We start from the raw sequence: 222433 nt of genomic DNA, 5'->3' as shown, positions 1-222433 counted from the left end.
AACTAACCCTAACCCTAACTAACCCTAACTAACCCTAACTAACCCCTAACTAACCCTAACTAACCCTAACTAACCCTAACTAACCCTAACTAACCCTAACTAACCCTAACTAACCTAACTAACCCTAACTAACCCTAATCATCATGAAAGGAAATTCTGTCATTTTCAATTAAAAAAGACGGACTCAACGCCCTCATCTTCTAAATCTACCTTCCGATAATACCACTGAATTTTGAGCCAAACGTCCTGGAATTGAAACATATATGTGAATGAGGACCAGTGCAGTGGAGCATATGTACTTTCCTGTGCCTGTCGACCAGTCTTCAGATATATCTCAGCTACTTTACCATACCAATATGACATCACTGGTAAACTCCCATCTTGCATTTGAACTGCACGGTCATCTAGTGGATAAATCGCGACACTGTTAGAATTATATCAGCATCACTAGAGCAATACAACAGATAAATTCATACTCTTCCCCCAAGCGAATGACCATACGACCATCATTTGAATCATCAGAATTGTCACAGGTATTATAGATCCCTGTTAATAACAAGAAATATGAACCAGCCATTTGAACGACGAATAATGAGTATTGAATTAACTTACATTCAAATGAGGTGCATCGCCTCAGTTTATGAAGCTTAGGGTGACTATGGCGCATTGCAGTCAACCTTCTCTTTCCATCTCCGTTGAATGAGCAGCTGGTAATCGACGGCCTGCAGGACATTGAAATTGGGGTGGAATTGAAAATAATACGAAGAACATTCAGTCATTGAAATAAATATGCGCCATACTACGGGAGCAGTTATAAATGTCGTAACATGTCGTTGTAATGGACGGATAAATCAAAACGTGTAAATATGACAAACGGATCATGCAAAAGTCATTGAAAGACACCAGGGTTGTCCTTACGGCATTCAATGAAATGTTACATGATGTGATGGATCAGATCAGACTGCAGGACATTAATTATCTGAGTTCCATTCTATTGAACCGAAACCTTAAGTTGGCCGCACAAGTCGGAGGCTAGGCCAATACAGGCTGAGCATCTGAGTGGATTTACAGCAGAAATCATTTTCTTGCTCCGTCAAGGACATAGTTCGCTTATATTCGCTTGATGACAGCACATGGATGTTCTAGGGACTGTTGTGCCGAATATAATGACAATTTCTCAAGGGTGCGATCACTAACCCACCCAACAACACACTGCGTCAGATGGACGAAGAGGGCTCCCTCGATATTCTGCAGCAAATACTGAAATCAAACATCCTCAATTGGGACCCACATGGATCCACCATAACAGAGACCGGTGGCGATATAGCTGCGAGTCCATCTAGCAATGCATATAACAGTAATAGGAATATTGGAGCCATATCTGCAGCCATATATACCTCCCAACAGAAGGATGAGGGGACTGATGTGGTTGAACACCCGAAGCCAAAAAGAGGCCGGCCACGAAAGCGAATTGTGCAGCGTCGTGAGTACAGATACTGTGCCCCTTATTTAAATTTGAATTTGATAACATTGAGCAGGCAGAAAGAAGGGTCCAATATTACCAAGCGATTCACTGGCTCAATATACTCCTAATATCAATAAACGAGTCATCCGTGCCACAGTTAGCCCAATAACCGAGGATTTAATGCCTCAAGACGATATAATACACCATGGAATAATATGCCACGAGGATCAGCAGGGGAAGACGACTGAGAATGAAGTCTTGGATATGACTGACATCATGCAACGGATCATGATATCTGGAATATTGGATTGGAACCCAAAGGGGTCCTTGGCTACAACACATGTAGCAGATGATAGCTCAGATGTAAATCAGCATATCAGAGAAAGGTCAGAAGAAATAGAAAGGAAACGGATATCCAAACAGAAGAATTTTTCGAAAGAACATAGGATACGGAGTCCACATGGACGACCAGCTAGGAGGGCCATCACACAGCGTACGTCCCTGCACTAAATCTCTACATTCATTCACATTACCACTATAACAGAAAAAAAGTACAAGAAATCAGTGTTTATGGATACGTTATCATCCACACAGGAGCTCAAAAATGATCACTCCGGATTCATTATTCGTGCCACCAGCAATCCCGTGCAGGAAAAGGAAAGGGAAAATGGAGATGTTGTGCACCATGAGGGTGAAAATGACGACTTTACTCTGACTGATGAAGCATTTTGCAATGGCAATGATGATGGTGCATATGTAGAGGAAGGTGCACTCTCAAAATGTCCATCTAATATTCAGCGACGTAGGGGACGTCCAAAAAAACGGGTCCTTCGTGGGAGGGTAACTGGTGAGTAGTGATGCAACTGATCATCAAAGTTAATTTTTACAAAAATACATTTACAGCATCAAAATGTCATGTAATCCCTCAATCACCTTCGATTACTTCTCAACCGGACGTCAATGAATACGTGCAAGAAAAGGGGCGATGTAAGCATCTTCATTTGACACATGAGGACATGTGTTAATGTTGCTAATTAGGGAGTCCAGCACCATCTGTGGAAAAAATACAAGATGACGAATACAGGCCTTCTCCACCACCACAAGAAATTGTGCGGCCTCAGTCCATTGCTGTTTCACAGAATAAAACAGCCGAGCTGACGGTCCAGGAAATTTCCTGTAAGTTTAGAATGATACTACAAATAAGAAGGAAAACTTATGCATTGTGATCACAGGTCGTGCAATGGCCAGACCAGTTGTCTGGACATCTGCCTGGTACAACTGGGAAACTCTCGGGTTGAATGAGTGGCTTGATGCGACAGTGGCAAACTATTATTTGTGTCATGTCTGGTATGAGATGCAAGGCCTATCACGCATGAGATATGTGGACTTGTACGCAGCGATGGTCAATCATATGGTGGATGACGAAGTGGAGCTCTTTAAGAAGTACCATTTCTTGCCCCGGGATGGCACGTGTCCTGTAGTCCCCGTTGGATTCATCGTTCATCATTCCGATCATTTCTTTGCCGTCATCTTCGACTATCAGAGACACATAGCTCATGTCCTTGGTCGCCACATTTCAGAATCCATAATGGATGTGGATGGAGTAGATCCAAATGACTGGAAGGATTGGGATGGTCCGCAATATTGGAGGAGAATTGGATCCCTTCATGGCTGGTGCACAGAGGATGTCACAAACGTCTCTGTGAGATCAACTAACTGGGTGCAAAATGGAGTTGACTGTGGTCCTATCGCTTGCTCTGTACTTGAGCGATGTCTGAGCATGGGCTTAGACGAGCATGGTAACCTGCCTGTGCTTAATATCAAATGTGGCCACATACTGCGCATTAGCATGTTGCGTGTGGTTTCAGGGCGCCTCAAGATTAGCTGTAGCGACTACCTTATGCTCCTGGACAGCCCACGGGAGAACTGGATGGAGGACGACATACCAGACGAGGACGTGATGAACGCGATTCAGAATGGACGGCACCAAGCGGAATGCTTGAATGTTCTGCGGAAATTGACTGTCATAAGTGCCACATGTTCAATGTGTCAACGTGATGCACTCCAAAAGGACGGCAAAACCCCCTCACATAATTGTGAGAATGGTGATATGTCTACAGTGGGTGAGGATAGCTTGGAAGCTGAATGCACCCATGATGAGGATTCTCTGGGAATGGCACTTTCCGCAGATAAAAAAGCAAACCTTGCAAAGCTCCTAAAAGCAAACAAGCACTTGACAGGATCTCGCAATCGAAATGCTATAGTCCCTCGCGCTATTGGAACACATCTTGAACTTGAGCGGGACATAGCTCCTGATGTCGATGACACTGTCGACACCCAACGCTCCGTAGCTGCCTCAGCATCTCGTAGGCGAGTGAAAAACTGGAATCTTGCAAGCAACAAACGCTTTCCACGTCCAATCGCACCATCTCCCCTACCTGCATATTCCGGTAGAAGGTGGCTCCAGGATGATCCGACATTTGATGAGTATGAGGGTGGACCTACAATCGAGATGTTGACAACTCCCAGGGATATTATTCCAACCATGACATTCCAGGCTGGTGGAATCCAGCTCTCAACTGCTTGGGTTGATTGGGTTGATCACGGATATCGCATCACCCCTAGCTCATTCCACATATTCTATCAATGCGACCCCATAGCCACGATGGACCACATTATGCCTATTGGCACAACAGATTTCTATGACCCCTCCAGTCAAGTTCCAGATCGAGTCACAGGTGCATACAGCCTGAATCGCCAAGGGTTAGCTGAGGAAGGACAACACACGCACATCACAGATGTAGAAATCCTCTCTTCTTCTGAACTCATCAACTCTGCCCAATATGATCCTCCACTGCATGAGGAATGTAGGTTCGGACACAATTCCTTTGTGCGTGGCCACACAAGTCATCGCTATGGTGATGGTCCTCCATTGTATGTCGACCTCGAACAAGATGCAGTGAAATTTTCCGAAGATGAGATAGAGATTTCTGTGGACATAGACAGTATAATTTGGGCGACAAGGGTATTTCGATGCAAGGGATCTGTGGGGATCTATACCACTCCGCCATTCCAAACCAAACCTGGAATATTCAAGCACAATCACACATATGTCGACATCATCATTCCGCAGTCTGAAGAAGATGCCAGAACACCTGGTGAGCGAACAGAGTGGCTGTCAAAAAGGTTTCCTATGTCCACAATCCCTCATGCCTGTATTGGACGTATCTCATCTGCCTCCTCAACACTCAATCTCTACATCGCATTTCCAAGGATGATACATCAACACCCATTGAATGGTCGAAGAATAACACTTATGCCGAAGGAGGTCTTGGACATTTTCTGGGATAGGGTGCTGCTTCCATCGATAGGGCGCTCTACTGATGTCAGCTGGGCACCTTACCTCAAGCACACCTTGGACGAGGCACGATACAAGGCCAGAGGTGCAGATGGACGGAAAGGTGGATGGGGACCTCCAAAGACAATTCCCCTGTCGGATGACGACTTCAGAGATGTGCAGGAACACATGGAAACCTATATAGCCTACGGAGGGGGTGAGCTCAGCATGTATGGATCGTTTTTCTTCATTCTGGAGGGAAAGGGAATCAAGCTCCTCACAAAGGATGGACAGAGAGGACGTTTCTCAGGACCGGAAGAGGCACTATGTCGCAACCTGTCTGACCTCGACTGGCAATATATGATGAATCGGAGGCATGGTGAACTTCTAGTGGATGTGGGTATCTCATTCACGCCCCGCTCCCCGGATGTTCCTGTGGTTGGTATTTGGAGACTGGATGCACTAGAGGCCTCATTTGGTGCAGGAGGATACAAGAGAGGCGAACTTCATCACCACAACACATTGTCTAGATATGGCGCACTGCAGGCTGAGATGCAACAGGAAAGATCACAGCAGACCCACATCGCATTTAGGAGCACCTACAACCTATACTACGAGTCCATCAGAACCAACAACAACCAAGTGAACTTCGCTTCGGATAGTGATGCCTACAAGCTTTCTCCATCCTACATGGCTGAATGCTGCGACATCATGAAGGTGGTCGAAGGGTGTAAGGAGAAGACATATGGTGTCAGAGATGAGTATAGGGTGAGTGGCCATGCAGCCAGAATAATGCTAGATAATATCGAAGACAAGGTCAGTGATACACATACAATTTAATATGGGAATGTCAGACTAATGGTTCGATGAAAATAAAGGCTAAAGATTATCTGCATTCCGATCCAATACTGTGGATCCCATCTAAGATCTGGTTTGAGCTGATCCGGAGGCGTGTGCGGGAGATTCAGAGGACCCAAATATCCATCGTAAAAAAGAACCCTCCAAATCTTGGCATCCTAACTGGCTTGCTCAACCACATGCTTCGTTCAACCACATCCACACCTATTATCTACGACCGTCATGTACGCGAATCCCTTGCACTCCTTGAATACAGAAATGTACTCGAGACAGCAGGGATGTTCTTCCTGCAAGACTTCGATCTAGCAAGCGACACCTGCCTGGAGGAAGTGCAGCAAATGGATGACGTAAATGTGCTGGCTCTCATGGGTGCAAATTCAAAGGCCCGAAGGGATAGAGCGGTGGGAAAGATAGAAGGATGGAAAAACATCGAGTCAGAGATGACAGACTATCCTCTCGGTCGTACACCAACATGGAGCAGACTCAAGACAGCCATCGCAAGTTCTCCTGGGTTGATCATGAGAGAATGGACACGTTCGACCAGTTTGTCCACAAATGAACTCTCCATTGGACGATTGATAGTCATGTTCACAAGACAAATTTGGCTCATGCTTACAAACGAAGTCTTTAAAGGTATAGCACCCTACCCAAGCTCGCTCAATGATGCCATGAAGTGCTGGACAATCACAAGCATCGATGACACCCTCAGATCTGTCGCATTCGAAGCATGCAATTCTGGGCTGCACGATAATACAGGTGTCACTCCAGGTCGCATGGGGCCCAAGTCGAAAGCATTTGTGGACAGGTGCTACCTATTCTTCCCCGATCCTGATGCATCGCACAAAGACAAATCTCAGTGGTCCACACTGTGGGAGGGAGATGGATATATTGCAGAGTTTCACAGAATGATGAAGACAATGAATGAGGATCAAGAGACATCACTGAAGCAAGGTTTATGTCAGGTATTCTCTGACCTTCACTGCCTTCCTGCGAGCGGTGCAAGGGTGTGGATTCAAAAGAATGATGCGATAGTGTTTGTGACGAATCCTGCATTTTACAGGATTGATTGTGTTGGAAGAGATGGCAAGAGTCAGAGGAGAGCTCCAAGAGCACGTCGTACGTTGAAATTGATCAAGGCAAAGCGCATATTTGCAGCTGATTTGATGGACTCACATCCATTCGACACTGATGGCAATCTGAGAAGGAAGACAGAGAGGCAAAAGCGTCGGGAGATTCACAAAAAAATGACCATGGCAAAGAGAAACAAAAGGGTACCCCCTCCTCCACGTCCACGCAAGTCCAGGCCATTTCCAATGGGTGCATCAAAACATGTGACAAGAGATGATGAAATGGATGTCGGTTAGAATATGTACAAGATGTTATATTATATAGATGCAAAAGTATAGCCCATACAATTACAAAGATGATTGCAATGAAGATGAATATCATTCTCTGGGTCCCCAGTATGCAAGATGTACAACTGTAAACAAGATGGATAATCTCATTCTAAAGAGATCAGCAATTTCTTGTCTTCTACCCCCTTACATAGAGCATTAAAACTGTTTGCTGCATCACCCAATGATCAATTTATTTGGCTTGCATATGACCGGCCTGACTTCACATATTTCATTTTATCATTTCAACTCTCAGATAATCACCTATATGTCTTTGGCTCCAGAACACTGAAGACCCAGTTGGAGCGGGCATGAAATGAGATAGATTGAGTTTATATATGACGACTCCTCCAACATAGGTACCAGTCCAAGAAAATATTGTGTTTTTAAATGGTGGAAATCTATTTCTGTTTTGTGATGTACTTCTATTTGTGAAGTTAGAGCTCCAGCACGTAAATGCTAAACAGGCCACCAGGCTAGTCAATAACTGGATAATTAGATCACAATAAAGTTCATCCAAAAGAGAGAGATAAGTTATGCCTTGTCCTCCGCCCCCCTACCTGGTGCACCAAGCAATGATCTATTTTTCAGCCTTCGTATGACTTTCCTTGTCTCATGTAGAACTAAAGATATAAATAATTAAACTGATATTGATGACTTTCCTGATCTCAAATATGCAGTGAAAATAAAGTGCGCCAAAGTTCACCGCTTTTGCTTATGTAAGCAGTGTCATCCCCCACCCAATGATTTATTTGTTCACCTTTCTTTTGACTTGCTTGTCTTCAAATAGACCTCTCATTTTGGTTATTTAAGCCTTCCGAATACGATTGTAACACTTCTTTCTTCCCAAAAAATCATGTTCAAGAGTCATGAATGTCTGTGATGCTGAGGTCCTCAACCCAAGGTCAATTATTTCAGCCTTTATATGTATATGACTTGATCTCAGGCTCATTCTCAATGCGATTGTTCCATATATATTCAGCAGCAACATAAATATTTGATCTATCGAGTAGAATGAGATTTGCTGAATGTTCTGCTATGTGTGATCTCACAGGACTTGCTTATGTAAGCAGTGTCACACCTGTCATGGTGTCTCATGCAATGCTTTATTTTCTTTTGGCCTTCATATGACTTGCTTGGCTCCAAATAGACATGTCACTAAGGATTATTGAGCCCTCCAAATATGATTGTAATACTTGTTCCTTTCAAAAAAATTCATGTTCCAAAGTTATGGTATGTCTGTAATGCTGAGGTCCTCAACCCACGGTTGATTGTGTCAGCCCATATATGACTTTATCTTGGCCTTATTACCAAGGTGAGTTATCTATATAACATTCAGCAGCAATAAAATGTGATATTTCAAAGTCTTGTTGTAAGTGTGTCCCAGTCCACCGCTTTTGCTTATGTAAGCAGTGTCACTGCCCACCCAATGATTGATTGTTTCAGTCTTCATGTGACTTGAATGAATTTAAATAGTCGTCGTGCCCCCAATTTTACATTGGGTTGGCTGTGTCAGGCATGTAGAATGGTAGGAGATGAAGCAAGCTCACAGCCACATCATGAGTCACATTACTTATTCAAGGAGTCCAATACCTGCTGGAGTGCTCTTGATTGATGTGAGTTATGATGCAGCTTTGAGCTGGCTGATTTAACCACATAATGATGCCAGGACCAGAATTTGAACCTGGGCCTTCCTGACTCCAGGGGGTCATCCTAACCGCTAGATTATGATGTGCAACTACTCCTCTGCCCTATATCACATACAATGTAATATTGAAGTAGTATAAGGTTGCTTGATGGAATGGAGGGGAGGGGGGTACCATCATTAACAGTTAGTCTCCCATAGAGAAGTGACAACCAGCCAAAGAAAAGTGGAAAAGTGGAATAGCTGACACAGGTGTGACTTTATTAACAAGTGAATTGATACATATATATTTAGCAGCAACAGAAATGTGATGTGTCAAAGTCTTGTTCTAAGTGTGTATGTCCATGTCCACCACTTTTTCGGCGAGAGTCAGAGGAGAGCTCCAAGAGCGCGTCGGACTATGAAGGTGATCAAGGGAAAGCGCATATTTGCGGCTGATCTGATGGACTCGCCACCATTTGACGCCAATGGGAATTTGAGAAGGAAGACAGAGAGGCAAAAGCGTCGGGAGATTCACAAAAAGATGACTATGGAAAAGAAAAACAAAAGGGTACCCCCACCCCCACGTCCTCGCAAGTCCAGGCCATTCCCAATGGGTGAATCAGCACATGTGGCGACAGATGATGAAATGGATGTGGATTAGAATATATACACGATGTTATATTATATAGATGTAATGAATTTGAACCTAGTCCTTCCCAACTCCCAATGGACATCTTAACTACTAGACTATCTCTTTGTATAGGGCCATGTAGCTGGAGAACATAGCTCGTGCCTTTAGCTATAGCATGGTATTTCCATAGTAGCTCAGAATTCAAGCATGTAGCGAGTTCCTCGTTATCTTGTTTATAATCGAAGACAACACTTTAGAGCTTGATGTATGGAACTGGAAAAAAGGTGAACCCATCCTGGTGATTCAAGATGAAGCAGAGTCTGTGTTACCTGTTCTGACATCTATTCTAGACATGCACCAGTCGCAAAATCACCACCTTCGCCTTCCTCACATCTTTGTCTCTAACTGTAATGACTGGACGGTCTAGTGGTTAAGATGTCCCCCCCTGGAGTTGGGAAGGACTAGATTCAAATCCTTGTCCTGCCATGATTTCAGCTGTCGATATTTCAACCCTATTTTTGTTTTTCTCATATAAATGAAGATGTGTTGTTCCTTTCTGAGGCTGAATGGAGAGAGAAACTTGTTTTTCTACTCAATGACATCAAGGATGAAGGTGGTAATCTAAAGTGTGGTACTTACCTTCTTGGTGGTTTTGATATCTGTCTATCGTCAAATATTTTTCTAAGGCGGCAAGACAGGCCAACCAATTTGCCATTGAGTTGGCTGTGTCTGGCATAGAGGATGGTAGGAGACGAAGCCAGCTCACAGCTGTGTCACGACTCGCATTAATCAAGTATTGCAACACCTGCTGGAGCTGGTTTCATCTCCTACCATCCTCCATGACAGCCAAATCAATGGAAACTTATATAAGCAGTGCCATCTGCCTCGTCCCAAGATTGATTACCACCTTCACCTTCCTCACCTCTCATCCAAACATGTAGCGATTTCCTTGCTGTCTTACTTATCGTCGAAGACAAAAACTTCAGAGCTTGTCATATGGAAGTGGAAACAGGTGAACTCATACTGGTGAGTCAAGACGAACCAGTTTGAACACTGAAAACATGACAGGACGAGGATTTGAACCTAGTCCTTCACAATGAGTTCACCTGTTTCTCATTTCCACATGGCAAGCTATTAAGTGTTGTCCTGCCATGATTTCAGCTTTTTGTCTGAGTCACAAAAGTCATGTTGGTCAGTTCAGTTCAGTTGGCTGGCTGCATCTGTTCAAGTTTCATATTTTGTGTGTTCATGTGATTGGCCAGACTTGAAGCAGAAATTGTTTTGAATATGATAGAACCTGCTTAATGCACTGGAAACATGAGTTTGTCCATGAAAAATAACCACCTCATTGTGCTGCCTCCGCATTTTTTCTGCTTATGTAAGCAGACCCACCTCGAGCAATGATTGATTTTTTCAACCTTCATATGACTTGCTTGGCTTCAAATAGACGTTTCACTTGGGGGTATTGAGCCCTCTGAACACGATGGTAATGCCCTTTTCATTCAAAAAAATCACATTTAAAAGTTATGAATGTCTGTAATGCTGTGTTGCTAACAGTACCAACTATTTTCGCTTTTTGACTTGGTGATTCTTGGGGCATTTGAGGTTGGTTGCCACCCCTCCATGAGGGTCAAACTGTTGTTAACAGTAACAACTATTTTCGCTTCTGGGGGTATTTTTGGTTGGTTGCCACCCCTTCATGAGGGTCAAACTGTTGCTAATAGTACCGACTATTTTCGCTTCTGAGGGCTTTTTGACTTGGTGATTCTGGAGGCATGTTTGGTTGGTTGCCACTCCTCCATGAGGGTCAAACTGTTGCTAACAGTACCAACTATTTTCGCTTCTGGGGGCTTTTTGACTTGGTGATTCTGGGGGCATTTGAGGTTGGTTGCCACCCCTTCATGGGGGTCAAACTATTGCCAACAGTACCAATATATCACTCGCATGGCTCGATCTCAGGCTCATTATGAAGGTAATTGATCCATATATATAGAGCAGCAACAGAAATACTTGATCTTGCAAAGTCTTGGTATAAGTGAGTCCAAGTCCACCGCTTTTGCTTATGTAAGCTGTGTCACCCCTGTCATGCTGCCTCACTCAATGATTGATTTTTTCAGCCTTCGTGTGACTTGTCTGGCTTCATGTTGAACTTGATCTAGAGGTTATTGACCAATCTGAATGAGATGGAAATGCGAATTTGATCTGAAAAAATCAGGTTTGAGAGTCATGCTACCCCCTCCCCCCACCTACTTCACCAAGAGGCATGACTTCATGTCAATAATGATGTGAAAAGGATGTTCCCAGTATTTAAGGATCATATTAATAGATTGGAGATGGCTTCATAGTGTTCTGAACCAATATGGAATGTGATGTGCAAGTTTGCCTGATACCCCCCTCAAAGATCGATTTTTCTAGGCTTCCCATGTCTTGCTAGGACTCCACAAGTATGTTTCCTGGGGGTTCTTGATGCCTCTGAACACGATGGTAAAGCTAGTTGTGTCAGGAAAAATCAAGCTGTTGAGATATGCAGGGTCCCCCTCCCCCCCCCAAACTCATATATCTTGATATTATGTAAATACCGGTATATAGAAGGATGTTCCTACTGTTTTATGATCATATAAATCGATTGAAGATGGTTCAAGAGTGTTTTGAATCCATCCTGAGACAAATATGGAAGTTTTCCTGGTACCCCCCCCAAAGATCGATTTTTACAGGCTTCCCATATCTTGCCAGGACTACAAAAGTATTTTTCCTGAGAGTTCTTGATGCCTCTGAACACGATGGTAAAGCTAGTTTTGTCAGGAAAAATCAGGTTGTTGAGATATGCAGGGTCCCCCTCCCCCCCCAAACTCATATATCTTGATATTATGTAAATACCGGTATATAAAGAGATGTTCCTACTGTTTTATTATCATATAAATCGATTGGAAATGGTCCCAGAGTGATTTGAGTCCATCCTAATTAACATATGGGAGTTTTCCTGATACCCCCCTCAAAGGTCGATTTTTCTAGGCTTCCCATGACTTGCTTGTCCTCTAAAAGTATTTTTCCGGAGTGCTCCTGATGTCCCTAAACACGATGGTCAAGCCCGTTTTGTCAGGAAAAATCAGGTTGTTGAGATATAGAAGGTCCTCCTCCCCCCTCCTACCTCATATATCTTACTATGGTCACTTTTAGCTCAAAACCGATACTGTAAATAATGGTCCTGGTGCTTTTAAGACGTAGAAATCGATTGGTGATGGTCCCAGGGTCTCTGGAGGTCGAAAATATTGAGTTTGGTCACAGGTATGAAAAAGTCAGTATTTGGACTTTATCTCCACATCCCAACCGCCGTTTTCTTTCATTCCGGGCTCATATTGATCCTTGGGAATCCCTCTAACATATGTACCAGCCCAAGAAGAGAAAAAAGTTTTGAACTTTGTAACCTATTTCTGTTTTGACCATATAAGTGTCTGGGATGGATTTGGTGTATCTAGCTAATACATTGGTGGCGAACGTTTGCGGAGATTTGATGTGCTCCATGAAGTCATCCTTAGCGAGTTTGACCATGACAATGTAATCAGACAGTGTGCTGCGGTTAATATAAAATGATTTTCAAACACCTCGACAACAATATTAGTACTGACATTGGTTCGTCGTCATCTGAATGGTTATTGTCGTCATCTGCCAGTGAATGGATATTGTCGTTGTCACGGGTGTTCTTGTCTTTACGTTCCTGCCTGCGTTTCGCCAAAATAGCACCACGGCGCCTAGTAGTCATTGATCAGAAATATTCAGGCGCTAGCTGCAAATGTCACATACCTTTTGTAGTAGCGACGGCGCTTGGCCCTCTCAGCTTGTAGTTTAGCAGCAGGGGTTTTATATTTTATTGGAGGCGCCATGATAGTGTTAATTGGACTGCTACTAATTGTAAGGGATGTTGAGCTAATGTTCGAGTCTGGCGAGAAGAAAAAGTGCGCTCACACTATTTGGTCCCACTGGAAAGTGCTTCGATGGTGCTTCCATCCTGCTTCGATTGGTCGGACCGTATTGATCAGACTCAGAGTGCATACTGTGAAAGCCTTAATCATCAGGTGGGGACTTGGACACTAAGCCTGAGTGCGTGGAGTGAACGAGTGTGCCATGTGCATCACACTCTCATACCTTTGAGTAGAATAGATTTAGACTGTATGTAGTGGGTTGGACCTTATGAGACGGCGGTCGGACCTTATGAGCTGCAGATACTAACTTGAAACAATCCAATGTACGGCCCGGGCAAAACAATACCACTCACCAGTGCACAAACCAATGCTATCCCTATGGATATATACTAGACTGGTTCTTGAAGCTTGAAGCTTGACCATCAACTGTAGGCTGGAGTCAAGATATTCTGTCCATAAAGGTATGAACAGTAGAACCGTATTGATTCATTGATGACATCATTAATGTTTTGAACGTACTACTACTACTAGTGAGCATGTTCATCCCGAGCCACATTCAACCCACCCCCTGGTGCATCGCCCAATACATGCATTGGACTTTACAAGTCAGTCACATCAGTAAAGATGCTGGCTCTATGCCGGATATTCTGTCCTCAAAGGTATGCGGCATCATGGTAGGACCGTATCAATTCCGCCTTCCTGCGCTTCTGTTGATCTTTTTCAGAAGACTTGGAACTTAAAGTACTTAACGCGCCTGCTGTGTACGTTGCCCCCAACTCATACTTATTCCAGCTTTGTACTCACTGAATGGCGCATCAGGATGAATCCATGTCTGTGTTTGATGTAAGTAAAACAGTCCTTTCGCGCGCTGTTGCTACTAACTATCGAATCGAAAAGTTATTACCCAAGAAGCCCCCTCCCCTCCGACAAATCCAAGAAGAATTCCTCTGGTCTCGTTCAGAGGAATTCTTTGCGATACGGGATCCGGCTGAGCGGCCGTTTTTCTTCAACAGACTCTTTTCGCGTTGGTTTGCACGTTGGCCTGAGGAGAAAGAGTTGTTTCCTGGGACTCCTTTCTATAAATTGACTCCAAAGCAAATGGCCGCAGTAGGTGTTGCAGTGCGAAAACGCCGCAGGGTGTGTTTTTAACTGTCTTGTAGAAAATATATCGGTACTGATAGTGCGCTCACATTCTCAGAATCTTATAGCATATTACACCTCATCTGATAGGCGGTATCCCAGATGCCCCAAGGCCCGAAGTTGTGCGTCTCATCATTCATGTGTATCTGCTGCGCTGTTCTCATATCACTCTTGCGACAGAATTAGTCTTGCGATTGTCACGCAATTAGGTGCCAACTTGCAGATCATGTCAAGAAGACATACATTCTTTGTTGCTACATAGCCAATTCAGATATTTAAAATACTAGAATAGTACTAGAGTATGCTTCCTTGCAAGAATCTAAGGCTAAATTTACTCGCTCACAAGGTCCTTGATGAGACCAGAACCCGGTAAATCCATGAGAAAGACGCGTCAACCTTCCACCCTTGCCATTTTCCATTAAGCGCGCTACTGCATCTAATACTAACCGCGAGCTTCAGTACTGTGTCATAACGCGTCTGTATCAACTCACCGTATTTTCCATTAACTGCTGGCAATATCATACGTGAGTGTCAGCACTGTGTCATAGCGCGTAGACTCACCATATTTTTTAGAAATTGCTAGTACGTTCAAATAAAATCAAATGTGAGTGTCCACACCATGTCATAACACATCTGTATAGACTCACTGCAACGAGTAGATGGGTAAAAAAAAGTGGACAACGAAGGAACAAGCCGCACTCCTGGAGAAGTTCCTCCCTGAATACCGCGAATGTATCCCCACCAAGAAATACGACCCTGTATTGAAAAAAGCCTGCCTGGAGTTCTTCAATCAGTGGCCAGAACGCAGTGTGGTCTTTCCAGACATCCCAGCCGATCAACTGTCGGTTCAGCAAACCAAAATTCTAGCAGAGGCAATCGAAACTCGGAGACTGGTAAGCATACTACAAAAAAACGCGTCAAACACATACTCAAACTCTCGCTGCATCACAGCAAATCACCCGTTGGTACCGCTGGATGACCAATGTGTCACGCTTGAGCCGTACAAGCGGGACACGGGGGGTGCTCAAATTCGATGCGGTGTTGGCAGGTGGGATAAACAAAGGACGCGCACCCAAAAAGTTGCACATATATTCGCAAGAGTACTATAATGAGAAGGTCAAGGTAGACGCGGACAAAGCTATTCGCACGGACAGTATCACCGACCGTGGTCCAAAGCTGAACAAGCGTTTGGCTGTCACTCAGGAAAAGTTCGAGGCCGAGAGTGAGGAGGTGAAAGAGGCGTGGAAAAGAAGTATCAGGAAGCAAAAGCGAAGTTTGCCAGAGATCGCAAGCGCCTGAGGGCTGGTAAGATGCCAAAGGTCAATGAAGAATCAAAAATCAGGTATGTACCTCCTGGGTGATTGATGAGCGAGATTTCTCATTGATGTTGGTAGGGCCATTCGGGAGCTTGGACCGATGCTAGACCGCGTATTCCGTTACATGTCTCACGCGACCGGCGGCTGGAAGTTTTCAGTCCTCATGGCAGGACCTGACCCAACGCTGGGCGGGACGATGGTTTATGAGTATGTTGATCTATATGTTGAACGGCTTACATGAGCTTATAAGACTATTGAAGTTATCACATAGGCGAGCTTGAAAATGGCGTTCAGTTCAACATATTTTGCGACAAGTTTAATGTCATCCAGGAAGCGTTTTTGGACTTTACTAACAAAGCGCTTGGTAAGTGACATTGTTTTCTCAATATCAAGTAGCGAGACTCACTGTGTTGTGCAGCATTTGAAGCTAGTCTCCCTGAAGATAATGAGTGTGACTCAGACGATGACACCAACGAATCAACAATCGATGGAGGAGATGAAGCTAGCGGCAGTGGTGGTGGTACGGCCGTGGGTGAAATCAACAGCACTGCCTTTCACACGGACAGTGTGTATACCATATCACCTGATCCAGAGTCACAGGAGGTGAGCATTATAATGCATCACACGTTTATCATAATGCATTATTCATGGTTCTTACCGCGCATCTAGCATGAAGTTCAATGTTCTGCATTACCATTACCAAATGATTTTGGTTCAATGGAGGCAGACCACTATTCAGACTCGGCAACTCAGGTCAGTAATTTTACTTATGTACGAGCTGCGTGTAGTATCTTTACTGACGTCCAGGATCAGCGTTATGTTTTACCCGGCCAACTTGATTTCCAAGATCTTCACCTCGATCTAAACCAACTGGGCTTGGACAACGATGTTCAGTTCCAAGCGCCTGCCCTGGACTCATTCACCCCGAACTTTGTGAATACCGAGAATCACACCACTGGCTCTCAGAATGACGTTCCTCAGATCTCGGCGCCTCCTCTGGACTCGTTAAACCTGAACTTTGTCAACAACCTCTCCGCTGGCCCTCAGTTCCAAGCCCCCTTTGAATCAATATCCGATATGCCATTGATATTGCCCCCTCCTTCAACTCCCCCGCGGACCCCACACGCAACTGATGTTCGTCTGCCTGCGGTTCCCGATGAGGGAACTGGCCCAGTGGGTCTTGACTTGGAGGTAGTGGTGCCTTCCCCTCCCAACCATCGCCAACGTACAAGAACGACTCGGGCAGCTGTAGTAAGTAAGGATGCACAACAGATCCCTCCGCCAGAAGAAACTCGCCAGCGCCGTGCACGCAATGTTGCTTTCAATCGACGTGAACTTGACAATGCCATTGGTACTTCATCTGCTCGGCGCAACAAACGAGGACACGACAATGACATAGGCTCAAACAAGTATGTATGTTCATTGATTTCGTTTGTATTCTTTACTCATAGATCTTTTTCTTACAGGAGACACAAGCGAGGGTAAATGCGGTCTTAATCATGCTGATCCTACTTAATGTCTAGTGTCTGAGTCGCTCGAAAATTAGACTATGTAATTGAGATGCAATGTTATAATCCTTGCCGCTAGATGTTTAATAAATTCCCCACCGCGTTTCGAGTGCGATACATGTAAGAAAACTGTTGGAACTTAGAAAAATTTTCGTATGAGGACATCTCCGTGTTGGACTTAGTACTCACACGCACATTGCGGGCATACAGACGGGACTTAGAAAAATTTGCGTGTTCGGAAATCTCCGTGTTGGACTTAGTACTATTTCATGCAGGCGGCATGCGGCAGGGTGGTATGGCAAGTCCCGCGCTATCACACTCGAAGCACAAAGTTTAATTCAATTCATAGCAATCAAACAACTAGAAAGAGTGTGAATAAAAATAGGATGCACTGTGGGGTAGGGGGCTGCCAGGAACAGGGCCTGGAAGGCAAGGGCCAGCCAGGACCAGCCTGGACCACGAATATAAGCCGAGAGGATGTCACCTATATATGGCAGTACAAGGACCGAACACAGTTTTTGAGTGGTAATGCATTACAATACAACTAATGCATTCCACTGCCCATTTGGGTGAGAAGGTAATGCAACTTACACTTAGCATTGCTCCTGCATCTCTTCTCACTGATGCTTAGCCTAGTATAATGCAATAATATGACACTATAGCCTGTCATCTACTATTATACAGTATACTACCATTAAATTGGAATTGGAATTGAATGTGGAACAGCTTTCTGAGCTCCTATCAAACACCACCGGGAGAAGTGTGCTCCGTAGCAGCATGGACCAAAAGCTTACAGAGTATGTGTTACTGGAAGACCAGTTTAATCATATATGCGAGCGACTACTGGTGGAGATGCAGTGCAGGAGGAAAGTGGAAGAACAGTTAGAGAAGCGAGAGAAGCGAGAGAAGGCGTACTGGGAACTTATGAAAATCGCTCGAGCACACGACCTTGTTCCAGTAAGTATTTTATGAATTTGATTTATTATATGTGGCTAATATCTCCAGTGGTAGTGGATCCTCCCAATCTGAACGTTGAACCATGACATTGCTTGCAAGGTCATATGCCGTGCCTCGAAATCTGACAGCGACTGGCAGTCTGAAGTTTGAACCATTACCTTCTCGGCTGTTGAATTTCCCTATTCTCTGTTCGTTTTACTGTACTCTTAGCACACTTAGCGCCAGTCTTTCTCTTGCTTTTTCCGTCTTACTAACGCTAATACAATTAATGCACCGAACTTCATATAATTGCAAGACACCAAGTAATCAACGAAGCGCCTATGAACAGCGCAGACATCATTGAGGACGGTTACACGAAACACTGAGACGAGACATAGAGTACTAGTGCGGCGCTTTGCTGAATCTTCGTACTGAATTCAACAAGACATCGCCTTGCTTTATGACTTTGTCGTATTGTGCGTTCTTGAGCGATATCGTCTCCACAATACCGTGCACCCTGTCGATGGTGCAATGCAGATGTCCGTTGGCAATAAACCATGAGAGCTCACTAGAAGAGATGGTCAGAGACAAGGAATACGTACGTGCAGATAATACATGCCTGTGAACAAACTCGATGCCGACGCCGACACCGAATGCACCGCTAAGACTTTCAAGAGTAAGACTGCAGTAGGACTCCAGAAGTTGGTTGTATGCCAAGATGCGCATCTCTCGTACATAGTAGCAGGTATGAGGCAAAAGGAGTCGCAAGGGCAGAAGATATGTCTGCCCAAGGGTCGCTGTACGGCATGTCAGTCGACGTCAAACAAGTATAATGTGAGGCTAGACAAGGGCCTCGGAAGTGGATTGTAAGTATGAAAAACGTACGGAGTGCGATGAAGAATTTTGCGTAATGACAGTCGTAAAGGTTGTTTAAGAGTCTCCAAGGATCGGAATTTCGGGCAAAACGGAGATAACCTCTGGTGCGGTAATGAGCTACAGAAAATATGATCAGCAGTGGGAAATACTAGGAGAACAAGCATACCCGTTTCTTGAGATCTACTCGTTTGAGAGTGAGAGCATTTATGATGATGGTGAGAGCGACAAAGTCGTTGTACGTCGAGTTCAGTGGCGATGAATGTCGATAGTGCATCGAGGAGAAGTGCGCTACCGGCCTTAAGCTGGCGGATGGATATCATGCGGAGCCCGCGGTAGACTTTTAGACGATTACGCCTATCCCAGTCACCACCCTCCTGGATGAATCTGTATGATATGTCAATTCAATTCACGGCAAAGTTTTGCGATAGCGCACCTTTTTGCTTTGGGGAGGTTCTCAGTGATTAGGCCATTATCACCGAAGAAAAATCCTAGTCGGATGAGAGTGAGCACCATATCTATCCTCGAGCCTAGGCCAGGTGTTTTGACAAGGGCAAATTTTTGCGCCGCGACTGCGCCTTCCTTTATGTATAAATAATATTCAGTACCTGTATGAATTGGCATAGGAAAGACATACCTTGTCACCAATTTGAGTTAGATGATCGGTTCTGGCTTTCAAAGCGTCTGATATCTCAGATTCCCCCTCTTGCTTCTCCGCCTCTGCTAGTCTCTCGTTTAGCTTCCTGAGCTCTTCCTCATTATCTTTCTCCATCGATTCGAGCAATGCAGAGTGAGGCGTTAGAGCACCTGCAGATATCACTCACTTATAATACGACGACATTTCTGCACACACCACAGATCAAGTCAATAACATTAAGATGATCTCATTACTTACTGTCTGCCATGATTCCTTCAAGTAACTGTTTTCTTGCATTGTCGTGAAGTTGCCCGAGCGTTGATGAGATAAGAGTGAATAGGTGCTGCGGGTGGCTGAGATTTGGTATCGGAATGATTTCTTCTGCCCCGACTGTTAGGCTTTCCTTCTCACAAGTTCATATTCCCACGGTGTGAAGACGCGTCGCCTATGAACGCTTTCTACTATAGTACCATCAAAGCACCACAGCCGTAGCCAACACTGAATCATGGCATCTAATCAAGACCTCCTCAAGCAAGCTGCAGATCTCATGTCTTCTAACCCAAAGCGTGCAGAGGAGCCTTACGAACAAACACCGAACTCCACGGGCGCGCCGAACATCGACTAGCGCCAATCATGCTCTCAGCATTGATGCATCAACCTATCAGTTTGGTGCATCGGGCTCACCCCTGCAAGCATCACCCCGTCAGCCTATCAATTAGTCTTTCATGCGCAAGTGGTATCCGTGTATCTAATCTGAACATAGGATTATTTTTACTGCCTGTTGAAGGCGTGTCACATCATCGGGGGTCCATGCGAGTAAGTAGTTGTGCAGAAATCGGATGTTCTGTAGATATCTCGCACCTTAGCACACAGTATTTTACTTCACGCCAACAGGGAGCAAGATGCCGGAAACCAGATTTACTTTAGGGATATCAGGCTGGACCTTCCCTTACTCACATATGCATTTACGGGACCGAAGATCCGGATGGCTAGATCCGGATCTTCGAAAGTGACGATGAACCAAAGGTATGGTATCGACATGATTCTCCCGAGCGCGGCACGGACTTCTACACAGCACGGCCCACAGTAGGGCAATGGGTTGAAGAGAGCCTCCAATAGACCTTTGAACAGCTCGCCCAGGAGTTCAATCGACTCCTGCCCGATGAACATGAGATGAAAAATGAGAGGCTCGCACGCGTACATACGCTGTACCAAACGACGACCCGCCGTCTCATGCGGACTCTTCGAGGCTGTTATCAAGTTCAAACCAGTCAATCACCCCAATCACACCCGCTAGATTCATCCCGGATACGACAAGGGACCTGGAAAATGCTTCCAGTTGCCAGCCACTTTTTGATACCACATTTTTACCCGCTGTACCCACCGAGGACCACCCCGTCGATGTGAATGATACCCGGGAATTCGCAGCCTTCTACAGCGTCCTCCGTTCTTATCACCAAGACTGTGATCTTCTGGTGGACTCCTCCTCCTCCTCCCAGAAGGCTAGCAATTTCACTGTACATTTCATATCGCCGCCTTTCTTTTCCCATCGTAGTGAACATTTTAAATACAAGGAGTAAGTAGGATCAATTCGTTGTTACAGCCCAACTGACTATCACTAATTTCTCAGGCAGACACCTTGGGAATTTCCCATCTTCCTAAATACTCGGGATAATCGCAACACCTGGTGCAAGTTCTCCCCAGCCAGCGATTGCATGGTTTCGTCTACGTCGTTTCTTTGCCCCTTCATGATCTGTGAAGTGGTTTCACAGAGAAGCGAGTCCGATCGATTCCGCATGCTAGTTCAAGGCATCGCTCTTGCGCGGGTAGGACAATGTTTTATGCCAAGCGGAGAGAAATTCTTCGTTGTGGCAATTTATCTCCGTGCAAATTTGACTGCCGAAAGATATATTGTTACCCAGCCTGGTGCAGATAGAAAGGTATGTCGCTCTGTTTGTCGTCGCCTTTTTTTTTCAAACGGAGGCCAGGTATTCATTGTCCAGAAAAATTTTGACCTTACAAAGGCCAATGAGGCAGTCGCATTCCTTCGTGAGATGTACAACCTCGCGCAGGAGTTCGACGATTTGGCAGGCAAAATTGATCCAAAGAACAAGACACGCCTTGGCAACATCAAGATTGCCGCTTCCAAGGTGATTTCTCTTACGTCACAGGCTCAGCACAACAAAACGCCGAGAACGACATTGGCCTCTGTCTTCGAAGAAAATCGTGAAGCCAGTGGCGCTCAGGATGATCTCGGCGTCTTTGATGCTGATGGCATTCAAGGTATTTTGAAAAAGATGGATTACCAGATCTCGTTCATTGTATTTGGGGTGCGTGCCACTGTCATCTACAATATAGTAACACTGATAATACATCTTACAGCATCCGTTCCTCGCCTTGGTGTCAAATATCGAGAATGATTCTCAACAAGGATATCTCAAATTCGTGAAAGAGGGGCAAAAGGAGGTCGAGATCTTGCGATACCTCACGGGAATTGAATCTCCCTCAAACTACACCATCTCGCCAGTCCAAATCTGGCCGGTGCAAGGGGGTAACGTCATATCAATGCCTATGGCTGGCGGCCACCTTACCAGTCTATCCAACGCCGGCGCGCACCTATGGCCTGTGGCCGAGCAGCTGTTCAAAGCTGTTGACTTCATGCATGAGCATGGCGTGGCGCACCTGGATCTGAAGCCTCCAAATATCCTCCTCCCCGCCGACGGTGGCCGCTTGTCTATTATCGACTTCAACAGATCCGTACGCGTCAAAGGCACTGAAACAATGTTCCGCGGCATTGTTGGCACCACCGGATATCTTGCGCCTGAAGTCGCGGCTGGTCAAGGCCTCTACAGCGCGATTCGTGCAGACTTGTGGTCCTGTGGAAAGACGCTGGAGGAGCTGTGCTCCCTGTGTAGTCCATCCAGGGATCGCAACGCGCTACTCGAAATAGCTCGAGAGCTCATGAATGAAGATCCGAGACAGCGACCGATGATGTCAGATGTCTTGAACAGGCTGGCGTATTACAAGGTTAATGCCAATACAGGACCAGGTTACTTCAGGTAACGTGCTCCATTCTTGGCCTGCATGCATGCATGCGGCACTGTATGCGAGCATTCGTTTAATTGTTCCGAGCAGTTTCTCATCTGTCGCACAACCGGAAGTGCACGCTTGAGCTCGACTTGCTTGTATACTACGTTTACCTCAAGTAAGCGGAAGATAATTGGACGGACGACTCGATGGCCCAAGCGCCCTGCATGCCAGTTACACCCTAACAACATGACACTAGTAGCATTAACTACTAGACTATAGAGCCAATTATTAGGCCAGCAGCAATTCGTATATATACCCAAAACTTCAATAATTTTTTTCGATGCCATAACAAAAGTTATAGTCCTCGTTGAGAGGACCATATTGCTACCCCTACTTTGTCTATTGGTTGTACTCTAAGCAAAATATAAGTTGAACATCAGGTTGTTGAAAATTTTGTCACTGAATCTTCCAGGTTTCAGTGACCCTTGCTGAAATCAATAACATTCCAGTGTATCATAAAGTCACTGAAAAAGACTTGAGTACCATTTCCATAACAGAATCACTGGAAATTTCCACGACCAATGACGAACTACTGAACTCAATTGATTCTACTATCCACACTGTGGTTGTTTAGAACACGCCTCACGAATTCGGTTTGTCTTTGGGGACAGAGAGCATGTTGTGCATCGCGCACGTGGTTATGCAAGTCACACAAGTTCTCTTCAGAACCGTCATAAGACTCACGTCAACCGGATTAGTGCTAGCCGAGGACTTCATCTCATACAATTACAATGCCCTCGAATCCACGGGACTAACAAGCGTCATCTTAACCCGCCCTCTCTGAGTATTTATCCTTCTCAACCTCAATCCTCACAGTCACCTTGTCGAAAACAGATCATCTATCGTCACATCCGGTCGCCCAATATCAGAAGAAGGGACGCTGATGGTATAGTTCTCGGCGTCAAACTGAGTGTCCCGCTTAAACATCACCAGACCCTCAAGCCCAAGTCTAAGTAACAGTAAGTTAGTTTCGGATGCCTTCAATAACTAACCATGAATGGAACATACTTGGACACGAACACCCCGAGACCATCCCGGAATGTCCTAATGGCAAAGGCATCCTCGGTCACCTCCCTTTCTCTCTCGTTACGACCTTTTAGGGCCAGTCCAACGTAGAATTCGACACTGGCACGACCCGCCATTTGTGCCATCCGGTGGCGTCTGTTAACAACTTCCATGATGTGCTCAACGTGCATTTTGGAGTGCAGAGATGGATGCAGTGGTGTATAACCAATAGCGGCAGCAAGCTGGCGGTGCACGAGGATATCTGAGAGATGTAAATGTAAACACAAGGAAAGTGACGAGTGTTGCACGGGCTACATACCCGCGAAGCGACGGATAGGACTGGTAAAATGTGCATAGATTCATGTTTTCCCTGCACACTAGAAGGACAGGTTTCGTGAACGCAGGGACAGGAACGTTACCCTGGAGGAAATCAGCACTGGCATGAGCGGATGCATTCATCACAAACCTCGAGGTAGTTATATTGATTTGCGTTGAAGTCACCTTGATGAAGTTGACCAGCTTTGACTCCCGCCACGAGGGTAGACATAGGAAGATACTGTAAAACGCGATATAAGTGTCAAGAAATTGCAAAGCCATATTCACCGCACATCAGCATAGAGCGCAGTACGCCCTGCAACAGCTCTGGTAGGCTCCACTTCGTCTGAGCCAGTCGTCGAAAGTGAATCGAGAAGTTGATCCGAGTTTTTCATCCCGTCCACATAATTGCGCACTTCAAGACTTCTTTGAGAAAGCGAGGTAAAGTATATATCAGACAATACATACCTGAAATGCATGGGATTTTCTCCTTGTCTGCTTTTTGGCGATTTGTCGTCTGTGATCAACACAACCTTTGGTAGCGCTACATTTGCTTGACCTCGGATCGGAGGATGTGCTAGTGTTTCCTGATACCTATGGGGTTTTGATTCGTATAGGCAAAGATACAAATCTGGGCATCACCGACCTCGATCATTCCGGTCGTTCGGCGTCTCGTCGTCTTCTCGAACGATAGCAGTCTCTCTATGACGCATATATCAGTAATGAGGGAAACTTGCAACACTTCATGAGAACGCCATGCTTTGAAGGATAGTATGGGAAACGACTTTAAGACCAAAGACTGGGCTCGGTGCAGAACAGGAGGTGAAGCAACATATCGTTAACCGTAACAGGGCGAAACTCGACAATATAGGTGCATTCGTAAAAATGACTCACGACCTGAACTCATTATAAAACACCCATACTTTCCGCTCGTCACTCGTCGTGAGGGCCTTGAGGCGACTATGCAAGGGTAATGTCCGGTGACGGACTTCCTCCATAACGGTTTGTAGGATGATGATGGGGGGTGTGAAGTAATTGGATTCGATCAAGTCCATCTGTAAAGTATCAGCGCCGTACACGACCTCGTACTCGTATGCATACCTGTGCAAATACATTAGTATCGGGCAGGATATAGTGCCCTGTGGGGAAATATTTGTGTGTGGTGTCCTCGGAACGCCAAAGGACGGTCTGCGCTGTCGCGTCGCATACCCTACAGCCGTTGACGCCGCAAGATATATCATTTCGAAGGTACCGTTCGCGTAGAACTAAGGAGAAACGGCCTTCAATACATGAAGCATCGTGATGAAATGAACCCATGAGGTACCTTTGATAACTTTTCCTCGGGCAGTCTTTTTGAAGAACATCCGCTGGGTTATAACAGCTTCCTCCCTCGGTCGCTTGAGAATCGTAATCTCAGGCATGTTAGATGCTTTGGGACTTCAGAAGGAGCAGGATGCAATGTGCATTACAACACACTAATCACAAATATTTCATACAATATCACGTGACAACCATTCATATTTGTAAATTCATATTCGTACTCCAGTTGCGGTGTCAAAACGCCAGAGTGTATTTAATCAGCTACTGCCCATCCCATGGAGAATAGCAATCCCTTGCCCATCAGAAAGCTTATTAGAGTGCCACCGTAGATACATGGCTCCGCCCATCGCTAAACTTCCAGAACTCGCACAAAGGCCAGTCCAGTAATGTCCGGCCTAGGAAAATCTGCGTGGAATGACTGGAAGGCAGCACTTGTATGGCTAAAGGCGACGGACGTATGGACGACGACCAAAGGCGCAGATTAAGGTGGTATAGCGTAAGCACCATAAATGGAAAGTTAGAACTTGACAGTACACCATTCCGCGCAACTTGATTAAATCCTTTGTGTACATGCTTTGCAGCGCTCTGTCTTGTCTGCTGTTAGTCGGTTTATCGCAAGCAGCTGACGTATATCTCAGCCCATCTCAGGAATTTCCATCCCGGCTCTCCCTTCAGCATGCTGATTTTGCCTTGTCGCAACATCTGGGTCTCGAGCCAATCGAGAATTTCCAGGGTTATGGCGAACTGCTAAGAGAGCACGAGTTTGTCGCACAAGGGGCTTCAAACGCGTTATTTTTACTAGTAGACGATGCTAGTTTACAAGGTTTGGTTGTCCCACTCCAGGAGCAAGTGCAGTGACAATTAACAAGTCGCACCTTCAGACATCATTCCTTCTTTCATGAGCCGCTCGTTCTCGATCGCAGGGGCACCCACTAGTTCCCTTACTTCATTTGTGCCCTCGTATCTGAAACGCGCCACTCATTCATACTCCCTCGTCTACTCTGATCTCGCTATTCCCCCAGAAGGCATCCCTCGGACTCTTGACATATTTTCTGCCCCAACACCCGCAAACGAAGCTTTCCTTGCAGAAATATCAACACTTACCAAATTCATCGAGACAACCGCAGATATCTATGATGACAAGTTCGCGTCCTTGGAGTTAACAGGACTGTTCCAGCTCGCAGCTACATATGGTCGTTCAAGCGACCAGTACCAGCTTGCAGCAAGAACAATCCGAGCCGTTCTTGAAGCCAGTACTGCTGATGCAAAGACCCGCGTCGCCGTTTTGTCCTACACCCCCTCTCTTATGCTGGACAAACGACAACCGCAGCAGTCACCCCTTCCAGCACTCCGCCCACCCGTGGGACCACCGATTCGTCATTTTGCCTCTTGCCTCACGAGCGCTGAGGCCTGCTCCAACGCGACCAATGCTTGTTCTGGTCATGGGCAGTGCGTGAGCACCCTCAGTGCTGAACAGAAATGTTTCGTTTGCGCCTGCTCTGACACCAAGTCTAATTCTGGGAAGACGGAAAGCTGGGTGGGCGATATGTGTCAGCGCAAGGACATCAGTAGGTAAGTAGTTGCATCGTTTTCTCAGATTTGTTCGTTGACTGGTCTGTACCAGCACCTTCGTGTTGATCGCAGGGACAGTGATCACACTTATCCTCTTGATGGAAGGCTCTATTTCGTTGCTTTACTCTATCGGTGGCGACGAGCTTCCTAGCATCCTCACAGGTGGTGTGGCAAGTGGATTGAGGAAAGAGTGAGAAGACGCCAATATCTGTTGCATAGTAGGCTGGCTCGTAAATCTTGTCGCCAATTGCAGGTCTTCATGATGCATGATACTTTGATGCCACTCGACTTGGCGGCGTACTGTTCTTCCAGACTGATATTTGACAATTTTCACAAGTCTGAGGTTGTTGGGTATGAAGACTTCTTGCGACATACTGGGCAAGCTTAACTTAGCATGTTGTACAATTACTCAAATATTATAATCTCAAGCTACAAATTTATGATTTGTCTCGCAGCTCGACCTCGAGAGCCGCGCTGCCTACCCAAATATGAATCGCACTATTCATCCCATCGTCCATCGCTCTGTGCACACCAGATATTCAATTCTCCCGTGCGCTTATACAACGACATAGCGTCAATCTGGTTGACTCGGATCTGTTCACCAACATGCTGTTCGAAATATCCATACATCTCAAGTGACTCCTGTCTGCCCATGTTTCGTGTGCGACTCTGCTTAACATACTAGACGTTATGAGGGTGATGGTATAAAGGTCTGGAATTTGTTTCCTATTCTTGTCGTGGTAATCGCCAAAGCAAGCCCGGCACGGTTGTAACAATATTTGTTGAGGATGTCCCCAATGAAACCAGGATAGCCGACGAGGCCCCGCCTGTCCTACACAGATTGCTAAAGGACGAACACAAAGAGACATTCCTCCACTTTGCTGTGAATCAAAGGTTCTATCAAAAGTCAGTCGTGCATTACTCCTTCCCTGCGGGACCCTCTCATGTTGCGTTACGGGCATCGCAGGATGCGTACCGTCCCAACACCCATCTTGACATTTGTGTTCCTTATCTTCATCTTCGTCCTCACTCTTCAGGAACGCGCTTGATGAGCTTCAGCGCCGTGCCTTCTTCACGTCTGGTACCTACACAATTAGCTTCCACATTCACGACACCATGGGCAGGCTCGAAGTGTTGTATGAAGAAGAGACTTTTGAGTGCTGCAGGCTTGGGCTTTGCGTCAAGGTTCTCTGGGGTATGTGTGAGATTGCTGTACGGTCTTACGATAGTTGGGGAGAGGAATCCTGCAGCGCGGGCTGTGTTGAGGGTAGCGAATGGGTGAGTGATAGGCACGGGAATTGGAGGACATTTGGAAGCAGGCTGTTCTGTGTGGCACACGATTGGCTTAACGTGAGATGCAAATAAAAGGGCAAGTTTCATGGCCAGTGTTCTCATTGAAGTTAGGTATCTCTTCATCTGATTTCCGCAGGGCTTGCTCAAGTATTGATGTCCTCCGGGGGATGTCGGCGACGATGCGTGGTACGTCATCAGAGCTGTCGAAGATGCAGGTTGTGGAAGCAAGGGAAGTGCCTTGGGCAGCCTGAACCGACTTTGACCTGTTGAGGCTGGCGTGTGAGACATCACTAGGCTTGTGCTCTGGCAAGCGGTACAGCCTGTCAGAAGCCGAACTGAATGCAGTGGAACTATGAGATCAGGATTGATGAGCAGTGAATAGATAAGTGCACTCTTTACGGTCTCCTTGAGAGCAAAAGCCCAACTCCTTTATACGACACAGTATGATCACTGCGAACCCCAACAGAATTGATAAAGCCAAACGGCCGTACAAGTTCGTAAGCTAGCCGAAGCGCACTGGTATTACCAACAACCTTCGAGTGATGATTTAAGTCAAGGTCTACATCAAGTTGCATGGAATTCGATGGAATTTGAAGGGTTTGTTTTTCTGCGGTAGGATTAGACAATGTTATGAATGAACGTGTTAAACGGACAGGCCTGTTTCAGTAATAGCACTGTGCTTCTACGATTATCGTGAACACGCAACTCACTGCAATGTTCTTCAGTAAAGCTGAGCCAGTTATAATCAGATTATTGTCGAATTGAATGCAGCATTGCACACACCTGAGGATCGAGACCAGATTGTTCGACATGAGTCAACTTCAAGTGATGAAATACATGGCAGACACGCATCAGTGTGCACTTGGTGTGTAGCTTCCGACTCACGAATTCCGATATATCACTGAGTTACTGGCCTGAAACGAGTTCCTAGACAAGGGGAGGTTTGTATGAAAAGTGCATAGAACGACATGGCAGAGCACTGACCCACAAATAGTAACCTCCTCCACAACCGAGAGCAACGGCCCAATATCATTAGCATCAACTCTGCTGAGCATTGCGTCCGTCTGAAAGGTTACCACCGGTACGTGGAAAGATGCCACCCTTAACGCTGCCAAAAGACAATCTTGTTTGGTGGTCCTAGTGTGGTCCTGTCAAAGTCAACTTCCTTAACATGAGAAGATGAAGTCGGCTGAATGTCCCCATAAACCCTTGCAGACAGTCAAGCTTTCAAGATCCGACAACGAGATGCGGAGGTAAAAGTCGTCGATTCAAGGTAAGCATGCGTCGCCGAATCACTTCCAACAACGGTACAGATTTCATTCACCACGAAGATCTCCAGACAAGTAAAATGTTAAATGAATCATGTCTCGCAGGAGAGCAGACTGGAGGTGGAGATGACGTATGTTTAGATTTTCGCACATAGAAATACATGCGATGATGTGGACGTGTTCATAGCAATAGCAAGTATCAATGCGTAGGCGAGAAAGATTCTGTGACTTAGTAGATGTGCGGAAGTCTGTCCAACGACACTTCAATGTGGACTGTGGTGTGTCGAAGTTATGATTCCAGTCATTGACATGACCACCGATTCCCAACGTCTCCTCTTAAAAAGGAGGATCAAGAAATCGACAATCTATCATTGAGTAATCCAACTCTGAGCGTTGATTACCAGAGCGGGCAATCACTTGGGGATATGTAGAAGAAATGGCCTGGCCCTCGACGGTCGAACCTGTAACACGATCCGAGCGGAGGAGGGGTGACAACATTGACTGAAATGATACCATCTCCAAATGAGAAGATCCTGGGACAGTCTGGCACGTCGTCAACGATGAGCGTTGAAGTTCTACTGGCAGCTGATAAATGAGAGGTTGACGTGAAGGACATGTGGAGGAGGGATGAACAATGCATGGATCTTGCGCAAGAGCACTTTTTTGTTCTTCTGATTGGGTCCAGTCTGAGGGTGTGCCAGGCTGCTGCTATCAGCCGCCCGGCTAGAATTGTGATTCCCAATCAGGATGTAGTATGACTTGTGAGCTACGCGTGGCGGCAGCGTCAGCCCAAACATTTACCACGACGACCACATACTTTTGACAACCAGAAATTTTTTTGACCTTTGGCGAAAACTACAACAGCAACCAGTTAACATGGGTGTTGGTACTCCATTTTCTAAGAAAATGACATGGTGGGCGGTGGGGTTGATTAATTGATTACCTAGAGGTGAACATGCGGGGTCAGCCACCTCCCGATTGGTAATCAAACATACCACCCCTGGTCTATCATAGACTGGACCTAGACTTTCTATAAGTTTTACTTTCACTCAACTTCGCAAATTATCAATGCAATTGACCAGTAAATATATTCGTACACTTTCTTCGGATATTCAAAATCATAACCTATGAAATTTCACCACCCAAGTCTCAGGTGGCTCCCCACCGTGACCACCCGGAAAGAGTCTGCTCCTTGCAAATGCTTCATCTTTCATAAGCCCCGCGAACGCAACACGAGATCCAAGCCAATTGACACGGAGCAGTAACCTCTCCCGCTGCATGGAGATATGATTTGGTACTAATGCGCTGGGTGCAAATCTCACTGTTGGCCTGGTGCGTGCCGCAGAATTCGAGCCCCCCTGCAATGCAGGTTGTATCATTGGGCGACGATCACGTGCTCTGATAAGACTCGCGCGCCTATCATGTCCAGCGGTGCCCCACTCAGTGTCCGTGAGTGGGTGCTGCAATGCAGCATGCAGGGTAGCGAGAACATCAAGACACGTCACGCCCTCTTCTCCAGCACCGGGGTCAGGACAGATGTCAAATGTCCAGGGAAAGTCTGGGCTGATGAGCCGTATCTGTCTAGGCCGTTCTGGGGTGAGTGGGACGAAGAGTAGCTCGTACCCGCAGCCTGCATATAAAGATGACAACGGAAAGGCGAGGGATGTATGCGGGAAGCGTAGGTCGTATCTTATTGGAACGAATGACATCGAGAGAAATGGGTGGGGATAGGCTAATGAGAGAGAAGTATGAGGAACGATGGGGATCACAGATTGTATCTGAGGCATACCATTTTGGGTTTCGTTAACGTTCGATGACACTGTTCGTGGAACAGAATGGTCATCTAGAAGAGATATTTGAACACCTTGCAAGTTAGTAAAATCAAGATGCGTACATATTAGCCGCGAATTGGGGATGTTGCAGTCGACAGGACTTATTTTATTTGCAGATGCTAGCCGAACAAATTAAGCTTGAATTCAAGATGCGACTATGGAAAAGGCAAGTACCTTGTACCCCCAAATTCATGTGCGAGTGACGTTCATATTGGAGATGAGCGGGATAACTTGAAGATTCTAACAACAGCTGAACTGAGAGCTGAGAGCTGTAGAAAATAATCACAGCTCACGGGTATGGGCAGCATTTATCTGCGGACGATGCGAGGGTATATCGTTTGCTACAGTAATATGCCGTGCCGTTGATAGAGGTGAAGTGACATGGGGAAGCTGCACTGTGGGATGGGGAAACTGCTCAGGTGGATGGGGAAACTGGCCTGGGGGATGGGGAAGCTGCACTGGGGGATGGGGCCACCCTGCGTAGCGAGCATTGTGAAAAGCATGAGGCAAGATAGTGGGATTACGGGTAACCCATTGGGAGTGCCAAGGGGGATGTGTTGTAGAAGACATCAGGGAGATAACGATGATGTATCAAGAGTGAGGCCTTGAGGCTTGAGGCATTGCGGGGAGGGCCCATTATATAGTTTTCAGGTTTGTCTGAGTGTTCGTTCCTATGTGAGTAGTCTCGGGAGATGCCGAAAGATTGGCATCTGCGGTCATCAATGGCATCAGGCGCAAATCAGGCGTCAACCTTAGACTGGTGACCAGCCCGAAACGTCGTCGCGTGTGTTCAAAGATTGTCGGTTTTTCCTGGAGTCATTGAATGATCTTCACCTGGATTCCTCGAGTTTCCAACGCAAGCGCAGCATGAATCACTGCAAACTCCCTGCTTATTGGTACGTCTACACTCCCTCCATCGATAGGAGAAATCGAATCCGTGCTCCTAGCCAATTTCACCACACGCCGTCATGACATACACGTACACTCTGACTCTTTTCAGTAGATTCTGTAATAGAATCCATAGTGTATATAGGGTGGGTACGGGTCTCCTGGGTGATTGTAACCTGGATTGGTCGAGTGAAAGTGGGCTCCGTAAACGTTGATGGCTCATGGTATGCACTGTGCATCAGGCCAAAGCTAACACTGGCGATGATAAGAAGTGGTCTCAAAGTCTAGAAGAATGTGAGACTAAAAAGAAGAAGCAGCGTAAAGTGCTCACAGAAATCTGGATAGCAACATTAATTGCCACGCTAAAAGCATTGCTGCCGGACTGGTACAGAGCGCACACGACCACGATGCTACTGGTATAGATCGCACCGGACCCGATGACAGTGTATATGGCAGTTTTGTAGAAATTGTGACTGGCTAGACCAGATACATCTCGGCTCGCCCGCCAAAGACGATATGCGATTCCGGACGTGACACTGATAGTAAGAGCAAGATCGCATGCGCAACCAGTATTCCCCAAAGCTATGGCAGTATTCGAGAAGATGCGATTGGTTATGAGCATGACCAAGTTTGCGACACCAGTTGCTAACAGGGGAGATGGTTATTGTGAGTGCTTGATCCGACAGCTAACAAGCCTACCGAAAGCTAGCGGTACCGTCGCTCGTCAAAAGAACAACAAGTAAGATGACATCAGATCTCTTACCATGACAAAAGCAAGGATCCGCTTGCAATTCCAAACCACATAAAGCCTCCAGATCTGTTGTTGCATGTGTTAGGTTCCACACCTCGACACGCCAGTAATTACTCACTAGTAGTAAATTTAGAGCCCTGAAAAAAGTAACGATAAGACGCGATTTACGACAAAAATATGATATACGCGTTGAGAAGAAGGGAGAGGATGTTGTGTGCTGTCGCGATTGAAATGTGGAAAACGCATAAAAGAGTACTCAAGATCCTGAACCAATAGTAAATGCTGGCGAATGATTCAACAAATAATCATATGAACCAATGCAGTTGTTTGGGCGCACTAAACAGGGCATACATACATACGCCAAAAACCACGCAGCTGTTGATGAAAATAAGCATAGTGGGAGCCTGTCCACTGCGAACTCACTTGATTCCTGTCAGGTGTATTAGCACTAAATCTGTACGGTGCCCAGAAAAAGGATGCATACCATAGAGAATAGACTCTAACAAAGCTGCGGTTATGAACATGCAATTGATGGCCATTTTTGCCTGAGGTTGAGTTGATGACCATTGACCGCAGAGTGGATGACATGGACACGTGAAATACAACCTTTGTAAGCTAAGATCCGTGCTTCGAGCACACGTCCAGGGTGGGGCCCCAAGTGCGTCTCAGTGAAACGGTCTCTTCTCCTTGATCGAGTCGCTTTCATGTACTCGGTCCCTCTCCTTGGAATTCTTGATCGAAGCGACAATATTAATACAAAGGATAGGCTAAATTGGTAAAATAGGAGGTTGCCGCACCCGCGGCCAATCACGACCCAAGTTGAGATTCAAATCTAGTCTTACGACAAATCAAATAAGTAGAAGCATCCAAGGTATACGTACAACTGCTATACACCTCCCACCTCCTCCATCGATGCATCGTACTTTGCTAGTCTCAGAAATACTCCTGCAGATATTCATCCATTTGAGTCAACCCCCGGGTTCAGAAATATTTGGCTGGCCTCGATCATCGACACGCAAATCCTTCGCATCGCTCGCCTTGACATGCACAACCTTTCACGAGCTTGCAATGGATCTGCTTTGGTGTAACATGCCTGGGTTAAGACCACTGTTAGGCTGTGTGACCAGGCTACATTCAGTCATATATGATCCCAAGTCTTCAGCCACCAATTATTTTCACCTTCTTACGGCCCTTCTGATCGAGACATGTGTGTTTCCGAATCTGCTGTCGTTATGCTGGTTGGTTCAATGCACGGACATAGGAGACTTGCACTTTTTCCTGCCCCCAACATTGCGCCGTTGTTCTGTATCGGAAGTCCAATTAGATATGAAATATATTGGGGCACGCTGCCCTGATGTGGAGGAGTTTACTGTTCATGAGGATAGCAACAGGGCGCAACTCTCGAGTCTGCCCGTCTCAGGCTTTCCATTCTTTGGAATCTGGATGTTTTTCTGAGTTTCTCGCTATTGGGCGATAGCCATCCCTCAGTCGTCTCTTGCAAATGTCAGAAATCGCGGGCCCTGCAGCTGCTGCTCTGGCATCACTATGCCCTGACAATGTAATTTTCCTTCAGTCACTCCCCAAGGCAGAACTTCATGCTCATCTCAACGGATCTATACCTATCAAAACAATACTGGAACTTGCGCAGAAATACTCGCCTTCTAGTCCACAGACAACTGAGGTCGCAGACATCATCGAGAAACTCAAGTCTGGAGTCATCTTGAATGACATATTTGACTTTTTCTCTCTGATCTATACTCTGACATCAACCCCGGATGCGGTCGTGACAACTACTCGTGCAGTCCTCCAGTTGTTCCTGAACCCACCAGTGATGGCATGGAAAGTCCTCAGTGCACGTACCTTGAGCTACGGACTACACCTCGCGCGACGACACATATGACGCGAGAGAGGTACCTAGCGGTTGTGCTTGATGAAGCAGAGATGTATCCTGCTACTCAGGCCGCCCTGATCGTGTCCATCGATCGTCGCATGAGTGACTCGGACCTTGAAGAATGCATTAGTCTTGCCATCAAGATGAAGGACAGAGGCAGAAGAGTTGTAGGCATTGATGTATGTGGGGATCCACGTAGTGGCGACATGCAATCCTTCACTCAGCACCTATCAAGAGCAAAGGGTGCTGGCCTTGGGTTGACCGTACACATCGTGGAGGTTTGTGATGTTCACTATGGTGTATGCGACTCAATAATGATGTTCGGATTTGTAGAGCACAAATAATACAACCAAGGATTCTCTGGCACTCCTTAGTTGTCGTCCGGATCGACTCGGACACGCGACATTCCTTTCAGATGAACTCAAGACTTTGTTCTTCGAAGATATCCCACAGCCTGGGACAGAATGCGGTTCGTTGTCTGAATGTGCAACGGGAACGACAAGCCCTCACACACCAGCCGGACTCAGAGATCCCCTTCACCCTCTCCACTCCAAATTCCAAAATCTCAAAGAGGGTTATCTTCTGCGCTTCGTTTCAGATAGCACTGAGTCCGAGGAAGCGAAAGTGCAGATGTCTTTCTGGGCGGATGCAGAGAAATTTTCCGAGCGAGCTGCGATTAAGGATGAAGAGATGATCAAACAAGTGGAGTCGCCCAATAACGCGCGTACGAACGGACAGTACAAGCCATGCATCGAGATATGCCTGAGCTCCAATCTTCTGTAGGATCATGCATTGACTCTACAAACTATCAAATCTAATCCTTCTTTTAGATGTAAAACCGTCGCATCCCTCGACGCGCATCATATTCGCTATTATCTGAAGAATGACCATCCCATCGCCATCTGTGTAAGTATGCCATCTTGCGCGTGATATGCTCTTTCATCTGACGTTTTGCATCATCAACAGACCTACGACGCACTCCCTTTCAGAACGTCTTGTCTTGGAGAGTACTCCTTGCTTCTGGCACAGCCTCCGCTAGGCCTTGGCTTGAGCAGAGATGATGTAGCTAGAATCGCGCGGATGGGCATGGATGCTGCATTTTTGAGACCTCGTGATTGAACTACATTTCAATATTGGGTACGACATCGGATTTGGATGGATGGATCCTGACTCTAATTAAATTAACTGGTAAGTAACTAATTCGGATGCAAAAAATACAACCTACATGTCCGTCGAAGATGTCTCCTGGATTGAGTCTATTCTCTTCAGCTGCCAGTGCACCTTCGCTCTTCTCATACAAATCCCTCGCACTGTATTTGAAAGATTCAAACTGAGGATTCTTCCTTGACTTCTGCAAGTCCCACAGATGGAAATACTGCTTTGTGAACGGCAGAACAGAACACATCTTCCTATTCAAGAGTTTAGTGCAATGTAGGGCACAAACATAATTGATCTTTACCCTTTGCCTCGCTGTATGGTCATCATCACAACTTCAACGTAATTGTGATAACTGTCGATCTGCTCTTCGAAATACTTCTTCCGTTCCAAAAGGTGCTTCAGGGCGCCTACCATGCTATCCATCTCTTGTTGACACTGGCAATGGCATTCAGAATACCCTGGAATCCGTCGTTGCGCGTAATCTTCCCCTGTCGAGTTCAAGAAGAAGAAAATGGCACGAGCTCTGACTTGTTTGAAGGACAACCTTTTATATTTTGAGTCAAGCATTGTCTTCCATACTTTCTCGATGTAACTCACGATCGAATGTCTTCTAGCCTATAGGTTGACTCGCCTGCAGAATTTGAAGGCACATGTCGTGACATTGGTTTGTTATCCATTTCGGCTAAGATGTTCTCCCAGCAAAGTGAGCGTTTTCTCATCAGCTTGTGGATCTGCCTTCCTGTCAACAAGTATCGTCGATATCGAGTAGCCCAAGCTTACCTCGGACATGAGCAAACCTATTCGTCAGCTATCTATTTGGTGTTCCGGGCGCGCCCTCATAAGCATTACCCCGTCACCCCATTCAACTACCTCCAAGCGGAAGTCACATCCACGCGTGATGCACCTAACCTGATTACAGGTGGGAGACGAAGGAATTAGTGAAACAAAACACATAGAATTGGTGACAAGCGGGGTAGTCGTGTATGATGAACAGGGGGCAAAATATATGTAAAAGTAAGGATGGAAGAACGAAGGAAAACTCCTTTCCCATCCTCTCAAACACGTTCAGTGTCCATCAAAGAGCATGTTGTTTATGTCGATGAGATGTGCAAGGGCTTAGGATATGACGGTGTGGGCTGCGGGGTGACATAGCCAGTGCCGAATGAGTGATGTCTGCGGGAATATTGAGAACAACTGAGACTAATGGATTGAGCGAAGCCGCGGTAGAGTAGGTGCGGGTTAAAAACGTAACGGGGATGAGGCACATGTCGAAGGACGAGTTTGATCATGGTGAATGGATGAGGGTGCCGTTGGTGTCATGACAAGTGCATTGCAAAGGCAAGGCATGAAGGTGAAGGTTAATGGGGTGGTTCATGGTGGTGTGCATGTGGATGATAAGTAGAGCGTCAGCTGCCAGACACATGGAGGAGGACGTTGCCAAAAACTAACGTGGCAGGCGTTTAGTAAGAGGTGCACACAAAAAAAATGTGGTACTGGCATTGGAAGAGTGCACGGAAACTAAAGAGTGGATGGGGTGTACTTCTGAGAGACGGAGATGGTGGCAAATAAATGAGGGCGCTGGAAAGTTGAGATGACGAGAGCTGAGTGAGACAGCGAGGGATGCAAGTAGCTGGCGCTAATGCAAGTACTGGCCTGAAAATTGCTTGCAGCAGATATGGGGCGTACAAAGTGCAGTTTGAGGGATGATGGGGTGAGACAGGACGAGAGATGACAGAATGGGCGCACAGTTGACTGTATGATCTGAAAAACGAAAAACCTGAGACTGAGATGAGAGAGAAACGGAGAATAGCCTATGCACGACCAACCATATGAGCCCAAAACCAAAACCTAAGACATGAGCTAGTCATCATGCCTGACCGAAGTGCGTTTCCGCTTAGACAGAAGGGAAGGAAGGGATGAACCATCAGCCGGGCACTTCTTACATGAGTGCTGGCGAGTGCCCGGCCTTTTATCAGGCCCTCGCCGTTTAGGTGTTGCATCGTAGTGGCATTCATTCAAGCGGCGCACGCAATTGTGACAAGCTGGTCTCGTAGAGTCGCACCGAATTTTTCTCGCATGACTTAACAACCATGTGAATGAGCAGCCTGAATAAGAATAAGAACAAACATACCATTGCCGACAAGCTATCACTTGATTTGAAATTTTCCTGCAAGGCAGATCCTGAGATGTAGATGCTGCCGGCTGTGATTGTGAGCACAAGTCCTCAGAAAAATATCTTCGTCTTGGGGAGCCTTGGTAAGACAAATCCAAATCAACAACACTGCCATAAGCTGGAGGGGGCGGAAGGCAGGTATCAGGGTAGACATGGGGTGGTATGTCAAGGTCAAGGTTATGTCTTTGTGGAAGAGAAAACTCAGAATGATATACATAATGGTGGTGAGGGTAATGGACATTCAAAGGGGTTTCGAGAAGGTGAAGGTATGGATGGAAGTTGATATTGGTATAATCAAACTGAGAGGCCAGGATGCCCGCTGCCGCATCATGTCGTATATCTAGTTGACCTTGATGATAGTTGCAGACTGGATTGTGGACAACATGTAGATTAAATGACGATTAACATTGTTTTGAAAAGAGTTTTAATAGGACTTACTCTCTCCAGGCAGCTGAGTAAATTGAGCCCCAAAGATGGGTGAATGTAGGCCGGAACCATCCTCACTGGACTGAGGACCGTCCTCCGACATTATGCCTTGTGGAAATAGAACATGGACACCATCACTATTTGTGCTGACGATCATACTAGTAAGTAGTACTGACTCGGAAAGAAGGGGTTGAGAGTTTTGAAGGAAAATGTTATTACGGTGCTGGTTTAAGTTTTCGATGCTTTGCATGCCACGCGAGACTTGTGAAACTTGAACGGAGAAAGTACTTCAGTTGCTAGGGAAGTCGTGCCGGTAAGCTCAGTGATTCGGTGGGCGGCCGCATCAGTAAACTGTTGAGACTCAGACATTCCCAGCCGAGGCGCTCTTTCCTAGATATGACGTTATAAAACAATATAAAGTAATATAAAGTCATGAATCGGCGTGATTACAATGCTTTACATCGCTATATATTACGTTGTATTGGAAACATCAGGAAAACCCTTCCACGTAAACTTAGATAAAGCTGTTCGGATTAGATCTTTTTTCGTGTAACTAATACAAATTAGATATATTAGATGGACTAGACATCCTAGCCAGACTTTATTGCTGATTTTCAATTAGCCATACCTTTTTGCTATTTAGAACAATTAGATGTCCTAGTAGACAACTAGGAAGGCCTTTGCACACCTTAGGAAACACAAATAGGAAGATTTTCACACTTGAAGTACACGGAAGAAATTGATGATATCATTAAAATCATGTATCAGGCTAATGTGGTAATGTACGACTCATACGAGCAAAACAAACCACAAGAAAAACATAGCAAGCGGTCAGATATAATGAGCGAGTGAGAGATATCAGGGAATCAATGACTATCCAAACTGGCCCTTCGACTCTGCACAGAAAGCCGCCACAACTAACATGTCAGAACTCAATGGTTTTGGTCGCCTTAATCTTTTTCAGCGACTCAGCGCAGCGAGTTTAGGAATTGTCGCATGGTATCTGCACGTGGAAGGGGAGATTAAGATGGATCCAAACAAGAGTGTCTGTCATGAAATAAGATTGACAGTCAGGACCATTTGAATATAAAGAATGTAATTAAAATTTTAAAAAATCAGTGCGTACCTGCGCTGCGCACGAGCGTCGTGTCGAGAGTGCTTCCGAATAATATCGGATTTCATACTAATGGGACGAGCAGAGCCGTGAAGCTTATAGCAGAGGCCGCATCTGTATGTATATAGGGACCATAGCTAACCACTCAGATAGATAGTAGTAGCTGACTCCTGCGGTTTGACAGATCGAATGTTGCCTTGATGAGTGGATAACTGGGATGAAGGAAGACATCAAATTCTCGTCCACAGCTTATACTCCGGTCTACCTGGTCCATCTCAGCTCATTACAGCGGTTCGACGAGCGCACCTCACATTACAAACTACTCGAGAAAATTCGTGTCAATATCCTTGACGTTGCTCAGTATGTCGGTGGCCACTTGCATTGATTATCCTGCAAACTAATGCGGATGGCAAGGTTCCATGCTGGGGTGAATTCACTGGCAGCACAGGCAACTACCATCGGCTTGACAGATGAGATATTTGACGACGCGATTCAAGAGTTTGAAGCTGAGGCTAGAGATGCCCAAGAGGGGCGCCAGGGAGGTGTGTAACTGGGTAGTCTTTGACAATGGCTGCTCGTTGTAGTACTGTATAGATGCTGTCTGTTATACTGTAATTCTATTCTGTTTCGTCGATTTCAGCTGGTGGCGTGGATTGGCACCTGTAGCTCAAAAAAGCGAAGCTAGTAGAAGGTCCTACCAGTGCTAGCTATTGCGCTGTGTAGCTGCCTGTAGCTTGCTACGACGAGCTACCAGTGACTCTCATAGCGCTATATATTGAGCCGTGTGGCTATATAGCCGCATGTAGAAGGGACTTGACAAACGGGACTACAGGTACTACAGCGACTATATAGCCACCTGTAGTCAAATGGTATTTTCCTGATGTTGCATTTGCTCTGAATGTAGACATTTGCTTACCGTATCCATTATACGTTCATTACTCCCCTCAAGGATCTGCGCAAACAGTGGCAGGACAAGCGATGCTTGAGAACTATCTTCAGGGTGTCGATTCACAAACAACCATGATGGGGACCTCCAGTTCCACTTCGATTGGCTCTTTGGAACCGGCTCTTGCGCAGATCAATTTGTCACCAGTGACTATCCCGGCCTTGCACCAGAACCTCATTGGCAGCGCTTCCCTCGAATTTCCAATTGATATCATTCAAGCTGGTGCGGCGTCTACGACTTTCACTTTGGCAAATCCATTCACAGCCAGCATCAATCTGCTTGAAGTCACTGCAATCGCGACCTCCCACAACCTGACCCTTGGCGCTATCAATCATGTTGACATGTCTTCAAACCCAATCCATGCTGATGGACTTTCCAATATCACGTCGACTGTGCTTCCGTTCAACTTCAACCTCGACCCGTTGACCATCATTGAGTTGATCACCACTTCTGCTCAAGAGCACAATGTCGACCTTAGTCATCTGGCGAGTTTATTCCAGCTGGTTATTGATAACCCGAGCTTCCACCCACATGTATGTCTAAAGTTTTTTGTCAACCAGCACCTCAATGACCTCTTCTTCAAGGTCAATACGTCGGTGGATACAAGTAGTCAAACTTGCGTCAGGTATGGTCACAACATCTCTCCAGGCTTAAAGTTTTCTGATGTAAAAAACACTAGTGGAAACCAGTTCGACATCGACGACGCCATTTTGAACGCGTTGAAAAGTTTACTTCCCGTGGATTCTTCCGTAAAACTTGATGATTGTAAGCGCCTTAACTCGGTGAACTCACTGATCCACTAGACGCAACAATCTTGCCTTCAATCAATATGGGGTTTCGGTTATTGTAAGTCTGGAACTTCTTCTTGTCTTGACGCTTATCACTCAATTGATTACAGACGGACAAGACGTCATTGTATCTGATTGGTGCGGTGGGGGGTCCTATTACCCAAGACCTTGTCAACGGCGCTACGCTAGCTTTCAACCAAGCAAATATTACGTATGCTTCAACCACTTATTTGACATCTACTTTGGTCACTGATGGTCGTGATAGGGACATCACAAACGAGGGCTTCCAGCTCTCCTTGCAAGGGTCCTTGACCAACGTTGGCCCTCTAGATGCTCTGATCGAGTTTGTTGACCCAGTGACGTATGTCTTCGCTCAGTTTGTATCTGCAGGTGCTCATGTCGAACAGGGTAACGTGGCAAGGTCATGATACTGCAATGATTGCACTGCCTCCAGGTTAGGTGGTTCAAACTGATCACACATGGGATACTCATTGTGATCCATAGTGTGCTGCCGCGAATACCGGGATGCTGAATTATAACCCGCAAGGCCAGCTAGTAATCACCGACCAAGTCCAGTGAGCATAATTGAATTCGCGGCATCTTTTGTCGATGCTGATAACAGTACCAGGTTCACCTCATTTGCGACCTATTTGCTACACAATCCAAGTTTTGATTAGACGATTTCTACTTCCTCCCTCAAGCTAACCGCTATGGGAACAATCTTCAATGGAGTCTCGATGTCAAAAACGGTCACCTTGAAAGCATTTAATGGTCTCCCAGGCGTCACGATCAGTAATCGCAGGGTGTCTGTAATCAGCAACGGCTGCTCTGAGGCATTGACTTCGCCTTCTGAGTCTGCACCATCATGAACACCCTCCACTGCGTCCGTCCAGCATCTCTGTGCTCCCCGTCTCATTCAGGGCAAGTTGATGGCAGGATCTGAAAAGCTGACTGCTGCTGTTGCTGCACGCAGCAACGTAAGCCAGGCTGTATTGCCTGAAAGCAACCATGGTATGTATTTTTTTCTGCCCCATATCCCTACTTGAAACTAACCTTTCCAGCGGCGGATACCAATCGCACCTCGTGTTTGATATGAGTTGGAGGTCAGCACCCTCCTGCGTCAGATAATGATGAGTTGCAAGCCACTGCAGTACGCCCAATGTCACCTTACCACATCTCCAAATCACTGACACCTGCTCCAACAGTCTTGCATGTAATTGCGGAAATCACATTCTCACTCCCACCTCGGTTGTCCCCTCTCCCACTTCCAACATCACAACTCTAGGTGAGAACGTCGGTGGTGCTCAGCTGCAACTTTTTGATATCGAGCTGGCAGATTCAGCAATGCACCCACCCGATTCCGTAGTCAAAGACGTCGTGGACGAGCTCATCATCTACTACTCCGAATGCCTCTTCGTATTGCGTGCCCTCATACCACTGTTCCGTGCCCACAAAAACACTGGCGACTCAATCCATACCGTTGCCACGAAGTGTCTTCCCAGAATCCTACAAGACAGTCATCAATTCGCACTCGACCTCATAACAGAATACCTTCACAAAACGGAAATGGACATCCCAGAGGTTTTGCATGCCAGTGCACGTATTGCCTCTCGTTGGGCTAAACAGAACATGAAGGAGCGACTCGTGACGCTAGAGGTGCTCTTTTGGACAGTCTGGGGGTATGTTCCTTGCGATGGTCCTTTGATTGTTCGAATATTTGAAACTGCTTACAACACGAACCTTGGCTCCTCGCAGAAAAACTCAACCCTTTTGTTAGATGATGAAGGCAATCAACTGCAGCATGATCGCGCGGCGTTATGGATACTTGTCGCTGTAGAGGTCCTCGAGCTGGAGAGAGTGGCAGAGGATGGAGGAATAGAGATTTCGGCAACTCCTTCTGACAAAACATTTTATCCCTCTTCGCCAGAGTCGCTCAGACGGATTCATGAGATCTTGACATCCAACTTGTCCGGCCAGCATGCGCGCACATACCTAGCATGGGCCTTCATTCTGTCGCGGTTGACATCAAAAGCTGGTCAATTGAAAGAGATTCCAGAATCGTATCGCAGGTTTTTAGACTCCCCGCATCTGCATCACAATTGCTATAAGGAAAGGGAGCCATCGCATGTACTTATGGCACGGGCAGCTTTCAGTCCTGAAGCCGGTCTTTTCAAGCTCTTCTCGACTCTCCTTACAACCTCCCCATTGTTTGTTACCTCTGTTGCTTGGAAGACAGGGTCGACTGTAACTGACCCGAATGCTATTACATTCCGCTCTGTACTCAAAGGTGACAACATTTTTCTGCGTGAAACAGCACATTGAAGATCATTTTACCTTAGGCTTTGTCATTGCAATGGTTGAATTGGTCCTGTTGAACTCATTACCGACTTCGACTCTTTGGTTGAAGTCTGGATTGCGCTGTTTGCACGCCGGTGACCTTAATATTCTGAGTCGAGGAGGGTGGGTCACCCTAGGGCGGCACGCTATCAGGTGTGCACCTATCAACAGGTTAGGCGTGCGGAAGTGACTTCCGCGCGAAGGTCAAATATGATAGGCCCTTCACTCTCTGTTTGTTCGTTCAGGTGGCTGATGACCTCAGGCTCATGTTGTGATAATCTCTTCGATGTCATGGTGGCATCGGCCATCTGGGTTTTATGAACCATGGTCATTTTTTTTGTTCGGACAGATGATCAGTTGCTTTCGTGTATCCTTAGGATATCTTCTTTATCGGCCACCTGGGCTTCGACACGCTACTCCAATGCCACTTCGAATTGTCTTGTGTACGTATATCATAATCTCGTTCGAGATTTCACGCTGACAGACATGCTACCAGTAGAACTTCGACTGGCCATGCATGCCAAATGCACGAGTCTGCGATCATGATCAGTTCTTGGTTGTTATTTTTCGTTCTTCATGCATTTGGGATGTACTCGAACCGTCAGTTTCTTTTTTAAAACTGATCACACTTGATATTGTTGAACTTTTCAACACACAGACTATGCGATATATCTCACCTGTCTACAGGCCTCTAAGCGTCGGGGACGTCTGCACTCCTATAAACGCTGGCAACAGAAAGAGAGTTGAGGGATTACGAACAGAAATTTCGAGACCAAGTGAAGACTGGTGTTCAGAGCCGCTGCTAGCTCTTCATGGTGGCTACTTGTACTTGGTACTAATGTCGGTTGAACTGTTCAGGAACTAGGAGCAATTGTATACTTGTGTAACAAGTTGTGTTTATTGCCGCGAATTGGATGCGAAACACAATGAGCGCACAGGAACTCAACGGTATCTTCCCCTCTGCCACCACTTACCGAGCATGAAGATGACGAATCCGTTCCACCACCACCACCACCAAAACCTACGAATCAGGCAAAGAAAGTAGTGCCTCACCTTGCTGTCCCTCCCTCTCCTCACCTGACAAAGGTCAGCTTGAAGTTAAATCCTGCCCCCACTAATCAGCCATCCATCGAGGATGAAGGTATCACTCCCGATGCACCAGCCATATCGAAGAAGAAAGGGAAAAAGACCTCTCCTACCAAAGCCACCAAACGAAACCCTCTGCAACAAGAAACGGATGAACGGCTTCTAGTTGTCCATCTGTCTTTTCGGATTCATTCTCGAACATGCTGTCTTCCTTTGCGCACTTGTGCTTTATCTTTTTGCTCGCACTTCGTTGTATTTTAGTATTATGCTGAAGCTAATAGATTGGCCTGCATGGCCTTGCATTATACTACCTGGCTCGTGTGATGCCCATGCATGCACCTCGAATCTTGATGAGCCTCTCAGGACATGGTAACCCTCTCAAGCCTTGCATGGGGCCGCCTGTCTATAATAGCCTCTCCTTTGCACAAGCCTTGGGTTGCATTTTTCGACCAGAGTATTTCCGCGCTCACGGCGCTGCGCGGCCACTTATTATGGCCTTGTTAAGCCAGTCAAGGGCTCATAAGACCTGGGTGGTTTTGTTGATGTGCTTGTGGCGTTATGAATGACCGTTGTATCTTTCACCAGAGACTGTACAAGAATCGTATGCCAGACATCAGTACTTAGCAGTAAGTAAGGAGGTGATCGTAATCTTCGTAACGAACGTACAAGATCGAGTATGATAGGGATCGCAAAAGTAAGTGGAGGTATCGCAAAAGTTATGATGAAGCAACAAGAATAAGTAAGGAAAAGTCACATCTATAGAATAGCCCTGCCCCAGCGCTTGGAAGAGAACTCATCTATAGCGCTGGGTCATCTCAAATCTCGGCCCTCAGTCGTTCTTGAAACCATGTTCTAGGCGTGCTTATTACATCCTCAGAACCCGAAGTGACAGTCGTTCTTGTCATCTCTGTGTCATCGCTCGTTACCGTTGTGCCACCCACACTACGGATCGTTGGTTGGGAGATCATCGAACGAGTGGAGAATGAGGGCATAGGACCAAGAATCGATGTGCGGCTGCCTGGCTCCGCAAACTGGTCCTCATTTTCCTCAATGGTGTGGGACGTGTACCGCGAAGGATCTGCGTGTCCAAACGCACTCACAGATGGTGAGATAGGACCAAACGGTCGACTAGAGTTCAACGACGCAGAGGACGTGGTTGTTACGCGTGAGTGGGCAGAATTTGCAGAAGGACGAGAAGAATTGGACCCTGAGAGATTGAAAACGCGTGCTGAGGATGCAGGTGCTGAGCCTGAAGATGAACGTGCAGAGTAGGGACTTAGGTGTGAACGCATAGAATGCAAAGACCCCCGCTCAGAGACCAAGGGATTTCCTTGATGGATGAATTGGGGCTGTATCAACAAGCATCGTTAATCCAATATTCTCAACAGTGATCCCCAAACTTACAGTTCCAAACGGGGTTCTTTGTTCACTTGGGTCTGGTCCTGCACTGACACCAAGGAGGCCACCGGCTAAGCTCCTCCAACCGTCACCTGCTCGTGGCGGCTCAGCATCGAGAACATCGATTGTGATGCCCGCGTCATTTGACGAGCCCGTGATCACAGACAATGAGTCTCTCCACGCATGGCGACTGTACAACGGGACAAGACCTGGCGGCAAAGGTCTCCCACTCGTCGAAGCGGATGAAAAAGGAGCTGGTGCTGGTGTATCCAGAACGTCAACGCCTGTGGGAGACAACGGACTGGGGACCCTACTACCCATCAAATCATAGGGATCATCATATGCTGGGGGTGCTCCACTGGGCATAGGAGGTGCAAAGTCCGTTGCAGGAACTGCGCTTCCCCTCTGACTCGCAGGCGTGATTGCTCTTGAAGGAAGGGAAACAGGAGTACCCATACGAGAGACTGCGTCATGGTACACTGTGTTCCCGGATACGGCGCTCTTAGCGCTCACGCTCGATATCGGACGGTCTCCTGCAAGGGTATAGCCTACACCAAGTCTGCGACCAAGCAAGGATTGGGCTGCCTCGGCGTCTTTATCTGATCCCTTGCGCGAGTTTGATCCGCTGCGAGATGAGGAGGAACCAAACCAGCTCCTCCGCAGACGAGAGAAAGAGTTGCGCCAGCTGGCGGGTCCTGCAACAGGCTGGGTATGCGTGGAGTCGTCATCTTGCGGGCTGCGGGAACCGAGCTCCTGGACGCGTACGCGGCGAGCAGTGAAGATTTTGGAGTCCTCAAGGTCACTCGTTGGGTAAGAGGCACTGCGGACGGATTTTTCCTTTTCGTTGAGTAGGGAGCGGTCTGAAGGCTTGCGAGTAGCAGCACCCTCAAAAGGTGGGGGTGGGAGTAGGGGGGCGATGTGCTCGGGTAGAGAGGGATGACTTGAGCTGTACATGCGTGGTCGGGGTATGTCCTCCGGCTCTTCCTCATCTGTAATGCGGAGGAGCTCACCAGGAGGCATGATGTGGCCTAGCATTTCACTGCTGGCGTGAGCAGGGATGCCATCACCACTGTAGGCCTGTCCAAAGTGTCCTGAGCCAGGTAGGACGACGCCATAGTCTGTCGAAGCCTGGGAGGATCTTGTTCTGTCAGAGCCGGTGCTTCCCACAATATAGGGTGGGGCGGCGCCGGGGGGAAGAGAAGATACTGGACGTGGACGACGTTCAGGCTCTGTAGCAGTGCTGCGACGGAGGAAAGAATCTGCTTCATCATCACCGCTATCGCGAGGAGAACCCAGACCAGCTGGACGATTCTCCTCGTCGCCGGTTGGATCAGGGGTAAGAACATTCCATCCTGTCCATATAGGTGTGATAGCCCTAGAGTCTCTTCGACGGGAGTTCCAACGGACGAACCAGATGAAAAGCAGAAGCAAGAGGATAAACAAGATGATGGCACCGATGATGATACCGATGAGGGCTCCTTTGGATAAAGCAGTCGCATGTGAAGAGGGATTTGATGTGACAGAGGTAGAAGGCGATGTAGAAGTAGGAGTCGATGAGATAAACGTAGATGTAGACTGATAGGATGATGAGGAGGAAGGAGGTGTCGCAGAGGAAGTAAATGTCGTAGAGGAAGTAGGTGTCGCAGAGGAAGTAAATGTCGTAGAGGAAGTAGGTGTCGCAGAGGATGTTGAGGTAAAGGTGGAAGATGTTGCAGTGGAGGAAGTCGTTAGAAAAGACGTTGATGCTGCTGGTGAGGTGAGACCACCGTATGTCCAAGCACCATCACTGCCCAAGGGAATCTAGAAAGCAAGGATGTCAATATGGTGAACTAGTGTATAACTATTCCGAGGGCAAAGGCGACGTTGGCGGTATCAACGAATGCAGACACTCACACTTGGACCGTAGTAAGTGAGTGGAAGCTGAAGGGTGGTTTCGCTGGTTACAGTTTGACCTGCAGCATCTGTATATACGGTAGTTGCCAGTGTCATCCATGAAGGTAACTGTTGAGTGGCAGCCATGAGCTGTACAGGCGTATGGAACCCTCGTTGCGGAGAAGTAGTCGTAATAAGAGTTAATGAAGGTAACTTTGCACCTTGATTTTGAATCACAAACGTGTAACACAGGAAAAGTAAGTGAATAAGAAGAAGCAGTGAACCTAGTGAACACTGGAACCAGGAAAACGTGTGGGTTCAAGAAACCTTTGGGCCAAGTCGCGGTTCATTTTTGTCACGTGGTTTGAGCTTCTATTCACGTGATTAGATTACCTGTGTATTTATAGCCATGCAAGTGCCCCGCAAATTTCTATCTTACCGTCGGTACTACCGACGCCTTTCAAGTACTCAACGCCTCATCCATTATGTAATTACCGCCTCCTGTCAACTGTTCATGAGCTTCCTGCTATCTTGCTTCCTGTCGTTCCGCTACCAAACCAACCATCAAATACGAAGGCTAGCCGACGCGCTCTGGGCCAAGCCACTTTTTTTAACCTCTACCTGAGAAACGCACAGTGGGTTGCTACAGGAATGCAAGTGTCTACGCGATTACATGTCATCATTCAAATTGTTATATCATTTAGCTCCAGCGAGGCGTCTTCCTCGTGATGTGGCACAAGCACCAGCCAGCAGGGAAAATAACCACCGAGACTTTCTTCGACAGAATCGAGTTGAAGTACATATGTGATTAGTGATGGAGCAGTTCCCATAGACCGGTAGGCAGGTCGTGATGCTCAAGGAGCATCCCTTCAAACACTGTTCGAAAAGGTCGGATCGTGTTGTTGTATGTCTCCCTAATGCCTCAACAGGTCACCAGATTTCGTCAACATGCTTCGTGGAAGATCTTCCTGTCCTACATTTTCCACGCGTTTTTGGTATATATAGTGAATCTCGGTCCAAGTAAGCCCATCTTATATCACTTCCTTGTCGTCCTAAGCATGGCATAGCAGTGAAGACAACTCGTGCTTTCAATCCAAATAGCAATGGTACCATACAGCAACAGGCAAAGGTAACGTCCTCTCCTAATCGTTTGTCAATTTATCTAACAAGAACTCCTTCAGAAACAAACTGAATACGTAGCACCCAACCTCGAGCCCTACCCGGCAATCATTTGTCGATGCCTTGACAATGGAACTTTCTTTCTGGGGTGCTAGGCGGGTTCGTGTCGAATTTACTCTAGACTGCGCTTTCGGACGCGATCGTGCGATGTCATATCTTCCCTATACACCACGTTACGTTCGTGCACTCTTGTCGACTTTCTGTATCCATCGTTCGTAACCCCGCACCTCAAGCATCACTTAATCAATTCTTCTCTTCGTTAACTCATTTTACTCCCCTCGTCGAACCCATAAGCTATTCGCCCCTTTCCCTGGTATTACTGCCATCTTAATGCAATCATGATGTTCCGTCTTCATGGAGTATGCTGTTGTTTGGATCGTTCATGTATTGTCTGCTTGTGCTTGCTCTTTCATTAACTCATTGCGTATTGCAGCGTCTCGATTGCTGGGCGCTGCTGATCCAGGGCCATCACGACCCCATGTGGTTAGATCGACGATGATCCTCTGTCCCAGATCTTTCTGCTGACATCGTTAATGTGGCGGCCGCAACTCCTCGTATCATGTTCCATTGCTGAGTGCAACTTTGACCTACTGTAGCCTCACCCCTAGCAGACTTCCAGCCACACCGTAGCCGAAAATGAGTGCATCCCAGCTTCCGAGGCACATGGGTTGAGGGGGCTGTTCCGTAGCATGTGCTCACCCTCGCGTCAAGTACAAGCTTTTGATTGGTATGTGATTACTTGGTAAGGCTACATGGATCAGTTGCTGACAAGCTTTGAAGATTTAGTTTTCCATCGTATTCCACGCAAAATCGCAGGCTGCAGTGCCACGCTAGGAACTTCGTGCAGGAGCTAATTCACTCGTTGACTAGTACAAACCGCAAATTCCTGTCCAATTGACCGTGACCGAGAATCCGCACTTCGTGGATATCTATCCATCTTTTTCGAAGCTTCAGTATGGCCGGGACTTGCGATGATGTGCTCATTTCACGTCCTCATCGCAAGACCACCAGCGACCTTACACATTCCCTATCGATCCTGAGATTCAGACTAATTGGAGCTCTCGGTAACCCCCACACTGACAATTTCAGGAGCGAGTCAGCTGAGAGGAGTGGTGGCTCGTGTGTCGTCGATCGAATGGTCCCCGAACGTGCTTTTTGACGCTGTCTTTCTGAAACAATGTGTAGGTCATGGGGACTCCCAGGTTTCGTTGTGCAGATAGTCCCTGCCTAGAGCATATAATCGAGGATGGTGCGCCGCTCTCTAATGTGCTGAGCGAGATCCCGATTGAATGGTATTCTCAAGCTAACAACAGATATGCAATGAAGTACAAGAAGTACGATGCACGCAGTAGAGTCGCACCAGATATATTGTATAACCTCTGGGCCCTGTCATACTTCTGTAGTGTGAATAATATTGATCTGCAAAACGTGGAGACGGTACAGTGTCGCCATCTCTTGCAAACCCACGCAGCAATTTCTTGCATGTCTCAACCTTTCGTCCGCACTCTCCACCTAGTTCAGACGCGTTCCAGTCAGGATGTCCCAGTAACCAATATCACACAATTCAATGTTCTGTCCAACTGATGAATTGTTTCGTGTCATTTCGTGCGTTTCTTGTTGGTTGTTTAGCCTGCTTCGCCATCACGTTGCTGATTTTAATATCTACTAGGGTGCATCATGATCGCTCCGCTTTTCTAGTCATTGACATTTCTAGCTCAGTGTTATTTCGGGCATCACAACTTCACGCAGTCTGATGCTCACCGTCTCCAAATCTCATTGTAAGATTGTTGGCGTGGTGATTTGTAGCCCCTCCAATTGTATCTCATCTTGATTTCTGGCTGTGCCTTCATCCGTTTGAATATGCTTCGTGCCTTATTCACCGCGGCTTCACCTTATCTGCGGCTTCTGAGCTGGAGTCCTCACCCTGTCACCGACCAGATCTGTTGATCTCAGACCCATCTGTCGCCCCCGCTCAGCCTTGGGAAAGGTCTGTTTATTGTGCCCTCTCGATCTTCGTCGATGTACTGTCGTCATCGTTGACACACCGTGAAATTGCCCTGCTCTGGCGAACAGGTTCATATTTTATCGGTGATTGAATTGTGTTGCAGCGGCTATTCCTTTCTGCATCACATTGGCACTTGAGCAGCGTCCATCTTCGCTTGACTTTGTGCCTCATCACCACACCTGCGGCATCTTGCATATATCTTCTGTTTGGCGATGCAGGACGGATCATTTCCCCCTTTCACTTTGCATTCCGTCTGTCCTTGACGATTCTGATTATGAGGAACACACCTATTTTCCAAGTCAGTGATTTCTTCTACTACTGTCTTCGAAGCCTGGCATGCATCCATACTCATCATTGCTTCTGATGCTTCCATTGTTCCCCGATCGTTTGAGGCTTGGTCATACCCATACTGTCTAGTTTGTTTGGGCTATGTGTATTACCGCCTTGCATCTGAGTCGATTTAAGGCAGTGAGCTCATGATGCTTCGGGTGACGCGACAGTTCTCTTGAATCGCTCAGCCGCCTGTATACACAGCTCATAGGAATGCCGTGCAGGCAGTATCTGACAATGACATCCTGCCTAATGCACTGAATCATATCTGGCAGAGTCTTACCGCTAGTCGGAACTGAAGTGTCCGTCAATTGTGAAATCAAGTTATTATATGATATTGGGGAAGGCACGACAATCTTTGTCGTCTAGTAAACATATGCATATAAATTATAATTAAGTATCCGATTTCCCGCTCATACTTCTTTGCATCCCATACGCAGATTCCGAACTCGATCTTGATAGAAAAGCCGTCGACGTCATACTCGGAGATCGCAACCGCCGAGTTGGCGTAACAACTTTCAGGAAACTATCCTGGGGGATCCTATCTGTATGCCATCCTCTAGGAGAGTAGCTGTAGTGCGATTCGGGGGGTGTCACATCTTGTGGATCATGGATTGGAGTCATAGGAGTAAGACATAGGAATGTGGACCATATACGAATACTGCCGTCGTGCCCGCCTACGGCGAATGCGAAAGGGTCACCTGCGAGGCTATTGCATGATATACAAGTTAAATCTTGGTCAGGGTCCTTAGGATAGATATGATGAAGAAGATTAGCAGATTCTCGATCCCAAATAAGAATTTCTCCAGCTACACAACATCGTCAGCAGAGACTGGGAAAAATCAGCGCAAAATCGTACATTTTCCGGCGCAGAGTATGAACTGGTCGTTCTTTCCGCCAAACGTCGATGCAACATATTCAAAGGAGACTGGAGACGAAAATGCGTGACGAAATGTGAGTCTAGCACAATTACGGGAAGCCCGACCCCGGCCCCCGACCAAGTCCATCTTCCAGAGCTGAGGAGGGGACTATAGTTCAGAGCATAAGTGGAAATCATGTTATTTTTCGTCATGAACTACGAACCTGATCCCCGAACGAAAAGAGGAGGTGGGTGTTGTTTCTTGCCAATTTTACGTCGCTTACGTCCTGAAAAAGTGGTACTTGACTATGGGTCGCAGGTCAGGCGTGTTGTCATTGAGATACGAGCAAGTGGTGGCCCACCTTTCACAGAGACGCGTACGTGTGTTATACACTGAAATGTTCGTGAGTTGTTATTGATCTTCGTATGGGTGAATTTACTTGCCTATAATGCGCTTTTCCACTCTCGTAGGACGACTGGGATGGAGTCCGTTAGGCGCTTCCCCTATAGGACCAATGCCTATTATACGATGACCGTCTGATGTAACGACGATCCGTCGAAGTTGAACACGCCCGCAGTTGTAAGTTTCAAGAACCTTTTCGGATGCTTTGTATTAATTTTGGCTTCCAAAATGTAGTATTTACCTCTCCGTCTTTGTCCTAAGGAATGTCACGTTTTATGATCTTGTATGATTTGGAGTCTGGACAGGACGTACTAGTTTCACAATTTCACTCCCCTCCACAGATAGGACGGACACTTATGGATAATTATGTTTTGGAAGTGTCATGCAGAGTTCGACATCACTTACTATCTCCAAGAGGCACCCATTGTAAGAACTGGACGATATGAGGCCGGCGGATTGTTTTCAGACAAACGCCATCCTGCGATACTGTTTAAGAACGGTGCAGAAATTTCGAATCACAGCTTACTTTTGTCCAAATTTTGATGCCGCGGGGAGACCTAGTCAACACGTGGCCACCACACGTAGACCTATTGATGTAATTAATCATCGTGATGACAATAACAGCGTCATTAAAATTCGCAGACCAGAGTATTTGCTCCGTAAAGCCTCTCTCATGGTGAAGAACATGGTTGTCAGCGGACGGTTCCTTAAGCACATGACGGTCAGGTTCTTCGAATTTTGTTGTGAGACTATTAAGCAAATCTGCACTTACGGCGACCTTGAAGATACATGCTGTTTTATCCCAGCTATGGTCGACGTGCGATGTAAACAAGGGTAATTCACAAAAATCAGAGAACGTTTTGAATTACCTTGCTGTCGCGAGGTACTTTCCATCCGGAGAAAATTGGAGGTCTCTCACGAGCGCTTGATGAGGCGAGATGTCTTCTGTGCATTCCAAATTCTGCAGCTTCTGAGAGAGAGTAGAGAGACCATAACGTCGAATTACTTTTCCTCTTATGGAAGGGGTGCGGGAAGCAGGACTTGGATGCAGCATCCAATCGAGAGATTGTGAGCCGTAAGTTCTCGGGTATGACTGCATCGATATAACGGTTCGAACAGCCCTCTTGAAGCGTTCTCGAGCACGAGATCGTCGAGCCTCATCTTGTTCGTCTGGCGTTCCCCCCGAGACAATTGATACCACATCCTCTAGAGAAGAGGGAGATGCTATAGAGACGCCGCATGAGGTCGGGGCTGCGCTCTGGCCAGGTTCATCATCTGTCGTTCTCTCAAATAATCTGGCAGGAGGGGGTCGCCGAACGTACAAAGGAAGTCCACGGAAACCTGAGTAAAGACGGTGGGTGATCGTCCGTGTGGGCGCAGTGATATGTTTGATTGTTTCCAACATAAGGTCCTCTAGCCATATGTGACCTTGATGGTGTATAGATACAAATCGTTCTGATACAATCCAGCATAAGGAAGAAGCCAATCCGATGGACGTAACGGTCTGTCACACTTGGATAAGAACTCGACGTACATAAGAATAAACAATAAACATACTGCGAATATAGTGATCAGGATAGGCGTGACCATGTTCTATAGGCCAACAAATAGTAAGGCACTGTGTCATGAAAAGTAAGGATTCACGAACATTACTTATCGTGTATGTCACCAATATGAGTCCCACAAAAAAGAACATAACTGCATTGACGAGTAACACAAGAGGTGATCGTCTGATCCATGTCAATACCCACCAGGGTACTCTGTGGTTTGGCGAGCGGCTTAATTTTACAAGTCATTATAACTCAAACGAGAGAAAACAATGCGAAGCGCTCACTGTATGGCCTGCGTCCATGCCAAACCAAGTAGACTGGTCGCTATCGCTGCGACGCTGAAAACTAGCGACGAAAACCAAAATGCATTTACAGATACTGCCAGCTTAGTGTTGGTGTGGTTATACGACAGCTGTAAAAGTGTTGCGGTGACACCCGAAAATATCGTACCAAATGTTGCCAGATTAGAAAGATTAGCGGCCGCATACTGTTGTGAAAGCTGAATGGTTGGGACACCTGTATCCTCCATTTCAATTGCCAGTGAACGCCTGTTTTAAAATTGTAATTACCGATATCTATGAACATCGCCAAATTCGATGCTACAACGTCAATATGACTTCCGATTTCCGCTGTAAGTCCGTGCACGTATTGTTGCACAGAAGCAAGCCGAAAATAGCCTACGTGAAAGATTCAGCCCAGTAACTGTGGACGTTGAATATTTTATCGTACCTTTATACTCCGTCAGACAGGAAGCCCGATACTGAATTTTGTTAACCCAGTGTCACAGCCAAAAAAGAGCGCTTACTTCGAGTTCTGCTGCGAAGGCGTGAATTGAACTATTCACCGCATCATCCCTGAACTCAGGGAAATCGTTCAAACTTTTCAATAGCATGCGCAGATCTCGCGCAAAACCATCCAATTCCTGAGGGATGGCTTCAGTTGCCAACCCATCCTCCGCTATGAATGCTTGAAATTTGACAGCTTCGGAATGAGCCTTGCCACGTCGATCCATGATGTTGGGATTCACAAGCGTTTCTTTGGACTGGCGTGCGATCCTCCGAGGAAATAGATTGGCTGCGTTGTCGCGGAAGATGAACAAAAGTCGGACGAGCCGTTCACGAAGTCTGGATGCAGCCAGTAGCAGTGCTGCCGAGCTGCCCAATTGACGGGCGCCGTTATCAAAATTACGGAGCTGGAAGGACGCGTAAATATAATGATATTTCGAATAAAACTACTGACCTCTTTGTCCAATCTTTCAATGCGCCTTTCGAGGTGTGAAGGGGTCAACCATGGTCAGTCAAAAAGCGAGTGGTTGAATGGATCACTCACTTCTCAAAATTCGTGAAGGTCTCTATACCTTCTAAAACGAGTTTTTCTTCCGGGCTAGCCGGATCTTAAAAAATGCTTTAAAATGGCGAAAGCCCTCAAAATAGATATTCTCACATTGTTTCTTGTCTGTACTCTGTTGCGGTTTCTCCTCAACTGTCGCAGAGTCGCGAGCGACAATCTCCCTTAGCACTTCGAGAAATTCATGTAGCGTTTCTTTGCGCTTCGAGTCCAAGACAAGCTCAGGATCTATTGTGCGACAGTAAGCAAGAAAACATGATCTACGGTTTTTAACAGTACCAGGGGGCATAATGAGTCCGGAAGAATCTTTGGATCGAGGAGTCTCGTTGAAGAACGACGAATCTAACTTGGAGTACGTAGTCTTTATAACAGAGATACCTTTAAGGTCCGCATATCCTGAAATGGAATACGGGAATAAACTCCACGCAGCCATGAGGTTGAAAGTTATCCCACAGCGGATGTCCATCATGTCGGGAAAACAAAGTGATAGAACGTTCGCCGAAGGTCCACGAGCAGATACAGCACCGCGGAAGGACCAAAGAAACTGCCGTAAGGGGCCGGATAACACGGCCAGGCGTGAGGCAGTGGTGTTAATGTTTTCCTAGGACAACGGAAACTATCTTCCCAAATTCTGGCCATTGGAGCCACGACTGGCATATGCCATGAGGTGTGCCGAAGAACTTCTTGCAAAAATTAACTGTGAAGTAACATCAGGGACAATGCGGCCGACGGCAAAGCATCACGCCATATGATAAGAACTCAGGAGGGGTGGGGTGGAAACGATCTATCAGCACTCCGCTTTATTACCCGATTAAACATGATATTCCTAGTCCGAGACCTTGTTCAAAGACTTCAGTCTGCCACAAGATATGCAGAGCGATACGCTCATACCTCAGGATAGGATCCACTGGCTGCGGTAACCGGGGGGTACCTCTCCTCGTTAATGTGAACTTCCAACGAGTAGTTGATTTATGAAATTGTAATCAGAGGTAACCAAAGTTTCATTTCAAATTCTTACTCAGATAAGCCTCGTCCTTCCGAAGTGTAAACCTTTCAATATAGCGATGTTGATCAGGCCAGCAACGTTCGTATACGACCTGAAGCGATGAATTCTCTCGTCGCGTAAAATGTCGCTAAAATAGAGTCGTGAGTATTGCTAGTATGTAGCCGCGACTTGTCGCGACACACCAAAAAGCACATAGTATGACAACAGTATGACGACACGTCTGAGTACAGCAACATATTGTCTGTATGACTTGTGGTGCGACCTAGGCCTAACAGTCTTCACAGGGACCGGTGATTACTTGCACCAATGACTGAACGGCTGTATTTCATGGTGCAACGAACGCTTCTCCTGTTCTATGCTGAAAAAAGACTTCTGATAGAGCGCCACGGTGATTTGTGCACGAGGTATCCTCGCTTTGGGAGATAGAAGTCGGTAGAAGTCTCAGGGAGACCTTCTATCGGCGTGACCAGAGAGATAAGGTGCATTAAAGCATTGACGCCTGAGCCTTGCGTTACAAAGTTACTGGATAAACACAAGGCTGCCGCAAGCACCTACCGTGACAAGTGGTGAGTGGCGGGAACTTGAGAAATTGCCGTACCTTATTTGTTAGTGTGAGAAATATTCCTGAATTGGATGTCTGCAGGCAACTGGCAAAGTGGTCTAAGGCGTTCTAAGGCTTATCTTGGCATGAGGGAGGAGACGATGAGGCAAGAGTGCTAATTTTGTGCGCGACGATTGCCAAGGTACTGCTTGATCATTCTTGCATAAAAATGAATCGTCGTTATCGGCGCTCTAGTATGACGTTACCAGCGTACGATTGAGCGGAAAATGCTCCGGATTTAAATCGTCGCCGTTAGAGGCCGAGGAAACGAAAATATTCTTAGATGAGTCTGCTACAGTCAATGTTACATAGGAGCCTTCCAATGGTCCCATTCCGGATTTGAAAAAACAAACTCGACGTCCGACTCCGACGTCTTTACCGTTCACTTCACCCTGAGATCTAAAGAAAAAGATAGGATTGCGATTTTGCAAATTGACATTTGAAAACTAGAATCGCTGAGTTCTACGAAGCACATGCATAATCTCATATGAAGTCCAAGTTGTCTTCGGTATAGGAGGTGAAAAGGCACCTCGTATAAGCATCCCACCGCAGCATTAACCACACAGCCTCAATTTACTTCCCCCGGCAAATAGCGATCAGATCCGTCCTGGCCGATCCCAATCCTCGCCTCATATGGTCGGTGAGCTGAGCCTGTTCCTCACGGCGATCGCGCACTTGGTCGTCCAGACGTGAGTAAAGAGTGACGTTGGCTCTATATAATAAACAGGAGGTGTGATCATGATCAGTGACTCCACCCCAAGACAGGGACATGATGTGTTTGAAAAGGCACGCACGTGAGGTTCTCCTTCACGGAGTCAATGATATCTTTAAACTGGTCGACAATTTCTACACGACTGCAGTTAGCACCCATTTGAACAACAAATCAGATGTTGTGTGAACAAGAATTTGACGGAAATTTGATAGGCAGAAAGGGGCAGAAGCAAAAAAATGCAAAGAAACAAGGAAACAGCCGCGCACCTTCAGAGCCTTGAAGCCACTCTTCCCTTGAGCAGGTAGTCCACTTGTGAATGAGGCCCATGTAAGTGTCCACGTCCAGGAACGAATCCATGTTCGCAAACATGCCATCGAGAGAGAGTTCCTCCGCGGCACCCGCGCCAGTTTGGCCCGTGGGATGTGAAGATTGACGAGCCGTATTGTCATCAAGATCAGGCTGTAATTGAGTATGGTCGATGCCGGAGTGGCTAGTGTCGTCAGGACGGCTATCTCCCAATTCGCTGGGAAACTCGTCGATCTTGGCCCGTTTGACTGTACGCATATATCCAATCTCGTCAGGGGGTGAGAAACCAGCCTCGTCCTCCTGAGTGCTTTGTATGGTGCGCTTCACCCTGCGCAACACGGGATGCGCAACAACGTTTGTCCTGCGAGCGTCAAACAGCGCTTCGTCTTCCTCTTCGTTTACTGTCTCTGGCTCGACGTCTTCGTGGATTCTCTCAAGGAGTTGCGCAGGCTGTGACTTGGCTAGGGAAGATTTGTTGGAGCTGAATGTGTGTTCGTCATCGTGCCTGCCATCGTGAATCGACCCATAGCTAGGGACAGGCGCTGCAATAACACGAGAAGTAGAAATGAGCCCTGAGACACCTGGTGTGGATATATGCGCGTCTTTGAGACCTGAAATGGTCAAATCTCCTCTGTGTGATGCAGATTTTGCCATAGGCGACGTCGGTCGAGCAAAGGATATACCAGGATTGGAAGATGGAACAAAAGGCGAGCCTTTTCCGCAGAATGGAGAGCTAGACCTGCGTGAAATGGCTAAGGATTGCATATCGGGGCGATAGATTCCGCTGAAACGCCCAGACGCGCTAGAGAACGACGCGTCTACGACCGCTGGATGATCTCCGGAGCCGAGTTTTCCAGCGAGTTTCTTCCCGATAAGCCCGGAAAAGCGAGCCTTTTTTTCTGAGTCTGTTTTTGGTTGCATTGAGTCAAGTTCATTCTGGTTGCCGCCAGTACGTTGGGGCTGGCCTAGGGAATTCTGGTTACGGAGCGACATATCAAACGGATGTTCAGTGTCTGCATGGGTAGAAGCACGAGATGCTGAACGAGGAACAAAAGACTGGCGGGCGCTCATGTCTGTTGCGAACTGGAAAAAATCTTGACGTTGAAAATGAGAGATTGTTGATGTAGCGCTTGATGTTATCTTATCAAGTTGTGAAGTTGTGATCATCAGGTTTTGGGTTGTTTGGATCGAAAGCTTTTGCCAAACAAACCGCACTTACGCACAAATATGCCGAGAACGTAACCGATGCTCGCTTCGTCGCCTTGCTACTGTGCATTTAATTCGCTGAGTGGAATATTTAATGATTTTGCCATGTCGCAGTGAAGGCGAGTTCGAGGGAGTAATTACCTATTATGAAGAGGCTGTATATTCATGTACGGACTCGGGCTCGACCATGATCGATCGTTAATATCAATACAACCACGCTGAAACGACATGGCGTTTCAATCAGTCACAGAAGTATTTGGTTTCGTGGCGACCGCGATGACACGGAAAGGGACAGTCATGATTGCACTGCTATGTGATTTCTAGAAGGGTCGTTATTGGAATTATATGGTCTCGACCAGAAGATGTTGTGTCTCAAGCATGGTGAATATAACATATGCATGTGTGCTTCACACGAGGCGTGCTCAAATTCAAAGAGAATAAACAACCTCCACTTTCAATCCAACTACCCCTCCCCCTCGTCCATCCCACCCAGGTATTTCAGCGCGGCAAACGGGGCATCTGAGTATGATCGGTCAAATGATGAATTACAATGGCGTAAAAAGTGTGAAAGATAAATATTGACCTTGGAACAGGGGCTCTGTCCATAGCAATCACCATGTTCCGCTTTACAGTGGATTTAACAGCAGCAAAGAGGCATGCTCCACAGCAAATGTGACCGCAAGGTGTCAGAGTTGCGTTAGTGGGAGGTGAGAAGCAAATGGGACACGTATAAGCGGATAGTAGCTCCGGCGCAGACGATGAGGAAGATGTGGCGTTCAGGGGGAAAGCATGAGGGTCCTGACTAGCTGGTTCGGGTGTGAATGTACCCGTCATCTCTAGGGGAATAGGATCATCGATGACGATTGGGCGCAGTGAAGGCTGAGTTCGACGCGGTGACAATGTGGGGCTGACCAATACTACGTCGTCTGGAGGATCATTGGTTATTTCGGAGACTGATTGGGATGTTCCCCTTTGATACATGATGTCAACTTCAGTTCCTGCATCTGCAGCATCTGAATAAGCCTGGGATGCTACTGACTCTTGGGTGAGCGGTGGTTGGTCAACCAGTTCCTCGTCCAGGGATGAAGATGATCCTAGCATGAGATCGGGAGCCATATTCCAACTAGACAGCAGCGACCTTGATGCGACCTGTGACGAGGTGCTCGCCTCTAAGACATTATTCTCTGGGGGATTGGAGAGTAGACTCGGACGTGCTTCATGCAGCTGATGCACGTTGTTCTGGTCTTCTCCGCCGAAATCAACTCTTCGTCTCTTTCTCCTGTGATCCGAGAGGTCTTCTTCTGCATGATCTGGTAGCAATATCGTGTCTTCGTTTGGTCTTGGCCCGCCACTCTGTGAACGAGAAGTCTGTGAGCTACTCCTGGAGCTGGTAGCAGAGCGCGGAAGACGGTTTCTGCTAGTAGATGGCGCCGGTAACGGTGTAGACAATGTAGAAGACGTTGTCAGATCGATCGTATCTGAATTTTTGCGTTTTGTCGTCATTGTCGATGATGATAAAGTCGATGAAATCGACGATGATCAGCACTGAGCAAGATGTAATAATAATATGACTAGAGGTATTCGGGGTCCTTATTAATGACACGTCGGTACGATGCTCTAGCACTTGTTTACACTTACTACTACGATTAACTTTAGCTTGCTCTGCTACTGCAGGGCTCACCGTCATCGATGTCCGGGGAGAATCAACCCTCCATACTAGACCAGCTCGATGCTGTTGTTCCTCTCGCACGCTTCGACGCATTCCCAAAACTTCCTTCAACCTACAAGGCCCGCTCAGAATCCCGCGGTTTCTTCACTCTTTTGGTCGCTCTCATCGCACTCCTACTTGTATTAAATGATATTGGAGAGTACATCTGGGGTTGGCCAGATTATGAATTCAGCATAGACTCGCAGGGCCAGTCCCAATTGAATGTGAACGTTGATGTGGTAGTCAATATGCCTTGTCAATGTGAGTCCTTCCACTCCCTTAATCACAGAGCTTCTGCCCCTGAACCAGAGACCTGTCGCAGATCTTAGTGTGGACTTGCGTGATGTAGTTGGTGACCGCTTATTCCTCAGCAATGCGTTCCGTCGGGAGGGTGTACGTTTGATATATCTTCCACAAGGCGAGTATTCATCTAACTTACCTTAACAGACTCATTTCGATATTGGCCAAGCAACAACTCTCAAGTAAGTCATAATTTCTATGAGCGTTTTCACCCCTTACCCTTCAATCGCTACTCAGGGAACATGCCAAGGCTCTTTCTGCTCGCCAGGCAATCTCACAATCCAGAAAGTCGCGTGGACTCTTCTCTTGGTTCCGCCGCGCTGAACCTGAGTTTCGCCCTACATATAACCACGAGAAGGATGGAAGTGCATGTCGTATTTATGGGTCCCTACAGGTCAAGAAAGTGACTGGTATGTTGACCCTCTATGCTCCCCCTTCTCTTATTAATAATATGACCAGCTAATTTACATATTACAACGCTCGGACATGGCTATAATAGTCACATCCATGTGGAACACAATAGTGAGTAGTCGCAACCACGTTCAATGAGTATGGATGCTATAATATTTTCCAGAGATGAACTTGTCCCATGTGATCAGCGAGTTTTCGTTCGGACCATACTTCCCCGATATCTCTCAACCCCTTGACTACTCAGTTGAGATCGCAAAAGACCGTACGTTTTTTCCCTCTCAGTTCGTACTCAGACTCATCGACTAACAGCGTTCATGGTGTACCAATACTTCTTGCATGTGGTTCCAACTACATACATTGCCCCCCGAAGTCGGCCTCTCGAGACAAACCAATACAGCGTTACTCACTACACCCGTAAGCTGGAGCACAATGAAGGAGTCCCCGGTATTTTCTTCAAGTTCGATCTCGATCCAATGGTTATCAGCATCCACCAGCGCACAACCTCGTTGGTACAATTCATAATACGGTAGGGGAATCTTCTTGCTTCATTACTCAAGATTGACATATCCTCGTAGCTGTGTTGGTGTCATTGGTGGTGTTTTCACCTGCGCGCAGTATTTCGTTCGTGTTGCCATTCGCGCAGCGGACGCCGTCTCAGGGGCAGATACCACTCCGGGAATTGTAGCCGCTGAAGCTACTGGTGTGAAGCGAAAATGGGCCGGCGGACAGTTACGTGTACGTTCCACTGCACAAAACTCGACGAATGTCGTCAGACAAGGCCCAGGTTGGGTCGTCGAAGGTTCCTCCTCACCGTACGCATCCTACGCGAATACGCCCGCCTCAGGTGGATTCACCGGCCAAAGTCCATATCCCTATTCACCATATCTATCTGCACCTCCCTTGACTAGCAGTGCGAGTGTCCCACCGACACCAGGAACAGGCGTTGGACTTGGCTTTGGTGGGGCGGCGTTTGGCCCGCCGCCGAGTGGGAGAGGACATAAGCAGGGGAAGTCAGTCAATATCTCACGAAGTGTTAGCGGAGGACTCAGTTCGCCCTTCGCCGTTCCTTCACCGCTTATGTCCCCGGCTGTGGGCCCACCACCCTCGGGTAAGAAGGATGATTAACGGGATACTTAGTATAGTACTGTCTGCTATTACTGAGAAATCTGGATCGCCCGGAGAGTTAGTTGCCAATAACAGCTCACATGTGACCAATATGTGAAGAATGAGAGTCAGCAGGCCTAGGTTGCACAATTGCTCACGACCCTTTACATAATAAGCATCATACAACTTGAGGTCAGACATCTCAGATCAGCTATGGCACCTCAACGCAATGCCGTTCTGCCAACCGCTCTCAAAACACCTGCCGTCCAGAAACTGACCAACAAACGCGTCATTCTTGCTTCTGCAAGCCCAAGGAGAAAGGAGATACTCCAAACGCTGGTACGAACACAACCTAGCATTTCTTGAAGTCGACCACTAGATGACATATAGACAGGGCTTAGCACCCGAAATTGTCCCATCGACGTTTGCTGAGGATCTCCCTATCTCTTCTTTCGAGGATATTCACGAATATCCCGTTTCCACTGCGACCCAGAAAGCAGTGGAGGTGTATCAAAGATTACTGGTACGTTCGTTGCTTTCAATTTCACCTATATTTCCACAACTTGTACAAGACAGATGCGCCAGACGACCCACCAGATCTCGTCATCGGTGGTATGTGCCCTCTGGAAAGTTGCCATCTAAGCGACCTAATACTCTATCAGCGGATACCGTCGTCTTCACTCATGCCCTACCATCGACGTCCATTGAGATGGAGACGGGTGTGCGGCAAGAGCTCCTCGAGAAACCATCCTCGAAACAGGATAACATGCGCATGCTGATGGACCTGAATGGGAGTGTTTGTGAGGTCGTAACGGGTGTTTCACTTGGTATGTGACAATTCTGATTTTTAGTATTCTTCTGTTCTAACCTCTGTTTCAGTATATCCAATCTTGAGCGCTCCTGGATATGAGATCAAGTAGGCTTTTTTCTCTTTGAGTATGCCCTATTGACCGAATTGCTGTCACGCACATAGATCTATAGATGAACGGACATTGGTATTCTTCGGGGACAATCCGGAACATCTACTTCAGGCGTACGTCGACAGCGAGGAAGGTCTAGATCGGGCAGGAGGCTTTGCAGTCCAAGTTAGTCTCTCTCGAACTTGTGCGCAACATGACATTCACGCAGACGACAGGGTCGTGGCAACTTGCTCATTCGCAAGATTGATGGCGACTTTTACAACGTTATGGGTTTTCCTGGGGCCTCATTTTTCAAGCTCCTAGAAATCCTCGTTGAGGAAGACGAAGACTTTCTCGCGATATAAATTCTCGTAAATAGGTAGGATGGAGTACTTCGAGACTCTATAATTGGACAGTAATAGACGACGCGTGGATTTCCCATCTTGATTGCAAGTCTGGAAGCCTCATGTAGGAGAACCCATCGAAGGCCATGCGAAGCACATAGCTGGGTGAATCCTTCGTTAATATGAAATGCGCGTGGTGACTCACACTGAAAAACGTTTACATCTAACAAATCCTGCGTCCCTGAAATGCGCATTCACCTTCGATTTGAGTACGCATCTCACGTGCGCGAGATTCTGAGTGGATACTTTCTACAAACATAGATGTAAAACTGGTAACAAGTGCAGCGAGCGTAGACTCGTGACCATTTCTTAGACGAAAGCGATTAGAATGTATTCGATGGCATATGTGCTAGATGCCGAGAAGTAGCTTCCCGAGTACTTATGCAGCCTGGGCGCCGGGGGGCCGGACCAATCTACGAAGAGGATGCTAGGCGGAATAGACTTTGTTGCTGTTTGATCACGCAGTGGGAAACCTGAAGAGGACATAAGTATGAAACACTCAGTATTGCTTATAGTGGTCGTCAGCCTAAATATTGATAATCTTACTACTACATACGTGTCTTTGGAACGGCCCATGCATACAAACCACCCCTCACCTCCATACGAAGTCCTTCACCCGTTTCTTGAACCACGCTCTCTCCTCGTGTGTCATATGTTGTCCCCCATGCACATGGAACACCATGAGCGGACGCACACCTTCTAATTCCACATTATCCTCGTCGTTCTTCCCTGGCAAATTGTTCTGCCCCGCAGCCCCCTGCCGGCTGGTGATCATCGCCTTCAGTAAAGTCAACGGCACGAAAGGGCCGTTGGCTACGAGCTTGAGAGTAGTGACATGGCGCCACAGGGAACAAACATGATCATTGAATGGTGCGCCGAGGAGATGTAAGACGATCTCTATGCAGGAGGAGTGGCTGTTCGTGATGGTGACTGTATCACCGTCCCACATACGGGCATCGGGTACCCGCCGCGGTTCTTTGCTACCGCACCTGTCCAACTCCAGTGATTTTGATGAGGAAGGTAACGAGATACTCTGAAGATCATGAACAGAATCGCATTGCTTGATAACGATGGTCTGGCAATCGTCATCGATGGCAGCCAAAGCGTCTATGTTTATGCACAGGATCACTTGCTCTGCCCCTATTTTGACGCCAGCTGTGATCATGGAGCCCAGACCTGAATCTGATAATCTCAGGTTGTCGAGGGTGAGGCAAGGTATTCGGCGTGGAACTGCCTCCAACGCTCGAAAAAGCATCACTGCTCGTGCGCCATAGATTCGGTCATTGCTACCAGATCCGCATGAAATGGTTATGAACTCAACATGGGTCAAGTTATTCTTCAACCACTGGTGGTCGAGATTGCAAGCTACAATTTTGTCGACACGAAGTTGAGATCCTTGTCGGAGAGTATGTCAGATCGCTGTAAGGAGGCAATCGTCCGCGAACGTCATGATAAGGAAGATCCATTGATATCCATTGGTCAGAGCACCACGGATGACTCTTCGCCTGAGATGAAGTAGCGACTTAGAAATGTGAACCTAAAAGCTAACAGATTCTGCTTACTCGAGAAACCTTCCGCACGCGAACATCTCAGACGCTGCCTGGGCAATGTGGTCCAAGGGATTGAATAACTTGGCTTCCATAACGAAGAAGTCGGGTGGATTACTATACTTTTTCATCTCATGGAGGTTCATGCCTTTCAGAAAGTACTCTAGCGGAAACATTGAGGTGGGAGATTGAGATAAGATAAGTCAAAGTATACTTACTACATAGCGTTGCGTTCACTTTCTACTACGACAGTGTAATCCACGATTCCAGAGAGTCTACAAACTTGATGAGCTGATAAGTGGCTGGTATAGCGTGTTCTATATTGAGAACAATGTGCCTATCCGCTGGTAGCATTGTAGATGCGCGGAAGAAGAACATGTCGATCTATGCGCGAGCTCATGAAAGGAATCAAGCGCACGTGCGTAGATCGACGAGTAGCACACAAGTGAACAAATCATTAACATACCACTCTAGGAATGAGACTTTCTAAAAACGCAGAGTCTTCACCTACGTTTTTTGGAATGTCTCATTCCGTCCGATGTCAGTAGCTACCCTGCCACGTTCATCAAAATTGGGCTTCAGGTGATTAACGCGCTCGATCTCAATGTTCAACTTGGTCAAGTCCTCCATGGTCACACTGGAGAAGTTAAAAGTCTGTAGGGAGTGAGCCAATGGAAGGCGTTTCGTGATGCGAGTCATACCTTAGGCCTTTCCAGCCTCGACCCCAACAGAGGGAGCATCGTGCTGCTCGAAGCTTTCTGGAGATGGGTCTTCCTCGGTCTCCTCGTGGATAATGCATTTCTTCAGCTTAGAAAGAGAGTCGTAGGCGAGTTGCAATTCCACTGAGATCGGAGAGTTTACGCTTCGTAGAAGACATGAGGGTGGGGATCAACTTGGAGATCAGTTGACGAGTTCAAATTTCAAACTCACTGAATTTTTATATTTGGCCATCTACGTAGCTTCTCCAACACATCACATGACCTAGCTGTCGGCTGATGGCCAAGGCGTGATTTGATGAGCGTCTAAGATATGTAAAGAGATGTTCCGGCGGTGTCTTGGATGTGATGAATACGTAGATCCAAAATTCTGGTGAGAGGCTAATGCAGCGCCAAGCCCTGCGTACTCCAGAAACAGCCAACTCGAATGGAAGGGAGCCACTTGTACTAGGAGCTTCCCCAGCGCCTTGTCGAAAGATATCGAAAAGGAGTTCATTTTGTAACTGGGCAAGAGGCGCAAGCTGGGAGTCCCCCGTGGTGCTAGCTGTCCTCGAAGTGCGAGGAGCCGGTCCCAGGAAGATGTATGTATGCCCTGTTTATGCTAGTGCAACTAGCGAGAGCACACGCTCAGTAAGTTCGAGAACAATACTATATTGAAGATAATCTACCTAGCGAGAGCACATGATAGGTTGCATCAGTACGAGTGAGCTGCGAGTAAGAGATATGACATACCTCAGTAAGTTCGAGAACAACACTGAGGTATGTGATGGGACGACGCGAACTAAATACGAGAGACCATGATGTTAGGTAATGATACCGGCGAATGGACGAGCGGATGGTTCGTGTGGTCGAGAAGCAAGAAGGTACAAAGACGGATTGCGTTGCACATGGTGTCGAAGCTGATACTGTCAAGAAGGTAAATACAAGTCTAAAGGTAAAAGCTGTAAAAGTCGATATGCCCTATGCCTTGTCTTCTACTAGTCATGTATTATCACTGAAGTGTCAGAGAGTTTGCATGAATCCGAACGGCATAAATCGGTTAATAACTTACCACACAACCTTCTTACACACAATTTCTAATTTTTCGACAGCTATTGGCGAAAGTGATAATCGCAGAAGAGAGCTGAATTCAAAAGTTGGCGACGAAGTTCTTGCCATGCAGCGCATGCCTAGTCCATGCCTGGTGGTTGAGAACGTTGTCCGAACTAGCAATTGTGATATTGTTTACAATACTCGAATGAACGACATCCAACCAATGATTGAAGCTTAGATACCACGAGCTTTCTGTAACACTCTCGTACTTCAAAGAAACAGTTCGGAAAGGTGAGCACTCGCCGCTAGTTGGGGTTGCACACATGCATATTTATTGGCGCAGAGAACATAACTGTGAATGGCCGTGAATGATATGATCAATGTAAAGGTAGAATGCTATGGGAAGAAATTATCGGATGAAATGGGAGCCGAAGTGAAGAAATTGGAAGTAAAACAAGCGCAAACAAAAAGCAAGATGGGGTTGAGATGGGGCTAGGCGAAGGTGAGATCAAATAACAGATACGGTATTGCGATGACGAGGAATAATATACAGATTTGGAGCAGAGCAAGGGTCAAGAATATCAACCCGATCAATTGGATAGGTACCAGGATTAACGCCTCCGCATTGTTTTCCCTACTTTGCGCAAAATGGCTGCACAAAGCACGAAAGAGAACATGATCACGTAGGATAGTCGAAAGTCGGGTAAAATACGCAGTTGCACGAGGGGAAAGCTTAGCCCTTCAGAACGTGTAGTCTTTACTCCCGGACGAGGGTGTGCACCAGGACGAGAATAGGGATACAACCATCCCATTGTGCGAGCAATGATCGAGTGCACAAATGATTTCAATCCAAGATGATAACCAGAGAAGACCACGTTGTCCGGAGTAGGGAATGGATCATGAACAGAAGAATGGTCTGTGGGTTGATCATCGAGCGGTCGTCGAGCTTCTTCAGGACGAAGGTAAACGTGGTTGACAACTTCCTGGGCTGCGACTTGTGCTTCGACAACTTCCAGACGTGCTCGGAAGGCTTCAAGCTGCGTTCGAGTAGATGCGATGGATGCTTCAAGTATCGCAATGACGGTATCATTATCAGAAGGTGCCACAACTTGGTCAGGCGGAAGAGAGACGCCTTCAGCTGACTCGACTGTAGTAACCTCAAGTTCTGCTGCATGAAGGATGCTCACAACCTTCCCTGGATCTAAGTTGGCCTGAGGTACGTCGTCTACAGGTATGCTGTCCAACGCACTGTCCATCTTGTTGGGGCCTCCGGTAAATATCGCGGTCACTATTCGCTTCTGAGTATTAGCTCGGCCGTTTCCAAGGTCACTGAACTTGCTGAGGTTGTATTCTGCTGCAGACTCGTTTGAGTCGACATTGATTTCGACCGCAGCTGCCACCCTCGGAGATGTAGATGCTAGCGGCAAAGGGGTAGGTGTATTGGCGGGGATCCGCTTGACGGTCTCTCCCAACCCATAGTCCTCTTCCCAAGCGCGTGCACCTTTTATAGGACCAGGAGACGTTAGGAGCTCCTCGATGGTCGGTTCATCCCCAATCTCCTTGAGCGATGTGTATGGAGGTGGCGGGTTGATTAAACGGATCGTCGAATTTAAGAGGGCAGGAGGAACAGGTGACCCAGGGGACGGAATGTCACTGTCACTATCGGCATCACTGCCGCTCATGGAGCCTTCGCTCCCACTGATGGCGCCTCTTTCGCGCTCCCAAGTGTCGACGAGACCCTTAACCTGTCCACGTCTCCTGACTCGCATACGTGCAAGGTCTCTGTACCTCTGCGCTGAAGAGTCTGAAACAGAGTTGGAGCGAATCAAGGTTGCGGCTGGGGATGGCGGAAGGTCTCCATCAGTTCCTATGGAGGCAGATGGCGGGAGAATTAGATCCACCGACGAAGTGGAAAAATTGTACAGATCACAGTTGAAAGGCGAATTCGAGCTGCGTATGGATCGCGTATGAACACCCTTTGAGTGTGCAGATATGTCTTTAGAATGGTATGAGTCCACCCATATGCGACCACGGAGAACATCTGCGCGCAAGGCGCGGGAAGCGTCGAGCAGATAAATTCGTTGATCAGGTGTCAGAGACAGGCTATAAACACACGATAATCGTCAGATGATCCTTTGCATTGGTATAACACTAAATGACGTGAACATACAACTTACCTAGCGAGGTCAGCGTCAGTTAATCTCAAAAAATTCCTACCAGTAATAGTTTGTTCTTTGATCATACAAAGGAGGCGTCCCTGGTCTTCGGTACTCAACTCGCTGCCTGCCCGGAGTGAAGTGGTAAGATGTGAAACGAGGTCGTCAGTGGACCAGTGCTTGGGATTGGGAGGCAGATTATTGTCCTCTGTAACAGTATTTTTATTGAGAGCAGGCACACTTGCGGAGGGTGGTAGCGTGTCTGCACGCTTCAGTCTGCGAGAAGGTGTTGCGTCATCACTGAGAGAGAAAGATGCACGTGTTGGAGGGATGGCATGAAAGGAAGGGGGGACAGGCAACAGAGAAGGTCGAGGAATTTCATTGACGCTCGCACCTTCTACAGACGAAAGGGAAAACGCGTGATAATGCCTTGGGCGAGTTGGCGATGGGGGAACATAATGGTGTTTGACTGAGGGTGATGAGTGCGGCGATGAGTTCGAACGTGAAAGAACAGCAGAGGACGTCGTCTTGATTGCATACGGATGTGCATTTGGTAAGACTGTAGGGTGCTTCTTGCTCGGCATTGCCACTGTTGGCAGACTAGAAGACGTAGTCGTGTTCGTCATCGTGGACGACGGCGACGACGACGGTGTCTGAACAAATTCCCCACAAACAAACGTGAGAAGTCTTCAAATTCGTTTGATGACTTACTAAAGTTAAGCCCGGTCACTACTACATACCGCCATTAATTCCTTCAGCCACTTTGTCGAGAGAGAGAGCCCATATGACCGAGTTGAAGGACGACAACTGATACTAGCTATTCAACACGACCCCTGTAACATGTATTCAAATATGATATTAACATGTACATCCTCCCGATTGATTTTTTCTTAGATTCCCGGCATCAATTTCAATTGTACCACAGCCTTGGCTGCAAACGACATGCAGTGTTGCGCTACTTCAAATTCCTTTTTTGCAAGGCTCACTAGCACGTTCTGTAACCTCCACAAGACCAATAATACTGGCGCCAATGCATCAAATGCACCTCTCCATAACTCTGCCTTCTCCGTCAAGCTGAAGTCCGCCCCACAAGGAGTTGGTGATACCGTTGTCAGCGAATATATCAGCAATCTGCGCTTTCGAGAATCGCAACAAGGTCGCGGAGATGGAGGGCCACTCCATAGATTCGGAGATGGTCTGGTTGGACCTTCCTTGCGCATTGGCAAATCTGATGGGATCGAGCCAACGTATCTTAGATAGCTCATTCGTCATCGGCATCCATCCACACAGCTTTTGAGTCACGTCACCTTCCATGTCTTCTCATCCAGAAAGATGCGTGCATAGAGTTTCCAACAAGATTGAAAGTCCATAAATCTGCAAGAACAAGGAATTCTTCCTTTGAATTGTTGTAGGACGCACCTTCACATACCTGAAATGTGCTTGCTGAGAGAGTCGCAATACAGTTGTGATTGATATTCGCACCTTGACATGATTTCCTCAACGACTTTTGCGATCTGTCTGTTCACGTACTTACTGGGAAACTGTATCTTATCCAGCATAGAGCTGTGATATGGAGAAGTTCTGCGCGACAACGAATGAGCCAATTTGAATGATGTTGCCTATCACAGCGATGACCTTCTTGGCTTGGTCATTATAAGTGTCGCGGACGGAAATAGAGTTCAGGCGATCGTTCAAAACCTGGATGCATGTATCACCTACGCCGTTGGACTACTCTCGCAGCCCAAAGACAGAGCGAGCATGACAACATACTGGAACCTAGTCTATGCGGAAAGCCTAGCTCTTGCCATTGGGACCCCTAGTCCACTGTAAACCAATCATTATTTCCCAAGGCTGAAGAGCTATAAACCATAGCTCTTCACCATTGGGAGATAGGTCAGTCTAGCATCCCAATCAGTCAACAATTCAATCACGCATATTAGCATCAAACTGACCCAATATGCCAAAATAGCAGCAATCAAATCATGCCATGTATGAGCGCCGAGAGTATCACGGCAGAGTCTGCGAGATCTGTGTAAGGAGGCTCCGTTGTAATCATCTGCAAACATCATGATAAGGAAGATCCATTCAAATCCATTGGTCAGAGCACCACGGAGGATTCTTCGCCTGAGATGAAGTAGCGAATTAGAAATGTAAACCTAAAAGCTAACACAATCTGCTTACCCGAGGAGCTTTCCGCATGCGAACTACGAGAGAGTTAGTTAGGTTATGTAAGTACAACGCGAAACAAGACATACCTCAGCGGACATAAAGACAATGCTGAGGTAACAATAGACGAGGGCTTCGTTAAATAGCAAAATATCAAGAAGTACAAGAAGCACGACGTGCCGGTGACAACAGCACCGGAGGGACAGTGTATGGTGAGGAAGGTGCCAAGAGATACAAGAAAGGTAAAGAAGCTTGGAGGTTAATCCTCCGAGACGTTGTAGCATGCATCGACCTGTCAACAGGAGGTCAAGGTAGACTCACCGCCGTTGTCTTGCCTTATTACTATGGCAGTGTAATCCAGGAATCCAGAGAGGGTGTTGAAATTTAATGTGGTGACCCGAGTGGTTGGCACAGGGTATTCTATATCGAGAACCATGCGCCTATGATATAGATATATCCGGTGGTAGCATTGCAGATATGCGGAAGAAGAATGCGTCGATCCATGCGCGGCGAGCACTTGATTCGGTCTAACAGAGTATGAGAGTAGCGCAAAAGTGAACAAATCATTACATAACATACCGATCTAGGAATGAGAAATCGTGTCAACCCAGGCTGCTGCTCGACACTTTCCGGAGATGTGTCTTCCTCCTCCTCGGTCTCCTCGTGGGTGAGGGATTTCTTCAGCTTGAGAACAACGTCATAGAAGAGTTGCAATTCCGACTCGATGAGGCCGGAGCCTGAGGCCTGAGAGTTTACGCTTTTTAGAAAACGATCAAGAGGTTCAAACTTCAAGCTTCAAACACTGTGATCAGCAAAACTCACTCCTCAAATGTTACATTACCTGATTCAAATATGTTCATCAATCTTGAGCTTCATCAGGTACCTGTTTCGCTTCGCACCATCATGCATCTAAGGCCGCATCTCCAATTGTCAGGCCATTGTCCGGTCTGTGTGATGCATGAACTCATCATTGAACCTCTTTGCTGGCCGGGCTGCGTTCATCCTTACTTCGTGTACTGTTGTCTTCAATGCCGTCCCTCTGGGTGCTAGTTGATTGTGTTACTAGCTGACGCGCTTCTCAGTTCCATGTTGTTCCCAGCGCTTATATTCGCGATTCCCTCTCTCAATCTTCCATGACCCTGCAATGAGTGTCTTGGTGGTCATTGGTTATGTTTGTGCGCACCTCGCCTCGCTCGCTCGCAAGTCCATAACATTATTGTCCTTCGCGTTACTGATGTACACAGGCGTTGTTCACTCCATGCTCGTCGCAGCTGTCTCGAGCACCGTCATTCCTGCATCCGCACGAACGCCGTATTTACCGTGTACACTATCTACCGCGAATATGAACTCCTCATCCCAGATGCCCCCGAGCCCATGCAGACTTTCATTGCTGCAGAGTCTGACGCGACGTGCAAGCGTAACGCATTTGTGTTCCTTGCCGCTTGCGCATCGCGCGATGCCTAAAGCTATGGAGTGGTTGATTAGCGTGTATGATCAGCTGACGAGTCTAGACGAGCTGTTGCAGATGAGTATCATATAAGTCATCAGGTTGGATTGTAAGAATGACACGACGCACTGAGTAAGTCCTTTTCATTTAGGCCATTTTGTTTATCCTCATTTTTGTCGTCTTGCGGCCCCGATACATCAGATGCATGTTTAAATTGTTGAATTCATCGTCACCTGCAGTAAAGTATGAAACTGCCACGACGCTCACTACACTCACGCAAACCCCGCTGCTGTGAAAGGTATGTTTACGATCAGGTCCTGTACGCATATCTGCTCACATTCGTAATTAGCGGCTGCCTCGTGCTTTATTAATCTGGTCATCAAAGAATACGACAACAACGTTAAGCTCGTTGTCTTGAATCGCCTGGATACCCTACGCTCCAAGCATGGTCACATTCTGGATGGACTGACGATAGACCTCTTGCAGGTCTTGTCAAGGTATTGATCAATCACTAGCTGAAAATAGTACTGAATTCTATCGTATCAGCGTCTGGGCGAGTACGTCGAAGGTCTGTCAGGTATTCAAACCACACAGTCCGGGACATCTGCAAAGTGCTTGGCGAGATCCCTATTTTTGCAAGTGAGCAGCGCTTACTACTGGACCGTGGACGAGGCTGACGGAGAGGAGGACAATAAAGGTCGAGGGAAGCGGGTGGCCAAAGGTACTTGCTGACGGGATATATGCGACGGAGACGGCGTACACCAGCACCAACTTGGCGAGATTAGTCAAGGCTGCGTTCAAGCTGCCATTGAGAGGTGCGTGGTGTGCACATTTATATCGTTCGGAACTAGGCTTCTTAGAAAGTACGATGACAGTAAAGGTGGAGATCAAGAGATCAGCTGGTGAGTTATGCCTCGCAGCAATCTTCCCTCTTTTTCCTCTTGTGTGCTGCAAGGCCGCTATTTTGAACGCAATTGGTCATCATTTACCAAGTATAATGCAGGGCCCCTACCAGGCATACTTCCCATGTCTTGATGTCCTCTATCAGCGCACAACTTTTATAACTCCGAGCTTAACGAGAACATCTAGGCGCAAGATGGACTTCGAATTCCGACACTTTGGAGACTACTGCTTGGACATGCGAATTGTGCAAAACTTGTTTCACATTCCCCATTCTTCTCCCGTGTAGCTTCGCAGTCTCGGCCTCCGATTCCTTACCAAAGCTTCTTTATGGTGTGGCTGTAAAAGACTGCGTAACAGGGCGTGCGACTTGATCCCATTGAAGGCGCATACCAACAAGTCAATGATATCAAAACTTTATCTCCGTGACATGTGGAAGGTGCCAGGGACTATGATAGAACACGATGGTCTAATCCCGCCGACTTCAATGCCCACCTGTTGAAAGCTTGAACCGGGCCTGATGACTTCAGATTTCCTCACCGCACGAAGTGGAAGCTCAATGGTCCATGTGCCCTTACTACAGACACAGGAACACCAGTCTAGGCCATATGCCAGCATATGCGATCTGTTGGATCATGACGGCAAGTTTGGTTGCTATGCTTTGGTCTTTTGTTAATTACTTTCGCCTTGGCCTTGACCTTGATTGCTATGCCAATGCGTCGGTCCTGTCTCTGATGGAAGACTACTCAGGAAACGGAGCATGAGGCGCATCGAGATCGAATAACGCAAGGACGAGAGTGTGATAAGAACAACCCCATCTCGCACTTACAGATGGGGTCGTACCTGACTGTCCAGACTCCAGAGGTGTCCGCGGCTGTACGTTGGACCAAATGCAATGCGGACAGTCGGAAAGCAGAACTGTTTATGAACTACACCATTCGCTTAATTCCTTCGCAGCCGCACCTTGAAGTGGTCGGTTATGTTAACGATGTCTCATAGATATCCTCGTCCTCTACACCCTCTTGTCATTCGCTTGACATGCAGTATTGTTCGTCAGAATATCAGTCAAACTGGAAGTGAAGTCTACAAGAAGACATGACATTGAAAATTCTATCAGTATTCCGCAGCTGTAAATTATATAGCAAGGTATGATGCACGCAGGGTATCTCGATCAGGAACCCTAGTTTATTTTATTACCCGAACTCCGTGCATGTGCGTGGTGATGGTCCAAGGATTAATCAGAGTCTGAAGTGAACCAGTCATGAAATAGAGATTAACAGTCGCTCAAGATGTCAACAAGGAGAACACACCCTATGGCTATCATGAGAACGAACCCAACAGTAGCGACGACCTAGACGTGCGTTACCAAGTAAGCATGCGTGTTGAGTTGTAAGGTATACCACGTACTAAGGTGGCGACAATACTGGCGGGCACACCATTCTTCAAGAAGTCCATATTAGTGAGATAAAGGCGTCCAAGCTCATCCTCTTGAGCGGCGCTGATCATTCAGAAAGCGTCAGGTTCGACTCGTAGTGGTTGTGTGACGGACGTACGCAGTTTGATTAGGAAACCCAGAAACAGGCATACCCATTCCAACAGAGCAAAGAAGACCAGTCATAAAAATGAGCAGATTTGCATGGTCGCCGGGTAGGCTTTCTCCAACCTCTTTCGCGATGGGAACCAGTAGCACGCTTGCAATCGTATGACTGATAAATGTCGATACGATCTGAAAGAAGTTTGAGTAAACTGCGAACACCACAACAAGTGACCACAAACCAAAACGACTGGGGAGAGGACAAGAACGACAGTGTACAAGGAGAGACCCTCGAGCAGGCGATGGATCATCCTATCCATAGTCACCATCAAACCACTAGAAGTAACACCTTTGCCAAGAGCGATTCCGCCCATTGCGAGGAAAACAATTGTCCAAGCGAATTGTTCAAAGTCGTCCTTGAGAACACGTGGTTAGTATTATTGCCGATATATTCAGCACACACCTTTTTCAGCACACCAGTGGCAAAAAAGGCGACGATCGGGATGATAGCAATAACACCCATATCTCCCACAAGACCCTCGATTTTGTGCTCAAAACACCAGAGAGTAATCGTGAATAAGCAGACAAACGTAACCCAATACTGCTCGAGGGTGAAGGATTCCCTTGTTGGGCGGATAGTCCGTATCTCAATCTCTCCTTCCCCGTCAGGCGAACGAGCAGGGCGGTACATCACAAGCAACAGCAGCCAGATGAGCAAGATAGAGATTATGGACACTGGAAGTGCCACAGCAAACCAACTCGCCCAATCGAGTTTAGGATCCATCGCCGCGAGGGCAATGAGATTCTGTGGAGACGATATCGGGGAGCTCTGACCACCTATGTTGGCGGCCAAGGCGATAGCGAGCTGTAGGGGTCATGAGTGGTTGCTCCCGCACATGGTAAATAACAAACTATTAGTGCTGGTGCAAAAGCCGAACCAGGGGGCAGCGTTCTCAGGATCGGCTGAAGACAGTAAAAGTCAGATAATTGTTGCTGCGGACATAGGACGCATATCATTTACTCGGATGAGAGTGAAGCACAATGTTGGAGCTGCAACATTACTGAAACACGTTAGCGACACGTGAGTGACGGGAATAAACGTGGCCTACCTGATCCACATACTCGCAAAACAGGAGACACCCATGAAGGCAAGAAGCACGGAACTAGGTTTTGAACCCGCCAAGCTCAGGACTCTCGTGATTAAAATCCGATCTATGTTGGTTTTGCTCAAAGCCGATGAAATTGTGAATCCTCCGATCAGAAGCATGATTGTGGGCGAGAACATAACAGAGAATATATACCTGGATCGTGTACTCAGTATCTCCGAGAGGGTGATTTCAGACAACTTACTTTGTTGCATCAGGCGTAGACAAGGCAGTGTCATTGTCATCACGTATAACCCGTAAGCATACCAACAGGAGGGGAACGCAAAGCGATGTCACGAACAACGGTATCGCCTAAATACGAAGGTAAGTAAGAAATGGAAGCTGGAGCACATTTCGCACCTCTGTTGCCCACAATATAGTGCTGAATGCAAGTATGGCAAAACACTTATTAGCCTCTTCACCAACAACGATGTCCATCTTCAGTAAAGCGATGAACACAACTAGCGCAACAGTGAGTGACACCCTCTTCTTTGTCAACTTCAGACTTCCGAGAGGAGTCGGGACATTAATAAGGCTGCTTTCTTCCTGTTGCACCAGTGTAGCGCCCATGAGAGCACCTAATCCGTTCATAGTACCGTGTCGCTGTTGCCCGATCATCTGACGCCAGACTGTATTCCGCTCCCATGCAATGTGTTCGCGCTGGTATAGTTTCAGCTGCTGCTGTGCTGTTGACTTGTCTCCATTTGTCACGCATTTGGTATAGAGCTCGGTGAGTCGGGCGATGGCATCTGACATTCTGGCTTTCGACTCTTCTGTAAAGGGTGCAGATGTCTCTACAACTTCGTGCATGTAATGGTCTTTGAGCTGAAGGAAATGATAAGCTATGAGTGAACGAGGTACGATAAAATGTTAGATACTTCGCCATACACGACTTTGTCATACCTGAAGAAACCCCTTCAACAAATATTGCGCGAACCAGATAGAAACAACTCACTTTTTCAAAATCTTGCTAAAGCCAGAGTAATTGACTTCCACATAAGATCTCAGCGAGGATAAAGTGATGTAAAGGTTGGTAATTTTTCGCTTGAAGAGTAGCCGGGTATCCAAGGCATAGCTGCCCTTTGCGGTCCAGATGGTGTCTCCAGTAGATGTTATGTCCTTCACAGTCCTCAGCCGGCTACCCAGGCTACGAGCCCTCCCCGTCGGCGACATGCTACTGTTTGCATGACGCGAACCAGATACAACCCGTGAGGCCGACCGTGGGCGCGGGGCAACGGATAAGACACTTGCATCTAGATCTCCCGCCTCGCTAGAAGAGACGCTAAAGCGGCGATTTGTGGATTCCTCGCGAATAGAACCTGCTCAACGAGCGTTAGCTGGACATGACAAGGTATTGCAAGGCAGACCTGTTGCAAACCGCGTTCCATAACCAACGGAGGTGGATTTGTGGCGCCTGCGTCGGGACCTTTTTCCGTAGTCTTCAGATCGGGATAACATGTTGTATTCATCTTCCTCATCTTCTTCTTCGTCTTCTTCATCTTCATCCATATAATCGAGCCCTGCCTCAAGCCCAGCCTCGTCTTGCTGCGTGATAGATTGCTCCAACACCGCGAGTTCATTCAACAGCTCTTGTTCCTGCGCTTCGTAAAACCTCACAATCTTCTGCAGCTCTTTGTCGAGTAGTGGCTTAAAGAGGCTGTCCGCGCCAGGTGTATCACTGTGGTCGACAAGGGTTGTCTGTTCATTGGCCTCCAAGTCACTATAAGGTGGTTCTATACCATCTGGCCGTTGCTGTCGCTTCTCCAGCTGATAAATGTACCGCTTGAGCACATCATAGCTTCAAGATACATTAAGAACATGTGTGTTTGAATAAGACGGATCAAACGTACGCGATGTATTCCTCCCACCAATCTGCGACAGCATTGAACTTTAATGCCGAGCTGGCAGAGCCTCACCAAATTGTTGTTTTACAATTCGAGAATGGTGCACACCTGAATTTCATTGCAAATGCCTGAAGAGCCACACCACTCAATGTCGAGGGTGCGAGAGACCTAAGCGGAATTTCTTCTGGCTCCGTTGATATAAATTTTACACTGGCCCAAAGCCCAGTGTCCAGACACTATGGCTAGAACTTAGATAGCCGCTACAATAGACAGCCGCTAAAGGGGAGTCTAGTTGAAGCTAGGTGCAGCAGTGCTGTGTTGATGCCTTCGTTGATGAGTGCAGCTAGATACACGCGCTTGCCAAAAATAGCCACACTGTCGTGTGAGCGGGAATTCCCGGCCTGTTCCAGCGCAATGGACGCTCAAATGTAAACGTGTATCGCGCATTCCATTAAGCCCACACGTTGAACTTCATCTGCAGGCTCGGCATCTACATCATCCGGACGCGCACGGCGCCAAATTCCAATCTCATCAAATGTGAGCGCGTTTGGATTCTTCGCAGTACTGAGCTCCTGAGGCCTGCCGCTGACTCGGAGGACCCGAATGTAGAGCCAGGTGGTATTCAAACTTTGCCCTCATTCCGATTCCCGAAATAATGTGTGCGTGCTTCTTCGGGTGACGGTACAGAGGTGGCAAAAATACTCGTCACCGTGCTTCGAAGGCCCAACTTGTCAATATCGGTTCGAGAGCTAAGGAGGAGCCGAAACTATCGCATTTGCATTGTACCCTCGAAGACTGAGATCAAATTGACGCATTCAGACAATAGATTTCCTGGTCTGTGCCTCGCTTCATCATACCTAAGTAACCTAACTGCCTTCGGCTTTATCTTACGCGATACTTTCGGTCAATGTCCACTGTCTCCTTTGAGATTGGACCCATGTTCCTCTGCTCACTCGGTGATCAATTGATAATGATTGCTATATTGCACACTAGACGATGAGCATCTTGCGCCCTCAGGTAGTCATACCGGCAACTTCCGCCCAGATGCCGATTCCTTTTACGTTGGTAAAGCTGTTAAAAATGTTTCATGGCCGCATGTAAACTGGGCAGCTATACGTACCCAAGCTACAGCTAACCATTTCTCCGGTGCTGTGATTTAGTAGCACCGCAACTTAGCTTCAAATATGAATGGAGAGCCGAGGCATGTGAAAACTCCTATTATGTCTCTCCCGTCTTAGATCTAGTTTGGTGGGCGTTTCTGACTACACAAAACAGGTGCTATCGATATGATATCTCTCATAGCAGAGCTGACACCTATCGCGCGTCTAGCATTTGATCTCGAGGTACGTTTACTCCATTTTCTCTGCACCGCATGATCGAATTATAGATCTTCGAGAATATAACCGACGTGACTAATACAGAGGCGCAGATCTACAATCGTCTTTCCATGGTCCGTGAGTGCGCAGGCGCAGGCGGTGCATCTCGAAGCATGTGATCAAACTTCCTGAACATATTGCAATCAGGGACCTGGCCAGTTCTCCCTGACTCCCTGAGCCAAGCCAATGAAGCAAGACATCTTAGTCGTGTTTCACGCATGTTCAACAGTTCTAAGTTGGGTGTGCCATATTTTTATCAATCAGCCATCGAACGTATTGTTCAGCTCTAAATAGTCTTCTCAGGCGATCCACTTCAGGCTACAGAACTGCCTAACTGTTGTCGCACCGCAGTAGCAGGTCCCTGACACAACGTCAAACTTGGCCTTCCTAATCCACGCTTTTGAAATGGCACCTGCGCATGATCCCGGTGTCTATGTCTCCTCTTTTGCTTCCTCCTGTGAATACAGTTTCCCCACTAAGACCCCTGTTCTCCCGCTCCGGCCGCCACACACCAGGATGCGTTCCATTAGAATTCCAAATCGCAACCATGTCATTTGCCTGGGCAACCAGTAGTCCGGTATCAGTCCCGCTGGACTCAGGCCCCCACACGAGTCTTGTCGGACAATGTCAATTTGACAGCCGCGAAAAGCCCGGCTGCTTACGCGACCATTTCATCAGCCATGCGGTCACTCAAGAATCTCGTGTTGTTCCTTCGATACCATCCAGTCTCCTTATTTTGGATGTAAATACACATGATCCAGCAAGCAAGTGATCGTGGAGAACGAGAAGATTAAGATAGATTAAGATGTGTCATCCAGGTCGACCCCGTGAATCTGTCATGTCTATTTCATTGCGTTCGATGTCCCGATAGGGTCTCTTCTTCAACATCCAGCATCTTCACAGATGTTATGTTCCGACATCAGAATGTTCAGCCCCCCGAGACTCCACGTTGAAATCGGGCGTGAACCTAGTAGTTGTGTAAATCTTAGTTCGCTCGAACTGAAGCAAGCTGAAGAGTGGTCCAAAACCGCGCATGCTATCAAAGTAAAATTATTATAGGTGACCCTGGTATATTACAACTAAATCAATGCAGCTTGAATCCATGCGACGATAGTAAACATGACAGTATAAAATCAAATACGGAAGATGATTAAGGCCGACAGTGCGGACGAACGTGAATATGTACGACCATGAGGGAAAGAAAAACCATGAATGAAACGTTATCAAACTCACTACCACGGACGATGTGGCCCTCGTACGGACGAATCAGATTCAGCCTCGTCATCATCGCAAGAATGGCGACAGGCGGATAGCCGAGGGTCAACCCCAGCAGCTGACTTGCGGCTGTACCTCTGCGCATCAGGAGGCGATGGCAGCCGCGATGTGTCATAGCCTGGGTGCGCGCGCTGTTTCCCGGGTGACAACTGGTCAACATGTCTCGATTTATACGACGAGACTTCGGCAGAACGTGGTGTTGTAGGCGATACAGGAGATGCGCCATCAACGGAGCTTCCATCGTGAGATGAATGATAGCTCTGGCTGAGCTCCGGCGAATGTGGCGTTCGATAAGTTTCCGCGCAGAAGGGCCCCTCCAAGGAGGAACGATGGGTGCCTGATGATCCGCGTTTCGGCCATGAACTTGGCGGATAGGATTGTGGTGGTCTGATAAAAAAGGGTTATTATTATTGTGAGTCATGCAGGTACGAAAAATAATTACCGCTGATGTGATGTAGACACTGATATTTGCCTTGGCCACTGAGTGACCTCGTGTCTGGCATCCGCGGCATACTCGTCATCCATCTTCAAACGTTCCAGCACAGCTGCAGAGTCGTGCGTAGAAATCCCTCGCAAGTCTTCGAGCGCAGAGATGGGAGGCAATGCATATGATGTAGTGTTAATATGCCTTGGAGGGGCCAAAGGTTGGATTGGAGGCAGCACAATTTGGTCTCCGGGGAACTTGCCATTTCGACTATCATAATGCATATCCTGTAGAGAAATTGAAGGAATGTCTAGGGAAACCGAGTCGCTGGTTGCAATCGAGGGTTTGCGAGAAGGTGGAGCAGGGTAAGGGGAATATCGCGACCGCGCTGAGCGCTCGCGCATGATCGGAGATGCAGAAGAAGAGATATGCAGGGGCGGACTTGTGGGTTGCGGATGGGAGTAAGATGACGGGTCTCTGTACATCATAGATGGAAGGGAAGCTGGTTGTCCTTGAGGCAGATAATGCGCTGATGGAATGGTATGAGCACTTGGCCCTGCAGCGGGGATGGCCCATGATGATTGCGAATCGCGAGGAACAGGTGGCGCAGGTGCGACCACTTGGTTGTTCCGGCGCGATCGTCTCCGGCCGGATGCAGTGGATACTACTTGACCATAACCTGGTTGGTCTGGGGAGAGGCATGTGCTTGGGAATGTGGGCCTATCAAAAAATAAGTCAGCTATCCTAGGGTAGCAGTGCAAAAAAAAAATGTACCCGAAAAGCGGTACCAGATCTTCACGAATTGGCCAACCCACTCTGGAATCGAAATCAATAGCTGCTCGTAGGTGCAAAGGTCGCGAACTCACCGTCGTGAAAGGCGGAGGGCAACCTAATATGGAGTGAGCAGAGCTGTATATAGGAAACGGAAATGCTCACCTCGTAAGGCATCCATGTTCCTTGAATTTTTAAATATCCTCCCCGCACACGGCGGATAACGGGGGCCAAGTCAGGCTGTGAATCGATCATTTTTACAATGTCGGCTTGGATGGATGTGAGACACAAGCTGGAGGCGAAGTAGGATGGTGTACTCACCCTTTGAATTGCCAAGCGCTGAGATGGGTGAATAATTGAATTACTATGCGAGTGTGAATGTCTCACCTTTCCAAATGCCCGTCCAGAGAATGTAACCATCATCAATGTCCATCATAATCCATTGACCGTTTAGTGGGTATTCATATACAGGACTGAGTGAGTCGGAGATGGATGGATGAGTGGGTTGCTGTGTGAGGCGAGGTGGAAGGAGAGCTCACATGTAACCTCTTGGGTCATTACTTGTGATATAGCGGCCTTTGCTGACTTGGTGGTTTGGACTTGCGTACGGACGAAATCGGGGACCTTGTTGAGGCATTGAAGGAGGAGATGCCATGAGGAAGTAAAATAAAAAAGGAAGAGTAGGGAGTTGTTATAAGTTATGTCTGCGGATGATGATGAGTCAGAATTGAATTGATGGAAGTGATGATAATAATTGGGATTCCGGCCACGTCGTTAGTATCTAAGTAAATGGCATCGACGCTAGTAGTTGACATATATACCTAGATAGCATTACATGAATGCCGTATATAGACCTGTTACATGCGTTGACCGGCCCAAGCAATCGCGCGAGGCACGCTTCCCCGACGGCAACCCTCGGCACCGGCAAGTTCAAAAAAAAACGATCATGACCAAATTTAGAATTCAGAACCCTTCGCATCTTCGAGAAAGAATTCTTCTAATAAACACCTTTGCAATTGCTACATATTATATTATGTGGCTGGCTGGCTGGCAATGACATTTCCTGTGACACGCTTCCGTGGGTCAACCGTCGCCTATCACGAGGAGACGGCACTAATAATCTGTCACACACTCTGCTTGTCAACTAAACGGCCGCATCAATCGTGTTATGGAGGGAGTAAGTGCTGCCGGAAGGCACATTTGACGAAAAGACAACCGAACAAGGTTTGTACACTCTTCCGGTAGAAGCATTCACCCATGATTTTCATGGAGACACTGCGGACAAATAACCCCAATTTAGGATGCAATGAGTGTCGAGGCCTCTCCATGCGATACTCGCGTCATGTTTGACCAGTGACTCACATGGACTCTGGACTCAGGCCGCCATCAGAATCCCACTCGCTCGCTCCCTTCGAGACACCTTTTTCTATTTATTTTTACATAAAATGAGCCCACCCTCGGAAACGTACTACATAATCCCCGACTATTCCTATTTGAATATAATTCTGCTGACAAATGATTTTAAATGGACCTGAATCAATGAACTCTCCCTCGGTCGAGGTTACTCCTCATCTTGTTATGAGAGCAATATACCCTGATTTGGAAGCGAGCTTCGATCAGCTCATGGGTGCCTCAGAAGGGCGAAGCGTCGATCACAAATTGGTAAACCTCGATTGCCTCGATACCTTCCGGATTCTTCCTAATTAGTATTTTTTGATCCAGCGAAACCAGCTGAAACCCCGGAACAACGACCCGGCATCCTGCCATTTGCCCTTCGGTACCGAAAACACACGCAAAAATAAAACCTGACATTATGAGGCACCATCGCACGAATCTACTCCTCATACGGACCCTTTTTCACGTCGACTACCATCACCTCGTCATCAAACACAGGTCCATTTACATTGTCACCTTTCCCTTATATATGCATATGCATTCTAATAAGGTCCACCGCCGTGTCCATATCCCTTGGCAGCAAAGTTACACAGTGCCCGCCGGGCCTCGTCTCCACCACCCTTGCTGGTAGTATAGATCACGTTGCTGAACTTGAATCCGTTGAACTGGCTCGCAGCGCATATAGTGTATGCCCCCATATTGTCGAACCCAAGCCAGTCTCCAATTTGAAGTGCGCTTGGCAATTCAACTGCCTTGCACACGCAGTCAATAGAGTCACACGTCGGCCCCCATACGCTGCACAGCGACAAAGCCTCCGAGGGAGAGATGTGGAACGACCCGTGAAGGGAAAGAACGTAGGGGTTCACGGTCTGGTGATCAAACATGATGCAGTTGAACGCCCCGTACACGCCATCATTGATGTAGTCTGCCCCACCAGTGTAAGTTTAGTCACAGTATGAGAATGCCATACACGTACACATGACGCTTGGTTCATCCGAACTTGGCTTCGCATTCAAGGGCTCGGAAGAACTCTCTATCATTGGCGCCCTGCGTGCGATGATGTTCGCAGCAAGACTGAATGCTCTGGATACATAGAAACGGCCAGGCTCGGCAATTAGCCTGATACCTTTTCGGTCAGGAAAGTATTGATTAATGGCGTCGGTTAAAACAGATGCAGCAGCTTCAAATCGTGCATCTTCAAAGCCACCGCCGACATCTAGCAGGCTGAACTGATAACCAGCTTGAGACCCCATGATGAAAACGTCCCGGGCGCGCCTGATGGCATCCCCGTAGGTGGTTGGGTCATAGCAGCCACTTCCAACGTGGAAACTGACCCCAATCACGTCTAGCCCGAGTTCCTTAGCCTTCGACAAGAGGCCGGGAACAGCCTCAAGGGGTGCTCCGAATTTGATACCGAACCGACAGATACTTTTGGAATCATCCGCGAGAATACGAACGATAAGTTTGGCACCCGGATGGGCGCGTGCAATTTTGTACAATTCATCTTCATTGTCGAACGTCATAGTGTTGACACCGGCTCTTGCAGCGCTCCGCACAAAAGACGTGGCTTTACAAGGGTTGGCAAAGATGATCCTCGATGGATCGACACCGCCAATGCTGAGGACCTGGGAGATTTCCCCGTTGGATGCGCAGTCAAAGCCAGCCCCTAAAGCAGCGAGAAGCCTTATAACGTATGGATCCGGGTTACACTTGACCGCTAAGGACTTGGTCAGAAGTTACAGGAATCATCCCAGGCGAGCTACAGACCGTAATGTGGGACAATCTCTGGGAGATTCTTCACCCATCGCTCATGTTGGCGATATACTTGGCTGAGATCAGCCACGAAAAAGGCTCTTTCTGCATCAACCTCGTTCGCCCCAGCCCGCATTGCGGCATCTATGATGCCTTTGCGGAGATGGATTTCCGGGTGTCCCCTAAAAAGCGGAGGTAGAGAAGAAAATATTTTGTCATCATCTAGCCGGTTCTCTCCTGCGGTGTCATTGGTTGCTACGTCAATCAATGGTGACAGATCCTGGACCACGGGGTCGAAAGAGGCGTCTAAATTTCCAGGGAAATTTTGGAAGTTGCGTGAAATGAAGTGGTCGAGTGGGTTCAAAGCAGAAAGAATTTCAACCTGAGCCATCGGAAGATGGTCCGCGGATGATAGAACTAGGTGATCGGACTTGTCAATAACGGAGTTTTGAGCGCAGCCGGTGTGGATGGCTGGAGTTCTTTTCAAAACCTCGAATTACCGAACCAGAACCGCTGGTCTCAGAGGAACCACGGGCTAGTACGGCAGTAAAGGGTCTCTTCAGTAAGTGATGGGTTCCTCGCTCCCTGTCCAGCGAGGAAAAGGCTTGAAGGGTAAGGTAATAATAAAAAAGTCAATCGAAAAGGAAACTGAGACGAGAGTGGAAAAAATGAGGTAGGCGAAGGAAGGAAGAGGGTCCTGTCAAGGAGGTTCGCCTGAACCGAGGTTTAAAATCAAAACGCCACCACAGCATGGAGCTTTTAGCTTACCACGAACAGATGACCACCTGGCAATGCGGTGGAGAGTTAGTATTGGATGATATATTAAGATACAATAGAAAAATGAAGGACGTACTCGAGGGTCAAGAGGCGGAGATCACTATTCCTTTCCTGATCAGTAATGATGATACCGAGAGTCTCTGGAGTCGCTATTACGACGACTACAGCGAAGATACGCGATTTGCTGTTGGCAAAGGCGGATTTGCGGTTGGTCTATAAAATTGCCAATGACTGGTTGAATCGAGAGAAATTTTGGATGATCCATTGGAAGTTCTAGTGTACCTAAATTATTACGTAATGCTTGCCATCCAGCTCTTGTCGGCGCGTGACGTAGTTCAATTTTGTCATAACACCGCTGCTGCGTTTTTCATACTCCAGCTTCTTCGAGGACCTTCTATGACAAGATCACAATAGATTTGCGTCTTAGAAGCATTCCTCGGTGGAAAATTTACATAGGGTTATCACGTTGGTCGGTTGTTCGGACTTGGTATAATTTAAATTTAGTAATTACTGATCTAAAGTCCGAATAGATCAAAGAGCACATGCATTTCGTCGATCTACTGCGTTACACTAGCGTGGAGCTTGTGGCGTACCCTAGTAGCTCATCTACTAGGATGGAACCTAGATTCACACTAGCCAGAACCCCAGAGAGAAGAAGGATATAAACAGGTGTGTTCCTTGCTTTCCGTCGAAAACGCTTCTTCGCCGCGTGTTCTCGTCGCCTTGGTCCGTTATAGCTGAGATCAGTATAGATCTCGCTTCCTCTTCCCTCTATTGACGGAACGCGAGGTAACCAAAGATAAGTTTCTCCCCACGATTATAAAACTACGCCCTCCTCGGCGAGCTGCCATTGCAGGGCAGCGTGAGCTCTCGTGAACTCCATTCCCCGATCGGGAGGCGATGACACCCCCTCCTCAGCTATTACGGTCTTCTATTTGAGACTATTCCCATGACCCCCACCGGCTCTTGTGCAACATGGTACAATTGTTAGAATGTCCCCGTTTGAGACCTGAACTTTGATTCTGACATGTCCATAACAAGTAGGTCTTTCTGCTGAGTCACGTCATTTCCCGTTTCTCCCATCTTGGGTGTGATGCTATGCACAGCAACGAACGGAGCTTGTCCTTAGAAATGCCTTCAGAAGGCTGCATCGGTTCCCTTCGCGAGCCTCGTTGTTGGCGGGAAGGAACGTGGTCGCGTCATTGCCCCAAAATCCCCATCTGGCGTACTTGCCAAAGTCATCTTAGCGCAAGCAACGGACCGATGACTCGACCCATATGCTTTTAGGTTAAAAGGCGCCGTCCTTATACTTCGTAGGAATCGTCCGGACAAACAAATAACGTCGTTTTGGGCAATGCGCCACCTTGTGCAGTGAGGGAGAGGGAATGCTTCGGTTAGCGTAGTGTGTCCCCAGGGTACACAGCCTACACAAACCCGGGTCGAGGTCGTTTAACGGAGCCGTATAGCCATAGCGATTATGTCCATTGCATGTGTTAGTCTGCGTCGGTAATTCTCGACCGCAAATGAAATCAAAGGGGGTGACCACTATCTACGCAGCAACCCTGCGATGGAGATTTGCGCTGCTTAGTATTCATACCCTTTGTACGCCGTAAGGTCTCCCTCATATTTGCCACTCGGACAGTCCTTTGGCCACTGTACGAAAAGTATGACAGACAGATCAGAACATTCCATGGCGACAGGGTCAAGCGAAACTAACGAAACAATTGAGGGTCCCAGGATATTCCGTAAAGGTGATAGGGACGCGGCCCCCCACGCATGCCGCATCTACTTGACATACTTTGTATAACCCGTCGGATAAATTTCTCGATCACTAGCGAGGATGTGCCCAAGGAGCACGGGTATCCGCGGTGGCAGCTGCATCGCGCGACATTGACGGCGCGTGACGCTGATCGACGTGGGTATCCCATTCCATCAGCCCGCCCAGGGGTAGATGCTGAACTACTACCCTCTTGCCCAGAACTTCTGCCTAAATATGATTCAATGAAAAGGTCCGATACGGACAATAAAGGGTATCACCTCATACATCTTGAACAATCCATTATGAACTTTCCCCCAATTGGGAACCCCAACGGCGATTGAGTGAAGCTGAGAGGAGTGTTCGTAAAACGGACCATGTTTGACCTGATGAATCCGCGTAATGGACATGAAGTATAAGTTGCTTTGGGGAAGCGGGGGGTTTAAGACGGAAGCTACAGTAATATCCGTCTGGTCTGTGGTAAGAAGTCATATAAATTTTTTAGAAAAATGGACAAAATAAGAAAGTGGATTGTCATGCCTCGTAACTGTCCGCTTCCAAAGATATATCCAAGGAAGGTGTAATCGTCGAGTCCCCAAACACCATGACTCCCTGCGGGCTCTAACTTGTAGACATCCTGGAGCTTCCAGCACAGTTGGAGATAGCGTACGAAAACGCTGAGGACCAAATGTCGCTCTTCATCTGACTCAGGTTTTACAAAGCGTATAAGGGTCAGGCAAAGAAGGAAGATAGCGAATGATGATTCATGACCAGTCCCGTAATCCATCCTCAGGAACGATCCAAACGACGTGAGCAAGTAGGGCTTTAGATATGGAGAAGCGGAGGCGAACTTCTCGCCAAGCAATTTTGAAAGAAGCTCGTCAGAGCGCTAGAATGTTATCATTGCAGTGAGACATTGTCACCCATGTCCGATGAGACTCGCCTCCTCTAAGCGAGCACCCCATGTACGAAACGCAAGATTACCAAAACGCTGAGGAGTCTGAAGGGGAGGGATTTCATCAACCCAGTCGCTCAAGGTATCCAGGAGAGCAAGTATTCGGTCGATTTCCTGAGAAAAAAACATAATGGATCAGATAATGATGACGCAATCATAATTGCGGACCTGGCTCTGTTTTTTGGGGTTCACTAGTGGAAGCGTGTAGTCAACCACTGCCTCGCTCAGTCGGCGGAGGAACAACAAATAATCTGCATATCCCTTGGTGGATTTCCAGTCTTCCACATCTTGATCAGTGCGGATTTTCAGTTCCGGGGGGACTTGCAAAATGGGCAGCTCAATCTGTCTCAATGGCAAAAGCCTAGTTTGTGAGTTTGGTGGCATATCGATAGCGTATCGTACGTTGTCGTACACAACAATGAGCTCTGCAAATCACGCATCCCTTACGTAATACGCGTTCCTCACCTGACATTTTGCCACGTTCTCACCCTTATTGAACGCGACTCCTGACGAGGACGATTAACTCTAACCACATTGGCTCGGAACTGTAACCTGCATAAAAGGGCTTCTAACAGAAGCCAACTCTATTCACATTACGATGCCTCCATTCGACGACTGGAACATCATCGACGAAGAAGAAGAACAAGAGCTACAGGACGCCGCAGTGAGTGCTTCCTGCCAAGTCAGGACCGTCATCGTCCAGAAGGCTCACCCCAATCTACCCTAGTTTTTCGAGGGGAAGCGTGATGTTATCCTCTTTTGTATTGATTGCTCAGAGTCCATGCATGAACTTCGGGATGACCCCAATTACGAAGATGTCAAAACATCTCACTTGCTCACTGCCCTTGAAGCAGCCATGCAGATCCAGAAAAAGAAGGTCATAGTAGGCCCAAATGATTCTGTTGGCATTGTTCTATTCAATACAGTGAGGTTTGCGCTGTACCACATCGAGTCTTTGTTCACAATTGGTCATGGAAGACTCGCTCTTCTGAGACAAAAAATCACGCTACAGAAATCAAGAAGAACTCTTTCGTTTATCAGCCCATTACGATCATAAGTGCACCAGCCATCCAAGAACTTATTCAACTGTTAGATGGTTTGTCGCGTTGACTGTCGTGTAACGCTTGAAACTCAACAATGTGCTCCAAGCTGCTCGAGAAGATCCGGATCTACTCAAATCCACGTTTCCTCCGTTGAAAGGGAAGAAAATGCCCATGGGTGATGTATTCACGAGCTGCAACTGGGTTTTGCGTGACGGGTGAACATGACATAGTATCATGAACACGTAACATAACTTACCCTTTTCATTCAGAGCACCGAAGACAGCTTCAAAACGCGTTTTTCTGATCACAGACGATGACAATCCTCACCCAGGAAGCAAACAGCTTGTCACTTCGGCTCGAACCACCCTTCTAGTATGTCTATCTCTGTGCAAGTGCACGGATAGCTAATTCGAATTATAAGGATTTGACACAATCAGGGGTTCAAATTGAACCGTTCTTCATCGCTACTCCTGAAAAGCCATTCGAGCCGTCCAAATTTTACTCGGTAAGAAGCATCTTTACTGGTTCTCTCATAGTTGGCTAATGGTCTCCAAAGTCCGTCCTGTTGCCAAACGTATTGAATGACGAAGACGAAGATACTGGCGTCCTTCCTGAATCTATATCCATCACGCGTATCGATGATCTTCTGTCTCAAATGCGTTTTCATGAGGTGCCGAAACGTGCCATGTTCAGCATCCCTTTCCAACTAGCGGACGGATTCGTGATTAGCATCAAGGGGTTAGTGATTCTTTTGTCAGCTTACTAGATTCTAACATACTTTTCTACAGTTACGGGCTGGTTACAGAACAGAGGAAAGGCACTTACAAGTACTTCGTTGACCTGGGCGATCGCATGGAAGTAGCCAATAGCCGTACGGTGTATGTCGACGAGGTGCTGCGTTAATTTGGTACCCTGTGCTGGTGCTGACCATTCTCATGATAGGATCAACAAGCGGAAGTGGACAAAACCGAGATGCTCTATGGGATGGCTCTCGGCGGTGCCACTGTTGAGGATGTCAGCGACGACGAAGGTGAAGGTGTTGATACTGTTTGTAGAGCTGTTCCATCGGGGAAAAGAGTATGTGTTATCGGTTCTCTTGTTTGACTGCCAACCTCGCATAGCCCTTTTATACCGCAGATGAGATCAAGTCTTTCCGCACGCTGGACCTTGAACCAGGTGTGTTGTGAATATCAGCCTGGAGGTTGTTTCTCACATAAAACCATCAGGCATTAAGCTACTTGGCTTCAAGGATCGTACAGAACTGGCCTTCGAGGACAACGTTAAACACTCTGTATTCATCTACCCCGACGAACTAGTACGTTTGCTTCTTGTTTAGCTTGTCCCGAAATGACTAGGTAGTACAGAAATACTCAGGAAGCAAGCGCACATTCGCCGCTCTCCTGAAGAAAATGATAGAGAAGAAGAAGATCGGTCTTGTCCTGGCACTTACAAGACGTAACGCTGCCCCGGTTTTCTGCGCAATGCTTCCGCAAGTAAGCTTCGTATTTTTTATTTTTTATTGTGCGCCGATTGTGCCTTTGCCTAACTAGGCAGAAAGTGGCGAAGAAGGGGGATGGAACGAGCCTGCAGGGTTTCATATTATCCCTTTGCCATTTGCCGATGATATTAGAGCAGCACCGCTGGATCAAGCGTTCCGAGGTATGCCAAGATATGTTGGATTCTAGCCTACAGCTAAATTACCGCATATAGCGCCGGATGAGCTAAAGGATGCCGCACGAATTTGGATTGACAAACTATGTGTCAAGGACGGAGCATATCCACCGGACTCCTATCCTAATCCTGGTCAGTCAGAGTTCCTTCCGAGTTATTCGCTATAATGAACTTGACCTGTGCTTGCAGCCCTTGCATATCATAATGCCCAGCTACAAGCAAGTGCCTTCCGTGAAGAATTTGATCCAGAAGCCTTTGAGGATCTTACACGTCCGAAATATGATGGGATTCACAAGGTGCGTGGATTATATTCACAGGTTGGCGTTGTCCGATCTAAATTTGCACCAGCGTGCTGGGAATCTTATGAAGGAGTGGAAGAGGGTTCTTTTGACGGACGAATCCGCGAATATCGTACCCGTAACCACAGGATCCAAAAGAAAGGCTGTACGCCCACCTGTTAGTGTGACGAGACTGTCTGCTGATCAGATCATGCAGGACGTATCAGTTGACGAGGCGGAAATCCGCAGTAAACACGAGGTTGGTGCCTTGGCCAAGGTGGGTACTTTGAATAATGATCCGACTGAGTGCCTGATCTCAACATCCCTGCAGCTCCGTGTGGATCAACTTAAGGTATCATCTGGCTGTCCCTGACCAAGCTTCATCCCACTCATTTCCTCCTAGGACTTTCTCAAGAGCAAGAGCCAGCCGGTGTCAGGAAAAAAGGCCGAACTAATTGAACGTGTTGGCGATTGGTTGGATGCTCACTGAGCAATCACAGGTACTCTCACCAAGTAATGAGAAGGAAGTCGGCTTTCTTTCTTATTTACGGTTGTGCATCTGTGTTATGAATCAGCTTTCTAGGAAATTACTGTCGAATGCCTATATTCTTGTACTCGTACTCAGCTACATAATATCCTCGTATATACATGACGCTTGATTGCGTCTTAGCATTGTCGCTTCGATGAGTGTCTCCTCTGAGAGTGCCCTTGTGTAGCCTTGAATGCTGGCACTTTCCGAGTTAGCTCCGATAACGCCATTTCAGATGATCAGTCATAATTTGATCTCACAGCACTAGTGGCAGTGGCAGTCGTCTCAATCGATAGTTAGCTCATCCTCGCTTTCACGCCTAACGGAGCAACCATCGATTCACCAGTCTCACTTGATCAGCGAATCAATGTCCACACTTGAGAATCTCGTTGATATCCCTAGCACCCCACAATTTCAAGAGTTGCTCTCAAAGGATCTCAAACGTATATCACTAATCTACTTCTGGACGTCCTGGGCCGAGCCATGTGTACAAATGAACCAAGTTGTGGAAGGGTTAGCAAAGGCATATCCAACACTACTCGCACTTAGGGCAAGTACTACTCGGGACCCTATCAGGCACCATGAGATTGACAACATAACACCAGGTAGAGGCAGAAGAGCAGGCGGATATATCAGACTCCTTTGACATCAACTCCGTTCCGACATGCTTGGTCATTCAGGTCAGTATTCTAAAAATCTTTTCCCTGAATGTGTGACTAAGTGAACGTCAAAGGGCCATGCTTTACTTGCCCGGATTGAAGGCGGAGATGCGGCCCAGCTTAAGGAAGCGATCATAAAGCACTTGGAAAGCAACACCTCTTCAACGACCTCTCATCCTCCTTCCCCTCCGTCTTCTGAGACAGACGAACAATTAGAGGCTCGTATGCATAGTATCATGAATCAAAGCGCAGTTGTTTTGTTCATGAAAGGGGAGCCAAATGCGCCTCGGTGTGGTTTTTCTAGGAGTGCCGTAGCGTTGTTGAGGGAGAAAGATGTTACATTCACTCACTTTGACATTCTCAGCGACGAGAATGTGCGGCAAGGTGAGTTTAAGCAGGTTTTGAAATATATCAATTCAATTGATTTTTGATTCCTGGATAGGTCTCAAGAGACTGAACGATTGGCCCACCTTCCCACAATTCATAGTACAAGGCGAATTTGTGGGAGGATTGGATGTAGTGAAGGAGATGAAGGACTCGGGGGAGTTCGAAGCGGTTTTCTCGACTTGATTATGTGGCTGGTGTGTACTATTGATAAAAATTTAACCCTTCTCAATACCGTGTTGCTGTCATGCGATAGAAATGGCATTAATTTGATTTGAAGAGAGTTTGAACTTTGCAAACCATGCGCATACATCGAATTCGAATCAACAAGCACGTCAGACATGTGAGTTAGCTTCATACTTGGATGATTATTCTCACAAGAGGAGTGCAGTGCCAAGAGAAGGTCGCTTATTCGGTGAACAGTTCTGTAAACGATCCCTGCGCGTCGGAGACTACGAACACAAGTTATCACGAACAGCGCCTCCCGCACATTGCCGGCCATTGCGCTTAATCACCTCATTCTAACCAATGTGCTTATGCCTTGCCTGAAATATTTTTGTTCCTGAACGGGTTCCCTCAAACAATTCACCATTTCAGATCATTTGATGCTGCAAGCATGCATCTGGGATCGATGGACAATTGGCTACTGGGACCTTGCGAAGGCATTTCATCCTTTAGGCCATGTAACCTCGCGGTAAGGTCGCACGTTTCGTATCATTAATGTTTACAAGAGTTCCGGCTTGAAAGGATGAAAGTGTCACAATCTTTGGCTTGGGATAACAAAGATCACGGAACGGAGAAATGAAAATATCGATACTCCAGTCATCCTCCGTTGGTTTCGCAGGTCTGCGTGGGGCTCAGCTGTGAGATCATTCAATTACGGTACTCAGTCCCTCTGCAATTGGTGGAGTAATGATGACCTACCAAGTTGGTAAAGTGGAGCCATGTTGACGTAATTAAGCATCCCCCTTCCTCGAGGCATTCGCCATCAAAGAGGCTTCGGACTCTGATGCAACTGTATATAAAAACCAATTAAACACGCAGAAAATGTCGTATAATTTTGCTGAAAATACCAGCTGGGGTTCAGAGTTTTCAGTCAATATTGGAGGGATGATTTGCTTGTGTATTATGTAATTATGGTGATCGCGTGACGTCACGCGATCAATAATTCCTGATTGATAAATAGAGCTAAATATGCGATAACCATTACCAAACCATTACCCCTGCGAATTCATCCCAGCCCTGTCGCCTCAAGGCCTAAAGGCTTTCACCCCGGCTGCGGTCGGTGTCTATATAAAGCATTGGATTATCTTGGGATGTCCGTGACTTTCTCGTTCTCAATTGCATGTCATGACCCGTCATCCCATTGACAATCGCCACAGCCTGCATCCGAGTCATCAAAGTCCACCAAGCCTCACTTGCCGCGTCCTCTTACTCCTGGACGTGCAAGTTTGTATGCTCAGCAGCCCAAAAGAAGGCGGCATCCCCTCTTCTGAGACTGTTTATCGGAATATTGAACATATCCTCGACCGTGCTCGCTCAGCAAAGCAGCCACCTCGCATCATTCATATCCGCAACTCCGGAGAGTCAGGTGATCCAGACACACCGAACTCCCCCGGCTGGCAGCTCGTTTTTCCAACACTTGAGCACGAGTTCGTTATCGACAAGTTGAAAAATAACGCATTTGCTGGAACAAGACTCGCAGAATTTATACCACGCGACGCTGAACTCATAGTCGTCGGCATGCAAAGCGATTACTGTGTGCGCGCTACTTGCAGCGCAGCCTTGGGTAGAGGAAACACGGTTATCTTGATCAAGGAAGCACACGCAACCTACGATCGCATTGAAGTATGGAACGGTGGCATGGTTACAATCGCCCGTGATGTGGAGTCGGAAATAGAGGCGGAGTTGGAGGAGGCTGGGGTCAACTTACTGTGCATGTCGGATGTGCCGCACTTGTTCAGCGACCGGTAACACGCAAAGTTGGCGGGAGTGATCGCTGAGAACTTTCGCCCCCTTTCCGGCCATCATGGTAGTTTGACATTTGCATTGTGAGTTTTTCTCTGGTCCACGCCTCGTACTTCAACGAGGAGAGCTGATTACTCACAATAACTTGAAGCTTTACTCCGTTGGATATTGGTTCCCGTTTAGAAGCTCCTGCATGGCTGGTATGATGGTTTGGATGATGGCCCTGTCACGGTAGTGGGCATGTTGGTCATCAGTTTGGTATCGATATTATTACTTTGTTAAATACTTACAAAAATATGATAACTAAATGTCACGTGAGTGCGATTAAATGATTTGCTCCGTTGCGGCCAGCGGTGAGTAGGATTTCGACGAGTCAGCTGCGTACCATGAGTTGTCGCGCCTGCAACTTTCCACAGTTCTTAATTTAACCTCAAGCTAATCACCCTCCACGTAGTGACTCACTGATAAGTCTAAGTTTTCACTGCCAGGTGTCTGTGTCCACAAACATGTCCACGTTAACCCAAGTTGATCCATACAAACCGCTGGCTCTCAGAACGGTGCTTTCATCTCTCACTCCGAGGCTGTGTCGGATTGACCTAAAATGTTTAATTTCAGAATCAGCGAGTGAAGCTTAGCACCGATGCACCCTTCACTCCCACGTATATCCAGGCCTCGCTCACACAATCAGGAGATCCACAAGGAATATACACGAGTCGTGTTAAGAATAGGCACATCGTTCTGGAAAACCCTGCTCGCGCGAGCAACGTACTGAAAGAACACGACGCAAAGAAAGGAAGAAGGAAATCGGAAAAGAAGAAGAGAAAAATAGTTGCGCTAGGACGGAGACCCACAGACGCAAAAGGCCTCTGGAAGCTTGAGAATGGGGCACAAAAGTGATTATCAGGATTCGAGTGCTATGCACTTGTCTGCTGACTATCTATCTGCAGATTTGATCTATTCCTCCCACTCCATCAGCTGTGGATGGGATACATGTCTGAACTTTTAGGGCTTCCACCTTCATCTTCCGTTCCAGTTGCCGAAGCAATGCCGAACGCATCATCAATGCACCCAAAGCTGGTAAAGGCCGACTTCCACGGTTCTCTATTAACAGGTATTCAAGTTCAGTCGTTATTCACTCATATGCTTACATGTTCTATTCACTTCTCAGTTCGTCAGAGCAAGAATCCTTGTTTAGTCGGCTTGTCTGGTATCGTGATTCACGAAACTGAGAATGCTTTCAAAGTAATCACTCGCAAAGATCAACTCAAACGTGAATAAGTACTCCCATTTATTGCTTTCAGTATAATTGTAACGCAAAGATTCAGTGATCCCAAAACAGAACTCAATTTTCACGCTGGCAGTTCCCCTATACTCCACATTGCTTCAAACGCAATTCGAGCCAGTTGAAGCAGTCAGTTCCGCGTTGAGTGGTCAATATTCAGGAACTGTCCTGGATGCTCCGCATATCGCTTTTGACTTGTATGGCAATCAATTCTGTTTTCGATCTGCAGATCGTGCGGGTCGGAAGTTCAAGGCAAAGGAAACAATCGAGTTATAAATTACTCTCTAAGGTCGAAGACATGGGCGCCTGATAAGCGTCTTCTCAACTACGATAACTGCTCCGCGATATTTCTCCTGCATCGCACGTCCTCCGATACACTGTCAACCAGATCCAGCTTGGTATACCTTTCCCCAAGCGAGTTCCTGGAATCTGCAGAAGCATTTGGAGTTAGAGATAGCAAGTAAATGTAGGATAGCCATACTTGTCGTACAAAGATAGCACACCCGCGCCGGCCACACCACGAAGGACATTTGCGCCTGCCCCAGCTTCCATCGTGCGTGTCAGATCGTTAACTATATTGCTTCAGCGCACTTGACCTACCGAACAATGACCTTACACCCTCTTTGGCTACGATATGCCTTCCGGCCTCAATAAAGGACCTGTATTGTACCTACACCCATTGATAGGTCGAGACGTGCTCAGTATATGAGGAAGATGGTCTACCTTTTCCCCGGACGTCATCATCATCCGTCTCCTGATGGTGTCAAGTGGGTATGCAGCCAATGCCGCTCCCTAGAGACTTATGTTCAAGGCCAGCTTAGCCATATACTTGTCGACTCACTGTCGTGCACATCCAGCCCACGGCAAAAGATGCAGCAAAGTTACCACGCAAATTCCCTACTAGCAACGTGTCTCTAATTGTGTCGTACCCTCCAAAGCTGTTCAAAGTGTCATTAAATATTTATGCCGCAGCAAGAATTGTAAACGCACTAGAGGCCTCGGTACACACAGATGCCAACCACGCTGGGCACAAATCCTCTGTACAAGCCAACGACCCCGTCGGCACGGAGGGTCTGCCTGTATACATCGATCAAACCAGAAAATTGGCGTTGGCCTCCTTTAGCGGAACTCTTGCCGTCGGCAGATAATCGTGTGCGGGCGCTGCATCATTATAATGTACATGTCTATCTGTATTCCGCAACGTCATGGACGTACTAGTCAAGGGAATACACAAATACAGAGGAAGATGCTCCAGCAGCTGCTCCACTGGCAATGTTTCCTGACAACTCGTTTCAGTCATTTATTCGAAGACTCAAAGGAACCTTTTACATACCAAGAACCCATAAACCGAACTGTTCTGATTTTTTGAAACCAAACATTTGTTTGAAGGTGTCCTTAAATGCAAAATTCAGGGCCTGGGTGGGGAAGTATCTCAGCACATTTGTCCCATTGCCCCTCCACACTGTTCCCGTTTGAGAATGAAGATCATGAACAGTCATACTATGAAGTCCACAACGCACGGCTGATAGCCCCTTCTTCCGAGACCGTCCGCTTGAAGCAGTCAGCGATACCCTTGTAGGGACGGTCGAGCCTTCCGGAAGCAATCATAGCTCCCTGGTTCTGTATAAGAAGTTTGACGCGTTCAATGGGAGCGGCTGCAGTCTTCGATATAGCAGCTGCAGTACCTCCCATCATGAAATCGACTGATTGGTCGAGTCAGTGAGGACGTTGACATCAGCGTGAAAGGGATACCAAAGAAAGTGGTGGCATCGGTGGGTTTTTTGCTGGTCATTTTAAGAGACTTCTCAAGACTAGTAAAACCGGTGAATACTTCATTAGCTCTCCACGTCGTGCTTTTATAGATGATCAATGGCTACTAACGCATCAAGGCGGAATGAAGTATACGGAGAGAGTGCTGGCAGTGCTCATACCAATGTCGTGTTCCGCATTCTTCCGAGCTAACTGTTTATGCATTAGTACATCTCCAGATGATGAAAATGTGATTTTGGTGTCACGTACGGTACTAATTCACAGTCGCACGTTTTCAAACCTGTGGTCAGGTTAAAATTAGCAGTGATGGCTGGCACGAAGCCTACAAATATGAGTCATTGTAATTTCTGACGCCGGGCGGTTCACCAACTCTCGACGATAGTGACGGATTTTAACCATTCAAACAAACTGATAGCCTAGTGAGTCGGAAGTTCGTTGGAAAGCCACCGAGAGTTGATAACAGCCTCGAAGCATATTAATAATTCGGCCAAGTAATTCTGGTGATGAATCAGGCGCTGGCTTAGATTTTGACCTATTTCTTTTGCAAAAACGGAACCTGCTTGTATCAGGATAATATAGTGCAAAAGATGATTTTAAAGAACGCATTGAAGACACTGAACAGTGTTTCTACTCCTCAGGTTCCTAAGGTTGACCGCCACCATCAAACACGTGGCATTAGAGGATTGAGCCTTTCGGTCGGAACTGCAGAGATAACGATGATTTGGAGTAGGTCAGTGACGTCGACCAGGAGCCATCCGGTAGTTACCGATGCGGCGTTCCTTCCGAATCCGACATGACAGCTCAAGCGTTCAAGACCTCATATCGTCATTACTTGGTTCAAATCGGCAAGCTTGGAGAAACCAGCTAGTGTCTATCATCGAGCAAATTCCATGGACTCTCCCTCTAAATTTGCTCTTATATTCGACACCATTATTTTAACGTGTCTTATTTACGAAACGCGAGTGACACAAGCAACTTCCGCAAGACCATCATCGGACACGACTGTCATTGACTTCAGCGAGAACGTGCATATGGCCATGCAAAACGCTGGGGCATCCTCTGTGACTTGTGCGGAGCAGGCTTGACAGAAAATAGAGCAGTTAGCCACGAAGTAGGACGAGTGGATCAAAGCTCCATCAAGCGTGCACGACGTGGATCCAACTAGGGTTCTAGGACTTGATGCTAAGGGACGCTCTCAAAACCGGTGGAAAAGCCTCCGAGCGTTATACCGCTTGTGCTATTTGCGTGTGTCCAGAGACCCGTGAGCAAGTTAAGGTTTAGTTTCTCCTATGGCCATGTAAGTTAGAACTTATAGGCTGACATCTGGCATGGTCAGATATTAATGCGATTTCTGGTCAAGCCACGCCGACTATTGACGACACCTATGACAGCGTTGTAAGTGCTATTCCGGAACGGCGTAGCAGATTTAGGAGTGATGTACATCCTACTAGTATAAAAGTGGCTTTTGGCGTTAACTCCGAACAGGCTAATAGACGATGCGGTTATGGATGCGTGGTTCCAGGTCTCTGATGGAGCACGCATACTTGCCAGTGTCGATCAGAATTCGGTGACCTTGAATGGAGCGCGCATTCTGAAACGGCCCGTCGGTATTTTCATCGACCCAGTAAGAATCTCTCCGCGGTTCGCATTAATTATGACCCACAAGTTGGATTATGGAAGCAGATACTAACATGGTGCTCGAACACAGTATCCGCGATAACTTTGCCAACCTGAAGGTATACTTCACACAGACGAGGTGACCGTGTAGGCTGGCATCCTCGCAATGCCGTTTTGGCTCCTGCACCTGCTTACCACTAGCTTGCGGTGCCTCTGACAGAAGGATCCGCTCGCCGCGCCAAGATCAACAGGAATGGTTGGTGTCTATTGTTCAGGAGAGCAATCGATTCGACGTCACAATAATTTGCAACAATCTATATATATACTCCAACGAAAATAAGTGTTCTCTCCCCGAAAAAAGTTGCTGGAGATATGAATGAATGAAGGTATGCGACGAAACAAGAACGAAAAGAAAAATAATTATATGAACGAAGAGATGCTGTGCGATGGTTGCATGCAGAGTACAAATGTCATGGTATGTGTACATCCGCGGAACAAAATTTTTGAGGCATAATGTTGCTGACGAGAGTGCTTGTGGTGATATTGAGGATAAAAATGACATTGTTCATGAGAATGAATCATTCGTAGAGTCTGTCGATGTGGAATGAGGACCGTGATCAGCGCGATGATTTTATAGGGAGACATACCGGAACTCAATAACATGTTACCTATATGTTACATAGTGTTATGATGACAGGGATGCGCTTAAGCTACCACACAGTATGAGCCTCCGCTGCTGCTACTGGATTCCTCATCCGTAGGCACCGAGGTAATAGGTGATGACTCCTCAAACTGAGAAGTCGTAAAAAATGCAGTGATAGTAGTGAAGGCGTCCATGAACGCAGAATGGCTTTTGAACAGAGTCAAACAGTACCGGCGCAATTGCTCTGAAGGTCGAACACGGGTGAATAAACCTAGGGCAAAAATAATAAATAATCACGACATTTTATACGTTCGCAACGGTCCATCGCCAAGGCAGATCAAAGTTTGCGTGTAGGCACAAAGTTTACCGGAAGCGTGTAGCGAAGTTCCGGTTCAATTGTCTTCTGCAAGCCTCTGAAGCTTAGGTAATCGAAGCATCTCTCAGCCTATCAGCACAAAAACAATAAGAATCACTTGAAGGGGACCCGTGACCTGAAATCAAGTCAATGTATTGACAATAAGCTGGTATCGGTGAGAGTGTTCTAAATAAGGAGGTAGACAACTAACCCGAAATGAAAAGCAGCTCAGTACATAAAAAGCATGCAAAACTCACTGTTTCTACTCGTCGGCGCTAGGACTTAGCACATGTCGAATAATCTGTGAGATTTAGTTGCCACTAGTGCTATCCCGACGCTGAGGAGCACAACATCGTGAGGGAATGAGGTATGCATATATAATAATATATATCGAAAGGATACTTATCGGCCCACCATATTAACTTCTAGTACATGCTGAAATAATCGCAGTAATGAGTGATTTCGCCATGCTGAAATGGCCTGTTTTTCGTCTCGCCTGTCATTGGATCACTCCAAACTTCATAGTTCAGGGACCGGGCGGCAGGTACCAGGTGGTGGAATTTAAATTGCGCGCAAAGTCTTGTGAGAAAGTTGTTTAGCAGACACAATATAAAACATACGGAAAGTGATATATTATCATCCTGACTTGGATGAACCTAGGCATTTTTATCCCCTTTATGTCTTGGACGGTGGGGGACTTGTAGCGTCAACCTTACTCCCAAGAAAGTCTCTGATGGTTGTCATTAAATGCTGATCTTATAGTATGCAGCTGATCTCAATCCATGGACATTAATGTATTAATGATAACATCAATAGGTACACCAGTTTCTAATGGGGTTTCAGGTGTGTTAAATAGATCAAACAATCTCGTGTACGAATTAACTGACAATACACAGAAAACAATAAAGTAAAGAGACAGGTTCGATGAGCTATGATTGGTTGCTGATTAAGTTACGTTGTGGAGGATAGCCGTCATGCCGCTGCTCGGTCACTCCGTGTCTTCATTAAATTTGCTTTCCACTGGTGCGGGACCAGCTTCGCCGTTCTTAGGCATAGAGCCACGTTCGTCGTGCTCACTAGGAGCTTGACCCACAGTATTAGATGATTGTCGGTCATGTGGAGGTCGTCCTTCGGGTGCCTTTTCCTGCTGACGCCTGCTTGGGCGTGACGAAGCCATGCTGTCGTCGTGGCTCATCGACGACGCTTGTTTGTCTGGCTGAGCAGGAAGATCATTAGCGGACACTTCGACCAAAATCAAGATACTTACCGCGTAGCCATCCTGATGTGTACCATTGAAAGAGTTCTTGGCGGGGTTGGAGTAAGAAGGCGGAGTCTTATGATCCTCCTCGTCATCATCAACAACAGCGTCAGCGTCAGCATCTTCATACTGATCATCCTCATCTTCATCTTCCTGGTCCTGCTCAACGCTAGATCCATCCTCCTCCTCCTCTTCGTCACTGATATATCCGGCGGAACGGACTGCTGCCTCAACTGGACCCCCGCGGTCCATTTGCTCGCTGGCGACAAGATAACGGGCACATAACATTCTGACATCATTCCACCACTCCATCATATCCTCATGACTACGAGAACGGAATGACCAAGCGTGTTGGCCACCCGTCATAGGCAATTTGAAAGAGCCATGTTTAGTGGTACCCGTACCGTCTTTGCGACCTTCGATATGGAACTTGTGAGACTTCGAAGACGGCGTTGACGGAGGGCCAAGCGTGCACGCCGGAAGGAATAATGAAAATACTGGAGTTTGACTGCCTGACTGAGATGGGTCAGACGTCGCAAACTCGTGCAAGAATCCTGCAGGAGTGAGGACATAGTAAGCCTCGCGATAGGTCCTCGTAAACCTCTTCTTGCGTTCAAGATGTCCGTTATGCACGGCTATGACCGAGGTGTCTTCTTTCGAGGGGTACTGAATGGTTTCTGGATTACGCAGAGGGGTCTCGGGATCAAGAAGATGGTCAGACCTGGCTGAAAATGATATCCACTCCCGGTCGGGCGCAAGTGAGACCATGTTTCGACCCATAGTATGCCACGTATCTTGCACCGAATTAGTCATTCGAGATCGCCACTCATCATAAGTTTGCCAAGCAGACTGAATGGCGCGTACAATTCCTTCCTCGAAGTGGGCAGAATTCTGTTGCATTATTATGATGGATTTCTGAAGAGCATTTTCTTCATGAACCTGTTTTTGCAATTGTCTCATGACTGCTATGTTGGCAACATAACTGCGACACGTCAAAAGTGCATCTCATCGCAGGAAGCCTTGAAGTGCTCACGGATCAGTTTTATTAGTCACGCCCATTGGGGTATTCTTGAAAATGCTGACACTCGTTGCCAGTTCACCGATCATTCTTCCGGATAGCTCGCGTTCTTTGGCAACACTGGTGGCCAATTTACCAGTGTCGTTTTGAACATTCTGGCCAAACTCAGGGTGTGATACGTACACTATTCAGACAGAGTACGCACCTTTATGTGCGCTTTGATTTCCGCGTGCAGTTTTTGTAGATGTTGCACGATGGAGCTATCGACGGTCCGACCCAGGTTTGCATGTTGGTCGGCAATGGTGCGTGTTTTGTCGCGAATGCCGTAATATACGTCCTGATCCATTGTCTGAGAAATACAGTGGATCTAGCAAGGATCCTCATACCTGCAGGCCTCCTTCACCTAGAAATTGATTTCCTGAGCGGAAAGGTACTTGAATTACTGCGCCAAGCTTTGTGTATTCCTTGGCGATGTTGTTCTCGATGTCGGCGACGCCTTCAAAGTAACTGATGAGTTGCTTCACAATAGCTTTCCAGGAGACAAATCGCTCGATAAGAATATCAGATGGGCGGAGATCCTGTGGAGCAACGTTTTTCTTGATGAGAGATTGGTTGCGCGATGAGGCCGTTGAGCCGTGCTTGCTGGCACGCGAAAGAGAGGTCGCACGGGATACGGTTGTAGCCTCGTTAAACATCATGCACCAGAGCTCAAGAAGAGAGATTTAATGGAGTTTTGAATTCTAGTCTGCTTTATTATGCAGTTATTACACGGAGTTTGACGTCATCTAAACAGGACATGTGACACTTTGTCACAAGCGCAGGCATGTCACATAATGTTGTCACGCCGCCTTCCAAGCTTTACCCGGACTCTCAAACTCTTCAAACTTCATTTTCGAAGGACTACCTAGTCAGCACCAAAATGAACTCCGGAATACAGAACATCGTCATTTCCCTTGGTGCGATGCAAGGTCAGCATATACCATCTCGTTCCGGAGGCTACTGACTTTTGTTTAACTCGTGTGACGTGTTCTCAGTTGCCCGTCGGATTCCATTCGATGACCCGGAGGTTCTCAACTATGTGCGGATAGGTTATGTTACAAGTCAAGTCATCATCTTGGGTGCATACTTCTTTGTTTCCTACAAGGTTAGCAGGATTTTTTAGAACACATACGTGGCATCTGAATATGTGCGATAACACAGGTCAGGCAGAAGAATGACCAGACCGTCTTGAAATACGGTCAGTTCGTATCTTAAAATTTCCTCGTTGTATATCTGAGCGTTTGTACTAGTCGATGCTCAAAATCCCATGGTAACATTCCATTCATATGGCAAGCAGAACACGTTAGGCTCACATGGTATTAGTCGCCCGACTCTGGAGGACTTGTGACTACGACGGTCCGCGACTATGACCTGTCCGAAACGTCGAAACTTGTACGTCACTTTTTTGAAAGAAAAAGGAGTTTGGGTTTATTTTGCAATTTCTATAGCTTCGCGCTGCGTACTTTGGTGTCGCCATGATGGCCTTCTTCCATCTGTACATGAAGTACACCCAGCCTCTCTTCATTCAAGCCCTCATGGGTTTGAAGAATTTATACGATGCAAAGCCTGTTGCTATTCACATTCTTGGGAAGCCCGCAGAGGGTGATCTCAAGAGACCGTTCAAGGCTGCATCAATGTTCGGAGGCACGTGAATTTTCCTACGTACTTGTCATGTCACTCAATGAACTATTGTGTTCTCAGCTGCCGCTGGTCCTCAAACAGACGCAGCATCAATTACGGAAGCAGAAAAGAAGATTGGTGCAAAGAAGGAGGATTAGAGTCTATACTATATATTCCCTTGCTATACGCGACTTGGATATCTATATCATCGTCCGTGACTTGTCAATGTGGTACAACATACCCACCATCTGTCATAGAGATTTTGAAGGACGGGACACAGCATCATCTTGGGATATGTGAAATATCTATGCAATAGAATCGGTGTAGAGCATTATGACATGCTTTCGATGATAAATAATGTGGTGTCTAATGAAGGTTGTATCCGACGATGCTTCTCCGCCCGACAATCTCTCCAATCTGTCGACAGTTAATAATTGTAAATTCATAAGCCAGTGTAAAACAAACCTTGAAGATACCGTATGCTTCCACAGCGTATATGGCAACCTTGACCCACTCCCCGGAACTGAGTATCCCTCGCCAATATGCTTGGCTGCTAGCACGGCTCCATAATGTTGAGTATGCGCTTCTCACTACTGCAAGGTCGGCGGGAGGTTGCAAACGCTCCGCCACATAAACCTGCTTCAACAATTCGCGTGCAACGGACAAGTTATACATCACAGGTTGACGGTATGCTAAACACAAACAGAGCCACGTCAATGTTTGCAAAGAATAAAATCACGGAATGACATACATCCAAGCATGCTTCCAGCACGCTCACCGAGGGGACCAAGGAACTTTTTCGAGCTCTCCCAAAGCTTTTCCGCTGTCTTTTGGGCGGACCCGAGCGCGTCCTGGGTTTTCTTCTGCGCTGTCTCCGCGTTTGAGCTGGCGAAGCGTGAATACTGAGATGGTAGACGGCGGGGACGAGCAGCCTGTCTGAAGGCAGATGTGGAGAGTGTAGACCGCATTTTGGGTGTCTCCGAGCAGGTTGAGTAAACTACTGAAAGGAATGTCACGACACGGAGGCCAACGCTGAGGAAATAAAGAGGGTGGGAAATTTGGCAGAACTACCCTTACCCGGATATGTCCGACGCGCTTTTACGACTCGAACACAACTTGAACAGGTATGTACTACTATGCAGAAAGCATTATGTGACGTTTTGTGCTCATTGTGCAGACCTCCATATACCTAAAAATATTCTGCACTGTGATCTCCATTTGATCAGAGTTCTTAAATGTTACAGAATAATCTTGCCAGTGATTCTTCGAATCAATCTAACAACTGTTAGGTCAAACTGGAAAAAGAAAACAATGCAAGGCAGCACGTCTTGTCCATTTGCACAATGAGTTTGATCTCGTGCGTCATGCCTGCCGTTAATCCTCTACCATGCAAGTTAACTGTCGACTGTCGACCCGCATGTGTAGGCGCACAATGATCGAAGCGACGCAGCTCACAATTCCTAGTCAAGTGATTCAGCTGGTGTGCTTCGTGATTCACCGTGCTAAGCGTTAGTGTGATATCCATTCTTGGCGTGGGGTATTCATCTACCACACGTCTGGTTTTGTAAAAATTCTATCGTATTCGAGATGTCGACCAGCGTAGACCAGGATTGGAAATCTGCTCTATCTGCTTTATGCAGCTCGTGGAGCTCGAGCAACCCTGAATGCTGCTGCATCAGCTTCTGGACTATTTTCTGATCCCCAAGATGACAGGTACGTGGGTGTATTGCGTCATAACCGTAGCTCACGGTCACTTTAGGAATAGACTGTTGAGGTTAGTGCATTTTTACTTACCCTCACGAGACCACCTTCTTTAACCACCGCTGTATCCCTTTCAGTCCACGTTCTTCGCAGCATTTCAAGAATGTTCCATTGATTCCATACCACCTCGACATAATGAGGCTTCGGCCGAATGTGGTAATGCATGAATCTTGCTTCTTCCTCTCGAAAGCTTACGAGATATAATCTTGTCCGGTTCTCTAGACTCTAGATTTGTGCTAACGACGTCTAATTCTGTGATCTCCACATGAGGATATATTGAGAGGCATGTGGGATCACGTCATTCGCTACGGAAGAGATGTTCCAGTAGATGGGTCCATTAACTTCGTCCAGGTTTCATTTGTGTTCACTTACTGTCACGCCATTGAAAGAATCCTCGTTCCTAGCCATTTCGATATCTCATTCCCTGTTCCATATATTTGGACATAATCCAGTCAGAACCCCGTAACCGATGTCGAGTGTCAATGAATATATTGGTAATGCCCACCCGTGGAGCATCAAGGGAACTTGGTGGATTGCAAGACGTTCCAAATGATGCTATACATTGAAATTACAAGCTCACCTTGTAAGGTACGCGAAGTGAGTTTTAGAAAATTCACACCGTGAAACTTGAATCTCCTGTGTTTATTCGTCGCAATTCGCGGAAGTGTTTTACACCAATCCACAGTGCACAGTGCAAGGGTGTCCGATGCAACACAGAGTATCCAAGGCATGGTGTTCATCCCATCGATAGGTGCCACAAAGGACAAGATACTCTCATTTGTCTGATAAGCCTGATGTACCTAAGCATCCATTTTAGAGCTTAAGCGCTTATCCTTTGTAACGTTTCTGCTCGATATTACGCCAGCAAGTGCGCACACGATTGACATAGCTAAGGAGATCACAAGGAGAAAGATAAAAAACTTTCTGGATTGCTGATACATGACATGTAACCTGGTGGTCATGAGGACTCGCATGATATTTCGTCAATATCGGTTAGGCCTACTTGCCTCTTATCCAATTAACGTGAGTGCTGGAAATATGATAAGCGAATCTCTAATACGCTTGCTCAAGCCAATCGCATACCACCACAGCTGCCGACATGATACCGATGTCATTCGACCAGCTGTCCACGAACCTCCGACTCCGGTCATTTTCGAGGGATGGGTGTGAACGAGCGGTGAACATGACGGACGTTTTATCCATGTTGGATATGCCTCCATCCGGTACCTTACTATCGCTAAGATGAACACCATCGACATGGGAATTATGCCTTGGTTGACCGAAGTCGCGAACCTGCAAAGCGGTCATGGATGTAGACACCGCAAAAGCTTTCCGGCGACTCATTCTCAATGTCATCCTTGGGTGTTTCTTGCTATGATTGCCTTGATTCAGGGGTTCTGTCAAAGATTCCACGGAGTTTGTCGACCTAACATATAACCGGCATATGTGCGATGCGGCCGCTTGGATAATTCTCAGCGAGCCTATTGCAGTCTCACATGTAAGTCACAACAAAACAGAAGAGGTTGAATTACAAGGTCGCCTGTTTCGGCCAATCTCTAAAATGCCTCAAAGTGCCGCTGTTCTATTCCCTGTCGCCTCAAGCCACCACCTCGCTCTCTCACAACCATGGGGCTATAACGTCGCACGAGGGCACGAACAGGTAGTTTCTCACTTCATATGAAATATACTATATCCGCGAGGATTAAAACCTCGGACCTTCAGGTTTGGAGAGAGCGACCCTGATAATCGTTTAGGTGCTAATAAATCTCACATGAACCCTCCGGACCAGACATGCATGGTTTACGAGACCCACTCCCTAACGGTAGCGGGAACTATGTAAGTGACCTGCCTAATCGTTGCTTTGTCGCGAGAACGCATTGCAAATATCCCATGTCGTGATGGTGCCTTCGTTGAGTCTATCGTTCTCCGCACGGCAGATGCCAGGTAATACTGTCAATCTTGGTGTGTGAACCGCTTCTGTCACTCACTGGCTGCAGGCATCAACTAGCCACTGGGAGAGCCAAAGCCCGGGTTTGAGGTTCCTGGTTTGACGACCAATTTATGCTGTTACAGTCTTTCTAATTGCTGTGTTTTACACATCCAAGTACGGCACCACGTAGTAGTGCAAAAGAGGACAGAATTCAATCTGTTCAAAACTCACACAACCCGAATGGCGAGAAGAAGATGGCGTACACTTGAGAACGTGGCCGGGACAAGAAATCTGATATTTTCAGTGGTTGTCTGATGATCTCTGCTTAGTAAATCTCAGGCCATGCAAACATTGATGATAAGGCTTGTCAGTTTGAGTAGCTTTTCCAGAGCCGCTACATGATCATCTCGAAGGGAAATCTCAAAAATCACGCATCTAGAAGAGGACGAGAAGTACGTGAGGAAGCCCATTAATGTAGCCCCTGCATGAACAGTGCCAGAGAAGGTTTGTGGGAGCTGGGATATCATAATTGATTTGACTAGATCTTTGTAAGCGGACAAGGGTTTTGAAGAAGTTACAATGAAATATGCCTCGCAGGTGTCATCTAAGTTGGCGATATCAAAACTGGCATGAGGGATCTCCAGCAAACCCAGGGAAAGTGCGCAACGAGTGATTTTAGAATACGTCGGTATCACAAGCGATGGCTGCATGCCATGCAACAATGCCTTTCAAGTGCCGCAAGACACGACCGCCGCTAGACTCGTAAGGTTCGCGACCCAAGTCGTCGGACTTATCTGAATTATACAAATCTACATTAAAAATGAGCAGTGCGGCACCACAATGGGGAATAAACTTACCTGCAGGATACCAACATAGAATAGCAACGCATCATCAGAATCGGTAGTGAATTTGTTGAATTTTGAGGCGAGCGTTATCTTTATCAGCAAAGTCTTCACGACGCCAGCGCCCCAATGCAACGCAACAATCTGAAACTTTCCGGTAGCCCTCTTAAACCTCAGTGTGTCCCCCTCGCTCTACATTTTCTGGGCCTCGGCCGCATGATATTCTAGCGCCATGATGAGGTGATCGAGAAACTAAGCTCATAAGTACATTGGCTTGCTGGAAAGTTCCAATTGGATAACTTGATTGTCTGATGAGCATTGCTTGCGCGTACATCTTTGTCAGGAAGTATGCGTATCAATGAAAACTAATGAGGAGCGTCAAGCCAGCGCGTTTCGGAGAGTTCATTGGACGCGGGCGTCCAGTCAGCCAACTTTTGGGCCATATGCATATGACGTGTCTTCTGGTGGAGGAAAGTGCGCGTGAATAGTTGACAACGATAGCGATTAATGATAAATCTGCAGAGAGCGGTGTAGTTGTCTCGTAGGATGCAAGGGTAGTCCAGATCTCCGAAATGTGTTCGTTGAGGGAGATGTTGTCATTGCTAATGATGATCAGTAGTGGTAGGCTTCGGCTCATATTCGCACCTGTTCACAATTTCTCGAGGTGTTTTTCGAGTTCTTCGAACTTTGACTCGGTTATGGGTGAACGAGGAAATTCTGGGTGGCTACTAATGCCTGAAACCTCTCGTTGACACCATCATGGACGCTGGCGATTATCGCCGCTATAGCTCTCTGTACTTCAGGCCCGAAAAGGTCACCGGAGGTGAGAAGATTAATAAAATGACGCAGGGAAGGAACAAGTTGTTCCGACGATGACCCATGTTTACCCAAATGGTCCCAAGAGCTAGCGCTCAGACGTACATCTCGACAAGGGCAAAATCCCAGGGATTATCCAGGATGTTACCATCTATGAAATGAGCTAAGGATGGCATCGAATGATGATATATAGGCTGGCCGCAAGTTAAGGCGGATAAGCAAAGAAAGGTTCAAGGTTGAGCCTCGGCAACTGCCGTTCGTCCTCGTCATCCAACCTATCGCTCGTTATCGCGTCGCTGGCTGTGCACCCTAATACGGGGCGGTTGGTCTATTATCTGGTGACCGGTAAACCAGCAAATGTTATTGAAGTGATAGCTCACTTGTGTACGAATGTCTGTACGTATGTCTATCATCCGTTACTTGACTGATCAAAGTTGGCAGGTGACGCCTGTCTGGTACTTTTGCTCGAGTCACTGTGCCGTCGTGTTTCCTCGGAGGCCCTGCCAATCTTAAGCTCAAGCATGCATTTTTGGAATCCGGCTTCTACTACGATTACATCCCAGAAGCATGGTGAGTTGGACCACCCACGAGTCTTGTCTGTGAAACCATGCGCCGCGCGCGTGCCTTTGCTATAACATTGAACGCTATCCTTTGCAAATTATCCTGCTCATTCTTCATGCGGCAACAACCACTACACAGCGCCACTAGCAGCCTTGTGATATAGATATCGTGCATCATGCTTCCATATACTCCGATCCGACCTCAGCGGCGCCACGTCACTAGTCACTCCTCGAACGGTAGCACGGGCTGCATCTGAATTCTATATACTTCGAATATGAAAAACCTGAGGCAACGAGCCTGCACGTGGGTTTGATATCCGACTTTCATTTTGAAGGTTCTTGGTTAATCAAACTCTCTAAATGTATTGGTAACTGATACGAGTTAGCGCCTGCTTCAAAGCACATGCTTATGCGGTCATCCAACGGTCATCCGGTTCTGATATAACTTTCTGATGTCAAATTCCATCAAAGGAAATCGAATCCGATGTAATGGCGACCAATCCTATCTCGGATGCGGTCTGTTAGATGAGTCAATGGGCACTGTCTCAATCAGGGAAGTACAACTCATTTGTCGCCTTGCTTCATTGGTCCCAGCTGGGGTCCTATCGCGAATAAGAGCACGGAGCACATATGTACACGACCTGAATCGGTGTAATTGAATTAGTGTCTCTTCCAAGGCTGGAAGAAAATACATTCTACATTCAGTACTTTTCGCTTACATGGTACCTAAAAACTGCCAAACACAAAGTACTACATTGCAGCACCTAATTTGACTGGCAACGTGAGATCCGGGTCATCAAAGATCTTTACAAGTACGACTTGGAATGCTTATCAGAGCACATGCCGATATACTCGAACTATGACGGGTAAAGTCCCGACTATTCTCGGTCCAACCCTTGGACTGAGAATGGTCCGGATTTTATCCAACATATAGGCCGCATCATCGCGCCAACAAAATACAGGTCCTGGTGCGTAAAGACTAGTGTCCCGAGTTATTGAGATGAGACACATCCAACTTGTGGTTGAGCCATTCCATCATCTCGTCATAAGAGAAAGGACCTGCACCGCAGTCGGTGACGAGTAGTCCTATTTACGCAACGCCATGGAGAGTGCCTGGAACGGACCTCCGCAAACAGTGAAGCTGGCCGATATAATTGAGTGTCCAAGTAAATCGAAGCTTCGCGATAAGGGCAAGACGACCCTAGCAGCTGGCTAGTGTGTCTTGGAGGAGGCGTTTACAACGTCTTATTGCACCTCAGGGATTCGGAAGCATGCTCAAGTTGAGCGCCTCCGCGATTGCTTCATGAGCATACAAGTGCCCTTTGACAATCGTGTTTGGAGGAAACTTGTGCGCATCGATCCATGGCATTCTTGGACGACGATCTGCCTTATCTGGTCCCCTTATCGTCGTACTAATGGGAAAGGTTCCTTGGGAAAAAAACCGAAGTGATTCAATTTTGAGGGTGGTCGCGAGTAAAGGATAGCACTTGTAACCCACGCTCAAGATAAACAGTTCGCACGAGAACAGGTACCCGTGGTTTCGCTCCGTCGACGTAAAAAAAATGGAGATGGCAGAGTACTACCATTGATATGATGGAAGATCGAGTAAAACCATCGACGATAGGAAAACTGCTGCTTTATAGGACGGACTGAAATGTGGAAAAAAAGCGGAATGTGGTTGAAAATGAAATATCCAGGACACAGTCCAGGGGAAGATCAGAGCGCTTACTCAGCCTGGTCGCTTATCAATCTGATTATAGTAGCGTGTGATATGCCGCTACGCTACGCCGTCTCCCTAATGCAGCCAATCTATAAACTTCTACAAGTTGAACGAGGTCTTGAACGTTAGAAGACCAACTGAAACTGCGAGCCTACTAGCACCGTTGCCGATAATGTCTGAATCAGTTCTAACAAACACTCGATACGGAAAAGACCTCGTTCGCGTCTTTCGTGTTGTTCGGGATGGTGAGTTTCACCAAGTCGTGGAATACAATGTCAGAGTACTCCTAGAAGGTGATATTGAGACCAGGTCAGTGATTTCCATAGTATACTGTGAACTCCACCGTCTCTAATAGTTGGGTATGCAGCTACACGGTTGCAGACAACTCTGTTATTGTCGCAACAGACTCTAGTATGTAAATCCGTACGATGGTCCAGCTAAAGCTCACCGCATGACGTATCGTATAGTTAAGAACATCACATATTGTACGTGTACTAATGATGGAGGAGATACCAGCTAACCAAGTTGAACACTGCGGCGATTACTAGATCTCGCCAAGATTTCACCCCACATCCTCAACCCAGAACGGTTCGCATTGCATCTCGGAACTTACATCGTTTCCAAGTATGCGCACATACACCGTGCATTCGTGACCTTGGAGAAGTTGCGTTGGTCTCGCATTGCCTTGAGTGCAAATGACCATCCGCACCCGCATTCATTCATTAGAGACGGGAATGACAGACAGACGGTCGAGGTCGAGGTACGGATTTTAATTGGACGTCATCTATGCTTCTCGAGTTCCGACTTGGCGGGTGGAGCGAAACTATGTATCAAAAAGTTGCTGAAGTGGAGTGTTCCCTTGCCGTCACTTGCCGAGCTGCGGCAACTCTCGGTCGAGACACTATCACCCTTCTCTTTCTTAAACATATATATATAGAGCTTATCAAACACTCCTTTCTTTCTCCCCAGGTCGATGCCTCTGCTGGCAAGGACAAGCTCTCAGCTAAAGTAACCTCGGGCATCACCGATCTCTTGGGTGAGCTTATCCTTGCACTCTTGAGCTTGTATTCACACATTCCTGCGCATCGCAGTGCTCAAGTCGGGTGGTTCTGCGTTCCATGGATTCATTCAAGACGAGTACACCACGCTGCAGGAAGTGGACGATCGTGTTTTGTCAACCTCCGTGGACCTGACTTATACATTCGCGCCCTTATCGCTCATCTCCCCCACTGATGACAAGAAACTCGATTTCATTGTCCCAGAGAGCTTCGCCCTCGGAGGTGTTTTGGATGCAGTTAATGTTGCGACGCGGGCGAGAACTGCAACGCTCGATATTTTTGCCCTGGATTCCAGCGCTAGTGTGCAAGTGCGTCATAGACTTCTATCCTCGTGTTGTGCACGTTTCTGATGGTTCTATTTAATGACAGGCAACGTTGTTTAAGATGGGGCAACGCGTCATCGCGGAGAACGCGGGCGTTGAGTCCGTCACGTACAAGCTGCCGAACAAGCACTATATCCCAGTTGATATGAAGTACATTGGAGTGGATAACACTACACCGTTGAGTATCATTTTATTTTTTTCTTCAGCGCCCATTGCCTTTTTTTCTTCTTTTTTGTTCTTGATATCGCCTGGGAGACACCGGCTTTGTCTGTGTTACCTGAGGCCAGTGATCGCAATTGCGATCCAATCGATCGTTTAATTTTGTTGCTGCCTCGGATTTTGAAGACATCTTATGACGCGACACGGGGAGTTTCTAATTAAGGGGAGGGCTAACTTGGCATCAGCTCCCCTGGCTTCTTAAGAATGCCGGCATACTCTGAGGAAGCGATCCACAGTGTTGGGCCGTGAGATTGCTATCCATCATCATCATCATGAGTGTGAAGTTGTTCGCACTGTTCCTGTCGCGGAGATCCGTAGAACAGGGACAGGACAACGAGGGTGGTGATCAGGCTCGATGCAATGCCTTTTCATGACGCCTGCCTTCTCCGGAGCCTATTACCAGACGCCCGGCAGCGATCTGCTATTCATGTTTCCAGCCCTATGACGATTGAATCGGAGCGAGATTACTGATTAAATTTACGGTGATAGGGCGAATGCTGAAGTATTCGTGCCCGTCTCCGCACCAAGGTGAAAGACACGTTTCGTAGGAGTGTTTTGATGAACTGACGTCAGTGTGCGTGTTTGTAGCGGGTTGATCTCCGCCACGATCTCGCGCAAATAGGTGACATCAAATGGCGTCACACGCTAAATTGCCAGCATTGTCTTGACGACGGGAACGGCAATTTGTTTAGGTTTTCGAACTTTTATTTTGATTTTTAGGGAAGATGATGCGGAGGATGAAGAATGGAGAGGATGATGTGGAAGAAGGTCAGAGTTGTAGGATGAACAGACCTTATAGTATAATGAATGGAATGACAGTTAGGGGAAATATGTAAGATTTGATATTATGTAAGAAAGCAGTGTCAACCGATAAGGTATGTATGACATCATAGACGGCCGACGCCGAAGGTTATAGATCCAGGTGTTTTGGTAAGGATAAATATGTGTACAAGGTTTGTGTCATCGGATAGTATCATCCACTCGTCCACGACTTGAACTCTGGAACTTCTTCTTTAACTCTCACTACCATCCACTAGATTCTATACCAATGGGTGGTGACCATCAATGTCCTGTCTGTCAGGCTACTTTCACTCGTCCACAGCACGTCGCTCGTCACATGCGATCACGTATGTACTTTTTTCCATTCTAGCACTAATTTCGCTCCACTTTGCCACGGGAGGCTTTTACCCCCTGTCCTTACAATCTACCTCCACCATCATCATCTCACTGACTAACATCGGCTCGCTCCTCAACAGATACAGGTGATCGCCCCTACAAGTGTCAGTATTGTGGAGACCAATTTGCACGCAGGTAAAGTCTCCAAGCAAATGGTTTATTTGATCTTGGTTAACTTAATCTACCTCAGCGATCTTTTATCGCGCCACGTCAACAAGTGTCATGCAAATGAAAAACCGCCACAAACCGCCACCAATGGTCGTCGCAAAGGCTCTGCTTCAACCTCTCGAGCAACTACTTCGAAGCAAGCATGCGACCAATGCGTCCAATCAAGCTTACCATGCGACGGTTGCAATCCTTGTTGTACGTTTGTGCCCCAAAACCCACGATTCTATTCTTACTCTTGTTCTAGCAAAATGCTCACAACGCAAGGGTCGATGTACTTATGTGAAATTCCACCGTCAAACCGCACCAAGTGGCCCTGGTCATCATGTGCCTCGCCCCGCCTCCCTTTCTTCTTCTCTTGGGAATGGACGGCTATCCCTGGACGACTTCATCCTCGGTCCTTCCCCAGTGAGCGTACCCAGTATGGACACTTCTTCGGGTGATCCGCTTTACACAACCCCATTTTCCTTCAATCATGTGTATGCTTCGTCAGCAAACGCTGTACATCTTCCCATGTCGCTCTCTTCCGACTCCGAGATTGCTGGAAGAAATCGGGCACAAGCTGACCTCATGCGTCATGCCGGAGCTCCCATGCTTGCAAATCCTCAAGGTTCACCGGCACTTCTACCTGAGCTTTACACGGACCATAATCAACCTTCCAACAATTGGCTTGGATGGGGCGAGAGCACAAACCCGGGGTTGACTGCTATACAAACTAGTCAACCCCAGTTCGCGTCTTTGGATGAAGCTTTCTCACAAAATCAATATGGTGCGGACGGTTCAGATAACTTCAGCTCAGAAATGTTCACTGGGCCCTTCATTGGATTAGCCTACCGGCCTCGCCGAGACTCCGTTGATTACAGTGACGGCAGTAGCGCTTCGCAATCCATGCCTTCTAGCGCTACTTCGTCCAACGTCCATCTCCCCCTATCGGCGGGGGATATGTACCAGGGCGTTTCAGAGGAGTTTCAACAGCGAATGCTGCTTGACCCTCAACGCCGAAGAGACTCAATGTCCTCTACCTCTGCACCTGAATCCCACGACCAGCAGTCCGATGAACATTCTCGAGTCGGTGAAGGCGGGTTCTCCTCCGCATTTGGACTCATGTCTATTGACGACCCAAATGTCCTTGCTGGGCTCTCAACAGATGGTGTACCTTTCTTCTCAAACGCTGCAATGAATATGCGACCTCATTCGCCGAACGTTACTCCGATGCCGCCCAAGGCACTATCACAGCAGCAGCTCAGAGATCGCGGCATGTCACTCTCTGCGTTGCCCACACCTGGTTTAGGTCGTGACGACTTCATGTGGAAGGCATTCATACGCACGCCTATGAGTGGACCTCAACTCGCCGGCTCAGAAGCGCCGGGCACCATGCCGCAATCTCCCTCTTCACGCCGAAGAGTTCGTGTGTCCTCTCTTCCAAGTTCCAAAACGCCCACCGTAGAACGAGCCCTTCCTGGTATGGCAAACGGCAATGGAGAGGGAGCTCGCATGACGCTCCATGGCAACCCTGAAGATCTTCGGAGCTATGAAGCTGCTGTCAATGCTCGCAACGCATCGCTCAACCTCAACCTCCCAAAACGGCGAGGTACGCGGGCAAACCCACCTGCATGTGTTTCTTCCGGTGCACGTGGCACTAATCGTCGCACAGATACCACACATTCGCAGTTGAATATCGGTTTTGATTTGAACGCCAGCCGTCCTTCGAGCTCCTCGTCGGCATCGTCACTTTCGCAGGCATTCATGTCTCATCTACCTCCCGTGAAGGGAGCTGCACCACCAATGAATGGGGTGTCCATTTCGTTGCCTGTACCTCGTGTGAGCAGCATGGGAAGTTCAAGCACTCAAAGCGGGTCAAGAGATGGGTCAAGAGAGTCATCTGTTGCCTCTGACTGCACAGGAAGCTCGGAGGGCGAAATATTCCGGCCTGCTTTCAAGCGTCTCCCTTCACAGACTCTGGGTCCGGCCAATGCAAAACGTGCTCAATTCGAAAAGCACGGAGTTGCTGAGAAGGAACCTATCATTGTGAACGGTGACCGTACTATGCTAGGCGTTCCCAATGGCGGCTCGCGTCACGTCACTGTGCTTCCTGGCCGTGCTCGCCAATCGAGCGAGAAACATTCGTCTCGGAATGGTTTAAACGTGCCACGGCAATGAAGCATCCATCCTCCTCACTTCACTTCCGTCACATTCGTTGTTCTGTGTTGTGAACCATACCGTACGTTCTTCTTCTGATACCTAAGGCTATTTGTTGGACATTGTTATTTCTCCTTCGGGTGTTGTCGCTTACTTTTCTTTTGGTTTCTTTGTGTTACAATTTGGATACCTTATTCTCATGTATACTACCGCGCGCGTACGACACCCATACATGAACGCAAGTAGCACTGGTTAGTGATCATAGCATACGCTGCCACTAGCATAGTATGTCACAAAATAAAGCTTGTACAGTCCTGGTAGTTGGGTGTGTGTTGGAGACTGCTGCTGGTACTCGTCGGATTCGAGGGCCGCGGTAATCGTGAGGACCGGTAGATTGTTGTAGAGTTTTATTTGAATATGCTCGTTGGCAGCACCAAGAACTCTATTATAATAGTAAATTTGTAATGGTCGACCAGTGGTGCTATGTACCACTACCAGTAGCTACACTTCATCATTTGTCAAACATGTGAAATCGGACCACCTGGCAGGCCGCAGGGAGTTCCCCTGGTTCCAAGTTTATCACGAATAATTCTTGCAGGAGTGATTATCCACTAGTTCACTTCCGGACGATCAGGTTCGAGTCGGTGCTTTTTTGTCAAACTCGCTGCTTTGAACTTTCTGCTACATTTTTTTTACCTCCGGCACTCCGGCAGTTTCTCGACAGGTAGGCTATGACATTCACTGTGTTCTGGCAGTGTTGTCACAGTCTAATGTTCAAAATCCCAGAGTGACCGTCCGATGCCGTCGTTCGTCCATGATGAGTCACTCACAAGACATGACTCATGAGTCATCATTCGAACTTAGCTGCTACCTTTCTGTTGTCACACAGATACTCAGCGACTCCTTCGGTGCGTTACCCTCGTATGTGGTAGATTGATGGACAAATATACCTAGTAGGCCGTTCATTGTCGATGGTGCGCTAGGCAAAACTCTCTATCGAATCTTTGCCGAGGTACACGTATCTTGGTGATGGCATGACAGAGCACGTACTTCAACAGCCTTCCTTCTAGATTGACGTTCTCAATTTCCTGGCCAATAATGTCAAGGATCTGTCAGCTATCATCAGGTCGAAGCCATCAACGGACGAAACACATTGTGATTTTGCCGACTAAACGCGTAGTGCTATTGATAGGATTTCGTCTTGATGCGATGTGTCGTACATCATTCAGAAATGGGAAATGTGAGTCTCACTATCATTCATCACGGCATTGTACTTTTGTGCAACCCTTAATCACTGTAGGAACCGGACATCTCCGCTAACGACGAACCTACCCCCCATTGTGGATTATGTAGGTGTATCTGATCCTGCAAAGGATCTGATACGACGGAGACGGAAGGCCCCTAAAATTGGAAAAGTAATGTATGACTTGCGACGTTCGCAATCGTTGATTTTTGGGGGTTTTATCGCAGTTGGTGCGTGAGCTTGTGCTTTTCTCCATTTGAGTGGTTACTTAGGCAGCTCAGATGAGTGCTGTTCCCTGCCACTGCCCTACCCAACATACATTTGCAATGGACTATTGCCCCACTTGATTTTACTCTTTCATCTGCTGGCGATGTGCTCTTTCCCTCTCGCGGTCTGGCTTTGAACAATTCTAGCATCATACTGGCTGTTTTAACTGTGACCATCATCGACCACCATGATTCTTCCACCGCAGACTCCTTGTGGTCACCCACCGCTGTTCCCACTGGCAACCCTGCTCCACTTCATCTACCTTGGTTTCTAATTCCAGAGGCTTTGGCGAAGATCTCGCTCGTGCCACCCCTGCTAATTTACATTCGACGAGGATCATGTCACTTGCACTATCACTTTGCAAGGTAGACTCTGTGCAGACCACCGCAGAGAAATGAGGGCGAGCGAGCAAGGGGGTAAAATTTACCGCAGCAGAGAAGGCTGTAAAGTTCCGGGACGTCTGATCTACTGACGGAATCAAAGACGTATAAATATATCGTTTTGGGTACAAAGAAATGATAAATACAAGAAATACATATCACGAGCTTGCGCCCAGTTATTTCTAATGTTGAATTCTGTTTCTTCCAAGCCGTGGCTCGTGAGTACTTGAGTACCGTCCCCGCTGCGATTTTGGTGTCTATTTTTTCACGAGTCCGATAGGTCGGCTTGGGCTTAACATAGAAGGGCCCGGGCCCACATACCATTGACTTAAGCCAGCGCACTTCGTGATTACGACATTGACCTATTGAACGAACCCATCATTGTTTGAAACGTCTTCGAGATAACTGCTATAGTATACACAATCTTCTACGCCAATTTGTACTTCTTCTTTCTACGCCAAGTTGCACTTCTTTTCAACATCCGCAAGAAGTTGGGCCCATTTCCCTCCATTCCAGGAACTGATCCTGGCCCACTCATCTTCCCTCACAACTCGTTTGAACCACAGCAAGTAACAAGCGACGACGATGTCTGCATACGAAAAAGTGTCACCCATGAACCACTTCCCCTCTGTCTTCTGGTACCATTTGTAAACAGTATTCTTGTACCCCTTCTCTAGTAGGGCCCAGTCTTCATCGTAACTCTCATCCCAAGGCAGCGCGATGTCTATGGAACGAGCTTTGGTGAAGAACTTCACACTGGAGGGACTCATGATTTCCGTGGAGCGCACCCAGATAGACTTGATAGAAGGCGTAATGATTTGGTCCAAATGGGCAGAGTTGAACTCGCGTATCGCAGATTCTGAGTTGTTAGGAAAAACAGGCTTCTCGGGATATGTCTTCTCGAGGTAGGAGGTGATTTCGAGGGAGTCGGTGATGAGGGCGCCGGTGTTAGGGTCGCTGAGGACCGGGATGGGGTAAACATCCGTGCCGTCTAAACGTTTGTCTGGCTTTGCACCGATGGCCTGCATAGCGGTCGAGATGTCTTTGTATTCGACCCAGACAGTCACGAACGGAAGACCCTTGTAGCTCAAAACGAACCTAAGACGTAGTAGACTTTGGTCAGATATCAAAGTAACATGCAGAACATAAATTACTGACCTCGGCTTTGCGGGGTTGGGCGACCAGCTAATGCCTGGTAAGTTGGAGACGATATCATATAGGACAAGTGTCTGCGTCATTGTGTACTAAGACGTGGGGTTTGAAGTGCTACGGCCAATCTTGAGACTCTTTTTAAAGGCTGAGGGGCTTCATTGGTAAGCATCTGAGCTTGGTTAGCATGCTTGAACATCGGAACTATACCTGCATGCAGCATGGATTATGGGCGATGTACTACCGCCGCAGTTGGACAGATTGATAATGATAGAACCAGAATAACAAGGCGCCGTCGTGCCAGCGGAACCAAATCCATATGGGATTGGGATCAAGCTTGTACCTTGTTAGAAGCCAGTGGCGTCATCAGATGCTGCGTTGGAGTGCCTGACCTCCTCTAACGGGGGTATGAATTAGAAATGCAACCAATTGGGCGCATTACGGTTACACGCACGCATAGAGTATGGTGTTGGTATCATCCTTGATGCATGCTAGTAAGAGGCCTGGGACACTGAATAATCGAGAAGAAGGTTCACTTACGGGTGTCAAGCACCCGCCAGATGTTATAGTTGATCAGCTCCCAGCAGCCCACTGCACAAGGGAGGCAGCCATTCCTTTTTTGTGGCCTGCACTTGCGCATTGTACAAAATGTGATGCCCGCTTTGTAGTCTAGATGACTCAGCCTGACTGACCGTTTGCGCTGCTATCTATGTTAGTAAGTTAATCCGAGGACGTCCGGAACATGCAAACTCTAGGTCCAGTCTACGTAGAGTCTGCTCTAAGTCCTGTCTCAGTGGTGGAGGCTGTACTGTCATAAGTTTTGATACAAAGCCAGGGATACTAGAAAAATAGTTATGCATACTCACCTAGCATTGCCAGCCCCCATATATGTATGCATACAGGTGGAGAATTACTTGAGGAAGCATACATGATGAAGCATACAGTTCGAAAACAGGTCGTCTCGGATATTTCCGCCCGTCTGTTTGCCTAAAGATAGATTTAGCATGGTTCTCGGACATCTCCACCCCGTCTCAATTAGGATGCTTGCCTTAAGATAGATTTAGCATGGTGCTCGGACATCTATGCATCTCTGCCCATCTTAATTTTAAGGACAAGTTTGAAATGGGAAATGGGAAATGTAAGTCTTACGATTGTTCACCATGACATTGTAATTTTACTACGCAACCCTCAATCACTGTATGAACCGGACATCTCCGCTAACGACGAAACCCACCATTGTAGATTCTGCAAAGGATCTGATACGACGAAGACGGAAGACCCCTAAAATTAGAAAAGTAATGTATGACTTGCGACCTTCGCAATACCTTAATTTTTGGGGGTTTATCGCAGTTGGTGCGTAAGCTTGTGCTTTTGAACTTTTCCCTTTGAGTGGTTACTTAGGCGGCTCAGATCAGTACTGTTCCCTGCCACTGCCCTAGTACCCAACATATATTTGCAATGGACTATTGCCTCATTTGATTTTACTCTTTCCTCTGCTGGCGGGCGATGTGCTCTTCCCCTCTAGCGGTCCGGCCTTGAACAATTCTGGTACCCCACTGGTTGTTTTAACTGTGACCATCATCGATCACCATGATTCTTCCACCGCCGACTCCTTGTGGTCACCCACCGCTGTTCCCATTGGCAACCCTGTTCCACAAGTTCATCTACCTTGGTTTCTAATTCCAGAGGCTTTTGGTGAATATCTCGCTCGTGCCACCCCTGCTAATTATTCGACGAGGATCATGTCGCTTGTACTGTCACTTTGCAAGGCAGACTCTGTGCAGACCACCGCAGAGAAATGAGGCCGAGCGAGCAAGGAGGTAAAATTTACAGCAGCAGAGAAGGCGGTAAAGTTCCGGGACATCCGAGCTACTGACGGAATCAAAGACGTATGAATTCAATGTTTGATATCGTGTTGGGTACAAAGAAACGACAAATACAAGAAATACATATCGCGAGCCTGCGCCCAGTTATTTCTAATATTCTTTTTCTTCCAAGTCGTGACTCGTGAGTACTTGAGTACCTTCCCCGCTGCGATTTTGGTGTCGATTTTGTCACGAGTCCGATAGGTTGGCTTGGGCTTAACATAGAAGGGCCCGGGCCCACATAACATTGACCTAAGCCAGCGCACTTCGTGATTACAACGTTGACCTATTGAACGAACTATCATTGTTTGAAACGTCTCCGAAACAACTGTTACATATGCGCAATCTTCTACTACGCCAATTTGCATTTCTTCTCAACATCCGCAAGAAGTTGGGCCCATTTCCCTCCATTCCAGGAACTGATCCTGGCCCACTCATCTTCCCTCAGAACTCGTTTGAACCACAGTAAGTAACAAGCGACGACGATGTCTGCATACGAAAAAGTGTCACCCATGAACCACTTCCCCTCTGTCTTCTGGTACCATTTGTAAACAGTATTCTTGTACCCCTTCTCTAGCAGGGCCCAGTCTTCATTGTAACTCTGATCCCAAGGCAGCGCGATGTCTATGGAACGAGCTTTGGTGAAGAACTTCACACTGGCGGGACTCATGATGTCCGTGGAGCGTACCCAGATGGACTTGATAGAAGGCGTAATGATTTGGTCCAAATGGGCAGAGTTGAACTCGCGTATCGCGGATTCTGAGTTGTTAGGAAAAACAGGCTTCTCGGGATATGTCTTCTCGAGGTAGGAAGTGATTTCGAGGGAGTCGGTGATGAGGGCACCGGTGTTAGGGTCGCTGAGGACCGGGATGGGGTAAACATCCGTGCCGTCTAAACGCTTGTCTGGCTTTGCACCGATGGCCTGCATAGCGGTCGAGATGTCTTTGTATTCGACCCAGACAGTCACGAACGGAAGACCCTTGTAGCTCAAAACGAACCTGAGACGTAGTAGACTTTGGTCAGATATCAAAGTAACATGCAGAACATAAATTACTGACCTCGGCTTTGCAGGGTTGGGCGACCAGCTAATGCCTGGTAAGTTGGAGACGATATCATATAGGACAAGTGTCTGGGTCATGGTGTACTAAGACGTGGGGTTTGAAGTGCTACGGCCAATATTGAGACTCTTTTTAAAGGCTGAGCGGCTTCGTTGGTAAGCATCTGAGCTTGGTTAGCATCCTCGAACACCGGAACTATACCTGCATGCAGCATGGATTATGGGCGATGTAGTACCACCGCAGTTGCAAAGATTGATAACGATAGAACCAGAATAAAGAGACAGCGTCATGCCAGCGATCTTGGAAATCTTTTTAAAGACTGAGTGGCTTCATTGGTTAGCATTCTTGAACACCGGAACTATACCTCCATGCAGCATGAATGATGGGCGATGTACCGCCGCCGCAGTTGGAAAGATTGATAACCATAGGACCAGAATAAAAAGGCGCCGTCATGCCAGCGGAACCAGATCCATATGAGAATGGGAAAAAGCTCGTGCCTTGTTAGCAGCCAGTGGTGTCATCAGATGCTGCGTTGGAGTGCCTGACCTCTTCTAACGGGGGTATGAATTAGAAACCAATTGGGCACATTACGGTCATACGCATAGAGTATGGTGTTGGTATTGATCCTTGATGCATACTAGTAAGAGGCCTAGGACATTGAATCATCGAGAAGAAGGTTCACTTACGGGTGTCAAGCGCTGCCAGAGGGTATAGTTGATCCGCTCCCAGCAGCCCACTACACACAAGGGAGGCAGCCATTCCTTCTTTGTGGCCTGCACTTGCGCATTCTACAAAATGTGATGCGCACTTTGTGGCTGTACACGTCTAGATGACTCAGCCTGACTGACCGTATCTGTGTTCGGTGACCTTCGGTCGTTGCTTTATTGCAAAGGCAGACTTTTATACACTACATTTGCACCAATGTCTCTTCGCTTCCTCTTCAAACTCGACGGCTTTTGATACGGGACATATGGTTAACGAATGAGCAAAGAGATCTGTTCTGAAATCGAGAACTGTGCGAGAGAGCGAAACCTTGGCAGCCTTTGAGAGTAGTCGCCAATGAATCTGTATGCGTTTCACTGTCCAACAGGAGCAGTAAGTATGAGAATAGAACGTGATTCGTCGAATACAGTGGTTCTTGAGCAGTTGGACTTCGACGAATCGACGATGTAGAGCTGTTAATAACGCAAAATAGGTTTTGTGGAGAGAAGAACGCACGTTCGAGGCAAACGCGAGCCCATCAGCCAGTATGTGCGCCGGGAAAAGAAAAGCGAGAGCTTCGTCAATGTCTGTTTCACAGCCACGATGAGAATAGGCAACGCACGATTGCCGTCACTGAGAGGTTCTATTGGTTCCTGTGAAAATAGCATGGGCAAGGTGAGAGAACAGTGGGTAACAGGAGGACAGTGAATATCGTTTGCATATCGTGAAGTCACCCCCAGGTAGAACGACGTAACCGTTTTATTTCCAGTAGTTTTTATTGTCGTATTGTCGTGATACCTGGGAACCAATTCATGAAAAGTACAGGTGGTCGCCATATAGTACTGGAACGAAAGAACGAAAAAGGATCAATGAGAAGTGATAACAGGATGTGAGCTTGCGTCAGTGTTCTACGGCGTGCTGGAAGAGCAACTTGGAGGTCAAAAGGATTGCAAAGACAATCGACACCGAGCGGTCCGAGCCGGCAGCTATTCGTGCTAGAAGTTAGTCCAATCCTGGCTTAGGGGTCCAGGCTCACACAACATCCTAAGCGTGCACACTTTGTGACTATGATGCTGGCTTGCGTTGACCTGTGGAAGGAACTTATCATTGTTTGAAATGTCTCCGAAATAAATGTGATAGTATGCGCAATCCTCTACGCCAATTCGCACTCCTTCTCAACATCCGCAAGAAGTTGGGCCCATTTCCCCCCATTCCAAGAACTGATCCTGACCCACTCATCTTCCTTCAAAATTCGTTTGTACCACAATAAACAAGAAGCCACGATGATGTCTGCATACGAAAAAGTGTCGCCCATGAACCACTTTCCATCCGTCTTCTGGTACCATTCGTAAGCAGTATTGTACCCCTTCTCTAGTAGGGCCCAGTCTTCACCGTAAGTCGCATCCCAAGGCAGCGGCACGTCTATCGAACGAACTCTGATGAAGAACTTCGCACTGGCGGGACTCATTATTTCCGTGGAGCGTGCGAAGATAGGCTTTACACCAGGTATAATGAATCTGAAATGGGCAGAGTCGAACTCGCGTATCAAAGATTCTGAGTTGTTGGGGAAAACGGCCTTCTCGGGATATGTCTTTTCGAGGTAGGAGGCGATTTCGAGGGAGTCACTGATGAGGGCACCGGTGTTAGGGTCGCTGAGGACCGGGACGGTGTAAACATCCGTGCCGTCTGAACGCTTGTTTGGCTTTGCACCGATGGCCTTCATAGTGATCGAGATGTCTGAGTATTCGACCCAGACAGTCACGAACGGAAGACCCTTGTAGTTCAAAACGAGCCTGAGGCATAGTAGACCTTAATCAGATATCAAAGTGACATACAGGACATGAATTACTGACCTCGGCTTTGCAGGGTTGGGTGACCAGTTATTGCCTGGTAGGTTGGAGAGGATGTCGTACAGGACAAGTGTCTGGGTCATGGTGTACTAAGACGTTGGGTTTGAAGTGCTACGGCCAATCTTGAGAACTCTTTTTAAAGGCTGAGCGGCATCATTGGTAAGCATCTGAGCTTGGTTAGCATGCTTGAACATCGGAACTATACCTCCATGCAGCATGGATCATGGGCGATGCACCGCCGCAGTTGGAAAGTTAGCAACCAGTGGTGTCATCGGAAGCTGTGTCGGAGTGGCTGACCTCCTCTAACGCGACGCGCGTTATGGTGGGGTATGATTCAGAAATGTGACCAAGGCGCATTACGGTTACCTTCACACATAGAGGTACAGTATAGTGTTGGTATTGATCCTTGATGCGTACTAAGAGGCCTAGGACGTTGAGTCATCGAGAAGAGGTTCACGTACGAGTGTCAAGCGCCCGCCAGAGGTTATAATTGATCAGCTCCCAGCAGCCCACTACACACAAGGGAGGTATCTATGTTAGTAAGTTAGTCAGCTGTAAGCTCGTTGCTTACATGAGTTCCCATAATCACCACCGCGATAATCAAAGCACGCTTTGATTATCACTGCCTTTTGGCGTAACTGTTATGTAAGGGACGACAGTCTTAACTACGTAGTCAGCCAATAAAAGATCGTTTATCGTTTACGTACATCAGCTCAGGCTCAAGGGGGTCCAGGCCCACACAACATTGACCTAAGCCAGACATGTGGTGCACACTTCGTGATTACGACGGTGGCCTGAGTTGACCTGTTGAAGGAACTTATCAATGTCTCCGAAATCAATGCTATAGTACACGCAGTCTCCTACGCTAATCCGCACTCCTTCTCGACATCTGCGAGAACTTGGGCCCATTTCCCTCCATTCCAAGAACTGATCCTGACCCACTCATCCTCCTTCAAAACTCGTTTGAACCACAGCAAATAACAAGCTACAATGATGTCTGCATACGAAAAAGTATCGCCCATGTACCACTTCCCGTCTGTCTTCTGGTACCATTCGTAAGCAGTATTGTACCCCTTCTCTAGTAGGGCCCAGTCTTCATCGTAAGTCGCATCCCAAGGCAGCGGGACGTCTATCGAACGAACTTTGATGAAGAACTTAGCACTGGCGGGACCCAATATTTCTGCGGAACGCGCAAAGAGAGACTTTGCAGCAGGTAGAATGAGTCTGGTATGGGCGGAGTTGAACTCGCGTATCGAGGATTCTGAGTTGTTGGGGAAAATGGCTTTCTCAGGATATGTCTTCTCGAGGTAGGAGGCGATTTCGAGGGAGTCACTGATGAGGGCGCCGGTGTTGGGGTCGTTGAGGACGGGAACGGTGCAAAATTCCGAGCCGTCTGAGCGTTTGTTTGACTTTGCACCGATGGCCTTCATAGCGATCGAGATGTCTGAGTATTCGACCCAGACGGTCACGAATGGAAGACCCTTGTAGTTCAAAACGAACCTGGGGCGCAGTAGGCTGGTCAGATATCAAAGTGTGACATACAGAACCTGAATTACTGACCTCGGCTTTGCGGGGTTGGGTGAAAAGTTATTGCCTGGTAGGTTGGAGAGGGTGTCGTACAGGACAAGTGTCTGCATCGTGGCGTACTGAGACATGGGGTTTGAAGTGCTGCGGCCAATCTTGAAACTCTTTTTAAAGGCTGAACGGCTTCATTGGTAAGCACCTGAGCTTGGTTAGCGCATCGGTGTGTTCTTGAACACCGAACTATATCTGTGTATAGAGGCAACCATATGGCGTGAATTGTGCCGCCGCAGTTGCAAAGTTAGTAACCAGTGGCCCATCATCGGATGCCTGTGTGTTGGAGTGGCTGACCTCCTCTAACGCGTTATGGTGGGGTATAAATTAAAAATACAACCAAGGCCCTGTGACGCATTACAGTTAGCTCGATACACAGAGACACAGTATAGCGTTGGTATTGACCCTTGATGCTTACTAGTCCACATTGGGCAGACTAGGACATTGAACCGTATCAGGAAGCCGGCTCACATACGGGTCTCAAGCGCTAGCCAGATATTGTGCTTGATCAGCTCCCGATAGGCCACGACACATGAGGAAGGCAGCCATTCATTCTTCGTGTCCTGCACTTGCGCATGGTACAACTGTTAAGTGTGATCGCGCTTTGTGGCGGTATAAGTCTAGATGATAAGCCTGACTGACCATATATGTCATACTCCGGGAACGCTATCATCATTCTCCACCAAAGCCTGCTTTCTATATTATCTTACTGACAGTGCCGGATACACTGTTGCCGAGTTATTCAGCATCAATGTCTCAGGTATGGGGGATTGTACCACTGTGTCCTATAATCTATCGGCATCAGACCTGAGACAAGTTTTCAAAAACACGAGCGCACGTCCATACCACCGTCCCTGTCAGCCATCAATGCATCAACATCCTCGCATCGCGAACAGCAACGACGACTTAGACATGTTGTCCGTTTCTGGATCCTTCATTGAAGTTAGACAAGCTTCAAAGAACATTCCGTCTTATGCACTCACTAAGTTGAATGAGCCCAAATAAGCACTCCGTTTCCTGCCAGTGGCGAGAGCAGAATTTTGACTCAAAAGTGATCAAGGCCGCTCCGAGTTGGAACGTGTAGAGCGTTACGTAAATACTGTTTAAATGAGTATATCACGCCTTTCTTAAGCTTGATCAATGATCAGTGACTACTACTATGCAGTACTGAGGGTTTTTGCTAACAGGTTTTACAATAAAATCCTGCAGGTCATTTTCAGACTTCTGCTGCAACTATTCAAATACTCACTATCCGACAATTATTTCCTGCATAGATGAATTTCATGGGACTCGAATAGTAAATACATCTCCACGCGATGCATCGATGAGCCCCGTGGCCCAGTCACATTTCAAGTTAAGGTAATCATTTCTGAATCTTGTCATCATTAGCTTCTGCGATTCAGATATTGCCAGAATAACGTTCTGATGCTTTTACTACAGACCACCATGGTTCCCTCCAGATCGCTGTCATCCCTTCTTGCCCTCCCGGCACTTGCCTTCCTCTCACTGTCAGCAAGCGCTTCCCCTCATCCTCGGACAGCGTCAAGCACGGCTACTCTTAAGCTCGCTGTGAGAATAAACTCGTACGGGATCCAGAACATTGCAGTTGCAGATAGAGCTCGAATCCAAGCCCAACAAGCTGGCGGCAGCTCTTCCATCAATGTAACCAATAATATGATGCTATACACTGCTGACATCGGCGTGGGGAGTCCACCAACGTACTGTAAGCTGCTCGTTCTTCCGCAATTTCTTCATCTGAGGCATTGTCGATTTCATACAGACACAGTTCTGATAGACACCGGAAACGCAAATATCTGGATCGGAGCCAAAAAACCTTACGAGAAGACTGCTACAAGCCAGGACACAGGCAATACATTCGTGAGTGTTTGTTTTTCCGGGACACATACATTTTGTCAAAGCGTTTCCAGAGTATTGCATATGGCGATGGTAGTTCCGTTTCTGGAGAGGAATATACAGACACCGTAACGCTTAACTCTGATCTGGTTATCAGCAACCAATCTATTGGCGTCGCATCTCAAACCTCAGTAGTTGAAGGCATCAATGGATTTCTTGGCCTTGGACCAGTTGATTTAACGCGAGGCACCGTCAGTAATACAGGTGAAGTTGCACCTGTGATGGAAAACCTCTATATGCAAGGAACGATTGGTTCGGAAGTACTTGGAGTGTTCTTCGCACCTGCTTCCTCCGATGATAGCAGTGGAGAGCTCACATTCGGCGATTATGACGCCTCCAAAATCACTGGAGACATTAGCTACGTACCGATCACATCGACATCTCCAGCGAGTACATTTTGGGGCATTGATCAATCCATCAGCTATGGGGATACGCCCATTTTGAATCAAAAAGCTGGTATCGTCGATACCGGATGCACCCTGATTCTCCTTGCCACTGGTAGGTGTCCCATGCGACATGAAAACCCTTCTAATCCATTATTCAGATGCCTTCGAGAAATATCAGTCTGCCACGGGGGGAACCCTCGATGAGGCCACTAGCTTGTTAAAGATCTCATCCGACCAGTACGAGAAGCTGTCATCCTTGTATTTCACTATTGGCGAGCTCACTTACGAGCTCACCCCGAATGCGCAAATCTGGCCTCGATCGTTGAACACCGTCGTTCACGGTGATGCCAACAGCATATACCTGGTCGTCGCTGACATTGGGAACCCCAGCGGTTCTGGCTTGGATTTCGTGAACGGCTACTATTTCCTGTACGTCGAGTTACATTTTCCAGGAAAATGTGTTGCTGAATTGTTCTTCCATAGCGAGCGATTTTATTCGGTGTACGACACGACAAACTCCCAAGTCGGGTTCGCCACCACTGAGTGGACTTATGCTATAACAAATTAAATTCCTATTCATATCAGCATATATGCCCAACAACGTACCTTACTTGAATTTTGTGTTTAACGTGCATCGGTCCATGATTGAGAGCGATGGTGCTATGGTAAACTTACTAACCGGACTCTGATCATGACGACTTTCTTCCAGCATCTTATGTGTGCTCAGCATAAGATTAACCCCGTTATGTCCACTGCATAGCAAAGTTATAAAAAAATATGAAGCCCTGAGATCAAAGTCATGATTCTGTGTACACGAGGAAGATCTTGATTAGAAGTATATAGTTTTGTTATCAGCATCGTAGTTGGTGCAACGTGAGGTTACTGGTCATAGAATATTCTGCCATCAATACAAACCACACGATTGCTTTGACATCATGGCTTGATCGGCTGATCAAGTTATCACTTAGACTCGACGATGACCAGTCTGACGTACTCACTGCGACTCGGAATTCGAATTCAGAACTTCCAGAATCCAGATGTGACTTGAACTTTAAAAAAAATCTACGTTATGTAAATGCTCGGGCGCTGAAGCCTGCTGCAAGGCCTGAATATTGGTGAATGTCAGAGATCTGGCCAGTCTGGGGCCAAAGTCTGGGGCGGAGTCTGGGGCCAGAGTCTGGGGCGTTCGGCAAACACGGCTGACCCGGGCTGAGTTTGAATTGTTTTTGTCACGTGTTTGCTTTGTGACAATTCCAAAGCCGCCCGCCATCATCGTGCCTCCTGCCAGTACTAGTGTGCCCGTCGTAGATGGCTAGCGGCTGCCGACACACCCGCCAATCTACTCACCACATGCAGTTAGCATGCTATGTTCGTGCTTCTCCGCACCAAAACCAGTCAAAATTATGATCGTCAATCCACTGTCCCAACACTTGTGCTTCCTCAACGTGTCTTGATTCTGCTACCAGTGTCTGCCGCACCTTCGTTGCTGTGTTTTCTGCTTCCCATTTTCGATCTCCTCCGCTGTCTACTCTCAACATGTTTTCGATCTGCTCTGCTGTCTACATCCTTTCTGCTCGGCTCTCGATGTTTGCGATCCGCTCTCAGGCTGTTGTCTATTTCGTTTATGCTCGGCTCTCAATGTACTTTCGAGGTATACTCCACCTGTTTCGCATCGGTTTCACTATTTTCCAGCTGCTTTCGTATACCGATTGTATTCCGCATAATACCTACTAAGCAATCAAAGCATATTTGACACTATTTAAGCACATTCTGGGAGGACAGCGCGAGTGTGCGTGAATGCGCCTAAATGTGCGCAATATAAAAGAAGCACAATAGTATAGAGCACATGGGGCACTGCCCCGTCTTATAGAAAATATGCTGTCAGTCCGGATATCGAGCGAAATGCGCGAGTATGTGCGCTGTCTCTCAAACGCACATTTCAACACATTCAGCCCTATTCGAGCACAGCTGATTCTCACTGGGAGTACTGAGTACTGATCCCCAGGGAAAACTGGACATGGCCAAAATGGTTGAGATCAAGCGGAATATGACGAATTTAGAAGCACCATATTTCACTATAGGAGACTCGCTGTGGAGACAAATAGAATATTTCGCATCTGTTGCAATCTTCTCGAATGTTGTAGGATATGTTAAGAATATTGATATCATATTTCAGCATATTTCAATCGAGTTCCACTGGTACGACAAAATCGGTTGTATTCGGGTGAAATATGCTATAATCTACTAATACAAATGCTTCGACCTACGACCAGAAAACACGATATAGGATGATGGTGATAGAACTAGCACGACAGTGTAAAGCAGGCAACCTCGACGGCAGCAAAAGAACAGGAGCGACGTGGACAGGCGAGGAGGGAGACAATCGGGAGGAAACCGGCAGGCAATAGCAAAAGAACAGGAGCGATGTGGAGTGAGACAGGCGAGCACAGGTAATTTGGAAGCGACCAGCAGGCGATGGCAGGAATGATGTAGACAGTAGAGGAGTTAGACGAGCGAGCAGGCGCTGTTCTTCGTCCAGCGCCCTGCTTTTTCCTAAGAAGTCTCAGCGACTTGATAATATGAGTAGCAAGGCTGTACTTACGAGTTCTCTAGCCTCCCTATCATAAGACTGTGGACAGAAGTGTCAGTAGAATGAAAGGATATGGTATCGAGGACGGTAGTGGTTGTCGGTACAGGTACCAGCTTCAAGTTCGAACTTGGAACAGTCTCGGAGTCATTAGACTGGACAACATAAAGAAGAGTTCCACTTACTGAGCATACAACCTTTGTTATGATACATACAGTGATAACATACTTAAATCGAAGATTCATACAATCTGCTGAGGAAGTTGGCGACAGTAGGAGGATGATGACTTGGCGGGAAGATGATGTTATGAGGAGAAGTAGGAAAAATAGGGTTGCCCCAATGAATTATAACTTTGGGGTGAATGATGTCACAAACTCTGCGCAAACAAAAGAGTACGTACTATAGCTAGCCGTTGTGCGATGTATGTGATGCAGCACGATGTGAAGTAGTCGATGAATTGCATAGCAGAAGTGCATGCGGTGCACGTGCGTCGTGCGAGCGCTTGACAAACTTTAGTGCGATCGACAATGCAATGGCCGCAGTGTGCGCATCAAATCGACAACGATGTAATGTTTTTACGATGCGATGTGTAGACGATCGTGTCGTTGAAGATTACACAATATTATAGCATAAATTATATGTCTAAACAATATTCCACTTGATCTCAACCGTTTTGGCCATGTCCAGTTTTCCCTGGGACTGATCATTGATGTCACCAAGTGCAGTGCGGCCTGCAAGAGGTCACAAAGGGCGAGTCACAACTCACAATGGACGGGTCACACTGGTATTGCAAACGTGACCAGATATAATTGGAACTCAGAATTAAGCTCCGCACGCGTCAGCCGCAGCCCCAGACTTTGACCCCAGACTCCGCCCCAGACTTTGGCCCCAGACTGGCCGTTTCCTGGATGTCCTCGAATATTGAATATTTGAATCACGACTTTCTCAGTGAATTACTAATCAGGTTTCTGCTACGGGTTCTGTAATAAAATTGTGCAGGTCATCCAAAGGTCATTTCCAAACTTCCCCTGCAGCTAGTTACTAACCGACACTCATTTCCTGCGTAGATGAATTCATGGGACATACTATATCTTCACACAACGAGCCCCGAGCCTACTAGTTACATTTCAAGCAGCTAACGTAGTTGCTTCGAAGCCTTGCTATTGTTCGTCTCCATGATATTCCCAGAGTAACGTTATGATGCCGACCACCATATAAAATGGTCCAGGTACTAGTAGGAAGGGTGCCATCGGAAAGATGGTTCCCTCTATTTCATCTCTTCTTGCCCTGCCGGCGCTTGCCTTCTTTTCTCTGTCAGCGAGCGCTTTTCCTCATCCTCGGACAGCGTCAAGCCCGGCTACTCTCAAGCTCGCTGTTAGAATAAACTCGTATGGGATCAAGAACATCGCGGCTGCAGATAGAGCTCGAATCCAAGCTCGACAAGCTGGCGGCAGCTCTTCCATCAGCGCAATCAATAATGTGATGACATACACCGCTGACATCGGCGTGGGGAGTCCACCAACGTACTGTAAGCTGCTCCTGTCCTTGCCGTTTCTTTATCTGACGCATTGTCAATTTCACTCAGACACAGTCCTGGTAGACACGGGAAGCTCAAATACCTGGATCGGGACTAACAAAGCTTACGAGAAGACTGCTACAAGCCACGACACAGGCGCTACATTCGTGAGTGTTTGTTTCTACGTGGCACGTACATTTTGTCAAACCGTTTCCAGAGTGTTGGATATGGCGATGGTAGTTCCGTTTCTGGAGAGGAATACACAGACACCGTAACGCTCAACTCTGACCTGGTCATTGATAACCAATCTATTGGCGTCGCATCTCAATCCTCAGGGATGGGTAGCCTGGAGGGACTTATTGGCCTTGGACCAGTTGATTTAACGCAGGGCACCGTCAGTAATACATACGAAGTTGCAACTGTGACGGACAACCTCTATAAGCAGAGAACGATTAGTTCGGAGGTACTCGGAGTGTTCTTTGCACCTGCTTCCTCCGATGATACCAGTGGCGAGCTCACATTCGGCGGTTATGACGCCTCTAAAATCACTGGAGACGTCAGCTACGTGCCGATTACAACGACATCTCCAGCGAGTGAATATTGGGGCATTGATCAATCCATCAGATATGGGTCTATGCCCATTTTAGATGAGACAGCTGGTATCGTCGATACCGGAACCACCCTAATTTACATTGCCTCTGGTAGGTGTCCCGTACGACATGAGAACCCTTCTAATCCACTATTCAGATGCGTTCCATAAATATCAGTCTGCTACGGGGGCGACCCTCAATGAGAACGTTGGCTTGTTACAGATCTCATCCGCCCAGTACGAGAAGCTCTCATCCTTGTATTTCACTATCGGTGGGGTTACTTATGAGCTCACCCCGAATGGGCAAATCTGGCCTCGATCGTTGAATACCGCCGTTGGCGGTGATGCCAACAGCATATACCTGGTTATCGCTGACACTGGGAGCCTCAGCGGCTCTGGCTTGGATTTCACGAACGGATACTGTTTCCTGTAAGTTGAGCTACAACTCTTCCAGGAGAATAAAATACTGAGTTGTTCTTCCATAGCGAGCGTTTTTACTCGGTGTTCGACACGACACACTCTCGAGTCGGGTTCGCTACCACTGGGTACACCGATGCCACGTCAAATTAAACTCGTAAGGAACTGGCAGCTGAGCGGCAGTTAGCATCGCCTTTCCTCGCTTCCTCGATGCACCATATGACTCACTCGTTCATTTTACACACTCTCGCTCGCTCACTCATTTTCGCCATCACATTGTAATATTAAATTTGCCATTGATTTACATTGCCACGTTAACATTCCTTTATTAATACCAGCTTCGTAACGGCAAACTCGCCAGCGTTTGAACCCAGCCTAACGCCCGGTCCCAGCCCCAGCCCGACTATCGACTACTTTGTTTTCCAAGAAAGTCAGTCGAGGAGCCAACCAGTTATAGAAATGTAAAGAAAGAGCACTTAGTCATATAAAAGTAACCGATACCCGTGTGAGTTATCCAGCTAATTCCCGAGTTCGGTGTAAGATATAGTTTGCAGTTGGCGCATTAGCCACCCCCACACCACGCATGATGATGACTTCAGTATTGCTACAGCCTTCAGGCCTACTACTGACATGAATTTAGACGAGTAGGCAGATAGAGCGGAGCAGGTAAACGGGTCCGACTGAGTCAGGGTTGGTGTAACGTGGGCTAACATGCATGGGTACTAGTCATATTCCACCATCAATGCAAACCACGCAATTGTTTGAATCAATGAAGCTAAGTACTACTAGTGGCCCACTCCGAACTTCGGATTCAGAACTTCTAGATGTTGAACTTTAAAAAAAAATGTGTTATGTAAATAAATGTTCAAATGGGCTATAGCAAACCCAAAATTGCAGAATCACGCCTTTCTCAGGGAATTATTGATCAGGTTTCTGCCAAACAGGTTCTGTAATAAACTCCTGCAGGTCATCCAAAGGTCATTTCCAGACTTTCCCTGCAGCCACTTACTAACTGACACTCATCTACATAGGAAATGGTCTCCACACCAGTTACATATCAAGCAGTTAACGTACTTGCTTTTCACAAAGCCTTGCTAAGGTTGTTCGCCTCCATGATATTCCTGGAGTAACGTCATGATACCGACCACCATATAAAACGGCCCAGGTACTAGTAGGATGCCATCGGCAAGATGGTTCCCTCTAGATCGCTTTCATATCTTCTTGCCCTGCCGGCGCTTGCCTTCTTCTCTCTGTCAGCGAGCGCTTTGCCTCATCCTCGGACAGCGTCAAGCCCGGCTACTCTCAAGCTCGCTGTTAGAATAAACTCGTACGGGATCAAGAACATCGCAGCTGCAGATAGAGCTCGAATCCAAGCTCGACAAGCTAATGGCGGCAGCTCTTCCATCAGTGTAACCAATAATGTGATGCTATACACCGCTGACATTGGCGTGGGGAGTCCACCAACGTACTGTAAGCTGCTCGTGTACCTGCTATTCCTTTATCTGACGCATTGTCGATTTCATACAGACACAGTTCTGGTAGACACGGGAAGCTCAAATACCTGGATCGAGGCTAAAGCTTACGAGAAGACTGCTACAAGTCATGACACAGGCGGTATCTTCGTGAGTGTTTGTTTCCACGTGGCACATACATTTTGTCAGACCGCTTCCAGAGTGTTGCATATGGTAGTGGTGATGTTGTTGGAGAGGAATACACAGACACCGTGACGCTCAACTCTGATTTGGTCATCGACAACCAATCTATTGGCGTCGCATCTGGATCCTTAGGGATGGAGGGCCTGGATGGAATTCTTGGACTTGGACCAGCTGATTTAACGCAGGGCACCGTCAGCAATACATACGAAGTTGCAACTGTGACAGATAACCTGTATAAGCAGGGAAGAATTAGTTCGGAAGTACTCGGAGTGTTCTTTGCACCTGCTTCCTCCGATGATAGCAGTGGCGAGCTCACATTCGGCAGTTATGACGCCTCCAAAATTACCGGAGACGTCAGCTACGTGCCGATCACATCGACATCTCCAGCGAATGGATATTGGGGCATTAATCAATCCATCAGCTATGGGTCTACGCTCATTTTAGATGAGACAGCTGGTATCGTCGATACCGGAACCACCCTGATTTACATTGCCTCCGGTAGGTGTCCTGTACGACATGAGAACCCTTTTAATCCATTTTTCAGATGCCTTCGACAAATATCAGTCTGCTACGGGGGGAACCTTCGATGAGGCCACTGACTTGTTAAAGATCTCATCCGACCAGTACGACCAGCTGTCATCCTTGTATTTCACTATTGGTGGGGTCGCTTATGAGCTCACCCCGAATGCGCAAATCTGGCCTCGATCGTTGAACAGCGCCATTGGCGGTACCAGCGACGGTATATACCTGATCGTCAGTAGCACTGGGAGTTCCAGCGGTTCTGGTAACGATTTCACGAATGGCTACTGTTTCCTGTACGTTGACCTACAAATTTTTCCGGGAAAATAAAATACTGAATTGTTCTTCCATAGCGAGAGGTTTTACTCGGTGTTCGACACGACAAACTCTCAAGTCGGGTTCGCCACCACTGAGTACACCTATGCTACGACAAATTAAATTTGTTAAGAACTGGCACCTAAGCGGCAGTTAGCATCGCCTTTTCTCACAATTTGTTCTCCCTCAATGCACCATACGACCACGCTCGCTCGCTCACTCATTTTTGCCATTGATTTACATTGGCACGTTAACACTCCACATTCCTTCATTAATACCAGTTTCGTATACCATAAATGCTTATAAAAGTCATTCATTCAACCTGCATTCGAGTTTCCCGCCCACCCAACAGCAAACTCGCCAGCGTTCGAACCCAGCTAACGCTCGATCCTAGCCCAATCACTGTATATTTGGCCTCATTCCATTTTGCATGAGACGAAGCTAGACAAAAGATCTTGGTTCTATTCGTACCAGCTTATTTATCCGAGGTACCTTACTCGAATTTTGGATTACTAATGAGATGTCTCCTTATGAGTGGAGTGAGTTTTGACCCAATAATGCGACCGTCTTCAAAGTTCATGTTAGCTATGTCCTGCACCGAGCCTGTGATTTAGGTGGACGCGCGCAACGATTACACTGCGAAAAAAGCGCACAACCAAAGATACATTGATTGACATGTCTAGCTCCTCTAAACCTCCCCGACCGCCTTGATAACGTTACCTCGAACCACGATGCGTTCATTGCGCCTCCAGAAATCTGCCAGAATCTCTGCCAGTTTCGTCGGATCGTCCTAATTTCACGTCAACATAAATGAGTAAACGTCTATCGCAAGTAAGCGACGAACCTCGTGCACGAGATGTCCTACACCCGAACCAGCCATGACTTCGAGCCAGAATTTGCCCTGCATCTGACCGACCATGAGCGTTGTATCAAGGCGCTCTGCACCTGCTAACACTAAGAGCCGTGCGGAGCGAAGCCCGAGGAATAGAGACGACAGCGACGGGAACCAACCTGAAAGAAGATCGGTATGAGTGGGTGGTGCAAGTCAAGGGAGCAAGCGTAGGCTTACTGTCCCAGTATGGCGCCGTCGACCGGAGTGGTGTACGCCACTTGTATTTGAATCCAATATGTGCGCGTGTGCTAGGCGTAAGAGGAGAATCTGTAGGAACGACGATAGATGGAATCGAAACACGAGCAGAAGTGGGGTTGTGGATAAGGCCCGTATTGACGCTGTATGAGCAAACGTGAATATAGCATTTACGAAGGGCAACGCCAAACACGTACTGCCACTCGATTGCTTCTTCGACGCTATCGAAACCCTCGGGTCGAGAATTAAGAATCGCGTGCATATGAGGCAGCGCTTCGACTGCTGTGCCTATTGGTGATGGGTCAAACTCGTGTAAATTACAGGATTTGATGTAGTAATAGGTACCTTCTACCACATCCAAAACGGCCACTCCTGCGATATTATATTTGCATTGTTGAAGTATGGGACAGGCGCGAACGCAGACAGATCCCCCCATGCTGTGTCCAACAAGCTATCCAGAGTGTCGTCAATTCAATTTGCGTAGAAGGGAGAATGAAGCTTACCATTAAATTTGGAGCTGCTGTCACATCTGGGTAAATCGTCTGTATCAGAGCACAAAAATCATCAACAAGGACATTTATCGAAAGGTCTTCATCAGACTGAGATGATGTTGTCTTTCCTGAAAAGACGATGAATATTCAGCATCCACCTGAAGCGAATACATACCATGTCTCCTGGCATCAAAGGCCAGGACACCGACATTATCCCTCATGACCTCACTTATCTCTTTCGCGAGACATGCAAAGCTTGTACCCGCATATCCTGCACCGTGGTGGAATACTATGACACCTCCATTGTCGTACTTCGGAGGAGTGTAATACACCCGAACGTCAAGGGCTCGGGTAGGGAGCGATATCTGCAATGCCTGAGAAAAGTATGAAGCAGGACTTAATGGTTTGAATTCAGGATTTGGTGGCTTTGGCTTTCGGGTTGATGTGCTTGGCCGTGGTCTATCCAACAATGAGCAAGAAAGGATTGGACTCTGATGGAAAGTGACATACAGTGGAGGTGGCCCCATGCCAGTCGAGAGTTCGCCGATTCCATCAGTAATCTCGGATTTTTCATCATCGTCCTCGTAGCTTGGTGGTAGCTGTGGTAACTTTGCTATTCGGGCACTAATTGCAGAGCGATATAGTGAGCTCATCTCGACAATCGTGAATCAGGAGTTCCAACGCGTCCCAATTTGGACCCATTCAACACTTGATTAGTAAGCGAACATCCAAATTGTCCTTTGCCGCATCGACTGAAACTTTGCAAGGACTATGGCGTCGCTGTTCCGCATAACATCGAACAACATATTCAGGCCTTCGTCACGGTCATTCGCGACGGCGGTACAAAAAAAAGTAGCGTCTAAATCAGAACAAAACACCCACTTCAAAATCACTCTCCGCCGCTCTGCAATTGCACTAGGCGAACGGAAGAAGGAAACCTTGGTAGCGCTCGGGCTGCATAGACGCATGCAAACCGTGTATCAAGTTCACAGTCCAGAAGCTGCAGGAAAAATTCTCAAAGTGAAGGAATTAGTCGAGGTTGAGAATGTACCAGCAAAGGCTGTACGCTCTCAGTCAGAGCAGAGGAAGGAGAGGAAGGCATCTAGAGGGTACCAGGTACAGGGCACAAAACTGGGAGAGCTTGCATGGGAAACTTCATGACCAGGTCCGTTCATCTCGCACTCTTTCGTTCTGCACTCACCCGCTTTATAAACTAAAGGCCACATAATTCCATTGACCAGAGTCCTTTCTCATCCTCTTGTTTATTATTGGTTTTTCCTTAGTTATATGCCTCTATTGTTATTTGAAGATTCGATAACCTTTTCAGGTGGTGTCTGCTTTCGCTCTCTGCCATCATGTTGTCTTTCATCGGAACAATAAAATTCATGGTGCGGTGTTTATCTTTCGAAGCAGATGCCTCGTGGCTCCACCGTAAGTCACAATCATTTCTGTTACTTGTTGTCTGTGCCTTATCCACACCGCTTTGACCAGATGAGCGTGTCCGACTACCTGATTAATCTTTGACATACAGCTCAAGCATTGCAAGCTATAATTGCCGTTTTTGCTGTACCATGAGTTGCCCCCAGTCCGATACCGCAGTCCCACGACATCACGAATGCATTGCAGATTTTCCCGCCACCCCGATTGCTCCTCACAGATGTCAATTATTCATGCTTCACGCAAATGTTCTTGGAGCTATACATGAGGTGTACACCCTGGATCTCGTCATCACACTCACGTTAGAATGATGGACGTCTTCCAGTAGCAAGCTGTACCGCCGTTGCCACACGGGTATATTGCGGGGACTTGAGTTCCACCGCATTCTCTTCAAGATCGACCTCAACATGTCCCATTGTCCAATATTCCAGCCTGCACTTAGGCATGATGTTGTAACATGTGCGGTAAGACGGTATTTGTCAGGGAGTAGTAGATTTTTTTTAATTTCGTTTGATATCCAATTGCATTGTGCCAGCAAGCTCATGCGCGTGTATGTTCTCCGTTTTGTTCGTTCATCTTGGTCACTCGAGGTATTTGTAAGTAGCATAAATGTATCTCCGTGAGCATCCGCGGGCAGTTTGCCTGGCCTTGAATCATCAGCTAAGCTAAGCGCATTACCCTAAGATTCGCGACATATATAATGTATACTCTCTAGGATTTGGATTCCCGCTTCCAAGTTTCAAGATCTTCGAATGTACTTCTATGGGGCGTCTAATTTCACCTCTAAGTTTAGGCAAAATGTTCAGCCAAACTCCAGCTTTCTAATATCACAGGTCATTGCCATAATATAGAACCCGTATTGAGGTAATAGGCGTATAACTTATTAGTTTGGTACGAGCAGAATCATAGCTAACTCACTGGGACATTAGCAAGCGACACAGGGTCAGTATCATGAATCGGTGATTCAATCGATGGGGCTATCCTCTACTATCATGATCATCATTCTAAGGATACCGATGAGTCAGTCTCACGATCGTGGCTGCGCTCGCAGCCGAACACTCTCACTGAGCTAAAATCTCGCCGTCATCCATGGGGTTGGTTGGGGTTATTCTCATCGAAAAGTGTGGAGGGACGTGTCACATGGCATTTTACTAACGGTGCCGAGGGCGTCTGGACCGGTACATGCAGAAGAGGCCGGACGGTCATCCCTTACCGGGTCCAGAAATGTCGTAGCCAAGTTAACCTGCACGATGACACTATCGCGGGATTCCTGTGCAATCAGCCTCGTGCAATCCTGCGGGAACAACAATTTCAAAATATAACTCCTTCAATTTCGACCAGCTTGTGATTCTGCCTATCCTTACCTCGTCCAACCCTACCGGCTCCGTAAGTCTTCCGCGTAAAGTTCTCGACAGCATCATCTTCACTTACGAGCGCTCAGCTTTTCTATGCAGGGAGGAATTCTGACTGAAGATGACCTGGAGAAGTACTTCACATTCGGAGAGTGTCCAAGGACAAGTCTCGTAGTACCGCCGCCTTCCTCCAGTTACGATCGGCAGCAGCCACACTCCACCACCCTCGATGTGGGAGGGCCATCTCTCACAAGCCGATGCTCCAGTGGACCTCCCTCGTATGATCAATGGGTCTACCGGATACCCGAGGCATGTATTCGCGATTTAGCATTCGAGAAGCTTATGAGGGTCGTGCCTGATCGTACCTCTAGATTCAGCAACTACCATCAGGATCCAGACCGAACTCTTCATGTTGCACTACAATTCTTGACCCAGATCCAATGTCAGAAGCAAACTTATGGACGCGGATGGTATCACGCCCGTCATTGAAACGCTCTCGACGGCCCATGAACTACGACATGCAACAAGACGTTCTTAACATCGTGCGGATTGATGTGAGCGCTAGACTCGTATGCTATCCTTACTAGCAGGTTGCTTAATACATCACACTGCAGGACTCATTGAGTGCAGAGAGCGTGACAGTGGTGGAGATACCGAGTTCTATGTCGAAGCCAGCATCATACTCTGACAATAAACCGCCAAAGTTAATAATGAACGCCTGCAATGAAGAATCAATAAAGTCTGTCCAATCTGACGTGAGTGCTATCCCATTTTTGCTTCTCAATCTGTCTATGAATTTCATGACATCTCTGCATATTAGTCTCCACATTTTCTAGGATGGGTTACCGAAGCGAAATCCAATGGGAGGGGCGAAGGGATCGAGAAACAAGCATCCTCCAATACTTGCTTCCTACCAAAGCTACACCTAAAAACAGCATGGAATCGACTGCGCCGTTGGACGACTACTGCACTCAGGGACATGAAGAGTCGAACTGCGCGTTTATCATTAGCTACTCGACCAATCAGGTGGGTGAACCGACACGCTGCGCCACAGTAGATGAAATTTTATATTCTCAGTCTGGCTGGTTGCTCAGATCAACATGACATCTGGAGATACCCTCAAGGAAAGGACATCAGAGGACAAACGAATTGACCGATGCTGACCTGATCACGACATAACGAACGGTCCTCATATCAGTGCCTGTGGACATACTACATCTTTGGATAATGGACTCTTACTCTCATCACGAACAAAATGTATGATAATGGATTTAGTAGCGATATAAGACTGTACCTGTACTTGTGGGCGTGCCAGACTAGAGCAACGTATGCCACCATCTCAGTATATGACGAACTGTTCCCTATAGCGACTGGAATGGCAGTAATGGCCTGCTCTGCGGAGACGACATAGCATAAAGAGCTATGATGGTTGGTGTTTCCTTATACAATCCGGAAGAGTTCCGTGTCTATTTGGGTAGCACTAGGACACGGGTATAGTGCTCAGATTCTTGGCTACTTTGTCTCCATCCGTGAGGTTCGGTTCATTCCAAATTAATGGAGTCATTTTATGCATCAGAAAAAGTAAGCTCGATCAAGCGAATCACGCATGTGTCACAGGAGTGCCAAATATCAGCGTCCCATTATACTGTTAATAGCTCACTTCTAATCGACACCCTTCCCCGTTCGCACAGGAAGGCCAGCAAACTTGGCTCGCAGCGCTTCATACTTCCTCCGCTGCACAGCAGACACACTGGGACCGACCTTATCCTGAGCGCGAATGAAATCCTCCAACACGACAACTACTCGCGGCTGATTCTCTACCAAACCTTCATCACTGTCATCCATCTGGTCAAGCGCACCGAGAACACGTCTCAGCGCCACAACGCCTGCCTCCAGAACGACAGCTGCGAGGTCCGCACCGCTGTACCCATCACATTTCTCCCGCACGATGTGCTCCGCGCGCTGCAGGACCATCTCGGCATCTGGTTCTGTAGGCGCGAATGGGACTTTACGCGCTAGCGTCCGTATGATCTCGACGCGTTCGTCGGCGCTTACTAGGTCAACGTAGAGGAGCTTGTCGAGACGCCCTGGGCGAACCATAGCCAGGTCGATCATATCGGGATGGTTCGTTGCGGCGATGACATAGACAGCTTTGCGGGAGTCAAGTCCATCTAACTCTGTGAGTAGCGTGTTCACGACACGTGCGGAAGATTCTGACTCTGAAAATAGGAATGTGAGATAGATATTGGAGTGAAAAGTACGGGATATGTACCATGCTTTCATCTCTCCGAGGGACGAGAGCGTCTAACTCGTCGAAGAAGATCACGCAGGGAGATGAAACACGGGCACGAGAGAATACCTGTCTCACAGCTCTCTCGCTCTCGCCGACATACTACGCTCCCATTAGCATGTATTCACTCGAGATAGAACGTGGGTGACCTTGTTTAAAAGCTCAGGATTCTTGACGCTAATGAAATTCGCCCTGGACTCATTTGCGACAGCTTTCGCCAGTAAGGTCTTTCCGCATCCCGGCGGACCCCACAGGCTTCTGCTGTCGAACGGGCTGTACGCAATTTTCGCTTTGAGGAAGGGGGACGAATGTCAGGCGAGGTTACTTCATTCGTGGCAGGTGTTGTGGAAGATGCAGGAGGAATAGATACTCCTTGTTCAACTGGGTTTTCTAACGCGGGTAGTTGGTCTGCATCTTCTAGAGGAGGGGTATCGGGAGACGTGTCTGGCGGAAGCGGAGCAGGAGCATTTAAATCGAGTTTCGCCTTTCTGTGGGTAGACCATAAGCTTTGCATGGACTTGTTCAACGCATTTGAGCCATGTCTTGACGATGTCAGTATGAAGCATAAGTAGACAATCCTGCATCTGGTGGTTCCTGAGCGGTGGGCATGATGCAAGCGCCTTCCGGTATCCTGCAAGACATTAAGATTTAGACTGTATTCAGTGATTATGAACGCGAAACTGGGACAAACTTTGCTTGCCAACCCTGACATTGCGTAAATCAGCGGATAAGAATGAGGCAAGCAAGACTCACTTAATTTATTTATTTTGATTCCAGGATGCACTCGCTGAGCGACGGAGGTCATCATCGCGGCCTTGGGCGCAGAATGCTGATCGACACGGCTTTCAGTTATTTCGATCAGGCGAGTGAGTGTCTCCTTGTAGTCTTCTGTGGCTGCAATATTACACTTCAGAGGCACGCATGAACCTGTCAGAGTATTGGTACACACTGGAGATTGTGGCGTGGGGACTACCAGGCCCTGCAAATTGCTCTAGAGGTTTGATGCAGTTATTTTGAACCTCGGCATCTGCTTTTTCCTTGACGAGTTCTTTGATAGCTTTGTCGCTCAATCCATCGAGAGAGGCTTCATTTAAAGTTCGCTCCACGCGATCGATGAGTATATCGTATTTAGTAAGGGCGACGGGACTGAGATGATGCCATCGTGGAACAAAGGAGAAATCGACTTACAAGATGTCTGCATTAGGTCCAAAGGACAAATTTACATCGTTGGACGTCATTTATCCTATGGTCTTCAGTGTAATCTGTAACCTTGTCATGCGTATCTTATCGACATACGAGAGAGCGCCTAAAGAGGACCATAAGAAAACACTCGCCTTTCTGATCAGTCTAACGAGCTGAATCCCGTGAGAGCTTGCTGCGACCGACAGCCGTTATGATAACATATGTCCGACGTCGCCAAGTGTCAGCATCCCAGTGTGCAATTAAAGACATGAACAAAAATTTTGATCTTTCGATGGGGTCGAGTAATACTGACACAAGAAATCGAACAGCTGTTGGCGATCAGCGTATCGATTTGCAGTCGCACCATGCTAAAATATCCTGTGACTGCCTTCGTAAGCCGGACATGGAGGAATGGTCAAGTCTACCTTGTGAGGTGAATACGGGAACAGAGGATGAAAAAGATGCGTGGCGGAAGACATACCAGCTGTGGGTGGGGCCATCGGAGATAATACACCCCGACCACGCCAGATTTTTTCCTCTGCTGTGCTCCCTCCTGTATATCATGCTATAACAGCGGGGCCTCCGCCGCAAAAAGGTCGCACTGCATTAAGAGGGAATCGAACCCCCGGCGGGTCGATGGCAACGACCCAGGTTACCACTACCCCATTAATGCCCATGGATTCCTGTAGACTTTTGCCAATGTTTTACATCAATATGATCAGGCTAGATGATATACTAATACGCGCTACAAGAGATACGGCACTCCAATGCACATCACGATCAATAGCCCGCTATCCTCGTGCTCTTCCTCCTGCCCTTCCTGCCAACATTCTCATCCCCAAGTAAAGCCAGCAGCTTCCGCTTTTCCGCCTCCTGCCCAGGGTCCTCATATGTCACGCGCAGACTATCCTCGCTCGGACGCGTGCTCCCGTCCAGCAGGCTCATCGCGTCGTAATACATGGGCTGCGGAAGCGGCACAAGTCGTGCCGGAGGCTCCCTAATGATGCTCTCGCGTGATTCTTGCCGAGATTGTACCTACAATATAATGGATGAATGAATACGAAAGAGAAAGGAACTCTAGACTGCCAACGAACCCCGGGGCGCGGCAGTGGGCGCGGCCGCTTGCCCTTCCGCTGTCCTGGGCGCATAACATCATCTTCTGATACCTGTCTCTTCCCGAGCAGCGTTGTCAGGCTCTCTTGTAGCTCGCGGGCAACGTCTCTTGGATGAGGCACTCGCACTGGCGAGGGTTCGCACGTCAGCCGCGCATCTGAGCTGGGGGGGAGCTTCATTGGCGAGGGTGAGGTGGAGGAGGGTATGCGTCCGTTGGAATCCAGGGATGGGACCGGAGGATTAAGGTCTTCAGAGGATGATAGAGGTCTCCGGCGCGCGGGGTGCACAGCAACATATTCGAATGGGGGTGAGCTACTCTGCGGTGGCAAAGGAGGCGGAGAGACTGAAAACCGCGCCCCATCGTCGCTCTTGTATTGTGGCAGAGCGTCGTCGAGTGAGCCATTTGACTCGCCGAAGAACGTGGCCGGAGGGGCATGCTCTATGTCAAGGAGAGTAGGCGTCCGAAGATCTTGTAAGAGATGTGGCTTCTTCACGAAAAACGGAAGGACAGGCAAGCCTGTGACAATAAAACAATAAATATGACGTTAAATGTTTGACGATACTCTAGCTTACTGTCATTGGTGGTATCCACAATCTGTACATCCCTCGCCTTACCCTTTGCCGCTCGGTTGCCAACGTCGCCAATGAGATATTCGCTGATGTCAGGTACCTTACCCGCCTTCGCCATATCCTCTAACCATGCCATGCCCACGACGGGGATGTTCCACTCTTTTGCCTTGTCGTACTTGGCACCACAGGCACTCGGACAAAGTAGGTGCGTCGAACGTCGAGAGAATATCTGGGCAAGCGTTATACCCAACGCCCGCAGCAAACGCTTTGTCCAGCATAACTCAGACTGATCAAGTCCAGAAAGGCTTAGAATAATTTGTTCGGTGTCTGTGATCATGTCAGCACGTATAAAATGAGTAAAGGTAACCATGACACGTACTAGGTATTGGACAGGGAAGGCCAAGAGGCCTGAATGATATATTTTCCTGCGGTCCACATATTCGCTCTTGGAAGACCGAGTGTTCGAGCCAACATTCCGTGCGATATTTGGCGCGCAATGTCTCATCAGGTTCGTTCTGGTAGAGTTTGCTCCCACTAAGCAATCCGGTGCATAAGATGCCCCATTTATATGAGAGAGTAGAAGCTCACCTAATGAGTCGCACAACAATGAAATCGACATCGTCAGTATCTTCGTCCATGACCACGCCTCCCCCACGATCAATAGCATTGCGCACATTCGCACATTTTGCCTCCCCAAGTAGACGGAAGTGGTAACCTGCAAAGAGTGTCGCCATCGAAGAGTCATCCACCTCAGGTTGGTAAGGTGCTGCACTCCCCTCTGCATCCCCAGGTCCCAGAGCTGCAATGGTGGTTGTCCGCCTGAACGGCTGCCGCGTCATTGGCTCCTTTGCAGGCGGCGCAAATGATTTGGCACGTTTAAAAGACGAGATTACAGATTTCCCCTGGGATTCTATCACCTTCTCTGCGGTTCTCGTTCGCACATCAGGCGTAAGACGTGCCGGTAACCGTATCGGCGACATCGGCGGACCTGCAATTGACTGTGACTTTGAAGGACTACGGACGAGCTTGTTCGCAACTGGATCGATCTCGAAACCCCGTGGACGTAAGAGGCTGCCCCAGAGCTGAAGCGTCACTGCGCGAACGGGAGTGTGTGCTAGGGATGCAGGTTCCTCCTCCTCCAACAGATCATAATCGTGACTTGGTTTCGGTGGGGCGGGCGTCCTAGGTAGATAGCCGTCGACAGGAATCGCATTCGAAGGGTGCGTGCCTGGGGCAGAGTCGTGGACTGGTATTGAAGTGGTGAGCTCTATTATGTGTAAATTGATTTTCAAGGTTATGGAGTAGATGTCTACTTACCTTCGTTCATGATCTTCCTCTCTGGTCTCGGCCGCGTGACGACGTAACGCTTTTCCTCGAAGCGTCCTCTGAATTCCAAGCAGTCCCAGAACCACTCCTCCCAGACTACGTGGATTTTTGCCTCGCCACGTTTGTTGAATTTATCGGCGTAGCGCATCTTCTCGGTCTCATTGTCGCCCGCACAAAGTAGATGTGTCACCTTGACAGGGCGTTCGATGGCTTTGACATATATCCCGCCATGTCTAGTTAGGGCGCGGTTTATATTTGCGCGTTGCTCGAGGTCATCAATACCTGATAATGAGAGTGTGACGCCGGAGAAGATGGGAAGGCGATGCGTAGAAACAGTCTGGAGACGTTAGGAGTGTGTTGTCGACGATTATGTTATGCTCACCTCTGCTAGATCTACGTCATCTCCACGCAACCAAACCTGGTGTGCATCTGTTATCCATTCGGGACACATGATGGGTATTTTGCGTTCTAGCGCACACTACACCCATATGAATAGGATTAAACAAAGACAAGAGGCACCTGTGGGTAATCTCACCGCGTACTTGGCTCCACCGTGGCTATTCGCTAGTAAGTGAGTCACTCTGTCCGTAAAGTCACTTGTAGATGTCGCGCCGAGTTCAAATGCCTGTTTGAACAAAGTAGCCTTCCCACACACTGTTAACTTCACCACTGTCTGTCACAACCCCAACCAGAACCAACGCACCTTATCCATTGCACCCGTCGCGCAAAGTGTAACACCCCTGAACGGTCTAGGACACAGGTCAACCATACTCGCATTGGGAGGGACAAGTTCGGAGTCTGAGCTGTGATCATATGGCGCGTCCACATGACTGGATCGTGGTTGAGCGGGTCTAAGTTTGACATTGGGAACCTGGATGACCGGTCTATGTATATGTAGTCAATGATCAAGTCCGTGCGCACCTTGTGTGATTTGTTCGACCGACGCATCACTCCGAATAGTTGGTAAAGAATTATTCAGTGACATGAATTCAGCGTACATGGCTGGTCACGTGAGTGGTTCAGGGTAGGTCAGCTCGCGCCTTGTTTAGTGGGCTTCCAAAGCCAAGCAAGCATGTACGTGGACTCGTAGCCGGGTTTCCTGCATAGTCCTCCGGCCATACAGGCCCATCGGAGTCGTGTGCTTTACCATGTGCTCTCTCCTTTCTGTCTTGAGCTGGGGGCAGTGTCATATACTACATTCAGCAGACTAGTCTCAGTCAACTGGCTGTGCAAAAAGTTGATGCAGGGCCGACACATTGACTTTAATGTACAGTCACGGTGCGTTGTAGCATCGCTTTCCGATTCGCATCAGAGGTGCATAACCCTTATCATTTTTTTTGCATCGCGTAAGTGTCATCCAGCTATTACAGCTCAATGGTTAAATTTACAAATACATCAATCGTGCTGCATGCATCGCAAGGAAATTACGAGAATTCCCCGACATCACGATTCATTAACTGCTTTCGACCTTTGTTTAATCATTCCTGCGAGTGATACTAGGTTGGCAGCTCCTCAACTGAACCCTACTTTGGTTCGGTATCACGATCTTACTAAGAATCTTGATACTTCACTCCGAGTTAATCAAGGGCTTTGTGGCGAGAACGTACATTCATCTCCATCATGCCGATATTCGCAATGCAGGTACTATTATATCTAGGAAGAAAGCCATTGCTATATGTTCATCAGGTTCGCTGCTCGCACTAGTATACCCTCCCGCGAAAATGACGCTAGTCTCAAACGATCCCGCTTGGTGGCCGATGATCAATTCGTTTCGTTCATCCAGTTATTTTACGTGTTCGTGGAGAGCCAGTCATGTTGATAGCGTCTCGTTCTAACACGGATAGCGGTTTCGCAGTTGCCTCATCTACCGCACTGATATACGATTGGGGTGAGTGAAATATTATTGCGGAACCGTTGATATGCTCATGATATTTCCAGTGCTGACGTTCGGAGAAGAGGTGGGTTTGTACCATTACTACGGGACCAGCCATCTCACTCAGAATGGTTCAACAGGTTGAACTGATCTGGGTGAGTAGACACCCGTATCAGAAGATAACGCAATGGTACATTTTGTCGGTATAGAGACAACGCTGGTCCTTGATGACTCTTCTGTATCTCATTGTAAGTGACTCATGTTGGCAAGTTGGACTAACTCTGATCTGTTCTAGATACGCTACGTTGGAATACCATATTATATGTATGTTTACAGGGTTGATATGATGGCATTGTGCTAATCAGCCATCTCTCACAATTAGCATCAATAGTATGATGGGTGCGTCTCCTTTTACAATGTATTCGTGTCTTCTGATCGGTGGCACACAGGATCTTCGGTGACAGATGCAGTGAGTATCCTGCCCTGGCACCTTTCTATTAACTGTCCTTCTATGTAGGAGTGAGTGCGATGCTCGACCAGCTTCTTGTTTCGATACAATGACCACAATAGGTGTGAGTTTGTTTGGACACATCGATTCTTCCGGAATGATAGTTAACTAGGTGTTTCAGGCGTTATCTTGTATTCCACACTAAATTGGATCAATGTAATTGTAGCCGCAATGCTAGGTGGTGAGCGACTCTACTGCATGACCTCAGTGCCATTGACTGAAACATCGTACAAGTCATCATGCTCGCTCGATTACATGCCATGTATCAGGGATCCAGAAAGATGCTTATCTTTCTCACTATAATCTTCTTGGTTGTCAACATTACCTGCGGAGTGATTGCGGCAATGGTTCTCAGGCACATGTCAGGGGGTAAGCTTTAGTTACATATCAAGGAATTAAGCTCGTTTGACGAATATCAGAGGAGCTCATTCTCTCCGGCACACATGCATGTGCTTATATCTATACAGCAGACGACCTACTCCTGATCTCCGTAACTTGGCTACTCGCCGCTATATGGGAGGTTCTTGCACTCTGCCTTTCGGTTTGGGTTGCTGTGAAACACTTCCGTGAGCTGCGACGACTCGGCCCATCGACAGGATCGATCATCAGGGACTGTTTCAGAGTGTTATTAGAATCACATTTGGTTTACTTTGCAAGGTAAGCTTGTAATTGAATGCGGTTATCTTTTTCCGCTGAAAGGCCGCGCTCGCTAGCTTCACCGTTGTATGTTGCTCCGCCTTCGGTACTCAGCTCTCTCCAAAGGTCTCGGTGCGCCCATTTGTCACCGATATCTACGTGTGACCGCTGTTCATCATTTTTATAGGACCTAGATTCTGCGGGAGTTCAGATTTCTAACGCTGTTTTTGAGATTTTCTCGTACATACAAATGTTTGTGCTGGGACCACGCCTTATCCTTAGCGTGCGAATGTATCATGCCGACCTCGTGGCCAACTCCGATGCAGCAGCTAGCATAACCTCAATTGCTTTTCAGGATACTATACATGTGCCAACTTTCAGTAGTGTGTAGCAGGGGAATGCCTGTCAGGTAATCTGCAGGTATCAGGAAAAATTGTTTGAGGTTTCGTCATGATACTTCGAATAGTTCTGCGTTCCGGCTTTGAAGAGAAATGCTATTTTCTTTTTGTATCACTACTTGAGTAGCAACTACACCCAAGCTTGCACCGAGTGACGCGCTGAGATCATCCTGAATGTCTCTATTGTTGGCAATAATAGTCTGATTACGAGAAAGGATTGGTGTCGCATTCCTTTTTTGGTAAGACCTCAAGTTTGTTATTCATTGAAGGTCCGGTCGCAAACTTCATCCATTCAATTTCGTTTCAGCTCCTTGCCAACTCGCAGCACTTTCTTGTTTGCGATGCAGCGGTGTGAGAAATGATATTGTACAATCGAGGCAGGCGCGCTGGTAAAAATTACGTGCTGTGGGCTACAGTGGACACGCTACCGTGGTTGCGAAATACTTGTCAGTCACATCAGAACAATGACATAACCCCATGGAGAACCGGCTCAGTCGTTGCGTTTTTGTTCTGTCCATATGACTGTAAACTTGTTCTTGTATATTCTTGACGTGTTCGCTAATGAGATGCGCCTCCAGAAATTCCAAACGGTCATTATAAAGTCCAGCTAACATATCGAAACAGCTCCAATTTGAACGACTCCCTCTTACAACCCTTAACTTCTACCACTTAACACTTGCTCCTCCATTAACATGCATAACTTGCTCGCCGCCTGGTACAAGAGTACTGAGGACCTGCTCAACTATTGCGAACCTCTGCTTGTATACGGAGATGCTAAAGATAGCGCACAGCTAGCATTGTATGTTCATGCTTCATGTTCGCTGCGATGCCTGATTCGAACTACCATTAGCCTCAGGGGCATGAACAGCGCGGTTCATTTTCTCGAAGGACGTGTTGCTCATGACGACCAGAACGGCGTAGCCTTAGCGGAAGAATGCAGCTATCAAGTAGAAAAGTTGCACTACACACTTTTGGATGTGAGTAGACCGATTTTGTTGCGCGTAGGTAATAGCTTACTGTTTTTTTAGAAAGAACAAAAAGCCAAAGGTTTGAATGACCAAAGCTGGAGAAAGAGACTAGCGGTCATGGAATGTAAGTATTTTTGATGTGATAATAGACTGCGACTTAATTGCTCCCGTTTCTAGTCCAAGAGCAAAGGAAGCTGAAGAACAGTTTAAAGGATGGCACTGCAGGACCGGAAACCGAGAAGGTCATATACCAAGAAGGCATTGGTTTCAATCTTGATTGCATTAGCACCCGTCTACTTCACCTTGCTCAAGCAAGTCCCCCAGAGATGTAACAAGTTGCCGCCACCGTGATCCTGTGGATGGAATGGCTAGGACTATCTGTACCGTAGTATCATAGACGTACTCGATAATTTAGTATAGTTTGTGGAACATGCAGATTTTAATTTTCAGGCTAGTGTCCTTCAGTACGCATGTTAGTATGAACTCGCAGAGGATTGAGCTGCAGCTGTCAGCCTGAGCGTGATTTTCATGACGCTCTCCTCAGCCCGAATTCAGTCAGGCTCGTGCCGAATGGCAAGGTACGCTTAAAACGTACTTTCAAGAGGGGAGCTCGCATTAGCTGTTTGAGCGGGAATACTTCAATTTGACGAGTGGGCTCTGAAATCCAGCTGTAAGCGGATCTGTGTAATAACCGAGCTAGAAGTTAGAACACTCAAGCACACAGGTTGGCATACAAACGAATCCGGATGCTTGTCAGTGCTTGGCGTTCGTCGATTGGCTTGGATAAAAACTGAAGGACAATGCACCGATCAGGTACTCGATTCGGAAGTTCAAGGATTTCCCTTGCGTGGAACGACTCAGAAGTTGCTCGAGAGCAGGCTGGAATTGGATTCGATGAAAACATTATATTTTCCTATAACTAACCCACCGCTGAGACGGACTACCGAGCAAATTCGTCCGCAACGTCATTTAATCTTGAGTAGGTCGAAGTTAGCGGGTTCGCCTGAACAGATGGGGAGGAGCGCAACGTCGTCCTCATCAGAGTTTCTGTTGTCACTTTCACTTTGTCATTGAGCTCGCGCCGCTCTGTTTCAAGGCAATAATAGAACGGAAATTCATCGTCGATCTGTTTGCGAGCCAGCGACGTGGGGCGATGAAAGTCCTCGGAATTGGTTTTGGTGTTACTTTCGAGGTAGAGCAGATTCTTCTGTTGACGCGATACCGCATGTTGTGTATAGCATTGTCTAGGCAAATACTGAATGTCGATTTTTCGTAACTTGTTACTAGACGAGTAATATCGATCCACTTACTGTCATACTGTGGCAGTCGCCGAGCTAAGGGTACACCTGACAGGACCACGGTACAGTGTTCGCATTGGGAGGTACATTCTTACTTGCTGATACAGCTAGCCACTGAACTGCGTCGAGGTCCAGTCATACATTTGGGGGAACTGCCAAGGCGGACCTGGAGGCTGGGACTGTTAGGCTTCCAGTCAAAGGTCATGTGATGAGTTTAGGGCTGGCAGAGTCAGGCCTCAGGTACAACTCATCGGCACCCTGACACATCATCACTCCGAATTCATATCACCAGTTTAGGACTCTAGGGGAGACCGACGGTCACCGACCTGGCATCCAGTCTTATACTACCACAGACGACGCTTGGATGTTGTCAATAGTTGTAACGTCAAAACCATTCTTTCTACAGGACCGTCCACTGCATCAGCTAGATGTGGTAGACAATGTACGTATGCGTCACCCAAAAACAAGAATTGCACTGTCTTGCGGCTTCCATATCATCCACATACCTGTTCAGTGGCTCAGCCATTTCCTCACAAACGAGGAAACTGCCACATCTTTTGTCCCAATAATAGGCTTGGACCTTGATGGCTCTTCTGACTTAGAGTCCACATAGTCACCGCTGGTCACGGTCAGCAATGATATGCTGATTTGATTATGACCTAGATGCATACATAGCACCGATAGGTTAACATGGTAACTGTCTCCTATCTTTCCTTCGATTTTCAAAATGACTTTTGACCCTTTCGTGGATTCTCATACCGACGTCTTCCCTGAACAAGTGACTTGTGGCAGCCAGCCAGTGCCCATTGCATATTTGGATATGTTTTTGTTTACGATGGTCAAAATCCTAGGCGGCGGGCTTAATATATAAACTGTCCACAAAGAGAGTTCCTCGGTCAATGGTGTTCAAGTTTGGGCCACACAGCCACTGGCCACAACCGCTTGGGCACATCCTGTAGTACAGTATATAAAGTGAGTTCCATCTTTCGACCTCTCAACATATTCCTCAGATCCAATTACAACAACAACAACTGAAAATCATGACTCTCTCCTGGAACAGCCCTAAGCCTCCCAAACGCGACGAAGTTACCCAGTGGCACGATAGCACCAACGTTGTTCTCGACTACGTTCAGACCTATCTGAAGTATGGCAGCGCCACGGATGACGTTCAAAGCTCTTCGTAAGTTGCATCCAGCTGGCGACTAATGGTCTTCTTGACTATCCCGCCGTTTAGTCTCCGAGACATGAACGACGCGCTTTTGACCGACACCCGCCTTACCTATGACGAGCGACTGGCCGAGGCACAAACATATAATTATCAAGCTCAGTACCTTAGCATGAAGTTGCAAATAGTACGTCGTAGCTATCCCTCGTGGTCAGTATGGCTTCATCATATTTGGCGTATTTTAGCTATTGAATCGAGAGAACGGCACGGACTACAGAGCGTGGGCTCGAAGATATGCTGTCTTACACGGTATGGATGGCCATCCCGTAGAATTTTAGGACACTGATCACCCTTCTTCTGTCTAGAGAAAGGTTATGGAGCAAGAACAGCTGCAGCTGATGAAGCCGCTTTGTCCGATCCCTATGTTGTCACTATCGATCCCCGAACCTTTGTGATCTCCCGGCCGTCCTCTTTTCGATGACAGGACGTCGCATTCCGCTTGGATTCTTGGGCGACTAATATCCCAGTGTCTCGTTAATTCTGTATCGGCGGATGTGTCGAAACTACATTATTTGTTATTAACATGTACTAGAAGAACACCTTCTTCGTGTACGTAAACCATTCATCTGCTGCAATAGAGGAAAGCAGCAACATTTGTGTGGACTGTCGTGTTGTTCTGGATGTACAGGCATCAATGGTCATGTATTCCCAACCAAAAATTCTCGCTGTATAAATGACATTATTTAGGAGGAGCAAACTTGCATTCTACTGTAGTACTTTCTCACGGCTAAGGAATCATCCATTCGCTGATGGAAGTATTTTGGGGCCGAGCTCAACCCGACTCCGTTTTTGTCTTCAACATCGCTTCACTAATCATAACACGTTTCACAACGACGAAACAACAAGCCCGCCGACGTGGCCCGCCTATTCACGCGCTGCCATAGAAACACGACATACATAGTATTGTTTCAGAACAAGGACAACAGAGCGGCACAAGCGGTAGATGCTTCGACTGTCTGGGCACGCATCCATCTCTATGGTGCCTAACTAGAAGAACGGTCCGTAAGTTACAAGAATTACCAAACCCACTTTTGTGGGCATGATTCCCTGCTACGCTGTGCCCCTTGGAACCTGATTGTTTTCGCTTCTGGAGCTATTTCTGCTGAGGAAGATATAAGATGCGCGCTCGGCCGGTTAATCTCCAGTCAACTTCAACAACCCTCAGTTCTTTCCCCAAGCTCATCGCCTGTCATGTCGATCACGATTATCCAGAAGTTTGTGTATCATGGCGCTTCTGTGGAGTATGCTTCTGATTGTCCGATGGGCACTCGGGAGATGGTTCAGACGTGGTATCACCAGACTAGTGAGGTGCTGCGACAGTGTACTGCGCTGATGCGGTACGACAACGAGAGCGATGTGGCACAGCTTAGCCGGTGAGTTCGTATGGCTTTTTCTAAGTAATGCACAGCTATCTCACTCGTATGTTTACAGCATACAAGCGATGAGGACTGTTATGTATCAGCTTATTGATAAGAAAAATAGAGAAAGTCTTTCGAGGGCGGTGTCTCTGGGCGATATCTGTCTTAACTTGTCGTTTGAGTTGTACAGTCAGCTGCAGGAGGTGAGTCCAGTGTTTCGTTCATGGATCGTTATTCTGATCTTTGCTGTTTAGAGAGAGTCGTGTGGTCACACTGGAAAATCTAGACGGAGCTCAGCTTATGCTACCATGAATGGGTCTTACACACACATATAGCCAAAGAGGCACGGAGCCTTGCGAGATGCTGGCCGCTTGCCCTAGGTAACGAGCCTCTGATGATCTCCAGTGTCTTGCTAAGCCATGCCATTGCAGCGCGTTTAGGGTTCAAGAACTACGTTCTAGTAGGGCGAGCTGTGCCAGCTATGCCTTGAGAGGGTGACCAGACCCGATATCACTGCATCACACGCCACAGTTGCGTCAAGTTGTCCTTGTAAACTGTTCGAGCAGTACGTACGTGTACACGAGTTATTGCCAATTCCTGGCACCTGTTCATACATCGCGTGTTGTGGTAGTATTTAGAAGTAGAAGATCGTCACCGGTTGCCCCTTGCCTATCTTGTGCAGGGGATGCCAGCTGGCTGGTGATAACTCATCAGTGTATTTATATTATGAGTGGATCAGGCACGTTATTGAATGGGGGATGGGCATTTGAATTGCCACGCACTTGGCGAGTTCGGGGGTTTTCTATGGGGGAGAGACCGACTTGCATGCGACACTGCTCGACCTCGCGAATGCTGGCATGGACCAACGAGAGGCTCACCGGGATCAAGTCTTAGAAGTCCTCATTGAAGAGATTAGGAGGACGTAGCCGAAGAATTGGTCTGCCTTCTGTTGGTCGTGTGACGTGCGTGGTCCAGATTTAGTTGGTCATCCGGTGTTCTCTGCTGTATCTGCTGCAGTGCTGTGATGATGGCAAGCTTGCTTCGAGAAACGTCATAGCTTGCGGGGAACGTTACATGCGTCTGCCGCGGAACCTTGTTCCATTTTGTCTCGGAAGCTTTGGGAAGAACTTTTATGACATGTAACTGATTTTGAGTAGACCTAATAAAGGGAACAAGGCATAGACATGGGGTACCAGAGGGTACTAGTTATTTGGATAGGAAACGGTGTCGACGGCGACTTGGATCATGACCGGGTAATGCATACATAGGGTACCTGTAGAAGGTACCAGTTATCAGGAAGCGGTCACTTATATCACGACCGGGAAGGCTAGAGCGGGCAAGGCGCAGTAGCAGTGTGAAATTGATGATAACAACTGACAATCTGACATGTTTCCCACGCTGTTTGAGAGAGAATTTCTATATGTATACTAATAAGTGGTGCCTACGAGTGAGATAAGGGTAAAAGATGAGTCTGTTGATGGCTGTCCGAAAGTCATGCTGCTTGGGCTGCTGTGCTGTGATATGCAAATGGTGTTGGAAACAATGACCCTAGATCTAAGACTTGAACGACTCGGATCCGAATGAGTTGACGGTCGACACAAGTTGGTGTGGGTGGTCGCAAACGTTCGTTACATGGATAAGTCTGTTCCACCAATCGCGTTGTTCCATCACCATGTTCCTGATAATATTCAGGCTTCCTTCCTTTTTAGGCTATTCACCGACATAATAGTATCACCTTGTTTGGCGCCAACTTTGATCGAGATCATGACGACGGGTGTTTGATACTACATACTAAGTCTGATAAACCTTGGTACTGATCATCGAAAAGTTCCGTCTAGCCATTCAAAAAGAGGTACTTTACTGTACTAGATTGAAATATTTTCCGAATTGAGGACTGGATTATGTAAATACTTAGCGTACGTGGATATTGGAAATATTCTTTAGACTCCGAAATATACAACCAAAACTCCAATCAGTAGTAAAAGTTATATTGCGATGACGAATACTCCATACTGGTAGTGCAAGCCCAAGCCAAGCCCAAGGCTTCTGTCAGCGTATGACTTTCTCTGCCGATAAGGAAGAAGGTATGTCCTTGTGTCATGGGCCCAAGGCAACTACTAAATAAGACATTGTGGCTGTACTACTTGTAGCTTGGGATCATGCCATTAGTTCTGTAGTCAGACGTGCAGGAGAGAATTGTCACAGAGGTAGTACGAGCGGAAAAATCAAGGTACACCGCTGTGATATTTCCTTGGAAACATCTCCTATATTTGGGGTCTTTGCCCCGGCAGTCATAATGTGCCTGACTCGGATACCCTTCCAGCTTGGGCCATGTTTGATCCGCTTTCAATCTGACACACTGACAAAGTCACTGCTCAGCGAGCGTGCGCGTGAATACGTGGATAAGTTGGCTGGCATCAACGGTATTATATAAACTCCGCTCTCAAAAAATCCTACTAATACTCCCTGTCACATCTCGGATATTATCTACTACCGTTAGCGCTCATAGCATGCCCGACTTCTCAAACGCAGTCGTCAGTCTTGGGTCCCTCTGGAAGAGGGCAACAGCCACGGGCCAGGTGAACTTTTCTTCTACAACATACCTCCTATTCACAATAACTGAACCATCCTTCAGGGCGGCTTATTGTCAGGAATAGATCCTTCATCCTTCACAACTTCCGATCCCCTGAGGCTATGGATTATACAAATGGGTGACTATATTCTTTTTAAAGTCTACGACACATTTCTAAGCCAGCAACAGGTATAATCATTATGATGGGGCAGCTGCTGTCACTTGGTTTGGGAAAAATCAAACAGCCGAAAGTCATCGCTGAAGTCCTTGGTGGAATTCTCCTCGGTAAGCTCATATCTCATATCGTACTAACAGCTGCTCATTTCATCGTAGGTCCAACTGCAATGGGACGAATACCTGGTTTCACCCAGCACATCTTCCCCGCTCAATCCCTCCCATATCTCTCACTCGTCGCCAACATTGGCCTCTGCCTCTTTCTCTTCATAGTCGGTCTTGAAATCGACGCCAGCATCATCAAGCGTAATGTTCGCTCATCTTTGTTCATTGCACTCTCGGCCATGGCCTTGTCCTTTGGTCTCGGCGCTGCCATCTCTGTCCCACTCTACCACAACTTCATTCCTTCTTCCGTCAAGTTTACGTACTTCATGCTTTTTACCGGCGTCTCATTCTCTATCACCGCTTTCCCCGTTCTTTGTCGCATCCTCACTGCACTAAAGCTCCTAGACACAACGGTCGGCGTGGTTGTCCTGTCAGCAGGCGTGTGCAATGATGTAGTCGGCTGGAGTCTGCTGGCACTAGCCGTGGCCCTCGTCAATGCGACCTCCGGCCTTACAGCTCTATGGATCCTGCTGACATGCCTGGCATTCGTAATATTTCTCATGTGGCCCGTTAGAATCCCATTGCTGTGGTTTGCTAGGTTCACCGGAAGTACGGAGAACGGACCCACTATGTTCTTCATGACAGTTACCACACTAATATTCTGGGCATGTTCGTTCTTCACGGACATTGTGGGCGTAAATGCTATCTTCGGTGAGTGATGACATCTGTTCCTGACGTTCAATACTTATCTAGGGTATAGGGGCGTTCCTGGCAGGGCTCATTGTTCCCCGCGAAGGCGGTCTTGCTATCGCACTAACGGAGAAGCTCGAAGATATGGTGACAATCATGTTTTTGCCTCTGGTATGGGTATCTGAATTTGTCACGTCGATAAGACTAATTAGTTCGCAGTACTTCACACTCTCTGGCTTAAATACTAACCTTGGATTGCTTAACAACGGTCAGTCCTGCCAACCATAACTCGCATTGATCATTTATGAACCTCTGCGGCAGGCACCATTTGGGGATTCACTTTCGCAATCATATGTCTGGACTTTTCTGGAAAATTCACCGCATGTACGATCACCGCACGGATAACCGGAATGAGTTGGCGAGAGTCAAGCACCGTCGGATCATTGATGAGTTGCAAAGGGTTAGTGGATTAATTTACTCTATCTTATCAAATCACTGACATTTTTTTTAGTCTCGTCGAATTGATCGTGCTCAACATCGGGCTCAATGCCGGTATTCTCACCCCAACGGTGTTCTCGATGTTCGTCTTCGAAGCGTTGATCCTAACGTTCATGACTACACCCCTCGTCTCTTTACTTTATCCTCCCGAACGCCGGACTCGTGCAGCAGTTGGAGGTGTTTCACGGGCGTCACCTGGAGATCTAGACGAAGACAGGAGCGATCATAAGTTTCCTATGACCGAGGATCAACCATGGCGCTCCCGCTTCACTGTTGTCCTCGACAAATTCGACCACATGTCCGGAATGTTGGTGGCCACTCAACTGGTGTGCCCGCCCTCTCTTGAATCACCTTTGTCGACGAGGGTATCCGACAAGATGAAAATGCCTGGGTTTAGCGTGGATACTCTTCGTTTGATTGAGCTGTCGGACCGTACCTCGGACGTCATGAAGTCCTCAGCGGTTGACACCCTCATCCACACTGATCCGCTCCTGAGTGTGTTCCGCACCTTTGGGGAACTCAATGATATACCGGTTTCACTCTCGCTTTCAGTTGTCCCTCATGACGACATGCCGGGCACTGTGGCTAATCATGCCAAACGATACGGATCCCAGCTCGTCCTCTTGCCGTGGCTATCGCCATCGTCCAACTTCGGCAATACAAGTGAAGGCCCGTCTGGCCTGCATAGCCCGAATCCATTCGAAGCATTGTTTGGCGGATCAAAACACACTGGCAAGTCCGCAACCACGATTCATTCACAGTTCGTGCGCAGAGTATTCGCAGAGAGCAAGGCGGACGTTGCGCTGTTTATAGATCCAGCTGGCACCGGCACTGGTAGTGCGCGGCACATATTTTGCCCATTTTTCGGCGGCCCAGATGATCGGCTTGCGCTCGAGTTCGTGGTGCAGCTTTGTACTAATCCCAGAATGAGTGCGACGGTTGTGAGGATGTCAAAAAGTAGCACTGAGACTGCTGCGGTTGAAAGGCCGTTGCTCGTACATCTAGATGGGAAAGAAAGTTTAGATATGCCGGATCTAGCATACCAAATGCCTGTCTCTTCAGTAAGTTATATTGTTTCTCTATCTCGGTTATTTTCTGATGCATGCTTTGTAGAATGTTGCTTTTCCAGACACAGTTTATGGCCAGACCAACGCGGAAATGCAGTTTCAATCCGAGACAGCTAATAATTTCCTCTGGGGACGATACGCCAACTCTCAACTCCCGTATGACGCACCCTCCTCGCTGAGGGCTGCCCTCTCCCGGATCGAATTCTCCGAGTCTTCATCACCGTTACCGCTACATTCTGCCATCCAGTTTGCGTCTGCGCATAAGCCTGTTTTGATAGTGGTAGGGCGCTCACGGCGCCTCGCGGGGGAGGATCACACATCAGAGCTGCACCAGATCCTTAAGGAGCGGGGCAGCGTGGGGCAAGATGTTATTAGGAAGACTATCGGTGATCCTGCAACTGCGTTTGTTGCCTCGGGGTGTGCGACTGCAGTCGTGGTTCTCCAGGCTTCGAATGTTGATACTTGACTGAGTCAAGTTTGTATCTGAGACAATTGGTTATGATCTTGGTGTATATACCACTGTACTGCATATATAGCTACCATCTAATGTCTTCGATTCCATCTTGGTGTAGTAGTCTAGTACCGCCGCATCAACCCTTGTATAATAGTGGAGTTCACAGTTGCTTTGGCGGATTGGTTCCCGGTCACTTTGCGCGCTGGCCAACATCGGAGTCGGAGTCTGATTTGCAGACGAATCCAAAGGTCGATGTTGTACATATGGTTCATTCAAGTTAGTTTGATCTAGTGCTAGTGATGACACGGGATACAAAGTCTAGCCGGAGAGAGACCCGGCATCTGCCGAAAGCCATTGCGCTCAGCGCTGCCATTCGCTGGTCCAAGCACAATCCAAGCATAGTACTAGTGCCCATTCGCCACATCACTCCACACCTGCCAACCGCATTCACGCGTGCATTGCCTTCCAGGTGGCATTATGCCAGTCTACTAGGCTACGATGGGCATTGGACCAAATTTCAATTTTCCTCCTTCCATCTCACGAACAGCCGGACATTGTAGTCATGGCGGTTGCCATTACGATGCTTTTGCTAGCAGCTAGATGAGCCAGGATGGCTGCAAGAACTGGCTTCGTTCAACATGCTCGGTGATACCAATTATTAAGGAGTCGTTTCATTGTCGGATATAATTGGACTACCTGTCATCTTCACCCCCTAAATCAAATCCGTACCGCGAATGCCCTCGAACAGCATCCAGCCACGCAGCAGACTTCCCAGCGCCACAGCCAAAAGTTATCCCAAGTGATCCGTAGTGTCATCTTTGGCAACTTCACGGGAGATCATAGAGGGACGTTTGCAATAATTCGGCCTGCGTCATGTTGGGGTGGTGATGGAACTCCGCTCTTGCGGTTGGTATTACAAGTGCAGACTAGTCAAGGTGAGATTCCCTCACTCGTATCTATCTTTCTCTTATGTCTATGCTCCCGGATGCTTTGCTTTTTCGAATCTGGAAGAGGGAGACCACAGCCCAGGTAAGCTTTTTTTCTATGACGCACCATTCGTGCATGATTAAAGGGCACTGTAGGGTGGCTTATTGTCAGGAGTAGATCCTACGGTGTTAACCACTGCTGATCCACTGAGGCTATGCATAATTCGAATATGTAAGCGTCCTCTGCTCCAAGTGTGTCTGTGGTATCAATTTAAATCCATTATAGGTATGATTGTTCTGATTGGGCGATTGCTATCACTCGCCTTGGGCAAGATCAAACAACCGAAAGTCATTGCTGAAGTCCTTGGTGGAATCCTCCTCGGTCAGCTCATCTCATATGGTACTAACAGTTGCTCATTTCATCGTAGGTCCAAGTGCAATGGGGCGAATACCTGGTTTCACCGAGCACATCTTCCCCGCTCAATCCTTCTCATATCTCTCACTCGTTGCCAACATTGGCATCTGCCTCTTTCTCTTCATAGTGGGTCTTGAAGTCGACGCGAGTATCATCACGCGTAATGCTCGCTCGTCTCTGTTCATTGCACTCTCCACCACGGCCTTGTCCTTTGGTCTCGGCGCTGCAATCTCTGTGCCACTCTATCACAACTTCATTGGTCCCCCCGTCGAGTTTGTTCACTTCATGCTTTTCACCGGCGTGTCATTCTCTATCACCTCTTTCCCCGTTCTTTGTCGCATCCTCACCGCATTGAAGCTCCTAGACACAACGGTCGGCGTCGTTGCTCTGACAGCTAGCATGTGCAACGACGTATTCTGTTGGAGTCTGTTGGCACTGGCCGTGGCTCTCGTCAATGGGACCTCCGGGCTTACAGCTTTGTGGATCTTGCTGGCATTCGTGGCATTCACAGTATTTCTCATGTGGCCGGTTAGAATCGCGCTGCTCCAGTTCGCTAGGTTCACAGGAAGTTTGGAGAACGGTCCTACGATATTCTTCATGATTGTTATCTTGATCGTGCTTTGGGCATGTGCGTTTTTCACGGATATCGTGGGGATCAGTGCATTTTTCGGTGAGTGATGTGCACTGTTGTGATAAAGCAATGCAGACCTCATGTTCAGGTGCGTTCCTGGCGGGTGTCATTGTCCCCCGCGAAGGAGCCCTTGCTGTCTCGCTGACGAGGAAACTCGAAGATGTGGTGACGATCGTGTTTTTACCTCTGGTATGGGCGCTGGATTTGCTGCGATCGATGTGGCTCATTACTTGACAGTACTTCACGCTCTCTGGGTTGAATACCGATCTTGGATTGCTTAACACTGGTCTGTCCTGCCGATAGCGACCTACACTGATCATATACTGATGCTTTCGGCAGGTACGACTTGGGGATTCATCATCGCAATCATATGTCTGGACTTTGCTGGAAAATTCGGTACCTGTACGATCACCAGTCGGATTTCCGGAATGAATTGGCGAGAGTCTAGCACGGTTGGATCGTTGATGTGTTGCAAAGGGTCAGTTTTCTGATTTCCTCTAGAATGTGTGGTCCTGACAGTCTCTTTTAGTCCCGTAGAATTAATCATTCTCAACATTGGGCTTTCTACTGGCATTCTCACCAGAAGGATGTTCTCGATGTTCGTCCTTGAAGCCCTTGTCCTGACTTTCATAACCACACCCTTGGTTCTCGTTTTTTATCGTCCTGAACACCGGGTTCGTGCGCTAGCTGGAGAGGTTCCACGTTGGTCGATTGGAGATAGGGAGGAAGATCTAGATGACCCCCAGTCTCCCGTGACTGATGATCAACCATGGCGCTCCCGCTTCACTGTTGTCATCGACAAATTCGACCACATGTCGGGAATGCTGGCGGCCACCCAACTGGCACTTCCAAGTCCTCGAGGAACTGAGACATGCGTGAACGCTCTCCGTTTGATTGAGATGCCAGACTGTAATCCGGAAATCAGGATGTCTTCAGCAGTGCGTGCCTCTATCCGTGCTGATCCGGTTATGGGCGCCTTCCGCACCTTTGGAGAGCTCAATAACATACCCGTTGCGCGTTCGCTTTGTTTTGTCCCGCATGAGGACATGTCAAAAACAGTCTCCGATCATGCGACGCAGCATGGATCCGAGCTCATCCTCTTACAATGGCTCCCGCCATCGTCCATTCACGGAGAGGACCCATGTAGTCCACACAGCACGAAAATCGAACCTACAGGTACGGGAAATACGGCAACCATGATCCACTCGCAGTTCGTGCGTAAAATATTGGCGGAGAGCAATACGGATGTTGCCCTGTTCATCGATCCGGGCACCTCTCTCTCTGGTACCGGTCCTGGGAGTGCGCGCCACATATTTTTCCCCTTTTTCGGTGGTCCCGATGATCGACTGGCGCTTGAGTTTGTGATGCAGTTATGTACTAATCCCGGGATTAGTGCGACAGTAGTTCGGATGTTGAACAGTAGTGCTGCGCGTGTTGCGGCCCAATGGCCATCGATCGTACGCCCCAAACTGGAAGACAGCGATGAAACACGGGACACAGGATACCATGGAATGCCTATTCAATCAGTACGTTGACTGTATGTGCTTCCCGTCTTTTTTTTCTGATGCAAGTCTTGTAGACTGTCGTTATGCCAAGCATATCGTATGGACAAACACACTTCGAATCTGAGACAGCCGATACCATCCTCTGGGAGCAATACGTCAACTCGCATTCCTCGTTCGACATACATCCCTCAATCTGCGCTGCGCTGTCCTGTATCACATTCTCTGAGCATTCATCGTCGATACCGCTACACTCTGCCATCCATCAGGCATCTATGCGCAAACCTGTATTGGTTGTTGTTGGGCGCTCACACCGCTTTGGATCGGACGATCTCACGCAGGAGCTGGAAAACATACTGAAGGAGCGGGGTAGTGTGGAGCGGGATGATGATACTAGGAGCACTATAGGGAATGCTGCAACTGCCTTTGTTGCTTCTGGTTGTACGACTGCGGTGGTTGTGCTGCAGGCTGCTAATGCTAGCAGTGCTGACTGAAATGGCGGAAATGTCTGGCTGGTACGTATATTTGAGATATTTAATACTGTATATAAATACTCGTACATCGTATAACGACCTCACCTAGATGCGTGTGTAATGTTGATGAAGGGTTCTTGACATTTTCCAGTTCCCACTTACTCAAGTGCTCACATTAGTGTTTGGAATATTGTTCATGATGTTCTAAGACGGTATGGATCTTCTACTTTGTTTAAGTAGTCTCTACACGATGAATTATGTCGTGTTTGATTACCGAAGTGAATACAAGGTCACTCCCAACTGACAATTGTGGCTGTGCGTACCACGAAAAAAACCTGTGAATAAACTACCATTTATGTGATCATGATCATAAGCAGCGTTATTTGAATGCTGGATCTTCCCAATTGTCCATGTTTGATCTTGGTGTATTTCTTCAGTTCATGCTTGGGCTGCATTATATTGTTGAAGATCAAACACTCGCTATTGTTGTTCTCGGTCCCACGTACTTATCTAAGCACACATAAAACTCTCATTCCCTTAGCACTCGTTCACTTTCCTCAGCTGACTCCGTCTGTCACTGAGGTTTGTACAAAGTCTAGAGAAGTCTCAGCGGAAGTTAATAGAACAACACTATATTAATAAGTACCTAGAGAAGTCTAGGTAACATTACATGTCAATGGATGTGTCAAGTACACGATATGAGATACTCACCTCAGCGGAAGTTAATAGAACAACACTGAGGTGGGAAAAAGTGCAAAGCGGGTACATAAGGGTCTATGGAGGATCTTGAAGAGATTAAAAATGAGCAGGAGATGTGTGAACGCTAGGAGAACAAATGTATATCTTAGTTTCTAGTAAGAACTTGTTGTATCAGTTTGAGTACCTAGGAGAACAAATGTATCTAAGTCTCGTTAGTACTGTAAAGTGTGCTTGAAAACATAAAATGGCTCACATCTCAGTTTCTAGTAAGAACTGAGATGCTAGGATGAAGCTACTCGAAGATTTATAGTATTTAGCATGGAAACGCGATATTGAGAAAATAAACTTTGTAATATGGATGAGTACGAGCCGACGTCAATGCGTCGCTCGCTCGTCTTCTTTTGGCTGCACTTGTACCTCTCTATTCTCCCCCTGACACTTCCATCTTGGATCTTCAGCCTCTGGTATCGATATATCGGAGTTCAACAGATCTGTGGCTGAGTGGCGAAGGTGCTGTACAGTACATAGCAAGAAGAAAGAGAAATGACATATCTAGAATGTACTTTGTGCTTATGTCAACAAGGTTAGTATCATTCTCGTATATAGGACTATGTAACTGACTACCTCTGTAGCTGTGATTGCTACAGGTATACCCAATACACTAAGTTGACTCTGTCTGTTGCTGAGCTGTGATTGCTACAGGTTATGAGCCCTGCGCACCTACAGTAAAAATTTCAAATTAGCGCTCAGAGAAAAGACTCACAAATATGTCCACCTCAAACAGAAAGTTGGGAGAGGACTTCCTTCGCATCCTGAAGCTCGCCGCCGATGGCGAGAATCGGATGATGTATGAAGAGCATCTACAATGGTTGATAGATGCTCGAGGGCTGCTCGGCCATTTGGATGGTACTGAGACAAAGCCCATAGATCCCCAGACGTTGCCTAACAAAGGAATGTCGTGGGTACCTGCTACCACAGATGAGGTGAAAGTAGTTAGCACATATAAAACTGAGCTGAAGGAATGGTGCATGGGCCAGGCCATAACAAAACAGCAAATTGCGGGAATGATCCCTGATTCCCTATTCATTCAAATCAAAAACTTAGACATGGCTAAAGAGATATTTATGCACCTTTCGAGTCTATTCGAGCAACGCTCACACGTAGTCTCTGTTGAACTACTGCGCAAGCTACAAGACTTGAAATGTCCTGAAAAAGGCAATGTCCATGAGCACTTCGACAAGATGCGAACCGCAAAGGAACAGTTGTCGTCATTGGGCCATGCACCTACAGACGAAAGTTTCATGGCCATGATCATGAGCTCTCTCCCAGCATCCTATGACCCCCATTTGTCTGCACTGACAGTGTTAGCCAAAGTATCCAGCGTAAAGCTCACCTCTGATATGTTGATGTCGACTGTTGTTGATGAATACGACCGCCAGGCCTCAAAATTGAAGAAGGCCGGCTCCTCAAACGACGACGCTGCTTACAATGCAAATAGCAATCAGCGTACACGAAAGATCAAAGGCAATTGCCACAATTGTGGCAAATACGGCCACATGCAGCATGACTGTCGAGGAGCCAGAGGGGGAGCATCCGGAGGAAAGGGCAAAGACAGGCCCAACACTAAAGGCAAGGATAAGTGGGGTGAAATGGCCGCAAGTGCCAAGGATAAGGACAATGAACCTGAAGGAGTTTGGTTAGCGCATGATGCAAATGAAACAGCAGAGCAAATAACATACATGTACACGACAGTATCCAGCTCTAACTCTCTGCATGAATCCAAAATGGAACTATTCAACTCAGGAGCGTCACAACATATGTTGTCCTATCGAGACCTGTTCCAAGATTTCGTCAGTATCACACCGAAACCCATCACAACAGCAGACAGGCATACCTTTGAAGCCACAGGCAAAGGGAATATTCAGATCACCCTGCCAAATGGCCAGTCTCAGACTCACATACTGCTAAAGGATGTGCTGTATGCACCAAAAATGGGACTAACACTAGTCTCGATCAGTAGATTAGCCAACACTGGATATGCAGCGCTCTTTTGGAAAGATATGTGCAAGATCTTCGACGCACAAAAGAAACTATTAGGACAAATACCAGTCAATAAGGGTTTGTACTGCATCAAGAGCCCAAAGAAGCCATTCACAGGAGCAGCAAACATGAAAGAAACACTCACAGTGCATGAAGCACATGCCAAACTAGGGCACATGGCGCCAAGCACAATCATACAGATGGTCCGTGACAACATGATCACCGGGATCAGCCTCGACCCATCTGAAGTGGCAATGGAGAAATGCGACTCGTGTGAGTATGCAAAAGCCACTCGAAAGCCTATCGGCAAAGTACGTGACCCCGCGTGCTGAGAGCACTTCAGCAATGAAGTCCATACAAACCTTCCCCAGTGCAAACACCTGGACATAAAGAGTATTTTGTGTCATTCACAGATGACCATACTCGATTCACGCACCTGTACCTCCTACGGACGAAAGACAAAATGTTCGACATATGGAAGACATTTGAGTCTTGGGCAAACATGCAGTTTGACGCCAAGATCAAGAGGCTGCATTCGGATTGAGGGGGAGAATACACTGGAAATCAGTTGATGCGGCATCTGTGAAGCAAAGGCACTGAGAGAAAACTCACTGTCCACGACACTCCAGAACATAACGGCCTAGCTGAACATCAGAACCGCACACTCATCAAGCGCACGCGCACGCTTCTACATGCGAGCAGACTGCCAAAATTCTTGTGGGGCAAGGCCATAATGCATGTAACCTGGCTCAAAAACAGAACCGCCACCTGGGCGCTGAATGGCATGACACCCTATGAAGTGTTATACAAGAAGAAACCTAATCTGGAGCACTTACCAGAATGGGGCAGTCATGTGAAGGTCCACTCATTGAATGGCTCCAAGCTCGATATGCAAGCAGTCAATGGCAGATGGGTGGGATTCGAACATGCCAGCAATGGACACTGCATCTACCTCCCAGAGTCCAGAAGGGTTGCCATCAAAAGGAGTGTCATATTCGACATGGCAGAGGTGGTAGTGCCTGTAGAAGGAGGTAATGTACTGGCAGACCGCACAGTACGAATTGATGATGTTGGTTCACCTGGAAAAGTATCAGTTAGCAACACAGTACAAATTGATGATGTCGGTTCAAAACTCACCACTCAATCATCACTCCCAATGACCAACCCTCCTCCTACTGACCACCTAGGTCTACAATTTAAAGCTGCAATGCTACCGTGTCGATATGCACGAGTACAAGTAGAGTCAGCATATATCAAAAGCCTGCACGATGGCACAGGCACACCAGACGGAAAAAGAAGTGACCTACCTCGTGGGATGCAGCAGGTGCCCAAAGAATCGAACTTGGTGGCTGAGCTTGGACTGGAGGGGGAGAATGGAGAGATCAACGAGGATGATGAAGAGGTCTTTGCCATGGTGGCAGGAGTTGCCAAAGTGGAGAGTAGCGACCCCACAACCGTGAAAGAGGCCTGCAACAGACTGGATTGGCCCAAGTGGGAAAATTCCATCAATAATGAACTCACCTCCTTAGAGGATGCATGCACCTGGTCCAGAGTTGAGAGGCCAGAAGGTGTGAATACAGTAGGGTGCAAGTGGGTGTTCTGGATCAAACAGAACACGGATGGGGAAATTGACAAGTACAAAGCTCGGCTAGTGGCTAAAGGTTATTCCCAGATATACAGCATAGACTATTATGACACATACACACCTGTTGCACACCTCACATCTCTCCGTACAATCCTCGCCATTGCTGCACGAAATGACTGGAACATCGACATCTTTGATTTCCACAGCACCTTTCTCAATGGTAAGCTCAATGAGGACAAGATCATCTATATGGAGCTCCCACCTGGTTTAAACATCGACAAGAAGTTCAAGCACCCCGTCGCACTGTTGCATGTCGCACTCTATGGGTCGAAACAAGGAGCCTTGAAGTGGTATCAGGAGTTGTGTTGGTTGATGAAGAGCTTAGGGATGACACGCACAGACTCTGACTGGGGAGTCTTCTACAAACATATAGGCACGGATATCTTAATTCTTGCCTCACACGTTGATGACTGTACAGTTACTGGGAGTAACAATGAGCTCATCACAGAGTTCAAGTGAGATGTAGCCTCGTGTTTCAAGCTAACGGACCTTGGTCCTATCGCTTTGCTCCTCAGCATGAAGGTTACTTGCAATCACATCGCATGCACCATTTCCTTTCCACACGAAACCTATGTTGACGCCATCCTCACGAAGTACAACTTTGTAGACATGAAGCCCAGCACAATCCCCATGGACCCAAACATCACACTCTTGCAATATCAGAGTCCAAAGACCCCCGCAGAATCTGCTTGAATGAAAAACATCCCCTACTGTGAGGCTGTCGGGTCGCTAATGCATTTAGCTGTTGGAACACGTCCAGATATCGTGTTCGCAGTTTCAACTGTCGCACAGTATGGCACAAACCCTGGACCACTGCATTGGGAAGCTGTGAAGAAGATTTATTGGTACTTGGCTGGCACGAAGAAGTTCACGCTCACCTTTGGTGATGGAAAATATGGGCTTTGTTACAAGTAACATCAGTCACGGGGCCTCCCTATCATTTTCCCTTCATCCTCGCCCTCACCATCTATTGGCTCGCACTTCTCTACCGGATATCTGTTGACTGGATCCTCTGGACCGTTCCCATCCCTCATCTCCATCTCCTCCTCGACCTTATCATCGCTACTGCACCAACATGCGCACGTGCTTCTGCACTATGACTCGTCCTGACTTGTGCCACCAATGTGGCTTTCCTTTTATGTTCCTCTGACTTGCGCTTTGTATCTTTACCATTGGTTCATTCCAACGTTTCTCGGTCTCATTCCACATTCGACCTACCATCACTAATCAGGCTCCGTTGCCAACGTACCTATACCTTTTCTGATTCCCCTTTTACCCTTACCTACTGTACGGTAACCTTGCCCTTAACCCTTTCCCTTTAGTATAAGTAGTTGGTCACTCTGTACCAGTTTCCCTAACTTGAATCTACTCAATCTTCCCTCAGAAGCCTCTCAGCTTCTGTCTCTAGTATCTTTTCTTAAGTGCTCTTCGCGCTTAAGTCTACCTCGATCAATAGTCTCATCGTTGGACAAGACAGTCCATACTTTGAGCCTAGTGACTTCAAAGACCGTCGTCTTAGAAGTCATGTGACACGCGCATCTGTGATATCTGCCGACTCGACGTCGCCAGTCTCACTCGCTACACCGGATCCTTCCAGTTACGTCACGAATGTTAGCGGATGACACCCCTCTTAGGGCTCCGCATAACAGACCTATTTGAGTGCATAACAGGCTTGAGGGCTTGGCAGATGCAGACAGTGCCTCACAAGAGCATAGGCATGCTGTCTCCAGGTACACGTTGACCTGCACCAAACTGGTTCGGTGCATGGATGACTAATACTCTCTTATGAGCCCTATACCCTATGAAATCATTTTCCCTGTGATCTGAAGTCAGACTGAGGCTAATATTTGTTTGTTTGTTTGTTTGTTTCTGTCAAGTCCATAGATTGGATTGACCATCATATTTACTGATCTTGCAGAAGTACCTTTAGCTGAACGTACTTTGGGTAGTATACAACTAGCCACCCACGAACAACCACATTATCAGTCATTGGTATTTGTCTGAATCACTGACTGTGGAGATATTTGTTTTATAGGTGTTTATCTATAGATCATCTATCTAAGAAGACAGCATTCATTCTAGATGGAGGGGCCATCAGCTGGAGTTCGAAAAAGCAAGAACTGGTCACCCTCTCCACAACAGAAGCTGAGTATGTAGCAGCTACACATGCCACCAAAGAAGCAATTTGGCTTTGTTGTTTCATCACTGAGATCTTCTGCCTGCTCATGCAACCAACCACACTCCACTTGGACAATCAATCCGCTATTGCACTCGCCAATTCTGGCGTGTTCCACACGTGCACAAAGCATATTGACATTCATTATCATTTCATCTGTTTCTCTGTTGAAAAAGGTTCTATTTTATTACTTTACTGCCCTACAGATGATATGGTTGCAGATACACTTACAAAGCCCCTTCCTAGCTTAAAAGCTGAACACTTCACATCTGCCCTTGGACTCTGCTCGGTTTGAGGGGGAGTGTTGAAGATCAAACACTCACTATTGTTGTTCTTGGTCCCGCTGTAGCACTCGAGCTCGCACTAGGCTCATATTCAGCTATATTTCAATGTGTATCGCACATGAATCACTTCCTGATGTTATCCAACACTTACCCGCCCAATCCGATGTTTATCCGCTAATCCGATGGACCCAACGTTTCCCGCACATCGGACCTGACACTTTCCTGCACACTTGTCCTCCCTATGTCCTGTCCTGTTGTATCTATCCCCACTAGGTGCACAGTTATCAGTTTTCACATCGCTAACACTGTAGACTGCGTTATTACATGTCCGTAGTACCACATGTCTTATTACATAGGACATTGGACCCGAAAATTACCGCTACTACTTTCGCCTATAGTGCTCTGAAATTCTACATAGACACTATATTTCACATACCTCCTACTTACTGATTTACCTTTCTACCTCCAAGTAGGAGGAGGTCATTAGATATTCATAGTTCTTTGTTGAATTCCACAAATATCATCCTTTCATTATCCGAAACACTCCAAAAATACTGACAGTAACCCGCCATTCACTATCCCAACATTCAGTACATTCCCGACACAAATCTGATGCTAATCTGATGTAACGAGACAACAATTGCTAGACGCTACACGAAGTAAGTATCCAGCAATATAAAAATGTTGTGGTCTGCACATCCTAGTCTGCTATACTTGCAAGACAAGTGCATTCGACCTGAGGGGTTAGCTATCTGGAATAAGTCTGAAGGTAGTGAAATGATAAGTGATCAAAAGTCCGAACACGGGAAACAAAGTCCGAAGGTATAATCATGAGTCTGACGCCAAAGCGTCAGGTCCAATGTTTTCGGGTTAGCGGACTAGCGGGTTTTGGGTGCGGGTTCAGCGGATTACAGAGAAAAATAATAACGAATGTCGGAAAAGCGAGCGGTATGCAGAGAATATCGATAATGACAGGTATTTCAGGTAGAAAGAGTGGTAATATTCACAATGTCAACTAAGAACTACGAAATGGATGATGAATAATGCTCGAGGTCAGTCCAATATATATGTAAGTACATAGAAATGCTGAACCCATAGGCAAAAGTAGCAGTAGAATATTTCGGATCTGAAGTACATGTAAATAAACATGTAATAGTGCTTGCTATGACATGAGTAATGTGCGAAATAATGAACTACGCACCTAGTGGGGCTAGCAAGACAGGATGGGACACAGATAGGACAAGTGTGTGGGAAAACATCGGGTCTGATGTGGCCGAAATGTCAAAGTGTTGGATTGAATGGGAAGTGATTATTGTGCGACATGGATCATGAAATAACTGAATACGAGCCTAGTGCAAGCTTGAGTGCTGCACCGACGTAACCCGATGAAACCTGCTAATCCAAAACCCGATGTAGAGACTCATGCCTCTCATGGTGTGATATGGCAGTATTCACTAGGGAATACACAGCACGAACCTGTAGCATCACTCTGTGTGCTATCCACAGCTATTCCTATATGAGGCGCAGCTTTCCCACGCAACGCGCAACATGCATGCATGACTTCCTGCACTTTACGATGTATACGCGCGCGCGCTTTCCCGCGCTTGATCGCCCTATAGCGCCAGCCTTCCGGAAGCATCCATCCACTGTCCACCAAGCTCTCTAGTGCGTGTATTTCCATTTCCCTTATTTGCATATCATCCCACCTTTATTTATATCATGGACCCTTACTTACATACATATATCTTTACATACCTTACTTGGTAGCGATTCGGCTCCGCATGACAGCGCTTAGGCGCAATATAAGCACCAGCATTACCTTTTCAACTCTAACTTTACCTCCCACTTACCACCCACTTACTACCTAGCAGAACATCGTAGAAATCTATTCTTTGACACCTCGCGCTCGTATCTCTTGTCGAGTATCTAATCACCACTTAAGCAAACTCACTCTTACTCTCTCTCTCTCATTACCGCTCACGCGCGCACCTTCGCTTTCCCGCACCTTGCGCGCACCTGCGCTTTCTCGCGCTTTGCATCAGCCAACCAGTAGCGCCTTCAGCACGCACTACTAGATCCTTGCTGCACTCGCTTCCCCTTTAGGGTCGAATGCACTTGTCGTCTCAAGTATAGCAGACTAGGCAACACATGACCTCACAACATTTACAGATACAGTCAGGAGCATCATTTGTTCCTCTCAGTATAGTTGTTTCTACACCGAAAACATCAGACCCAACATTTTTACCTTCAGACTCGTAATTATACCTTCAGACTTTGTTTCCCGCACTTCGGACTATCTTCCTTTTCGTATAGCTAATTATTCTAATACCTTACAGCGAACCCCTCAGGTTGAATGCACTTGTCTTCAAGTATAGCAGACTAGGCCGTGAAGACCACCACATTTTATATTGCTGGTTACACCAGAAACAGGGGCTAACTGAGAAGGGATGTATGAAAAGGGAAAAGACCCAGAAAATAGAAGCTGACTGGATCCGGAAGTCCGGAGATGATTGTGTGATAGGTCTAGGTCTGGAATGGGGAATATGACATAAGCGATAAAAAGGTCACTTTACTATGATTAATTTTCCTTATTTTCCATATGCTGCATGCAGCACAGTGGCTCTATACTGTACTTTGAGCCTGTTGTAGGTATACAACAATAGCTGGACACTTTACAAAGTAAGCACCTAGCCAAATATAATGTTGTGGTCTTGCACAGCCTAGTCTGCTATACTTGTGAGACAAGTGTGTTTGACCCAGGGGTTGCTAGTTGGTAAAGTAAAATAGTTAGTTATATAAAAAGGAAGATAGTCTGAAGACAAAAAACATCAGATCTGATACTTTTGGGCCAGGTTAGGTGTTGGTTTTCATTAGGTTATGTCAGGTTGTGTCAGAAATATTTCAGAAAGTTAGTGAATATCGGGTTACTATCAGTGTTCGAAGTGTTTTGGAGGAAGAAAGGATGATATTTCAGAATTCAGCAAAGAACTACTAATATTAGATGACCTCCTCCTACTCAGAGGTAGAAAGGTAAGTAAATAGGTAGGAGGTATGTGAAATATATAGTGTCTATATAGTATTTTGGAGTGCTTAGGTGAAAGTAGTAGTGATCATTTTCGGGTCTGATGTCCTATGTAATAAGACATATGATACTGTGGACATGTAATAATGTAGTCTACAATATTAGTAAGTGAAAACAAATAACTGTGGACCTAGTGGGAATAGATACGACAGGACAGGACATGGGGATGATGTTTACAATAGGCCAATGCAAAGCCAATGAACCTGATGTTTGGGTCCAATGAATGTTCAATCAGATAGTGTCATGAGTACCTCATACGAACCATTATTCTTTTCTGAACTCTAAGTCTTTTAAGCGCTCTGAGAAGGCGCCTGCTCGCAATAATATATTTATGGTTGAGGATGCACCTGTGGTTGCATCTATTGTAGAATTACCAAACAAGCATGTGATAGAGTCACATGACTTAGTGGAATATGCTGGATTAAACTTTATTCCATGAGAGCCTACGTCAATGTTCCAGAACCTGTCGGTTGCTGCAGCACGAGTCATGACGTCATAGGTTATATATAGAATCGTACGATATGTCGTCTTATTATTTGATTGGTAGTTAGTTTGAACTCAGTTTCAGTCTCCGACTTAATATATGTATATAGGTAGCTAGTTTGTAGTCGGTAGTTCTTTAGTTCAAACCTCTCGTCTGTACATTGTGTACCAGCCCAGACGTACCTGCTCAATTCTACCTTGTTGTTGTGATTATCTTTGTGTTTGAGTCCTAGTCTCTGCCCATTGTGGGACGCCCAGCGTTAATTCGTTATTGGGTTGTGACAGATAGCTAGAAATATGGTCGGACAGAATGGCATTGTCATACATCATACAATAGCCTGATATGGACCCAATGCAAGCCTGAGTGTTACACTGTGCTCAACAATATACTTTGGTATTAAGTATACTGCTTACAGTCTTATACCAGTGACACTCATTCTTATAAACATTATTAATAAGATATCAGCATAAGAGATATCTGCTAAAGTGTCTACTCTCCTGAATGTACCTATAAATATTGATGAGTTCATTCCTACTCCTGCTAGCCTGGGTCTCACTATGGGTGATCTGAAGTTCATCACTATTGTAAAGCACATCTAAACTATATCAATAATCTTAAAAAAACTGAATCATTATATCTATTTAATATCTACTTCCAACAAAACTCCACCTGAATACAAGTTTATGAAGCACCTAGTGAACCTTCTTACCACTGAGGATGACAGAAGTCATCTGACTAACAAAGTGACTGCATTATCCAACATAATTCCCTTTGTCTAATCTTTGAATATCACTTATTACACAAAATACCTACCATCATTCTATATTTACATAACCTATATTCCAACATATGCTAAGTCCATAAAGATATTTCAATAAATTGTTGATAGATGTAAATATTAGCCATAGCCCCCTACTAACTACTTATAGTTCTTAGTAACAACAATGCTATCTCCTTCAAAGTACATGTTTCTGATGTTTGGAGAGCTCTTGCATCCTTCAAGAACACTAAAGAGAACTTCATTTTATACAGATTTATTGTAAGATGTTGTTGTCAAAAAAATTGCCACATAATTTTCTTTTTGGGACATTAAATTAGCTCAAAGAATGTGTAATTAGATAACAAAGGCCAATGAGCTCTTAGAGACATCCTAACATAATATACTGATATGGTTTCACCAAATCCTCACACTAAAAGAAAATTAAGAAATGTAATGCATTGCTAGGCCAAGTAGAGTTTTCTAGTGAAACTTTGCCATTTTTGGTTTTGCTGCTTAGCCATCTTATTATGCTGCTGGAGTTGGACATGAAAGAGATCTAAAAAATGAAGAATGAGAAAAATATATGTGAATTCATTAGACTTATCTAAACCAATAGCGGATGATAAAATTTAACACAATCTCTCTTTTCTTTGCTTATAAGGATAATATTCTTATTATTTGCATCTATGGTTTAGATAAGTCTATCATAACTGCAATTATAAAACTGAACACATCAAAGAAGAACACCATAAAATAAAATCTCATTCTAAGTTTAGTTTATAGAATAGAAGAGTTGTTATTCATTAAATTCTCTTTTGTAAGACTTCAAATAATATCTAAGCCACCAAGTTTATCATCAAGTTTATTATCCTCACTCCTGTTTTTATTTAATCAGTTAGAAATACTTTGAAGACAACTAATTTTCAGGGTAACACTGAGAAGAAAAACATCTTCTCTTAGCAGCTTATAGAAATAAAAAAATGTGTTTTTTCTAAAGCACCATGACTAGACTTTTAAGAACTAAAGGAGAAATTTCTGCTTAGTTGAGACTAAACTTAATAGGATGGAATTACATGACTTAGAAATATACATGATAAAGGTAGTAGAACCACCAGGAAAAGAGAAAGTTAAGAATATACTTAAGTCTGGAAAAGAAAACTTAATAATATAAGGCTGTATCTAGTAGAATAAATTATAAATTCTTTGTGAAATAGAAGAGAGGGTGAATACAAAGCAGCATATTTATATTTCAAAGAAGTGTCTGCTAAAAATTATACAGAACTATAGATTGATGAAAAAAATACTATCTTCTAACAAGTAAATATATCTCCTAGTTGGCTAACAATAGTCCAAAGATCATGATAATACTATTTTATCATGACCAGAATAGTCACTAGATCTTAACTTTATGGAAATTACTTGAAAGATTGCTTACAACATATCAAAATCCATTATAGGGGTTATTTCAGCTATAAAACAGAGTTATACTATAGAGGGGAAAGATTGCTAAGAAGGAATATCAGAAATTGATAGACAATATGCTTAGAAGAGTGACAGTAGTGATTAGAGTAAAATGAGGTTACACAAAGTGCTAGATTTATATAATAGTATTAGTTAAATATAAAGTCAAAGGAGTATCTGTATAAGTCATATAATCATATTTTTCTATATATAGGCTGATTCTCATAATGTGTATCTCAAACTCTAGCCATAATATAGAGATTTCAAACATATCTATATGTTATTATGATATACTTAGGCTCTGGCTCTGGCTTGCTATTATCCAATTACTTAAAATCAAGCAAACATTTGGATACTTTTTTGAGTCACTATATATTGATGAGTTTACTTCCATTCATGATAGTCCTAACATTCATTCAGATAATACTATAGTTCTGTGCAAGATATTTAAACTAGCAAATGTTGCTCACATCTTAGCAAGTGACTTGATGCTTATTATAATAAATTGTTAGGTAACTGCTAATGGTGTGATTGCTATTGGCAAGTAATGCTGCTGGTGTCATTCCTTACTTCTAAAGAACAATGATAGGAGGTTCAAATTACTAGACTCATATAGCATTGTATATTTCTGAAGTCCTCCTTGTATAGAAGTGTATATCAAGAGACTTTATGAAGTGCCAGAATAAAATTTGTTAATTGAACTACACAATAACATGCAGCAGAAGATGAAATTATTCTTCTCAACTTGGCAAACTTCTAACCCTAGTTCTACATGTTGAAGTCAAATGAATAAAATCATAGTATGAGTACAAGGAGTAGAAGCTGACTAAGATTTTAGGACCCTGTAAAGGATACTGGTTTCAGTGGAAGATATGAGTACCCCCAATCATACTGGACACTTTATATTATTTGTTAATATGCCTTCATTTGGCTCCTGTCTCACTTTCACTTTCTACAACTGACAATAGGCATCATGGCCTGCACATCTTTATTGTTGCATTCTCATCTAGAAAAAAAGAAATAACCCTTTAGCATTCTGTTTAAGTCTTTATCTCTGGTCTTTAATCTCTTGAGCCTCCATCTCTCATATTAGTTTTTTCTATCTCTGTCATATTTCATATTCCAGATCTACATCCAATGATATTCTCATGCTTCATTCAGACCTTCAGACCTCCTGTCTATATCTCCAGACCTTCAGTCTCCATATCTTAGCAAGATCAGTCTCTGTTTCCTATTGGATCTCTAGAAGCCCCTATCTCCAGACTTTGGATCATATCTGTAATGTTTCCCCATTTAGGTATCCCTGCTTTTCTGGCTTTGAGTTATCTCTGTTTCTGTCTTGCTTATTGATCCTTGTATGAGTAGATGACTTTCCACAGCATTTGGAATCCTAGATATTGTTTCAAATCTTATTTGTCGGAGCTTCAGCTCACAGTACATCAACATCTAGAAACATGTTCTAAATCATAGGCCAAATGTATCTAGATTTGAATACACATTCTAAACTCAAACATGGACAACGATGATGCTGATCTCTATCAACTATATCACATGCTTGAACTGGTGGAGGATGAGATAGACGACGAAGATGAATTCTGGAGACATAGGATAGCTGTACTTGGTGCAGTCATTTTTTCAGGAGCTGAAGAATCACAACATGAACACCTTGCACGCTAACAAGCAAGAAGAACATACCTCATTCAAGGTGATCTACTTCCTAACCCCTGTGCCAATACACTCTGGCAAGCTTTGTACTTAGCTCATAATGACCGAGCTTTCATCACAACAATGGGGGTTGATGTATTGGCATTTGATCACCTCCTTTCAGCAGGCTTCGCAACCATTTGGGACACCACACCTATTCCCTACAATGACATCCCAACTACTGCTGTTCCTCGAACTCATCGCCGTTCACTTGACTCTGCTGGGGCTTTAGGCCTCATCTTTCATTGGCTCAATTCCACCATGCATGAAGTCAGCCTGATGCAAATTTTTGCGTTAATCCCAACCACGGTCTCCCGCTATCTGAATTTCTCACTTATGATACTTCTTCGTACTCTCAAATGCATTCCCGAAGGCATTATCCAATGGCCTGCAGGTGAAGACTTTCAAGAATTAAATTATCTTGTCACAGCACATCATCTATTGTTGACTGGTGCTTTTGGAACACTCGACGAACTCAATCTACCAGTGCAGACTTCAAGTGACCAAGAGATTGAGAATGCTACTTACAATGGTTGGTTGCATGATCATTTTGTTAGCTCAGTCATTGCATTTGCAGCTGATGGTCAGTCCTCTTCATTATTCTGAGTTTGTCTCCACTCATCCAATAACACAGGAAATATAATTCAATGTCGACTCAATGCTCCAGGAAGCTGGCATGATTCACATGTTGCACAGCCCATTTATGAGAAACTTCGTATGGAGACACCATCAGGATATTACCTCATGGCAGACACTGCCTTCCCTCATGGAACTGACCAGATTGCTAATTGGATTAAAGCCCCAATTAAGGCAGGTCAGCGCCTCCCAGCAAATGCAAATGAGAGGGAAAACCTGCTAGCCTTCAACTGACAGCTCTTATCATTTTGCCAGACTGCTGAATGGGGCATGCGCACACTTCAAGGTTTATTTGGATGTCTTCATATCCCTCTTGATATCAACCATGCTGAGCAGTGAAGAGAACTGCTCGAGGCATGTGTCTATCTGAACAATTTTTGTGCTCAAAAGGTTGGGATCAGTCAAATTTGTTCAGTATACATGCCCATCTGGGTTCAAAACGAGCAGGAGGAGGTATGGGACCATTTTGAAAGTATGTTGTTCTCTGAACAGCGTCAAAATGACAGAGTTGCACGATTCCATCATCTGTGACAAGTTAATTTTGTAGACCAATACAACATTTGTAGCTAATCTATCTCCTTTGAATTTGAGCTATTCTTGATGGCCTCAACATTGAATGAACCATCAGATTCCTACCACGACTAGGAGATATAACAATGGATGATGGTGTGAATGAGACATCAAGCCGTGTGGAGGATATACCAGGGGTGGCTGAAGGACGAGGTGTAGCAGATGCGCGAGGCGTCATTGGCAGGTGATGTGTTGCTCAAGGAATAATAGCACCAGTGTAATGGCCTGCACGCGAGTCTTCAACAACATCATGTCGCAAGGCAATATCATGGTCATCATAATTGAAGTCATCTCCAGCATCGTCAGGTGTGACCCAGATAGTGGAGTGGCCTTTATCCCTATAGATTGTCTCATGATGAACATGCTCTTGCTGCTGGTGTCCAGTGCGAGTCATAAACTTGGCCATTTCAAGCTGCATCTCGAGATGGTCAGCATGATGTTTACTGTTTGAACAATCTTGTTCGACTTGTACAAGCTGGCCATGAAGCTTATTAATAGTTGCATGTGCATCACGCAACTGAGTGGTCAAAGATAAGACCTGCATAGACTGAATGGCACGTGCAGAGCGCTCTTCATCTTGGACAGCCTGAAGGCAAGGATCGAGTGATACAGAAATGGTTGTGAGAAGGTCAACTCCTGCACTGCGTGATGAACGAGGAGGATGAGAAATAGTAGGGGATGTTGCACAGCGAGCAGTGGGGCCAAGACAAGGCTCGTGGACCTCAAGCTTGATCTGGGTTGGTTTCATTTTTGGAAGTACTACTGAGGCCATTGTATCTTTGTTGTCATCCGAGATTTCGACTACTTCATCAGCAAGTTCTTTGTCATTAAGATCACAGGTGCCAGCTTTTTCGTTGATCAAGCTGTCAATATAGGGAGGACATTCTGCATCTTCCGTCGGCTTAGTGGTTCGAATGAACTTTGAATGATAAATCAGATGAACAGTCAAATAATGTCCAAAGAAAGACTTACTTGCTTGAATTTGAGTTCAAAAGATTTTGACGAGCAAGCTGGACGGTCATTTTAATGTGCCCACTGTGCAAAAGCTGCTTCAACAGAATTCCAACTCTTTGCACTCACAGGTAGACACGATTCACAGGCATCAAGGAGGGCATCAATGTCGTCTTCATTATAATTGGGTGCTCCTTGTTGACGGCCACGTTTCTTGGATGAGTCAGATGCAGTAGGAGGTGCAGATGGGGCCTTTCGCTTTCGATTGACTAGTGGGGCACTGTCCATGACACGTGCCTTGCCTTTGGCTTTGGCAGTTGGGATAGTGGTGTTCATGTGACGGCTCCCTGCAACCCTCTGGGCTGGCTTCGCAACATCACTAAGGAAAGTGGACAGAGGTGGAAATTTGTCCTTGTCATCCTCGTGTTTGTAGTCAATTAATGAGGGATTGATTTGCTGCATCCACCCTGCAGGAGTGGGCTTCAACAAAGGAGGGAGAGGGGGTGGATATGTGAATTGATTCTGTATTGCAGCAAATCAGCTTGTTTCAAAGAGATTGAGACTTGGAGATGTACCTGACCTGAACCCAGGTGGGTCATGTGAGATTCAAAGCCACCAAAGGTAGCACTAAAGCCTGGAAGCTATCGAGTGAAGAACAAGATGAGTGCATTGATTGAAATCAACAGAAATGAGCACGCACCTGGTTATCATTGGGATGGTCTGGACCCATATTCGAAGGTTGTGTAAAAACATTGTCTCTAGGAGTGAGTTGAGGTGGTGGGTGATAGATACGCATAGTGTGAGGATAGTTACTAGAGTCAGAGAAGGTCAGATGTGCAACAAACTTTATAGTCATCAAGAGAATGAGACTGGAAGCAGTGCCCTGGATTATATGATTCATCAACAAAAATTTACCATTCATATGCAACAGGAACTTACCTGAGTGACTTTTGGGCAGTAGATATAGCAGTCGATGTACATTCTGCCCTGAAAATGAGTTAAAAATGAGTTGTTGTCAATGTGCATATAATGATCTATGGAAGTCTTAGTCATACCAACATCGTCACGGTGTTTGAAAGCAATTTAGAATGTGTTTAGAACACAATTTGAATCTAGAAAGGGGGTCCTGCCCCCCCTTCTAGATATGAATCTAGAACTGGGTCAGTTTGACATGCGGACTTACAAAAGACTGTCATTTGACAGCGGCACTTTGGCATGAGACATTTAGAACAATGTTCTAAACGTTGCAGGAAGTCATCCAGTTTCATCTCTGAGTTCATTTTCCTATGATCTGTCACACTTACTAATATATTTCCACATGCTCATACATAGCCTTACCCCTCTGCTTACTGATCCATTTGGACTTGCCTCCAGTATATAAACTTCTGTAGAAACTTCTATACTTCCTTAGTCTGAAAATCATATTAGTCCTTGCACTAGATCTCACACTAAGTCCTCATACTAGTTCTTGTTCCTCTGTCCTCACTCCTTCAGAAGTTTCTCCCACTTGGCTAGAAGGTCCTTTCAAAGTTTCCTGCACTTATCTGGAAGTTTTTTAGACTTTATTAGACTTTCTTCGGACTTCATTCTGAAATTAAGAGCATATACTTGGATAAGGTGCAGTGCACAAGCTGAAGCTAAGCCCCTCAGAATCAGTCCTACCCTTTATGCATGATCTTAATAATTTCTTTTCCAAGTCCCCAATTGTTCAGAGCTCTCACTATTATATTCTATAACTCTCTGATTGCAATAAAATGTGACTGAGTCCCCTGAGTATGGAACTGAGGAACTCTGCTTACCTTGAGACCTATCCTATGTAAGTGTAGGCTGATTCATCATGGTTTCACTTGTTTGACCAAGTTGAATTAGTTTGTGATACCAGTCAAATCATTTGTGACTCAGCTTTTGAGTCATAGGCTTAGATATATGAGATGCCTCTTTATTTAGGTATATATAAGGCTTACTGACAAAAGGTGAAGAAGTTTTAGCTACCCAAGTGAGATCATGTTAGTTACTGAAGTAGGTTCATATTTGTCATGTTTGTATATACTTTTGCAAAATAAACATCCTTTGGATAATTTTTTGGTAGCTATAACAGTTCATTGAGAACTACTCTGAGTGAATTGGCAGTTGCCCATAGTCTTCAGGTAGCCTCTAACTTGTCTATGGAAGATTTGTAATAGGCTATATCTTAATATGTTGGCAAGAGATTCTGTGAAGAGAAATCACTTGCACACTATCAAGTCTCTCAGAATCACTCAGTTATCTGTCCTCATTCTCAGCTAGTTAATGTTTTACACTCTGTTTGACTTAAGGTTTGATTCAGCTCTCAAATTTCAGACAGTGGCTCAGAATAATGACAGACAAGGTGCATTTGTTGAAGCAATCTGATGAATTTACCAACTTCATATGTGGTGCAGTACTTCAAAGACATGGAAGATAGCTAAGATATCAGATAAGCTGTTCAGATGACATAGAAGGCCAGGAATAATAAATAATTAACAGGTTGATGCAGGACTGGTCTTAACAAAGAAATAAGGACATTTTGATTACAGATACAAATTTAATAATGATTAGGCTACTAAGAAACAATGTTAATTGGCTAAGTTAGGGTTTAGTGCATATACCACTATTTATGATGATAGAAGACCGATTATAGCAGACTCTACTGCAAGTAGCTTTTTGAGTTATTGACTAAGATTTCTCATTAGATCTCATTCTTAAGATATTTGACTTGCACACTGGAAAGATAGGAGTTGCTTATGTAATAGTAGAAGACTACAGCTCATTATTTGACCAAAAGACTTCTTTTAGATATATTATACCTACTATGCCAGCTTATGTAGATTCCTCAATAAATATAAATAATGATGGTGACAAAGTATGAAAAGATAAAAGTAAGTCTTCTCATGCAGATTCCTAAAATCAAAAGAACTGAATAAACTTTGCAGGATTATCTAAAATCATCAGCATTGAGCAGGTAACAGAGGCAGAACTTTCTTAATTTATGTTGAGGATTTAGCACTTCTCAAGGCAGCTATTACCATCAGGACATCCCTTTAAGTGGATCCTCATTCACCCTAACTCATACTCAATGCTCACTTTCTTAAGAGCCAGACTATTTCTACTAATAAGAGAGTCCTTGATGCACCTAGAGGGTAGGCCTATTCATAGGCTCCTGAATTTGAATGAAGGAACAATGCATGATTCAGACAAGACTATGATTACTTTCATCAATACCTTACCACATTTGCTGCAAATTAGAAGTCTCAACTAGTCTACATAGTCTCTCCTCCAGAGATTATAGTTGTACAGTTTAAAACATGATTGAAATGCAAGCAGGAATACCTTATGTTACTTTAGTTAATAGCAATAATGCTAAGGCTGTAACGGTTAATTGTTTTTATACACTGTACCTCCTTGACTAGTATCCAGAGGAGAAGCCCATTTGGATGCTCATCAAGAAGCTTCAAACTCAGACATGAGATAGAGCAACAAGTACTAGTAAAGACTCTAAGGTTTCTCCTGTATATTTCTTCCCAAAACTGAAGTCAAATGATTGCTCTCAGAAGGTTAAAGAAGAATCTTTTGAGGAGTTATATAGTCTTACATCTACTGTTATGAAGGGAAATAACTGTGGGATTCTCTGCCCAGCCCTTCAGATATCTACCCTGGAGGCAAAAGAACAGATTTCTGATATTCTTATAACTCTTCATAATCTATATTAACTTGTTGTCCTCTTGAGTATTTTAAAAAAAGAGTAGGAAGTTCTCAAACATGTTATGAGAGAAGATACTGTGTTTTCCTCTAGTAGACTTGAGCCTGGAGCAGTTAGCTGCCAGATGAATGTCTCTGAGTGTTCAAATAATGGAGAACTAATAAAGGCCATAGGAGACCTCTAGGGTTCCTAGCATGTGGACTCTAGAGATGACTTATTGACATTTACTCTTCTAACTATATTACTGCGTGTACTGCCCAGTATAATTTTATGAACTCATATTCTTTTGTACTAATCTTGGGACTCTTGGTAGGTAGTAATCCTAGGGCCTTTGCATTAGGCTGATTTGGTCTATATATAGCCTTTGGAGATACTAGTGGTGTTTCTTGTATTTAAGGAGGACTAATCTTATTCACGATTTGCTTCTGAAATTCCAAGCAATCCTGTAAGGAAGTTACACTGGCATTGATAACTATGATAGAAGAAGTATTGCCAATGAGGTCATTGCTAACTGGAACCTTGCTAGTTAGGTCAATTGTGTTGTTTATATGAGCTATACCTAAAGTTCACGAGATGTTTTATTCTAGAAGTTTTTACTAACATTTATCCAAAAGGTTCCTGTGGAGGCATCATCCAGTGGGCTTTTGCTCCTGGTTCACTAGATTTTTACAGGCTTTTATCTGGAATCAGATATAATAACTGAGTAGCATTAGCAGAGAACAGCAATGATATTGTAGAAGCTGAGAACAGCATATCTCAAATGAGACTTTCTCCTTTTACACAATCATCAGATTTGGAACTAGTTGTGTAACTATTTATTGATAAGCTATGATCTGAACTATTATTGTCAGAAGATACTGCATCAATATCAGTGAATTGCGGACTATGAAAGAAAAAGAGAAGGCACTGATGAAAGCAACTCTAGTGTACACACAGTTGAATGTTGTGATGATTGTCAGCTAGATCCTAACAATATACTAGCTAATCATAACTAAAAACAACATCACTGCATGCATGATTGACCACAACAAATAAGAAGCTAATTTGAGTCTTTTATTCCATTCACATAATTGCACACTTTATGACCTCTTTGAGAAAGCAAGAGGTAAAAATAACCTTCTTCATCATGCTGGATACTGCAGGCAAGTATAACGTATTTCCAGATCAGGAACTAAGAGGAGAAGAGAGGCTGAAGGTAAAGCTAGAGCTTCAGACATAGGTGAAAAAGGTCAGAAAGTGTAGGAAGGAGAGATACAGAAAGGGGAGGTGTAGGGAGGGAAGGTGTAGAATAGAGATCTAGAGGTGGGACAGACAGGGAAAGCAAGATAAGGATGAAGAAGGACAAATAAGAAGTGTTGGAGAGGTACCCAGCCATATGCACCTAAGTTGGACAGACAATGACACCCTCAAATTGTCAGAGGAGACACTATTAAAGCAATGGTAGCAGAACTAGCTGCTACCCACTGTAGCACTCAAGCTTATGCTAGGCTTGTATTCAGTTGTTTCACAATTCATGTCAAATGCCCATTACATGATAATCATTTTCTGACATAACCCAACACTTTAACTAGCGGACCTAATGTTTCAATCACATCGGACCCAATATTTTCCAATGCACTTGTCTTCTTCATGTCCCATCCTGTCTTGCTAGCCCCACTAGGTGCATAGTTGATTATTTCACACATTACTCACATTGCAGCTAGTGCTATTACATGTTTTCTCATAGTCCACAGTGCCTCATGTTTGTTTACATGTACTTCAAACCTGAAATATTCCACTGCTACTTTTGCCTACAGGTCTCCAGATTTCTACGTACTTACATATATATTGGACTGACTTCAAGCATTATTCATCATCCAAGTAGTAGGGAGCTGTTTTCCTGATGCTTTGTGGTTAAACCTGATATTCCGTAGTTCTTAGTTGATATTGCAAATATTACCACTCTTTCTATCCGAAATACCCATCATTATTGATAATCTGCATACTGCTTGCTTTCCTAACATTCACTATCACTATTTCCCATAATCAGCTGAAACCAAACCTGCTAACCCAAAAACATCAGACCCGACACTTCGACATTGGACTTATGATTATACCTTCAGACATTGTTTCCCGCACTCAGACTTTTGACCATTTATCTTTTCACTAACTTTGGACCAATCCCAAATAGCTAACCCCTTGGGTCAAATGCACTTGTCTCACAAGTATAGCAGACTAGGCTATGCAAGATCACAATACATATATTTTGCTGGGTGCTCACTTTGTGTAGTGTCCAGCAATTGTTGTATTATTACACTACCCCTTATTAGAATCTTTTAATCCCAATGTAGGAATACAATAATTGCTGGACACTATACAAAGTAAGTACCTAGCAAAATATAATGTTGTGGTCTTGCACAGCCTAGTCTACTATACTTGTGAGACAAGTGCATTTGATCCAAGGGGTTGGCTGTTTGGAAGTAGAATAATTAGTTATATGAAAAGGAATATAGTCTAAAGACAAAAATGTCAGGTCCAATACTTTCAGGTCGGGTTACATCAGGTTATATCAGGTTGTGTTAGGAATATGTTGGAAGGGTAGAGAATGTCAGGAATAGCAAATGTCGGGTTACTATCAATGTTTCAGAGTGTTTCAGATAAAGAAAGGATGATATTTTGGAATTCAGCTAAGAACTACTAATATTGGATGACCTTCTCTTATTCAAAGGTAGAAAGGTGAGTAAATAGGTAGGAGGTATGTGAAATATATAGTATCTATGTAGAATCTCAGAAGGCTATAGATGAAAGTAGTAGCAATAATTTTTGAGTCTGATGTCCTATGTAATAAGACATGTGGTACTGCAGACAAGTGCATGGGAAAATATTGGGTCTGATGCAGCCTAAACATCAGGTTCATTAGGTAAGTATTGGGTTACATCAGGTTAGTGGATAAACATCAGATTGAGCAGGTAAGTGTCAGAAAACATCAGGAAGTGATTTGTGTGCGATAGGTGTTCAACATGCATTGGAAATTAGCTGAATACGAGCTCAGTGCAAGGCTAAGTGCTACAACATGCTGATATATTTTCAAGTTTAGAGTATCTCTCAAGCAAAGCAGTACAAGAATAAAGATTAGACATATTATGATGCATTAAAGGACATTTTGCCGTCAAAGGGAAGAGAGGATATCGCTCACCATGCTACCATGTGGCCCACAGCAGCAGTCAAAGACCAAGGGAGCAGTACCACCCCCATAACTAGTATAGCTATCCTGCCAAACTATGTAAGTACTAGTTCTAGTGAATTTGGAATCACTGACTTGGAGTCTGGCAGAATTTGGAGAAAGCACTTGATACTATTGAGCACACCAACCCAAACCTCCCACTGGTACCAGATACACCAATCTCTTGCGTTGAACTGATCGGCTGTAGTTTATGCCACGCACCTCTGATAGATATAACTAGCAAAGTTAATGTTAGCCTTGACTCTACATACGCATCATGCAGCACTCTTTCCAAGCTTTCCCCACTGGTCAGATGTCATCTTACTCATAGCGCCTGACAGTGATACTCAATGTCCTATATGCAGTGCGTTTTTCTCATAATAATGCCAGTTGATGCTTGGTCTTGCCACAGGACAGAATGCATTTCATGGACATTGGAAGACACTGCTATGTCACATGAGGACTTGCTGCCTTCTTCGGTGTTTTACAGCAGCACATTTTTTTTCTTAGAAAGCCCATTGGCGAGTCACAAATTGACTGGCAACTTCATTGATCCATCCAATGGGAATGGTTCTCGACCTCAACTAACCCCATCAATGCACTTTCACAGATGGAACAAAGTTTGCTTGCGGTCTGGCAAGCTTTAACTGCATCTCGACACAAACACTTTTGTTTATTGGTGGGTATTTCACTCCTTATATGCGCATATGCTCACATGTTCTTCCCAACTTCTTTGGTTGCATTACCTCACCATACACAAATCCTCCAAATGCCAGCTCACTTCTCCTCTATTGCAATGTTCATCTTAAGTATAAGGGTTTGTCGCTACGTCGTCGACTGGTTTCAACTCTGAGGTAGGCTAGTATTTTTATTTTTAAACCACTCACTCATTCGTGTCACGTACATGTCATGATGTCTATCATCACTGGTGCTTGCCGCTGTGCTGCCTGCAGCACTACTGAGCCTGTTGGATCCAACAGGGCTCGAGGCCTGATATTCAACTTTGTTAACTAACTATCATTCAGAAGATGAGATGATTACAGAAGCGATTACTTCCTTGAAGGCAACATTAACTGGCAAGATGGATGAAAATATGTCATTTTTAGTGGCAATTTCAGCAACAAACACTCTTTTTGTGGACTGGATGACTGGCATCGCCATGGACACCAAAGCGGCTGCACAAAACGCAAATATGATGGTGCAAGAGGCAAAAAAGGCTGCAGAGGAAAACAAGGATGAAGTGCGGTCTCAGATACACGAACTTAAGGTCCAAATTCAGGAAGTGAATGATCAGATTAATGCGGGCAAGAGTATCTTGGGTAGGATCAAGGATATTTTACAGGGTATATGGCATAACTAGAGGAAAGGGCCAGACTTCGTCGGTAGGGACCTTGTTTTACATAATCCAATAACTTTTTGACTCAGATGGGCAGTGCACAGGGTGCATGAGGATGACTGGTTTGGTGTCCGGGTACTTTGGCAGCACCAGGTGCTACCCATGCACGAGCAGTGGCTGACATCTTTCCAAATTTCTGGTACTATCACCTGATCTGCAATGCAACTCAAAGCTCACAACTCTACATATATTTCATTTAGAACAACTGTATAACAAGTATTAGCATATGTTTAATAAGCCTGCCAAATTAAATATTCAAAATTGATACTATGAAACCTTCCCAAGATGAAACATTGTGCAAGTATACCCAAAATGAGTGATTTTTGGACACTAAAATCAAGATCCACCCAGATCTCATGAACCTATCAACATAGAAGCTTCAACACACTGGCATATAAAATATACCATTCTGAATCTACTCTAGGTGTTTCTATGTCAACATAACAATACCACAACATGTTATTCACATGAGTGCAGCATGACAGTCAGGATAAATCAGGAAATCACACTCTCAGTTTGATTGAGTCTCTGCTTTGTTTGCATTCAGTGCTATTGAATGCTTTACTACAAGTGCTGTTGGACTTTAAATACTCTTGTATATTGGCCAAGGTGCTGCATGTGACATAGTGTGATGAAATTGTACATTTCTATTGAGTTTTTGACACCCCAACTTCCAGTGCTGTTGCTGCAACAAGCTTACAATAAAATAAAATAATTCTTGTTGGGCCTAATGCACAGAGACCTAAGGTATGCACTAAAGTAGGTCCAATACAAATGTGTTGTTGTTGTGATGTTATTCAGTGATAAGTGGAAATTGTGCATTTCCTGTCTAATAATAGTATATACCAGTTCTTGGTTCTCTGAATTTCCTAGAGAACTGTCTTAAGGTTATGATACAAAACTCAGGGTAAATGTTCTAGAACACAAATCTCAGTCTATTGAACTCTGTAAGTACTAAAATATATATACCTAGAACACAACTAATAATATGTTAGTACAGTAATTATTCAGATCGAACCAATACTCACATCTTAGTCTATTGAACTGAGATGTTCACTTGATGCATTGTGTCTTATATACTATGTGCTGCTAATAGTAATGTACTGAGTCCATATGCACTTGTGTATGATTACTAATGTGTCCATTGTAAAGAGTAGATCCTGTGTGGTCAACCATGGTGCTCCCGCTTCACTGTTGTCATCAGCAAATTTGACCATATGTCGGGAATGCTGGCGGCCACCCAACTGGCACTTCCAAGTCCTTGAGGAACTGGGACATGCATGAATGCTCTCTGTTTGATTGGGATGCCAGACTGGAATCCGGAAATCAGGATATCTTCAGCAGTACATACCCTCGTCTGTGCTGATCCAGTTATGGGCGCCTTCTGCACCTTTGGAGAGCTCAATAACACATGTGTTTTACATTCACTTTATTTTGTCCTGTACGAGGACATGTCAAAAACTGTCTCCGATCATGTGACACAACATGGACCTGAGCTCACCCTCTTACAATGGCTCCCACCACTGCCCATCCATGGGGAGGACCCATGTAGTCCACACAGCACCAAAATTGAACCTACAGGTACAGTAAATCTGGCAACCATGATCCACTCGCAGTCCATGCGTAAAATGCCAGCAGAGAGCAATATGGATGTTGCCCTGTTCATTGATCTGGGCACTTCTCTCTCTGGTACCAACCCCGGGAGTGTGTGCCACATATTTTTTCCCTTTTTTGGTGGTCCCGATGATCGACTGGCGCTTGAGTTCATGATGCAGTTATGTACTAATCCCGGGATTAGTGTGACATTAGTTCGGATGTTGAACGGTGGTGCTGCATGTGTTGCGGCCCAATGGCCATCAATCGTATGCCCCGAACTGGAAGACAGTGATGAAACACGGGACACATGATACCATGGAATGCCTATTCAATCAGTATGTTGACTGCATGTGCTTCTCATCTTTTTTGCTGATGCAAGTCTTGTAGACTGTTGTTATGCCAAGTGTGTTGTATGGACAAATACGCTTCGCATCTGAGACAGCTAGTGATGTTCCAGCCCAGCTTAGGCTCAAAGCCACAGCTTATGCTTGGCTTTGAAGGGCTTAGCTCACAAAAATTCAGAGCCTAGGCCATGAGCCCAAGCCAGCCCAAAGCCGGGGCTTGGGCCCAACCAGGCCACGGCTTTTGGAAGCCAACAGATGCTCATTAGTGTAGGCTAGTAGTAACAAGCAACAGCGTGAATACGACATATCTAAATGTCCATCTCAACATCCGACACGTCCTCGGCATCATCACCCAAAAGCATCATGTCCCAAGCTTCTTCTCCATCCACAACATCACCAGTCTCTGCGTCCACTTCCGCTTCTTCATCATTGTCATCCAGGTAATCCAACTCAACAAGAGATGATGGTTGAGGCTCCCGGAACAGAAGATCATGTTGTAGCGCACATTTCACACACTGTAGTGCTTCAACAATGTCAGCCTTAAGCTGGTTGCGCCGTTTGGTGATGGTAATGCCACCTTGCGAGAATGCCCGCTCACTCGAGACCAACGATGACATTATGGACAGATAATCCTGTGTGAGTGAGGCCCAAACGGGGTACCTTTGTGCATTGATCTTAAGCAAGATTATCATTAGCGTGAAATTTTTGAGTAGTGAAAAAAATACATACACCCCACCATTGAATGGTGGACATGCCAGATGGTGGAGCCACTGTGTGCGAGGAATGATAGCTAGTTGAGAAGGGGTGAAAGGGGGTAGAAAGGGTGAAGTGGGGTAAAACTCAAATAGACCTCTGGACGCGAGTATATGATTTTGGCCCAAGGGGATTGCTACTGAGAACAATTCCTCTATGTAAAAAGTGGAGGGAAATCACTGAAACTAATAAGGGTGGTTGAGAATGGATGGAATGCGAAGGCTAGCACAATGCGATGCGAGCACGAGCGAGCCGCCGTTGACGCAGCGCAAAGCGAGGTTGAGCAGCCAAAGATATGTTAACGCGCAGTAATGCGTGGCCGTACAGAAAAGATATGTGGGTGCCACAAAGCGTTATGGCGAAGCGGCGAAGACGGCGGATTTGTAAGTAGCGCAACGGCTACTTGAAGCAAGGAACTGATGGAATAACGTGGCCGGTAGATAGATACGCACGGCGGTTGATGCAAAGTTTAGAATTTAGATTCGGACGGTAATACGTGCAAGTGGATGATAGATTCTATGTGGGAGCCAGAAAGATACATGAAATTCGTAAGTACCAGTATATATGAGAACGCGCTGAAGCACTATTCGGAGCCAAGTAGGTAGCAGTTGTAGGTAATAAGGGTCCATGATGAAAGTAATAGAGATATAAATGAATTAGCGTCGGAAATATGGTCAGTCTCTTTCAAAACAAGTGAAATACACACCAATAGACCAGCGGAGGACATAGATAGGACAGGATAAGGACACACAATGGAGCCAAGTAAAGGCTGTTATGGTCCGATACATGTGCGTGAGCTGCGGCCGTCGGCCGATAGTGGAAAAGATGCGTGCTGCGTTAGCGTTAGCACGCACAACGCGAGGACCTATGGGACGACACAAAAATAGCCTTTACAAGGCCACAAGGACTCTAAGTCCTACACCGCTTCAACTGTCTCAAGGTAGGCCAAGAATTCAGCCCTCCATGGTCTTGTTGGCTCACCAATTGAAGTAGGTACTGGGTTGGTTGACGAATCATCCTCAGAGTCACTAAGGACTTCGCAAATTAACTTTTTGAGGCTGTCAGCTCTGCTTTGCTTAGTTGCGAGCTGCAATGTTGATGACCTCGCTCAGTTCAACTCAAGATAATGGGCTTTAAACTAGTAGTAGCACATTCAGATTAACTTGACACTGACAAAAAAATATGACTTACCACTGTCTCCGCAGTAGAAAGCACGTCATCATGCAGATCCTCTGGCCAATGCTTCTTGAAATATGACATTTTCCTTGTGGGGTTGAGTCCTGAAGTGCAAATGTCAGACTCGCAGTTGTTTGTGAAAAAATAAACAACGTACACATTGACAATACATATGCAGCAGAGTGCATTGTCTTCTCGTAATACTCGTCCACTTTTGCTGCGGCATGTTTGAGTGTGGGAGTGAACTGCACATACTTTGGCCTTTCAGCACGCGATGACCAAGCCTTATGGAGAGTTTCGAGAGCCGGAATTGCCAAGTGTAAGGTTGAACCTCGTTCTGAAGAGAAAGCCTGTTGGGCCACATCAGTGTACTGTAAAACCTAGATAAGTAGTGACCTTCAAATAAATAGAAATTAATGTACTGAGAGAAGATCAGCAAACTGCCCGACATGCATCCATTCAACTTCTGACAGCTGCAGAAAGTTAATCTTTGCACGTCTAGCTAAATCACGCTCTTGACGACCCATCTCATATACAAAAGTGTCGACATGTTCCTTATTCATCTCCGCGTGGTTGAGCATAATATAAGTCGAGGACCACTGAACCTTCATGTCAATCAACAGCTGCGTCGGCTGGGACACGCCTCCCTTGGTTTGAACATTCCAGTACAGCTCCTTTCGCTTTGCTGACGAACATTCCTTGACGCAAATGCTATGAACAAGGCCGATTTCATCTTGATTGGATGGCTCATGAGCTTTTGGGTCGTGCGGGTTGTAATGAGGGGACTTGGTGTATGAGCTGATCAAGGTCTGTGTCGCAATATTGATAACATGAGCTAGGCAGCTATTGAGATTGTCACATGAGTGATTTAATGAAATAAGAAATGATTATAAACACGTACTTTATTTTCCACTGGCGCCAGGGAAACTCCTTGTCGTACTTAGCCTCATATAGCCTCACAAATTCCTGTAGGGTGGTGCCATTGTTTGCGGTGTTGTCGCAAGTGACATGTCCAAGCTAGAGTGATTCATAAGGCTACTAGATTTACTCACAATAAACCTGACTTACCTTGTGTGTGACACCAACATTATCGAGGATTTTAAACAAAGCTCCACCGAGACGCTTGCCTGTGTGGGCATTATTGACTTGAGTGAATCCGAGCAGTGCACTTTTGAGTTCCCATTGCATGGTAATCTTCTCTTCGATCCAATGTCCTGTGACAGCAAAGTAACCGTCAGTATTTTCGGCCTGCCATGCGTCACAAGTAGTATTGATGGCGCCCTTAACAGTCCCGCCCTACATTGGTCCACATTAGTTGAGTAGATAGTGCACAATATGATCAACTTTACTTACATTGAGTTTGCTCCTGAGCCCCATAAGATGAGTTTTAAATGTTCTCATTATCTCCGCATGAGTTGCCTTCCTGCCTGGAATTTTGATGCTGTTGGTTGTGCGAGCGGTGACATCGATCATGTCTTTGAACTTTGGATGCTCAAGTGCTTGAATTGGCTAGATAAAGAGACGTTCATTAGTTCAATTCAATAGGAAGAGTAATATAGTACCTGGTCTGTGGCCACGAGCCACTCGATTGCAGCCTGTTTGAACAACTTGTCCAAATATGAAACGACTCGTTCAGCAAGCTTCCGTTCCGTCAGATGCACATTAATGTTTTGCTGTGCCGCATTGTCCTTGCAGGCCTTGATGTTGCCAGGAAGGATTGACTCGAATGAATGTTCTTTGGCCCATTTTCGATATTTGCCAGAGAACTTTGCCTCAGCATGACGATGGAGGGTAGATATTTCGTTAACAAGAATACATGCTTTCATATTGAGCTTGCATCAGCATGTGACTATGACTACAAGTGAGCAGACTTACGGGCATGTTTTGCACTTCCTGTGCTTTTTCACCTTCCCATTGGCCCCTGCATGATCAAAGGTAGCACCAAAGAACACATCAATGTCAGCAGTTTTGGCTTCTCGCGTCGGCACTGGTTCCGTGAGAGATTGAACATCAATGTCGATTAGAATACCATCAGTGTCAACCAATTCTGGTTCAGGTGGAACAGCAGCTGATTTGCGCTGCTTTCGAGGCTTGGGATTAGTACGCACATTTTCATGCTTGTCATCACTAGATTCCCTGCTGTCAGAGTCTCCAGGGTGAACCCTTTTGCGGGTGTTGACAGCAGACGGCGCTGATGGTATGGGAGAGGTGGGTGGAGATTGTGTGATTTCGGTAGTGGATGAAGTGGAGGTATGTTCAGCAGCATGTTTGGCAGCCTCCGCAGCGTGGAACTCATTAATTGCCTTGGTTTGGGATGGCAGTGCTGCCTGCTCAGCATGCTGAAGAAGGGTGGCTGTAGGTTTCGTTTTGTGCACAGGATGTGCAACACGGTGCTCAGCATCTGTGTTTGTCATGGGTGGGTAGCAGGTAGGGATGTTAGAGGGACACATACCAACATAAATCGATTGAAAGATAGTACTGGGTGTGCAATCACGCAGACACTTGCGAAGGCGAAGCACAAAAGGCTTTAAATTCACTAAAAATATCAATTTGCGCAACTGAAACCTGGTAGAGTGAGTTATGTCAAACTTGCGAAGCACAGGACATAGTGCTGGCAGCTCACCATGGCTTTTCCGTAGCAACAGACAAGAGATAAGGCCTTGAAGGAGGATGAATTGCTGGATATGTTGGACAGTGTAGGACCATCTGAGTTGAAGCTGATAAAGGTGATGGAAGTCAGAAGCTTAGAAAGACAAAAATAGAGTCAGGAAATGTACCTCTGGTGAGTGCCACTGAACATGCCAAAGCCGCGGCTTAGGCCACCAGCTCAGGCTTTTCGAAACTCAAGCCCAGGCCCAAGCCTTCCTCAGGCCATGACTTAGGCCTGGGCTGGGCCCGGCGTATTTGGGCCCAGCTTGGGCCGGCCCAGGGCCTCAAGCCAAGCCATGCACATCACTACACCCGCATGTTATACCCACTTACATGGTATCTACTACAGTTTGTGACTCGCTTTTGTCAATATCAGTATAGCGGCTCTTTCATAGCCTGCTGTTGCCTCCTTCAGAGTATTTTTGAAAGCACTAAGAAGCCCAGCCAAATCTGACATGTTTCCATTAATCAAAACATACCAACATATTGATTAAAACATAAGAAATGTGCAAGATATTTGAAATAACATAAGTACAAGACAAAATATATGTGACAAAAATAACATAGGCACAAAGGATAAAATAACATAATGAACATCAGAGCATCAGGGACCCTCAATGAATTCCTCTTCATTGATAATAACAAGCTGGAGGCCCTGGAAACATACACACACATCAGTGAACCGGTGAAGGTTTTAGAAAGGTATATATGACGATATATAGTACATAATCACAAGAACCAGCATAATTCTGCTATCGAGCATCACATTGTTATATTTGACCTTGTAGAGGAAAGGACATTTCCTGATTGTGTTACGAAGGATTATGATTCGGAAAAGGTCCTGGTGTCACTCACACTCAAACTTGGAGGAATTTGTGATGTGCTTCCACTATTAACACTGTTACGGTTCTTAGGCTTACCCTTCACCTCTTCACCTCTTCACCACTTCACTTGTCACATTTCACCTTTTCACTTATTCACAGAACTTCACAGAACATTCTACCTAATTCCCACGCCACATTATCATACGACTCTTACTACGATTATTCCCATTGGACGATCACCATTCAGACTCCTATTACATATTGGAGCTCCGCTTCAACATCATGCTTATATACCTGTAGATACCATGTATGTTTCCCTAACTTGACTTTAGCAATCTACCTTGTAAACCTACGGCTAGTAGTAAAGGGGGTTCATTGTTAAAGCGTAACAAACACCACCTTCTTGAAATGGTTGACTGTCATCTAGTGTATGCCAATCTTCCATGTAAGAACGAGCGCCTGTATCTTCTAGGTGATGCAAATGTGCTCATCGAGCAAGTGGGCCCAAATTTGTGTCCTGCTTCAGCTAGTATCAACTCCTTATTGGAATGGTTGATTTTCCTCAGGTGTGTGTCAATTTTTCATGCAAGAATGAAAGCTGGTATCTTCCAGACGACGTGAATGTATTTATCGAGCAAGCAAGCTGGAAATACAGACCACAATGGCGAAACTAAACATGAAAGTGAGCACCGTCCCAAAAACAACCATGTGTTAACTGATCAGCGACAATGCATGAATTTTCTGTAAATATAACGGTCAAGCTGGGTGAACCATAACCGTCATGTTGGAAGTGATTTCTGTAACTTGAAAGTTAAGCAGGAAAGTGAGCACCTTCCGAAGAACAACAATGCATTCATGAAGTGAGCGACAATAAATAGGTATCCCGCTTTGAATTTTGACGCTATCTGTTTGAAATGCTTGGTGTTCGTAAATCATAGGACAACTGTCCGTGTAACACTGAAAAAAGTGCCTTCCAGAGGGTGACAATATGTTCATCACACAAGCAACAATTAACTCATATTCTCCTTGAAATTTTGAGCCACCGTCTTTAGACATCAAATTTTGGTTAGTCTTTTCTTAGATTATCTAATCACCGTCTGCTTTGTGCACCAGCTGAGGTGTGTTCACAGAGCGGGCGATAATCAATTTATGTCCTCCTTCGACTCTCCACATGACCTTCCATGAGTTTCCAATGACTGACAGCTTTAAGTCCACTTGTCCTGCATCCCAAGAATCTGTAGCTCTGCACCAATGTTGCAACTTCATGATTCACCATCTTAGCTCAGGGCTTGATAACAGTGGGTCATGGCTTGCCTTGATATCTCACTTACCATTTGATAGACATCTTAGTATATATTACATATGGATCACTGCAATTGGGTATCTCTGCACCGTGCTGCAGGATTTTTGCACGTGTGTATTCGTGACCCCGGTAACATAATTCCTCCGATGAACAACAAAGTCACCGTTTGGCGCAGTTATGTGTTTGTTACAGGCTGTTGGCACAAAGCTAAAAAATATAGAGACCGTGCAGCCTGCGTTCTTTCATCTAGATGCATCTTATCAAACTCAACCTGAAAGATCCGTGCACCAGGATTTAAATGATGGCTTGGGGATTGTTCCCATGCGTGACAGCCCGTTTGCACGAAACTGAACAGTTATAGGGACAGCGCAGCCTGCGCTCTATCATCTAGATGCAGCTTATCCAACTCAGACTGAGGGATCCACGCACCAGGACTTGAATGATAGCCCAGGGATTACTCGCATGCAATATTTACACATGGCAGAGATCACTCTAATTATTCAGTTGCACATAACATTAATTTTATCAACATCATTAAACCATCACATTGATTAGCAAACAACAGATCTAATATGAAACACAGTAATATCTAGGGTGAATCAAACGCAGCGTCATCACGTTGTGCTTTCTGCCCACCCCTAGTTGTAGTATTAGACCTAGTAAAGTGGCAACTACCAGCTTTCAAATTGTCATGATTCACGGCAATTACCAGTTGCACACTTTGACCTAATCTATGGCTCTTGCCACCCTGCCGCCCACTGCTGGTTCATGCCAGTCAAAAATATTATAATGGGTATTAATGGGTATTCACATTGAAAATCATATTTAAATGTAGGTTCGACATTAAAATTTTATTCATGATGACTAATTAAACAAATATGATATGCCCCTAGATACCTACCCCTCGTCGTCATCAAAATTAACCTCATCCCCAGCAAAATATTCAGCCAACTCATCCGTAGCAGCTGTGATGTCTGCGGCAGCTCCATTGGTCCAGAGAAAAGTGAAACGAGACAGTAGTGCATGCTGAACTGCAGCCTGCCTGTGAGCATATGCGATGGCGCCAGCCACGATCTGTGTGTCCTTGTGTGACAGGTCAGTGATAGATTGCCACTGTTCTGCACGCCATGCGAGAAATTGTCGTGTTCGCCGCATTTCCTCCTTGAGGAGTAACACCTCTTCACTCCACCGTTGCGCACGGGCACAAGACTTAGCCCATTCTACACGCAACACTACAGTAAAGGTCAGAATAGAGAGTCGCTACATGTATTAATGCACTCACCATCATTCAGACCTGCATCACTTTCATGATCGCGAACGCCCGAAACGGACCAAATCCACGACGTCGTCTGATACCCCTGCCCTAATCCGCACGATGTGTCTCTCCTTCCGCGCATTCCTGTAGTACTCCTCACACCCGACACTGTGTCGACAGGTGCCACGATGTCCTTTGCCTCTAGGGATTGAAATTCCCTGTCCAACTTGCTGATCCCAACCAGTTCTAGCGATGCTGACCGAGCGACACGGTATTTTTCTGCGGCAGCATTGATTTTGCTGTTCAACCGAGTGAGAGAGGAATTTGCGCGAGTGTTGGCTTGTTGTCTGCGTAAATCGAGATTGCAGTGCTTGACAAAATGGGATTTAGTATGTAGTTGCCTGCACAACTTATCGAGTGAATCGCGACACTGTCCCTTGCGCAACTCAGCCTCGATGTGAGCAATATTGTTGGTACATAGTAAGTCTCGATCACTTGGAGGGAGTGTTGACGGCAGCCAGAGCGATTCATCCTCGACTTCCTCAGATGAGTTCATGTCTTGCTCTTCAATCCAGCCTTCGACGCCTACCATATATACCCGCTGTATGACGCGGAAGCGGGCTAGCTGTTGTTGTAGCGTGATCCGACGTTGGTTAAGTTCAGTGTGCCCATTCGCACTGAGAGATCTTGTGAGATCATATTTGATTCGTTGCCTGGAAATGATCAGAAGAGTGTCTCAGAATATTGCAGAAGTAGAACTTACTGTGCATCTTCCAGAACCAGGCCCATATTGATGAAAGAACTAGGAGTAACTTCGTGCGGAAGTTGACGCCCGTTACTGATAGAAATCTTCTCATCGTCCGTAAGATTAGCACATATTTGTGCTTCTGAAAGGCCTGTTGAACCATAGTCAGCTTCAACAAAAAATTCCAAAGTACAGATAGACCTTACTAATCTTGATGTGCACGTATGGATTCGGACTTGATTTGTCGCGTTCCCAAGCCTCGATCATTGCAGTCCATTCTCCTCGATGTGCATCGTCAATCACTAAATTAAAGTCACGCAAAAACGATTGGTGACGACCCTGTTCCTTGACAGCATTTAGCAGTTTTTTCCGTAGTGAGAGTCCTGTAAATTGAATGAGTTGTTGTATGGGCGGGAGCAGACAAAAAATCGTACCTAGTCCAGCATACTTGCGCCAGTTGTGATGTCCAAAATGGTCATCGAGGACATCGTGTTGATAACCGGTGCCCATTTCCTTCGTGCTGTTGGCAACACAATTCATCTCTGCCCAGTTGCGTTCGATTCCCTCGCCATCAGTCCGTCCTACGCCTGGCATGAGGTTCAAGGAATGCGGAATCGCACATTTTTCCTCATGCGCAGGGCAGTGAAACTTCGGGATTCCAAACATAAATGCCACGAGGGCGACAGCTGCTGGCATCCGAAGGTGTTCAGGGAGCTCATTCATTCTCTTCATGAGATTGAGCTTCCACTGGCAAGCGATGTCATAAGATATGACAACAGTGAGGAGGAGGAGAGGCATGATGGATGAGAAGAAGATGAAATCCATATTAGCATATCTAAGTTCATCGTTAGACAGTTGAATACACATAATTTAAACGAAGATACCTTTCGCCCTTTTGAAGGTCTCCAACTCCTTGAGGTCGAACAAGTTCATGGTGTGCACAAAGACATAAGCCGACACCAGTCAATTGCAACCCATTCGAGTACTTGGATTCAGCGTGTGCCAATGTCTTGAAACCCGAACAAGTGCTAATCTAATAGGTAGGTCTCCGGTAAGTTTTGTGCAATACGAGTGAAAATTTTAAAAAAACCTACATCGGCTTGGCTTGCATTCTTGAGTATGTGTTCTGTGTAAAATTTGTCAGGAACGAAGTATGCAAGACCTGTGTGTAGCCCAGGATCGGCAATGCTAGAAGCTCGATTCCTATTCTTGAGGCGGAAGTTGGCATCCATAGCGATAATCAAATAGTAAAGAAATCTATGAGGAAGGGGACATTTAATAAATGCAGCGGATTAAAAAAAAAGCCTACTTCATTGATCCCTCCACTTTGTCCCAGTCCTCCGGCAGGTTTATGCCAGGTTGCGGACAAGCAGGACACTTGATGGCTAATGCACCAGGCTCAGTATCGTAGATACCACCAGTTATATTACCACGGCCAGCTCGCTTCATTAGTTTGATATGGCGAAATTGACGAACCATTCTCATAAATTCTTTATACCGAGACTGTGACTGCAGTCAACATTTGCGAGGCATCGGCCATGTGATAACATACCTTAGGTACATTCAAACCCGTGTTGTCAGTGAGTCATTCGAGACTAGTGTAGAACTCGTAGCCAGATAATTTGCTTGACCATGCCAAAATGAGAAAGAACTCCAGAACCTGTCTTGTGCAGGCACTCTGAGGAAAATGTGGTGTGGCCGGATACCATTTGCAACGTAACAATTGCTGGCGATGAGAAACTCGTTGATGGCACCCACAGAAATCGATGTTTACTCGGTGGATTGCGTTGGTGTGAATCATGACAAAAGAAATATGCCCTCTTTGCGGACGCAAACATGGCATTCCTTCGTGTCCTAGTTGAACCCTAAGGCCCATGTCGGCCAAGGAACTATGCTCAAAATAAGTCCCATTCCATTTCTGCGCATCATCAAAAAACTGGTAATGCAACCAGAACTTCGAAAAACTCACATAAATTATATGTAAAGGATGACGTGCATGCTTTAATAAACAACAAGACTTGCACAAAATTTCTGGTCCATAGCAATCTTCACAGTGGTACAGGCGTTCTTGTACAATATTATTATTGATATCGCTGCATGAGCATGGTGTCGTTGTTAAGCTACCGCGGCCCTCCAGACGTAGCTCTTTGAGGAGATATTCTTCACAGAATCCGACACGCTCATTGACGCCCATCCATTCATGCAAAGGTGCATCCTATAAAGAGTTGAGTTTGCAAAGTAAAAGTCTGTTGGAATCTCACCGAGTTTGCATAGCGTTTTGCTGGTACCTTGACCACCATGACAGGTTGGGGCTCAATCTCGTCGTCGAATACAAAGTCATCGCCAAGGGTTGGCTCCCAATTGTCCATTTGCAGGGGCTCAAGTTGGTCTTCCAGCCCATCACCCGCCTTGAATTTTGTCGGGGAGCAAGGTATGGTGATTTGTCTGCGGCCACCGGCTGACACTGCTATCATCCTGGCATAGGCTGTTGTTGCATAGTCGTCTGAGTTGGATTCATCGCGGTACACCACATATTTTCTTTTCCTTGACATGAGTAAGGCTCGTTTCAGAAAAAATAATACTAGAGCTTACCAGTAGACACTCGCTCCCGCGAGCAAGTTCCCTCCTCCCTTGAGTTGTAGCACTTCAAGAAAGAAGCCTGTACAAAAGAGGGTATCCGACGATCAGTTTGGTAGATAGGTAAATATATCAGGACGTACCTGGTCGATTCATCGCCTGCTCGGCTCCTCGCGTATATTCACCCAAGTCACACTAAACCCTGTTAAAATAGTTTAAAGCCCATAATCAAATAGTTGAACTTGAACCAAACCAAATTCAAACCCTCAGACATGTCCACCGCTACTATGCCTCCACCCTCGCCTGAGATGTCTACCGCACATACGGCTCCACCCTCACCTGACAGCAATACTCTGCACAACGTCGGGGATGTCTTCCAGAGTGGACACACAGACATTGCACTTCAAAGTATCTGTGGTCCGTGTGGTAGTCGAGTAGCTCGAATTTGCATGCCTGCCTGCTGTGGTGAGATTGATCATCATTGACAGAATCCAGCACTCACCCACTTGTTAGTCAAGCTTGTAGCGATTGCCGTTATAGAGTTATTAGTTAGCGACCCGGCGAAGAATGAAATGTTCCGCACCATGCTCCGTGAAGTCATTGTGGAAGAAGCAGAGCAGGACTACCAGACACGACTTCAAGCATATGAGGCAGCCGTGGCCACAGTTTCGAGTAACGCCGCTCCCACCGAAGGCACTGACACCACGACGGTCATCAATTCCGAGTGATCATGTACGTCCAATCTTCTTAAATATGTTGAAACGATGGTTGAATATTCTGTTCTTCAAGTTCAGTGTTTAGTACTCGAAACGTGGAGTTAGTAGTAGTTACACTTTGCCATGTATCTCGCATTTACATAATGAATATTGTCTGTGACATTTTGTCAGTGCTCGTTCAACAGAAATTAAGATTTCTTAGGTGTCTCACCGACAGCCTCTGCCGGAGTAGTGTCCCAGCGAGAACGTCGCTTTTTCAGCGCAGATGCTTCCAAAGCTTCTTTCGACCATTTGTTTTTATCAGTTTTATTAGGGTCAACATTCTCATCCGCAGGCTCAGGAACGTCCCATCTCCGTTTGTGTTTGGTCCCAGAAGTAGCTTCACGAGAGTTCGTGAGCTCCCTTGCAGATTATAAACCTTCATTGTACGACAATGCTGGAGATTGGTATTGATTTGCAATGAGTTCCAACACATTGTGAATGTTCAATGCAATGAACAGACTTACTAGGCAGGTACTTGTTGTTTACATAATCTCATATGTTGAAGTGCAGTGAGATGGCATATGACATAGTATGTTTCATGTTCAAGCTCAGCGTTTGTGAAAACGAACGACACGAATTTTATTTACCTTCTTTATCTGAAATTGGACAGTGCTTCGGATCTGTAAGAGTGTGCGGTTGATCCGAGATCAACTCCAACATCATCATCATGATTGCCAGTGTACGTACTAGCAAATCCTCGACAGTGATCTCAGTCTCACTGCATTGAAGTTAGCAGTTGTACCAGCAGCAAACCATTAAGATAACAGAATACAGTGACCTGGTATGTAGCTCGTTACTATTAATTCATTGATGTGCCTATTGTGTTGATGGATGTACTATGATCGGACTTGCGCGCTGACTCGGACTCCAAGTTTACCATAGTAGTTATGGTCCTACCACCAAATCAATATCACTGAAACACGGATTAATCTAGCATCCTGCTATCAAATCATCAAGTTTACAGAATACACAGTCACATAGTATGTAAGTCTTTAATTGATTTGCGCATTCGCAATTGTGTTGGTGCGCTGAGCTTAGACTTGCCTGGTAAGTTATGGTCCTACCATCGAATCACGATGACTGAAACATAGGTCTATGTAGCTCAATTAGCTTCTTCACCGTGTATTGAACAACATGGACTTGAGACCTTGAAGCGGGCATCTTTGGTGAGTGATATGATTCACTGGCATTATTTCCCTTGATTGACCTTGCATTTACATTCAGTTCATGAATACTACTATCTACATCGCCCCTCATCGCAGATCATCGATTTATGGTAATAAAATACCTTATATAAAGGTGCTCTTTTCGTTTCGTTCCACCCACGATCTTTCCTCATGGTTCGCCCCACTATTCACCACACTGTTGGAGCCAAACAGCAGGCCGCGCGCGAGAAACGCAGGAGACATTATGAAAAGTAAGTTTGATCTTTATTGTTGCCTCTCCTCCTGCAACTGAAGTGTTTAGACACCGAGACATCATTTTATTGAGACGTCGTCTCTGCTGCACAAACAGCACACCCTCCGTCACAGCTGAGTCTAATCCAAATGACCTGTTGGATGACGAGGTTGACTTCGAGGCAATGTGTGTTTTCTTTTCAACAGTAATTAAATTGCATCCTTAACGATCGATCGACTATAGCGTTACTTTATCTGACTGTTTGAGGCTCGTACACGATGCGAAGAATAAAGTCCTGCAAATCGTTCCTTCTGTGGTACCCACAGTATACGTCGAGGATGTCCTTCGAAAATATGCGATGTCATTGCGCACCAGTGTCGCCGGGGATATTGAGATATTCGGGGATGCAGTCAAGCACGTTGAGCCCTATTTGATCTGGGCACAGCAGGGGCAGGATAAGATTTTTGACATGTGTGGCGTATGTGATGAATGGCGCGCTGCTGACGAGGTTTCTCGCTTCATCGGGCATCTGGTAGCTATGTTAGAGGATCTTTACAGACTAGCTGTTTGGGGTGACCTCGACGAAGCCTACTTACTTGGGGAAACCATGTACCAGAAAGTCTTGGGACTGGAGGCTCCTGGAGTCTAACTCGGACATACTGCTTTTAGAATACATTATACCATTGTTGCCGTGATCTACTAGCGAGTGCAGGAGAAAGTCAGATTCATTAAGTGCGTGTTGTATTGACTTGATGTAAGATACAAAAGTAGTCCAACGTAACATGTATTCAAGCGAGCAAAAAATTCGATGTGTAGCCTAGCGATTCATCAATCTGTGAGTTGGTACTATTACTGCCGATTACGTGTCCTCTTCGATGATGGTGTGTTGGCCTGAGTATCAGAACGGCCCCGTTTCTTGTTCCCACCGGAAACCATAGACTTCGACGCAGAACGACTTGCTATGAGTCGGTCCAAAACCCACATGACGTCGTCTACAGCCTCCTGCCAGCGTGAGTCTTTTCCATCAGTGTTGTCTGCCCACCACTTCAATGTAGCCACGACTGAGAGCATGCCGTTTGCACCTGGTTTATTCAGGCGGTCCCAACTGCCGTCATCTGTATGAGGGAGAATTGCACATGTCGTAAGTGTTGGCGCCTGACAGCTTCTCCACTCCGGTTGAAGCGCTAGCCACCAAGACCACCATTGTGTGATGAATGAGGCGAGATTAGGTATGGTTGGTTTCCCTTTACGTCCACGGGAAATCCACCAGTGGACTTCGACTGGACGATGTTCGCATCCCAAGGCGGCTTTCTCATTCGTGAAGCTTGATGCATCCTCAAGGCGCACCAGCTTGTCAAACAACTGTATCAGCTGAGGAGAAGTTGGGGTGGGGTACATCAACTGCCGGAGCGGATTGCTGAACCATGGTGGGCTGGATGTCAGTGTAGATAAACTGAGTGATATGTTGCCACCAGGAGAGGCTGTATGTAAACGTGAGTGACTTATAGCACACATGAGAAGCGCCAATTACATACCGTCTGTAACCCGATTTGAGTTAACCACGTGTTTGTCAAGAGTCGTGTTAAGAGGGTTGTCATGATTATCCTCGGCCCCTTCCATGTCTCGTTCGGCAGAAGGTGTCTCATCCATGTCGTGATTATCGATAGGCTTAGGGAGTTGGTTAGCAGCCATGACAGGGTCGTCTCTGATATGTGGATCAATGAGATTGTCGTCAAAAGGTGCAGCAGGCGGCTCAATTATGGCGGCAGATGTGATTCCTAAGGAGATATTAGTGTAGTACAACAGATAGAGCTGGAAGGACAATCAGTGGTTATCTTACCATTGATAACGGAGCTGTCTTCATTGAGTTGGTCAATTTCCTCTGTGTTATCCGGCACTTCAGACACACGAGACGACACTTTGGACAAACGATCCGGTACTTTGGACAAACGATCCGGTACTTCAGATGCAGGAGACGGCACGTTGACCAGGCGATCCTTCTTCCTTGCTTCGAGGTGTTGGAGAGCTAATTTCTGGTGGTGTGGATTAAAGATTGTGACACCATGATTTCCCTTGGGTGGTGAAAATGGAAGTACCCATCTGGAACCCTGACGTTCATCTTCACTATCGGTGGAGCTTGATGAAGTTGAAGACGAGGAAGATGAAGACAAGCCGGAGGATGGGGAAGATGATTCCGAAGACGATTCGTCCGCCTCAGAAGCCTCAGAAGGCTTGCGTTGAGAAGCACGTCGCTGTTTTGTACCTTGCTGCTTTGATTTCTTCTTGGGTCTATATTTGGCTGTTGCCAATTCGGTTGCTTCGCGTTCTTCTTCGGCGTCAGATTGGTCGCCTTCCTGCGAAATAGAGAACAAGCCATCTAAATCGTCCTGGAGGCGACGGGAATCGCAGTCCTGCTTGGCTGATCACGGTGTTCATTATAAAGTTATAAAGTTAAGTGATAGAAATTAAGAATGTACTATATGCATGTGATAGGTATTCTTGAAATGATTTCGTGACCATTTTGAACTTGGTCTTATCTCGAGTTTGCCAATTGCGTGGTGCGAGACCTAAGTCAATGCCCTCATGCATACTGTAAGCGTGATGTTAGTTTTGTATCGGAACGACATTGAAAAACACACCTAATGACGGTAATTTTCCCTTGCTTCCGAGGTTCAGGTCCACCGACTAAAAGGGAGACATGCATGCCAAGGATTTCGGCCATACCAGCGAGAACCGGCCCAGCAAACGTTGCGAGGTTATCCAGAGCCCTGAATTAGTTATTAATACAGATACAAATGAAAGATTTTGAACGCTTACGCTTGTCTATTGATGGGAGATGTGGAAGGAGGAGCTGCAAGGCGATCATTCCATTCTTTCACTGCAGCTTCACCTTCGGCTTGTGCTGTATCTTTCCAATGCTTCTGATCTTCTTTGGACAGTTTCTTGAAATGTTTGCGAGTGATCCTATCACGAAAGGTCGCCATCTTCTTGCTAGGTAGCCCAGCCTTACGCCACTTTTTGAGAAAGTGGGACTTGATTTCAGTCTCGAAGTGATCTTTTGACCATCGCTGGTGGGCTTGCAAGGCCTTCGGCTTCTTTTTTCATACTCCAGAGAGCTGGCTGAGAAGTCGAGTCCATTCGTTGTTCTCTGGCTTGCCGCGGCATACGATCAACTTGTTTGGGGACTTAGCACGATATTCTAGCCAGCTCTTGATCGCCTACTTGAGTGTTGAGAGATGTATCAATAAATACATGTAAAAACGCCTACCTTCTGCATCGCAAGAACTTTTTGCGATTTTTGCGTCAGTTCGATTGGGGAAAGTGACTCATCTGACTCCATTTGCAAAGGATTGTTTTCCAAAGGCTCGTCCGATATCTTCATTTTCCAGTGATAATGTTTGAAATATTCTTCCACGACCTCGTATACATAGTCGGTTGCTTGTGATTTGCCTCGATTGACGCGTTCGTGGTAAGTGGCCAGATGGCTGTTGAGAAACGCTAGGCGTGAATTTTTGGCCCAGTGACGAAACAGTTTGTCGACGTAGGCGTTGGGATCATCATTATTGGTCCCAGGAGCTGGGGTGGGGGGAGTCGGATCTGGGTTGGGCAATGGGTTGGGGGACAACACCACAGGTGTGTTGTCCAGCGCCGGACTGGTTGTTCTATGGGTAATATAGTGAGTCCCAACTATCAAAAGTAAAAAACAGCTCACTCCATCGTCACGGTTGTGCAATGTCGAATACAGTGAAGAATGAAAGTGTGGTCAGCGTCCAGGTTCTAGTACGTACATGCAGCAAACTGATCAGATATGATATATTTGTAATGTGTATATATAATATATATCTGTATTATATGAATATTCCAGGGGATATTGGGGGTGCATATTTCAATGGGCGATTGCATGCCTACAAGCAAGGCCTTAGCCACGAGTGGTACATGCCAGCGTTGTAGGTCAAATTGTGCAGCTGGTAATTGCCATCATAAGTGTCTACACCAAAACTGGCAATGGCCATATATATTAGGTCTAATACTACAACTAAGGCTGCTCTGCCTTGCGAGAGCGTTGACAGACATATTGGCCTTCATTGCATTGCTAAGTTCACCTCAGCGATTCCTCCCAAAAACTTTTCTGAAAATGGAATTCTAGCAAGGCTTGGTTTGGAGGGAAAATTACGCACCTAGTCCACCATTTGAGAAGTTGCTGTACCCTGCGCTGCGCTTCTCGACCAGGGGCCCTTTCGAAAAAGTCAACGATGGTCTGCCAGAATTGTTGGTAGTCGAAGTCGCCATCCATGGACCACCAGGAGGTAACTGAAGAAAGTGCGAATCGCGCCTGCGAGTATATAGTGAAGATATATCATAAAATAGACTGAACAATACAACTTACTTGACATGTGATATATGCGATCGAGCGAGGAGTGACTTTCTCCAAATGAATGATTTGTGCTACGTGTTTTTTGACCTTGATTTCAGATAAAGACTTCTTAGCCCGTCGGTTGTTGCTGATGACATCCGTGCCGTCACTGTCACCTTTGACGTCTTTTGCTGAGGAAGGAGACATGAACACAGCCTTGTAGGCCTGAAACACCAGTCAGTTTGCTGTCAGGCTGCTCCGGTACGACAAACCTGAATGAGAATCTTGCCCTTGAAAAGGCCCTCCTCAAGATCGTCCAGATTGGAAGTGTACTTATCATACAAGTAAGTGGGAAAGGATAGATCTGTGACGATATACCCATCTGAGCGATTTCGGATGCCTGCCCTTACTCTGGTGAACTATGAGCATTGTCTCTCAGGCTCGGGATATCAAAGCCACTACTTACTCTGGGTTATTCCAGTCAAGCTCTGCCAGACAGAGCAGCCTGCCACACACATCATGGGTGAATCCACAGGAATGCTTATTGTCTTGGTCAACGGGGGAATCCGGCTTAAATTCACGGTTGATCCATTCCGAAACGAGAGTCTTCAGTTTCGAAGTGTCATCTCCTCGAGCGCCATCAGCCCCCTGTCGAAGCTAGACAAAGACTCAGCCGTGACATAACCATTAATATCATTAAACAAACCATCTTTTAACATGTGCATGTACTCCTCGTACTCCATCTCTGAACCCTTCTTGTAGAACAATGGCAGCGTTTTGGTAAGGGTAGTATAACCTATTTGAAGTTGATCCTGTCTACGTAACCACGTTAATGAGTAATATACCCGATCCAAGAGCGAAATACTTACTTGATGGTAGTCTCCTGGTCTTCGATCTCATATCTTCTGTCGTTTTCGGCGACGAGGTCCTCAATACTATTGAACAGGGTGACAACACGCCTGATTGCTCTTCCTTTAGCAACATACCAGATTGTTTGCCTAACAGATGGTGAGCAATGCAACTGAATACTGCGTGCGATAGCAGCCACACCTTTGCTTGACTGTGTGGCCTGACTCCAGGGCCTCCAGCTTCTCCTCCAATTGAGCGATTTTCTGTCTCTGCAGAGCTTGCACATGTGCCGCTACTGCTTGAGATTGTTGCGGCTGAGTGTCGCCTCGGTCCTGCTGATTCTCAGCGTGCGGGGTGCTGCCTTCGCCGTCGACATACGATGTGTCATCCTTGTCCTGCTGGCCCTCGACATGCAACATAACAGCAGGAACTCGAATAGGTTAGCGAATGACTGAAACAGTCCCTGAGGGATGAAGATAAAGTGAGAGCGAGGAATAAAACTAACCCGAGCCAGCTCACATTTTATATGTTAGCCAAGGCCAGTCCTAGTTGCCTAATAAGAATACTGGGAACTAGTAAATCACGCTAGCACAAGCGATTAAGTCGCTTGAACAATTTGATACCTGTTTAGGAAAATGGTTAACGTTAGCAAAATAAAGTTGGATGAAAAGTTGCTAACAGCGTGGCAAATATGTACAGTGCTTGCACTGCAACTGGAGCGACCTCAAGAGACTGAGCATTACGCGGCGCTCTGAGATCAATAGAGTCGGCCTTGGCAGCAAAAGCATTATCTGCACGTTGAGGAAGAGATGATAATGATGTAGTGGATGCAGTCAGACCAAGTTGTGCAGACAGAACGGTGAACTGAATATCACCTGTGGTGTTCTCTCCAGACTCAGACTTTTCAATCTTATGATGTTTCGCCTCTTGGTCTTGGCGTTGCTCAGCTGAGATATGGTAAGTTTCTAAGGCGTGGACGGATCACATCATAGATACTCACTCTCTTGTCGCTTACAGAAAATCAATAGCCTGTTCCAAATCAAAAGGGAAGGGTGTATTGTTCACATTCAACTCAGATTCCAGATACTTGTGCAGAATGGCGATATCGAGGAAAATGAACGGTTTTATTCCGGTGGAGGAGGCTTTTTAATATCTGATTTCAGTGCTGTACATTGAGCGGCATAGTGACCTTCTTGGCCACATATTCGGCACCCAGAACCTTTGTCCTGCACAAACACATCTTCCCGAAGCACTCGGAAATATGGTTCATGGGTTGCAAGGGCGAGCATGATGAAATCAGCATCCTGAACATACGGTCAATAACATAGAACATGATAGCAGGAAATCAACCCACCAAGCCATAAATTACATGTCGAGTATTAGGCTCATGACCAGGATTTGTGCACTGTCTGCATATGAAGTCCATAATCTTATGCTCTCCTTCTCCAGGCACACTTGCATCCGAGATAATGACTTGCAGCTATACCAGAAATGAGTCAGGAGGATCCCTAGGAAACGTTCACTACGTACATCTCTCCACCCTGGATCAGTATTCATTCTCCACAACCCAGTATTGTAACGGTGCTGTTAAAAGGTTCATAAACGGCGTACCGGGTGTGATAGTGTTAGAGTCCCAAGATTTCTTGTTTTTCTCATCATCAGTAATAATTTTACCCATAGCTGCAATGATGAAATTGGTCAGAAATACAGCATAGATTGGCTCTGAGAACGATGTACCTTCCCACTCAGCGACAGCAAGTTTATGAGCTTCCACCTTGTCTTTTGCTACTTGAGCAGTCCTGAACCATCTACCTCGCTGTTCATTCATCTTGGCACGAGGTGCAATGCCATCTAATTCCACTCTGCAGTAAGTTCGTGGTATGAGACAACATAAATGTAAAGCGCACCAATGGCCATGAAAAGAAGTTTGCGCGGCTGCACCATGTTAACCACTCTGTTAGTGTATTTGAAGATTTCAAGCATCATTTCCTCCGCCGTTTCTGGAGCCAGCTGCGGAAGACAAGTCAGGGAGTAAAGCAAATTTATAGAACGAAGTATACGTACTTTGCCCTTGGGATGAGTACAAGGATGAACCTTTGTGCATACGAATGGTCCGCATGAAAAACATATTTACTACTATCACTCACGATACCGTTCATATCCAGGTATAAGTTGTCGAATTTCTCGCCATTGGGGTTAGGTTGTGTGATGTCAACAGGAAGTTTGATAGGATCTCCAACTGCATCGAGAATTTCCTCCTCCTCAGCATCAATGACAGATGATACTGGTAGTTGTTAGCCAAGCAAATACCAGTTAAGCACCGGTTTCTCACCAATCTTCGGATATTTCTTGCTCAACCAATGGAACAGTGCGGGAATGCCCTATAAACAAGGTCAATGAAAGCCCGATTCACATTTTTTTGGATTCGTGTTCACACAGCCTTACACCATGGAGGTTGAAATCACAATGAAGAGTAGTCGGTCATGCTGAAGACGTGCCTTGGAAAAGCCACATCAAGCCATAAGAAAAAACGTCCAGTGCACCGTGGTCCCTCCATGCCATCAACAGCGAAAGCATCAAGTATCAAGCTCAAGGGTCAGTCCGCTGTGTTGAAGACATGACTCAAAGACTTCGCTCTTTGTTAAGACGTCACTGATGAAGAATGCATTTTGTAGGGATGGGATCTGACGTGTCGCTTGTGTGGAGAGTAACTGACCCATAGCAGGGGTTAGGTGTGTGACAGCAACTTTGCTGTCATCCATTCATTCTGCAAGACAGCCGGGTGTGCCGATGTCTTCTGCGGTGGGTACATGAAGCTCTGCACCCAAGAAGAGGTGCGTGAAAACTGTAACATTATCCCCATTGACAGTAGGGAGGTCGTGTGACGAAGATGTTGTGATTGGAAGTTAAGCTAGTTGTTCACATAAAATTATCTTGTGGCTGATTATGATAGAAAGCGGTCAATTTGATTATATACAGGTACAAAAATCAAACATCAGTGAGTATTATGGTTAGCTTTGTATATATCTATCAATCTATCATGAGTGCGCAGCTTGTACTGCTGCCACTGCGTCGATAATTCTGGGTTGGGTAGAATGAAGTCTCGAATGTATTTCTGTAGCAATGTATGCTTAGCTTTGAAATTAGTTACCCCAAAATCAATGGTCACTGCAAACTGCCCGCCCGCTAGCTCCATTAGAACACACTCCACGGTCGCTGTAGCTGTGCAATACAAGCTGTCAAGTTCTGTGATGAAAGGCACATAGCCGAGTTTCAGAATCACATTGAGAAGAATGGTTTCTATCACAGGATGTTCAAATGCGAACAATTTGTCGTGTTGGAGGTCAGATGAATTCCCGAATATGTACTTTAAGGGGAATGAAGGGTCATCAATGAGGTCTTTTATCCCATCAATCTGATACTGTGGTTCGGACTCTTCCGACCAGATTGAGGGGCGCAGTTTGTACCCGAATTGAACAATGGCACAGGCGGCTTTCTTGCAGGCTGATGTGATATCAGCAGATGGTGGCACTGTGAAGGTCTTATAGAACACAGGTAGGTTTTCTTTTGCCCATCTGTTCCCATGCTCTGGTGGAAGTATCAGACACCGTCAATTTTAAGGTACTGCGGCTTACTTTTATCATGTACCTCTGCTGTTGAAACCAGTGCTTGAAGAGCTGCCTCCTTTCTTTCTTGTTCGGTCAAGAAGGGACAATGTACGAGTGTGGATCGAATGAGCACTACACGTGCCTCTTCAAAAATTCTTCGGTGGATTTGGATCTTGTCGCTGTATTGTAAAGGCACAATGGCAGATGTCCGTGGGAGGACCATAGGTGGGGCAACACCCAAAGAGCCCTGATAAGTCATCAGTAATTGACGATTTGTAAATCATGATTGCTCACCTTAGTGCTACTGAGGCCCCTCAGCTTTGATTGGGCATGCGGATAGGGCCAAAATTTAATCTCAATCGGTTTTTCTGGCGGTTGGTGACTGTGTGATCCAGATGGACCAGGAACGGGAGGTGGAGGCTCACCAACAGTGAACGAATCTCCAAGAGGTAGTGGCCCGTCGAGGTGCAGCAGTGGCTCTCCAATTTGAAGAGGCTGAATATCTTCTGCTTCTGGTGTCAAAGTAGATATCCCGTCAACGGACACGATGGGAGGAGGAAATGCGGAAAGGTACTGAGGAGGATACAAATGTGGTGGCCTGGAGTCCACGTAAGGAGGAGCAGAAGAGTTGTAAATCGGATGATACCCTGCCTGTGAATTACTAGGGGCGAAATGAAACGGGTCATGGAGGAGTGACGCTGACAGATTGACGACGTTGAGGTTTGGAAGTGAGTTCGAAGATTGAGAGTCTGCGAGGAAAATCTGATGGCTCGCTTGCGCATTCACAACGTCGCCACGGTAGTAGAAGTCCGAGTCATGATGGGAAAACGAAACAGCCTGAGTGTCATTGGATAAGGACTGCTGGTAGCCCAAGTCAGCCTGAGAGCTAGCAGCGAGGGGATAGGTGAAATGGCTGCTCTGGTGGACATTATCATTAGACGTGTCAATAAAAGTGTCAAGGGGCTGTTCATCGTATGAGCCTGAGTGCATTGGAATCTAGTGGCAGTTTCAATGCAACGACAGGTGGCAGCATATAAGTTTTATTGCAGCTGCTAGGCCGAACCATGAGGTACGGGTGCTATTTGGGAGATTCCTGATTTGGCTTTCAGCATCGGCACGATTTAATAATAGATTCAATTCACCTTGAAATTACACTGCGGTAGCCAGCCCAGAGGGTTTGGGGCGACTTTTAAATTACCTTCTACCACTATTGATAATGGGGTTGCTGCATTGAAAAATTGAGGTAAGAGTCGTAATAAGATGTGTTGGGCCGCTAACAACTCGAAATTCCATGGCGACGCGCATCGGACCGAACAAGAACCCCCTTTGCAAGGTTCATCGATTAGCGAACATCGTCACTTGAAGGCTCAAAGATTCTAAGTTTCGAGTCGGAGTAGCTTGATATTCGTCCAAGCTATCATCCATCCTATGGGATGCGGCATACTGTATTGAACATAATATACGCCAAATAGGCAACTAAGGTAAAATCATGTTATCTTTAACAAGGTGTTGACTCGGAAGATTCAAACAAGTGACTGACGGCATATGTGAGGCTCTGATCTACAGCATTAATGTTACCGTGATAAATTGTGACTGAGCACACACTTACCTGCCAAATCCAACATCAAGACTCGCAGACGACCAGTAGCACCACTTGAACAGTATGATAGTCATGAAAACTCAGGGATGGGCTGGCTTGGCCATCTGGTTTGGGGCAATTGTAAGTTTGAGTTGGTTTGAAATCTGCTGCAACAGGTTAATGCAAGTACTAATGTGATGAAACGCGTAAGAACTTCCCTAATGTTACAATAACATGTAACCGGAACCCCTCATATGGAGGTCATCTTGACCTTAGCCCCTATCCCACCATGTGCACCGTCTTGGAAGACTTACCGACTCAACGGAGACACGTAGAGACACCTAGAAACGGCCTGGATGCCGTTAGATGACCTAGACCAGCCTAGGCAACATCTAGACGGACCTAGATGGTCCTCGACCCGGATCATGGAGAAGCTCTGCTTCATGGTCAGAAGAGAAGCCGCATGCCGCAGCATGCGCAGTTAGACTACAAGGCATGTTTAGCCTTGAGGACTAATAGAAGAGGCATAGAACGCCTCATGTATAGATAATCACCCGCATGGCATCTGATAACATGCCCGTGTATGGATACACTCATACTTACCTACCAAACGTAGTATCGGTCTGTGCACACGGACGACAGTATATAGAGCAGACAGGATCATGTATTTCTGTACTTGATTCTACTAGGTTTTCTCCAGAACTTCCTCTGAAAGACAGCCCCAGTCCTTCAGTCTTAGTCGCACCTAAAGGCAAGCCGACGCTACCTTTAGTCATATAGATCCGTTAGCCCAACAGTTTGACGAGCCGCCGCGCTTACCAAGCTTGTCGGAGGATACCTTAGCATTCCGCTAAGCTGCGAACCTGTCTCTCCAGTAGCGAGCCCGCTATCAGATTAGGCAATCCGCCTAGGGAGAGCTCGACCTATCCTAGTCGTAACACCTAATATACAAATGGCTTTGAGCAAGCCCCACAAGATTGATGATCTCCGCTCCAAGTCTATGAAATCATGATGTGCACAGGGCTGTACATATTCAATTATCCGAGTCACCATGACGTTGGTGTCAGAGAGGAGCAGGGAAAAAGAAGACAACGCACATAAAATAGCAGACACATTGGCAAGACCCTTGTTCCCAAGCTCAGCTCGAAGCCGATTGCTAGCCGATTTCCAGGTGTGCATGTTGTCATATACTAGTACTCCCGGGCCTCGAGTCGTACGGCAGCATTGAAGCTATTCAATAATCTGACGATGCTTGACCCTCGCCAACTCATTCCGGTTATCTGTGTGGTGATCGTACATGCAGTGAATTTTCCAGAAGAGTCCACACATATAATTGCATAAGTGAATCCCCAAGTGATGCCTGCCGCAAAGGTTCATCAATGCGAGTTATGATTGGCAGGACTGACCATTGTCAAGCAATTCAAGGTTAGTATTTAAGCCAGAGAGTGCGAAGTACTGTGAAGATATTAGTCTCATACACGTGGCAATTCAAATACCATATCAGAGGCAAAACATGATTGTCACCATATATTTGAGCTTCTCCGTTAGTGCGATAGCAAGACCGCTTTCGTGGGGAACAACAAATCCTGCCAGGAATCCCCCTACATCCTAGATAAGTATTGAACATCTGGAATAGGTGACATCACTCACCAAAGAGTTGCATTGGCGATGACCACGGCTAGTGCCAGCAGACTCCAGCCAACTGTGTCTTCAACGTGGGTCCTGATATCCCATGTATCTGACTGATGTAAGACTGTCATCGTATGAACACATTTTACCTCCTCACTTATCCCACATGCCAATGAGGGCACAGCAAGACAGTGCTTCTGCAATCGTGTGTTTACACTTACTGTAAACGTTAGCTTCCTGACAGTGTCAAAGACGTTTTGAGTAGACTGTCCAGCATATTGAAAACGGGCATGGCATCCCTGCATACCCACTGCCACAGGGAGTTATTCCATTCCTGCTGGGACATTCTGTTAGATGAAGATTTTTTGTCTGCATACCAGCACGGCATTGTTTTGAGATGTGCTGACAGGGTTTTTCGGAGGGTCTTTCCCTGAATTTTCACATATTCCACGGATTATCCAGAAAAGTATGTTACTTCATGGACCTTATCAAAACATTGAATCACTCGTAAATTTACAGGGTTTTAATCACGACTATCAAAGACATGGGCTTGTGTCCGTGCCCTTGTTGTCTGACACCCAAAAACCTGTTTAATTTTCTTGGGCTTTTGAGGGACATGAGAAGTCGTGTCGCCAATCTTCGTGAGTATGTGATGGCAAAGATACTCAAAGCTTGTGCTTTTATCTACATGAATGGAAATACAGTAGACGGTGTCAAGGTAGAGCACACCCTTGGAGAAGGCTCTTGGGTACCTACCCTGGTAGGTGAGATTACTTTCATCACATTTTCTTATCAGCTCACGTAGTCTACTCGCAGAATAAATTCGCCCAGAAACTCAGACCGCTCGGTCTCGACTCATTCCGCATGCTTGTAGTCGACTTCATGCATGAGTGCGAACTGGGCACCTGGAAGGCGTTGTTTATACACCTCCTCAGGCTCCTTCACGCCCTTCCTCGCAGTAGTGAGCTTGTTGCAGCTCTTGACAGCAGGTACGAGGACCTCATAAGCTATATTGTTGTTTGCTAACAGGTGTCCACTCCCTTGCAGGTTTTGACAGGTCCCGACCTTTGGCAACGGCGTAATTCGCAAGTTCTCAAACAACACATCTGAGATGAAACGATTAGCAGTGCGTGATTTTGAGGACATTTTACAGGTTTTTCTTTGTTACTAGTTGTTGACATTTGATCTGCTGACAGCTCTTTTTTTACCAGTGTGCGATCCCTGTCTTTGATGGGCTGTTCCCTGCTGAACATAATGTGCTCGTACAATCTCTGCTGTATTGATTTGCAGAATGGCATGTGCTGGCGAAGCTTAGGATGCACTCGGAGTCCTCATTACACTTTCTCGAAGAAACTTTCAAGAAACTGTCTCACATATTGCGGAAATTTCGAGATGACACTTGTGCGGTCTTCAACACTTTAAAGTTACCCAAAGAAAGAACAGCTCGTCGAAGAGCTGCTCAACATTCTGAAGCGAACGGCGTCATTCCGGAATCAAACGGGCCAAGGGCGAAGAAGTTCAGCATGGGCACTTATAAATTTCACACCATGGGGGATTATGTTAAAACCATTATGCTCTTCGGGACCATGGATTCCTTCACCACTCAAATCATATGTATGGTCTACACTACATTATGCACTGAAATTAAGTTGTATCAGGGGGAACTTGCTCACCGAGCACTGAAGGCCTTTTATCTGCTCACTAGCAAATTAGATACACCAGCACAGCTGGCCAAACATGAATGCAGATGCCACATATTACGGCGAGTGGCAGAAGTTGGAGGAATCTCATCCTCTAGCAGCCAACCACCATCCAATGCCCCCCCATCAGCATCCTACGACAATCATCACTATATCACGATCACTCGGAACAACCCAGTTGATATTTTTGCATTTCTCAGAGAGAATAACGGTGATCCTGCCCTTAAGGTAACAGTCATATCTTACTTTGGCGGCACTTGATCATTTATCATAGTAACGGTCAGGATTTTGTTCCCAGACTGAGGGATCACATCATCTATAGGTTGCAGGAGCTAGATGTTAGCTATTGCGACCACACGTTCACAGATGAAGAACGAAATTCTGTCATTATTCCCAATAACACGATCTATTCCATACAGACTATGCAGGTGCGCTATACAACCTACGACTTGAGGCACGAGTACGACACGATCAACCCAAGAACTCACACGGATGTTATGGTGCTTTCAGGAGAGACAACTCCCAGCCATCCCTACTGGTATGCCCGAGTATTGGGTATCTACCATATGGAGGTATGGCTCACCAATGCGGGTCAACCAGTGAAGCGGCATCTCAAGGTACTCTGGGTAAGATGGCTGGCAGTCATACAGAGTTATAGATCTGGCAGTAAATATGCTTGTCTTCTGAAGATTGGCTTTGTGGAGGAGTCCGACTGCGATGTCTTTGGTTTCCTGGATCCTGGGCAGGTAATTTGAGGGGCACATCTGATCCCTGCATTTGTCGCAGGACGTGGCATAATGTTAAGACCGTACACAAAGGGTAGGACTGATTCCGAGGGGCTTGGCTTCAGCTCGTGCGCTGTGCCCCTTACCCGAGTATGTGCCCTTAATTTCAGAATGATGTCCGAAGGACGTCCGAAGCGCGGGAAAGTTCGGAAGGACTTTCCGGACGAGTGCGGGAAACTTCCGGAGGAACTTCCGGAAATTACGATGAGGTTTCGTCCTGATACGGATACATGTAATGGCTACTTAGGACAAGTCCTAAGTAGAAGCAAACAGAGGAAAGGCTGCAAGGACAAAGTCCGAAGCAGAATAGGTCCGGAGGACCGCGGGAAAGTTTCGGACGAACGTCCGGAAACTTCGGAGGATCGGATGAGCGGATAAGCGGAGCTCTGGCCTAGGGAATTTCTCCCTAGGCCTGAGATGGATATTGACTAAGTCGATAGACTAGAACTGATATGAGGACTTAGAGTGAGATCTAGTGCGAGGACTAATATGATATTCAGACTGAGGAACTACAGGACATATACAAGAGTTTATATACTAAGGAAATAACGGAAAATCAGTAAGCAAGCGTCCGAGGCTATGTATGAAGCATAAGCAAAGTTATCAAGTGCGAGTCGGAAATGAAGCATAGGTTAACGGATCAGTAAGCGTACCGGTAGTTAGTATAACCGAGAAACCGAGGACAAGGAATACCGAATAGAGGAATAGGCTGTGTTAACATTATATGCACAGGAATGAATTAGGAAGCTTATCGTATATTGGATCGGATCGGACCGGATCGGACCGGACTGGACGTCCGGATGAGATGCGTGGATATATGTGCAGGGATCC

At 46.4% G+C, this 222433-nt stretch overlaps 65 protein-coding genes, 2 non-coding genes and 1 pseudogene across 68 annotated transcripts; 30 read left to right on the top strand and 38 right to left on the bottom strand.

Moving 5' to 3' along the window:
- Positions 1-2876: 2876 nt before the first annotated feature.
- On the top strand, positions 2877-7024 carry HD556DRAFT_1244066 (uncharacterized protein; the record flags this gene model as incomplete). The annotated part of the gene is made up of 3 exons (XM_041298415.1): positions 2877-3470; positions 3537-5618; positions 5681-7024. The coding sequence occupies 3 exons, from the start codon at positions 2877-2879 to the stop codon at positions 7022-7024; spliced, it is 4020 nt and encodes a 1339-aa protein (XP_041156425.1).
- A 1693-nt stretch (positions 7025-8717) lies between these two features.
- On the bottom strand, positions 8718-8790 carry HD556DRAFT_t96 (annotated as a pseudogene). Its single transcript has one exon. The product of its transcript is annotated as a tRNA-OTHER (tRNA).
- Positions 8791-9724: 934 nt separating this feature from the next.
- Positions 9725-9798, top strand: HD556DRAFT_t97. The gene has a single exon. It is a non-coding gene; the product is annotated as a tRNA-Gln (tRNA).
- A 2475-nt stretch (positions 9799-12273) lies between these two features.
- On the bottom strand, positions 12274-13193 carry HD556DRAFT_1311497 (uncharacterized protein; the record flags this gene model as incomplete). The annotated part of the gene is made up of 5 exons (XM_041300544.1): positions 12274-12381; positions 12475-12502; positions 12701-12883; positions 12939-13061; positions 13114-13193. The coding sequence occupies 5 exons, from the start codon at positions 13191-13193 to the stop codon at positions 12274-12276; spliced, it is 522 nt and encodes a 173-aa protein (XP_041156424.1).
- Positions 13194-14039: 846 nt separating this feature from the next.
- On the top strand, positions 14040-17173 carry HD556DRAFT_1447168 (uncharacterized protein; the record flags this gene model as incomplete). The annotated part of the gene is made up of 12 exons (XM_041307211.1): positions 14040-14075; positions 14130-14369; positions 14441-14494; positions 15032-15265; positions 15324-15594; positions 15642-15714; positions 15767-15895; positions 15949-16052; positions 16107-16291; positions 16358-16441; positions 16496-17097; positions 17155-17173. 12 exons carry the CDS (start codon positions 14040-14042, stop codon positions 17171-17173), a joined length of 2031 nt encoding a protein of 676 aa, XP_041156423.1.
- A 1330-nt stretch (positions 17174-18503) lies between these two features.
- HD556DRAFT_1399107 (26S proteasome subunit RPN7-domain-containing protein) lies at positions 18504-20149 on the bottom strand (the record flags this gene model as incomplete). Its single annotated transcript, XM_041303783.1, has 8 exons — positions 18504-18700; positions 18752-18929; positions 19018-19156; positions 19248-19392; positions 19442-19587; positions 19643-19812; positions 19901-20032; positions 20140-20149. 8 exons carry the CDS (start codon positions 20147-20149, stop codon positions 18535-18537), a joined length of 1086 nt encoding a protein of 361 aa, XP_041156422.1. The 3' UTR covers positions 18504-18534.
- Positions 20150-21282: 1133 nt separating this feature from the next.
- HD556DRAFT_1529590 (kinase-like domain-containing protein) lies at positions 21283-22705 on the top strand (the record flags this gene model as incomplete). Its single annotated transcript, XM_041309418.1, has 3 exons — positions 21283-21582; positions 21631-21972; positions 22025-22705. The coding sequence occupies exons 1-3, from the start codon at positions 21358-21360 to the stop codon at positions 22703-22705; spliced, it is 1248 nt and encodes a 415-aa protein (XP_041156421.1). The 5' UTR covers positions 21283-21357.
- A 1212-nt stretch (positions 22706-23917) lies between these two features.
- On the bottom strand, positions 23918-25473 carry HD556DRAFT_1244099 (uncharacterized protein; the record flags this gene model as incomplete). Its single annotated transcript, XM_041298419.1, has 8 exons — positions 23918-24157; positions 24204-24293; positions 24346-24478; positions 24521-24646; positions 24695-24754; positions 24947-25107; positions 25154-25317; positions 25377-25473. 8 exons carry the CDS (start codon positions 25471-25473, stop codon positions 23918-23920), a joined length of 1071 nt encoding a protein of 356 aa, XP_041156420.1.
- A 285-nt stretch (positions 25474-25758) lies between these two features.
- Positions 25759-27138, top strand: HD556DRAFT_1447164 (uncharacterized protein; the record flags this gene model as incomplete). Its single annotated transcript, XM_041307210.1, has 4 exons — positions 25759-25827; positions 26021-26195; positions 26242-26944; positions 26997-27138. The coding sequence occupies 4 exons, from the start codon at positions 25759-25761 to the stop codon at positions 27136-27138; spliced, it is 1089 nt and encodes a 362-aa protein (XP_041156419.1).
- Positions 27139-30534: 3396 nt separating this feature from the next.
- HD556DRAFT_1399096 (uncharacterized protein) lies at positions 30535-32062 on the bottom strand. Its single transcript, XM_041303782.1, has 5 exons — positions 31631-32062; positions 31512-31577; positions 31400-31456; positions 31295-31348; positions 30535-31237 (listed from the first exon to the last, which is right to left on the bottom strand). Exons 1-5 carry the CDS (start codon positions 31905-31907, stop codon positions 30624-30626), a joined length of 1068 nt encoding a protein of 355 aa, XP_041156418.1. The 5' UTR covers positions 31908-32062; the 3' UTR covers positions 30535-30623.
- A 2331-nt stretch (positions 32063-34393) lies between these two features.
- On the top strand, positions 34394-35990 carry HD556DRAFT_1495029 (Metallo-dependent hydrolase). The gene is made up of 7 exons (XM_041308861.1): positions 34394-34804; positions 34828-35145; positions 35201-35298; positions 35470-35491; positions 35612-35646; positions 35698-35773; positions 35834-35990. The coding sequence occupies exons 1-7, from the start codon at positions 34478-34480 to the stop codon at positions 35984-35986; spliced, it is 1029 nt and encodes a 342-aa protein (XP_041156417.1). The 5' UTR covers positions 34394-34477; the 3' UTR covers positions 35987-35990.
- A 1895-nt stretch (positions 35991-37885) lies between these two features.
- Positions 37886-38727, bottom strand: HD556DRAFT_1495010 (uncharacterized protein; the record flags this gene model as incomplete). The annotated part of the gene is made up of 3 exons (XM_041308860.1): positions 37886-38105; positions 38157-38565; positions 38637-38727. 3 exons carry the CDS (start codon positions 38725-38727, stop codon positions 37886-37888), a joined length of 720 nt encoding a protein of 239 aa, XP_041156416.1.
- A 1195-nt stretch (positions 38728-39922) lies between these two features.
- Positions 39923-40123, top strand: HD556DRAFT_1243982 (uncharacterized protein; the record flags this gene model as incomplete). The annotated part of the gene is made up of 1 exon (XM_041298409.1): positions 39923-40123. A coding segment is annotated over one exon (201 nt), but the record flags the coding sequence as incomplete, so codon positions are not given.
- Positions 40124-40557: 434 nt separating this feature from the next.
- On the top strand, positions 40558-41708 carry HD556DRAFT_820502 (uncharacterized protein). The gene is made up of 3 exons (XM_041311729.1): positions 40558-41217; positions 41269-41530; positions 41583-41708. The coding sequence occupies exons 1-2, from the start codon at positions 40717-40719 to the stop codon at positions 41485-41487; spliced, it is 720 nt and encodes a 239-aa protein (XP_041156414.1). The 5' UTR covers positions 40558-40716; the 3' UTR covers positions 41488-41530; positions 41583-41708.
- A 737-nt stretch (positions 41709-42445) lies between these two features.
- Positions 42446-44135, top strand: HD556DRAFT_820465 (uncharacterized protein). The gene is made up of 5 exons (XM_041311728.1): positions 42446-42483; positions 42534-42622; positions 42678-42757; positions 42815-43759; positions 43812-44135. Exons 2-5 carry the CDS (start codon positions 42600-42602, stop codon positions 43997-43999), a joined length of 1236 nt encoding a protein of 411 aa, XP_041156413.1. The 5' UTR covers positions 42446-42483; positions 42534-42599; the 3' UTR covers positions 44000-44135.
- A 1306-nt stretch (positions 44136-45441) lies between these two features.
- HD556DRAFT_1399087 (uncharacterized protein) lies at positions 45442-48476 on the bottom strand. Its single transcript, XM_041303781.1, has 4 exons — positions 48187-48476; positions 47980-48093; positions 46300-47943; positions 45442-46244 (listed from the first exon to the last, which is right to left on the bottom strand). The coding sequence occupies exons 1-4, from the start codon at positions 48310-48312 to the stop codon at positions 45711-45713; spliced, it is 2418 nt and encodes an 805-aa protein (XP_041156412.1). The 5' UTR covers positions 48313-48476; the 3' UTR covers positions 45442-45710.
- A 3845-nt stretch (positions 48477-52321) lies between these two features.
- Positions 52322-55885, bottom strand: HD556DRAFT_1198757 (uncharacterized protein; the record flags this gene model as incomplete). Its single annotated transcript, XM_041296336.1, has 18 exons — positions 52322-52488; positions 52539-52707; positions 52763-52844; positions 52979-53144; positions 53250-53294; positions 53347-53419; positions 53468-53528; positions 53586-53647; positions 53714-53747; positions 53811-54445; positions 54499-54534; positions 54590-54719; positions 54776-55007; positions 55061-55168; positions 55221-55251; positions 55297-55683; positions 55731-55755; positions 55821-55885. Coding segments are annotated over 18 exons (2508 nt in total), but the record flags the coding sequence as incomplete, so codon positions are not given.
- Positions 55886-57734: 1849 nt separating this feature from the next.
- Positions 57735-59667, bottom strand: HD556DRAFT_1399045 (uncharacterized protein). Its single transcript, XM_041303780.1, has 3 exons — positions 58424-59667; positions 58240-58291; positions 57735-58157 (listed from the first exon to the last, which is right to left on the bottom strand). Exons 1-3 carry the CDS (start codon positions 59628-59630, stop codon positions 58019-58021), a joined length of 1398 nt encoding a protein of 465 aa, XP_041156410.1. The 5' UTR covers positions 59631-59667; the 3' UTR covers positions 57735-58018.
- Positions 59668-59723: 56 nt separating this feature from the next.
- HD556DRAFT_1399043 (uncharacterized protein) lies at positions 59724-61220 on the bottom strand. The gene is made up of 2 exons (XM_041303779.1): positions 60253-61220; positions 59724-60188 (listed from the first exon to the last, which is right to left on the bottom strand). The coding sequence occupies exons 1-2, from the start codon at positions 61170-61172 to the stop codon at positions 60098-60100; spliced, it is 1011 nt and encodes a 336-aa protein (XP_041156409.1). The 5' UTR covers positions 61173-61220; the 3' UTR covers positions 59724-60097.
- Positions 61221-61301: 81 nt separating this feature from the next.
- Positions 61302-63353, top strand: HD556DRAFT_1297148 (endoplasmic reticulum vesicle transporter-domain-containing protein). Its single transcript, XM_041299440.1, has 8 exons — positions 61302-61638; positions 61700-61770; positions 61825-61859; positions 61915-62087; positions 62137-62199; positions 62252-62350; positions 62398-62614; positions 62664-63353. The coding sequence occupies exons 1-8, from the start codon at positions 61359-61361 to the stop codon at positions 63211-63213; spliced, it is 1488 nt and encodes a 495-aa protein (XP_041156408.1). The 5' UTR covers positions 61302-61358; the 3' UTR covers positions 63214-63353.
- A 52-nt stretch (positions 63354-63405) lies between these two features.
- HD556DRAFT_1311482 (Maf Ham1) lies at positions 63406-64456 on the top strand (the record flags this gene model as incomplete). The annotated part of the gene is made up of 7 exons (XM_041300543.1): positions 63406-63531; positions 63587-63715; positions 63765-63804; positions 63855-64019; positions 64072-64108; positions 64166-64277; positions 64328-64456. The coding sequence occupies 7 exons, from the start codon at positions 63406-63408 to the stop codon at positions 64454-64456; spliced, it is 738 nt and encodes a 245-aa protein (XP_041156407.1).
- Positions 64457-64980: 524 nt separating this feature from the next.
- On the bottom strand, positions 64981-65935 carry HD556DRAFT_819866 (uncharacterized protein). The gene is made up of 2 exons (XM_041311727.1): positions 65812-65935; positions 64981-65752 (listed from the first exon to the last, which is right to left on the bottom strand). Exons 1-2 carry the CDS (start codon positions 65816-65818, stop codon positions 65088-65090), a joined length of 672 nt encoding a protein of 223 aa, XP_041156406.1. The 5' UTR covers positions 65819-65935; the 3' UTR covers positions 64981-65087.
- Positions 65870-66325, bottom strand: HD556DRAFT_819862 (uncharacterized protein). The gene is made up of 2 exons (XM_041311726.1): positions 66058-66325; positions 65870-66000 (listed from the first exon to the last, which is right to left on the bottom strand). The coding sequence occupies exons 1-2, from the start codon at positions 66216-66218 to the stop codon at positions 65907-65909; spliced, it is 255 nt and encodes an 84-aa protein (XP_041156405.1). The 5' UTR covers positions 66219-66325; the 3' UTR covers positions 65870-65906.
- A 2076-nt stretch (positions 66326-68401) lies between these two features.
- HD556DRAFT_1244095 (uncharacterized protein) lies at positions 68402-70530 on the bottom strand (the record flags this gene model as incomplete). Its single annotated transcript, XM_041298417.1, has 2 exons — positions 68402-69893; positions 69968-70530. The coding sequence occupies 2 exons, from the start codon at positions 70528-70530 to the stop codon at positions 68402-68404; spliced, it is 2055 nt and encodes a 684-aa protein (XP_041156404.1).
- Positions 70531-71740: 1210 nt separating this feature from the next.
- HD556DRAFT_1447150 (uncharacterized protein) lies at positions 71741-72213 on the bottom strand (the record flags this gene model as incomplete). Its single annotated transcript, XM_041307209.1, has 4 exons — positions 71741-71845; positions 71899-72070; positions 72128-72150; positions 72202-72213. The coding sequence occupies 4 exons, from the start codon at positions 72211-72213 to the stop codon at positions 71741-71743; spliced, it is 312 nt and encodes a 103-aa protein (XP_041156403.1).
- A 1624-nt stretch (positions 72214-73837) lies between these two features.
- HD556DRAFT_819734 (uncharacterized protein) lies at positions 73838-74731 on the bottom strand. Its single transcript, XM_041311725.1, has 4 exons — positions 74572-74731; positions 74214-74518; positions 73897-74163; positions 73838-73848 (listed from the first exon to the last, which is right to left on the bottom strand). The coding sequence occupies exons 1-3, from the start codon at positions 74585-74587 to the stop codon at positions 74071-74073; spliced, it is 414 nt and encodes a 137-aa protein (XP_041156402.1). The 5' UTR covers positions 74588-74731; the 3' UTR covers positions 73838-73848; positions 73897-74070.
- A 717-nt stretch (positions 74732-75448) lies between these two features.
- On the bottom strand, positions 75449-79330 carry HD556DRAFT_1399000 (SPX domain-containing protein). Its single transcript, XM_041303778.1, has 16 exons — positions 79091-79330; positions 78989-79039; positions 78506-78936; positions 78094-78457; positions 78017-78041; positions 77499-77963; positions 77344-77450; positions 77103-77294; positions 77015-77054; positions 76906-76956; positions 76457-76858; positions 76236-76409; positions 76013-76185; positions 75867-75957; positions 75770-75810; positions 75449-75704 (listed from the first exon to the last, which is right to left on the bottom strand). The coding sequence occupies exons 1-16, from the start codon at positions 79099-79101 to the stop codon at positions 75698-75700; spliced, it is 2625 nt and encodes an 874-aa protein (XP_041156401.1). The 5' UTR covers positions 79102-79330; the 3' UTR covers positions 75449-75697.
- Positions 79331-81382: 2052 nt separating this feature from the next.
- On the bottom strand, positions 81383-83676 carry HD556DRAFT_1398982 (uncharacterized protein). The gene is made up of 8 exons (XM_041303777.1): positions 83368-83676; positions 83216-83301; positions 83150-83167; positions 82994-83097; positions 82924-82946; positions 82832-82873; positions 82076-82777; positions 81383-82020 (listed from the first exon to the last, which is right to left on the bottom strand). The coding sequence occupies exons 1-8, from the start codon at positions 83481-83483 to the stop codon at positions 81591-81593; spliced, it is 1521 nt and encodes a 506-aa protein (XP_041156400.1). The 5' UTR covers positions 83484-83676; the 3' UTR covers positions 81383-81590.
- Positions 83677-84765: 1089 nt separating this feature from the next.
- HD556DRAFT_1244097 (pyridoxal-dependent decarboxylase) lies at positions 84766-86366 on the bottom strand (the record flags this gene model as incomplete). Its single annotated transcript, XM_041298418.1, has 3 exons — positions 84766-85148; positions 85200-85940; positions 85991-86366. 3 exons carry the CDS (start codon positions 86364-86366, stop codon positions 84766-84768), a joined length of 1500 nt encoding a protein of 499 aa, XP_041156399.1.
- A 1913-nt stretch (positions 86367-88279) lies between these two features.
- On the bottom strand, positions 88280-89898 carry HD556DRAFT_819128 (uncharacterized protein). Its single transcript, XM_041311724.1, has 6 exons — positions 89632-89898; positions 89452-89577; positions 89049-89397; positions 88790-88983; positions 88470-88739; positions 88280-88405 (listed from the first exon to the last, which is right to left on the bottom strand). Exons 1-5 carry the CDS (start codon positions 89845-89847, stop codon positions 88584-88586), a joined length of 1041 nt encoding a protein of 346 aa, XP_041156398.1. The 5' UTR covers positions 89848-89898; the 3' UTR covers positions 88280-88405; positions 88470-88583.
- Positions 89899-89951: 53 nt separating this feature from the next.
- Positions 89952-93144, top strand: HD556DRAFT_1398967 (SPOC like C-terminal domain-containing protein). The gene is made up of 19 exons (XM_041303776.1): positions 89952-90127; positions 90191-90388; positions 90442-90559; positions 90613-90721; positions 90776-90878; positions 90928-91011; positions 91063-91244; positions 91295-91397; positions 91449-91583; positions 91628-91682; positions 91733-91821; positions 91871-91999; positions 92057-92165; positions 92217-92309; positions 92367-92473; positions 92526-92621; positions 92673-92732; positions 92787-92807; positions 92859-93144. Exons 1-19 carry the CDS (start codon positions 90062-90064, stop codon positions 92943-92945), a joined length of 1944 nt encoding a protein of 647 aa, XP_041156397.1. The 5' UTR covers positions 89952-90061; the 3' UTR covers positions 92946-93144.
- A 207-nt stretch (positions 93145-93351) lies between these two features.
- On the top strand, positions 93352-94213 carry HD556DRAFT_1244001 (thioredoxin-like protein; the record flags this gene model as incomplete). The annotated part of the gene is made up of 4 exons (XM_041298411.1): positions 93352-93538; positions 93594-93664; positions 93718-94027; positions 94086-94213. 4 exons carry the CDS (start codon positions 93352-93354, stop codon positions 94211-94213), a joined length of 696 nt encoding a protein of 231 aa, XP_041156396.1.
- A 1017-nt stretch (positions 94214-95230) lies between these two features.
- HD556DRAFT_1398956 (Isochorismatase-like protein) lies at positions 95231-96327 on the top strand. Its single transcript, XM_041303775.1, has one exon. The coding sequence runs from the start codon at positions 95378-95380 to the stop codon at positions 95999-96001; it is 624 nt and encodes a 207-aa protein (XP_041156395.1). The 5' UTR covers positions 95231-95377; the 3' UTR covers positions 96002-96327.
- Positions 96328-96501: 174 nt separating this feature from the next.
- Positions 96502-97553, top strand: HD556DRAFT_1433780 (RNase P subunit p29-like protein; the record flags this gene model as incomplete). Its single annotated transcript, XM_041305257.1, has 5 exons — positions 96502-96552; positions 96611-96888; positions 96943-97106; positions 97164-97265; positions 97321-97553. The coding sequence occupies 5 exons, from the start codon at positions 96502-96504 to the stop codon at positions 97551-97553; spliced, it is 828 nt and encodes a 275-aa protein (XP_041156394.1).
- Positions 97321-99181, bottom strand: HD556DRAFT_1398948 (mitochondrial carrier). Its single transcript, XM_041303774.1, has 9 exons — positions 99030-99181; positions 98611-98980; positions 98493-98556; positions 98268-98438; positions 98119-98215; positions 98001-98069; positions 97878-97947; positions 97759-97822; positions 97321-97706 (listed from the first exon to the last, which is right to left on the bottom strand). The coding sequence occupies exons 2-9, from the start codon at positions 98774-98776 to the stop codon at positions 97658-97660; spliced, it is 750 nt and encodes a 249-aa protein (XP_041156393.1). The 5' UTR covers positions 98777-98980; positions 99030-99181; the 3' UTR covers positions 97321-97657.
- Positions 99182-102650: 3469 nt separating this feature from the next.
- Positions 102651-104633, bottom strand: HD556DRAFT_1244026 (uncharacterized protein; the record flags this gene model as incomplete). Its single annotated transcript, XM_041298412.1, has 4 exons — positions 102651-103902; positions 103954-104102; positions 104144-104275; positions 104325-104633. 4 exons carry the CDS (start codon positions 104631-104633, stop codon positions 102651-102653), a joined length of 1842 nt encoding a protein of 613 aa, XP_041156392.1.
- Positions 104634-104857: 224 nt separating this feature from the next.
- HD556DRAFT_1433777 (inorganic phosphate transporter) lies at positions 104858-105755 on the top strand (the record flags this gene model as incomplete). The annotated part of the gene is made up of 7 exons (XM_041305256.1): positions 104858-104906; positions 104973-105082; positions 105139-105175; positions 105228-105247; positions 105301-105369; positions 105426-105621; positions 105679-105755. The coding sequence occupies 7 exons, from the start codon at positions 104858-104860 to the stop codon at positions 105753-105755; spliced, it is 558 nt and encodes a 185-aa protein (XP_041156391.1).
- A 175-nt stretch (positions 105756-105930) lies between these two features.
- HD556DRAFT_818360 (mitochondrial ATP synthase g subunit-domain-containing protein) lies at positions 105931-106672 on the bottom strand. Its single transcript, XM_041311722.1, has 3 exons — positions 106349-106672; positions 106063-106289; positions 105931-106014 (listed from the first exon to the last, which is right to left on the bottom strand). The coding sequence occupies exons 1-3, from the start codon at positions 106563-106565 to the stop codon at positions 105964-105966; spliced, it is 495 nt and encodes a 164-aa protein (XP_041156390.1). The 5' UTR covers positions 106566-106672; the 3' UTR covers positions 105931-105963.
- A 968-nt stretch (positions 106673-107640) lies between these two features.
- Positions 107641-108171, bottom strand: HD556DRAFT_1398875 (uncharacterized protein). The gene is made up of 3 exons (XM_041303773.1): positions 107939-108171; positions 107731-107882; positions 107641-107663 (listed from the first exon to the last, which is right to left on the bottom strand). Exons 1-2 carry the CDS (start codon positions 108096-108098, stop codon positions 107776-107778), a joined length of 267 nt encoding a protein of 88 aa, XP_041156389.1. The 5' UTR covers positions 108099-108171; the 3' UTR covers positions 107641-107663; positions 107731-107775.
- A 5128-nt stretch (positions 108172-113299) lies between these two features.
- Positions 113300-115662, top strand: HD556DRAFT_1398859 (uncharacterized protein). The gene is made up of 9 exons (XM_041303772.1): positions 113300-113535; positions 113594-113637; positions 113694-113711; positions 113775-113986; positions 114196-114262; positions 114318-114592; positions 114654-114784; positions 115316-115354; positions 115415-115662. The coding sequence occupies exons 1-9, from the start codon at positions 113399-113401 to the stop codon at positions 115446-115448; spliced, it is 957 nt and encodes a 318-aa protein (XP_041156388.1). The 5' UTR covers positions 113300-113398; the 3' UTR covers positions 115449-115662.
- A 212-nt stretch (positions 115663-115874) lies between these two features.
- HD556DRAFT_1244052 (uncharacterized protein) lies at positions 115875-118327 on the top strand (the record flags this gene model as incomplete). Its single annotated transcript, XM_041298413.1, has 4 exons — positions 115875-115953; positions 116083-116137; positions 116193-116365; positions 116415-118327. 4 exons carry the CDS (start codon positions 115875-115877, stop codon positions 118325-118327), a joined length of 2220 nt encoding a protein of 739 aa, XP_041156387.1.
- A 2321-nt stretch (positions 118328-120648) lies between these two features.
- On the bottom strand, positions 120649-121434 carry HD556DRAFT_1243990 (uncharacterized protein; the record flags this gene model as incomplete). Its single annotated transcript, XM_041298410.1, has 2 exons — positions 120649-121294; positions 121355-121434. 2 exons carry the CDS (start codon positions 121432-121434, stop codon positions 120649-120651), a joined length of 726 nt encoding a protein of 241 aa, XP_041156386.1.
- Positions 121435-123562: 2128 nt separating this feature from the next.
- HD556DRAFT_1447134 (uncharacterized protein) lies at positions 123563-124348 on the bottom strand (the record flags this gene model as incomplete). Its single annotated transcript, XM_041307208.1, has 2 exons — positions 123563-124208; positions 124269-124348. The coding sequence occupies 2 exons, from the start codon at positions 124346-124348 to the stop codon at positions 123563-123565; spliced, it is 726 nt and encodes a 241-aa protein (XP_041156385.1).
- A 1775-nt stretch (positions 124349-126123) lies between these two features.
- HD556DRAFT_1447133 (uncharacterized protein) lies at positions 126124-126903 on the bottom strand (the record flags this gene model as incomplete). The annotated part of the gene is made up of 2 exons (XM_041307207.1): positions 126124-126763; positions 126824-126903. 2 exons carry the CDS (start codon positions 126901-126903, stop codon positions 126124-126126), a joined length of 720 nt encoding a protein of 239 aa, XP_041156384.1.
- A 777-nt stretch (positions 126904-127680) lies between these two features.
- HD556DRAFT_1447132 (uncharacterized protein) lies at positions 127681-128475 on the bottom strand (the record flags this gene model as incomplete). The annotated part of the gene is made up of 2 exons (XM_041307206.1): positions 127681-128320; positions 128381-128475. The coding sequence occupies 2 exons, from the start codon at positions 128473-128475 to the stop codon at positions 127681-127683; spliced, it is 735 nt and encodes a 244-aa protein (XP_041156383.1).
- Positions 128476-129542: 1067 nt separating this feature from the next.
- On the top strand, positions 129543-131263 carry HD556DRAFT_1529559 (acid protease; the record flags this gene model as incomplete). The annotated part of the gene is made up of 7 exons (XM_041309417.1): positions 129543-129604; positions 129670-129754; positions 129836-130118; positions 130176-130273; positions 130324-130807; positions 130854-131124; positions 131179-131263. The coding sequence occupies exons 3-7, from the start codon at positions 129842-129844 to the stop codon at positions 131261-131263; spliced, it is 1215 nt and encodes a 404-aa protein (XP_041156382.1). The 5' UTR covers positions 129543-129604; positions 129670-129754; positions 129836-129841.
- Positions 131264-132141: 878 nt separating this feature from the next.
- On the top strand, positions 132142-132528 carry HD556DRAFT_1398753 (uncharacterized protein). The gene is made up of 2 exons (XM_041303771.1): positions 132142-132406; positions 132431-132528. The coding sequence occupies exons 1-2, from the start codon at positions 132232-132234 to the stop codon at positions 132490-132492; spliced, it is 237 nt and encodes a 78-aa protein (XP_041156381.1). The 5' UTR covers positions 132142-132231; the 3' UTR covers positions 132493-132528.
- Positions 132529-133212: 684 nt separating this feature from the next.
- HD556DRAFT_1398747 (uncharacterized protein) lies at positions 133213-133980 on the bottom strand. The gene has a single exon (XM_041303770.1). The coding sequence runs from the start codon at positions 133525-133527 to the stop codon at positions 133294-133296; it is 234 nt and encodes a 77-aa protein (XP_041156380.1). The 5' UTR covers positions 133528-133980; the 3' UTR covers positions 133213-133293.
- A 559-nt stretch (positions 133981-134539) lies between these two features.
- Positions 134540-135957, top strand: HD556DRAFT_1244064 (acid protease; the record flags this gene model as incomplete). Its single annotated transcript, XM_041298414.1, has 5 exons — positions 134540-134810; positions 134868-134965; positions 135016-135499; positions 135546-135816; positions 135873-135957. The coding sequence occupies 5 exons, from the start codon at positions 134540-134542 to the stop codon at positions 135955-135957; spliced, it is 1209 nt and encodes a 402-aa protein (XP_041156379.1).
- A 1037-nt stretch (positions 135958-136994) lies between these two features.
- On the top strand, positions 136995-138416 carry HD556DRAFT_1311456 (acid protease; the record flags this gene model as incomplete). Its single annotated transcript, XM_041300542.1, has 5 exons — positions 136995-137274; positions 137332-137426; positions 137477-137957; positions 138004-138274; positions 138332-138416. 5 exons carry the CDS (start codon positions 136995-136997, stop codon positions 138414-138416), a joined length of 1212 nt encoding a protein of 403 aa, XP_041156378.1.
- A 565-nt stretch (positions 138417-138981) lies between these two features.
- Positions 138982-140524, bottom strand: HD556DRAFT_1529556 (Alpha/Beta hydrolase protein; the record flags this gene model as incomplete). Its single annotated transcript, XM_041309416.1, has 8 exons — positions 138982-139083; positions 139138-139304; positions 139363-139523; positions 139578-139668; positions 139726-139831; positions 139884-139999; positions 140047-140330; positions 140382-140524. 8 exons carry the CDS (start codon positions 140522-140524, stop codon positions 138982-138984), a joined length of 1170 nt encoding a protein of 389 aa, XP_041156377.1.
- HD556DRAFT_817097 (uncharacterized protein) lies at positions 140357-141351 on the top strand. Its single transcript, XM_041311720.1, has 2 exons — positions 140357-141036; positions 141091-141351. Exon 1 carries the CDS (start codon positions 140643-140645, stop codon positions 141030-141032), a length of 390 nt encoding a protein of 129 aa, XP_041156376.1. The 5' UTR covers positions 140357-140642; the 3' UTR covers positions 141033-141036; positions 141091-141351.
- A 1405-nt stretch (positions 141352-142756) lies between these two features.
- On the top strand, positions 142757-143717 carry HD556DRAFT_1447126 (uncharacterized protein; the record flags this gene model as incomplete). The annotated part of the gene is made up of 4 exons (XM_041307205.1): positions 142757-143021; positions 143096-143214; positions 143275-143415; positions 143481-143717. 4 exons carry the CDS (start codon positions 142757-142759, stop codon positions 143715-143717), a joined length of 762 nt encoding a protein of 253 aa, XP_041156375.1.
- A 605-nt stretch (positions 143718-144322) lies between these two features.
- HD556DRAFT_1244112 (putative vesicular transport protein) lies at positions 144323-145204 on the bottom strand (the record flags this gene model as incomplete). Its single annotated transcript, XM_041298420.1, has 3 exons — positions 144323-144877; positions 144933-145052; positions 145100-145204. Coding segments are annotated over 3 exons (780 nt in total), but the record flags the coding sequence as incomplete, so codon positions are not given.
- Positions 145205-145409: 205 nt separating this feature from the next.
- HD556DRAFT_817408 (uncharacterized protein) lies at positions 145410-146360 on the bottom strand. The gene is made up of 6 exons (XM_041311721.1): positions 146285-146360; positions 146139-146212; positions 145900-146034; positions 145704-145844; positions 145642-145645; positions 145410-145581 (listed from the first exon to the last, which is right to left on the bottom strand). The coding sequence occupies exons 2-6, from the start codon at positions 146149-146151 to the stop codon at positions 145503-145505; spliced, it is 372 nt and encodes a 123-aa protein (XP_041156373.1). The 5' UTR covers positions 146152-146212; positions 146285-146360; the 3' UTR covers positions 145410-145502.
- Positions 146361-146734: 374 nt separating this feature from the next.
- On the bottom strand, positions 146735-146805 carry HD556DRAFT_t95. Its single transcript has one exon. It is a non-coding gene; the product is annotated as a tRNA-Gly (tRNA).
- On the bottom strand, positions 146805-150156 carry HD556DRAFT_1398718 (uncharacterized protein). Its single transcript, XM_041303769.1, has 10 exons — positions 150063-150156; positions 149845-150012; positions 149677-149784; positions 149524-149619; positions 149133-149478; positions 148404-149082; positions 148195-148349; positions 147819-148142; positions 147227-147762; positions 146805-147167 (listed from the first exon to the last, which is right to left on the bottom strand). The coding sequence occupies exons 1-10, from the start codon at positions 150087-150089 to the stop codon at positions 146913-146915; spliced, it is 2694 nt and encodes an 897-aa protein (XP_041156372.1). The 5' UTR covers positions 150090-150156; the 3' UTR covers positions 146805-146912.
- A 797-nt stretch (positions 150157-150953) lies between these two features.
- On the top strand, positions 150954-152775 carry HD556DRAFT_1494875 (uncharacterized protein; the record flags this gene model as incomplete). Its single annotated transcript, XM_041308859.1, has 11 exons — positions 150954-151029; positions 151080-151099; positions 151155-151169; positions 151224-151262; positions 151310-151338; positions 151397-151413; positions 151464-151483; positions 151792-151891; positions 151942-152179; positions 152236-152290; positions 152346-152775. The coding sequence occupies 11 exons, from the start codon at positions 150954-150956 to the stop codon at positions 152547-152549; spliced, it is 813 nt and encodes a 270-aa protein (XP_041156371.1). The 3' UTR covers positions 152550-152775.
- Positions 152776-159569: 6794 nt separating this feature from the next.
- On the top strand, positions 159570-163121 carry HD556DRAFT_816585 (Sodium/hydrogen exchanger family-domain-containing protein). The gene is made up of 9 exons (XM_041311719.1): positions 159570-159984; positions 160041-160116; positions 160167-160262; positions 160311-160967; positions 161017-161117; positions 161166-161214; positions 161268-161406; positions 161458-162505; positions 162558-163121. Exons 1-9 carry the CDS (start codon positions 159916-159918, stop codon positions 162975-162977), a joined length of 2655 nt encoding a protein of 884 aa, XP_041156370.1. The 5' UTR covers positions 159570-159915; the 3' UTR covers positions 162978-163121.
- Positions 163122-163934: 813 nt separating this feature from the next.
- On the top strand, positions 163935-166933 carry HD556DRAFT_1447118 (Sodium/hydrogen exchanger family-domain-containing protein; the record flags this gene model as incomplete). The annotated part of the gene is made up of 9 exons (XM_041307204.1): positions 163935-163994; positions 164048-164123; positions 164178-164273; positions 164320-164976; positions 165026-165126; positions 165175-165223; positions 165277-165415; positions 165467-166463; positions 166517-166933. The coding sequence occupies 9 exons, from the start codon at positions 163935-163937 to the stop codon at positions 166931-166933; spliced, it is 2592 nt and encodes an 863-aa protein (XP_041156369.1).
- Positions 166934-182649: 15716 nt separating this feature from the next.
- Positions 182650-184385, bottom strand: HD556DRAFT_1447115 (uncharacterized protein; the record flags this gene model as incomplete). The annotated part of the gene is made up of 6 exons (XM_041307203.1): positions 182650-183372; positions 183426-183463; positions 183521-183926; positions 183980-184045; positions 184105-184287; positions 184344-184385. 6 exons carry the CDS (start codon positions 184383-184385, stop codon positions 182650-182652), a joined length of 1458 nt encoding a protein of 485 aa, XP_041156368.1.
- A 5921-nt stretch (positions 184386-190306) lies between these two features.
- On the top strand, positions 190307-191873 carry HD556DRAFT_1311445 (uncharacterized protein; the record flags this gene model as incomplete). The annotated part of the gene is made up of 6 exons (XM_041300541.1): positions 190307-190384; positions 190435-190528; positions 190608-190688; positions 190935-191003; positions 191350-191667; positions 191758-191873. The coding sequence occupies 6 exons, from the start codon at positions 190307-190309 to the stop codon at positions 191871-191873; spliced, it is 756 nt and encodes a 251-aa protein (XP_041156367.1).
- Positions 191874-193000: 1127 nt separating this feature from the next.
- On the top strand, positions 193001-193540 carry HD556DRAFT_1221496 (uncharacterized protein; the record flags this gene model as incomplete). Its single annotated transcript, XM_041296814.1, has 1 exon — positions 193001-193540. A coding segment is annotated over one exon (540 nt), but the record flags the coding sequence as incomplete, so codon positions are not given.
- A 3360-nt stretch (positions 193541-196900) lies between these two features.
- HD556DRAFT_1244079 (uncharacterized protein) lies at positions 196901-197415 on the bottom strand (the record flags this gene model as incomplete). The annotated part of the gene is made up of 2 exons (XM_041298416.1): positions 196901-197098; positions 197152-197415. The coding sequence occupies 2 exons, from the start codon at positions 197413-197415 to the stop codon at positions 196901-196903; spliced, it is 462 nt and encodes a 153-aa protein (XP_041156365.1).
- A 3847-nt stretch (positions 197416-201262) lies between these two features.
- HD556DRAFT_1433768 (uncharacterized protein) lies at positions 201263-204917 on the bottom strand (the record flags this gene model as incomplete). Its single annotated transcript, XM_041305255.1, has 11 exons — positions 201263-201597; positions 201648-202333; positions 202384-202534; positions 202572-202748; positions 202800-203200; positions 203250-203398; positions 203460-203622; positions 203675-203855; positions 203962-204283; positions 204335-204580; positions 204627-204917. The coding sequence occupies 11 exons, from the start codon at positions 204915-204917 to the stop codon at positions 201263-201265; spliced, it is 3102 nt and encodes a 1033-aa protein (XP_041156364.1).
- Positions 204918-207037: 2120 nt separating this feature from the next.
- On the top strand, positions 207038-207747 carry HD556DRAFT_1447111 (uncharacterized protein; the record flags this gene model as incomplete). Its single annotated transcript, XM_041307202.1, has 3 exons — positions 207038-207117; positions 207168-207284; positions 207342-207747. 3 exons carry the CDS (start codon positions 207038-207040, stop codon positions 207745-207747), a joined length of 603 nt encoding a protein of 200 aa, XP_041156363.1.
- A 200-nt stretch (positions 207748-207947) lies between these two features.
- On the bottom strand, positions 207948-212720 carry HD556DRAFT_1447110 (uncharacterized protein; the record flags this gene model as incomplete). Its single annotated transcript, XM_041307201.1, has 15 exons — positions 207948-208579; positions 208634-208876; positions 208939-209517; positions 209576-209688; positions 209738-209866; positions 209916-210193; positions 210266-210316; positions 210367-210760; positions 211277-211431; positions 211486-211677; positions 211725-211863; positions 211919-212081; positions 212159-212268; positions 212322-212450; positions 212503-212720. 15 exons carry the CDS (start codon positions 212718-212720, stop codon positions 207948-207950), a joined length of 3525 nt encoding a protein of 1174 aa, XP_041156362.1.
- A 592-nt stretch (positions 212721-213312) lies between these two features.
- HD556DRAFT_1433767 (XRN 5'-3' exonuclease N-terminus-domain-containing protein) lies at positions 213313-215063 on the bottom strand (the record flags this gene model as incomplete). The annotated part of the gene is made up of 9 exons (XM_041305254.1): positions 213313-213443; positions 213473-213605; positions 213656-213781; positions 213832-213859; positions 213882-213981; positions 214039-214152; positions 214209-214311; positions 214449-214585; positions 215018-215063. The coding sequence occupies 9 exons, from the start codon at positions 215061-215063 to the stop codon at positions 213313-213315; spliced, it is 918 nt and encodes a 305-aa protein (XP_041156361.1).
- Positions 215064-222433: the final 7370 nt, after the last annotated feature.

The sequence above is a fragment of the Suillus plorans genome (assembly GCF_016647745.1).
Source record: "Suillus plorans strain S12 chromosome Unknown HD556scaffold_60, whole genome shotgun sequence".
Classification (NCBI taxonomy): Eukaryota; Fungi; Basidiomycota; class Agaricomycetes; order Boletales; family Suillaceae; genus Suillus; species Suillus plorans.
The sequence above is the reverse complement of the archived record's forward strand: the minus strand, read 5'-3'. Positions and strand labels throughout refer to the sequence as shown.

Bases quoted from the DNA above. Each gene is read 5' to 3' on its own strand.
- HD556DRAFT_1399096 (XM_041303782.1), bottom strand. From the start codon at position 31,907: ATGTCTTCTACAACACATCCCCCTTGGCACTCCCAATGGGTTACCCGT. The intron at 31,578-31,630 runs GTGAGCTGTGAT...AGCTGTTGTTAG, and splicing joins GATAAATGCTGCCCATACCC to AATCTTCAAGTTATCCCGCT. The intron at 31,349-31,399 runs GTACGCATCTTG...TATCTCTTCTAG, and splicing joins CCCCAATTCGCGGCTAATAT to ATGACCATTCTGTTCCACGA.
- HD556DRAFT_1495029 (XM_041308861.1), top strand. From the start codon at position 34,478: ATGTCAGAAATCGCGGGCCCTGCAGCTGCTGCTCTGGCATCACTATGC. The intron at 35,299-35,469 runs GTTCTTCGAAGA...CGTTTCAGATAG, and splicing joins TCAGATGAACTCAAGACTTT to CACTGAGTCCGAGGAAGCGA. The intron at 35,492-35,611 runs GTGCAGATGTCT...GGACAGTACAAG, and splicing joins CTGAGTCCGAGGAAGCGAAA to CCATGCATCGAGATATGCCT.
- HD556DRAFT_820502 (XM_041311729.1), top strand. From the start codon at position 40,717: ATGCTTGAGAACTATCTTCAGGGTGTCGATTCACAAACAACCATGATG. The intron at 41,218-41,268 runs GTATGTCTAAAG...CTCTTCTTCAAG, and splicing joins ACCCGAGCTTCCACCCACAT to GTCAATACGTCGGTGGATAC.
- HD556DRAFT_820465 (XM_041311728.1), top strand. From the start codon at position 42,600: ATGATGAGTTGCAAGCCACTGCA. The intron at 42,758-42,814 runs GTGAGAACGTCG...TGGCAGATTCAG, and splicing joins TTCCAACATCACAACTCTAG to CAATGCACCCACCCGATTCC. The intron at 43,760-43,811 runs GTGACAACATTT...ATTTTACCTTAG, and splicing joins ATTCCGCTCTGTACTCAAAG to GCTTTGTCATTGCAATGGTT.
- HD556DRAFT_1399087 (XM_041303781.1), bottom strand. From the start codon at position 48,312: ATGGCTGCCACTCAACAGTTACCTTCATGGATGACACTGGCAACTACC. The intron at 48,094-48,186 runs GTGAGTGTCTGC...CTTGCTTTCTAG, and splicing joins TCACTTACTACGGTCCAAGT to ATTCCCTTGGGCAGTGATGG. The intron at 47,944-47,979 runs TCCTCTGCGACA...ACGACATTTACT, and splicing joins CTTCCACCTTTACCTCAACA to TCCTCTGCGACACCTACTTC.
- HD556DRAFT_1399045 (XM_041303780.1), bottom strand. From the start codon at position 59,630: ATGATCACAACTTCACAACTTGATAAGATAACATCAAGCGCTACATCA. The intron at 58,292-58,423 runs GTGCGCGGCTGT...GCAGTCGTGTAG, and splicing joins GTGGCTTCAAGGCTCTGAAG to AAATTGTCGACCAGTTTAAA. The intron at 58,158-58,239 runs GTGCGTGCCTTT...TTTATTATATAG, and splicing joins TCCGTGAAGGAGAACCTCAC to AGCCAACGTCACTCTTTACT.
- HD556DRAFT_1399043 (XM_041303779.1), bottom strand. From the start codon at position 61,172: ATGACGACAAAACGCAAAAATTCAGATACGATCGATCTGACAACGTCT. The intron at 60,189-60,252 runs GTCAATATTTAT...GATCATACTCAG, and splicing joins GACAGAGCCCCTGTTCCAAG to ATGCCCCGTTTGCCGCGCTG.
- HD556DRAFT_1297148 (XM_041299440.1), top strand. From the start codon at position 61,359: ATGTCCGGGGAGAATCAACCCTCCATACTAGACCAGCTCGATGCTGTT. The intron at 61,771-61,824 runs GTACGTTTGATA...TTACCTTAACAG, and splicing joins ATGCGTTCCGTCGGGAGGGT to ACTCATTTCGATATTGGCCA. The intron at 61,860-61,914 runs GTAAGTCATAAT...ATCGCTACTCAG, and splicing joins GGCCAAGCAACAACTCTCAA to GGAACATGCCAAGGCTCTTT.
- HD556DRAFT_819862 (XM_041311726.1), bottom strand. From the start codon at position 66,218: ATGTTTCCGCTAGAGTACTTTCTGAAAGGCATGAACCTCCATGAGATG. The intron at 66,001-66,057 runs GTAAGCAGAATC...ACTTCATCTCAG, and splicing joins GCGTGCGGAAGGTTTCTCGA to GCGAAGAGTCATCCGTGGTG.
- HD556DRAFT_819734 (XM_041311725.1), bottom strand. The intron at 74,164-74,213 runs GTAAGCGCTGCT...AGCACTTTGCAG, and splicing joins GCCTCGTCCACGGTCCAGTA to ATGTCCCGGACTGTGTGGTT.
- HD556DRAFT_1399000 (XM_041303778.1), bottom strand. The intron at 78,937-78,988 runs GTACGTTTGATC...TGTATCTTGAAG, and splicing joins TGGTGGGAGGAATACATCGC to CTATGATGTGCTCAAGCGGT. The intron at 76,186-76,235 runs GTTTGTGGTCAC...AACTTCTTTCAG, and splicing joins TCCTCTCCCCAGTCGTTTTG to ATCGTATCGACATTTATCAG.
- HD556DRAFT_1398982 (XM_041303777.1), bottom strand. From the start codon at position 83,483: ATGGCATCTCCTCCTTCAATGCCTCAACAAGGTCCCCGATTTCGTCCG. The intron at 83,302-83,367 runs GTGAGCTCTCCT...CGACTCACTCAG, and splicing joins AATGACCCAAGAGGTTACAT to TCCTGTATATGAATACCCAC. The intron at 82,778-82,831 runs GTACATTTTTTT...ATTTTTTGATAG, and splicing joins GATCTGGTACCGCTTTTCGG to GCCCACATTCCCAAGCACAT.
- HD556DRAFT_819128 (XM_041311724.1), bottom strand. From the start codon at position 89,847: ATGCCACCAAACTCACAAACTAGGCTTTTGCCATTGAGACAGATTGAG. The intron at 89,578-89,631 runs GTCCGCAATTAT...TTTTTTTCTCAG, and splicing joins ACCCCAAAAAACAGAGCCAG to GAAATCGACCGAATACTTGC. The intron at 89,398-89,451 runs GCGAGTCTCATC...ATAACATTCTAG, and splicing joins GGGGTGCTCGCTTAGAGGAG to CGCTCTGACGAGCTTCTTTC.
- HD556DRAFT_1398967 (XM_041303776.1), top strand. From the start codon at position 90,062: ATGCCTCCATTCGACGACTGGAACATCATCGACGAAGAAGAAGAACAA. The intron at 90,560-90,612 runs GTTTGTCGCGTT...ATGTGCTCCAAG, and splicing joins ACTTATTCAACTGTTAGATG to CTGCTCGAGAAGATCCGGAT. The intron at 92,733-92,786 runs GTGGGTACTTTG...ACATCCCTGCAG, and splicing joins AGGTTGGTGCCTTGGCCAAG to CTCCGTGTGGATCAACTTAA.
- HD556DRAFT_1398956 (XM_041303775.1), top strand. From the start codon at position 95,378: ATGACCCGTCATCCCATTGACAATCGCCACAGCCTGCATCCGAGTCAT.
- HD556DRAFT_1398948 (XM_041303774.1), bottom strand. From the start codon at position 98,776: ATGACTGTTCATGATCTTCATTCTCAAACGGGAACAGTGTGGAGGGGC. The intron at 98,439-98,492 runs GTACGTCCATGA...ATAATGATGCAG, and splicing joins TTTGTGTATTCCCTTGACTA to CGCCCGCACACGATTATCTG. The intron at 98,070-98,118 runs GTGAGTCGACAA...ATAAGTCTCTAG, and splicing joins TGGGCTGGATGTGCACGACA to GGAGCGGCATTGGCTGCATA.
- HD556DRAFT_818360 (XM_041311722.1), bottom strand. From the start codon at position 106,565: ATGCGGTCTACACTCTCCACATCTGCCTTCAGACAGGCTGCTCGTCCC. The intron at 106,290-106,348 runs GTATGTCATTCC...GTTTGTGTTTAG, and splicing joins TGCTGGAAGCATGCTTGGAT to CATACCGTCAACCTGTGATG. The intron at 106,015-106,062 runs GTTTGTTTTACA...AACTGTCGACAG, and splicing joins AAGCATACGGTATCTTCAAG to ATTGGAGAGATTGTCGGGCG.
- HD556DRAFT_1398875 (XM_041303773.1), bottom strand. From the start codon at position 108,098: ATGAACACCATGCCTTGGATACTCTGTGTTGCATCGGACACCCTTGCA. The intron at 107,883-107,938 runs GTGAGCTTGTAA...CAATCCACCAAG, and splicing joins CACTTCGCGTACCTTACAAG to TTCCCTTGATGCTCCACGGG.
- HD556DRAFT_1398859 (XM_041303772.1), top strand. From the start codon at position 113,399: ATGTCTGAATCAGTTCTAACAAACACTCGATACGGAAAAGACCTCGTT. The intron at 114,593-114,653 runs GTGCGTCATAGA...ATTTAATGACAG, and splicing joins ATTCCAGCGCTAGTGTGCAA to GCAACGTTGTTTAAGATGGG. The intron at 114,785-115,315 runs GTTGAGTATCAT...TTACGGTGATAG, and splicing joins GGAGTGGATAACACTACACC to GGCGAATGCTGAAGTATTCG.
- HD556DRAFT_1398753 (XM_041303771.1), top strand. From the start codon at position 132,232: ATGTTTTCGATCTGCTCTGCTGTCTACATCCTTTCTGCTCGGCTCTCG. The intron at 132,407-132,430 runs GTATTCCGCATA...ATACCTACTAAG, and splicing joins GCTGCTTTCGTATACCGATT to CAATCAAAGCATATTTGACA.
- HD556DRAFT_1398747 (XM_041303770.1), bottom strand. From the start codon at position 133,527: ATGAATCTTCGATTTAAGTATGTTATCACTGTATGTATCATAACAAAG.
- HD556DRAFT_817097 (XM_041311720.1), top strand. From the start codon at position 140,643: ATGGCGTCGCTGTTCCGCATAACATCGAACAACATATTCAGGCCTTCG.
- HD556DRAFT_817408 (XM_041311721.1), bottom strand. The intron at 145,845-145,899 runs GTGTGTACCAAT...GTAATATTGCAG, and splicing joins TCCCCACGCCACAATCTCCA to CCACAGAAGACTACAAGGAG.
- HD556DRAFT_1398718 (XM_041303769.1), bottom strand. From the start codon at position 150,089: ATGCGTCGGTCGAACAAATCACACAAG. The intron at 149,785-149,844 runs GTGCGTTGGTTC...GTGTGTGGGAAG, and splicing joins CGACGGGTGCAATGGATAAG to GCTACTTTGTTCAAACAGGC. The intron at 147,763-147,818 runs GTAAGCTAGAGT...TTATTGTCACAG, and splicing joins TGTGGATACCACCAATGACA to GCTTGCCTGTCCTTCCGTTT.
- HD556DRAFT_816585 (XM_041311719.1), top strand. From the start codon at position 159,916: ATGCCCGACTTCTCAAACGCAGTCGTCAGTCTTGGGTCCCTCTGGAAG. The intron at 160,117-160,166 runs GTGACTATATTC...AGCCAGCAACAG, and splicing joins GCTATGGATTATACAAATGG to GTATAATCATTATGATGGGG. The intron at 162,506-162,557 runs GTAAGTTATATT...CATGCTTTGTAG, and splicing joins ACCAAATGCCTGTCTCTTCA to AATGTTGCTTTTCCAGACAC.